This window comes from Eubalaena glacialis, chromosome 6, assembly GCF_028564815.1.
Source record: "Eubalaena glacialis isolate mEubGla1 chromosome 6, mEubGla1.1.hap2.+ XY, whole genome shotgun sequence".
In the NCBI taxonomy this organism is placed as follows: Eukaryota; Metazoa; Chordata; class Mammalia; order Artiodactyla; family Balaenidae; genus Eubalaena; species Eubalaena glacialis.
Window position 1 is genome coordinate 130,146,638 of NC_083721.1, and position 285,843 is coordinate 130,432,480.

General features: G+C 41.6%; 5 protein-coding genes across 17 annotated transcripts; 4 read left to right on the forward strand and 1 right to left on the reverse strand.

The window, feature by feature from the left end:
* Positions 1 to 4,869: 4,869 nt before the first annotated feature.
* On the forward strand, positions 4,870 to 28,087 carry NME9 (NME/NM23 family member 9). 3 transcript variants are annotated; one of them, XM_061193647.1, is made up of 11 exons: positions 4,870 to 4,902; positions 10,501 to 10,558; positions 15,398 to 15,501; positions 16,627 to 16,698; positions 18,713 to 18,829; positions 19,960 to 20,035; positions 22,820 to 22,902; positions 23,219 to 23,311; positions 24,243 to 24,397; positions 25,811 to 25,947; positions 27,872 to 28,087. In XM_061193647.1, the coding sequence occupies exons 1-11, from the start codon at positions 4,870 to 4,872 to the stop codon at positions 27,964 to 27,966; spliced, it is 1,023 nt and encodes a 340-aa protein (XP_061049630.1). In that variant the 3' UTR covers positions 27,967 to 28,087. The 3 variants fall into 3 exon arrangements, with proteins under 3 accessions (XP_061049630.1, XP_061049631.1, XP_061049632.1); XM_061193648.1 differs by lacking the exon at positions 18,713 to 18,829; XM_061193649.1 differs by lacking the exons at positions 16,627 to 16,698; positions 18,713 to 18,829.
* A 3,266-nt stretch (positions 28,088 to 31,353) lies between these two features.
* On the reverse strand, positions 31,354 to 133,627 carry ARMC8 (armadillo repeat containing 8). Of its 4 annotated transcripts, XM_061194611.1 has the most exons (22): positions 133,377 to 133,627; positions 113,439 to 113,515; positions 97,676 to 97,747; positions 96,173 to 96,315; positions 95,971 to 96,068; positions 90,696 to 90,788; positions 85,661 to 85,741; positions 83,604 to 83,679; positions 83,417 to 83,507; positions 81,706 to 81,766; positions 79,472 to 79,672; positions 76,327 to 76,422; positions 59,239 to 59,321; positions 58,846 to 58,927; positions 54,733 to 54,819; positions 51,416 to 51,508; positions 48,919 to 49,068; positions 48,122 to 48,217; positions 42,746 to 42,841; positions 38,781 to 38,853; positions 37,283 to 37,376; positions 31,354 to 33,141 (listed from the first exon to the last, which is right to left on the reverse strand). In XM_061194611.1, exons 1-22 carry the CDS (start codon positions 133,419 to 133,421, stop codon positions 33,108 to 33,110), a joined length of 2,022 nt encoding a protein of 673 aa, XP_061050594.1. In that variant the 5' UTR covers positions 133,422 to 133,627; the 3' UTR covers positions 31,354 to 33,107. The 4 variants fall into 4 exon arrangements, with proteins under 4 accessions (XP_061050594.1, XP_061050597.1, XP_061050595.1 ...); XM_061194614.1 differs by lacking the exon at positions 113,439 to 113,515; XM_061194612.1 differs by lacking the exon at positions 90,696 to 90,788.
* Positions 133,628 to 145,983: 12,356 nt separating this feature from the next.
* On the forward strand, positions 145,984 to 157,648 carry DBR1 (debranching RNA lariats 1). Its single transcript, XM_061193650.1, has 8 exons — positions 145,984 to 146,308; positions 146,929 to 147,053; positions 148,869 to 148,949; positions 151,131 to 151,216; positions 152,689 to 152,913; positions 155,474 to 155,554; positions 156,181 to 156,326; positions 156,823 to 157,648. The coding sequence occupies exons 1-8, from the start codon at positions 146,112 to 146,114 to the stop codon at positions 157,514 to 157,516; spliced, it is 1,635 nt and encodes a 544-aa protein (XP_061049633.1). The 5' UTR covers positions 145,984 to 146,111; the 3' UTR covers positions 157,517 to 157,648.
* A 25,756-nt stretch (positions 157,649 to 183,404) lies between these two features.
* On the forward strand, positions 183,405 to 189,424 carry A4GNT (alpha-1,4-N-acetylglucosaminyltransferase). Its single transcript, XM_061193652.1, has 3 exons — positions 183,405 to 183,442; positions 185,192 to 185,629; positions 188,810 to 189,424. Exons 2-3 carry the CDS (start codon positions 185,219 to 185,221, stop codon positions 189,422 to 189,424), a joined length of 1,026 nt encoding a protein of 341 aa, XP_061049635.1. The 5' UTR covers positions 183,405 to 183,442; positions 185,192 to 185,218.
* A 7,630-nt stretch (positions 189,425 to 197,054) lies between these two features.
* Positions 197,055 to 243,501, forward strand: DZIP1L (DAZ interacting zinc finger protein 1 like). 8 transcript variants are annotated; one of them, XM_061194615.1, is made up of 18 exons: positions 197,487 to 197,552; positions 197,986 to 198,057; positions 200,261 to 200,339; positions 209,912 to 210,493; positions 213,173 to 213,257; positions 215,871 to 215,992; positions 216,670 to 216,831; positions 219,683 to 219,811; positions 226,074 to 226,136; positions 227,398 to 227,538; positions 229,833 to 229,863; positions 230,992 to 231,045; positions 234,074 to 234,207; positions 236,097 to 236,292; positions 239,008 to 239,224; positions 239,647 to 239,819; positions 240,887 to 241,026; positions 242,598 to 243,501. In XM_061194615.1, the coding sequence occupies exons 2-18, from the start codon at positions 198,005 to 198,007 to the stop codon at positions 242,757 to 242,759; spliced, it is 2,523 nt and encodes an 840-aa protein (XP_061050598.1). In that variant the 5' UTR covers positions 197,487 to 197,552; positions 197,986 to 198,004; the 3' UTR covers positions 242,760 to 243,501. The 8 variants fall into 8 exon arrangements, with proteins under 8 accessions (XP_061050604.1, XP_061050602.1, XP_061050605.1 ...); XM_061194616.1 differs by having other exon boundaries at positions 239,650 to 239,819; XM_061194619.1 differs by lacking the exons at positions 197,487 to 197,552; positions 197,986 to 198,057 and adding an exon at positions 197,271 to 197,353.
* The last annotated feature ends 42,342 nt before the right edge of the window (positions 243,502 to 285,843 follow it).

The following is a 285,843-nucleotide window of genomic DNA, read 5'->3' on the forward strand; positions in this document are numbered from 1 at the left end:
CCGAGTAACACTAACCACGTCCACCATGACTGAGGAAAACTAATCCAATGGCTCCATCTGTAGGCAAGGGAGGGAGCGGTCATCTTGATCCTTGTCTGGGAAGCTACCTCCCAGCAATGATCCTACACTCCAAACATGATACTTTAACAACAATACCAATAACGGCTTTACTCTCCAGAAACTTTAAAAGGCATTATCTCTCTCCACAACATCCCTGAATGGTAGGTATTATACTCCTCCTTTTAAAGACAAGGAAACCGAGGCTGAGGAAGTTGAAGTAACTTGCCCAAGCTCACACGGGCAGTAGGTGGTAGGTCCAGGACCCACCCAAGCCTATTAGACTCGAAAGTTCCCAGTTCTATGACTCCTGGCTGCCTTCCCCAGAGCAAGTTACAGTAGGGACACGCTGGTACTTATGGAAAAAGAAAACATAATATCCGGAAGCAGAGATATTTGTCAGCCTAGACAAAGATGTATTGTATGTATACATTCTTATCTAACATGGAAGACTGGAAGTTATCTGGGGAAATAATTTGCTCTGGTTTGTGATTTGCTGTTAAAGCGAGTAGGTTCATTCTTCTTTTACACAGTCACATCACGGCTCTGAAGAGTTTTAATAGAGAAAATGCTCCTGGTGTTCAATTTGGATCACAGAAGGGTTTTCCTTGAGGAAACCACCACCTTGTGGCAATGAACATAACTCGCAGGAGAAAGAAGGGTTTTTGTCTGTTTGTTTGTTTCTAGTCTTTCAAACTCCAAAACACAGTGGTAATACTTAAGTTGGAAGTTTTTGCAGTAAACAAAGCAAGACAAACAAATGAAAAAAGTACCTTCCTTAGGATGGGCTTAATTAAAACAGGTGTCTTTGAAAAAGGTATCTGACTTCTGGGCAAAGCAATCAAATCACTGACCCATGTCATAAAATAGGTAACAGATGGAAATTTCATTAAATCAAGATGTTAAAAGTTGGAGTGATCCATTTGGGGGAAAATTGAGGAGGTTCCATATTGTTTAAACTGTATACTTCTTTTAAAGTTTTTTATTTTTGGCTGTGTTTGGTCTTCATTGCTGCGCGTGGGCTTTTCTCTAGCTGCGGCGAGCAGGAGCTACTCTTCGTTGCGGTGTGCGGGCTTATTGCGGTGTCTTCTCTTGCTGCAGAGCACAGGCTCTAGGCACGCAGCCTTCAGTAGTTGTGGCACGCGGGCTCAGTAGTTGTGGCGCACGGGCTTAGTTGCTCTGCGGCATGTGGGATCTTCCCGGACCAGGACTCGAACCCGTACCCCCTGCATTGGCAGGCGGATTCTTAACCACTGTGCCACCAGGGAAGTCCTGTAAACTGTACACTTTTGAAAGTAAAAAGCGTTTCTATTAATAATTACACGGGACAGTAAGTGTAAGGTCAGGGTGTAAAGACATGTTGTTCCCCATATTTGTTTCTGTGGTTTAGCTTGGCAAAGTTGTGACTGCATTTTATAGCAGAGACCACGTGATGAGAAATCTAACTTTTTTAAAGTGAATAAAAAGTCTTTATCTCTCAGCGTGCTGGCAGGAGGAGTTTAGTACCTGATTTGAATTTTATTTTGGGAACTAAGATCTAAGGGAGATTTCAAACGATTCAAGAGCTTGAATAACCACCACCATGTGGCAAAAACCATCACTTGCACCTAGCAGACCCAGTCGGTAACGCTGTGTCTTACAGATATCATTGTATGGATGTAACACAGACTACTCACTCACCTACTGAAGGACATCTTGGTTGCTTCCAATTTTTGGTGATTATGAATAAAGCTGCTATAAATATTTATGTGCAGGTTTTTGTGTACACATAAGTTTTCAAGTCAGTTGGGTAAATATATAGGAGCACAATTGCTAGATCATACGGTAAGACTATGCTTAGCTTTGTAAGAAGCTGCCAAACTGTCTTCCAAAGTGGCTGTACCATTTTGCATTCCCACCAACAATCAATGAGAGTGCCTGTTGCTCTGTATCTCCACCAGCATTTAACATAGGGCTTGTTTTTAATTTTAGACATTCTAATAGGTATGTAGAAGTCTCTCATTATTGTTTTAATTTGTAATTCCCTAATGACAAAAGAGGTTGAGCATATTTTTCATTTGTTTACTTTTCATCTGTATATCTTCTTTGGTGAGGTTATCTGTTCAGATCTTTTGCCCATTTAAAAAATTGGGTTGTTTTCTTTTTTTAAAAATAAATTTATTTGTTTAATTTATTTATTTTTGGCTGTGTTGGGTCTTCGTTGCTGGGCGCGGGCTTTCTCTAGTTGCGGTGAGAGGGGGCTACTCTTCCTTGCAGTGCGCGGGTTTCCCATTGCGGTGGCTTCTCTTGTTGCGGAGCACCGGCTCTAGGCGTGCAGGCTTCAGTAGTTGAGGCGCACGGGCTTAGTTGCTCCGCGGCATGTGGGATCTTCCCGGACCAGGGCTCGAAGCTGTGTCCCCTGCATTGGCTGGCGGATTCTTAACCACTGCACCACCAGGGAAGCCTGGGTTGTTTTCGTATTGTTGAGTTTTGTATACTTTGGATACAAGTCCTTTATCAGATATGTGTTTTGCAAATATTTTCTCCCTTGTCTTTCCATTCTCTTAACAGTCTTTTGAAGAGCACAAGTTTTTAATTTTAATAAAGTCCTACTTATAAATTTTTTTTTTCATGGATCATTCTTTTGATGCTGTCTTAAAAAGTCATTGCCAAACCCAAGTTCACCTGGATTTTCTCCTGTGTTTTCTTCTCAAGTTTTATGGTTTTTCATTTTATATTTATGTCTATGATCCATTTTGAGTCAATTTTTGTGAAAAGTGTAAGGTCTATGTCCAGATTTTTTTTGCAAATGGATGTCCAATCATTCCAGCACCATTTTTTTAAAGGCTATTCTTTCTACAATCACTTTCCTTTGCCCCTTTATCAAAGATCAGTTGACTACATTTGTACAGGTCTTTTTCTGCACTTTTTATTCTACTCCGTTGATATATGTATCTATTCTTTCACTAAAATGCTGTCTTGCTTATTGTAGCTTAATGGTAAGTCTTGAAGTCCGATAGTGTCAGTTCTCCAACTTTGTTATTCTTCACTGTTGTGTTGACTATTCTTTGTCTCTTATCTTTTCATATAAAGTCTAGAATCAGTTTGTTGTTATCTACAAAATAGCTTGCTGGGATTTTGCCTGAAACTGTGTTTAATCTATAGATCACATCTAAAAATATTGATTCTTCCTCTCCACAAACATGGAATATCTCTCCATTTATATAAATCTTTTAGATGTCTTTCATCAGCTATTATTGATTTCTAGTTTAATTCCATTGTGGTCTGAGGACATACTCTGTATGATTTCTATTCTTTTAAATTTGTTAGGGTATTTTTTTGACCTGGCATGTGGCCTATCTTGGTGAATGTTCCGTGTGAGCTTGAGAAGAATCTGTATTCTGCTGTTTAGAGGAAGTATTGTATAGATGTCAATTAGATCAAGTTGGCTGATGCTGTTTGCTCAGTTCAGCTATATCCTTGCTCATTATCTGCCTGCTGGATCTACTCATTCCTAAAGATGTGGTGTTGAAGTCTTCAGTTATAATAGTGGGTTTATCTATTTTTTCTTGGCAGTTCAAACAGTTTTTGCCTCGTATTTGGATGCTCTGTTGTTAAGTGCATACACAGTAAGTATTGTTATGTCTTCCTGGAGAACTGATCCCTTTAACATTATGTAGTACCCTCTCTTTATCCCTGATAAATTTCCTTGTTCTGAAATCTGCTTTGCCTGAAATTAATATAGCTACTCCAGCTTTCTTTTGATTAGTGTTAGCATGGCATAGCTTTCTCCACCCCTTTACTTTAAAGTGTCTTTTTTTTTTTTTTTAAACTTTTAAACCTGTGTCTTTATATTTAAAGTGGATTTCTTGTAGACAGCATACAGTTGGGCCTTGTTTTTTTATCCATTGACAATTTCCGTCTTTTAATTGGTGTAGATCATTTACACCAGGTTTGTACTTGTTTTCTATTTGCTCCACTTGACTTTCATACTTAATTTTGAATTTGTAATTTTGTATTCTTTGTCTTAAAGGGAACCTCTTCCGATCCCTCAAAACCTGGAGCCACCCCTGCCCGGCATGTATTAAGTAGCAATAGAAAAGCTGCATGTCAGTCCTGGTGGGACAGAAGGGATGCAGGGATTCGAGGATGCAACTCTACAGTACATGGATGCACAGGGTCTTTGCTTGGTGGGTTCAAATGTCCCAGACAGGGACAAACTCTTCAGCCAATGAAAGTGTTCCTACAGTCCAATTCTGACAGCAAGGGGCGGGACACCCTCCTGCCTTTCCGCTGGGCTCAGGGTAGGCGTGGCTTATGTGTACTCCTGTTTATTTCTTGGCCGCCTTAGGCCAGCGCTGTGTTGCCATGACGACCGTGGCTGGGTCGCAGCAAATTTTGTTGGAAACTCTCGCTGCAGGTTGAGGACCGTGTATCTGTTTGCATTGACTCAGTTTCCCAGGAATAAATTGGAACAGTAGGGATAGCAGGGTTCTGTAGCCTTTTTCCATCCGAATTCCTCGGCAGGCGTTCGGATGCCTGACGGGCTGCGTGGCCCGGGAGCCCGTACTCTGGCCTCTGCGCGTACCCCTTGGCCAGCTCCGGGGCGGGGAAGGGGCTCCGCAAATCCGCAGAAAATCCTCCGGCGAGCCATGAGCCCGCGGGCCGCAAGCTCTGCTTCTCCCGTGGGGTGTTCATTTTGCATCATTGCGTTTATTTGCTGCCACTCTAACTTAAAGGGGCGGGGGGTGGCTTTGTCTGAAGGAGGGTCTCGGCTTGCTGATCAGCGCAACGTTCTGTCAGTAACAGAGCTTCTGTCTTCTTTGCAGTGCCATGGGGAGCAAGAAGAAGGAAATTGCCCTGCAGGTAAGCCTCAAAGAGGAGCTTCCTTCCAGCACTTGACTGGGGTTGGGGGGCGAGGAGGATGGTGTGGGGCGGGAAGTGGAGTATAAAAATGACATTGTTTGCTAGTAGTATGTGACAGACAGCGTTCTCAAACTTGAATATTGTACCCTTCCATCTTAAAGGGAAAAAAACCCCTTATCTCGGACCTCTAGTGATGACAAATTTTTTGTGCACTTAAATATAAACACACGTAAACTCGGGTGTAAGCTGTTTATGCTTATAGTGCTTATGCAACCATAAAACTCAAACATGAATTAACGTAAAACTAAGAAAAGAAAAACAAGAAAATACGAATCAGTATAATTCAATGTTGACATCTTTTTTTGTTGAAGTATAATTGTGGCTTGCTGAGAGAATATGGTATCGGTTCTTTTGAGTTTGGCCATGTGTCTGTAACTATGCCCTCTCTGCAGACCCAGTTCTCCCACCACTACTCTCTAAAATCATTCGCTTATTCAAGAAATATGTGTTGATATTTTGTGCGCTACACTTTCATTATAGAGTGCCTTACTTCATTTGTGCCTGTGATAAGTGACTCCATAAGCCAGGGTCTGCTCTTTTATTCCCTGGTCCTGGACAGTAAGTGGTGGTTGATTCTAAAGTGATGCAGGCATGGGTCCTGGCAGCGGAAGGGAGGGCTTTATCATAAGATCATCTGGATGATGTATAATATGGATACCTTTGAAAGCAAACTTTAAAATGTCTCAGTCAGTTCAGTCCATCAGGGTACGTGCTCAGGCTCTAGGCACTTCTTGGAGAGTAGAGCGGCAGTGGTCTTGAGGCATCTGATTTCTCCTTTATTGTTCTCTGTGGCACCAGCAATTTACATGTGAATTTCAAAAGCCTAGTGATTTTTAAAAGGGAGAAAGCAATGTCAGGCTGAGGATAGTGTGCAGGGGGCGGGGTGGAAGGGAAGATCTTCGGACTGGAAGCCGAAGACTTGATGTAGTTCTTACCTCTTCTCTTAGCCAACTCTGGGACTCACGTAACCTCTCTGGGCTATAGCCTGCTCATCCTCATGGAATGAGGATGTTGGGTGAATTATCCCTAAGGGCCTTCCAGCATTGATATTCTAGTACTCTAGAGTTATAAAACTTTTCCTCTGTCTGTAAATCAATTCTAAGCACCTGGTCCTACCACTTATTGCTGTGAATGGTTTCCTCAACCTCTCTGAGCCTCCATGTTCTTTATGTAAACAGGACGGATAATACATAACCAGCAGAGTTGTTATGATGAGACTCCTTTAGACATTTCCAGGCTGGTCTGAATGCTGTCTGTCGTGGCTCTAAGATTTTTGCCCCATATGACTGTCTTTTCTTGTGTCTATACCTTATATCCCCTTTGAGAGTAATAACATTTTTCACCCATTTTTTTCCCATGCGTATTCCCCAGAGCTCTGAGTTCATTGTGGTCCCCAAAGGAAGTGCTCCCATTTGCTGAGGTCGGGGTGGGGTGGCTATGCACTGAGGCATCTGTGTAAGCGTTGCCTGTCTACCAGGTCAACTCCTTGAAAGCAGTGCTCTAGAGTCTGCCAACCCAGGAATCCTGTCCTCTCTCTGGGTAAGACTATTTAGGGTTCCTTCTGTGACTGAGACAGGAATTGCAGGATATCAAGAGACAGTGTGGTCAAAAGGTGCCACACATTCGCCATTCATTCTCTACCTCATGTAGGACTTCTTGAGGTCCAGATATTTCCCATACCTCTCTGTTCCTGCGCTGCTCCTAGGAGTGAGATTCTTCAACTGTCCAGAGTCCTGGCCATGGTGTGGCTTAGTCCATGACGGGGGTGCACCACAGAGAGTTGCCACTGACTGACAGCTGAGTCTCTGAAAGTGACTGTTATGAGAGAGAGGGTGAGGACTCCTGAATTCTATCATTTTCCTCAGAACTATAGTTGTGGGCTCAGGATGACACCAGTCCGACTCTCTTACTGCATGTAAGGCATCGTGAAGACTTTTCTGTTTTTTCTTTCTTTTTTTTTCATAGAAACAAAAAGTGTATGGAAGCATGAATTATTTAGAAAGATGGATCTTTAATAGAGGATTTGCAGATGTTACATGTTTCCAGCCCTTTTAAAGGGACAAACACCTTAGCATACCTGTGTTAACAATGAGTGGTAATTGTCATGGTCTTTTAATTTATATATTTTCAAAGCAGCTCTCCACAAAAACTTATTAATTACAAAGGGAAAGAGAATAATTTCACAGTGCAGAAGCCTGACAGACCACCTTAATCAAGTGATCAAAGTGAACATCATCAGTAAGGGGGCAGATCAACAGGGTGTGTCACCTGATAGGATGCAATGAGAGAACATTCTTCTGATTCTGACACTCCAACCAATCCAACCAGTTCCAGCTAATCCAACCAGTTCTGACCAATCCCAACCAGTTCTAACCAATCCAACTAATTCCAGCCAATCCAACCAGTTCCAACTAATCCAACCAGTTCCAACCAATCCAACTAATTCCAGCCAATCCAACCAGTTCCAACCGATCCAACCAGTTCCAACAGATCCAACTAATTCCGATCCAACCAATTCCATCTAATCCAACCAGTTCCAACTAATCCAACTAATTCCAGCCAATCCAACCAGTTCCAACCAAGCCAACCAGTTCCAACCAATCCCAACCAGTTCTAACCAGTCCAACTAATTCCAGCCAATCCAACCAGTTCCAACTAATCCAACCAGTTCTAACCAATCCAACTAATTCCAACCAATCCAACTAGTGTCAACTAATCCCAATCAGTTCCAACCAATCCAACCAGTTCCAACTAATCCCAATCAGTTCCAACTAATCCAACCAGTTCCAACTAATCCAATCAGTTCTAACCAATTCAACCATTCCAACCAATCCAAAGATGCACAGCCTGCTTCTAATCAGGAGGCAACACCAAACACACCCAAACTGAGGGGCATTCTACAAAATAACCCTCTTGTAGTCTTCACAAGTGTCAAGGTCATGAAAATCAAAGAACAGCTGAAGAACTGTTACAGACTAAGACAGACTAAAGAGACTTGACAAATAAATCCAGCACATGATTCTGTTGAGATCCTTTGCTATTCAGGACATTATTGGGATGATTGGTAAAACTTGAATGGGGTCTAGGGATTAGATAGTAATAATATATCAGTGTTTATTTCTTGACTTTGATGATTGTACTGTGGTTATGTTGAATAATGTGTTCGGGGATAATGGGAAATCAGGTTAGTAATTTACTTTCAAATAGTTCAAGAAAAAGTTATTTACACTGTACTTGCAAATTTTCTGTAAGTTTGGAATTGTTTCCAAATAAAAACATTATACAAAAATGTACACTATTAATAATGTACTATTTATAATATGTATTTCTTTGATTCTCATTTCTGATATAAACCAAAATACTTTGTAGATAGATAAGAGAAAAATGTGAAGAAATGGCAATAAATGCAACTGTTAATTACTTAGGATGTAGATGTTGGGATATATTTAACAAAAGATGTGCAAAACATACACACCAAAAACTATGAAATGTTGCTGTGAAAAATTAAGGACTATTTAATAAATGTTAAGAAACATCATGTTCATGTACTGGAAGACTCAGTCTTGTTAAGATTTCAGTTTTATCCCAAATCGATCCATAGATTCAATGCAATCCCAATTAAAATAATTGCAGAAATTGACAAGCTGGTTCTGAAATGTATATGAAAATGTAAAGGAGCTAGAATAGCCAAAACAATCTTGAAAAAGAAAAACACATATGGAAGGCTTACGCGGCCTGATTCCAAGAATTATTATAAAGCTACAGTAATCAAAATAGTATAGTACTGGCATAAGAATAAATAAGTCAATAAAACAGAATAGAGTCCAAAATAAACCCATACTTATGCAATCAATTGGTTTTCAACAAAGGTGGCAAAGCAATTTAATAGGGAAATGAATTTTTTTCAGCAACTTTTGCAGAAACAACTATACCTACACATGAAAAAAAAATTAACCCCAATCCTTCCCTCACAACATAGACAAAAATTAATTTCAAATGGCTCACAGGCTTAAATGTGAAAGCCTAAATTATAAAGCTTCCAGAAGAAAATAGGAGAGAATCTTTATGACTTTGAGGAAAGGTTTCCTAAGAAGGACGTAGTAGCCTTAACCATAAAACTAAAATTTGATCAATTTGACTTCATCAATATTAAAAACTTTTGCTCAACAAAAACTGTTAAGGAAATTAATAGGTAAACCTCAAACTTGGAGAGAAATTTTTTATAATACATATTTCTGACAAGAACTTGTCCCCCACCAAAAGTATATATAATCTAATAATATACTTTAAATTGGTCAACAATCCAATTTAAGAAAATGGACAGATCAATGGACACTTCTCAAAGAAGATATACAAATGACTGATAAGCCCATTAAATAGTGCTCAATACCATCGGTCATCAGGGAAATGAAATGAAAGCCACATTGAGATACCACTACATCACCATTAGCGTGGCTAAAATTTCAAAGCCTGACAGCACCAAATTTTGGTGAGACTGTGGAGCAACCAGAGCTCTTATACTTGGCTGATAGAAGTTTAAAATGGTTCAAGCACTTTAGGAAAAGCACTGGCAGTTTCTTATTAAACTAAATATATACTTACCCTATGTCCCAGCAATTTAATTCCTAGGTATTTACCTACCGAAGACAAACGAGAACATGAACACAAAAAGATTTAACAAGAATGTTCCTAAGTCTTTATTTGTAAGAGCCCCAAACTCTCTATCAAGCAGATTGTGATGTTGTCATACAATGGAACATGCTCAGGAATAAAAATGAACAAACCACTGACACACAACTACACAGATGAACCCCCAAAATATGCTGAGCAAAAGAGGCCAGTGCAAAATAAGACATGCTGTACTATTTCACTTATATGAAGTTCTAGAATAAGCAAAATGAACTTACTATGACGGAAAGCAGATGAGTGTTTCCCTGGGATGAGGAGTGCAGGGTGACTGGGAGGAAAAAGGAGGGAACTTTCTGGAAGATGGGATGTTCTGAACTGTGATAGGAGTGTGGTTACCTGGATGTGTGCATTTGTCAAAACTCATTGATTCGTAGCAATTTAGTTCTGTGTATCTCACTATATATAATTTATAGCTCGATAAAATGTATAAAAAGACAAAAAAAAATGAGTACCTCTCTGTACATAGATACAGATAAATGTCAAAATTTAATGTTGAGTAAAAACACAAATTGAAAAAGGATATCTTCAGTATGATACTATTTATGCATATTTAGGGACACGAAACAATTTTATATAGTGTTTTTGGACAAGTAACAAGTTAAAAGAATTTTTAAATGAGATTTTCTTAGGATAGTGGTTATTCTTGGGGGTGGAGGCAGGAGGAGAGAGAAAAGAGAAGAGAGGATTGGGGAAAGATGACAGCTTGAGCTGTATTTGTAAGTATTTCACTGAGAGAGAGAGCAAGAGCGAGAGAGAACAATAGGTAGATATCTGGAGCAAATGACTACATAAAATTGTTTCCCCATCGGTACCCTCAGTAATACAGCGTTTGTTTCTCTTTGATGCTAGGTCAACATCAGTACCCAGGAACTTTGGGAGGAAATGCTCAGTTCCAAAGGACTAACTGGTAATTTAAGATAATTTTTTAGACCCATCCTTTTCAAAATTGCTAAATGACATATTGAACCATGAAGAGAAAACTGCAAAGAGCATCATTTTCCTATAACCTCGAGTTTCATAAATAAAGAACCAGGTCGTTTCTGTGTGTTTATATACATATCTGCCTGGAACATCTGTGAGTTCGGTTCAGGAAACTAGCCAGTACTGCCGGATAGCAGGGTTCCCTTGTTTTAGATTATGGTTAGTCATACTCAGGGCTTGTTTGGTGTTAAGCAACGGAAACCTCTTCTAATTACCTGAGGCACAAACGGGGAAGGTATTGAAAGGAATACGGGATCTCTCAGAACTCAAGTGCTGGAAGGAGAGCCAGGCAACCCAAGCAAGTGGAACCAGGGGCTGCACAGTCATTAGGAAACAGCAAAGCCACTGTCACTGGGCCTCCTCGTCCCTGTCCTCCTTGTATCAATTATCTATTGCTGAGCAACAATTTACCCCCAAACGCAGTGCCTTATAACACTAAACATTTATTATCCCACGGTTTCTGTGGATCCAGAATCCAGGGGTTGCTTAGCTGGGTGCCTTTGACTTGGAGTCTCTCACAAGGCTGCAGCTAAGGTGTCACACAGAGAATGTCAAGGCTCAACTGAGTCAGATTTACTTCCAAGCTCAGTCATTTGGCTTTGGCAGATCTTAGAAGGTCACTTCCAAGCCCATTCCTGTGGCCATTGGCAGGACCTAGGTCCTTGCTAGCTGTTTACCACAGACATCAGTTTCTTGCCGTCAATTTCTCCATAAGGCTACTCACAACATGGTAGCTTCTTTCTTCCCCCAAAGCAGGGCTTAGGGAGGGAGGAAAAGAGAGAGAGCGAGAGAGCGAGAGAGCGAGAGAGCGAGAGAGCGAGAGAGAGAGAGAGAGAGAGAGAGAGAGAGAGAGAGAGAGAGCGAGAGAGAGCGAGAGAGCGAGAGAGAGCGAGAGAGAGAGAGCGAGAGAGAGAGAGAGAGAGAGAGAGAGAGGGGGAGAGAGAGAGAGAGAGAGAGAGAGAGAGAGAGAGAGAGAGAGAGAGATATGAAAGTCACAGCCTTTTTGTAACCTAATCTCAAAAGTAACATCCCATTGTTTTTGCCCTGTTCTGTTCGCCCTGTTCTATGCATTAGAAGCGCTGGGTGGAGCCTGCACTCAAAGGCAGAAGATTACACAAAGGCTTGAATCCCAGGAGGCAGGGCTCACTGGCGGCATCTTAGAGGCTGCCCAGCACAGCTGCTCCCCAATTCTTCCTTTCTCTGCTTCTTTTCCTCTAGAGATCTCTGGGCTCCATTTCTGTGTCTGCTCAGTTCTCTCTATAGGTACATCTGCTCGGTCAGCTGGTATCTGCTCTCATCCCTCTCCATTGCCGCCCCCCCACCCATGACTTCAGCACTCAAGCCCCCCTCCCCCATCCCTCCAGCCCCTTCACCCACTGTCCCCTGAGGTTTGTCCTCGGCTCGAACCTGTTTCCCGAACATGCAACAAGTTTCCCCACTTCTTCACTTGTATCCACGTTGTTCCTACTACCTGAAATATCATGACCCCCCTACAACCTGTAGAAACCTTTCTCATTCCCAGGCAGTTCTAAAGCAGCCTCCTTGCATGAAATCTTTCCTGAACCTCTGTGTGGTCACTTCCACCTGGCGTCTCTAGGGCATTTGGGGTGGGACTCTGTCTCAACCCCCAGCACACACCCAACCTGGTGTGGCCCCTGTGAAGGTAGGCATTCCATGCCGTCCCCCAGACTCTAGCACAGGGCCATTGTCTTTTTCATTTCCATCAGGAGCAGACGTGTCCAGGCCCGGGCCAAGTGGGTTCTTAATAAATGCGGTTGCATTGATCCGGGATGTGGGTGTGAGTCTGGCCACACTCTACTACTTGAGGGATTACAAGGCTTTGTTGACGGTGCCAGGTCTTAACTATGCTGTCCATGTGCCTTGTGTGCAACCGGAACATGGCTCCAGGGCAAACCAACCATGATTTCTGTTTCTTTAACAACAGTAAGAAAGCCACCAGCTCCTCATTTTTGGAGGATTTGCCACGTTCCAGGCACCCTAATCTATTGAGTGTGGACTTTGTCGAGTCCTGCTCGAAGCACAACACGAGGGAACTGTGTGGACCTAAGGCAGCAGGGGCTCGTCTGCCCCTCCTCATCAAACAGTCGCCAGGAACTCAGGCTCTTCCCTCTTTCTAGAACCAGCAGAGATTTGCTTCTGGGGTCAGCCACCATCTTGGAACTCTGGTCTTCTGCTGGCTCACTTCCACCTGCCTTCAAACATGCGAAAGTCTATTCAGATTTACACACACACACCCCTCCCTTTTCATTTTCTCTGCCATTCCTTTCCTTCCTTCTTTTTTTGCTTCCTGCCTTTCAGAGTCAATCTCTTCATAACTTCCTCTCCTGTCCTCGGCCACCTCTCTCCCACAACCGTGGAAAGTGTGCCTTCCTCCCCACCACTCCTCGTAGTGCCACGGAGTGCAAGAGGAGATGGGAAGCTGGTACAAATGACTAGGCTGACCTAGCAATGCAAACCCTGCATAGAGATTGGCAGCTAATTGGGTCCCAATTTTTTCCTGCCGTGGCTTGAACCTGTTCTCCTTGGTGGGCCTGGATACAGGGTCCTCTCATTCTTCAAGGATTTTTTCCTGGAGTCACCCAAATGCCTTTCTCTCCCATTCCTGTGGTCTATTGAAATCTCCAAATCCCTCAACTGTGAAGCTGTTTTCCTCAAAGGAGCCTCAAAGAAGCTTTATCCTCCACCTGGATGTTGAGGAGGACCAGATCCTTCTCTCTTGCCCCTGCTGGTGTCTGGCTGACTTTGGGGCTATTTGCCCTAGACTTTCTGGTCGGCACTGGAAATGCAACGTGTCTGGAATCTAGTTCACTTTCCTCCCTCCCCAGATGCTCTCTCCCTGCCTCCACCCAGTTCTTTCTCTCTGCCGGGCTCAAAGGTGGTCCTTCTCACACCCACAGGACTGCCACCCCCAGTCTTTCCACTACATTTTCAAAGTCTCAGGGATTCTTTCATTTCTCCCCTCCCTCAACACAGCCACCCCTGTGTCTGGCTTCCTCGCCCCTCTTAAACCCAGCCTGACTCTCACTTTCTCTGCAAAACTATGTTGCTTGGCTGAACTAACCCATACTCTTGAATTCATGCATCTTCTTTCCCGGAGTCATTGAAAGAGCACAGGCTGTGGCATCAGACACACCTTGGTCCAAAACTCGGGTCTACTGCTTGAGAATTTTTATTTATTTATTTTTTTACCTTGGGTTGGTTATTTCATTCCTCATTTCTACGGTAGGATAATGATACCTATCTTGCTGGATTTTTTGAGAGAAAAGCAAAGTGCAGATGCCCTCTCATAGCTCAGTAAATATTAACTCTCTCTCCTCTCTAAAACTTACTGTGAACCCTCGTTGCCTAGTAAATCAGGATGGAACTCCTCAAACCCACATTACCCTCTCCTCCAGTGATCTCTGCCACCACTGATCAACCCAACCGCAGCGGCCCCTGGACTCCCCCACCATGCTTCCCACCATGGCCTCCCTCTCTGCCCGTCCAAGCCTGGCATTTCCACAATGCCCAATGCAAGTCGCCTCTCCACTGTGAAGCCTCCTCCCCTGAGTCCTACAGTACAGCGTTAAGACAGTGCTGCCAGAGTCTATGCTAATTTTAATAATGATAATTTAGGGAATTCCCTGGTGATACAGTGGTTAGGACTCTGATCTTTAACTGCTGAGGACCCGGGTTCAATCTCTGATCGGGGAACTAAGATCCCGCAAGCCGTGTGGCATGGTCAAAAAAAAAAAAGATAATTTATATCATGGTTTATTAACAGTTCTCATATGATGTGAAAATTTTGAAATGTGAATCTTCAAAAAGTAAAATCACAAACTGCATGCTATTAAAACTGGCAGGGCTGATAGTTTATAAGCAGTGTCCACACTATCTCCCCATGAGCATGCCCTCTAACTGCAGAACAGAAACACCCCCTGTGTGGATCAGGCATGAGCTCTGAGTGCTGAGGTCTTTAGGAAGACATCCTTCCTTAAAATGTGACCACCGGTCCATCACCATCTAGCACTTACTTGCTGCGTCCGACTGGGCTGGGCAGGTCTGGTGCATATCCGGTGCATGTGTGTTGGCTTTGCTGCTTAGCTTCTTACAGGCCTCGGGGTCTAGTGCAATCAGACAAGAGGGTCCCTCACACCCAGTCCCACCACACTCCAGAGACTGGGACCAAAGCAGAAGAAGGCACCCCAGTTTCCACCTAGGACTCCCTCAGGTTCACTTTCCAGGAGAATAATGTTGATTTGATAAAGTAAAGTTTTAAAGATAAAACTCTCCTTTACCCAAAGCAAGTGGCTTCCAATGCATCAGGAGGAAAGGTTAATGCTATGTTTATTTTCAAAGTAGCTAAGAGTTGATTGCATGCTGATAGGTCACCTACAGTGACCTCTTCCTTTTAGAAGAGGTAGTTTCAGTCCATTTCAAATACTTACTGAGGGCTTCTCTGTGCTAGGCCTGACCCTGAATGTAGCTGAACATTCCTTAAGGCAAAGGATTCTTGTTAAGTAAGTGATTTTCCACCATACTCACTTCATTGTGTTTAGAATTCGGAACACTGAGTTCATGAGGGAAAGCTGTGTTTCCACACTCACTCATACTCTGCTGGGATAATAAATCCCTTTAACCATGAAATAAATATCCCTGCAAACGGATGTCCATCGGAGGGGGTTGGAATGTGCAGGTATCAATTTTGCCTGACGTGCTGGGCGCTGGTGCCCGCTGAGCGCTCCTGCTTCTTGGTTCCACGCAGTCGTCGACGTCTACCAAGGCTGGTGCGGCCCCTGCAAGCCCGTGGTGAGCCTCTTCCAGAAGATGAGGATCGAGGTCGGCCTGGACCTTCTGCATTTTGCATTAGTAAGGTCCTCTCTCAGCACAATGTCACATAACTTGTGAAAAACTTAAAAATTTAAAAACAGGAACAGGAAGATTGAGGGGCCTTTTTCAGATCATTGACAAGGCATCCGTTGTGGATTTTTTGCTGATACCAGTTTCTCTAGAGAGGAAGCCTCCTCCCCACCCTGCCTCGCAACAGTCCCTGTGGGCTCGGCTGCCCCTGATGCTGGAGCCGGGAAGGCGTGCGGCCACTTTAAGGCTAACACTCCCTCTTGGCTCGTGGACACTGTGAACCCTGAAGTTTCACTTCCAGAGCACAGGGTTTAAGATTTCTATCCTTGCTCCTTAAAGGGGAACTTTCAGCAAACGTTTACTCAGGTCAGTGTATGGAGATGGGAATCACTTCCAGAGAAGCGTGCAAGAGACACTGGATGCGCTGCATGGGTTGAGGCTCAGAGACGGTGAACACAGGCGAGACTCTCCCTGACGTTAACTCTCGAGAAGCTGGCCTTCCAGGGCTTGCACTCCTCCCGTGGGAGTGGGTTGTGAGGCTTCTGTGGAGTGAGCGGAGGAGGGGTCTGGATGGGGAGCTTTATCAGACCCGGAGGTGAGCTCAGGACCTTCCTCATTGTTGCCACTCGGGGCAGATGTGGGATGTTAGTGGTGGAGCTCCCTTGATCCGGAGCAGGACAAACTGTCACATCCTCCTTATTTTATTCCTCAGAAAACTACACTGGCAACACTTCTTACCGGTATGTTGACAGTTGTTACGATTCTGATGAAAAGGCATTAGAAGGAGAAGCATGAGAGAGAGCAAGCCAGGGCTCCACCTGGGGAGGGCAGTCACTGTGTGTGTATGTTATGTGTAATGTACGTGTGTGGTGTGTGTGTGTATGTGGTGTGTGGTATGTGGGAGGGTGTGATGTGTGTATATTATGCGTAATGTATGTGCGTGCATGTGTAGCAGTATGTGTGTGCTGGTAGTATGTGTGTGTGGTATGTGTGTGTGTGTGTGTGTGTGTGTGTGGTGTGCATGTGACATGGATGTGTATGTGCTCTGTATGGGGGGTGTGGTGTGTGTGTCCCGCGCGGTTCTCCCGCCATCCTGTCCCTGCACCCGGCCTGCTGACAGCCTGTTTCCTTTAGGCAGAGGCAGACTGTCTTGATGTCCTCGAAAAATACAGAGGGAGGTGCGAGCCGACCTTTCTGTTTTATGCAGTAAGTACATTTTCAGTCCAGAACTGTCCCACGGCTGCACATCACGAGGGTTCAGATGGATGCCTGTCACCAAGAGGCCGCACTGCTCCCAGCGAGGGAATGCTGTTTCCTCCCTGACTCTATTATTTTGGCCGAGGACAGATGCCCTTAATCATGGCACTGCTCGTGGGCGGAGCTCTGGGCAGTCATTCTGGGCTTGGGGCCTTCCTGAGGGCAGTACCCGGGACAGAGCAGGACCCACTCAGAGGCCTGTGCTCTTTCTGGTTCGTGAACCTCTTATTTATTTATTTGTTTGTTTGTTTTTGGCTGTGTTGGGTCTTCGTTGCTGCGCACAGGCTTTCTCTAGTTGCGGCGAGCGGGGGCTACTCTTCATTGCAGTGCGCGGGCTTCTCACTGCAGTGGCTTCTCTTGTTGTGGAGCACGGGCTCTAGGCACTCGGGCTTCAGTAGTTGTGGCACGTGGGCTCAGTAGTTGTGGCACGTGGGCTCAGTAGTTGTGGCTCGCAGGCTCTAGACCACAGGCTCGGTAGTTGTGGTGCACAGGCTTAGTTGCTCCGCGGCATGTGGGATCTTCCTGGGACTAGGGATCGAACCTGTGTCCCCTGCATTGGCAAGTGGATTCTTAACCATTGCGCCACCAGGGAAGTCCCTAGTGAACCTCTTGACTGAGGTCTCACTCTCAGTGCAGAGTCTGGAGACATCCGCAGAGGGGACTTCTCAGCAAACATGAAAGCTCCTTTGTGGGGTAGACAAGCTTTGTATTCACCTTTGTTTCATTGTAAAATGTGAAGATATGTTGACACAAAGTCAGAAATGAGATGGGTGATTGATGACGGCCAGTGGTTCAGCGTTTGAAAGGTCATCTGGCTGCCTTCGGCTGTGACATCCACGCGGTGCTCCAGGCCCCTGAGGGCCCGCTGTCTCACACCTGGCTTCCTGGGTTTAGGTCACCTGCCGGGGCCTGAAGACAGTGGATTGATGTTCTCCTCCCGACCCAGTCCAGCCCCTCATAGCACAGTCAGGGAAACTGGTGTCTGCCCACCGGGGCCAGAGTTGTTTAGTTTGGAAAACCTTGGGCTCCTGCCCTCGGCACTGCAAGTATTACAAGTTGGAAGCTTATGGTGAAACATCATTTGAGCTTCGGCTTTCGGGAGGGAGACTGAAGTTTTACGAAGAAACCTGGTGGGGGAGGGAGCAGGGGGTGGGAAGCACTGAGATGAAAGTGCCCTCCGCCAAACTGGCATCAGAGCTCAGCTGTAGAAATGGGATCATTACCGCAGTGGTTTGCCTGCTTGAGCCCGGAAGGTGCGGGATTAAAGCATAAATCATCACTGGCCGTGTGGGAACATGTGGCAACTCATCACAGTCACACAGCGGTGGTCCTCTGAGGGTGGGATGGAAACAGAAGGAGAACCCAGTGCACGTGAGCTTCCATGAGTGACGCGCAGGGAGACTTCTGAAAAAGCGAAGGTGGTAAACTCGGGTTCACCGGGAACACCACCTCCACTGTGAGGTCTTCCCTGACCACCCCAGATGGAGCTGGGGATCAATTCTTGCCCCAAATCCCAAGTACCCCATGAAAGCAATGTTCTTATTCTATTGCAACTGTTTCTCTGACACGACCACCTCTCTCCCCACTCGACACCCCACTCACTGAGGGTGGCAGCTATGTCTTTTCATGTTTAGTGTTTCTGTTCTCTGCCTCTGTCTTGGTGTTGGCATAGTAAGTGCTCAGTTGATACTTGTTGGGTGAAGGAGCCAAGGAGAGGCCACACTTAGTCACTCACAACCCAGTGCGCCCTGGTCCTCTCCCACCTAACTCCCCGCTGTCCTGAAGGAAGTTTTGAAGGGAGGGGCATGGGGTAGGGAGCAGAGAAGTGGATGGAGGCTGTGGGCCTGGGGTCCACAGACCTTGACCTTGGGCACGCTCCTAAACAAAGCTCTTGGACCCTCATGTCTCTTGAAAGAGGTTGCCCATCGTGTGGTCTGAGCAGGATATCTGTGCTGTATTCTAGGGAGGGGAGCTGGTGGCATTGGTTAGAGGAGCAAACGCCCCGCTGCTTGAGAAAACCATCCAAGAGCAGCTGCAGGCTGAAAAGAGGGTGCTGGCCGAAGGCAGAGAACGGAGAGTGGTAAGCGGCCAGCTCACAAGTGTCTCCCAGGCCAGGCCAGCAGGTCCCTCCCCTGCCCCGCCAATGTCTTCACTGTCCCTGGGAAGCTGCATTAAATGCCCATGCTGGCTGGGGGCCTCTGAGGGCTCAGGGGAGGGTGCAAGTCCCACTAGGAAATCTTCTTTGAAGTCGTCCCCTTCATCCAGAACACTTTAACGTCTTTTATCCATTTCCCTTTCATCCCCACTGCATCTCTTAACAGGGTTTCTGGAAGCCTGACAATGAATTCAGAAATGGACATGAAGTTCCGAATCCAGTAGTGGGTACAAGGAGTCAGCCTCAGGGGGAAATCTCTCCTGGTGACCTGCCCTCCCTTCTCATTCCTGAGTTTGACTTGTGATCCCAGAGGGTTCATTTCTTTAACTAGAAGGGGGTCATTACCTTGAGAAACAGGATCAGCACTGCTTGTGATTTTGGTAAATTACTTCCAGGACAACATGGACCGCGAGTTTTTCACAAAAAATTGGCAGCCTTTGAAAACCGACACACCTTGGGTAGAAAGGAGTATTTCCTGGTGCCCTGAGCAGCTGCCAAATGAGCCTTAACGTTATTCCATGTTCACTCTTCAAGTTTTCACATTCAGTTCCAAAGAGCAAAGCCCTGTTTTCATAGAATGGATTGGAATCAAATCCTATTTGTTCCCCAGAAAACTGGCAATTTTTCCCCAAGAAAGAAAATCACAGACGCTGGTACCTACTCCACAGATAAATGATCTCTCTCTCTGTACTACCTGCACAGAGTAGCCAGTTGCTTACTATTTACTTGCATTTCAGTTCTTACTTTGTCTTCTTGACAACTCTCTATTTCATCTTTCTTTTTCCTTAGTTTCTACTTGATGCTCGTGGAAACAGGCAGACTCTAAACCTTAAGATCAGCATAGATTTCCTTGTCTTCAGTCGCTCTCCCTCCCCGACTCCCTACCACCCAACTACTCAAAAGGTTCTTGAAAAGTTTCCAAGGCTGATAATCTTGACCCTCTTCTTCTGCTCTGCATTTAGGACCTTTACCTATTCGGCTTCTGCTGGTTTTTGAAGGTCTTTGTGGAGTTTTAATTAGCTAACTACTTGCTGTCCATGACCAATTTGTACTAGATTAAAGATGAGGCGCTTTCTGACGAAGATGAATGCTTTTCCCACGAAAAGGAAGATGGTGACGATGAGGAAGCAGGTGAGTACAGAACCAAAAAGCATGGCAAGAAGGCAGAGCAGACTCGGATTTGATGTGTATTTTTTTTTTTAAATTTATTTATTTTATTTATTTACTTTTGGCTGTGTTGGGTCTTTGTTGCTGGGCGCGGGCTTTCTCTAGTTGCAGCGAGTGGGGGCTACTCTTCGTTGCGGTGCACGGGCTTCTCATTGCGGTGGCTTCTCTTGTTGTGGAGCACGGGCTCTAGGCACGTGGGCTTCAGTAGTTGTGGCACATGGGCTCAGTAGTTGTGGCTCGCGGGCTCTAGAGCACAGGCTTAGTTGCTCCGCGGCATGTGGGATCCTCCCAGACCAGGGCTCGAACCCGTGTCCCCTTCATTGGCAGGCGGATTCTTAACCACTGCACCACCAAGGAAGCCCTGATGTGTGTTTTTTATTTTTTAATTTTTTTTGGCCTCACTGCACGTCATGTGGGACCTCAGTTCCCCTGCCATGGATCAAACCCGCACCCCCTCCACTGGAAGCACGGAGTCTTAACCACTGGACCACCAGGGAAGTCCCTGATGTGTCTTTAAAAAATATATGAGTAGTCAGTTTATTGAGCGATCTGAACTCTGGGAAGATAACCCATAAAATGTTTTGTCTCCAATCACCTGACTTCAAACATACTGTGTTAAGTGTCCCTCCTGCCCTTTAATGGCATCTTGGGCACCTTTCACAGCTTTCTGATCACGTTCAGTTATAACAACTGTGAGTTTCATGGCAATTTCTGGGCATCAGGAAAGGCTCCCTTAGTAAAATGGAGGGAGTGACGCTAATAAGGTAAAGTAATGATTCTGGTGTTCCCTTATTCCTTATTTGAGCTAAAGAGTTTGAGCTTCTTTCACCTTTTTTTCTGAAGTGTCAGAAAGTCAGCTGTACTGAACCCCTTCCCTCCCCATAGCCCTGCACCCTCTTCCCCTTATGCCCCAAGTATTAACTCATGCATTTTACACTCCTGAGCATTGCTGTTCTTCCTGGACCTTTAATATGAGAAGAACACCTTGACCTGACAGTGGGAAGAGAAGCCAGAGGTTAGAGAGGCTGCTGTTGGCAAGGTGGCTCCTGATGGTCCCTGAGACACCAAGGGAAACCAGGATGCAGCTCAAGAACCGAGCTGGAGAGAGAAGGAAGTTCTGATTACTCCCTGAAATAGAAAAGCTGCTTATTCACGTGTGGATGACGAGGACTTTCTGAGTTGGATCCTAACAAGGGAAGAGGCACAGTTTAGGAGAGCAAGAAACTTCAAGTGTGAAAAGGAAATCAGTGACTTGGCTTCTGCAGGAAACGTTTGTTGTCTCCATTGGGGATTACCTCTTTTTTCCCTTCCCCATTATTTCCTCCCAAATCAGGTCTCTCCACCTAGAAAACTACCCAAAGCCTACCCTTGCCCTTAGCCTTCCTCTCCCCCGAGCCTAGCTTCCTGAACGTGGTCCACACTCCTTGGGCCACCCTCTCCTCCGCCCCTGCCCCCTGCCGCTCCCCAAGGCTCCAGTGACCTTCTTGGTGCCAAATCCAGCGGGCAGTTTCCAGTCATAGCCTATGGCATCCTTCTGTGGGCTTGGCTGATGTCCCCAACGTCTTCCTACTCAAAGCCCTCTTCTCGTCTGGTGTCTGAGATGTCGAGACCTTTCTCGTTTTCCTTCTTGTTTTCTCTGGCCACCTCCCCTTCCTTGGCTTCTTTTCTTTTGCTCCCTTTTCAGGCTGGAGTTCTCAGGGCCCCAGCCCTGGTCTCTTCTCTTCTCACCCTATACCTCTAGGCGGTCTCCTTAATCGGTCAATTTATAAGGGGATTTATTGTAAGAGTCCCTTAAAGTCCAAGTGTTCACAGGATGTTAGACATAGTGCTCACGGAATAATGAATAGATTGGCTTGCTTAAAATGATTCACACCTTTGCAGCCCACATTTTTTAGATTTTTCAAAGTAGGAGGCCCTCCTCAGATGCAGATACTGTCATGTTACAGCACAACTGATATAAAAGTTGAAAAGAGAAAATAGGCCGTGGGGGGATATAGAGTCTGTGGAGAGTGTAGGGAGCTCACCAAGGCCAAGTCCATACAAACGAGAGTCTGGCAGGGATGGGTTTGTGCCCAGACACAGGGCTCCCCACGGCGTCTGCGGGCCTGAGAGGTGGGCGGCGGCCACGCGGCACCTTCCTCATCTCCACAGCTGCTTGGACCTATGGACACAGCCCACCAGTAGACTGGCCAATGATCTACGACTGGTGCCTGGGCTCCAAACAATGAGCTGGCCAATTCTCAGGAGAGTGTGAACAGAGACAGAGGAGACGGAAGGCGCAGTTTGGTAGAACGTGCTGGCCCTGAACAGTCATGCCGACTCGGGGCCTGGGGCAGCCACTACTGACCAGATGCCGGGAAAGGCAAAAAGGCACACCGAGAGGAGAACACGGTCGGCAGCAGTTAGAGGTCAAGAATCACGACTGGGTGACAGGAAGGGACAAGGGCCGACTCGTTTCTGGTTTTTGTTCCTGAGCTGTCTTTGACCTCCTCCCCCATCTTCCATCCTCTCCTCCCTTCCCACGCCCTCCCTCCCAGGTTCACGTCCCTTGCATGTCTCTGTCCCTTGCAGCCAGGCTGAGGTTGGGGTCTGGAGCCAGACCCCTACATCCACTAGAATCTAGCTCTGCACAAGCACAGCCAAGAGGCCAGGGGAGGGAAGCCGGGGGCTGTGGGCGGGGCTGCACGTCCCTGCGGAGGGTCTTCCGAGAGCCCAGCGTCTGACAGCACCATCGTCGGCTTGTTGCAGTGTCATCAGAGAAGGCCTGCACCTTGGCAGTCATTAAACCAGATGCGGTGGTCCATGGGAAGACGGATGAGATTATCATGAAGGTAAGAGAGACATTATCATGAAGGTAAGAGAGACAACGCTTACCTTACAGACTATCCTCATGTCTTCTCTGGTGGAAAAACAGGGGTGGAGCATTGTGTAGCAGTGTCCTAGGGGGAAAGAGGGCTTCTAAGGAGTTTTAATTAAAATTCCATTTAAGTAACTTACAGTTTTTAAATCGAATTGGAGGACGAGGGTCTCCACTGCTTTTAATGTTGCCTTTTCCATCATCTTTTACTCTCAACACATTGAAATGTGAATTTGGGCTTGCTTTACCCTTTTAGAATATATATATATATATATATATATCTCCTACAGATCCAGGAAGCTGGGTTTGACATTTTAACAAATGAAGAGAGAACCATGACAGAAGCAGAAATGCGACTTTTCTACCAACACAGAGCTGGAGAGGTCAGCTTCTCTGCTTCCACTTGTCCAAAACACTCTCATTTCTTTCTCTTTCTCCAACATTGTGTTTATAGATTGCTATTAGTTTGGGAGAAAATAGAGTATTATGAAGAACAAGAACATGAACAGCAAGTGAGCCATGAACTTGCTCTCCGAATAATAATTACGGGCTGCATCAGGGAGACATTCTTTGGTAGCAAGGATGAGAGTCTGACTCCAACTTAAGGGATTAAATAAGGAATTTATCGGAGGGATACTCCATGACTCCCAGAACTGAAGAGAGTTGAAGGAGTTGCATAAGAAGGTGTGGGAGAAGAAGAACCAAGGCAGGGGTAGGGCTCTCAGGAGCAAAACCTCACGGACGGTCACTTCGGGTGCTGCTGTTGGGGGACTCAGATCCAACCACTTTCCATCTGCTTCTGCTTGTGACTCACCCACTTGGGAGGGAGGGTATGGGTGACCGAGCCTGGGCTCCACTTCTCCGGCAAGGGGGTGTGTATGTGGAGGGGTGGATAGGCATTGCGGTTGTCAGCTGGACTAGGACCAAGTGAAATGGGGAAGGGTTTCTCCCCAAAGGAAGCCTGAGTACTGCTACTTGAAGAAGGGGGAAGGGTTGCACAAAGTCTCAACCGCATCCCCTGGTTATCCAGCACCCACATGATTTCCATATTTGTGGTCTGCTAAATGCTCCCACCTAACTTATTATCTCATGTTCAACCCCAAGTGAGTCAACTCGAAGCCTCGTCTTCCTGCCTTTAACTTATATCTGGGTGTGGTTAGGCCCCCCACCTCCCCAGGGCCCTCCGTGGGCATGCAGGCCGGTGGCAAGGCCGCTCACTGACCCTCTCCCATCCTGTGGGTGGGATGGGCCCGCCGGCCCGCTGCAGGCCCTGGGGCCCCTGCCCTGGCTCACTGTCTTCCCTCCCCGTGCTAGGAGGCATTTGAGAAGCTGGTACGTCACATGTGCAGTGGACCGAGCCACCTCCTGATCCTCACCAGGACTGAGGGCACCGAGGATGTGGTCACCGCCTGGCAAACCCTCATGGGACCCTGTGACCCCGATGTGGCAAGGAGGGAGCAGCCTGACAGGTGACGTCACCAGCTGTGGTCCTTGCATCCATCTCAAAACCTGCATCCAAGGAAGCTGAGAGCCCTGCTCGAGGTTCAGCCCAGAACCATGGGTAACACAGAAGGCTCCCCGATGGCCATGAAGCTCCCTCTGTGTCATACATTAGGGGAGTCCCTGACCTCCCTGTTATGTATTTGAGGAGACCCTGACATCCTCTCCCTCTGATCCAGCCCCCAGCTCTTCACTGGGCGCCTCCTTGCTGCCTCTTTCCCTCTTCTGAAGGCTGCAGCTGGGTCCTCACTGTTCTCTCTGCAGCCAAAGGGTCCCGTCGCGTGGTCCCAGGGCCACCTGCAACTCTCACCCAGGAAATACAGATTCCATGGCCCCACCCAGGTCTACCAAGTCAGAGGCTCTGGATGAGGCCTAGGACTGTGCAGTGTAGACTCACCTCCTCAACCCCCATCCCCTACTCCCTACCCAAGGTGTCCTGAGGCCCCCTAGAGTCTGAGCACTCCGCTCTGAGCACAGCACTAGGCTGCTCCCTGGCCCTGTGTGAATATTTAGCCCGGCGCCACCAATGCCAAATCCACTGTGTCTTGCCTTTGAAGCGGAGAGAGGCCTCACCAACAGGAAAGAAATTAGCAAGAGACTAAGAAACTGCAGTTTATACTGTGACATAACAGTTGTAGGGGGCCGGGAACATTCATATATAAGGCAGCCTGGGCTGATGAAAGACAGCCCAGGGTTCAGATCTTAAGTTTTCTGAGCCTCAGTTCCCTCATCTATAAAAGGGGTATAAGAGCACCTGTCGTGGGAGGCTGTACAGTGTTGTGGTTCAGAGCACCGAACTTAGAATCTCTCTTCTTCCTCTTTCTAACTGTGTGACCCTGGGTCATCCATGCTTTAATCCCTCTGCCTTAATTTCCTCATCTGGAAAATGGGAACTGTAATAGGATAGGACCTGCCTCAGATTAAGAGAGAGAGAAAGAGAAAGACCGAAGTTTGAACATTGTTTGACATATGGGAAGTCCTAGCAATATTAGTATTATCTTAGGGGACCTTGGGGGATTAACTATGCCAACCTGTACCAAGCCCTCGGCAGGGTGCTAGCCTAGCCCCCGTAGTGACAGCAATAAAATAGCAGCTCCTGGGCTCACACCATAACTCACGCATATTTAAACTGGGGATCATGACAGAGTCTCCCTCACAGGGTTGCCGCACAAATGAAATATCAGGTATGTTAAGCACTGGCAACGTGCCCAGAACACCGCGGTTACTATCATCCTTGCTGCTGTTCCTGGCGTTTCCAGCAGAGAAAGCCATGTCACAGAAATGCCAGCTGCTGATTGGTAGCTGGTGGCCATGTTGCCAGAGAGCAAAACATTTCTTTTCAAATGAGACGATCGTTTCTTGTACGTTTTGCATGCTCCCAGTCTCCGGGCTCAGTATGGCACAGAAATGCCCTTTAATGCGGTCCATGGAAGCCGGGACTCGGAAGATGCCCGCCGGGAACTGGCACTGCTCTTCCCCAGTTTTAAGTTTTCAGACCAGGTTCCGGAAGCCCCTCTGGGTAAGTCATCCAGGAAGATCTGGTCTGTATTAAATCTGCAGCGGGGATGGGGGGCGGGTACTGACAGTAACTATGTGGTAACCAAGTCCTCGGTCTAATAAGGGCCTGCTGGGGAAACAGGGCCCATTACGTAACTTTAGCGGCAGTCCTGCTCTATTGTGTTTTCAGAGTAACAGTTTTGCTTTTTCATTACATTTTTGGCTGCATTTTTACTTTGAAGCCAAACTCTTGTTACAAAGTTACTTTGCATTCTCCTGTGGAAAGCACCTGGAAAATGTAACTAACTTTCTGGAAGCCCACTTCCAGGGCAGAGGCCAGATGTCATTCCCTCACTTCCTCTGTGCTCCACATGCCCCATCAAGCCCTTGGTGGGGTCGCCGAGAAGCAGAGGGTTTCACAGAAGGGCCCTCTGCCCATCGCTGCGGTGGCTCTCATATCCCTCAGACCCCACACTTTGGGAAAAGCGTGCTGGGTCATCCCCACCTCCAAATCTGGGTGAGAAACCCACGGGGCTCAGAGTGCACGTGACTCACCCCACTCCACGAGTGGCAGAACCAGACCCGGCCCGTGCTGCTCCTGCCGCCATGTTGCACGTCTCTGGGTTGAGCCTGAAGTGAGGTGGAAGGGGCCAGGGGGTGAACATCCTGGGAAAAGCAAAGGATGTGAGGGGGGGCATTCTTGGGAGAAGGCGGCCTGCAGATCTGAAGAGGTAATAACCTCCGTGTGCCTAAATGTTTGGGTTTTAACCAGTTGGTTTACCTAAATGTTTGAAATGTTCGTCATGGTCTCTTCAAGATTTGAATCCAACCAAGCAAGAATAGGTGGTTTGAGGGCGAGGAGAGGAAGGGCGGGAGCTGACCCCTGCTGGCCCTCGTTTAATCCTGGTGCTGCCTGCTGCCAACTGAGGGACAAGCTGGGAGTGCGATGGAGTTTAGGGAGTTGAGAAATCCTGGGAAGTGTGGCTCTATGTGGACCAGAGACCCAAGTCGGAACATCCACGTGCGTGTGGTGGTTCTCCAAAGCCATCCTCTGTGGGAAACACTCTCACTCGGGTGTGGGTGGCACTGCAAGGACCAGCTTTCCTCTGGGGGCCTGCCCTCAGGGAGAGCCCACGACGTGCTTCCTTATGTGTCCAGGGTCGTGTGACATCTTTATCCTTTTGCGGGGGTGACTGGAAACAAGTAGGTATGACTCTGGGAAAGGAAGAGAGCGAACTGGCTGGGCACCGCTCATCGGGGCCATCGGGGAGAGTGTTGGGAGATCGTGAGCCTGACTTTTTGGCCTCAGGTGATAATGAGCAAAGGGAACAAGTCCAGAAGGGTCTGAGCCTAGACCACACCTGGGAGTAAGTGCACAGCTTCCTGCGGGGATGACCTTGAAGCAGCCTCGTTGGGGTGTGGTGTTGTGCCCCTTTGTCTGACGTGTATGTTGTGCCTTCTCAGTTGTCAGGAGCAGAGTGTGCTTTCCACGTACCCAGCACTTCTTCTGGGCCCTGGAGACAGAATCCTGGGTTTGAATCCTGGCTCCACTATCTACTAGCTGAATAGCCTCGGGAAAGTTACTTCCCTTTTTGGACCTCAGTTTCCTCATTTGTGAAATGGAGATAATGAGAGGCCCATAATAGCCCCATAATAATCATCTTCCTCAGAGGGCTCTTGTGAAGATGAAATGAGACAAAGCACGGTGAAGCTCTTAGCCTGGGGCCTGACACACATCAAGTGCTCAGCCAATGTCACTTCCTCTCCTAATTTTTTCCGAGTCCCTAACACACATATTAGGACCTCTCTTTGCGGCTCCGTCCACCCTGACCCCTAACTTCACCGTCTGTGATGCACTTAGATTTCCCCTTTCCGCTGTTCCTTTGTGGACAGTTTGGGGACAGGGCTGCTGTAAGAAGTCCTACAGCATGCCTGTTGTCCCACAGGCCTCGAGGCCGAAGGAGAGGGCCCCGGTGAGGCGCTGTGCTCCCCCGAGGACGTGGACGAGGCGGCCCGCGACCAGGGTGAGGCCGTGAGATGAAGCGTCAGTGCACCCATATCTGCTGCACGTTAAGGAAACCTCCAGAGCCGAAACTTCCTCTTTTGAGCACCAATACTTTTTTGGTTTAGTTATCGTTCATGAATAAAAATAATAGTATCCACTTTCCTGCCTTATTAAACAGTACGAATATGGAACATGTACTTTTTTTTGGCCATCTCTGGGATTTTAGAAAATAAATGGACATCAGTCATTGAACTCTGCTATGATAGTGTCATCTCAGGGGATACTGAGTTACAGAGGACAGTGTCTCCCAGTAATAAATCTACGTTATGGATGAAACAATTTTAGAGCTTAACTTGGTAACAATGGACTTGAAAATAGTGCAAAACGATTGAATGTGACACTTCAGGGCTTACTGACATGGGGGCAGATATAAATCAGCTTTAAATCTTCATGCTGCCCACCCAGGCCACAAGGGTAGTCCTGGAATATGCCAGATTCATCTCCACGAATCAGGGCATGTTCAGAAAGCAATGCTTGGGGGTTACATTTGGAACCAGGGTTCATCTAATTTTCTTGATGCCCCCTTCCCCCATTTCTTTGGTTTCTGATTTTGGCTAAAGCCTAATTTTAAAACCTGAGCGCTCCTAGTGGTGGCGCCAGCTTTCACTATTGCCTGGTTTAGCTGTCCCTCCATGGGACACAGGAGGTTTTCAGTAACTAGCATTACCCCTGTGAATAGTAACATGCCAGCTACTCTCTTACCGGTTTGCTCTTTGGTTTATTTGTAAATTCACTGAGCCCAGGCATACTCTTTCCTCTCTGACTGAGGAAAAGGCTGTGTTCTTCTACACCACGAGGCAAATGGCAGAGATTTCCTTCTCATCTGCTGGTTTTCTCCAGGGGGCTTCATGCTTATGACTTGAAGAAGCTCTTTAAATGGGCAGTTAGCTCCCAGAAGACTGTCCTTTACGGATGCACTACTCTTTCCTCCAGCCTGTAGCATGAGGCCCTCCGTGCTGGCACCGGGGACAGGATGAGTCAGGCTGCAGAAGGTGGGGACACCGGGTGGCCTGTGACAGCGGGTGGGTGGCTGCACTTCCCAGGACCTCGTGTCACCTCTAGATGGAAGCATGCCTGCCCACCGTGCTCAGCGCACCAGCACAGGCCTCTGTAAGAAACACCCAGTGGAGCCCTCCCTGACAGAGTCCGTCAGGAGAGTTGAATCTGCTGTTCCAGGTCCCCAGGCACATAGCCCAACGTGGGGCTGTGCTCTTCCCTTTGTGAGTGGCCTCGAGAGGGGGACTCGGCTGGCCTGTGTTCACCTCAGAGCTGGCAACAGAGCCCGACGCCTGGTCTTCCACACCACAGGTGCTGTGTGGCTCTGAATGAGCTGCTTGGGGTACACCCAGCTGACAGCTATCTAGTCTCCCCAGAAGCTGGGAAGCCAAACTCCCATCACTGGAGAGATGAGAGGTGATAAATGGAGTGACCAAGGCCTCTGAAAGCAGGGGACAGAGAAGAGCAGGTGGGGGAACTGGCCCGTGTGTGCTGGTGTCTGTGATGACCTTTCAGCCTCCCCGGGAAGCGGCTGGGAGTGGCAGGGCCGGGACGGGGAAAGCAGGAGGGACGCTAGGTGATAGGGCTGGGGTGGGAGGTGTGATAACACGCTCCTTCCTTCTATTGCACGGTAGGGCGCTTCTTTTCTCAGAGTCCAGAAGGTTCCTGGCGGAAGGAATGGGGCTAGGGCAGAGGGGGAGGAAGAGAAGTGCTGTGTGGCTCTGAATGAACTGCTCGGGGTACACCCAGCTGGCAGCCATCTGGAGGAAGGCTGAAACGTCTGCTCACTGTCTGAGGACGGAACTCCTTGGCAGAGACCCTGGGCCTGCAGGATGGGCGCCATTTTAGGCGTTAAGGCTTCTCCTGGGTGTGAGCGCCTGACAGGGTGGAGGGCAGGCCTAGCCCCACGAAGTGAAGGACGCGGCTTGACTGGCTCAGGCCCTCCACTCAGCCAGGCGGCTGACCGTCCGGCAGAGCCAAGACTGTCAGGAGCCAGGGCTGCAGGGAGAGAGGGAGGAAGGTGGCTCGGTGGGTCCCAGTGTGGCCTTGGCGGGGGCTCCCTCCGCTTTCCCTGAGCCCAGGTCATGGAACAAAACTTCCCTCGTGCTGGGAACTGACACATACCTCCCTGCCCAGCAACCAGGGAAGGTCAGTGCAAAGGAGCAGGACTGGGAAAGCACCAGCCCCTATCCCAGGTGGCAAGGTGTCCGGAACCTCCCCGTCGGCTCTCCAGCAGGATCTGGGGTCAGTCCCCCCTTCCCAGGCCTCGCTTCCAGTAAATGCAGGGCGCCTGTGCAGACGGTCATTTGCCAAGCTCTGGGCCTGAGTCCAGTGGGTGGTGGCAGGGGAGGAGTGGCATAGGACGGAGGGGGGAGTCCTGGTGGCTGGCAGTGGCCACCTGTAAAGACCAGGAAGATGGGGCCGCAGACCGCTGCAGAGGCCCCCGGAAGCTGCAGTTACCCTAGGGCGCTGGCCACCCCCCTCTGAAATGCAAAGTCACTTCCCAGCCTCTCATTCACCAAGAATCTCAGGTTCCGAAAGCCAGTACACATCATCTTCTAATGTTTCCTAATGTTCTAGGTATTTGGAAAACAGACTCCTTTTTAGAAGTTGCCATGCTTTTTTCTTGGCTTTTATTAGCATGTGTTAAAATCATATTATCCAAACACTACCAGAAGAACATGTATTGTTCTGCATAAAGTGCTTAAGGAAAAAAATGCAACTTATTAAATTGGACATTCTTTTCTAGTTCATAAATTTTGGGTTACAATCAGGGCACAAAAGGAGAAACAGAATGCAGTATTAGAGAGAGCGAGAAGCTTAGTTAAGAACTTGGGTGGAAACACAAGACCACGTCCCATTCCTCCCACTTCCTTGCTGACTGAACACTGCACCTGCATAAAGCAGCAAACAGCTTTGTTTTAATAAATACATTTTCCTTCATTCAACTCAGAAAAGTTAATCATAGTAAAGCACTTTTTCTTTGACCATCTGTTTATAGCCACAGGCAAGATTTATCCACAGAGTTTAAGTGTGAAAGTGTCATTTCATTGGGCTTTCCACTTTCCAATGCTATCTGGGTTCAAGATTGTCTCAGCAATTCATTATTGGTTTATTTATATTTACCTGGTACTTTAAATACCAACTCTATAGTGTTTTGTGTTACAAATGCCAACCAAGGATATTTTCCCAGTACTAGAAATGTCAATGAGTGGGCCTAAATAAGGCTTTTTCCCCAATACACTCCATTTTCTTTAAACTGGCTTCTGCACATTAGCACTCTGATGGTTGCACAAAACCCAAGTTCCTGTTGTGACAGATTTTTAAATCGGTAATGTTCTGAAAAAATAACAACTTGGAAATCTCTGTGTTTGAATCTTGGGTGGTCGTGTTGAGAACAGAAAAAAACGGCATTAAATACATTTTAAAAACATTCATTTGCAATCAAACATATTTAACTCTTCCAAGGAAGGAGCAGGTTGGTGATGGGGTGCCCCGTCAGGAGTGGCTGGTGGGCTGGGGAACCCATCGGGTGCACGCACTCAGGGCAAGCTTCTGGGCCACAGACCTCGCTTCCTGGCCGCGATGCCTTTGAACTTCGCAGAGCAAAGGGAAAAGCGAGGCTGGCTGTACCTTCAAACAGTCAAAAGCAACCTCGTTGAGTTCACCTTGAAGCGGACCCAGAAGTTGGAGCGTGTGCCAAGCTGAGGGCTGCCGAAGGGCTAAGCAGTAGTGGCTGGAAAAGGCGGTCATCTGCGGTCCTCCTGGGGAGACCCCCTTCCCTTCTCTCAAACGTCAGTGCTTTGGGCTTCATGCAGGAAAAAATCTTAGCCGCATCGCTTACTAAAATTTCCATCTCATTTTACAAAAGCACACTGAATAGCAGTCCTGAGTGACAAGTATATAGAATTTGCTGAGTATAGCCAAGAGAAAAACAGCTTTCTAAACTATCCTGTTCTTTGCTTCTTCCTACAGATACGTCTGTAGGACGTTCTTTAGTTTCACAGTGATATATGCTGTTTCAGGAAGCACAAGGTGATCGGACTTTGTTTCCACGAAGTGATGACCTACTTTAGTTGGAGCTTAAGGTTCCATGACTGGTTCTAAATCCCGCCATATACTGCTATACCAGTGACAGGATTTAGGGCAGTTGGGAGGCTCTCGGTGCCCAGTTCCTGCCAAGCACAGCCCACCAGTCATGGCTGGGCTTTCACTATCAGTAGTTATACTTCCCTTTGATGTTTCAGAAAACCTGTGGTGCATTTGTTGCCTCACTCCACCCGACCCTGTCCATCTGACTTGGAAGCCTGAGAGCTTATTGAATTAGGCTGAAAAGAGGCTCTGTACCTGCTGATATTGACGGCAGTATAAGATGCTAGCTTACTATTTTGCACAGCACCATATATCGTGCCTGTTATTCAGGCCAACTATAGCCAACCTTTTCGTTTTGTTTTTTTCTTTTTTTGTTTTTTATAAAGAAAATCTATGTAAGTTGAGGTTCAGAAATGCATATATTTTTTACTTACAAATATTCATCTGACCAAAATTCAACATAACCTTTATGGAACACTTAACAATCGTTTTGTTTTTAAAATAACATTTCATTCAAACTGTATATAATTCAGTAAAGATTTTTATACAGCAAGCAATGCTTAAACCCTGGAAAATCTGTAGAAAAGAGATTTTCACACAAAATAAGAAAAGAAAACTTTGAGGTATCCCTCACACACACACGTCCATTCATCCTGACCCACATGCACGCATGCGCACACACACACACACACACACACACACACACACACAGCCATTCTCACTCACAAAGTGGCTGCAGCATAGGCAAAAAATTGTAGGTCCAAAGGAAAATAATTGATTGTTCTAATAAAGAGTCCAGGTAGCTCAGAAAGAAACAAAACAAAACACAATAGTCCTCTGAGGAAATTACTACCTCAAAAAAATGTTCTCAAGGTGAATTTGAGATCTAAGCCTACCAAATTGCTTTTGCAAAACAGCTCCCTGCAGTCCAAGGTGACTTGTGCAAATAGAAGGAATCAAATGAGGCTAGTTCCTGTACTTCCTTTAACAAGGATGTGGGATGCTCGCAGGCGCCCAGGGCGTTCCCATCACGCCAGGTACTGCTGCAGTGCCATCTTTGCCCTGCAATCACAAAGTTCCTGTTAGCCGTCATCTCAGAAGTGTAATTAAAGTAAAAAGCCCATGGTTCAAAGATGGTAGCTGGGAAAGTCTAAAAAGGTAGGTCCCCCAAGGGAACCGGGGTAAGCCCAGTGGGACACCTACTGTAAAGGGCAGAGATCTGTGGTCAGCACACACGTCAAACCTATGCTGGCTGCATCCTCTTCCTGTGGTCCTGCCCTTGTCCTTATAGCTGCTGCAACCCAGTGACATTCTATAATTTTCCTTTGTCACTGGCATATAGTTGTGATGGATCTGGGATTCTTGACTTTCTCCTATTGCCGTGCAGGTTTTATCTAGTGCTGCAGGACACTGGGGAGGACACTCAGGGTTCTGGGAAGCTAAGAGGAACACTGAGCCGGGGAGAGGTGGGTAAGGGCTGATTAGAAGGTGCGTGGGAGGGGCAAAGAGCTCCTGGGATGAGGCTGTCTGGTGGTTCAAATGCCTCAGAACTGAGGAAGGGAGGTTACAATTTTACCCCATTCTTCTCATTATGCCTGATGCCACTGACTGATGTGGGATGTGGGTTGTTACAGTGATTAGGGAAAAAGTTAGCTAGCTGGAGAGGAAAAGGTGCAATGTGGGCAATGCCTTAACCTATCCTGATCCTTATAAAAGTGACTTCCTTTGAGCTGGGACTGAGAAGGCCTCCTTTACTCTCCCATCATGATTTGGTAAAGGCTGCAATTGTGGAAGTTAGGAAGTCAGGTTTTGGCAATGATCTCCGCTTCTAAGTTATGGAAAGAAAAGGTTAAATTTTTCTGTTACTATTAGCTGATGAAAGCATACCAAAGCAGATTGGGCGGCGATGAGCTGGACTCAAGCGCAGTTTCTTTGCTGCAGTAATGGATACAATCTACAGTTTTAAAAGAGGTGTGCTAAGGGATATTCTTGCAATTATTTAAGACTCTATAAGGATGATAGTTGCAAATAGTCCAGTTCATCAGAACAGAAAGCTCCATACAGACCACTCCAAGTTAAGAGCAAGTTGGGTTCTACAAGGTCGTTTTGTTAGGAAATAAGTTTATGAATAATGCCACAGGCTACCTCTTATTGACCATAACTTCACAAACCTGAGGCCCTCTGAGGCTGGGGTGGAGAGGCCTAGTTAGCAATAGCTCCTCATCTGTAAGTGTCTCAAAGTCAAAGGATCACAAAGCCTTAAAGACAAAGAACCTGAAAGATGCTGTCTTTAGGTAACAGACTTTACTATGGTGGGAAAGCCCACATGAGGGTCTTGATCGAAATTCTGTATTACTCTTTAAAATCGTCAATTCAGACTCCTTCTGGATCTTTCTAAGGGTTTGGCTATATCTGATTATATCGGACCCCAGAGACTGTGCCCTCATTATCTTTCTGCTATCTATTAATATCTAAGGAGTCTTTCAGATGGATGGTTTTGTAGGCAAGGTCACCTTTCCTTAAATGGACTGAGGTAGAGTAGCTCAGACCTTGACCCTTTTAATGGGGTTTAAGAACTGCTGACAATGTATGTGCCATAGAAATTGGGGAAGCAGTACAGATTGGTCTAAGCAATGCAGGCCAGGGCTTAAAACTATCCCACTTCACGCTGGTGAGGCCTCTTTCCAGGTCATCCCAGAGATGATTTTAAGCAGAACTATTTTAATTTCTGAACAAACACAAGAAAAGAAACCCAGGGAATAGTCTGGCTCTCGGCCAGAAGAGACAGGCTGACAGAGCCTGTCATTTAAGCCAGCAGCTGTTACTACTGCTGTGGAGGTAGACATGAAGGTTCCCGTCCTCAAGGTACAGTTCAAATCCCACCTTCAGCATGTGGCCGGCCTTGACTTGCCTTTGAAGGAACACTCATCTGAGCAGCAGGCTGGGCTGCAGTTATTCGGGGATTTGTCTTTAACCCACTGGATGGCGAGCTTCAGGGAGGAAGGGGCCCAGCCATTCACTTGAGGAACAATTAAACAAGTGCCTCTTCCCTTCTGTGGAGCAGGTAAGCAAGCTGATAGCCATAACACCACGTGTTGTGCCCTATGGGAGCAGAGAGGGGTCCCTAGCAAGGCCTGGGGGCCAGGGTGCAGAAGGATCCAGCAAGACTTTTCCACGGAGGTGACAACCTGATTTGAGTTTTGAAGGATGGATGGCCATTGTCCAGGCGTTCTCCGCCCTTGCTTTCAGGACACCTATGCGCCCAGGTCTCTGCCTGCCTCACCGGTTGTTCTTCCTGCTCCTTTGCTGGACCTTCTTCATCTTCCCCTAAAGGTGGCGGTGGGGTGTCCCAGAGCATGGTCCTTAGCCCTCCTGTCTTCTCTGCTCTCGTTTATTCTCCCTAAGTGACTTCAGCCAGCTCCAGGGCTTTATATACCATCCCAATTCATATCTTCAGCCCCACTCTCCCGAGTCCCTTGGGTATCTAATAGCATCCAAAAGTCAGCACGCCAAACAAGAACTCTTGATTCTCCCTACCCCCACCCACTTCTCTTCTATTCTTCACCATCTTGGCAAATGACCATCTTGGTAAACCCTCTATTCAGCTGCTCAGGCTAAAACTCTAGGCATTTTCCTTTCCTCTCTTTCTTTAACATCCTACATTGAATCCATAAGCAAACCTGTTGGCTCTACCTTTAGATTAAATCCTGAATCCAACCACTTCTCAATACTCCCAGCACTACCACCCTCATCTCTTATCTAACACGACTGTAACGGCCTTTAGCTGGTCTCCCTGCTTCCACTGCTGCCCTACTACAGACCGTTCTCTACACAGCCACCAGAGCCATCTTTTAAAAATTTGAATCAGATACTGTCTCTTCTGCTCAAAACTCTCTAATGACTGACTTCCTATTAAAATCTGGATAAAATCCAAAGTCCTTGCCACAGTCTACAAGGCTCTTCAGTTGTTCCCACTGCCTCCCTGGGTCCACTTCTTACCACTCTCCCCCTCGCTCATTTTTCCCCAGCACCACTGGTCTTCCTGCTGCTTCTGGAACGTTCAAGCTCATTCCTGCCTCAGGGCCTTGAACCCACTGTCCCCTGTCTGGAATACTATTCTAAGCATCTGCCTGGAAGACTCTCTCATTTCACCCAGGTCTTTGATCAAATGTCACATCCTCAGAGAGGCTGGGACTAATTTATACCACATGAAGCTTTCTTACTCTCCATTCCCTCACCCTTGCTTACACCTTCGTAGTACCTCTCATTATCTGCTATCATATTACATATTCATTTGCTTATTGTCTGTCTTCTGTACTAGAATGTAAGTTACATGAGGGCAAGGATGTCATCAATTTTATTCACCCTTATATCTCCGATGCCTGAAACGATGCCTGGTAGAGGTTGGTATTAAGATATACATATATTTGTTGAATGAATGGGGATTCAGAGGCGAGGGGACTGGGATGGCAAATCAGATGGAAAAGAAGGTGTAAATGCTTGAAGGTGTACTGTACTGTAAGAGGGCAGGTGTGGCTGGCGCACAGGGTGGGCACGGGGGAGGGGGCAGCACAAGGAAGGCAGAGCCAGACCATGGAGCACTCTGAGCCCTGCTCACGAGTGTGGAGAACGAAAGTGAGCTGGAAAACGAAGGCTGTGTTATAAGAAGGGTCCACAGCCAGGAAAAACAATCTTGGCTATCCTGAGCTTAGAGGGGTCTCTGACTATGACTCTCGCCTCACCCAGAAAAGGCGAGCTCTCTGAGGACAGGGACTCCTTCGTGGTCACTGCTGCATCCCCGGCAGCCAGGCCAGGCTGGCACAAGGCAGGTGATCAGTGAGGTTCTGAGCTAATGAATGTTTTTATAATTGGCCTTCATTTCTGCTCTCCAAAAGGCCACACGCACTTCTATTCTAATGATCGAGGGACTGAAAGGGAATGACCTCTGGATCCTCTCCAGAGTCCCACTAAGGTGGCCTGGCCTCATGTTAATTCAGAGTGAGATGAGAATCTTTAATAATCTGCTAATTATTAGTTTATCTCTTACTCAAATGTCACACAGTTGACTGACAGATTATTAAGAAGGGAATCCAAGAATCTAAAAGATTTTGAGTTTGGCCATGTGACTTACTAAGCAATTCAAACCCTGTCATAAAAGAATGCAACATATCCCAAAGCAAGGCCCTTTTACTTTGATACTCACTTGTCACAAAGATTTGAATCTGGTGACTGACTCAGTTTGTGCAGAATATCTACGATGCCCATGTCTCGTAATTTATCCTGGCGTTCTTGTGAGCCTGAGAGATGAAAGCTAGCAGGTTACTGGGAACATGACCCAGGCAATTGCTCTCCTTAATGTACAGCCAACAATCTGGAGCCTTACCAGTGTCCTCTACCCTCTCCCCTTCCACCCCCTCGCCCTCCACTCTCCCCAGTGCAGCCAGATTCCCTCATGCTTGGATTCTCCAACAGTGTTCTAACTGGTCTCTCTGCCTCTTGACCCTCCTTCCTGCAGTCCATCCAGGGTTCTGCTGCTGGATTAATTTCTCCATGGACCACAGGGTCAAGGTCAGCTTCTTCAGCCTGGCACAAGGCCCTGCCATCAGGCCCCATCTTCATCACTTCTTTCTGGACATACTTAGCCAGGCTCTTCCTACTCCAAACCAGTCTTGTTTTCCCCTTCCATTCTCTTCCACCCTCCTCTGACCTCCCAGCACTTCCTGCTGCCTCTCAGCACGTGGCAGTTCCAACTCCGCACTGCTGTGTTCTATCTTCCAACTAGACTAGGACCTCCTTGAGGGCAGCTTGTTTCCCTGGTACCCGGCTGTTACTTGGTCTCTCGGCCTGCACACTGAATGCAGTTTTTCCTCCTTCCACTTTGTTCTGGACACAGTGCTAAGGAGGATAATTCTCCTGGATTCTTTCCTCCCCCGCTGAAGAGCCCACAGTGACTCACTCATGCACTGACCTCCTTGAGACCCAGTGAACCAGAATCTCTAGGGGTAGAGCCCAGAAATCTGCGTTTTACAAAGTTCCTCAGGTGATTCTTATGCAGCCAACCCAGCACTGAGACCCACTGCTCTCCTGCACGTGTTCACTACCTTAGCTGTACATTGGAATCACCTGGGGAATTAAAAAAAACACTTATGTCTGGAGACCACCCCCAGAGATTCTGATTTAACTGGCTGGTGCAAAAATCCCTGGGTGATTCTAACGCACAGTCAAGGTGGAGAGCTACAGGTGCCCCCTCACAGGCTGGCTGCTCCACCAGGCACAGGATATTTCTCCCTCCTCTCCAACGCACCCTCTTCTCCATTAAGCTCATCTGCCTGTAGTCCTTCCATGTGCTCCCCCTGCTGACAATGAAAGGCCAATCCTCCTGCCCACCCTCACCTCTCGTCTTCTTCAAGTGCCTCTCCCCATCCTCCTCCTCAGCCCTCTCAAGGACAAGGACTGTCACTCACTTCCCTAGGGTCTCCTCCACCCTCACGTTCAGTAATCTGGAACAGTGCTGACCCCACGGTGGGGCTCAGTGTTAACTAGACACATGGATTCTCATTCATACCAAGGTGACACGGTTGGGGGCTTGGGGGCCAATGAGTGGTGCCTCTACCCAGGATTTCAGGGGCGCCTGATGCCTTTCCTGTGCAAGACCTTCCTTCCCATAATTTTCTTCAGAACAAATCTCACCAATCTCTTACCTTCCTCTTCATTCCATATGAGGTTTGATATACAAAACATAGCAGCAAGCTGCAATTTGACATGTGAATGACCCTATTTGATGCAGAAAAGGAAACAAAAACAGAAGTAATCTCATTTGAGGTAATTTTTGGTAACGTACCACAGGCAATTCCAATAGCCTAAAAGTTTGAAGTAGGGACCTCAAACCCAAATGCCTTGGGGAGGCCACAAAATTAGTACTAATGGCTGAACAGCTTGGGCTAAAGACAAGAGAATGGCGGGAAATCCGGCACACTGGGGAGTGAAGCCTTGCCAAAAGATATTCACACTCAATTTTTAGAAACCCTCTGGCTGGCCAAACAAAACACCTCTAGGGCTGCAGGTGCAGTCTGCAATTTATCACTCAACCCATACACACAGGAACACTGGCATATGACAAGTCTGTGCTTTTGACTATGCTTTGTCTACAGTAGGAAACATTCAGGGCCAATAAACTGAATGGATGTGCACTTAGTATTTATCTCTTTGGCTACTGATTATCTGATTCAAAGTACTCTTGTTTCTATAGGAACATCACAAAAAACTTGACTAAGTCTCTACTATTCTTAAGGAGCCTCCTATTCTCCTGAAACACACTTCTTGTTTATTTCTCTTTATGTACTGAAAGTACAACCATTTTTGCTTAAGTTATTATTTATCCATATACAGTGCTTTCTCCTAAATGAAAGAGGACCCAGTGGTAAAACGATCTTTCCAGATGATTTTTTTTTAACGGAAGTATAGCTGATTTACAATGTGGTGCCAATCTCTGCTGTACAGCAAAGTGACTCAGTTATACATGTATATACATTCTTTTTTTTATATTCTTTTCCATTATGGTTTGTCCCAGGAGACCGGATATAGTTCCCTGTGCTATACAGTAGGACCTTGTTGTTTATCCATCCTAAATGTAATAGTTTGCATCTACCAACCCAAATTCCCAGTACATCCCTCCCCCTCCCTCCTCCCCCTTGGCAACCACAAGTCTGATCTCTGTGTTACAGATGATTTTTTTTTTTTAATTTATTTATTTATTTTTGGCTGAGTTGGGTCTTCGTTGCTATGCATGTGGGATCTTCCTGGACCAGGGTTTGAACCCATGTCCCCTGCATTAGCAGGCAGATTCCCAACCACTGCGCCACCAGGGAAGTCCCACAGATGATTTTTTAATTGGTCTATTAAAAAAAGAAAGTCCCCACTACACTTAAATAACTTATGCATATCTGTGAAATACCGTGACACGATACATGCTCAATAGTTTCTTGAAGGCTGAGACAGACTCATCTTGCCATGTAGAACTATATCTGAACTAAGCAGAGACAAAGAAAAGCACATGCCTTCCTTCATTAGAATTCTATGTTGGTGATTCTTTTTCTCTCCTACCTGCCAAGACTTTTAGAGAGCTGTCCAGTTGGGGCTCCACTAAGACAAAACAGAATAAAATGTGTCATCTGCTCCCAGCATCAGGCCAGCAATGAGTATTTGTTGAATAAATGAACTTATTTATAATACAACAGTAAGTATTTACTACATATAAGTTCATCCATCTTTCACTCAATAAACATTTTTTTGAGGAAACAAATTGCTGTGATAGGGAAAACTGGAGGGTGGAGGGGTGGGAACCTAATTTTAAGTGAAACGGACAGAAAAGATCTCTTTGAAGGAGGCAATATTTATACAGAGGAAGAATAAAAAATAGGAAGAATAGGAAGGTGCCAGGTGTACAAAGAGCAAGAGGTACCAAGAAGAGGGAAAAGTTTGCGAAAAGGTTTGAGGTAAGAAGAAACTGTAGAGCTTATGCATATTGAGATGGAAAAGTAGAGTAACATTAGTTCAGAGATGCAGGCATGGCTAAATTGTAGGCCCTTGCAGGCCAGAGTAACGACTGATTTCATTCTGAGTTGACAGGAAGCCCTGAAGGATTTAAGCAGTGGAGGGACAACACCTGATTTACATTTTTAGAAGGTCACCAGGCTGAAGGGACTGGAGTGACAGTGCTGAGGTGTCTGGGAGGCTGTTATGGTCAATCAGGTATGAGAGGCTGTGGCTTGAACTAGGGTGAGAGCAGTGGCGACAGAAAGAAGTCAACAGCATCCAGAGCGGCTATGGGCCGGGCTAACAGGACCTACTGATAAATTGGATTACGAGATGAAGGAGCTGGAGAAATAAAGACTGACTCCTTGGTGTGAGTAACGGGTAGATGGCAGAGCCACTCTACTCAGACGGAAAAGGTCAGGAGGGGAGAAATTTAGGTTTAGGGCAGATACTTAACAATCGACTTTTAAACACCAACCTCAAGAGGCTTCAGACAGCCACAGAGAGATGCTGAGTAAGCAGGAAGATATACGAGTCCAGAGTTCAGAAGAGAGGTCTAGGCTGGAGAATACCCTCCGTGTGACCCTCGGACCTTGCTCCCCTACCCCCTCCCGCCCATTAAGAAAAGAACCAGCATTTGTAAAACTGTAGACACCATCAGGGAAGCTTGTTGTCATGGCTTTTGAAGGCCAGTAACCATTACTGTGGTTGTGTTTTGTATTGCTTGATACCATGACAGTGTAAAATCTTCTTTCAGAAGATTACAGAGATACTATGTGGATCTGGTATTGGAAAGATAAGGGAGTTCCCGGTTAAAGCAGTATGGTTTTCATTCAACAAATACTTACTAAGCATATACTAAAGGCCAGGCACTGTACAGGGTGATGGATATACAATTGTGCACAGAACTGATACAGTCCTTACCCTCAGGGAGCTTACAGTCGGTAGGCACACAAACAAACAACTATATGTTGCGATAATTGAGCTAAGTGCTCTAAAGGGAGTACTTCACTCCATTATGCAGTAACAAAGAATAACCCACGCCGATGAGAGCCCACAAGGAAGTGTTAGCAGAGCTAAGATCTGAGAGGCGAGAAGGCATCCCATGGGGAGAACAGTGTTCCAGGCAGAGAAGCCAGCATGTGTGAAGGTCCTGAGGCAGAAAAGAACATGCACGGCCTCTTCCAGGAGCGGAAAGAGGTCAGTGTAGTGAACAAAGGGAAGAGGGGAATGAGAGAAGTTGGGGGATACAGATGAGTCAGGTCATGTAGGACTCCACAGGCCATCAAAAGGGGGGATGGATTTTATTCAAGGTGTAATAGGGAACTGCTGAAGGATTTTGGCTTCTATTCTCTTAGTAAAACAAAAGGTGAGGTCACCACTAAGAGTGATGAGGGAGATAAGAGGTGAGGTTTAAAGAATGAGGAGAAGGTTAGAACCTATTCTTCTGGAGAACGGAGGCACCAGCTTGCTGGAGAATCACAGGAGGGTAACAGGCAGTGCTGAGTGCCCATGTGGGTTTTGTAAATGTGAATTTAACATGAAACCAGTCAGCCTGGTTCTGTGCCTTTCTCTGCAGTTGTTAACTCTGACAAGGAGGCAAAGAGAAGACAGGTTCATCCACGATTAGGGTTTTGCTAGGAGACACCGACAGAATGAAAAGAGGAGGGATGTTTGATTTCCAGATTTTGGCAATGGGTAGATTCTGGTGATGACAAGATCCCGGGTATGGCCATGGCAGTAGGTGGCTGAGGTGTTTGCAAGTAGGTAGCAGATTGTGATTGAAAGCAGAATGATCCAGAAGAGCCAGAGATACCAGAGGCTAGAGGGTTCATCCGCATAGGACTGAAGCTTTGAGAGGGAAGCTTTGGGGGCACTGAGAGAAGGCCAAGAGCCCAAGTTGTCACTGTGTAAGAGGAAGGCAATCAGATGATAGGGTGGGGAATGGCACAAGCTTCAAGAGCTTGGTGTCGTTTTTTTCCTTCAGGATGGAAGAGAGTTTCTGGAATCTGTTACAGAGGAGTCTATTCTTTGTTTGATCTCTGCACAATTTGTTTTGAGCTGACAGTGCTACAGTGCTTGCTTTCTAATGTGCAGCCAGTGTCGAGCCATGAAAGGGACAAAGGCCTACCATGTAATACTTGATTTTCTGCAGGATGTCATCATTGGTCATAATAAGTTCTTTTGCCGTTGTCCCATCTGCTATGTTGGCTAGGATGCACAGTGTCTGGAAGAGAACAAAGGGCCAGCAATCAGGAAAGCTCTGAAGTCCCCAGACTCAAGCTCTCTCAAGAACTTAGGCAATTTCCCATCTGAAGTACATGGATTCTCACAGGTTCCACTCTGAATGCCCTGATTTCTTATCTCATAACGTCATTGCCAACAAAAGTAACCACACCTAAGGAGAGTCTGCCTTAGGTAAAAGAGAACCCAAATGTTTCAGTGGCTTCTTTCTGGGCATAAACCATCACTGCTAGGCAAAGGCAGCCATAGTTCACGCTATCACATAAATCAAAGGGAAAATGTAATTTATTATTATTTTCTTGAAAATTTCATTTTTAAGAGAAGCTCTTGCTACTAACCCACAAGGTTTCTTCAAAGAGGTAGCCTCTTTGGTAGAAACTTCAAAGGTGTTGTAACTCCCCGCTACCTCCCCTTCCAAATACCACTTGCTTCCAAGCTCATGACCCTTCTGGATCCCCGTCCACTAGCCACGTGCAATGAGGACCTCTTGACTTTTTTGAACCCTACTGGAGGAACAGAAAGGGAAGCAAAATGTGTGAAGGAGCTTAGTCCAGGCTGGCCTAATGTGGAGGTTAGAGGGAGCCTGTGCCAGCTGGCAGGACAGTCTATCATGAGGACAATCACCACGCTGGTACTGGAGGAAAAGACTGTTCTCGCTGGCTGTTACATTCTCATAGCCAGACCAGCAAGAGGCAAGGATTAAGGTAAAAGTGAATGGACGGTGACAGGGATACTGAGCCAGTGACAGCCCTAGCAGTTCAACAAATGTTGGCCGAGCACCTATAATGTGCATGCACTCCGCCCACTCCACTGGGCAACAGGCTGAGACAGGAATAGGACACTCTCCCTAACTCCAAAGCCAGCACACAATTACATTTCACTGTGGTGCAACTGAGGTAAAAACAGAACTGAGAAAGTACTAAGTGCATTTGTGTGATAATGCAAGGGTCAGGGAAGGCTTCCTGGAGGAAGTGACACTGAGTCCAGGAGCAGAGTAAGGAATTACTCAAAGAAAGTGATGAGAGGTAGGGACGGTGCCTGGATTCAAATAATTTTCTCCAATTTTAGCCTTTCTCTTTGCTAGACTTAAGCTAATTAAGCTTGCAGGTTATAGCTCACTGAGGAGAACGTTTTCTTGCTATGGCCCAAACCCTCAGGTATCTTAAAGGGTGTGTGATCTTATTTTTCCTAGATTACCGCACTGCAGTAACTAGATTGTTAAGGAGTGAGTCCTGAGGTTTGAACCAAAAAAGGTTGCCTCTAGGATACAGGAAACAGAAAATGCAATTTATGATCCAAGGCACTGAGGGACTATTCATTCCAGGGTACTTAAATCATGAAGAGGAGACCTTGATATGCCCCAGAAGTGGGAGAGAGATGATCTGAGGAAGACATCAGATTTCACAGTGATCCGGTACACGGTGAGCCTGTCAGAAGTCTGGACGTGCACAACACCCTTGAATTTTTCAGGACTGAGGGGAAAGCAAGGGGGAAAAACAGATTTGGACTCTAACCACGGAAAAGAACTTAGACTCACCTAGGGAAGAACTACCCCTCTCTTACCTACTAAGACAGTGGGTATAAGGGGGGATTTCAGGAAATAGTCCTCAGAATAGCCTAGGCCAGCAAGATCGGCAAGTGATTCCCCTTCTTGGAGTGTTAGAATACACCTATGCATCCTCAGGCTTGTCCAGCATGGCAGAGTGACCTAGAGTTCTGCTTTGAAGCCCACGTATTCCTATTGTAAATATTCTGAGGAGACAAGAAACCAAATCTTAAAGAGACTGATTTAGTTCGTGGGCCAAGCCAATTTAACACATGAGCTAGGAAGCAGAGATAAAAGCAACACACACACACACTCATGTGAACAACTGGAATCAATGATATAGAGGTAATGATTGGCAAATTATGGCCTGTGTGCCAAATACAACCCAACCCAATGCTTGTTTTGGTAAATAAAGTTTTACTGGAAGACAGCCACGTCTACGTGCTTACACATTGTCTATACCTGCTTTCAGGTTAGAACAGCACAGATGAATGGATAAAGAAGATGTGGCACATATATACAATGGAATATTACTCAGCCATAAAAAGAAACAAAATTGAGTTATTTGTAGTGAGGTGGCTGGACCTAGAGTCTGTCATACAGAGTGAAGTAAGTCAGAAAGGGAAAAACAAATACAGTATGCTAACACATATATATGCAATCTAAGAAAAAAAAAAAAAGGTCATGAAGAACCTAGGGGTAAGACGGGAATAAAGACACAGACCTACTAGAGAATGGACTTGAGGATATGGGGAGGGGGAAGGGTAAGCTGTGACAAAGTGAGAGAGTGGCATGGACATATGTACACTACCGAATGTAAAATAGATAGCTAGTGGGAAGCAGCCACATAGCACAGGGAGATCAGCTCTGTGCTTTGTGACCACCTAGAGGGGTGGGATAGGGAGGGTGGGAGGGAGGGAGATGCAAGAGGGAAGAGATATGGGAACATATGTATATGTATAACTGATTCACTTTGTTATAAAGCAGAAACTAACACACCATTGTAAAGCAATTATACTCCAATAAAGATGTTAAAAAAAAAAAAAGCACAGTTGAGAAGTCGCTACAGAGACTGTATAGCCTGCAAAACTTAAAATACCTGTCTTGCCCTTTGTAGAAAGTTTGCCAACCCCTGAAATAGATAATAGAAAAATAAAAGGGGGGAAAAAAATCAATGAAACTGAAGCTGCTTCTTGGAGAAGATCAATAAAATTGATAAACCTCTAGACAGACTGAATCAGGAAAAAAGGAATTACCAATATAAAGTACAAAAGACAGTTCACTGCAAAGAATACTACAGACTTTAAAAACATAAGAGAATATTTTGAACAATTTTATGTTAATAAATTTGAAAACATAGATGAAATGGACAAATTTCTTGAAAGACATAATGTCAAAGCTCACTCAAGAAGAAACAGATAAACTGAATAGTTCTATTTCTATAAAAGAAATTGAATTTGTAGCTAAACACCTTTCCACAAAAGAAACACCAGGTCTAGATGGCTTCACTGGTACATACCACCATAATTTGAGAAAGAAAGAAGACCAATTCTTCACAAATTATCTTGCAGAAAATTGAAGAGAGAACACTTCCACCTCATTCCCCGAGGCAAGCATTACTCCAATATCAAAAACCAGACAAAGACATCACAAGAAAGCTATTCACCAATATCATGAATGTGAAACATTCCTCACTAAATTTCAGTAAATTGAATCCAACAACATATGTAAAGGGTAATATATAATGACATTTTAATATGGTATATATCTATTTAGATCTTAGATTGCTTTCTTTATCAGTGTTTTATAGTTTTCAGCAAACAGATCCTGCACATAATTTGTGAGACTTATACACAGTTTCATTTTTTTCTGAGCTATTGTAAATGATAGTGTTTTAAAAATTTCAATTTCTACTTGCTCATGCTAGTATATAAAAATACAATTGATTCTTCTTGTGCCCTTGGTTAACTCACTGACTAGTTTTAGCTTGACTCCATGACATTTTCTACACAGACTTTCATGTTGTCTGGGAAGAGTTTTATTTCTTCCTTTTCAATCTGTATGCCTTTTATTTCTTTTTCTTGCCTTATTGTACTCGATAGCAGTTTCAGTATGGTGTTGAACAGGAGTGGTAAGAATGGAATACTTGTCCTGTTCCTGACCTAAGGACAGTGATAGATACGCTCGCCATCTTGATCATGGTGATCGTCTCATGGTATATATATATGTCAACTTATCACACTGTATGCTTTAAATACATGTATCTTATTGTATATCAATATATCTCAATAAAAAAGAAAGAAAAGAATGTATCTTTTGATACCTTTGAGAAGAATTAAACTTCTAGCTAAAAACCAGACAGTTTAAGCCTCCCCAGAGTCACCTACTTCTGGAGCATCACCCAAATCTGTGAGAGGGTATCATTGTATCCTGCCAAAACACCCTACTGTTGTTGGCCTTTTCTTTTGCCTTCATCCAAATCTTGCCTCACCTTTCTACCTTGCTTCGCTTTTCAAGTTAGTGGAATTCTATCTAGGTGAGCTGTCTTTATAAACAAATTTCTATGCTCTCCAGGTAGAATAGTTTATTTTTAACACTGCCTCTTCTTTATTGTTGTGTTCCAGAAACAAATCTCATTCACCCTAATTTCAGTGATGCCTAGAAGATCATAGTTTTTCTGTGTTAAATTTTTGTTAATCAAAAAACATAGTTGTTTATTACTGAATTTCAATAGAAATCACCTAAAACATCCATCTTAAAAGCACTTTGTCAAATCTATCACTTTTTTGCTCACAAATTCCAACACAGCTCCCAAGACCTACCACTCTTGCTTCCTGGACTGTTCTTCTGAAGCCTGATGAACTACTCTAACTCCGGAACACAGAGGATAAGGAGCGTGGGCCCTGCAGTTAGACTTTGGGTCCAACTCTCCACGATAACTTTGGGCAAGTTTCTTCCATACATATAAGTGTACAGCTCAATGAACTGTGAAATGAACACACCCATGTAGCCAACATTTATGTCAGAAAGCTGAATATTACGATAACCTCAGATCTTGTGTTAAAAATTTAAGTTTGCAGGTGACTTTTCCTTTTATGACAAAATATATACTATGTTAAAAATCCTATAATAAATCCCAGGAACTATAGAAAAGTAATTCCCAAACTGTCTCCTGATAAACGCATAGCCTCTGTATTTTCATGCCTACCTTAAACTTGCCCTATTGAAACACAACAGAATGTAGGGGTATGGGATAGAAATAAGGAACTGGGAAGCATGAGAATAAAGAAATAAAAGATGTCTCCAGCATAAGGGATTATTTCATCAGGGAATTATAGGAATTTGAGTTCAGAGCATGGTGATATAGAGGGCTAGAAATAGTGAATCCTGGAGAAAGGATTCACTCTAGGATGGTCAGAGGTGGCCATCCCTGTAGAGACGAATAGTACGTACAGAGCATGACACAGAGGGTAAAAGTATAGACTCTGGTCATGTTTTCTTCCATTCCAAGAGGAGGAATTCTTGAAGAGAGTTTAAGAGGTGGTGAAGGATCTCTCCCCTCAGACCTTTCTTGTCTCTACGGCACCTCTGATCTCAGCACCCTGTCTTTTGCAGACTTGAATATTTCAGGAGACTCCTAACTACCATCTCTCTTGGTACTCACACTCAGAAGATATTCCTACAAAAAAAAGAAAAAAGAAAAAAAGGAACACATACCTGCTCTTTGACCTCAATGTTATGTTCCCCTTCCAAAATAAGGGTGACAGCTTGCATAATTTGCTTTCCATGAGTACTCATTATTTTATCTATGTGCTGCAAAACAATGGGAAACCCACAATTATCATTTGGAGAACAAAGAAAAAGACCACAAAAAAGAACAGTAGGCTTCCAAAAGTTGAACAATGTACAGGGAAGACTCAGAAAACAAGTGAGGCACAGAGAAGGGAACCACCCACGTTTCTTTATCTGCCTGAAGGCCGCTGACCCTGTTGCTCAGGGAACATTAGAGAACAATGAGAAAGACCCCACACCAAGGCTCAGCCTCTCCTGCTCCGACATATGCCCACTGCTCTCCATGCTGACACCTTCAGAGGTCAATCCAGTCAATGTGGGCGGGGCAGGGAGGTATCTACGGAATAGCACTGAGAAGGAGTCTCTAAAAAGAAAGAAGCTGAGGCCCCAGAGATAAGTGATTTAGGCAGACGAGAAAACCCATCCTGGCCAGCAAATCAAGTAAAAATCAAGTAACAAGTCAAGCCTGGCTCCCATCCAGCACGGAGGAAGGAGAGGACAGGCAGTGCAGGAGTGGAGGGTTAGGTGCCCATATGGTGAAACAGCTCCCAGAACACCTATGAAGGTGACAGGTCTAAACATCAACTCCTGGCTTCTCTGGAAAGGGGCAGCATTTGAATCACACTTCTGGGCAGATGTTGATGGGAGCAGAGAGGCAGGGCAATGTTTTGTGATGCATATGCAGGGGTAGCTAATCTGGAAACCTGGGTGATTTTACTTACTGGGCGAGTAGAGAGGAGATTTCTAAGAAGGCCCAATGTCTTCATCAGCACATTCAAATCTGAATCTGATAATAACCGGAATAGCTGTTCAGTACTCAAGCTTCGTAAAATATCTGCTTTTATTTTTTGTTCAGCCTGAAATGCCATATTCTGAAAGGATTAAAGAAGTTTCAAGAATCATGCCTACATTTGCATTATTAAAGTATATTTTAATAGTAATTCTGATAATTTTCAACGTATAAACAGAATCTGCAGAAAATCCTTAAGGATAAGTCACATCATTTTTCTGATTCCTGTTAATCACCTATAATTCTGTCTGTCAGAAGAAAGATAACTGTCACTCCTATATATACTCCTCTATGAGTAATATGACCACTTCCTGACATGGCATTTGCATGTCTTAAGATTTCTCAAATAAATACAAAATCTACTATTATATTTTTTAAAATTCAATTTATTTAAATTAAAAAACCAAATGCTTCACCCATTTCTCCCATCCCCACCCTTACCTCTGGCAACCACCAATCTGTTCTCTGTATCTATGAGCTTGGTTACTTTTGAGAATATCCTCCTGGTTATCAAGTTGCTTTGTGTGCACTTTAATAACAAAATGACTACTGACAACTATACTGTGCCATGCACTTTGAGAAAGACTTAAATGTACTCCCTTATTATGCATGAAAATAAGTAGTGGGTTTTGTTAACTTTACTGGCAGGAAACACCTACTGTGTTCACAGTTCTATGCTAGGTGCTGATCCGCTGGGCCATATCATGCAGGAAGCTCTCGGGGGTAGGAGGTGTATCCAACCTACTAGCAGCCCCAGATGGGCAGGAGCTGTTTTGCTCCTTTTTCTCCTTTTTGGACACATTATGGATTACCCCACCTTAACCTAAAGCTATAATAGGTCTGAAGGAAAAAAAAAAAACATGGCTGATTCCAGATAATTCATACATCAACTTTTGGTATAAAAAAATCTGTTGTAAACTAGAAACTTATTATAATATGTGGTTATTGCCCTCCAGGAACTTTTTAAAATTAAGGATCTAAGACATATGAAAGATCAAGTTACCTAATAACACAAGGCAACATGGCAGAGCAAAAAGAGTACTGAGTTGGGTGTCAAGAGACCCAGGCCAAAGACAATTCCAAGGTTTTATATTTTGTGGACAGAGAACATAACTGATAATAGGGAAACTGATGAGAATAAGATAAGTTAATATGAACTTGGAGAGTGGGATAAATTCAATTTTCAACATTAAAACTGTGCTTGTCAGGGAGCCCTCAAATGAAGTCCCATTAGCCATTTAAGTGATAGACCTGGCGAATAGGGTACAGTTCCATCTGGATATGTATATTCCAAAGCAACCTCTTCTATTAGGGGGAGTTGAACCCATGTGAGTAGATGAAGTCCCTGAAACTGTAGTGTAAAGGGAAGTAGAAACTGGGAACTGAAACTCGGGGGAATGTTCCCTGAGAAAGAGGTTGAAAAGGAGGCTAAGTACAAAGGGAGGTGAAAAAAAAAATTAAGTCCTGGGAAAGAGTTTCAAGAAAGAGAAGTGCCAAAAGCTGGTAAGTTAAGGAGAAAAATAACTGTGAATCTACTACATTCAGTGCTTTCTTGGAAGATGGTTATTTCCATCCAAAGTTCGTGTGAAAAGACAGCAAATATAGCACAGTACAGGGAGATGAATATGGGCTTGGGACAGGTTCAGAACCCATTTCCATCATTTATTAGCTGTGAGGCCTTAGATGATTCATTTACCTTCTAAGTTCCAGTTTCCCAATTGTAAGGTGGATATATACCAATATAATGTAAAATAAAAATTAGAGATAGCAAATATAAAACACCTAGTTTAGTGTCTGGCACACAGTATTGAAATATAACTACTATAATTATGTTTAAAAAATTCATGGAGAATTACTCTATTTTCAATTTCAATAAATTTTATGTAAAAAAATTTTAAGGAAAAATGGTTCTCTGACTTCATAGTTATATAGTTTTAGAATTCAGATTATTATAAATTATTTACTAGAAACTGTTAAGAAATCATTGAGCATGTATACCCCAATTCTGTTACCTTGGGCAAGTTATTTAACGGCTCTGTGCTTAGCTTACTCATCTGTAAAATATGTATACTCTCTAGCTTATTTCACAAAGACGTTATAAAGGAGACACGAAAGTACTTTGTAAAGTAGGCAGCGCTATACAGATATCAATACGTTCATGAGGAGGAAAACTTTTTTTCCCCAAAATTAGATGTCAAGTTTCAACACCTGTCCACTTTTCTTAATAAACAGGAGAACCAAGGAACACAGTGGCCAAGCAACTTGCTTATATTTGAATCTGAAAGGTGAATGAAGTCTTCTAGGTCCCAAGTCTTTAGAAAACTGGGCCAAAAGAGCAAGACTTTTAAAAAAGAAAATTCCAGACATTTCAAAAACACATTCTTTAGTTTTAACTTTGATAACTGCTCCCTCCTCTTTGTGAAACATACCATTAAAGCCCAAATTCCATTCACTCGTAAAGCAGGATTTTCACTTTGGGTTAATCCACAAAGTAGCTCTACAGCTCCCGATTCTAAAATTGGCTGTGATTAGAAAGGAGAAAAAACAGTTTTAAAGTCAGGTTTGTTAACTAAGTGTATATATACCCTGGCACTATGCCTCCTATTTCTTTCCTACTCTTACCCAATTCCAAGCAACCTTCACAAAGCAGGGAGTGAGGCGGCCATAGAAATCACCTTGAGAAGGTCAAGAACAATGATTCTCTCACAAATCCAAAAACCAAAATAAACCCTGTTTCCTTTTTCTCTGTAGTCCTGAAAGACTCAGGAGATATCCTAATTCTGTGTACGTTTCACACACACCCTTATGATCCCATTACCTATCCATATTCTTCTCACCCTCCTCTGAGACGGCCACCCCTGCTTCACGCAGCATGTGTCTCAGGTGTTCTTTACAAGTTGTGACTATGAAGCAATATGGCTGGTTTAGAATGGAACTATCTTCCTTACAAATTGTTAATCTTATTCATCAACATGCTGTAGAATTCATCTTTTAGAACTACTTTCAGGACTACTTATCAATCATACAAGCAAAACAGTCTTGTACTTTTATGGTCATATCACATTTTGTATCTAAAATAGCATGAGTTAGTCTGACTATTTAACTGATGATACTTGGCTGAAAATAGGTTTTGGTAGTTTCTAAAAAATTCAAACCTTAGAGGACTGATGTACCATCACTAACAAATGCTTAGAAGGCCATCTTTCAAGTGGATTCTAGAAATGTCTTAAGCAATGCAGATTTATATACAAATTGTGCAGTTTTTTAAAAAACTTTTTATTTTGAAATAAGTTCAAACTTATAAAGTAGCAAGACTAATATAAGGAACTTCCATATATTCTTCTCCCAGATTCACCAATTTTTTTTTAACATCTTTATTGGAGTATAATTGCTTTACAATGTTGTTAGTTTCTGCTGTATGACAAACTGTATCAGTTATATGTACACATACATCCCCATATCCCCTCCCTCTTGCGCCTCCCTCCCACCCTCCCTATCCCACCCCTCTAGTGGTCACAAAGCACTGAGCTGATCTCCCTGGGCCATGTAGCTGCTTCCCACTAGCTATCTATTTTACATTTGGTAGGGTACATATGTCACTGTTACTCTCTCACTTCGTCCCAGCTTACCCTTCCCCCTCCCCGTGTCCTCAAGTCCATTCTCTACGTCTGCGTCTTTATTCCTGTCCTGCCCCTAGGTTCATGAGAACCTTTTATTTTTTTCCCCCCAGACTCCATATATATGTGTTAGCATACGGTATTTGTTTTTCTCTTTCTGACTTACTTCACTCTGTATAATAGACTCTAGGTCCATCCACCTCACTACAAATAACTCAGTTTCGTTTCTTTTTATGGCTGAGTAATATTCCATTGTATATACGTGCCACATCTTCTTTATCCATTCATCTGTCGCTGGACACTTAGGTTGCTTCCATGTCCTGGCTATTGTAAATAGAGCTGCAATGAACATTGTAGTACATGATAGTTTTTGAATTATGGTTTTCTCAGGGTATATGCCCAGTAGTGGGATTGCTGGGTCATATGGTAGTTCTATTTTTAGTTTTTTGAGGAACCTCCATACTGTTCTCCATAGTGGCTGTATCAGTTTACATTCCCACCAACAGTGCAAGAGGGTTTCCTTTTCTCCACACCCTCTCCAGCATTTATTCTTTGTAGATTTTTTGATGACGGCCATTCTGACCGGTGTGAGGTGATACTTCATTGTAGTTTTGATTTGCATTTCTCTAGTGATTAGTGATGTTGAGCATCCTTTCATGTGTTTGTTGGCAATCTGTATACCAGATTCACCAATTTTTAACATGTTGCCATATTTGTTTTATCATTATGTCTCTCATTCTACACACCCATATCCACATTATTTATCTTCTTCTGAACCCTCTGAAAGCAGAATGCAGGCATCATGCCACTTTACCCTTAATACTTCAATGAGTATTTCCTAAGAACAAGGATATTCTCTTAGATAACCAAAGAACACTTACCAAATTCAGAGAAACTGACATTACAACAATACTTTTTTTGAATCTATAGTCCATATTCCCATTTTGTCAACTGGCCCAATAAATGCTCTTATACCATTTCCTTCCCTTCCAGTTAAGAGTCCAGTTTATTTTTAATATTAAAAAATCAATCATATTAATGATCCTATACCTGAGTTCATCTAACTTACTTTCTAACTAGACCCTAAATATTCTGAAGGTGGATCTGAGGCAACATAAGAGCTGTTGATGATTAAAAGTGTTGCACTGACTGCAACCAGATCATCCTCAGCCGAGACCCCCACCACCAGGGCAGAGGAACAGACAGAAGCTCTGGTATCCTATCTCGCCTTCCCCTTCCTTCAGAACAACTGAAGGAAGTTGTTTCTCCCTTTTTGTTCCAAGACTTCTGCTTGCTGAATAATTGTCTCTGAACCTCCACCTTGTTAGTAATGTCTTCCTAACTACCAGTCAAAAGCCTGAAGGTGTTACAATGTAGAAAGACATTCATCAAAATGGGATGACTAAATGTACTTAATAAAGGATGGTGTCTAAACCTAGTTCACGACTGGGCAGGCCAGGGATATTTTAACGTGATAAAACTAATGGGAGGACTAAATGTACTTAATAAAGGATGGTGTCTAAACCTAGTTCACGATTGGGCAGGCCAGAGATATTTTAACATGATAAAACTAAATCAGTAAGGTTCCCCCCCTCCTTTATTAAAGTTTATTTCCATTTCCCTATTATAAAAATAATGCATGCTCAAACAATTTATAAAATGCATAAAAGAAGGGGAAAAAAAATCCCCAAATGCAATCCTTCCCTAAACAACTACCATTAACATTAAACATTAAAAAGATTATTTTCTAATGCCAGCAGTTATCTCCTGAAATGATCTGTAATCCTGGTTTACAAAATTGGGTCTTAATGTATTCTTTAGTAAATATAATTTGAAAATAGTCTATTACTTGTGTAATTATTTCCTACATTTGCAGTTGTAGGCAGTTTAGACTGACTGTAAGCTGTAATATCTTTTAAATACACTTCATATGCCAGGCAGAAAAGGGATAACAGGAAATGATAATCATATTTTTAAATGATTTAATATGCCCCTCCAATCCAAACAATTCAGAAATAGCTTTTAAGCACCAATCCTCAAATTTCAATGTCAACTACTGTGAAAACTATTTAACTAAACTCTAGGTAGGCCAGGCAAAAGTCATCTAGGAAGAGAAAATCAACACTAACCTCTTTGCTTGGAGAAAATTCAAGAAGAAGATTACATAACATGGAAGACGCTACTACTAGGATTTCATCTGGTGCATTTTGTAAAACCTGTGGAATTAAAAAAAAAGATACTATTAATGGTTTGCAACCATGGGGGTAAGATCACAAGAATAAATGAGAACAAAAACAATTTATCTTTCAACCTGATTTCTCATATTGGAGAGATAGTTAGGAAAGATCCACTTGACATCGAGTGAAACTTTACATAGTGCTGTCATTATGACTGACTAAGGCCCTCACATCTATCTTGCTGGAGGAGAAGCTACAGCCCCACTGCCAGGATGGGGGCTGCTACGTGGAAAAGGAGATAGACACAAGTCAGGGAGCGGGTGCTCTATGTAAAAAGTTTGAAGACCACAGAACTGCTTTGGGGCAAGTTAACCCAATTTACTCCACCATATTCAGGCCACTTATGAAACCACAGAATTGCCCTAGGACCTGAGACTTTCTGATGTCTCTGGAAAGACTTGTTTGACTAGGAACATGGATGGATCAAGCTACTACTCAGGCAGGGCAAGGTGGGGAACTGGTTCTCAGGACTGGAATCACACAGTCCTGGTTCCAACCCTCACTCCTCCACTTACTAGACGTGTGAACTTAAGCACATTTCTTAACCTCTCTGAGCCTTCAAATTGAGGAAAATAACACTTCCTTGATGGGACTATTTAAGATTAAATGTGATTTGGTGAATAATAAGGGAAGCGGCATAGCATGGGAGTTAAGAACACAGAATGCTTGAGTGCAAATTTCAGCTTAACCACTAACTAGGTGTATGAATTCTTTTGTTATGAAATGGGGATAATAATAGTGTCTGCTTCATAGAGTTTATGTGAAAATTAATACATGAAAAGATTTTAGAACAGTAATTGTCACACAGTAATGGTTATATAAATAAGGTTTTAAAAAAGGTAACTTATTGCCATAATTGTTGTTATCAGGCACATAGCAGTTATACAGCAAACTAATTGCCATGGACTCTTACTGAACTCAGAAAACAACACAGCATGATGACAAAGGTTCGTTGTCATTAGCTATGATCAGAACCTCCTCTTTCTAGATTCTGAGAAGGCTTCATAAACACTACCACGTATATGCAATATCCACTTCAAATAAATCCTTTGCATTTGGAATCAGATCAGGATGAGGCTTATGATCCCAAAAGTAATCCTAGGAGCTCTAGTTACACAAATTGGAAATGGATCATCACAAAAAATTCAGAGAGCTAAATATATTATCAGCTAAATCAACTCTGAGGTTCCCAAGTTAAGAACAAGCAAGAATTACAAAATGGAAGCAGTTCTCCTAAGATACTGTGTTTTAACTCTTCTGTGAATCATTAGCTAATTGATAAAGATCACATCTCATATACTATGCAGGCTGATCTCTGTGTGTGCCACAACCCACTTTAACACCCTTTTCACCCTTCCCTTCCTTTGCCATGCCCTTCCTATGTCTCTCAGGTATGTACTCTATCCATGCCTTAAGGCTGTCCCATTCCAGAAGCCTCCTTGGAGCCCTTCCAATCAGAAGTCATCCTATCCTCCTCTGAGTGCCCACTGCTACTGTCTGTGACCTCTCTTAGGGCCCTTGCTACTGTTCACTTTCAAATTCTTTGTGCAGCCCTGCCAATCTCTTTTCCTACTAACACATTTAAGCTTCTTGAAGGAATAATCTATAATAATATCTATAGTCTAATTTATCCTGGCCTGTATCAACTAAATGGCATTGCATAACGTGGTGCTCAATGCATGCTTCTGAATTAAGAGAAATAATCATTTTCCAAAATTATACTACTTAGAATCATTGATTGAAATAAGTGAGCGCCTATCAAGGCTTTTAAAAAGTTGCTTTGTTTCTGGTCTATGTGCTGGGGAATTTGCAATCATATGAATTCACAGCAGGGTATTTTTGGGGGAGGGGCATTCTGTGTTTTGTTAAGAAGAAAAAAATGACTTTAAAAATGTGTAACTTTTAAAAGAAACATTAATAAATGGCTATTACTTGTTTTAAAAAGTTGCTTTGCTTGATATGATTCACTTTTTAAAGTATTATTTATTGTTTTATAGAGATTCATCTGCTTTTATAAGTTTCATTTTCAAATTACATAACAATAATAAATTAAAACAGAAAAGATTCTATGAAATTCTTAAAAGCATTTACTCACGACAGTATAAGACAGAACATGTGAAATTCAGAAGTTGACATCTAACACTCACCAAATAGAATTTCACCAAAATAAGAACAAAAAATAATCACAAATAAAAGTTTTTGCTAAAATCAAACGTCTACTCTCTTGCGGTTTGCTAACCAACATTTAAAAACATGGAAAAGCAAAAGGGGAAAAAGAATCAATAGACATGCAAACAGCCTCCGAACTAAGAGAAACCTAAAAGTATCTGAAATAAATCATTCATTTACTTCCAGGCTTTTAATACTATACTTTAAATGTGCAACATAGTAGTAGTTTGATAGTAATTATACCCACATGTAACCAAGTGCTCAAAATCCTTTTAGACTGCTCACCAGACCTTTGCCCAGGTAGAACTAGTCAGAAACCACATGTTGCTCCTTTTCTGATTCATATGAGAGAGGGGTACCAAGCTGAGCAATCAGAGAAAATGGCTCCAGAGAAAATATTTGGAAGTTATTTTGGGAAACAGGAGAGCACTTTTAAAAATCTTGAATGGGGACTTCCCTGGTGGCGCAGTGGTTAAGAATCCCCCTGCACTGGCAGGTTTGATCCCTGGTCCAACCAGGGTTCGATCCCTGGTCCGGGAAGATCCCACATGCTGCGGAGCAACTAAGCCCGCGAGCCACAACTACTTAGCCTGTGCTCTAGAGCCCGCAAACCACAACTACTGAGCCCACGTGCCACAACTACTGAAGCCCACGCGCCTAGAGCCCATGCTCCGCAACAAGAGAAGCCACCGCAGTGAGAAGCCTGTGCACCGCAACGAAGAGTAGCCCCCGCTCGCTGCAACTAGAGAAAGCCCACGCACAGCAGCGGAGACCCAATGCAGCCAAAAAAAAAAAATTAAAGTGATATGTTTAAAAAATTTTTTTTGAATGGACAGAATCAATAAATCAAGATTAAGCTGCTATGAAGAAGCTGCAATCTAAGAACAAGCAAGAGTGGCAACAGTAAAATCCCTTTACTAAGGAGAGCATAATGTTTCTGTTCATGCTATTCCTCTCTGGAAAATCCTCCTGACTTCCTTTTGCATTCAAAGCTACTTCGTAATCTTCCTGCCTGAAGTCTCCCCCAACTACTTCTACCATACTTATGCCTCTACTGTAACCTGAGGCTTTAAGCTGGGGGCAAGAGCTCTGTAGTAAAAATTTTTGGTAGACTTACTGTGCCCAGAGGCTTTCACAGTAGATACTAAAAAGCAAAACAAAAAACCAAAAACTTAAACAAATAAATCTGTTGATTAAATGCAAGGTGTATAGTTACTTAAAAAAAAGAAAAAAAGATGGTGAGACTAAGTTGACCTGTGGTTCTGTACTGTATCAGGGATAACATTATTAGTAGCAACCTGTGCATATTCTAAGTCTCAATTCAGATAATTATTTGACCTAAACCACCTTTTTCTTTTTTTTTTTGGCCCTCAAGGAAAGACCTTTAGGTCTTAACAAAGAAGTCATTCTGGAATAGAGAGACAGGAAGTAATAATTGTTTTAAAAAATATCCAGGGATTGCCAAAAGACTAAGAACAGGTTATATCTGTAAATGGCTGATTCCTTTCTTTTTTATAACTAAAAATTACAAAGATGACTCTGGATATAAGTCTAAAGTGTAATACTAGACACACAGGGAGATCAGATGAGTAACTAGAGTTTCATTTAATGAAAGAAAGTCAGGCATGTACTTCCCCTGTCACACATGAGATGCTGACCTCAGAAACACATTCTGCACGTTCTAAAGAGGCTTAGAACATCAGGTCTGAGGAGATAAATGTTCAAAACGCTTTAACATAAAAATCAGATACACTCCTAGACCAGAGAGTGCAGTCAGCTACCTCGCTCACTAAAGGCTCGGTGGGAATAGGTGTGGACTTGCTGCTTTCTTCTTACCTTCATTAAAGGTTTCCACACAGCGTGATCCTGGAAACTGGTTCGAAGCTGCTGCACAGATCTAGATAAACTGTGCAAACATCTACAAAGAATAATCAAAATTAACTTCACAAGAAGCCGAAACTTTTACTTTTCAAACACACCGCTTGGCATTGCACAATTACTAACATACACTTCAAGTTTATCTACAGACATCATTAATTCAACTACTTCAGGACTTCACAGGCTTTTCAGGCTAGCTTCTCTGTTAAATAGTGTTACGTACTGTATGAATTCACCTGAGAATACTTTCAAGTAACATTTGGATTCTGTGCTTACTCGGTGAAGGTCCGGAAAGGAAACAGGTTAAACACACGGCAAAGGATTTTTATTCAGGCCATTTAAAGCTCATACCTGACGGCAGCTAACCGCACCTTGACACTAGACTCAGACAAGCCAGTCACAATTCGGTCCATCATATTTTCAGTCTCAATGATCTGGAGAAAAAGGTTAATGCTGCATAAATAACAACACGAAGATGACAAACTTCACTGCTTGTAAATGCAAGTATGTTAATGTCCATTTTAAGTTAATGTTTCAGCAAGAGTTTTTGCCTCTGGAACAATCATTTTGCAGTGGGGGCAGGCAGCTCATCAGAAAGGTAGGGCTACCCCACCAAGGACCTGCCAGACTGAATGACAGGCTTATGGGCAGATTATGTTTCTTCATTTATTTTTAAAGACACTTAAAACAATAATTACATGTGATAAATATTGCAGAGGTGTTGCATAAACAGTATTGAGAAAAAGCAAGATATTACTGAACTACCATTGGGCAGGTTCCTGCCAGAGTTTCTCCTGCCAGAGTGAGTTTGTTGAAAAATCATGGTCCACATTCAGCCCTTATGAAAAGAAATCTGTGGGTTTCTGACAGAGCCACCCTGTGGCTACTTTCTTACCAAGCAAATGGAAATTAAGCTAAATATTTAGAAAAGTAATCCTTGCCAAATTTCACTGTAGCACCAAGTCCTGCTACATGTAATCATTACAATCATGAAGCTTTTTTTTAAATTTAAAAACAAGATAGCCTAGGATTTTCCTTCATTAAACAATGCATAGATACAAAATGGTGTGCGGAAGAAATTAAATTTAATTTGTGTGGTCCTATGGAAAAACAGCATATTAAGAAAAAATGCTAATGCTATCAAAACACAAATATTAACAAAAACAACTATTATTTGTTGAGTACTTCGACGTGCCAGGCATTGTGCTAATAAGCATGTTACATTATGTGACTTAAGCCTTTTGTAGGCATTATTATTCCCCATCAGCACATTAGGAAATTGAAGATTCTAGATAATCCAGAGTTTGCTTAGGATCACGGAGCTGAGACAGGAATCCAGGCATCTGACTCTGGCGTCCTTATGCTCAGCCATGCTTGCAACACTGCCCTGGTTAGAGTAGTCCCGTGCTCCTCAGGTAGCTCCCAGTGTGGGCAACACATTAACGGGAGTCATTACTTTCACCTGGGAGAACACCTGGTGGGGGGAACATGTAGGAAGATCGCCTGTGGAGTTTAACAAAGTCCCAGGCCAATTAAATCAGACTCTCTGTGGCGGGGCTTAGGCACCTGTATTTTTTTAAAAAGCTCCTCAGTTGGAGTCCAGCGTGCAGCCAAGGTCGAGGGTCACTGACCCGGACTAAAATGAGAGGAGTTAAAGGCTGACCTCAGAACAGGAGAGGGTGGGAAATCTCAGGATGTTCCAGCCGAATGGGAAGAGAAGAAAATAGAGTTGAAATGAACAGTGCCTGGGAGAAGATTACCAACTATTAAGAACAGGGAACCACACTGCAGTTGTAGGGTAGGAGGAATGGTCATTTTTTAAAAACATAGTGATTTGCACGTTCTGAGGTGGCTGAAGAAAACTTATGTATTGATCTACTTCTCACTCCGGACCAAACCTAATCTCACCGTTACCTTTATGCACATCCACCCTCTGTCCTCATTGTCACTTCCAGCCCCGGAACGTCTGCCTATCTATCGGACCCTCATATACCTTTCTTTCTCACCTGGATGCCCTGCTCAGATACTCCACATATTAGATTCCTTTCCACTGTCCTCCCACAACTCATTCCTGCTTCAGATCCCAAACTGCTGGTATTACAGTAGAAAACCCACCAAACCCGGCTGCCTGGTCTCTCAGGGCACGCCATCCCCCCTCAGTGGGGTCCTCACCGAGGGCCCGCCAGCCTTGCACTCCCCTGCAGGAGACTCCCACACTCCTTAGGATGTTTACCTCCTACCTCTAACGCTTCCTACCTCCCTCACACCCTCATTCCCTCTACGCTCACCTCATTGTTGCAGGGACATTGCTTTCTTTCTGGGACACAAGTTGCCTCAACTTCCCCCTTCTCATTAACGTGTCTCCATACTTCTCTTCTTCATTCCTGTACTGTTGAAGCTGGGTACTTACAGCTCAAAGCCCTGCCCCCTTCCCCACCCCTCTTTCTTGCATCTTTACTCTGCCCCACGCCACTGGATCCTCTTCCCATTCCCACTCCTATTTAAAAGACATAAGTGCCCAAACATTAACCTCTTTAAGCTACAGACCTCTCACCCCTTCCCTTCCTTAAATAGACATGTGTCCCAAAGCTCTGTTCATCCTTACTCTACTTAAATGACACTGCTGTGACTTCAAAATCAGCTTGATATGGGTAATTCTCTTTCCCGACCTCTAGCTTCATATTTCCAAGTGCCTGCTAAACACAAACGTAAGTTCCACAATGTTTGGTGGAATGTCTAACTCATTATGTCCCACGCTGAGTTTATCTTCCCTCCCTAAGCCTGCTCTTTCTCTACATCTGTCTGTCTGTCACTCTAATAGTGTTATTATTCTCCCAGTCACCCAGGCACTACGTTTGTGTCAATTTTGACTCCATCTCTTCCTGAATACCCAATCAAGTGATTTTGCACTGTACACCTTATATTCATTTCCTTACTAGTCTCACTCCAATAAACTTGTTAGGACCTTATTACTATTTGTTTGGGATTATAGTGTTTTCCAAGTTATCTAATCTTTTGTGCTACAGCAACTGTCAAAGACTGGTTGACTGACAGGTTACTTCAATCAAGGACTAGCCACTGTTCTTGAAAAAGACAAGGCTAAACCAGGACCTTTAGCATGGGATGGAAATTAAAACTTGGGGCAAAAGTCTCAGGCACTGGATAGCTAGATGCAGAAGTCTGAAAGCTCCTTCCCAGTGGCTTGGGAAATAAATTTTACTTGAGAAGAAGGGATAACTTGGGAGAAACAGCTGCCTGTACTGAGTGTAATTACATTATCAGAAAATAAAGCGATGGGGGCTGGGGCAGAGACAGGGACACATGATTACTCTCCAAGAACTGAGAAATACTATTAGACTGGCTCCTGGTGCTTAAGAAACCTGGGCATGGGAAAGACTTGAAAGAGACTTCTGGATAATATTGACCGGCCACATCTAACCAAAGATGTAAATCTGACAAGGCACAGGACAGGTGTAGCAATCATGTAGGCATATAGACTCGCTCTATGCTTCTGAGCAACTCAATTGACCTCTCTGGGCCTTCAGTAAAATGAGAGGATAGAGCAATGATTATTTTACCTCCAATTCTTTGCAGTCAGGTAAATAAAAATTGTGTTAGTCTGTTTGGGCAAAACTATCATGTTCAGAAGTGACATGGGAAGCAAGGTTGGTTAGAAGAGACTGGAGATAGTGCAGGACAGGGGGACAAAATCAGGGAGTAGGCAAGGAAGGGCAAACAGGGCACAGCTCCTATTTACGTACCCGCATTTACCTATTCAGCAAATATCTGAGTGTCCACTGAGTGCTAGGCATGGTTTTAAAACTGGAAGATACAATGCGGGAGACAGAGCCCTTGTTCCCACCAAACTTACAGTGTTGAACAAGCAAGTGCAATTAACTATTCAAGTGCTATGCCACTTGAATCTATGTCAGCAAGAGCTGACACAAGCCATGGGGCTTAAGGCAAACAGAGTGAAATAAGCACAAAGGGTAAGCAGGAAAAACATCCATTCTCAAGAATGGGAGTTTTACTATAGGCTGGCAAGTGGCCATTAATGACCTTACCAGAGAATGTTCTGGCTCAGGCCAGAGGACACTGGAGAACTATGTTAGTGGCCAGTCACTGCAACATAGAGTGGAGCTTTGAGCTTTCTCTCAAGTTTCTTGGGGGTGTGGTGGCTGACACTTTGGGCTGGAGGAGAGCTATAAGGTGGCTGGAAAACTTTTCTCCTGATTTAGGATATAAAACAGTAGGGCTATCTGGAAGTATATTCCCTTCAGACTACAGGTCATAGTCTATCAAAATATCTGCAGTAGGAGGCCCAGATTTGTAACTAAATTCGTCATGGAGGAACTTCAGTAACGCTACTAGGTTTCCAGAAAGCACACAAATTGAGTGTCTGATCTACTTTCTCCATCAAGATATCAGTCAGGGAGCAAGTGGGTGAAAATGATGCAAAATCAGAATGTGAAATGAATCTAGGATTCTAATCCAGAAGAGTATCCTAAGAGGCTATGTGAAGGAGCAACATGATCTAACCGCAATTGTAGCCTTGAGGCTACTGAGAGTGCCTATGCAGGGATGAAAGGAGAATTATAGTGAGTACACTAACCAAAACGAGGATAAAAATGTGATTAGGAGGTAGGGAAAGGTTTGGAACCAAATCCACAGAAAAAATTTTCAGGTCAGCTGGGAAGGAATTGGCAGTGGACGCTGCCATAGCCCTCTAACCCACATGAAGGTCTAACAGAGCACTAGATAGCTTCTCAGATCTGGGGTTGGAAAGCCAAGTACAATAAAACACATTTTCAACGACCCCAGTACCGTGCTGTAAAGCCTTGATAATAATGGACAGCCAAGTCCTAGCCCCCGCAAAGGATCTTTAGGTCTTTCCAGGATATAAGAGCAATGCCAAGTAGGGCTTGAAGTTGTTGTGCCTCATGATTCTTGTTGGAGATTCCTCAGCCATAGCTCAGCAAATATGCCCTGCGGCATAGCTTGTTGAATCTGCTTTAAAAGAGAGAGACAGAGACAGAGAGAGATACACAGACACTGTGCCTGGCCAGGAGGAATATCAGTAGTGGACTGAATCCTCAGAGTGGAGGAGCCATCTCTCTATCTCTGCTCTTTTAGAGGACTGGTTTGTACATTTAACTATAGAATTAAATCACATAAAATATGCTGTACCCTAAACTGACCACACTTTAGGTCAATGGACTAGGTGCTGTGTACCTCTCTGCTGGTGTCTTCATAACTACATGCTTTTGCTAAGCTTTCTGTCTCTGACATTGCAGCTCTTGTAGGAGTAGATGAAGATCTACTGGAACAGCATCTGAGCCCCCTGTCTTGGGACAGGAGATCCCTACAGCCTGGGGGAGAGAAGGGTAGTCAGCCTAGAGGGTCATGGGGAAAATGCAGAACCCAGATAATCCTAAGGCAGAGGTTCATGGCACACATGGGAATGTTAACAAGATAAAGGTGGCCTTAGCTTAAAAGGGAATTCCCTAGCCCTCCATGAGCACTAGTGGATCCATAATTAAGTTGTGGCCAAGTCATATACCATCTCTTCCTCAGAAAACTGAAGAAATGAAGGATTACAGAGTTAAAACAAACAAACAAACAAAGAGAAAGACAAGACACGGCTATTCTTCCAGCAAGACCCAGGATGAAGCATTTTCCAGGTACTACAAACTTCAGAGTGGACTCTGAACTGTGATGAAACCAGATCAAGCAGAAGATGTGGAAACTGAAACCAGGCAGATTCTTAGTGGTGTCACCAAACTTCTCAGACAACTCAAAGCAGGTGGGCTCGGAGTCAAGGGAGTTGGATTTTCTTAATGTCAATTACTTATGCTAATGTGCACAATGGCCAGGCAAACACAATTTAATTCCAAAGGGGCTTTTGTGAAAGGTTCCTAGAAAGAGTTCCAACAGAGGATAACACGACAGAACTCTCCAGAAAGAGTGAAGACTTGGAATCAAACTTTGTAAGTCAGGAGAGGCAGCCATCTAAGATCTAAGATGATAAGGTACCAAATCCAGAAAGTCTAGTTAAAGCAGCAAGGACTAAGCAGCCAAGCAGAGTGTAGCACAAGGAGGTCAGGAAGAAAGAGTAGGTGTGGCAAGGAAAAAGGATCTACAAGAGCCCTGAGCCTGTTAGGTGTAGATGGCAATGCTTCAGTTTCATAAGTGTCAATGTAGATGGGTCTCAGGGCACACACTTGAGTCTTTCCTACTTGGGGCCACTTACTTAAGGTCCAGCCCCTCATCTAACTTATCTTTTTTAAAGATGAGCCCTATGAACACAAGATCGGATGACAGTGCAGTCGATTGGCTTTGGAAATGAGGTAGAGGCTGGGAGGAAGGAGAAGGGTTAAGAGATAACAAAGTAAACACTAGAGTGAGATAAACACGTACAGCCAGCTGATCTGGTAGACTGAGTGGCACTGGTAAGGTACTAGGGAGGGATCTATTCCTAAAAATGGAAAACCAACTTTCCTAGGTTTTAGGATGTGACCATTCTGATTTTGCCACAGAATACTTAAGGATATGGTGCCATGCATATCATGGAAATGCTTGAGCACTTAATATTTATAATTCCTGAGTACATCCTCATGCCATGTCCCCTTTATTAAAACAAAGCAAAACAAAAACCCCGAAGAGCACATGGCCTTTCATGAATCAAGCAAGGGCAGCTGCAGTGCTTGCTCCTAAACAAGTTCAACTGGGAAACCAATCCTCTTTCCGCATTCTTCTGCACGGCGTTAATGGCAGCAGATACAACTCTCTGAAAGAACTAAATGCATTTACAGCTGTTAATTTTTAGTTGAATAATGTTAAAATCTACAGAGGTCTTAGAAATAAACTCATCCAACTTCTTTAGTTGACAATGAGGTCTTTGAAATTCAGAAAGATTAAGTCACTGGTCCAGGTTCTCTAGGCAAATCTGAGGCAGAGCTGGGGCTCCACCTGGTTTTCTTACTTCCAGTGTGAGGTCCTTTCTACTCACTGCGCTTAAGGATAAGATTTTTGCTTAGCCTTAGTAACTAAGTTGAGGGCTGAATTTGAAAATGAGGAAAGAAGAGAACTTAAAAAGTCAGCAGTGCTGTGCGAACTACATATTATATACTGACATCCTAGGCCAAAAAATATTAGCATATACTGTAAAAGGCAAGAGAGGTCACCATTAATAAACTGGGCTGACAAGGGAAAAAGAAAAGGTACAACTCACAGGACTTACAAGAGAGAAAAATGACAAATCAACCATTCAGCTTGGGTTGGAGTATAAACGCCAGAGGTCAGAGAGGATGCAAGTCAATGAAGAAAAGTTAAGAAAACACTGTGGAGAAACCACCAGAGTGAGTTCCACTGACTTTTAAATTCAATTCCCTTATAATCTGATCTCCATTCTAAAATCAGGATCTAGCTTCAGCAGATACCAGCTAAACAGAACTAATATTCTACTGTTCTCAGGCCACAAGTCCCATCTGCTCTGGATGAGAACTGCAGGTTTTCCCAACCACAGCCCATCCTATGTCGTATCTTTGCCACTGCTCCAATTTAAGATTTTCTGACATTTTCCTCTAGCAAATATTTAAAAACTAGAGGGTAGTTTTTACCAGAGGCTCTTTTTTTTTTTTTTTTTCCTAGAAGATCACAGCTTCTCTTAGGACAGATTACTGATCAAAACATTATGTTCCGGAGTCTCAGTAAACATTTTACAAAGCATTTCTTCCCTTCTCTCAGTCTTCTATAGCTCTTTATACCCACATTCATACCAGACTTCTCTAACTCCACAATCTTGGGAGACAGGGGGTTGGGAGAAATACTGGGTTGGCCCAAAACTTCGTTTGGGTTTTTCTGTAACATCTTAGCCAGAGAAATTGAAAAACAAAACATCGTAAGAGTTGATCTGCAGGGTCTCCTTTTGGTCCTTTCTCTTGAAGGCACTGAACTAAATTAACACCTAAGCTCTCCTGCAGGTCTAAGCCTGGGAGCAGTATCACCTCACTTTAGGAGTGGAGGACAAAGGGGAGGGGGTTCTTAGGGTGGGCCTGTTTTTAAGCTTCTATATTTCATTCTTGCTTTCAAGCCTCTTTAAGTGGTATTTTGTAATTTCTACCTCAGGACCTTTTTTACCTTCTTAATAGCTGGGAAACTTCATTTATGTTAAATGCTTAGAAGAAAAACTCAAAGTTCTAAACTTTTCTACACGTTAGGGAAAAGTGGGAGAACTCTCTTGGCCCAACTTGTCCTTCTCCTAAAACCAAAAATATAAACACAGTGTGTGAGAAATACTTATAATGTCTAAAAATAAATCAACACTTCCTCTATCAAAAAAATATTTCTCTACACATAAGAGTTCAATTTTTAAAGTTCAACCATTAGCTTTATGGCAGAATGGAACCTAAACAGCTGCTGATTTACACTTTTATTTTAGCACATAAATAAAACCATTATAAGTGACTATTCAAACAACAGAACTAGAAACTTCCCTTCCATCTCTTACTGTTTGCCAGGGATCTGAATGATGCACTGCCCTAAGAACTGTGCAACACGATGGCCCCGCTCAGCCCCTACTCTACACAAAGCTGTGCACACCACAGCTTTGTGTAAGACCTGTAGTCTTAATTATCCTACAGGTTGGCTGGCTGAATTCTAATGTCCAGACATACACAATTTACTCAATAAATACAAGCATAGTATCTACCAAGTACTGCTTTTATGGAGCTTACATGCCAGTTATGAACATTACAGCTTGATAAGAGATAACTACTAAAAGAAGATTTCAAAATGCTGCCTCAAGTTTAAATCTACTCCATAAGGAAGCTGTCTACAAAATAAAATTCTGAAATGACATCATTAACTCTGGATGCTTCCTTTCCAGAACATTAATTTACAGTGTAATCATGTCAAGATAGTGGCCTTAGAAAAACATTTCCAATTATGCAGAAGGAAGACAGATACGGAGATCTTTCATTCCTTAATACCTTGGAAGGAAAAGGTGAGAATGCTTTTAAGTAAACTTCTTTATAGTATATAAATGGACTTCAATTACAGCCTTATTTTAATCATATTTGGGTGGATCACGGCAAAACTGGCTTTCAATGCAGATGAGACTTTTTATACACACCCAAGGCCCTGGAATTACTACACAGCAATTTACTGTCTCATTCCTTAGTTGCTTTAAATTGTAAGCTCCCACAAGTACACACTAGTCTTCTGCTTCATTCCTGGGCACAAAGGAGGAGGTGTATCATAAATGCCAGATGAATAAATGGACATGATTAAAGCATCTCGTTATCCACTTTGTACCAAAAACTGTGTGAGAGAAAAGACACATTTTCTGAATCTGATGCTTTGCAAACACTTAATACAAACTATTAAGTTTTCTGAATTCATAGCACTACTTCAGACTATCACACATTCCCCAGTGACACTTCTTGCCATTTCATATCATAATTTGGCTCCAGTAATGGCATTTAATTCTACATGAGTAAAGTAATGAAGTGGTTAACAGCATAGGCTTTGGAGTCAGAGAGACTGGGATACGATGCAGGGGCTATCACTTATTAGCTGGGTGGTCTTTGTCAAATCACTTGTTTCCTGATCTGCAACAGCTATCTTACAAGGTTGTGTAAGGTTTAAGGGAGATAATGTGCTAATGCTGATTATCAGCACAGTGCCCAGCACACAGTAAGTGCTCAATAAATGGTAGTTCTGTTAAATTTGGTTTCCCAAACAGATTATCTCTTGATGTAAATACCTAAATTACATGCCTTTTACATGCCCCCATACCACCTAACACAAGGCTTTGTATATAGCAAAGGCTGAATGGATATTTGCTTAATAAGGGAACTGGATCTTAATTTTTCTCATTGGCATGGTGAAAAATCTTATTCTGGCAACTCTGCTAATCAATACACAGAATCTAAGGTTTCCTACCATAACCAAAAGCCATAGTTATTACCCAATTTGTCTGGGTTCTGTCACATGCCAAAATCATTCAAACAAGGGAATCGGCATATAGGAAAGAATCCAGTGACAGTGTTATACTGTCAACACTTGATAATGCCTCTCTTTCAGGAAGTCAGACAACTCATCTCCGCGCCCCACCCCCGATCCTGGGCCCATTTCTTTCTATAGTTCAGTACAAAGAGGCAAATGGGAAATGCAGTTTTTCATCAAACTGGTTTATGGTCGTTTCTGTTTAAGCTATGCAGTTTTCGCACAGGGTGGGCAAAGTTTTTCTGCAAAGGGCCAGATAGGAAATATTTTAGGCTTTGTGGGCCTTGTGATTGTGCAGCCAACATCTCAACCTGCCACTGTAGTGCAAAACAGACACAGGCAACACATAAACAAATCAACATGGCTATATTCCAATAAAACTTGATAGACATTTTGTCAATTATACCTCAATAAAGCTGAAAAAAGATAAAGAGAGAAAAACTTTATGGACACAAATTTGAATTTAATTTACTTTTCATATGTCAGGAAATATTCTTCTTCTTTCGGTTTTCTTCCTCCAACCATTTAAAAATGCAAAATCCATTTTTAGCTCACACGCCACAGGATAATTACATAGGTAATAAGTACCCACAGGATATAGTTTGCTGACTCCTGTGCTAGCATTTTAATCACAGGAAAGAGTGTAGCACTGGTTCTGGTTCTTCATCACAAACTCAATCTTCTCAAGGTCTACTACTCCACAAATTTTATCATCCCAAACATTTCATTCATTTCCAGATAGAAAATTCTTGAAAATCCAACTAAGTCACTAATTTTAGTTCTATAGATCTAATATAGACCATATTTTAGCCCATTTCTTGGTTTATAATCACCTGTCTTAGATTGTAAATAACTAATGAAACAATCAATCTGTACTTCCTATTTTAAAAAAAGAACAAGAAGTATAATTCAATGATTTATGCAACTACAATACCACAAATAACAGTAAAACACTCAATTTTATGTCTCCATTTAATGAACCTCTGAAATATAAGTTCATTACTTGATTTTATAAATACCTCTATTCTGTATATAGCATTATCACTCCCAGGTTTGCTTCTTTCAGTATGCTGAAGGCCAAGGGTCTCAATACTGTGGGCAAGTGGCAAAACCTAGTCCTGTCATGGTGAACTCTTTAAAAATACTTACCATCGTGAATCAATGTTGCAGAGTTCATTTAAAATTCTTTGGTAGATTAGCTTTCAGACGATAACTAACAATTTAACCACAGATTAAGTCAAGGAATTCTGAATTCTGAATGAATTTGTTGTTATTCAGTAGCAGAACCAAGTCCTGAAGGGTGCTACTTCTGTGGTACCGTCGAAAACCTTCAAAATGTTCAAGGCATTTGTTTCAACATGTAGACTAAGGCTCAGACATAATTTTTTGCATCTGCCTGATTTCACGGCAGAGACAAATACAGAATTTTGACAGTGTACCTTTTAAATGATCATTTAGAATTACTGAACTTCACAAAATGTTTTAAACTATAAATTCATGGTACAATTATACTGTTACAGAGAAGACCAACTAGTAATAAAAATCAAGCTATAACAAATGATTAAAATGTTCAAAGTGAAGTGCTTATCAAGTTTTTGAGATAGCGGAAAGATATTAAGAAAAACTGACCTAAATTTACAAATATACTTTAAAATCGTGTAACTTCTAAAACATAGGAGATTTACATTTGCTCAAAATTTGAACACATGTATTTGAGATATGGTTTCATATGAATGATGACCTTTGGAGAAATGACATCTATGGCAACCACAGACAGTAATAAGTAATACTTAGATAAACAACGTTAGACAGAATTTGGCCTCCTTTTCTCAAGACATCTACTACTTATGATACTAACAAATTATTGATTTATATTGTATATTCTATTTAACTCCAAGAAAAGCAATATTATATTTGGTGCTTCAGAGGGTATGCTATAGCAACAAAGAGTTTTGAAAACAAGTATTTTAAATATATTTAAAAATATAATTATAAGAGTAAGAAGACATCTTGTCATTTTAATAAGAGATAAACTAAAAAAAAGAGCTGATGCTTCTGAAGTATAAATATTCTTTTTACTAGAAGGAATAACTAGTAGTCTTGGAAATTTATAGCATAAAATCACTGTTTTCACTGTAAACCGTCTTTATTTATGCCCCAACACTGTTCAGCTTTTCTCCCAATACTTAAAAATATATATTTATTTTTAATCTTCCAATGAAGTTATTTAAGATAGTCTAATAAATGCTTCGATTTACTGAGCACCTACAGGCACCATGCTAAACATTTTAAATACATTAGAGCTCATCCTCACAATGTCCCTGTAGATATAACTTCCTTTGCTAGGAAAAAGAGAGTAGAAAAATTCTCATTCTTCTTTGTTTTCCTTTTCTTTTCTTATTTTTTTCTCCCTGTACTTCTCAAAAAAATTGTCCAGGAAAAAACAATTGTTCAGTTTAAAAAGAAAAAAACATCTCACGCTTTGCTACCTTCTTCACACACGTCATGTACAAACCACTGTGACTGTTCCACAGGCATCCCCCGCCCCCGCCAAGGAGTAAAACTTTAAGATTTTATGTTATCAATTCTTGAAGATATAAAAGAAAAGGCATTTAGAAAACATTAAAATATTAAATTATTAATTTCCAAATTGATTCAAGGACTGCTCCATTGATATCACCATGTCCATTTTAATTGGTTCCAAATAATTCTTTGAGCCCCTAGCAAATTCTTACTGGCCATTCCTTACTTTCCTCTGACTTACTGAGGTTTTATTATAAATGCTGAGTATTAAGGCTGTGTCTTTATTCCTCTGTATCTCACCTTACTGTTTTCCCCCTCCCTCCACTGACCTGACATTGTTTATATAATGTAGGCAGTTCAATCAATCTACGTAGAATTGAATTAAATTACTGACCTTCACTAATTATGATTTTCATAAAACTCTGGCATTCATTAATTGAGAATATTTTATACAGGTGTATATCACTTTATAGAATAGGTTGATTCCTGACAGTCGGCCTAATTTCTATAAACCAAATCATACTTTTATCCCTAGGGGAAAAAAACTGGTCCAGATTCACACTTGTGAATGCTATAAATTTTTAAAAATCATACATTTAAAAAGGAAAAAAACTAAGAAATAATGGTAAAAATTATTTCAAAATTAAACAAGTACCATACCATAAAACATATTCTCTTTGACCTACATCAAAGAAGTAGAAGACACGCCCTTGGTATTGTCTGCCTCTTGAAAATGGGAATTTCCTACATTTTCTCTATGCTAAGTATAGTGAAACCCCTTGCCTATGTGATCAGATGTAGGTTTCCTCTATTTTAAATCTCCTCTCTTCACATACCCATAAAATTGCTAGCAAAGTTATGAAAGTTCTTAATGCAGAGAGGCCCATATATAACACAATTAATAGTGCTTAACAATGCAATTTTGCAATATAGTTCAAATATGCATTTGTCCATTCATCCATTCATTCTTCAAATATTGGTAAGTGCCAACTATGCACCCCATAGTATTGTAGATGCTGGGAATACAGTGAGGAACAAAATACAAAAAATCCCTGCCCTCATGGAGCTTACATTCTAGTTCCTCAAAAGGGATCTCCAGCTAAAATGTAAGTACTCAAAATCCAAGAGCAAAGCTTTCTGAAAAGCTCCATTAGTCAGATATCTCAAAGGAGCAAAGGCTACAATAAGTACTACATTTACATTTGTAATATGTTTTATTTTTATCAAAAATAAAAATAACATCCTGTTAAGTTTATTAATTTCCTTGAATTTTAATTTATATTTAAAATTTCTAATTTTCCTCAATTTACACTTCCTAGCTATTTCTGATAAATTATGCAAGCTCCTTTAAGAAAGTAAAAGAGAGACCATCCTTTTAAATTTCCAACCTAATTGATGATCAACAGGTACCAATCAAGTGATGGTCTTCAAAAAAGCAATTCTTTGTTATAAAACAATGGGCCTCACAATTATAGGCCTGCTGTAATTTGCCACTGCTGCCTCTGCATGACTTAGCCAACTGACTGGGGTTTTGATTGAGATGCCAGTACTTAAAATAATTTGTTAGTTGTCTTAACTTCTTTGTTACTGTCCCATTAACTGAACTCATGCTTCTCAGTCAGCATTACTATGTGGTAAAGACTACCATTAGAAACTATAGACTTTCCCCGTGGCAGAGATTACAGCTAATTTTTACCTGGCATTTCTGTCAGTGCAGTTACTGCTAATGTGCTCTGGACCCTTCTTTCACCAAGCTCTTAACTCCTGCTCTGCCCTTGCTTTCCCTAACCAAAATCCTTGAATTATTCTAAGTTTAATATGGCCAGGCCACATCTGTTGTCAAGGTGAGTGGTCCTTCATCTTTTCTTGGGCTTCTTCTCCCTTTTCATGTCACAGCCAATGGTAATGTTCTCCACTTTCACCGCAGGACTCTTTCCACCCTTTCACTGACAGGACACCACAGGAAATCAGGAAATTTGTACCTATGCCACAGAGTGATAAAGGATGCCAAGCTAGGAATTAGGGGACCAACTTTGCTCTGCACAGAAGGATACAGAAAGATCCAGGTGTATTAAAGGAAATATCACTCTGTATATGATTTCTGCATTTTCATTTCTATATTTATCTCTCTGTATCCACTCAACAATATTTATTGAGTGCTTATTAGGTTCCAGGGACTGTTTGTTATACAGTTGGTTTCTTTTAATGGGAACACACTAACACTGCTTCGAAGCAGGAGTGGTAAATCTCTGACCTACAGGTCATATTCAGTCTTCAGCTTAATTTTGTGTGGCCCAGAGAGAAGCTATTAAGAAATGAAATCACAGCAGGCCTTTTGAAGTCTTTACAAGCAATAAGATAGAGCCATAATTCCATGAAGAGAGGAGGCTTGTATCTTTCTCCTTTACTGCTGTGTATACCTCTCACTGTCTCTATCTCTTTGCTCTAGTTTTCTATTCCTTCTGCCTCATTCCCTTAACTGGTCATAATAGGGCAATGAGATATATGTTACTTCCTATATTTATTGAATTACATTACCATTTTCAATTTAAAGGGCAGACCAACTGAACATTTCATACTTTTATCCTGGAATAAATAAGCCTTTGGTTTGGCTGGGGGGTGGGGTGAGGGATGGGGGTGGAAATAGGTCTACAGGCTTTGAAATTTCTTTCAGAGATTGTCCACTCATCAACTCAGTAAACTGAAATTCCATCTTGGCAAGTATAAAAATTGAATTAAAAAATAAAACAATAATAAACATTGTACTTCAAGAATCTACACCAAAAAAAGAAATACAATCAAAGTTAAGGCAGAAGTATAAAAGGTAAATAAATATTTCATGGAGAAAGTAAATAAAAATCTATCCAAATAATTATTTCAACAAAAATAGAATAGAAATAAACGCATTCAAAGGAAGAGTTAACATTTATCATTTTTATACACTGAAAATAAAAATTCTCCACTCCTAAGAACCGTTTTCATGCAGATTTTATCACAAAATTACTTTATATTTTCCAATTTACAATTTCTCTCTTCAGTAGTTGCTATGAACTATAATTTATTCACTTGATTTCCCAGAAATTAAATATGTTCCTAAAAACTCTATATAATCCCCATTACACAGGCATACTATAGTATCTTTTCTTCAGCACACACAAAAAACTATAATAATTATAACTTATTCTTTATTTGTTATCTTTCTACAGAAATTATCAGGATTAGCCTTACCAGGAAATTATACACATTATAAATACAAGTTTTAATAAACTACTGATCATCAGACTGTTACGTTGTATTTCTAGAACACGATATCACAAATTAAAGTCATTAATTCCAAAACAATAGTTTATTAACAAAAAAGTACAAAGAAGTACAAATGGACATCCTATTTCCCCCCATTATGGTCCGTCTATCTATCTCCCTTTCAGTCCATGGCATGGCCTTCTTCAGCTAAAAGACTGGGTAAAATACCTCTCCTCTTTCCATTGGGCCCTAATAAATACATAATGATTTGTTTTGGGATGGTTTAAGTTATACAGTCCATGTCAATTTTTAAAAAATATTTTATCTATATGAATTGCCATAAAAGCCTCTTCCCTTGCAGTATACCAGGTACCTAAACTGAATGAAATATATGAACAACAACATTCATAAATCATGATTAGACATAGGGAAAATCATATCACTAGTATGTTTGCCTTGAAGTAACAGTTTACAAATGAAAGCTTAGAGGTGTCAAAAAGGATTTTGATAGATATTTACTAGAACACTTCAAGTCAAAAACATCTTGTTAACTGAACTAAATTGAGGTACATGGAAAACATTCAGCTTAGTTGTGTTTTCTGAACTGATTTTAAAGCAAAGCTACTTACATATCTAATCTTACAGATCTTACTGCTATTAATTTCAATTTTCTCCAAGAATGGTACAATTTATTTCAATAAACCTACAGTTAATTCCATACTTCTCTTTCTACAAGCCCAAAGTACTTCTCTAAATCATGTTAAAGCCCCAATACTTTGTGATTTCTCTCACAGGGCTCCTTAAAATACCAATGCAAGATGGGGAGATTTAGTAAACTGCCACATTCAGTAAATAATGCACAATTTGCTCTCTCTGCTATGGCTCATCAAGACAGAACATATGAATTAATTTACGATGTTCCTAAAAGCCTTGTTTATAATTTATTAGATTATACATGTTTTTTTTTTTTGGGTAGTAAGCTCCAGGCTTTTGGTTTGTGGAGGGAGCCAGATCAGAGCTTACCACAATACTTTACTCCCTGCTTAGAACTATTCTCATAAAGAACATGAGCTCAGTGTTGGACTAGGCTGTAATAACATAAGGTGCTATAGCAGTGACACATTTTTTGGGAGCTGGAAAATTCAGATGACCATTCACTAAACATAAAATCATTATTCCACAAAGATTTTATTCACATCGAACTTGCACAGTAGCAAAAAAAAATCAAAACATAACTAAGCCACATATCAAAGAACAATATACAATAGAGATTTGAATTTCTCAATGGCATTGGAAAGTATTTCCATAAATAACATTTACAATTCTAGTGTTAGGTCTTTCAAGGTGTCTGAAGCTTCACAGTGCTAGAATTGATTTTTATCAGAACACATGCAAAAATGTGCAACACAATAATCCATATTAATGACACAAAAAAGCACGCCAGTTACTTGTCATTCCAGCACGGCCATGCCACTCTATGTTCTAAAAACAAACAAACAACCCCCCAAATCCGGGTCCCATTCATTCTTCATTTATGCCTTTAGTCACTCTGTTTTATTATATTCAAACAGTCACTGTTAGTGCTCTTCACCACGACTTTCAGGTTGACGTCACTCCCTGCCTGCTGGCTGTCAGGACTGGGGGACGCCCCTCTCCCAGACTCACCTTCTTCCGGATGTCTTCATCGTTTGCTCCGAGAGAGGCATAGAGCTTGAATGCAGCCTGGCGAAGTTCGTGAGCATGCTTTAAGTCATGATCAAGCTATGGGAGGGAAAAAAAGATATGTTCCAACCCAGTCCACAAATTAAATTTTCAATAAAACTAATAAAGTAGAGTTGAAGGAAAAATATGTTTTAACAACTATTAACGTTATCAGTGCTGGTTATTTTGGGTTTCTGCTCACATATGACTGAGACCTTGCTGTGTCTGTGTCAACATGACCTGGAATTCTTGCAGTCTGCTTCTGTCTAAAATGTGACACCGGTATATGAAAAACCTTTGTGAACCTTTGAGCCTTAAAAATTCAGTGTTTCTAGATGGTAGCTTTAGTGGCACTGGTGCTTGCTTGCACCAGCTCTTTTTTTTTTTTGGCTGTGCCACGTGGCACACGAGATCTTAGCTTCCCAAACAGGGATCAACCCCGTGTCCCCTGCAGTGGAAGCGCAGAGTCCTAACCACTGGACAACCAGGGAATTTCCCACCAACTCTTTGAAATGCTCTCAAAAACATGGCACAGGGACTTCCCTGGTGGTCCAGTGGCTAAAACTCCACACTCCCAATGCAGGGGGCCTGGGTTCGATCTCTGGTCAGGGCACTAGATCCCACATGCTGCAACTAATTAATTAATTAATTAATTTAATTAAAACAAAAAACAAAAAAAATGGCACACTCAGGCCTTTCTAACCTGGAATACAGCTGATAACTTGAGTGCTGCTGCAACAGTATCTTTAGAAGGTTTTCCCAAACATTAATAGTGCTAACCAAATTTCAGCATTTAAAAAGCTTTTAGAAGCAGGAAAACCTTTGTAAAAATGCTTAATAAACAACAGACCATGGTAATCTTTGCTACCTGTCTATTACAGCTATCTCAGAATTATGTTCAGGGGGCTTTTTTGGGATAAATTTATTAAAATTACTTACTGGTATGAAACAATTAATGCTATCTTTTCATATGCATAACTGGCTTTCTCAGTTATCAATTCTTCCATATACCTGATTTATCACCAAACCACCATAAAAATAAAAGAGAAGCGTGTTCTCAGGACACTTTCAGTGACTAAATATGAACCAGTAAATATATAAGGCATATCAGTAAAGTAAATAATTTTATAACTAAGAGATATAACTTATCCAAATGATTACAACTTTTTCCAAATGAGTTGCCTTGGAAAGGTTCACCCTTATGCAAAGATGTAGCTGTTGTTCATAATATTCTGAGACCCTCTTTTGAACATTCCTAAAGAACTGAATGGCACACTAGCAAGAAAACCCTGACAATAATAACATATTTTCATCGACTAAGAGAGTTTTAAGTTAACTGTCACTGGTGTGTGAAGAGGGGGAAATCCAACTGGGTAACATCATTTAGAGTAACAACAACAACAAAAACTCCACAGTAAAAAACTAAAACTCAGTTAGTGTGGTTCTGAAGGCAGTTCTTAAGAGTAGCTCCCAAATATTTTGATCAAAGCAGGTACTGATGGGTTATGGGAGGAACCTCCCAATATACGACACTCATTTTGATGTGTAAGTTCTAAAATATCTATTCTTATGTCTTAACTACTTTCCAGTCATAACATTTATTAGAATACTGACTTGGACTAAAATACCATGAAAATCACACATTTATTAACACGTAAAAAAGTCTCTCTTATGGGTCTAGTACCTATACTTGTATGTCAGAAACCACTGGATAATCCATCATCAAAAATAAAGACGACAAAACAAACTAATATTCAAGTTTAGGAGATTTTAAAAAAAGTTATTATTATTCCAGTTTTACTGTGATGGAAATAAAATGGAAAAACCCTAAGAAAAGGGATAATCTTCTATATACTAGTTAAATGTTTTGCACATGTGTAAGCTAGACGTTCTTGTAACTATGTTTCCTCACTCTCATGTCCGTCAAAGTGTTCTATTTGCCTTGCTGCGATGGTCAGCTAAGGGTGTTTGTGAGGCTGTAGTTAGGACTTGCTCATATGTCTTTGTACTTTGAGTTACTGTGTCAGTGAGCAAGCAGCCAGAGGGAAAACAGACAAGGCAGCTGCTTCAATATAACCTATCACTTCTACTAGAAAAACAATACTACTGAAGGAAGAGCAGGCACGTAACTTTAATACATAAAGGGCAATGTACATTAATACAAATATCAATGGAAGTTATTTTAGGCCCTTTCTGAGACAGAGAAAAGTTATACCCTTAATAGTTTGTTTTATTTTCAGTGTTAAATGCCAAATGAACAGTTGCCTACCGGATGAAGTTTTTTGGAACTCAGGGGCATGGGAGAGGTCAAGAGAATAGTTTAAAAAAATTTACCATTGGGACCAGTGGCATCAAAAATACAGTCACATTTGTGAAACAGTACTGGTTACTATTTAGGAGGCAATGCTCTCTCTACCATGACCTCCTTAAATAAACTTTCTCTAACAGAATATTTATCTCTCATGCTTAGAGAAGTGGATATGACAAACACGTTGAGAAAAACAAAGCCAAAAAGAATATCTACCTATTCTGAGGAACTTATAGTTTGAGAAAAAGTTAGCACAATTTGGTCCTTGATGGTCTCAAACTAGAGGTTAGATGGTGCTTTAGCTGTCACTAGCAGGCCCAAAGCACAGTATGAAACTGCAGAAAAGAAAGAAGAGATGGCAAAAATTAGAAGAAAAGGTAGCAAAAGAAAAAGACGGTGGCGGAGAGTAAAATAAAGCCACTCAGTCGCCTGGAACAAAAGATTACCCTTGTCCTAAAGAATGAGAATATAGTGACAAAGCTGATTCTGGGACTTTCAATAGCATTAGATGATGTTGATATAATGTCAATAACCAGCTTAGAGACCCCACTATTTTGGGGTTAGCTGGGAATTTGGGATGCAATTTTCTGATTATCTCCTTACTAAAAAACTTCTGACAATAAACATGAAACAAACTGGATTCAAAAAACTCAAAGTGACATCATCTATGTTACTAAAAGATTTCTTTATTTAAAAGGGCTCTGAACTGTTAATTATCAATTGGTTCAAAAGTGGTGAACAGTAAGAAAATCCTTTTAAAAATCCCTCTCTTGAGCTGCTGAAAAGGAAAAGAGAACATACCCTTTTAATATCAGTGATGGCACTCACAGAGCTGGGATACTTGAAATAATCAGCAAGCATGGCAATGAGGTGATCAGTAATGCTAGCAATTCTCTGTAGCTCAACATCTGGTTCAATCAGATAGGCGAGTGTCTCAGCTCCTTCAACTCTCTCCTCTAGTAACCTCTCCTTACTGCACATTCGAACCAAACAAGGCAATGTCTGGAAGGTAGTGATATTAATTATTTGCTTTTTGGTAAACGCAAAAGCATGATGGAGATCATATAGTAACTATATCAACCCAACAGTTTTTACTGGGAGTCATGTTTGTGATCAAATGTTTCAATAAAGACTTTCAGAGAATAAAAGTTTTTTTTTGGAATGTAAAAACACACAAAATTCAGTGCATATTAATCATTTACACTGGCACACTAAACTCCCATATATTCAAAGCACATTAATATAAAGTCTAATTAGGCTTTTGTGATTGATAAGACTGAAGCTTTATTGTAAAACCTTACAAAAGACATTTAAGAATCCCTAATAAATCATTTCTGATGCTCCTGCCCTGTCTATGTATTTATTTACCTAAAATACATCCAGCAGTTTAATTAGGAACGATTTTGCCTTAGAAGAAGTATGCTATCTTTTCCTTAATGAGTGTGATATAGCTGGGATGACTTTCAATTTTTGTTTAGAGTTTAATACTTACAGTTGCAAAAACAAAATACAGCTTTAAAAACTCAGTGATCTTCCCATTAGTCAGATTCTACCAGTTCTCCTATAATCCAAGTGAAATGCATCAATCATAGTTCCTGAGTTCTCCAGAGAACTCCCTGGAATGACTGTGATATCTACTAGCCCAATTTTACTTCTGAGGTCCTTCAAAAACCTTGGCACTCGTCTTGGTAATTTATCTACATTAGGTTCTCAATAAAAATATCCCATGTTTATATTTCTAAGGCTGATGAATCAACTTTAAAGGATAATGTGGAAATAGAAACTGAAACATCAGAATTACAGGAAGACTTCCTCTACAACCGCAGTCAACTATGCTTTGTTCTTTTCTAAGTTCCTATTATAGCTTGACCACAGAGTTTAGCACTTTATTGTTCACTGTTGATCTCTTATCAGGCTGGTTCCATCTTTTAAATACGACTCTAGGCTTCCAAGAAGAAAGCCTATTCTTATTTTCCTTGGAACAGCTACCAACATTTATCAATACCATAAATTCATGGATTATTGAATTTAATGCTCACAACTACTACACAAAGAAGATACTATTAACCTAGTTTACCAATGAGAAAGAAAAGGAGGGGTAGAGCAGTTAAGTAAGGGCATGGAAGCCCTTAGCACTCTATGCAGTGCTATTTACTTAGGGGGTCCTCAGATCTCATTAAACTGTCTTGCTTCACCAAAGACTAAAGGAAACATGAATCTTCTTAATGTTCTTCTATCCTTGGGTTCATTTTGAACACTGATAATGAGATCTCACATTCACAAAGTGACACACTATCAATTTACTTACAGTTGTTCTGTTCTTTATAACTAAAAGCTGTTTAATGTATTTAATATATTGTTATTCTCAATAACCCTTTGGGATAGATGAGCAGGAATTATTGCTTCCATTTTCATAATTAGGAGTCTGAGGCAGCACAAGAATAAGGGATGTGCCCGAGGCTACCGACCCAGTCAGTGGTGGAAGTGCTAAAACCAGAATCCAGGTCTTAGGACTTTTAGGGCTAGTCTTTTATCTGGGCTTTTCTGAGTTCTAGTTGCATCTGACACACCACAATAATGATGATTGCTTTCATGTGTTATTTACTTATTCTTTCTCATTATGCCTTTTGATCATCTGCCATGTGGGTGAAATAAAGTCTATCTATAGAGTTAGTGAACTGCTTGCCTACAAAACTGTGTTGCAAACTTAATGAAAACCAAGGACTAAAATATATTTTCTATTTAACCTGAATTTTACACATTTTTATAATTTTTATATCCTTCTAATTACCATAAAAGTGAAAAAGGTTTGACAAGGAAAGATTTACTTTGACTTTCAAAACATATCTAAAACCAATTTTTTAAAACTACATGTCATCCCACTGAAAAGCATGGTGTTTTAATATTATTTCATGCTGTGCACACATACCATAGTGATAAATGTGTAAAAAGAAATAGGAATACAAATATTTATATTCAACACTTATATGGCTGGATAATTTTCACATGTTTTTAGAAAGAATTAATTCGCTCACCTTTAATACAATACAGTTGTCATCTGTCCGAATTGCTCCAGCTCTACACATGTAAGTTAAACTGGAATAAGATGGCAGAAAGTAAGTTTTTGCTTGTGTTTTAAAGCTTTAAAAAAAACAACAACGACTTACTTGCCTTTAAGATATTATGCGGAAAAAAAAGACAACTACTCTTACTTATCTTGAGGGAGAAGGTTTTGACACTCCCTTATCTGAGATTCTGTTAATTAAATAGTCAAAGAAAACTATCCGATATAGGCAGACAGTAAGCCAGAAGTTTTTTAAAATACATACAAAATTGTTTTAAAAATAAATGGCCGAATGAATGGGTAAACGATAAAGCAAGGTGCTGGGCACACTGGAGTTCTCTATACTTTTCTCTATACTTTTTGTTTGAAATTTTCCATAATAAAACAGAAAAAAATTTAAAATAAAATATAAAGTTAACAAAGTATCTAAATTTAAATGAAGTTAAGTTGGGATATTTCAACTCCAATAGCAGTGGTAGAAGTATCACAGAAGAAGCATTTAACTTGTAATACTTATAGCTATCCCTAAGATATTAACTAACTAGTCAGAGGTTACCAGTAGTGTCTTTGAGAATTAATTAGTGATTTGGCTCTACTGAAAAACAATTTACCTTCACAATTATATCTGGCCGTGAATAAGAATACAGTTACTTTCTACTCTCTAAGCAAGTACTGAACATTAAGCAATTAAGAAACCTAAATTAATGGATTTCCTTTTTGAATTAGATTCCTTTGGTAAGCTGGAGGGAAAAAACCTAAAATACCCCATGTTCTGGCTTCTAGGGCAAGTTATAAACAAGTCAGTAAAACTCCGTACTTATACTGTAGGAGATGAATTCTTTATAGCTGTTATCATTATCTTAAGATTTGTTACTACATTGTTTTTTGAAACCAGTTCCATGAGAGTATTACCTTACTAACAAAAAGGCAAATGCTCAGTTTTGAAGACAAAAAAGCGGACAAACAAAAAATACAAATCATATAAACAAACAGAAAACAATTCATGATGCAGGAGTGATTCACTGAAAATTCCTCATTCTGGCCAAAATATTAGAGAGCCACAGCTTCTTAAATACTGAAACTAAACCATTCACTTAGCACAGAACCCTACATAACAGGTGTTAAACCTATCTGGTAATGTATTGATAATTACAGAATTAACATGTACTGAATGCTTACATGAGCCAGGAACTGTGCTAATAAGAACATTACATAACTATCTTATAAATGGTCACATCTCTATGAGGAATCTTTGTTTTGTCTTTCCAAAGATGAGGAAGTCACATTCTCTGAAATCATGCCTTGGTTATCAACTTCAACTAATTCTCACTATTTCTATATCTTTATGTTTTCCTGACATAATACTTAGCATAATATGTGTCGGTTAAATCTGATCTAATTCTGTGTTATTTCAACTGAAATACAAGGAGAAGGGAATGTAATGAAGTAATTTTCTGTAGGTAGTCTTAGATGTTATAAGAGAGTTCTTGTTCTGCATACTACTAGTAGTAAACTGAGTATGAAACTCACATCTATTTAAGAAGATATGAGATAATCCCATGACTTTCAAATTTCAAAATCCCAAAACAAGATGGGGATTGAAAGTGAGCTCATTAGGCTGTCCAAAAATACTCTAAATTGATAAAGCACTGTCTTTCTTCCCACATTGTCTTGACCTTTACCATTTTGCTGATGTGAGCTGCATTTCAATGGGCTTATCCCTCTGTAACATCTTCACAAAAATTTGTGGTAACAATTCTCCATCAACCAAAACTAGAAATAAAACAAACAACAAGGATTAAGGAATTCTTTAAATCTACAAAGTTCATAAATTAAATTGTGTAGGTGCCACTGAAAGTTCCAGCCTACCATTTACCAGGGTCATCGATACCTGGGGGTTTTCAAAAGCTAAAACTGAGAAGCATTTCAGTGCCTGCATTCGAACCTGTAAAAATAAATGAACAAACAAAGCATTTATTTTAATTTTGCAAATATGAATTTTAATGTCTCAGAATCTAAACTCTTCTGAAGAAATATCTATTTAAATCTGCCTAAAGTACTAAAGGAAGGAGTCAAGGGAATAAAAATAAGACCTGTATATCTGAAGAGTACAGTAAGTTAAAATTAATTTTGAAATAAGAAAAAACAGGGAGGAAGTAGCAACTAAAATGGAACTAGATAAATCCCTATTCAAATTTAAAAGAACGCTGTAAAAAATACAATGCTGGTAAGGCAAAGGGAACTTAATAACAATTACTAATTGCCTTCCAAGTGGGACATTTCTTCTTCCCAAATTACAAACCAGAGAACTGAAGAGAAGACCAAAAAAAAAAAGAGTACTCTTGTAGTCGTGTATGGGATGGAGATGGGGAGTGGGGGAGGAGAACACGAGAGGAAAGAAAGTTATGATAGAAGTTCGAAAAGAACTAAACTAATTTAACTTTAGAAATACTTATGAATTATGTTACTATACCTCAAAACTAGGTAACTGGTCTGGGATGACACCAAGGGCTCAAACTCTTGACCACATACAACATATTTTATAATTTGCAGGAGCTCCTATGAGAGCTGCTATTTTTCATTCTTTCTGTTCAGCTTTCACCAGATGACCTAATCCTCACTTCCAAGCCTGAGTCTATATATGATGTTCTTCTGTGGAGCCTGAGATTGGCAGGATAGGTAGCCGAGGTGTGAAGAAGCTCTGTCCCTCACTTGGGCAATGCTCTGCAGCACAAGCACGTGCCTACAGGTGGAACCTAGAATATGTTCATGACACTCTGACAGTGGAGCAAACCTTGGCAAGAGTAATGTTACCAAAACCTTTTTCCTTCTACAACCTGTAACTTGCCATAGTAGATAAGGAAGTCTAGTGTGGAAAAGAAAAGAAAGAAATGAAGAACTGGGGGAGTTAATGAAGCTAGAGGATGGAGAAGAACAAGAACAGTAAATCGCCACCCCAGCAACTGTTTCTTGACATACAAGTGCTGACTGGTCTCAGCCTACACACGGTACAGAGCAGAGGAAGCAGCTCTCAGTATATATGTCCTTCCCTTGCCTCTGGCTAGTTTCAAGCTGGTTCCATTCCCCATTCCTATTCTTGTGAGATCTTCACCAAGATCTAACTTTGGATGTCTGAGGTAGGGAGAACGTACATACTAGCAGGCCAGACCTGTAATAAAGCTAAGGACAAAAAGAGCAGACTAGGATCAGTGCAAATGGATAGACGACAAAAATGACAGCTTCTCTGCTTTACAGGAAATTCCTAGCATATTTAGTTCTAATGTGACACAATAAAGACAGTGTCCCAATATTTGCTACAACTTACCAGTTGGACAATAATGAAATGACCAAAGTTTTAACTAAATGCCTGATAGTATATCATGACACTGCTTACCTATATATAAAAGATGGTAAAGAAATTTAATTAACACAACTGAAAACCCTTGACTTTTTAACTCAAAATACAAAACAGAACACATTTTAAATGTTGATGTATATGTGGGTATATGCTGTAAGTTTGAGTCAGTGTGGCTAAATAAAGGTTTCAAATAGGAAATCCAAGGTCTTTCCTGTTATAGCAAGCCATTGCTCCTACATACTTCAAGGCATGACCTCACATGCAACTTTGGCACTGACACCATACCAGAAGAGACTACTAATGATCACAGGTAAAAATCAATAGGAACTCATACCACAATCATATCCTGAAGAAAAAAAAAAAAAAAGGAAAGGCAAGGTAGATTTTTTTTTAAGTGCACTCTCTCTATAGGTAAAACAATGCCCCATAACATTTTACTGATAAAATACTATTCTTGATCACAATATCTACCAAAGAAACAACAAAACATGTGTGCCTCTTTCCAGACCAAGACTCTAGAAACCCAAAATAAAGTATAAAAGTCTGGCCATAATTTTTAACATCTTACTTTGTAAGATACTGAGGTTAGTAGGTGAGCAATATTCTGAACTGCACCATGATTAAATAAAATTGTTTGATGATCTGGACCCTGTAAGAAAAGAGAGTATAATAATACATTAAGAAGAGTAATGATTCATTCCAATAAAACATTTACTTAAATGGAGAAAACCACATTCACTACAATGTAGAATTTTTAGTTACCCTTCTCCTGTATAAACCCATTCCCAAAAAGCAGGATAGACACTGTTTTCAGTCCTGCAAAGGGCTGTAATATCTTACCTCTCATCTCAGTTCCATAGAACCGCTGCCTCCTTACCTCCCCAAATAAGGAAGGGGGCACAGAAGCTATCCTGGCATAGGCCCTCACACCATTACAGCAACAAAAGCACTCCAAATTCTGCATTTCATGTGCACACCCTTACCCTATGCCCACAGGAGACAGTGTAGTCATTCTTACAACTTAAGGCTGATGACCTAGCCAGGGGAACTCTAAAACTAATTAATTACAAGAGAAACTGGACCAGATCCTAAGCTACCTCAACACATCTGGGAGGTTGGAGCAGTGGATGGTAGGAAACACAGCACTGCATAACTGAGAAGTAAACATGTTTTAGTTCTCTTTCTCTCTCATTTCTCTTAAAATTATCACTTCTTAGAGTAAGAAAGTGAAGTAATAGGAAAATTCAGGTATTTTATTTTTTACCGACTCTGTTTTCTACTAATCAATTTACTTAAGATCTTCAAAATGGCACAAGCTAAAGATTAATGCAAGGCTTTGAAATTGCCAGTACTTAATTCACTTCTTTTATGTCCCACCCATTCACTCAAATAATGAAAAGTCAATTAAAGCCAAGGCAAGGATGGTATTTCATGCTTATCATTATTTAGGAGAGAAAAGTGTAGCACTGAAAGGTAGGTTACCTATTTGGGTTCACCAGAGGAAACCAGTTCCTAGTCTAGAAAAAAAGCTCTCAAACCAACTTCTCCAACTCACTATTTAGCCAAGTTACAACTGTCTTGCAGATGCTCATTCTTTCTTGGACCAAAATATCCATCATTTGAAGTGGGAAGATTAGCATTCATACTTCTGCATAATAAAAGAGCCATACTCTATTTTATAGGCAACAATCCCCTAAACATTTTACATACTATTAAGAGCCCTTTAGGGACTTCCCTGGTGGTCCAGTGGGTAAGACTCTGCGCTCCCAATGCAGGGGGCCCGGGTTCGATCCCTAGTCAGGGAACTAGATCCCACGTGCATGCCAAAACTAGAGTTCACATGCAGCAATTAAGAAGTCCTCATGCCACAACTAAAGATCCCGCCTGCCGCAACTAAGACCCGGTGCAGCCTAAATAAATAAACAAACATACATTTGTAAAAAGAGCCCTTAAAAAAAAAAACACTTCAGCAATTTCTCTCTTAATTTACATACATTTTAAAAATTGAAGTATAATTGATTCTATACATTTTCTAACTTCTAATTTCTTATTTTTTTAAATTTATTTATTTATTTATTTATGGCTGTGTTGGGTCTTTGTTTCTGTGCGAGGGCTTTCTCTAGTTGCGGCAAGCGGGGGCCACTCTTCATCGCGGTGCGTGGGCCTCTCACTATCGCAGCCTCTCTTGTTGCGGAGCACAGGCTCCAGACGCGCAGGCTCAGCAATTGTGGCTCATGGGCCTAGTCGCTCCACGGCACGTGGGATCCTCCCAGGCCAGGGCTCCAACCCGTGTCCCCTGCATTGGCAGGCAGATTCTCAACCACTGCGCCACCAGGGAAGCCCCTTATTTTTAATCACTATATAATATTCCACAGTTTACTCAAGCAAACCCCCATCACATATTTTTGGTACTTTCTAATGTCTCACTATTAATTGACTCATTTGAAACATAGGAGTCTCTGGCTTATTCATTATAAGGGTAGTGGTGGAGACTACAAAGGGGGAGCCAAGGAAAAGAAGGGTCTCCTCAGAATCTGACCCATTTTTTCTACCACAAGTAGGTAACTAGAATAAGTTATGAAGATATGCCTCAATTAGCCTTGACTAAGGTTTTTTTGCCTTCCTTATAAATTTTAACACCCTGATTTATATACAGACAATGTTTAGCAGAACAGCTAAGTAGGCAGGGGGCTGCCTCTACCCCCTTGTACCTCACTGTTCTTCCACCGTATTCAGCCAATCCATTCTCCTGATTTGAGGTGACCTAATACTAATAGATTATTTTATATTCTTCAAGACAAAGAACAATACACAAGTATATTCCTTCCCTCTATTTTAACACAAATGGTAGGATAATACTATATATTTATATTTATATACATATAATATATAAAATACTACATATAAATACTATATATATACTATACATACATATATAAGTATATATATGCATGGCTCTAAACCTTTTATTTCCTTTATAATATATCTCAGTGATCACTCATATCAGTACATAAAGAGCTTTCTCATTTCTTTTTTGGCCTTAATCCATTGTACGAATGTCCCATACTTTAACTAGTATCCTATAGTTAGACATTCAGATTGTTTCCAGTCTTGGAGTTATATTTATAAATGATGGTGAAGCACAGTGCAATTCTCTGTATGTAACTGTTTCCCACCACTTACAGGATATTGTACTTTTTAATCCCTCACACTCTTTGCCCAGATTGCAGCAAATATTTGTTACAAAAGAAGCTCTTCCTCCTCTCTACGGTCATAGATAGGATTGTGTAAAAACAACTGCAGGAAGGAATTAGTGACTGAACCAACTAAAGAGGAGGAACTATTATTCCATTATCAAGTTTCTCTTTAGTCTCTCCAAATCAACCTGCATGAACTTGGAGTTAGTGAAACAGCCTCTCAGGATGGGAAGCACATAAGCCCTCATGATCCTAAATCCCAAAAGATAGGTCTCAAAATCTGAGTCACTGCTTAAGTGGCAACAATGTAGAAGTTAGAATTCCAATTAATATTATTACTAGCCTTTTTTTGCTCCTTAATAAATCAGGGAGAGAATTTCAAAAATATAACTATGATTAGCTTATAACACAAATGCTTTAGAAATCTTTTTCTGTCTCCCCTGCCCAAAGTATGTAAATTTATTTAATACTGATACTAGTATATGAAAATTTGTAAATGAGTCTTAAAATGCTACTATGAATTTTATGTATTGTTTTCATAAACAAAATGAAAATAAAAGGTTTTTATAATTAATGACAATACAGAGATCATCAGACCAGTTGTTTTCAAAGATACATGTTGTTAGCGTATCAGTAGGGAAATTAATACTGTATTTTAGACTACTATTATTGTCACTGGGTTTATACATGCTGTAATGTTTCCTGAGGTCTAGTTATATCTCAGACTACTTAAATTGGGTCATCTAATTACCATGGCAAATGTTAATTATCAGGCTAAAAGAAAGCTAAGTTCAGGTTTTTAATTTTCTTCAGTTCTGTTAGTGGCATGAGAGTGCCTGTAAATTCTTGTTCAGCATAAGTTTCTCTCCAGCAAAAGAACTAGTGATTTAACAGTATTCCGTTATCTATGATTTCAGCTAAAACAGCATTGAGAAGTTTCAGATGAGCAAGCCTAAAAGCACTGAGAAGTTTCTGAAGAGCTATTCTAAAAACTATTTGGGTAACTTCAGGAATAGGATTATTCGAACTTCTCATAATTTGACATGTAGTAGTTATACCTCCAGGTCCAATTTTCAGTGTCCTTTTGGGATTACTGTGATTATGACTAGTAGATGCCGTGCTCTCAAGCACTTGCATCTAGATGCTGAAAGATTTGTAATGAGGCATATAGTTCTGGAGTATCCTTCTCCACCTATCTACCAGGGTTGGCTATAAGACATCATTTAATGTTGGAAATTGTTTTCTCACAGCTTTTCTTTGCCCACCTCAAGAGATTCAGGAATTGACATCCCTGGTCCTGTGAGTTGGCTTACATGCTCACAAAGCAATCCAGGAAGAGAAACTTCAGAGACTTGACAAAAATCTTAAATTCTAAATGTCTTATATAGAATAGAATAGGCTATGACAGCTAGGATTTGGGAGGGGTTTTAAGTTATAATCTGCAGTTAGTTATAATCTATAGTTACTTTTTCTGAAAGCAACTGATTTAATTTATATTTGGGAAACTGTCCTAAAATAGCATAGATCTGTGATCTTCTTAGTTTAGTATGCAGTTGTTCACCTTTCCTTCTTTCCTATAGTTCCCCAAACTCCTCATTTTATATTTGCATTATAAGTGATAAGTAGGTAAGTAATGCTGTCCTGAAAAACTTATCAGAAGATAAACAATGACTTGGTTAAAAGTTAGCAAATTATGGTTATCAAAAGAGTACACTCAACATGTAAACTATGAAGCAAAATAAATAGCACTGCAGAGCACTCTTCAGTTTAGGTTCAGGCTCTTTTAATAACTGAAATTCCTCTCAACAAAGAGGAGAGAAGAATCTCTCTTAGTTCTCCTTATAAGAGATCACTTAAAACAATTTCCAACGATGTGGAAACTGAAAGTGTGGGAAAACAGTCATGAGCATATACTGCTGGTAGGAGTATAAAATTGTATAACCTCCATATAAGACAACATGTGGTAAAATTACATATGCACACACTCTTTGACTCAGCAATTCTGTTTCTTATAAAATGTCTTACATACAGGGTATTTGCTGCATCACTGCTGTGAAATAAGACTGGAAACAAGCTAAATGCCCAACAATAGAGGACTGGTTGAATAAATTATTGACATCTATACAATAAAATACTCTTCAACTGTTTAAAAAAAAAAGAATGAGGAAACTCCTTATGTACTGATATGGAATATCCTTCAAGATGTTAAGTGAAAAATGCAAGGTGCAGAACAGTATGTATGGTATGCTACCATTTGTGTCAAAAAAAAAAAAAAAGAGGGGAAAATACATACATACGTCTGCTTATATGTGTATAGATTAGCTACAGGAGGATACACACAGAAGGCACATCTCCTGAGGACATGCAAGATTTTATATTATAGAGAACATTTGTTCTGGTTCTTACTTTACAGCAGTGTGAGAAGATCTGACAGATGTACTCCTGGGTATAGCGGGACCTGCTAAGCAGCGCCATGAGATGTGGTATCACTGTGGCATCCTGGAGTCAAAGGGAAGAAGAGCACAGCAACAAGAAACTCAAACACAGTGAGTATCTCTAACAAATGATTTCCACAAGCAGATACATATGTAAGCCTCTTATCTTAATGACAGTAAATCAAGTCTCTTTAAGGAACACAACACAAAAGCAACACGGCAATCTAAACTGTCAAGGCAAAGGACAAGGAAAGGGGCTTCAATTTTCATCCTTGACAACAAAATACAAGAACAGGAAATTCTCAATTTCTCTCCCATAAACAGCCTACATCCCCACAATAAAACAAAATCATTTCAATAAGACTTGACATAAATCTATTCTGAAACCAAAATGTGACATATTAATAAGATATGTAATAATGTATTGCTTATAAGGAGGAATTGCTGTATTAAAATAAAAGTTGGCAATTTTGATCTCTGAGATGTTCTGGTAAGTATCAGCAACAGGTTAACACTCATAACAACTGTAGTTAGCTAATTTCAGTCTTCACAATTTATATCATAGCAACTTCTCACTTATAGGCCACTCTCTGCCTACTACTGACACTTCACAACATACATGATGGTATAGGACAAGACAGAAGAATCCACCTAACCTGCTGCAGGGCTCTCCAAAAATCTCCTCTTTCTTGAGTGCAAAAAGAATTAAACGTTGAAATAATATTTGGCTTGAACCACAGATGGAAAAGGAGACTTAGCTCAAGCCCCCTAGTCAATGCTGTCACAAGTCCTGTAGCAATAATTCTCAAATATGAATGTGCATTGCGTGTATGTTCCCAGGGGACATTCTGTATATACAGATTCTGATGCTCTAGGTTTGGAGTAGGACTTAAGATTCTCCATTCTAACAAGCTCCCAACTGATACCTGATGTTGCTGGTCCACAGACCACCCTTTGACAAAAGACAACAGAGGGCAAGGAAGGAAACTTAAAAGAATACCAGAATACCACTGTTGGCATAAACAAGATTTGGGGTTTCCCTCAGAAAGAAAAGAATGCTCAAGATACATAAAAGCTAAGTAGGAAAACAGAAGGTTGTTGATGCCTACAAGTAGAATCTTTTCCCCTTGCTTGTTAGTATAACCCTGTGTTGTCATAAGCAGTTTAAAAACAAAATGAGGGAATTCCCTGGTGGTCCAGGAGTTAGGACTCAGCGCTTTCACTGCCATAGGCCCAGGTTTGATCCCAGGTCGGGGAACTAAGATCCCGCAAGCGGCGCGGCGTGGACAAAAAAAATAAAGAACACTCAGAAAATTTCAAAGAAAGTCAGCTACTAAATTCATTTAAAAAAGGGAAGAGATGAGAATGTAAAGTACGCATCTATTTTACAGATGTGGGGTTGGGGTGGCAGGAATAACGACGACAGTGGTTCCGTTGACAGATGATAGGGAAGTAGGTAACAGCTGAGAGAGAAGAAGCACTTGAGAGGAAGAGCCTCTATTAGGCTCCTAAAACTACTTCCACCTCATTCCTTTCCTCCATTGCTCTCTCATCCCTCAGTTTTCCTGTGACAACAGCCCCTATCCCATTTCTTCACACCTGCGTCCTTTTTGCCAACTGTGTTCTGTATCTGCAGTTTATGGTTGATTAAACAAGGCAAAGAACAGTTACATAATTTCCCCAAAGTCACCCATCTGATAAACAGGATTGCAAACTAGACATCCTGCCCTCTTCAGCAGGACTGTGCTGTCTTTAGTTTACTGCCTGAGTTGCCGTGGTAGCTGGCCTCTACACAATCCAACTCACAGATGTCAGTTAGTTACACCTAAATACTACTCTCCGTCATTGTCCCACCTAACACTTTTCATGGATTCTCCACTGTCTCTGAGGGATAAAACTGTTTCACAATTTAGGTATTCTCTCTGTGAAAGTCACGTTAATGTCCCTGTGTCTTAATTTTTCTTATGTAAAGAAGTTAAGTTTGTGTAGACTAGTGTTCTCCAAATTATGCACAACGATCCATTAGTGGGTCATGAAATCAGTTTACAGAGAGAAGAGGAAGGAGCTAAATCAGTTGACCAGGATCAGTTTCTCCCCCATTACTGGGCTGGGGGTTGGGGAGAAACTTATAGGGTAAAGAAGATGGGTGATTGGTTTAATTTCTTTGTAAACATGACAACTGGACCTTCAGGAAAACAGATGGAGAGCTCTTCTATGTGGAATGCTTTGAGGAGGATGTCCCCATTTTAGAAGTGCTTACAGTAAACCACTGGTTCTCAAAGAGTGGTCCATGGACCAGTAGCATCTCAAGTTACTGGGAAACTTGTTAGAAATGCATATTATCAGGCCCTACCCCACACTCACTGAATCAGAAACTCTGTAGGTAGGGTCCAGGATTCTGTGTTTAATGAGCTCTCCAGGTAATTCTGGTGCATGCTCAAGTTTGAGAACCAGTGTAGTAAACAGTCTTTGGATTTATGAGGCATGGCTCCCTGAAGAATGCTGCACAAATCACTGAGGTATAAAACTGAGATGTTTCATAATTTAGAGCCTCCCTGCTGTGTGAGGTGACCCACAAACCTCACAGACCTTATGCATCATTACAAGCCAGAGGAGCAAGGGCCTAATGTAGGAAAAACAAACTATGGAGGCACGTGGCATGTTCCCGCTCCCTGCCTGCTTTGCCTGTGCCTCTTGACTGCTTATATTCTTGAAATACTTGTAAAACATGATTCTGGACAAGATCTCTGATACATATGTGTCCACTTTGAAACTCTGACATTCTGTGTGTCAGCTCAGAGAATCACAACCAGCATTTTTTTTAAATGAAAAAGGATAGAACAGAAATCAGAAGGCACCAGATTTATGGAACTGTTTTGTGAAGACTATCTCAGGATGTTCCACCACCCCTCGCCCCCTCCCCTTTCCGCCCCACACACACAGTATGGCAGTGGAAAATATCATTCTTACTGTGGACTGTGGATAAGAGTTTGAAAAATACTAGTCTGGATAATTTTTATTAAGAAAGTCCCAAGTAATCAACAGATAAAAACACCCCCTAGGGCTTCCCTGGTGGCGCAGTGGTTGGGAGTCTGCCTGCCAATGCAGGGGACACGGGTTCGAGCCCTGGTCTGGGAGGATCCCACATGCCACGGAGCGGTTGGGCCCGTGAGCCACGATTGCTGAGCCTGCGCGTCTGGAGCCTGTGCTCCGCAACAGGGGAGGCCGCGATGGTGAGAGGCCCGCGCACCGCGGTGAAGGGTGGCCTCCGCTTGCCACAGCTGGAGAGGACCCTCGCACGGAAACGAAGACCCAACACAGCCATAAATAAATAAATGAATAAATTTTAAAAAAAGGAAAAAAAAAAAAAAAAAAAAACAGAAACACCCCCTAATAATCCCTGAAGTTTTTGAAAACCACTGAATGACTCTAAAGATCTTTAGATTCTCTCACACGTATTCTGATTCTAGCCTGGTAAGTAAGCCTCTAACAAGCTGCTTCTGGTTCACCTCTCCAGCCGAAATGAATACAGATTCCCTTCCTGCATTAGACTGTTTCCTAGAACAGCTTCTTTTCTCTCCACTTCTTGAAATCTTATCCATTATTCAAGACCAGGTCGAATTCTACCTTCTCTACAAAGCCTGCTCTACTGGACTTAACCTATAGTGAGTGCATTAAATATACTTCCTTAATTTGTACCTATTAGGAAATTAAGAAGGGTCTTTTTACAAAAACCAAAAAAAAAAAAAAACAGCTTACAAATTCCTCAAGATCTGAGACGATCTTTCACTTCTTTACAAAGCCTAGAACGTTTGATATTTGAAAATTAGCAAGACTTCAAACACTTCTTGAGACGTTTCTACAACACAGTTATCACAGTTAAGATCACTTTTGAGATGCTAAGTATGGGTTGGCCAAAAGGTTCGTTCGGTTTTTTCCGTTAAGATGGCTCTAGTAGCACTTCGCTGTCTTTAACTTTATTCAAAACAATTTTGTTAGACTGTATGTGACAGCTGTCATATCAGTGTGCATTTAAAAAAAGACGTACCAAAATTGGTGAATTTTTGTGTAGCCATTTTAATATTGAAGACGAAAGAAAAAAAGCAACATTTTCGGCATATTATGCTTTATTATTTCAAGAAAGGTAAAAATGCAACTGAAACGCAAAAAAAGATTTGTGCAGTGTATGGAGAAGGTGCCGTGACTGATTGAACGTGTCAAAAGTAGTTTGTGAAGTTCTGTGCTGGAGATTTCTCGCTGGACGATACTCCATGGTCGGGTAGAACAGTTGAAAGTGATCGAATCGAGACATTGGATGAGAACAATAAACGTTATACCACGTGGGAGGTAGCCGACATACTCAAAATATCCAAATCAAGCGCTGAAAATCATTTGCACCAGCTTGGTTATGTTCACCGCTTTGATGTTTGGGTTCCACATAAGTTAAGGATAAAAAACCTTCTTGACCGTATTTCCACATGCGATTCTCTACTGAAACATAATGAAAAAGTTCCGTTTTTAAAACAAATCGTGGTGGGCGATGAAAAGTGGATACTGTGCAATAATGTGCAACAGAAGAAATCGTGGGGCAAGCAAAATGAACCACCACCAACCACACCAAAGGCCAGTCTTCATCCAAAGAAGGTGATGTTGTCCATATGGTGGGATTGGAAGGGAGTCCTCTACTATGAGCTCCTTCCGGAAAACCAAACAATTAATTCCAACAAGTACTGCTCCCAGTTAGATCAACTGAAAGCAGCACTCGATGAAAAGCGTCCAGAATTAGTCAAGAGAAAACGCATAATTTTCCATCACGATAACGCAAGACCGCATGTTTCTTTGATGACCAGGCAAAAACTGTTACAGCTTGGCTGGGAAGCTCTGATTCATCGGCCGTATTCACCAGACATTGCACCTTCGGATTTCCATTTATTTAGGTCTTTACAAAATTCTCTTAATGGAAAAAATTTCAATTCCCTGAAAGACTGTAAAAGGCACCTGGAACAGTTCTTTGCTCAAAAAGATAAAAAGTTTTGGGAAGATGGAATTATGAAGCTGCCTGAAAAATGGCAGAAGGTAGTGGAACAAAAGGGTGAATACGTTGTTCAATAAAGTTCTTGGTGAAAATGAAAAATGTGTCTTTCATTTTTACTTAAAAACTGAAGGCACTTTTTGGCCAACCCAATAAATTAGAAGTATGCTGTTAGTAAAATGTAACTGATGATTCAAAAACACCTAAAACTCACTGTATACAGTAGTTCCTCTGGAGTAACGGGACTGGTGAAGATGGTGCGCAGGCATCGGAGGCAAGCTTCAATGAACTTCAGGTCTGGGGACAGTAGTCCTATTAATAGAAAACAGATTTGAGACTCATCCTTTCAACTCATATTTAAAACTCTGCAAACTGATTCTAATTTTTACTTGTATAAAAATGACTTCTTTACATACCTTGCAGTAAGGCAGGGATAATATGGCAATCGAGTAGAGACTTAACATTGTTTTCAGTACCCATAGCAAGACTTCCCAATACCACTGCACATTCAGTTTTCAACTCTGTGCTTGAGGTTTCTTGCTGAAGCAAGTACAATAATCTAAAAAGAAAGAACTTGATAAACAGAAGAGACTAAAAAACTTAAAAGTAAACATTAGCTAAAAGTAGTGTTACAGAAAAAGGCTACCAATACATCCCACACACTGAAAATATGGTTGGCAAGCTTATAGAGGGCTAGGAAATGGTCATATTTTTATATAAGCTGTTAATTTAATAATGGAATATCGAGTGGGGGTGGATCTAAAGAGATTTTCTTCATTTTGAGCAACAGAACTATCACATAATCTTAGTTTATCGGGAACTGTGAATCTGAAAGTTGTCCACAAGTGATCTCTGTGCAAACAGCAGCACCACAGTCCACGTCATCTGCCACTCCAGGATATGAAGACTCCCAAAGCCAAGTGCTGCCGGATCTTAAGGACCTTGAATCCCCAATACTGCAGTTCAGAGATCACAGAGATCTAGCCTGGAGGGAATATTCAGAGTCCTTGTGCTGCTCTTCAAGCAAGGGAAGCTCTCTTCTTTCTCCAGTCCTCCTATTTGGGAGATCAGAAGATCCTATTTCTACTTCAGGCCAGCCTGCCAAATAAATACTCCCCAAATTCTAATCATCCACCACTTATGACCATCTCCTTTATGTTCTAATGTAGAACCTTCATGCCCCCTAAAGCATATTTATATATACTGAGCACTAATTCCCTAAGAAAGGCTGCTGACAGCTTTATAGTGACCAAAGGTCAATCACGATAAAAACAATAAAACCATTAATCCTATATTAAAAGATAGAAAAGAAGAAAGAGAAAAAACCAAAACATTAAAAAATTCTGAATGAAAAACTTACAGCAATCGCACATAAAACTTAGTTCTGGGTAGCAAAGGCAAAGAGGAAGTTATACAACTGTCACTGTCTACCAAAAGGAAGCTTATTAGCTTCATCAGAAGAAATCAAACTTTCTATGTTAACTTAAAAACCAGCAAATTCGAAAAATTAGAAATTAAAAAAGAAAAGCAGGGTTAAAAAACCAAAAAATTTTTTTAAATTCAAAAAAGGTTTTGAGAATCCTAATAAATTATTATCCAATCATACAAAAACTGCCAGAGCGCAAAGGAGACAGGGAAGATTCAGGCTGGTGGACACTGCTTATCTACACAACACATCCTTTTATTGCAGGGTCAATGATCTTCCTGAACCTCTAAAAAGTATTAATACATCTGTTTCATATTCCATTCCCTGGTACCTTAATTTTTTTTTTTTAAGAGATGTTTCATATACTTCAAAGCATTTATTTAAAAAAAAATAAGAGGACAATACAGAAAAAAGATAGGTCTTATGGTTGAGAATGAGAAATACATTCAAAACTTAGTATGAATAGCAGAAAAGGGGATGACAGCAAACTTACCTTGGAACAGCTCCTAGAACAATGAGGTTGGCTTTCTGCTTGTTGTTTCCAATTACAGCATTTTTCATGTCTCTGAATTCAGGGGAAAGAGAAAAGGGTAAGGTATGCTGAGACATCACAGAAAAATAAAAGATCAATGCATCCCACTTTATCTTTATTATGCAACATCTTGGATTGGCAAGTACAGAAGTTAGGGACAAAGTGAAAACACTGACGCTTTTCCACCTGGAGTGCCAAAGAGAAGGGACAGAGATAGGTACCTTATAAACCTGGGACTGTAAAACAGGAGAGTAGCAAGGTGGGGGGAGGGGGGAATGAGAGACATCTTGAGTATTGGCAAAAGACTTCCAATACAAAGAAAGTTGAGTTCTTCAAAAAAGGCTACCAATCCTTTGAATAAAAAGAAATATAGGCCATCTTCTCACGCACAGCTCTGGGAGGAGGGAGTAAAAGCAGCCAGCCCACAGAACAGATCTGATCTTGTTTCAGGGACAATGACTTTACTTTTTTCCTTTTTTTCTGACTTCTCTGGACTGAATATTTCTGATTCCATTTTATCTCCTTTATTGTCTTATTAGCTGTACCTCTTTGGGTTTTGTTTTGTTGTTTTTCAGTGGTTGCTTTACAATCTACAATATGCATCTTTTAACTTAACACAGTCATACAATTTACAATATGCACCTTTTAACTTAACACAGTCAATCTTCAAGGGATATTATCCCATCTCATGTGTATTGTAAGAGTCTTGCAAGCATATACTTCCATCTTCCCATCCATTCTCTGAGCTGCTGTCATAGATTTTATTTTTAAATTAGTTAGAAACAACATAATATATTGTACTATTTTTTTTTTTTTTTTTGGCTGTGCTGTGAGATCTGTGGGATCTTAGTTTCCCCACCAGGGATCGAACCCATGCCCCCTGCAGTAGAAGCACGGAGTCCTAACCACTGGACCACCAGGGAATTCCCTGTATTGTACTATTTTTGTTTAAACAGCCACTTATCTTTTAAGGAGATATAAAAATGAGAAAAAATCTTTTATATTTCCCATATATTCACCAGTATTTTTTACTCTAGCTACACTCAGATCTTTACTTCACCAGGAGTAAAACTCTATTCCATAGTAAGAATATCAATGACCAGTTGGTTCACAAACACATGGTTGTTCCCAAAGGACAGGCAGAGAAAAAATAAATAGCTCAAAATAAGCCCAGTACTAATAAAATGTTTAATAAAAAAAGCTTACGCTAATTGGTCAGTAGTGCTATCTTAACATAGAACATTAGAACACTGTGATTCTCAAAGTATGCAAGAAGGCATCAGACTCTCCACGGGCATTTCAGAAGTTTATGAGAGTGTCTGGAAACTTCTGGACATAGTTTTAAAATAGAAAGCCTTTTTTGCACAATCCTAAAGAAAACTGTATTTTTCAGTACTGTACCTGCCTTGTAAATAAAAGGGAGACAATACTTTTTTTTTTTAATTTTATTTATTTTTTTATACAGCAGGTTCTTATTAGTTACCCATTTTATACATATTAGTGTATATATGTCAATCCCAATCTCCCAGTTCATCCCACCCCCCACCCCCGCCACTTTCCCCCCTTGGTGTTCATACGTTTGCTTTCTGCATCTCTTGTCTCAATATCTGCCCTGCAAACTGGTTCATCTGTACCATTTTCTAGGTTCCATATATACACGTTAATATACAATATTTTTCTCTTTCTGACTTACCTCACTCTGTATGACAGTATCTAGTTCCATCCATGTCTCTACAGATGACCCAATTTCATTCCTTTTTATGGCTGAGTAATAGCCCATTGTATACATGTACCACATCTTCTTTATCCATTCATCTGACGACGGGCATTTAGGTTGCTTCCATGTCCTGGCTATTGTAAATAGTGCTGCAATGAACATTGGGGTGCATGTGTCTTTTTGAATTATGGTTTTCTCTGGGTATATGCCCAGTAGTGGGATTCCTGGGTCATATGGTAATTCTATTTTTAGTTTTTTAAGGAACCTCCATACTGTTCTCCATAGTGGCTGTATCAATTTACATTCCCACCAATAGTGCAAGAGGGTTCCCTTTTCTCCACACCCTCTCCAGCATTTATTGTTTGTAGATTTTCTGATGATGCCCATTCTAACTGGTGTGAGGCGATACCTCATTGTAGTTTTGATTTGCATTTCTCTAATAATTAGTGATGTTGAGCAGCTTTTCATGTGCTTCTTGGCCATCTGTATGTCTTCTTTGGAGAAATGTCTATTTAGGTCTTCTGCCCATTTTTGGATTGGGTTGTTTGTTTTTTTAATATTGAGCTGCATGAGTTGTTTATAAATTTTGGAGATTAACCCTTTGTTCATTGATTCGTTTGCAAATATTTTCTCCCATTCTGAGGGTTGTCTTTTCGTCTTGTTTGTAGTTTCCTTTGCTGTGCAAAAACTTTTAAGTTTCATTAGGTCCCATTTGTTTATTTTTGTTTTTATTTCCATTACTCTAGGAGGTGGATCAAAAAAGATCTTGCTGTGATTTATGTCAAAGAGTGTTCTTCTTATGTTTTCCTCTAAGAGTTTTATAGTCTCTGGTCTTACATTAAGGTCTCTAATCCATTTTGAGTTTCTTTTTGTGTATGGTATTAGGGAGTGTTCTAATTTCATTCTTTTACATGTAGCTGTCCAGTTCTCCCAGCACCACTTATCGAAGAGACTGTCTTTTCTCCATTGTATATCCTTGCCTCCTTTGTCATAGATTAGTTGACCATAGGTGCATGGGTTTATCTCTGGGCTTTCTATCCTGTTCCATTGATCTATATTTCTGGTTTTGTGCCAGTACCATATTGTCTTGATTACAGTAGCTTTGTAGTATAGTCTGAAGTCAGGGAGCCTGATTCCTCCAGCTCCGTTTTTTTCCCTCAAGACTGCTTTGGCTATTCGGGGTCTTTTGTGTCTCCATACAAATTTTAAGATTTTTTGTTCTAATTCTGTAAAAAATGCCACTGGTAATTTGATAGGGATTGCATTGAATCTGTAGATTGCTTTGGGTAGTATAGTTTATCACAATATTGATTCTTCCAATCCAAGAACATAGTATATCTCTCCATCTCTTTCTGTCATCTTTGATTTCTTTCATCAGTGTTTTATAGTTTTCTGCATACAGGTCTTTTGTCTCCCTAGGCAGGTTTATTCCTGGGTATTTTATTCTTTTTGTTGCAATGGTAAATGGGAGTGTTTCCTTAATTTCTCTTTCAGATTTTTCATCATTAGTGTATAGGAATGCAAGAGATTTCTGTGCATTAATTTTGTACCCTGCAACTTTACCAAATTCATTGATTAGTTCTAGTAGTTTTCTGGTGGCATCTTTAGGATTCTCTATGTATAGTATCATGTCATCTGCAAACAGTGACAGTTTTACTTCTTCTTTTCCAATTTGGATTCCTTTTATTTCTTTTTCTTCTCTGACTGCCGTGGCTAGGACTTCCAAAACTATGTTGAATAATAGTGGGGAGAGTGGACATCCTTGTCTTGTTCCTGATTTTAGAGGAAATGCTTTCAGTTCTTCACCATTGAGAATGATGTTTGCTGTGGGTTTGTCATACATGGCCTTTGTTATGTTGAGGTAGGTTCCCTCTATGCCCACTTTCTGGAGAGTTTTTATCATAAATGGGTGTTGAATTTTGTCAAAAGCTTTCTCTGCATCTATTGAGATGATCATACGGTTTTTCTTCTTCAATTTGTTAATATGGTGTACCACGTTGATTGATTTGCGTATACTGAAGAATCCTTGCATCCCTGGGATAAATCCCACTTGATCATGGTGTATGATCCTTTTAATGTGTTCTTGGATTCTGTTTGCAAGTATTTTGTTGAGGATTTTTGCATCTATATTCATCAATGATATTGGTCTGTAATTTTCTTTTTTTGTAGTATCTTTGTCTGGTTTTGGTATCAGGGTGATGGTGCTCAAAGAATGAGCTTGGGAGTGTTCCTTCCTCTGCAATTTTTGGAAGAGTTTGAGAAGGATGGGTGTTAGTGCTTCTCTAAATGTCTGATAGAATTCACCTGTGAAGCCATCTGGTCCTGGACTTTTGTTTGTTGGAAGATTTTTAATCACAGTTTCAATTTCATTACTTGTGATTGGTCTGTTCATATTTTCTATTTCTTCCTGGTTCAGTCTTGGAAGGTTATACCTTTCTAAGAATTTGTCCATTTCTTTCAGGTTGTCCATTTTATTGGCATAGAGTTGCTTGCAGTAGTCTCTTAGGATGCTTTGTATTTCTGTGGTGTCTGTTGTAACTTCTTTTTCATTTCTAATTTTATTGATTTGAGTCCTCTCCCTCTTTTTCTTGATGAGTTTGGCTAATGGTTTATCAATTTTGTTTATCTTCTCAAAAAACCAGCTTTTAATTTTACTGATCTTTGCTATTCTTTTCTTTGTTTCTATTTCATTTATTTCTGCTTTGTTCTTTATGATTTCTTCCCTTCTACTAACTTTGGGTTTTGTTTGTTCTCCTTTCTCTAGTTCTTTTAGGTGAAAGATTAGATTGTTTATTTGAGATGTTTGTTGTTTCTTGAGGTAGGATTGTATTGCTATAAACTTCCCTCTTAGAACTGCTTTTGCTGCATCCCATAGGTTTTAGATTGTCGTGTTTTCATTGTCATTTGTTTCTAGGTATTTTTTGATTTCCTCTTTGATTTCTTCAGTGATCTCTTGGTTATTTAGTAACATATTGTTTAGCCTCCATGTGTTTTTGTTGTTGATGGTTTTTTCCCTGTAACTGATTTCTAATCTCATAGCGTTGTGGTCAAAAAAGATGCTTGATATGATTTCAATTTTCTTAAATTTACTGAGGCTTGATTTGTGACCCAAGATGTGATCTATCCTGGAGAATGTTCCGTGCGCACTTGAGAAGAAAGTGTAATCTGCTGTTTCTGGATGGAATGTCCTATAAATATCAATTAAATCTATCTGGTCTGTTGTGTCATTTAAAGCTTGTGTTTCCATATTAATTTTCATTTTGGATGATCTGTCCATTGGTGTAAGTGACGTGTTAAAGTCCCCCACTATTATTGTGTTACTGTCGATTTCCTCTTTTAGAGCTATTAGCAGTTGCCTTATGTATTGAGGTGCTCCTATGTTGGCTGCATATATATTTATAATTGTTATATCTTCTTCTTGGATTGATCCCTTGATCATTATGTAGTGTCCTTCCTTGTTTCTTGTAACATTCTTTATTTTAAAGTCTATTTTATCTGATATGAGTATTGCTACTCCAGCTCTCTTTTGATTTCCATTTGCATGGAATATCTTTTTCCATCCCCTCACTTTCAGTCTGTATGTGTCCTTAGGTCTGAAGTGGGTCTCTTGAAGACAGCATATGTATGCGTCTTGTTTTTGTATCCATTCAGCAAGCCTGTGTCTTTTGGTTGAAGCATTTAATCCATTCACGTTTAAGGTAATTATCAATATGTATGTTCCTATGACCATTTTCTTAATTGTTTTGGGTTTGTTTTTGTAGGTCCTTTTCGTCTCTTGTGTTTCCCACTTAGAGAAGTTCCTTCAGCATTTGTTGTAGAGCTGGTTTGGTGGTGCTGAATTCTCTCAGCTTTTGCTTGTCTGTAAAGCTTTTGATTTCTCCATCGAATCTGAATGAGATCCTTGCCAGGTAGAGTAATCTTGGTTGTAGGTTCTTCCCTCTCATCACTTTAAATATGTCATGCCACTCCCTTCTGGCTTGTAGAGTTTCTGCTGAGATATCAGCTGTTAACCTTATGGGAGTTCCCTTGTATGTTATTTGTCGTTTTCCCCTTGCTGCTTTCAGTAATTTTTTTTTGTTTTTAATTTTTGCCAATTTGATTATTATGTGTCTCGGCGTGTTTTTCCTTGGGTTTATCCTGTATGGGACTCTCTGCGCTTCCTGGACTTGGGTGGCTATTTCCTTTCCCATGTTAGGGAAGTTTTCGACTATAATCTCTTCAAATATTTTCTTGGGTCCTTTCTCTCTCTCTTCTCCTTCTGGGACCCCTATAATGTGGATGTTGTTGCGTTTAATGTTGTCCCAGAGGTCTCTTAGGCTGTCTTCATTTCTTTTCATTCATTTTTGTTCATTCTGTTCTTCAGCAGTGAATTCCACCATTCTGTCTTCCAGGTCACTTATCCGTTCTTCTGCCTCAGTTATTCTGCTATTGATTCCTTCCAACATAGTTTTCATTTCAGTTATTGCATTGTTTATTTCTGTGTGTTTGTTCTTTAATTCTTTTAGGTCTTTGTTAAACATTTCTTGCATCTTCTCGATCTTTGCCTCCATTTTTTTTCTGAGGTCCTGGATCATCTTCACTATCAATATTTTGAATTCTTTTTCTGGAACGTTGCCTATCTCCACTTCATTTAGTTGTTTTTCTGGGGTTTTATCTTGTTCCTTCATCTGGTACATAGCCCTCTGCCTTTTCATCTTGTCTATCTTTCTGTGAATGTGGTTTTTGTTCCACAGGCTGCAGGACTGTAGTTCTTCTTGCTTCTGCTCGAGACTATACTTTTCATTAAAAGTTATTTCACTTTGGAAAATCAGATCAGTGGCACTCATGGTATATGGGTCATCAATACCATACCTACATCAGTCCACAGTTTCTGCTCTTGCATTCATACCTCATTAAGTTTTCTAACGTGCTCACGCCTAAGCACTTACATATTGAAACATTATAAATTATCTCTTTCATATCCCAAAATACATTCCCCTAATTACTTACTGAGCATCTCTTTGACTTCTCTTTTAGGCAGCAGAGCTCTACAATATACAGGAATTTTTTTGCCGACCATGAAAGTTACAATCCTGAAAAAGTTCTGTAATTTCTTATAGAAAAACAAGAGTAGAAAACGGGAGTGGGGGTAAGTTATTAAGAAAATCAGTGACTAAATGTTATCATCAGCTTGTGTTTCCAATACCAACCAATTTCATTGGCATTGAAAACCCTGGTAACAATAATTATAATAACCCTCTCCTTAATTACCTTCTTCAATTATTACAGAAAAATGCTACTATGATGTAGTGGTCTGCTGAAAGCTGATTCTCCCCGCAAGTTTTCAAATAGCATTTTCACAAGTCTTGAGCCAAACACTGTACCTGTTAGTCTTCTTCCTTCAGCTCAGTGCTTGAGGGTGGTCTATTTTTCAGGGCCTTACCTCTCTCTCTGTAAATATCCCTCAGATCTTCCATATGGTTTATAGGGGATCGGCAGGGGTAGTTTTTGTTTATGAGGACTAAGCTAAATGAAGTTTACTAAGGTTTTAACCAAATTCTGATACATGATTATAAAATTATGTGATACTGAAGCTTCCCTGAGCAAAGCACAGTTGATGAGAAATTGTACATCTAAGCTCCCGCCTCCTTATGGATGCCTGCTGTTTTCTTAGAGACCTGCTTCCCAATTGTCAGCTTATAGACCCTAACCTAGCAGTCTGTCGTTTTCTTTCATCTTTTTTCTTTCTCTTAATGTGTTCTGCCTATACCAACACAGTACATTCATTTGTCCAGTAGCTAGCTATCTACTTAGAGTTTATTTTATGCCAGGTGCCATTCTGGAGGTTCTCTCTATTCTGGAATTCCCAACCCTAACATTTCCCCAGATTTCTCCCCATTCTTACTAAACGAAGCAGAAATGTGGTGTCCCCACCTTATAAACACAACCCAAATACCTGAAACCATGCCAGAGTAAATGTTTTTATAGACAAAAGCAAACAAAAACTCCAAAACCAATTTTCCAGTTCTCCTAATAGTTTGCAAAAAGGACACGAAGGAGGCAGCTGGTAGTTATAGAGTAATTGCAGGCTAAAGAGAACACAATTAATAAAATGGACCAATGTCTAAAGAAAACAATTCTTGCTCTGGCTCTAATAAGTAAAATATATCTATACTAGATAAGGAAGAGATGTTAACGCCCTGCAAATAAATTCTATTCAGTTGTTAATATAAGGGGATACCAGAAGATCATTTCTATGAAAGAGTTAAAACCGGAAGAGACATAATCAATACATATACTCATTTCTAGCAGATCTAAGTACAGGGTAAGATTCAATTTCAGAGCCAGCCAAATGAAGCTTCTTTCAGTTCCCAGAGTGTAGCTATTTTCTCTCTCTTTCATTTCCTTATTATCCCCTCCCTTATATCACTCCCTGGCCAACTTTACTCATCTTTCAGGTCTGGGCTTCTATGTCAGTGTCATCCTCTAGGAAGCATGCCCTGACAACTCCCAAGCCTGGGTTAGGTATCCCTCCTAGTGGCCTGTAACATAACACACTCATTACTTTTTTAGGATAGAAGTCTGTCTCCTCTTCAGAGGCAAGAAACCAGTCTGACCTGGAAACATCAGAGAAGTTACTATCAATGGATCACAAAACATACCATACAGAAATCCATATTTTTGTAAAACACAAACTCACACTATCGAGATGGGAGCACAACAAAACTAGGCAAGATTTATACATTGCTTTGAAGTTCACAAAGCATTCCATACCCATTATTTAATCTTCACCACAATCTTGAGTAATATTAATCCCATTTTATAGATGAGGAAGCTAAGACTCGGGTTTGGGCTCTTCTCAGAGCTCCACAATAAATGACAGAGCCAGTCTCAACCCATGTCCTTTATGCCAAGTGTTTTTTCCATTACCTCCAGCATATCAGGCATTCAGAGAAAAGACAAAAGAATTTAGTAAATGAATTTCCTTTTTCCTCCTGTCTTTCAATTTACATTTTTATGCAAAATAAAAGCATATCTTTTAGTCAAAGACATCCTTTTCCCAGTAGATCAAAGAAATATATAATCTCAAGCTCATGTCCACCAATCTTTAATATTGGAGGGGGTGGAATGCCCTACTAACATACTACTGAAATTCAACAATTACTTTTTGGGCTCAGCACTGTGCTAGGCTCTATGAAGGATACAAAAGCATCACATAATGAGATGCCTGATCTGAAGAGTTTACAAGACAAAAATAACACTAACAATGTAAGGCAGTGTATATTATAAATAGTGCGCTTATAGGGCTGAGAAAAGTAGATGATAAGACAAGCTTAACAGGTTTTGAAGCAATGGTAGGAACTAAGATGGACCTTAGAAAATGGCTAGGATTTGAATAAGTGGATGAGGAAGGCAAAAGGAACCATACTGGAAATGAATATGGCATACTTCTAGGGCAGTACCAGGAGCCAGGACTGAAAAGAAGGTTCCCTTTAAGGTGGAACATTAAGGATGGAACAAAGTTAGAAAAGTGATAGGGAGAAGAGACAAACTAAAGGGGGATGGATTAAGGAGAAATCATGCTTTCGATCAGAAAAAGGACATGAAGGAAGCAATGACAATGGAAGATAAGCTGAATGTGGAATGGACTGGAATACAGATAATTCTAGTCAAGAGAGGCAACTAAATGGCTGATGCCCTTCCTCTGTGGTCCCAAGACCCTCTGTGCTTATCACTATCAGTATTCACTAATCAAACTACAGTGAACTGTCTCTTTAGTTATCTGACTCCTGCATTAGACTTTTGGATCTCCCAGAGCAGTGACTAATTATTCACTCTTATATACTCCCATACTAGCACAATGCCTACCTAGCACCTGATAGGCACTCAATAAATGTCTGTTTAAAAAACTACTCAATCCATCCAGGTATCTGGTTATATGAGACTGACTAAGTAGCAGCATAGGAACCGTTAATAGGGAGGACATTTTAAGGAAGCAGTTAACAAGATGATTTGACAGGTTTGACAGGTACAGGAAATGTGATATGTGACATGTCTTGAGTGACTACTTCAAGTCTGGGTGCCTGGGTGCAGAGAACACTAGGAAGTTTGGAGAATAAATCCCTTAGCAAGACAAGGATCTATCTTGATTTTATACATACTGAATTATCTTTGAGATGAGATAAGACTATCTGGGTAGAAAAGCTAAAACGTAAGCCTTGGGGATAGTCTACTCTTTGAGGATGGGAGAAGAGGAGTCAATATTAAGATGTTACAAAAATGCATTTGTCAGAGAACATTTTCAGCTAAAACCTAGCTAGAACCTTAAATTTGCCCAGTAATAAATGGACTCAAAATGCACCCACTTTTACATGGAGGTTAACCTTTCTACTTCCTTTCTTTGCTCTGAAGGAGTTTAATTTTTAGTGTGGTAGAGAAAAAGGTCTTGAATATAAAAATGACATGTACGGTGCCTACTACAGCATATGTCTAAATCAGAGTATTATGATTTGTGATCAAAACCAAGAGAGAAAGTAAACACCACACTTTGTCATTAAAATAGTAGGAAAAGTAAAAAAAAAAAAATAATTGGAACCTAGACCTGTTGGAGAAACAAAGTCTAAGTCAATCAGGTATGAGCATATTATTCCTAAACAGTCAAAATAGCATAAATTTTAACTGAAAACCTAATTATCATCTAAAAAATAGAAAATTATCTTTAAAATCATTGAAGGCTGGAGGCAGAAGCTAAAGATCAATGATGTCATTTTCTTTTGGAACCAGTATGACTTTTCACTTACCTGAAGCAGCTCTTATTTGGAATACTACACATTCATTCTTGGTCTAATTGGCATGAAGTAGCCAAAAAGTACAGTAGATACGGAAAAGTACAGTCTGAGCATAAAGTCTGACCTACTTATGAAAACTCACTTTTCATAAGACATAAGGAAGAAATACGTATTTGTGGGTAGCTACAATAAGGCAACAGGGTAAACAACTTAACAAAATTATTTGGACTTGGAAAATTACAAACTTACTCACTGCCCTGACCCTGTAATAATAATTATTATGATGTTCTTTTTGGAAAATGTAACATCCAAACATCCAAGTACAATACGTTTCTAATATCCAGCATGGTTAAGGAATGAGATTATTCTTATTCCCATCAAAATCACCATCATCAGATGTGAATTGCCAATTTTAAAAGAAGTGGATAATGATGATCTATTATGCAAACTAAAGTTACTTTTAACATAAGGCTTTGATTCAGCAGGTACTTGAGAGATTTACAGTGAACTTCATTTCAAGTCAACTTAGGCAATTATTGTGCACCTACTATATGTATAAATTGAACAGAACTGCGAATTGACAGTAATTTAGTTCATTCTTATAAACAAATTACCCTGAGGTGTAGATTTCTGGAATGTAGGTAGCGTCAGATACAGTTCCGATTTTTATAAACACTAGTTCAGAAATTAGGAGTTGTACTTAACTCTGTTTTATCAGAGTTATCAGGTGATTACAAATCACCTGACATTCTCCAAAAATGAAAAGTGCAATGTAATAACTGCACTAATAAATGTAAAATATTTTTATAGTACATTAATATTTTTAATATATGTAATCATTCCAAAGAACATCAAAAATGTGTTAGAACATTATGAATATGGAAGCATACAGTTAAGTGGCTTATAAATATGAAAAGATATATATAAAGATATGCATACAAATATTCAGCTATTTTTGATGTTCAAAGTTAGTATCACATACATATATAAACAGCTTATATATCTGTACACAAAACTATGTCAATCTGATCTAACAATTTCTGGAAAATCTTGCTACCCTTTAACCAGACTAACCTGTCTCAGAATACAAAGTTTTAAACAAGTAACTCTCAGAATCACTCCATTTCATTTGGTATTAAGGTCATCTTCACTTATGTTTACCTGTAACACTTCTGAAAGTAACTAACAGGACATTTCTTTTGAATTAGCCTAAAACTTATCCTTTAATTTAAAATTTCCAAAAGCCAAAGGCTTCATTTTATGGGAGCTCATATCTTTAGGACATGCAAGAAAATGGAAAGTGTCTATATTCTACTGAAACCAGAGGTACATATTTTCTTGGAACCAGAGAATGAAGTACCAAAACCATTACCAAAATGAACTTATTTCATCAGTATATTAAAATACTTTGGAAGACACTTTTTAAAAATGGATACTTGGTGAAAACCACACAATTCTACAGTATCCACAACTGCCTGCCTTAGTTTACCAGAAAGAGCCAATCTAGTTTTCTAGTTTGGTTCAACTTTGAAACTACAAAGCCAGCCACATTTGCTTATATCATCTTTTGCCTTTCAACATAGGGAATATCAACATAAGGCCACACAGGGATATCTGTTTATTTTTTTCACGGAGAATCACTAATGTCAAAACCAGATTCAGGTGCTCTAATTTAGGTATGTTAAAAAAAAGCACAATGTTTAAGCAGCTTTAACTCAAGGTCTACAAAAACATTTCAACAGTCATTCTTCTGCAACTATGAAATTTAACATGGTTGAGCTAATACCAGAGTAACTTCACCAAAAACATCCTGTAATTGTTTTTTTAAAGTCACACACAGATCACCACACTAGAGGAAGCTCAAAATTTGCAATACAGTACAGTTTATCTGATGTACCTACTCTCTGCTGTAGCTGCAAAGGCTGTAGTTTATGACCTACACAGCTAATTGCCCTGTTCTCTCTGCTCATGTCTGACTCCTATCTTACTCCATTAACTACTCAGTTACACATTTGAAACCTTGCTTTTCAGGACCTAATTCTGTTTTCAAATCTTTAGTATAATAGGACCATTCAAATTTATGCTAAATACTGTACTATAAACAAAAAAGTTGTCTCTAGGATAACTCCTCATTCTTTAAGAATTAAACTTAAGCAGTTCTGATGTTTAATAGTATTCTTCAAAGGCATACTCACTGACTAGGTAAGAAGGTCCTTGGTAACATGGGTTATCTACAAAGAAGTTCCCTATATTTATGCATAGGGCTATGGCTCTAACTCAGCTGAGTAGATTAGTTATAGGCCTTGATGAAAAGTTATTATTCATCTTTAATTTCTTCGATTTTGTTTTTCCTGCTACTGAAAAATCAGATTAATATTGCTAGAAAAATGACAGAACTCTGGTTGTCTCGTAGCTAAAGCTAGTCATCAATTCTTTTATGTCTTTCGAATTGGATATTTTGGATTCAAAGCTGGTTACTTCAGCCTCTGTCTTTTCCTTCCCTAAAACCAGAAGGCTACCTTTGGTTGTTTACACTCTGTGGCCACCTTCCTTCTACCTGCCTCTTTTGGTCTAGTAATGGTCTCTGTATGACTGACTCGACGGTGGCTGTGTAATGTGTATTAAAAGAAAAGAATTGGTCAATTCTCTTTTCCTAAACATCATTTTGGCTCCCCCTTTTCCTCTATCAATATCGTATTATTCTTGTATTAGACAAGGTTACTTAAAAGTAAATGTTAAAAATTTAACTCACTTTTCATCCAATTGACTACGTACAATTAATCTTCAGACAGTTACAAAGTTCAGGAAAGAATTAAGTCAGAAAGGATAATTTTTTCTCTCTGGGGTAAAGAAAGCTTTATCAAATCATACTACACACACCCCTAGAAGGCCATAAAGTGAAAAGATTTTGGGTGATCTGCCCGTTTCAAACTATAAATAGATTTTAGTATTTTAAGTAGCAATCACATTTACTGGAACATGTTATCACTCAGATTTTCTTGTCTGAATCAAGAATTCTAGCTCCTCTCCCTCTTCTTCTCCTTCGGTGGGAATTGTTTTATCTCTTTGACATTTTTTGAGTTTTTCTTTCTCTTCTTTGAAAAGAATCACCTTATTTTTGAAGTTGTTTTAAATTAGGGCCAATAACTACTAACCATTTAAGTGCCAATTAGTGGGTATCCACAACATACCAGGCACTGAATGTTATATTTCTGTCTTAATTCTTAACAACTTGGCAAGATGGGCAGTATTACTCTCCCTTTACAGATGATAAAGTTGAGGCTCAAAGAAATCAAATAACCTGCCCAAGCACTGCACTAGGAAAGGACTCTACTAGGAAGTATCAGAACCAGGTATTCAACCTACCGTTGTCTAACTCGAAAGCCCATGCTCTTTCCACTCCACTATCCCTCCACACAAACCTTCCTTATCTTCTTAGCTGACAGCTAAGTGTCTTAGACTTGATAATTTTTTAAGAGGCACTAAGTCTATCAAACTATACCTTAGCTAGTTTGAAATAATACACTCTTCCCAGTGTTTTTAATGCCGTATTTGATATTTAATCACCTTTCAAAAAGCTACAGTGTTTTTTGGTAAATGAGAAATTTCTAACAGTGACAATTAACACTTGAATCAGCTACTCATATCAGATATGACTCGAAATACAAGTCTTTCACGCAGAATCCTTGACTGAGAAATTTAGCTTTTCTCCTAAACAACCACAGTAGCAGTAATAATGAAAACAACAACAACAGTAACATCATCTTATATCATTTACTGAATACTTAATGAGTCTGACATTTCCAGCTAAACTATTTATTGAGGAATCTTAAGTGATATCTAGGATTATCAATATACAAAGCTGTGTCTAGCTTTGTGTGGGGGAGTGTCTGCCTGTCTAAGAAAGAATGTCAAATTAAACCTATCTCTTCAACTAATTTGTGTGTGTAGGTACAACCCAAACTGATTTGTTTAACAGATAGATTTAATACCACTTTTCCTGGTATTAATCAAACTAGACTTAAAGGGGCTGATTAAATCATTATAAAGTCTCCCAGTTAAGGGGACAAAGGCAAAGTTAACATAATGAGAAAACAAGAAATATCATCTCCTGTTTCTGTAAACAGAGAAGATGTGAAGAGAAGGTGTCGAGTTTCCCAGGTAGATCTCCATCCAGCTCCTCACCTTCCCTTCTAGCTCAATTTGAATAGTCAAGCAACCTTACTTACTTATCTTGCCTCTACTTCACAAATACACACTCTCAAGAAAGACATCCCTTCTATAGAGCTTTTTTTTTTTTTTTTAGAAGTGGGAAGCATCCTAGCCTTGCCACAGTTGAGCAAGAGTTAAACTAAAAATGTTATCTTGCTGATAACACTAACAGGGTAAGAAGAAAGGGACTCATTTGTGCCCTCACTGCTATCCCAAATGTATCTCATCCTGACCTTTTTTGGGTCCTCCTTCCCCAGGACACAGCTCAGCCCTGTGGGTGCTCCGTGTTTCCCAACCCTATGAGTCAGTCGTCTTAGGCTAGACCTTCTTTCTTAGAAGTAATGTGATAAGAGCATGAAAATCTGCTCTTAGGAGAGAGAATTCATCTTTCAATCATTTGCAATCTTATCGCACTTGTCCCACTTAATTTTTTTTTTTTTTTAAGAATAATCACCTCGGCTATGTTGCTTAAAAATATTTCCTCTCATTAAAAATGAGGCAATTGTGGAGAAAAGAAGGGCATTTAGGTTATCAAGAGTTTATTTAAAATGTGGAAAAAAAAAGTTTATTTAAATTTTCTAATGACTGCTTTCTAAATTCTTATATTTAAAACATCACTAGGAAATTCAAACCTTAGAGACAGGCAATGAGTTAACCAAAAACAAAGCAAAACAAAAAGCCCAAAACCCTGGTGATCTATTCTCCCACCCCCCTTTCCGATTATAAAAGATAATCAATTTTACTCTCTTGCTTTTGCTGGATATTAAAGTCACAAAAGCATTCTCCAAAGTAAACATTTTTAAAAATGTAAAACAAGTATTCTACAAAAAATGAAGCTAACCATGTCAGTTAACTATCCAACAGACAATTCTTTACAGTACCATATTAAAGTCATGAATGTCAAGGGGTCTTTCCAAAACAGAAGAAAAAAGTTACAAGCCTGCATTTTCAGAATTATAATACTTGACAGATTCAAACATGAAACAAACAAGACTTTTTGATAGACTCTTAAATACATACTACTTACATGACACCTTGTAGAACTTTCTGGGGATCAGGGTCAAATAGCCTGTCAACATAGTGGCGACTGCTAGCTGTTACTTCCTAGAAAGTGGGGGGAAAAATTATGACATCTGAAGCCGTGCAAATCACAAATTCACAGTATCACCCATAACATCAAACAGCTATATAATCTAACTTAAGGTAGAAGCATTAGAATTTTTATAAATACTTATTATATTAAATCTATCTGAGAAAATCTTGTGACAAGATAAAACATAAGATGGGGAAGAAAGAGATACCCGGTTCTCACTAAAAACATAACTAGACAGTGGGACCTTTGCAGTGAGCCCTGCAAGCTCTGCCGATAGAAGAACTGGGCGTTAAGTATTGAGAAGCAAGCTAAGTTTCTTAATTAACTGTTGGATGTCACCTACATACGAAAAAAACATAGGAATGTTGCTTCTGTTTATACCCACTAAAGGGAGTGAAAATCTGATTCTCAGCAAGGAAAAAAGGGTAAGGACTTCATGAACAGTTTATGAAGGGTAGTCTTGGTGCAAGAGGAAGACTCTCAGAGTGATGCAGAGGACCTATACTGCTAGGAAGCAGACATATGCAAAAAATAAAAACGAATATAAAGGAGTTGTCACACTTTCTGTAAGGGAAAAATATTAAGAATTTAGGGTGATTTATCAGGTCCAGAAGAGCTACCCAGTCTGAACTGGCTAAAGCTGGGCAGAAGAGGGAGAGTTAGAATATGAAGAGCAGGGGAGACACTTACCTCCTTTTATTGTATTTTGGGGTTTGCACTATTATGTTATTTCTTGTAATACTTATTTGGGGGGCATACTTATTTTTTATATTTAATTTTCAATACTTAACATTATTTAAAACAAAGAACATGTTTAAGAACCAGAAAAAAAGAATTTTTGTCCCTTGCTGTTTCTTTCTGATGCCTGCTGGAATATGCTGCTCATGTACTATGACCCATTAGCAATAAATTATTATAGAGAGGAAGAAATACTTTTCCAGTTTACCCAGAACCCCTGATCAGAAAAGAGTTAACTGCCAAGACACAGTGCCAGCTTAAAATTCTGAATCTCCAAAAATAACTCTGGAAAAAATTCTATAAACTCAAATTTCCTGACAATATAGCTAATCCAAAATCAAAGTGTATTTTCATATTATGAGCTTGCAACCAAAATACCCTTGTAGGCAACTCAAATACCCACTTTTAATACATACTTTTATAAAGAACAAACTGGCAGCAAATAAGCCAAACTGATGAAAATTCTTGTGCCTAATAGGGTACCATTAAGTACTTGCTAACGGGGTCTGGTTTCCTCAAAATAACAGAATCACAGAGTTAGAAGGACTCTTAATTATCTCTCTCAATCCCCGGGTTAACAAATGAGGGCTGATCTTTACCCAGATGTCAGACTGTCAAATGTTAAGTAGGGATGCAAACAACTGTACAAATATACCAAGAAATAATATACACAAGAGCAAAATCCAGGGTAAAACTGAAAACAGTATTCCTATAATACAAACAGATACGTCTTCTCACTCCATTTGAGCACATGTGCTTTCCTGACTTTCCAACATGGTAAGTTCTTCTGAGAACTTCAGACTCTTAGACTCCCTCCTATATAAGGACAGATTTTGATTTTACTGTTTCTCTCCACACACTCTCCCACAGCTCTACATCTCTTGCCTCTCAATGTGGTTTTTAAAAAGGTACTTGGGTTTAAGACCTTATTTTAAACAACATAAATTTCTCCCATTAATAGCAACTCTACTGTTCTATGCCTGGTTCATTCAATTTAACAAGCACTGTGTACCTACTATACGCAAGGCACTGAGGAAGGCATTAAAGGCCTTCCTTTAATTAAAGGCACTGAGGAAGGCATTAAAGGCCTAAAAAAAGAAGTAAGGCATGGTCCCTCCCCTCAAGAATTCATATTCTGTTGTAACTGTGTTTACATGTTTATATTCCCTACTAGAATATAAAACAGAAGAATACATAGTGAAAACTTATTAGAGGAGTTGGTTTTGGAAAATGAATAAGAGTGCATAAGAACAGACAAGGAAAGAATCAGGGTCACAACCACAGCCATAAGGCATGTGAAGCCAACACACAAATACCATCAGCAAGTGTACCAGTTGCTGGCGCTGAATAAGAAGGGAGAAAGGTAGAAAGGCAACCACAGAATATAAAACACAAAAGGCTAACCAATGGGCAGCCAATAATTGAAGTGTTCAGATTGCCTTCTGGTCAAAGTTCTATGCTAGGTGCCAAAGAAAATACAAGAGGATGTTAAGGCAGAACAGTGCACTTAAAGAGCTTACATCTATAAAGGGGTCAGTCCTATGTACAAAAAATGATCCTCTGAGCTGCCTAGGTAGCAGCAAGCTGAGAGGAGAGAGTCACTTGTTCAATCTGATTTTACTCTTATGTTTTTGCTTAACAAATTCACTTAGTTGTTTGTATGGGACATTTCTCATATTTCACTGCTTTCCTTTGTAGATCAGGCCATCTCTCCCCTTTCAGCCCTCTTCTCTCGTCTTTTAAAAGGCAGCCTGGAAATATAAGACTTTGAGAGAGAAGGCAGTTGGTACAGATATTAAATAAGTTGGTCAGAGATAATTTCTTTAAGAAGGTGACACTTGAGCAAAGACCTGAAAAAGGTCAAGGAGTAAGTCATGCAGCTACCTGGGAGCAAAGCTTTTTAAGCAAAGAGAACAACAAATGCAAAGGCTCTGAAATGGTAAGTGTCTGCTGGGATCAAAGAACAGGAGGCCATTACAGCTGGAGCAGAATGAGCAAAGGAGAAAACAGTAGGAGACGAGGTCAGAGAAGAGTGGCCAGATGGTAAAGAGCTGCGGTGTCCAATATGATAGCCACTAGTCTCATATGGCTATTGGGCATTTGAAATGTGGCTAGAAACTGAATTTTAAATTTTTTAACTTTAATTAAAATTAAAATTTAAAAACCAATACTGGATTCAGTTATTAGAAAACTTTTAAGAATGTTTAGAATTACTTAGGTATGTAAATTTACTTTCAACTGTAAATTTCATGAAACCTAAATACCGATCAAGTATTTCCAATCAAAATACAAATCAAGTATTTCCAACCAAAATTTGGTATCAAAATTGTGTAAAATACACACCAGATTTTTGAAGACTTCATATAAAAAAGTAAAACAATTTCATTAATAATTCCTTACACTGATTACATGTTGAAATAATATTTGGATATACTGGTTTAAATTAGATATACTGAAATTAATTTCATGTTTTCTTTTTACTTGTATAGCATGGTTGCTGGAAAATTTTTAATTACATATGTGGCTGGCATTATTTTTCCACTGGACAACACTGGTATAGACCCTTGTTGGTCATTGTAAGGATTTTTATTTTTATGGTGTGAGTTGGGAAGCCATTAGAGAGTTTTGAGAAAGTAGAGACATGAACTGACTTGTTTTAAAAGGACTGCTCTGGTTGCAACTTTAGAAACAGACAAATGTGTGGAGGGGGCTAGGGAACAAAGCAGGGAGACTGGGGAGGAGGCTATTTCAGTAATTAGAAATGCTGTCACTTCAGAGAGATGATAGAAGCCTGGACTAGGGCAAGAGTTATGGAGGTAGTAAGAGTCTCTCAGATTCCTGATAAATGTTAAAGCTGAAACGACTATCAAACTGGATATGCTGTCAGAGTAGATGTGGAGTGTGAAGAATAGAGGAGCCAAGGGTAACACTTAAGGTTTTTGCCTGAGCACCTAGAAAGACTGAGTTGCCAGTTAATGAGATGAGGAAGACTGTGGGAAATGCAGGTTTGAGCGAGAAGATCAAAAGTTCAGTTTTGGACATGTTAGGACTGAGAATTTTATTAGCCACCCAAGTGAGAATGTCAAGTTAGCAGCTGAATATGTCTAGAGTTTAGGAGAGAGTTGTGGGTGGGAGATACAAATTAGGGAGTTGACAGATTAGACACAGGATAAGTTCACTGAGGGAGTAACCATGATAAGGCAAGGCCTGAAGACTGAACTCTGGAGCATCTGAACAAGCAGCCAGTATGGTGGTAGGAAATCTGAGAAGCCAGATAGGGTAAGGTTTCAAGGAGGGAGTAATCAAATATGCCAAATACTACGCATGTGTAGCATAAGATAGTAACTAAGACCTGACCATTAGACTTAGGAACATGGAGGTCATCAGTGATCTTGACAACAACAGTCTGGGCAGAGTGGTGGGGCCAAAGCCTGCTTGGCGAGGTTTTAAGAGAGAATGGGAAAAGAGGAATTAGAGAAAGTACACACAGACAGCTCTTTCAAGGAGTTTCATTGTAAAGGGGAGTGAAGAAAGAGAGTAAGAGCTAGAGGGACAAGCGAAGTCAGGAGAGCTTTTTTTTTTTTTTAGAGACGGAATAAATTAAAGCATACTTACTCATCGACGGAAATTTTTGCTTTGTTTTGATAAAGAAAAACATGCTGCACTGGGGTAGGGGGAGAACTTCTGGAACGACGTTCACAATAATTGAGAGGGAAGTGGATTTACTGACCAAGTAGAACATGGAAAGTACAACAGTCAGAGGCAATAAATTAGGTGGATACGGTGATGAGAGCTTGTGGACATTCTCTCTGATTATCTCTATTTTCTGAAAGTTAAAATTGTGGGGTTGGGTGCGAGCGTGAAGAATAGAAGGAATAAAACACAGCATGGGCCAGAAAATGTATCAGGACTGCCAGGCAGCACTAACCTTCTTGAGGTTCATGATTATGAATTTAAAGTGAGATCAGTCAGCATGGCTGTGTTTTTCTCCAGCTACATTAAAATATACAGAAGTAGACATGAATAATAGAGTTAGATATAACCAGAGCTGGAATTTCACCAGGCAAGGATGACAAAGCCAAAGGAATGGGTCAGCTGAGTTGAGGGTATATGCAAAGTTGAGATTAAAATGACAGGCCTATGGAAGACCAATGAAAAAGCAGTAGAATTAATGGAATGCAGGTAACAGGGGGATTGAAGAAGGCTTGTAGGTGTTCGGGTAGTAGAAAGAGTGGTTTGGGAGGACAGAAGGTGGTGACCAGAATGTGTAAAATTGAGATTATAAAGGGGTTTTAGTTATTGGTAAGGTCAAGGTCTAGGAAATAACCATGGGGACAAACACCTCAGGAAATAACCATGGGGACAAACACCTCAGGACAAACACCTATTGGTAAGGTCAAGGTCTAGGAAATAACCATGGGGACAAATACCTCAGGGGAGCACAGAGGATATGATCATTGGGGAAGTCTAGAGTTTTAGAAAAATTGTCTACATGTAATGAAATTTCCATAAATTATCACAGAAATAGTGCTAGAAAAAGTGAACATGAGCTAGGAGCTAAAATCTTAAAGAAATGAGGGGGAATGATCCAGGGGATCTATAGACGACTATAAGGTAGAGTCTGATGAGATTCAGAGCTGGAATGTTTAGAGAAAAGGGAAGAGAGGGGTCTGAAAAGAGCAATGAGGAGCAATTCTTTGTCTCCACTTCTAGGCCTAGAGATATGAGGGATATGGGAAGAAAAAGAGCCACCAGCTGAGAAGATTGCAGGAGAAAGCTGAGGCAAAGGGTGTCAAGAGGTGAAAAGCCTGGTTTCAGTCTAAACAAAAAGATGAAGGAAATGTTCAGACAAGAGGGTGAGGATAACAGAAACCCAGTGAAAGGAGCGGGAGAGAGGCAAGGGATCTGGATAGAAAAGTAAATGGACAGAGACACATGGGCATGAGGAAGGACCCTAGAGTCCTGGGCTTCTTGTGGTAGTTAATGTAAACAGAGATAAAGAGCTTAATCCTGATGACCTCAAGGGAAAGAGGAATGAGGCTGTAATAATGGGGAAGTGGGGGTGAAGGGAATTTGGGGGCTTTTTCACTCTTGCCAACAACAGTGTGGATGTTGGGGAGGGAAAGTTTGATCTAGGCACTAATTTACCCCTGAAATAGGACAAACACTGGAGTTTCTTCCTCCCTCCTGCCCACAGAGGCCAAAAGGTTAAGAGAGTGTCTGATGATCTGTCCTTTCAAGACGTGGCTTCACGCTCACTTCAAAACACTAATACCCTTTTAAATTATTACTCTGTAGCTTCCAGCAGCTGGAAGGGATTGTACACACAGTGATCCTCCATCCTCCCAACCGATCCAGTGAATGTGCCAAGCAGCCAGCTAAAGCTCAGGGTACAGTCTGTGCCCATGAAGGAGAGCAGTGCTAGCCAGGGTCACACTATGACCTCTGCCTTTTGGCACAAGGCTTCAAACAAATGACCTAGAAAGCCCTCGAAACCTAGCTCTAAACTCACTGTACCCATTCAAAGCTGCAGAAGCCACCACAAATGTATAGATTAAAAACCCGTTACATTTTTATGCTTAATAGCACCCCTCCAAATTATATTATGTAAAAGTGTACATGAATCCCTTCAAGCAGAAAGTCTGTATACACCAAATTTGTGAATTAGTATTTAGAATTTAGTAGAGCTGAATGTACATATGTTAGAACAGGTACTAAACATTAAAGAAAGAAGAGAAGCTTGTAGCACATTTCTTCTTGAAGGAAAACAGAAACAGGTAATGAGTTGCATTCCACTGTGGAGAACTATTATGTGGAAGCAATTTCCCTTTTATTAGGGTGACCATTTGTGATGTCTCCCCTTGAGTGAAGACTGGTCGTAGTGACTTGATTCTAGCAAGCAGAAAGCAGTGGAGGTGATAGGATGTCACTGCAGAGCTCTCCCTCTCTCTGTGTCCATGTCTGTGTCTGTCTGTCTGTCTCTCTCTCCCTCCCTCTGTCAAAAGCCAGCTTCCATGTTGTAAGTTGCCCTATGGAGAGCCCCACATGGCATGGAACTAAGGGGAGCCCCTCGCCAAGAGCCAGCAAGGGATCGAGGCCCTCAGTTCAACAGCCCACATGGAACTAAATCCTGCCAATAATCCTGTGAGTGAGCTTGGAAATGGATTCTCCCTCAACTGAGCCTTGAAATGTGGCTCCTGTTGGCACCCTGACTGCAACCTCACAAGAAATTCTGGGGCAGAGGCATTAGCTAAGCCACATCTGAATTCCTGACCTACAGAAACTGTGAGATAATAAATGTTGTTTTAAGCAGCTAAGTAATTTGTTACATAACAATAAACAGACAATGAATATACCTTCAAATTTATCAACCAAACCAGGATAATTTTAAGACTGAAAGAGGGCACTACTAATACTTGTCACAGAATAACACACATAAATGAAGAGTGTTGGAGACAAACCGGGCTATATGCTCGCCCTACCTTTTATTCCTCTTTAGTGGCACAAAAGAAAAGAGGAAAAACTTAGAGACAGCTCAGGAAACTTGTCAGACATACTGAAAAAGCAAACTAGAACAATCTCCAATTGCCCTTCTGAATAAACTACGCATGATTGGGGTGAATTAAAACCCTGCCTTTTGAAAAAAATTCTTCAGGAAAGGTTCTGAATGCCAAATTATTAAGTCCCAGACTTGCCACGAATGGGATTTAACTCAAAGAATAGAAGAAGTAAATGTGTTCAACTGAAGTTTTAAAACCTGAAGTGAAACAATGGGTTTATTAGACAATGAAGAGTGAAGGTTTAAGTGTTAATAAGAAAATATCAAACTATTTTATTTCATTAAAATCTTGCTCTATGTATATTTCATTAAAATAGTATGTTCTTTATTTCTACCATATTCAGGCATTGAATGGTAGAAAGAATATATGACTTGGCATCAGAAGATGGGTTTGAAACCTAGTTCTACCACTTGGTAGCTTTGTGACATAAGGCAAAAATAAAATTTTGAGACTGTTTCTTCAAGTATAAAATGGTAACGTTACCACATAGCTCAGAGTGTGGATCAAATGAGATAACACACAAGAAAAACCCCTGTAAACTGTAAATGAACCATATAAACACTGATTTCAGGAAAAGCCTATTTTTGTGTAAAAAATATAATTGCCTTAACAAATGTACTAATGCTCTTCTCAGTTATTTATAGTCATATTCATGATTAAAGCCTAATTATTCAGACATACCTTTCCTCACCTGATAGCAGCTTTTTTCTCAGAGCAAGCTAAGTACTTAGCAAGAAATAAATATGCATTTGAATGCTGACCTTAAAAATCTAAACTTTCATTACTTGAGATTTAAAATAACTGTTAAAAATATGTAAGGTAATCCTTAGTGCACTTTTTATTACTAACTTTCATTATAACTGTAGGTATAACCATGGACTCAGACAATATAAAATCACAGTTACAAATACCAATATATAGTTCAAGGAGTAATTTTTTTTTTTTTTTTTGGCTGCACCTTGGCATGAGGGATCTTGGTTCCCTGAACAGGGATCGAACCCGTGCCCTCTGCAGTGGAAGCGCGGAGTCTTAACCACTGTACTGCCAGGGAAGTCGCAAGGAATAATCAATTTATAGTGTTCTCGTTCCCATACACCAACTCAGAAAGAAAAGGTAGACAGAATACAAATATTTTTATAATACCTGACAGTTGTTTAGTATGTTACAGTTTACAAAGTATTTTCATATCTATTTTCTCATTTAATTCATGTGTTCTTTAGAAATTGAAATATTACAAATCTCATTGGGGAATTCTGACCCCTGAGAAATGAATGTTTAAACTAGTTGTTGCCATATTAATCAAAATTTCATGTGTCAATTATTCCACAAACTACTAGGAACTTCAAAATAAAATTGTTCATAATGTTGATCATTCAGCATTGTCAGGGAAAATCCTGGTTTAGGGAAGAGATGAAAGGAGCACAACCCAAAAAATAGAATGTTTGAGCTCCATAAAGCTCCAGTTTAAAACCTTTCATGCTGAAATTCAACATGTGAATATCTTTAATTTACTAGGTGCTGGTAACAGAGTTAAGATAGAGTCCCTTACCCTCAACTCATTCACAGCACAGAAAGGAAACAGATAGGTAAGTAAGTTACAGTTGTCACTTCTAACACAGGATAACTGTAACCATAAAAGTGAACACAAGATAAAAAGAAAGCTGAAGATACAATTAACTGAAGTTAGGGGTGGAATGGGAGGTGGTATCTAAGCAGCAAGGATGATTAATCTGAAAGACTAGTATTATTTTGCTAGGTGAAATGGGGAGGAAAAAAAAGATAAGGACTCTAGGCAGAGAGCACAGCACATGCAAAAGAGTTCTGAAGCAATGTGGTGTGTCTGAGAAATGCAATTTAGTATTATAGTGATACAGTATACACTTGGGAATACAAAACAAAGCTAAAGTTGTACTCTTTAATTCAGTCAACAAATATTTAGACAGCTATGCAGGCACTGTTCTAGGCAAGAACCAAAAAAAGCCCAACTTTGCAAAGCTTACATTTCAGCAAGGGGAGAAAGATAAAAAGCAATAAACATAATAAATAATAAAAGATATAGAATATTATAGGGCTATACATGCTATGGGGGGAAATGTTTAATAGCACATTTTATTTCCATCTCCTTTTACTATACACTGCACAAGCTGCAGGGAGGGAGGAGTGCAGGAGAGAAAGAGGGAAGTGTACTAATACACGCCCTCCCTCCCCCAGAGAACCCCATACGCTCAGCATCTCAGTAGTTCTAAACAGGGACAGCACTACTGCCTAAGATACATTCTTTAAATCTATGGAAGTGATTTTGGGTTGTCAAAATGACAATAGGTGCTATTGATATCTAGTGGGCAAGGGCTAAGGATGCTAGATGTCCTGCAGTGAGTGGGACAACAGGCCCACACCCAAAAAGACTTTCCACTATGCAGTCATGTAGGAAAATAAACTTTAATTACCTGAGCCTAGAATCTAACTCCATTTTACATATAAACAAAAAATGCGTTTCGCATCATTTTACTATACCATTTTCCAAGAATGCAACTCCCATATGAATATAGGAAAGGGTGTACTTTGTCTTGTTAGGAACTTTATCAAAAGTTGTTCATTTCAGAAAAATCACATCAAAAACAGTATCACTTATTGTATTTAAGTAACCATCACATCATACCTATATCACTGTCTTATAGCAGTCATATTTACAGCTAAACTACCCTTATTTGCAAATATATCACTATTTTATTACTTCTTTCTAGTACCTGAGTATTTACTCATTTAAATAATATAAATTAGTTTCCTGCTCTTTCTCCCTTAACACAGCTGAGGCATTATGCCAACTCTTAAAAATTTACAGGTAAGAGCAGTTGTCTATGAATTTTACTCCAGGAGAGCCAAGGAGGTGCTTCAAAATACGTTTTAAGAAGGGGGTGTGGAGTCTAGCAGAGTTGAGAACCACTAACTGAAACAGCTCTTAACATTCCAGTCAGCTGGGAGCTCCATAACCTCTTCTCCATCCCAAACAATCTGAAACCAAGATTTGATTTTCTGATGCCTCCAACTCTCAGTCCAAACAAATGCTTCCTACTGTCACTTTGACAATTTTCTGAAATGCCAAATAACTGTACTGCTTAGATCAGTCACAGATTCACAATTATTCCATTTAAAGTCCAGGAACTAGAGAATTTTTTCCTAACTTTGAGGGGAAAAAAAAACTACCTCCCTCTGGAACAATACAGAAAAGGATAATATAACAAAGACTGACCTTTTCCTTGCAGATGGCTATCATGCCCTCCCTATGTATTAAAAACTTCCTACTTGCCTCCAAAAGGAAGAAAAATTAGAAGAAAATGCCTAAGTAAACCCCAAATTTTGTGGATATTTTGATTTTTCTTTTCTTTTACTTTTTTGTATTCTAGTAAACTTCTGGCCCCATTAGGACTCAATCAGATTCTCATTCAATTTTTGCAGACCCATCACATAGTATTTTTTAAACTATTTTTATCTTTACATTTTTTTTTTATTATGGGATTCATTCTTTGGTGATTCTGGAGGTTTACAGCATCCTTCCTCCCAAAATTCACCAAAGCCCTGCTTTTCTGCAGTCTCTAGCAACTTTGGGAAGTTTATAAAATGGCACTTCAGTTTGGCTGGGTCCCATCAGTGCAGAATGTAACATACTTATGACAACTAAAATTCCTAGAATATAATGTTTCAATCTCATAAACACAATTATGAAAATACTGAAATATATAATTTTAAACTTAATCTACTTGGATAAGAAGCAGCCCTGACCTCTCAATAAGTAATTAAGACTGAAAATCCGATTTTGCATGTTAAGAGAACTTATTTTAAAATAAACAGCAAATAAATCAGTACTCATATAAAGTTTGAAAATAAAATTCTAAAATGTAAGGCTGTGCACACAAATTTTTCCTCTGTGTGTTTGGAAGTCTGACTACGACACTTCATAGACAACAGTATGTGACAGTGGACAGGTCAGTCTCTCTGGTTCTCAGTTTTCACCAATAAAAAACAGACACGGACAAACTAAAGATTATCTGCAGGCTTCTTTCAGGCAAAGATTCCATAATTTTACTTACACAAAGGGGGATTTTTCTTTTCATAACAGGAAAACCAGAGCACCGTTAGATTAAAAGGAATATGAAGAGTAGCCTCTACTTTTTCAGTAGTGAGTTTTTAGTGTAATAAAATATTATTATAGCCCTTGTATATCGTATCAACATGCTATAAAGATGCTTAGGTGGTCTCAAGAACTGGAAGCAATTTAGCATTCATGCTTCTTTCTAATCAGGTACTGCAATGTTTATCCTTTTAAAGTATAGTACAAATCACAAGGAGCTATTTGGGTCTAGATGATTTGTAAGGTTCTTTCTCACTATTAAATTCTATTCATTTACTCTTCAATGTAGACAAGAATGTCTGAAGACTGAGGACCAAGAAGAGATCCCTCTGGACAGAGTAAGTGGACCATGTAAGGATTTATGGTGCAAAATAGTAGAATCTGGAAGTCCAAGGGAGCAAGAACCTTCTATGGGACATCAGAGTGACAAGGATTGTGAGGAGTTGTATAAAGACTGAGATATTCTCTGGGTTGGCAAAGGTTCATTTAGATGCCTTCCAAAATGATAAGATAGCCCAGGAAATCCACTAGGATGCATTCAAATGCCTACTTCTTAATACTGACATAACTGAATGAGGCTATTCAGACACGGGTGTGATGTTGTCCCTGACCATAAGAATAGTTTAAATTATTCTTCAAGACTGCAATCATGTAATGACTTTGAGATCCAAGGTACCATCTTTCATGGTACACCTCAGAGGTGGTACAGTCCAGACAGGCTAGCTGCCTTCTGATTTTTTTTTTTTATTTTAAAAAGGCTTTATTTGCTTCAGATTCTTAGAGGCAGTAAACACCCTTGCCTCGGAGCTATCCATGGTGCTTGACTCATACTCAGCCTGTCACTTCCAGCAATTGGTGCATTAGCTTTCCGACCATAGTACCACTCAGGATCTGCCTGACCCATCATCCACATTGTGGCCTGTGACTATTATGCCAGTATCACGGGCCACTTGTAATTTCTGTCTATTCCACTTTGCCTATGCCCAGATCCACAAGTGCCTTACTTTGTCCTGGCTTAGATCTCTCATCTAGCTCTGCCTCCCAGGCCTGCTATACCATCTGCTACACAAAGCCCTTTCTGTACATACAGTACACCTTGGGGAAGATCACTGGCATAATCTGGGCAAAAGATTACAGTTCTTCAGAGCCAAATCCCCCACATGATACCTTACGTGAGTTTTAAAACCTTGTTGTTACAATTTTTACCATTCCAAAATGATTTAAAATGAGTTTTAAATTTTGCTCTATGTTTTTGTGACTGACTTTGGAATGAATAAAGAATACGAACCGTTAACTCAAGATTTATGTGTGGGTTTCAGGGAATCTATGAGCCCCTTGAAATTATGTGATTCTTTAGGCAGATGCATGTTTTTCTGGGGAAGATGGTGTTGCGCCTCTTACCCTTAAAAGGTTAAGAACTCGGTCAATGTGCTGATGACTCCCAATAATAATCATCTCCCCAGGTTTAAGCACTAGACCTCTATATCTGTGGTTTAATAAATATATTTGGTCTTTCTCCCAGTTCCTGGCACAGAGGTCCTGAAACCCTTGAAACTTCCTGGGTGATATGAATGTCTTTACTTATTCATAAGGAACACCTTTCAAGAGTTTTGTTAATGAACGATTAGGCTGGGGCCCCTAGATAGCCTCAAGATGGGACTGGTTACCCAAAAGACCAAGTGATTAGAGGGCTGGAACTTTCAGTCCCATCCACCAACCTCTGGGAAGTGGAAGAGTGGGAGGTTGGAGACTAACGCTCTATAAAAACTCCTGAATAAAATGTGATTAAGTTTCCAGGTAAGTGAATGGATCCACCTGCCAGGAGGGTGGTGCACCCAGTTCCACATGGACAGAAGTTCCTGCACTTGGGACCTTTCTGGATCTTGCCCTATGTACCTCTTCACCTGGCTGTTCATCTGTATCTTTTATAATAAACCGGTAAACAGAAGTAAACGTTTTGCTGAGCTTTGTGAACCATTCTGACAAATGACTGAATTTGAGGGGGGAGCAGTGGGAACCCCTGATGTATAACTGGTCAGTCAGAGGACAGGAGAACAACCTGGACTTGCAACTGCTGTCTGAAGTGGGGGCAGTCTTGCAGGACTTAACCTGTGGAATCTGATACTATCTCCAAGTAAACAGTGTCAGAATTGAGTTAAATTGTAGGACACCCAGCTAGTATCCACAGAGAACTAGAGAATTGCTTGGTGGTGTGGAAAACATTCCAGAATATCCAGCTGCCTACTGGACACCTCTAAATGAATTCCCAGAAAACACTTAAAACTCAGCATGTCCAAAATGAAACTCATTTTTCCTCCTTACTCCTCTAACATGTTCAGCTCCTAATCCTCACCATCTCAGTAGAGGATACCACCTAGATATAAAACTAAAAATCTTGTCAACCATGCTTGATCATGATTATGACTCTTTCCTTTTCCTCATTCCCCTTATCCAATCAGTCAAGTCTTACAACTTTTTGAAAGCCTAATAAATTCTTAAAACACTCCAGAAACAAAAGAATCATGTGTTCTCTAATCATTTTGCAGGTGGTAAAGATCTCCAAATATTAATAGATTCTATAGGCTGGAAACTCTTCCCGCTGGACCATAACTTTTCATTTTTAATAGAAAGCATAACACTGTCTCATCATTCCCTTCCCCCAATAACTGTTTTATGAATATGCCAGAGAATGTAGCTAACTCTTTATTCTTCTGAGTTTATGAAATGAGATCAAAACAGTTTTCTTCTACCAAAGTGACAAGTGGGGGCTGTTTCTGCAAAACAGCTCTTATTTGGAATACTTTTCATTCCTAGCTAAACAGTCCTAAGGATCATAGCACTACAGCTCAGTGAAGGTAGCTGCTCTCCAATTTCCAGAAGATAACAGAAATCTTCCTTTGTCAATAAATCCATATCTTTACCTAGAAGCCAACATAACATATGACAATGCAAAACAATTGCCAAATCAGAAATCAAAAAGATACAAGTCAGAGTAACTGAAATTCCTGGCTCCTGGTACTACTTAAAAATTCTTGATGAGAATGGGAGGAGATAAGAAGGCTAGATATAGATATCCAAGTGAAACTGAAGACCTTACCTAACTCTTGGTAAAGCTTAAAAGACTTCCTGAGCGTTCGCTGTCTGAATTCAGGTGGCAATCTTTCCTTAAAAAGATAGAAGATGTCCAGAAACATACGATGAGCATCTCCCATTCTTCACACACTGCCATTAAAGATTAGGAAGTTCATACTGATTTTCTTTTAGGACTACCTCCTGACATACCCTGTGCTTACTGGTGTTTTGTAGAGAAAACAAAAGGGAAACTTTAAAATGTGCTTACAAGATTTTACTTTGCATTTACTACTAAAAACCAAGAAAGGGCAAATTCATACTTATAGGATAGTTGAGCTTAACCTCACAGAAAAAAATTTTTTAACTCTTGTCAGTTGTCCATGTAAGAGAGCAAATCACTATGCACCTGAAGACCAACAAATGCTTATAATCATCAAGAACAGAACAAAATGAAGGAATATCCAGACTTGGAATACCCTATACAGTTCAAATAACTGCTCATCAAATAGGCATAATGGCACTGGGAAATAAATGTAACGAAGGCCTTAGCTGTCTGTGCCAGCCTACAGTATGATTCAAAGGCATTTTATTATCTTGTCTCTCTCGAATCACTACAAACTGACCAAAGTAAAGTGTAATCATCCTCTTAACAGGGTCTTTCAAAAAGCATAAATTTTCATCTTAAGTCCATTACCAATTTTTAAAAAAATAGGTCATACTTCTGGTGTTATGTCTAAGAATTCTTTACCAAGCCCAAGGTTCTGCAAATTTTGTTTATTTTAAAAGTTTTATATTTTACAATTAAATCTATGATCCATTTTGAATTAATTTTTGTACAAGGTGTGAAATTAAGATCAAAGTTCATTTTTCAACCTATGTTTAAGGGGATGAAAAGATAAGCTACAGACTGGGAGAAAATATTTGCAAAGCACCCATCTGACCAAGGACTCACATCTAGAATATATAAAGAGCTTTCAAAACTCTACAGTAAAAAAACAGTCCAATTAGAAAGTGGGCAAAAGGACATGAAAAAATATTTCACTATAATATTTTATTCATATTTCACTAAAATATTTTACTCATATTTCAATAAAATATGGATGGCAAGTAAGTAATGAAAATATTTTTGACATTACTAATCATTACAGAAATGTAAATTGAGACCATGATGAGATATCACTATATATCTATTAGAACAGCTAAAATAAAAAATGACATACCAAATTGCTGGTGAGCATGCAAAGAAACTGGATCTCTCAAACATTACTGGTGGGAATGTAAAATGGTACAGCCACTTTGGAAAAGTTTGTCAGTTTCTTTAAGAATTAAACATACATTTACCATACAACCTAGCAATTGCACTACTGGGCATTTATCTCAGAGATACAAAAAGTTATGTCCACACAAAAGCCTGTACATGTTTGTTCATAGCAGGTTGTAACAGCCAAAAACTGGAAATGTCCAAAATTTCTAACAGGTGAACAGTTAAGCAAACTATCTTTCAAACATCCATATTATATATCCACATACCACAGGATACTACTCAGCAGTAAAAAGGAGGAAACTACTGATACATACAACAGCTTGAATGGATCTCCAGGGCATGACACTGAGTGACAAAAGCCAATCTCAAAAGGTCACATGCTGTATGACTCCATTTATGTAACATAGAAAATAACAAAATCATGGAGACGGAGAAGAGATTAGTTGTCACCAGGGGTTAGAGATAGTGGGTGTGGGGCAGTAGGTAGGTGTGACTATAAAGAAGTAGCATGAGGGAGGTCTTGACTATGGTGTTACAGAACTGTATACATATTTATACCAATATCAGTTTTGTGGTTTTGATATTGTACTATAGTTATATAAAATGTGACCAAACGGGGGAACTGGGTACAGTATACACAGGGATCTCTCTGTACTATCTTTGCAACTTCCTGTGAATCTGTAATTATCTCAAAATAAAAAGTTTAAAAAAATGCAATCAATGTAAAATCACCCAAAAGTTTGGGATACATGGGAAAATTTATACAATTGTTGAAAACAGTGATGTTGTAATGCTAAATGCAAATCAAAGAGGGATAGGGGCGATCATGGTGTAGCCTAGAAAGACACCTGGAGATTCTGTCCAACTCCTCCAAATAAATAGTTCAATCAAATATTTATTGAGAATCTAATATATGAAAGACATAGTGCTATAAAGAGTAGTTGGGTTAAGAAGAAGAAAAGGTCAAGCACTTACCTCTGAATTAATTTACTCTCTAAGAAGATAAAACAGAATAATTATTAAAAGCCTCAGGGCCACTGCAAAAGCAGTTCCCTTTGCCTGGAATGCTTTTCTGTTTTTCTAGTTAGTTCTTACTTGTCCTTGAACTCTTAGCTCATTGTCACTTCTTTAGGGAAACCTTCCTTAGCTCTCATTGCTCTCCATATTAGAACACGTTCCCCTATTACATGCTTGTACAGCACCCTATATTTTTCATTCATAACACTAATCACCATTCACAAAAAACTGTGTGACATTTTGATGTCTATTTTCCCCATCAGGCTAATCTCCAAGAAGGCAAAGACAGTCTAGGTAGCTCACCACTGTATTCCCAAACCCAATGCCATGCCTGGCAAATGACAGAAGCTCAAAATATGTTACATGAATAAACCTATACAAAGCTATAATTCATATGTGCAAACGAGCAGGCAGACAACAAGAGTTACTGGGGTTTGTAAGAACCCAAGATCACTTCAACTTGAGAAAGCCAGTTTATATGGGATAGGAGGTTCATGCAGAGGATAAAGAATCTTATATCCAAAGCTGAATATGAACATCAGCCTTTCAGCAACAGGAACCCACTGAAGAATTGAAACAGGGAACCGGTGCATCCGATGTGCTGTATAGGGAAATAAATGCGGAGAACTGAATTCAACTAAGAGGATAAGACACTAGAGGCAGTAAAAATAACTGCAAGGAACTGTGGTAATGCAGGCACAAAATGATAAGTTCCGGAATGAGAGGGTGGTCATGGGAAAAGACAGATGTGAGAAACACTGAGAATGAAGAGCCAACAGAACTTAAGGACTGATTAGCTATAGGGGCATGAAAGGCGGAAGAGTCAATGATGATTCAAGTGCTTTAACAGTGGGTGATCCATGAAAGATAATACCACTAACAGAAATGGGAAGTCAGGACTAAGTTCTCTTAGGAGAAGGAACGTGCTTTGTTGGAAAGTGATGGGTAACATCCACACAACTGAAGACGTAAGACTAGATGGAGAACAGTCAAGGCTGACAATGTAGATGTGTGAGTTGATTATAGTTAAGGTTATAAAAATGAATGAGATCTCTCAGAGAGGAGAAGGTATAAAGGGCCTTGAACGGAAAATCCTTAAAACCATTTGATCTGCCCCTGGTGTGAATTATGTTTCTCAGGTTATGGAGTCATTCCGACGGTGAGCTTCCTGAAGGCACAGCTGAGCTCAACTGTGCACTGGGTGTTGTACACAACTGGTGCAAAATAGTAGCCTATTAAAGGAACCAATTATTTTCAAGATAAGTTCTGATGATTAATTCCTGTTCCACTTGCACTTTGTATTTCAAAAAGTGGTGCCCTAGGGAGAACTTTGAAAGGTACAGGCTTCACTTGAAATTATTATTATCAGTGAGTTTAGACAGTTTAAATCATTTATCCAAAGGTCTGATTTCCCAAGGCTCCAGAACTGAAAGACCAGACTTTGGGACTGTGAAAACCTTAAAAAAAAAAAAAAAAGAGCCCCCAATGAGACTAGGGCTAAAGCAAATGCCCACTAGAAGTAGAGAATACTCTTCAAGAAGTTTTTGAATGAAGTAAAATAGGAAATATTATTTACTGAGGGAGTGAAAAAAAAACCCAAAAATTTCAATTGTACACTACATGGGTTAACAACGTACAAAAACTAAAGAAGCTTCAAATGAAGGATAAGCTAGATAATTAAGGGAACTGAGAACAGTCCAGATGCATACTTAAAAAAAACAACAAAAAGCTAATGAGGGAAAGTCATTGGCCTGCTCTCCCACAAAATGTTCCTAGGTGTCAGTCAGAGGTGGAGTAACAAGCTAAGTCAATGCTTAGGTGAGCAGTATTTCCCCAGCTACAGTTTAAAAATAAGAAAAGGGACTACTGAAATGGATCAGAGGACAAATGTGTGTATAGCTCCCACCCCACCCCTGCCCAAATAAATCAAGGTGGAATATGCCACAATGCTCTAACCGTGAACTGCAGCAAATGTCCTAAGTGCTTCCAGATAGGTGAGTGTGTTTGTGGGAGAAGTCAGGGAAGAGAAACCCGTTGGAGCCACAGACTCAAGGAACCTGACAAGGCATCTATAATCCAACCATCCTCTCAATATCAGACTGACTTTCACGATAAGTCTAAAAGATGGTCAACCAGTCTTTGCCTGCTTGTTTCCAACAACAGCAAATGGGCCACTGGTAAACTGACCATTCTCAGAGCTGGACAGCTCTCATTTGTTGCAAAACCCTTCTAAGTCATCTCCTAGTAACTTTCACCCCGGTCCTTGGTTCCCTCAAGAGCAACACAGCGAAAGGTGAAAGTTTTGGTTTCATTTTTAAATTTAAGCGAACAAACTAGGTATTACTTCCTGGCATGTCAATACATTCCCTTCTTTCAATAGTAGGAAAATCTGATCTCTTTTTTCAACGTTTGACTCCCCGTGAAGGAAAAAGGAAGGCCAGTCACAGGTTCCTTTAGACTCAGGGCTGCGACCTCCGCAGCAGAACGGAGAAAAGGGGCTTAAATAACTACATACACTAGCAGACGTTGCAGCTGATATGAAATTCCCGTTGCCAAGAAGCAAGCAGCTCTAGCCTGTGACCGGGTGCTGGGACGCGATAGAAGCCACACAGACCTGGCCTGGCAGCCCCGAGACAGTGGGGGCCAAGAAGCCTCCATCTCTTTTTGCCACAGCCGCGGAGGGCTGAGTGGGCGCTCACCCCCAGGCCAGCGGCAAGCCCGACACCTCACACGGCAAAGCGCTCGGCCCCGGGAAAGCGGCATCGGTAAGAAGAAGGCTCGGTGAAACGCCTGGCAAAGCCCAAGCCGCGCCTCCCGGCCAGCTGCCCGTGTGTCCAACCACCCGGCCCGCCCGACGCTGTCCTGAGAACCTGTACCGGTGAGCGCTCCCGGAGTTGGAGACGTCTCGGGCTCGGCCGGGTCCCGTCTCTCCCGCCCGCCCACCCTCTCTCAACTCCCCTGCTTAAAGCTGAGCCAGAGGCCACCCCAAGGAGTGGTGCCCAGGAGGCACGCCGCGTTGGTGGTGAATGTTGCGGGCTGGGCCCGAGCTCTCGGGCGGGCGGGCAGGCGGGCGGCTGCGGCCGGTCACTCACCGAAAGGACGCTCATGCGGATTGGGGTCTCCAACAGGCACGCCATCTTGAGCCTTCCCACCCGGCTGCAGCCGGCGCCGGCGCCGGGGCCGGCACTTTCGACAGCCGACTACTGCGCCAACCACAGTTACCTCTGCAGAAAGTCAGGCAGGTAGACGAGAACGGAACACGCTCTAGACACCGCTAAAGTACGGCCAGGGCCCGCAGAGGGGAGAGCAAAGGGAAACCGCACCAGGGGCCTCCTTACGAATCGTCCTCTCAGAAACGGCAGCTACTCTCAGCCTGGGTGAGAGGTGGGAGCGCGCAGCAGTTTCCGCATGCGCAAAGAAGATCGGCCGGCCCCACCTGCGGCTCGCGGTGGGCGGAGCCTCAGGGGCGGAGTCTTGCTGCAAGCTTCACAGATTGATTTGTTGCAATTTCTTGAGCTCGCGTACTCATTATTTCGAAAAACTGGTGTGTAGAGCCAAATACATAATTTGAAGTTCACTTTCACATTCATTATCTCACTCCTTCTTTGCACCAAACTCCTAGTGTCGTTATTATCTCCATTTTACAGATGGAGAAACTGTGATCTCAGAACCAGGTCTCCTGCCACCAGTAAGAGTGTTTCACGATCCAACGTTGAAGTGTGACCTGTTTCAGCATTATCTGCCCGACCCTTTTATTCTAGTGTAGTGTTAAGAATAGATACTCTAGAGCCAGAACGCCTGAGTTTAATCCTTGCTACTTCACAGAGCTGCATTACCTCGGCAAGTTACTTAAACTCCTATGCTTCAGTTTCCTCTTGTGTAAAATAAGGGGCTATGAAGATGGAAAATATAAAGTTCTTAGAACATGGCTGGAACGTAGAAAACGTTATATATGTGTTAGCATTTCTGCAGCCTCTGAGTCAAGCAGAAAAAAATGGGGTCAAATATCTGAATAATTCACACTAAAACCCTCTGATAATTGAGGCCAAATACAAATATGCTTCTAATTCTATTTTCTGATTGATGAATTCAGCTCTCCCACTCCATTTGTGTGTTTGGGTGTATATGAACAAAACTGCCCTGGACTTGGCTGAACAGGTTTCAACTTCATGCTGCTCGCAACCAGCAAGGTTTTCACAGGATGAGTGCAATGAACCTGTTATATTACTTGTCTTTCTCTCATTGCTATAGCCACTCCCTAATGCAGGCTGTTATTACCCCTCCCCTGGACTAGAGCAATTGTCTTCCAACTGATGTTGTAGCTAGCCTCTCCTTCACTTTGCTCCTCACTGCTTTCCTATCTTCCCCCTGTACTTGGTTTCTGAATTTATTGTGGTACTATTCTCGCTTATGGGCCTGTGTTCCCTAACAAACTGTTGACTTTCTGGAAAGCAGTGACTTCGTTGTAGATTTTCTTCCTGCTGCAGCACTATTTCCCAAATTTCAGTACTCTGCATACCACCCACACAATCTTTGCCAATCTGCACCCAGGTATTATTATTCAATATTTTTCTTTAAAGCCAATTTCAACTGATTAAATAATTTTAGCCTCATCCTAAATCATAATACTCTGAAAAATCAAGTGTATTGTGCTCCTAATTTTTATTCTAGTACACATTAACATAACAACTACAAAAATGTTCAAATGTCCATCCGTGTATCACCTAGAATCATGTCATGTACTACATACCACAACAGAGCAGAGCATAACCCTTATACAGAGTGTACAGAGGTATCAACTAAATTTTCAATTGACATTTGTATGATATAGAGTTGTTGCAGCTGTATTTGATCCACATTTCATTAATTAGCTCAAGCAATACATCCTCCAGGAAGCCCCTCCCCTAAGTATAGCTTAGGTGACCCCTCCCTCATGTCTTCACGCATCATTCTGTTCTTGCCTCTAACATAGCATCTCCAACAATAGACTCTAACTTTTGGGGTAATATTTTACTTGTCTGTCTCCCCATTATACACTTCAGAGCAGGCACTAGGAATTTTATCTTCCAGGTCTTTTATCTCACTGCCTAGCATAGACTACTCACTTAGTAAATGTTTGTTGAATGAATTTTTGGCTTAGTTTGGGCACCCCCAAAGGCAGATCCTGGGACAATGATTTGGGTGCAAGTAGTTTATTTGGAAAGTGTTTCCATAGAACAGAATTGATGGATCAGCCAGAGTGAGAAAAGAAAGAAGAAAAAGTCAATAGAAGTGTCCATTGTTGAAGTCACTGCTTATTCCCTAAGGACCCCTGAAAAACATACAGCATGCCCCACCCCCTAGATATCCATCTTGAGGTTGGAGTATTAATCCACCACTCCCATCCTATATTAGTTGAGGGTTTCCCCGCAGCTTTTAATTCCCTACCCTCCTGGATTGTACCTGTGCACAGAACAGAGAGGGCTTCCTTAACCTGATGCAGAAAATCAGAATCTGCAGGCTCTCTTTTGGGGTAGGATACAGGCAGCATGCATCTGAACTGGCAGCAGAACCATCATTACAGCTGTGGCTGAAATCAGAGTGAGGAGGGGCTAGGGAACATGACTCAAAGCATCCAGGCTTTTCCGTTTTATTTCCAGAAAACTGACATAGCCATTTTACAGGAAAGAAGCATTGATTAGCAAAGTCCTAAGCTTGGGATCAGGAATCCCATTTCTAGTTCAAATTTTGCTACTAAATAATCTTAGGTACATCCTTCAAACCTAAATAATGAGTAGAAATTGAGGGTAATAAAAAAAGTTGATTCAGCCTCCACGTAACAGCAACAACAAAACTTTGGCGCAGTGGTGGAGAGCGGGAATAGCCACACAGACTCCCCTGAAAACAGGAAGGAAATTTCTCCCCATCCTCCCCTATCTCAGAGCAGTATTAATTTCTGAAAAAATAATGACAACAAAGTGTGAGTTTAATAAAGAAAAAGTAGAAATACACAATCGAAAGTAAGTAGCAAGAAAGAAATCTGAAAAGTATTTATAAATATCTAAATGGAACTGCCACGGTAGAGAAATAAAGCCATATTTTTGAAAGTAGAAACATACCTATGCAAAAAAAAAGGAAAGCTTAAAATGTAGAAAGATTCAAAACAAAAACTGAGTGATCCCAAAAGGAATTTTGAAGACCCTTTAAAAGATTTGAAAACAGAAGAGATTCTTTAAATAAATTAAAAAGGAAAACGGACTAACACTGGTGCAGAGGAGAAATAGTTCAGTTCAACAGACACTAACTGTGGGTTTACTGGTGCACACATTGTACTAGGGATTCAAAGTGGAATAAAGACATGGTTCCTGCCTTCAAGCAGACAAAAATGTGAGACTCTGAGAGGTTCAATAATTTGCTCTCTCATACATAATCCTCTGGGACCTGATAGGACTCTCCCACATGGGATTACTGAGCACTCACTTAAGCAACCAGCCAATTCAGGAAAATCTACAAGGGCTTTGCAATGGGAAATAATGCATCCGTAATTCAGGTGCTTGGCGGGTGTAAAATGTGTATATGCATAAAGCAGAATTAGTAAGATGTTGAAAAAGTCTTCTATTAGAAACTACAGTAAAAAAGAAAAAAGAAAATGCTCTTTTTATAACTGAATAATTGCTGTGGTCGAATTCCAACTTAAAAATATAGGAGAAATGATGGAATTTGAAAACCACCCCTTGACAACCATATGAGTTACACTTGTTTGAGGCAAGAATCAACAATGGATGCTGAAACTAACTGGTGGGAATATGATGAGAAACGGAACCTCCCCACAAGTTACTAATGATAGTAGAGAAACTTGGTAGACACCACTTTATTCAAGTGATTATAATTAATATCACCACTAATGGGATAAATAGACACCATGATATGATGCACTGAAAAGGACACAACATCAGTTCTGTGGTATTCCTGCCAAAAATGCATGGGTGTAATCATGAGGGAACATCAGACAAACCTTGAGAAACACAACACATCTACATCCTTCAAAACTGGCCTGAAAGACAAAGAAAAGCTGAGGAGTTGCTATAGATTAAAGGAAAATAATGTGACATGACACTTATTAAATACAACTTGTGATCTAGGATTGAATCCTGGAAAAATAAATTTCCCCTCTTGCTATATAGGACATCAAGGGGAAAGATGGCAAAATGTGAACAAACTCTGTAGATGAGGTATCATTGTTAATGTACTGATTTTGATAATTGTACTGTTGTTATAAAGAGAATACCTTTGCTCTTAGGAAACACAGAGTGAAGAATTTAAGTGTAAAAAACTGAGTCACTATGTATTAAGCAATTGTTTTTCTTTAATAATGAGAAAGGGACTCATTTAGAGAATAATAAGAAGAAGAGGACCAAGGATCCTGGAAATTAATTCATTCAATAAAATATATTTACTAGGTACCTACTATGTGCCAGGCACGGTGCTGGGGGGGTGGTGGTGTAATACAATTAGCAAGAGAGATACATTCCCTGTTATCACAGAGCTTTCAAAAAAAGGGAAGAGAGGACTTCCCTGGTGGCACAGTGGTTAAGAATCCACCTGCCAATGCAGGGAACACGGGTTCGAGCCCTGGTCCGGGAAGATCCCACATGCCGCGGAGCAGCTAAACCCGTGTACCACAACTACTGAGCCTGCGCTCTAGAGCCTGCGAGCCACAACTACTGAGCCCGCGTGCTGCAACTACTGAAGCCCGCGTGCCTACAGCCCGTGCTCTGCAACAAGAGAAGCCATCACAATGAGAAGCCCACGCACCGCAATGAAGAGTAGCCCCCACTCGCTGCAACTAGAGAAAGCCCGCGAGCAGCAACGAAGACCCAACACAGCCATAAATAAATAAATAAACAAATTTATTTTTTAAAAAAAGGGAAGAGAGACAAGAGAACAAGTCATTAGAATGTAGGATGATACGTGAAAAGGTGTGGGGCAAAGGGAACATCTATGAGGGAACCTCATCAGGACTAAAGTCATAGGAAGTCTTTCTGTTGGGGGTGGCACCCAAGCTCTGACCTGAAGTGTCAACAGGAACAGACCAGGCAAAGCTCTGTGCGTTGCTCCACACAGAGCTTGGCTTGTCCATAAACATTTGTGTAATGGAACAATTAAGACACCCCCTTCTCTGCACTTAGCTGTGGAAACACTGGCAGATCTTGCAAAATCAGTGCTAGGACAAGAGCTCCGATTATTTATAGGAAAAGAGACACTATAAAATCAGCAGGTCTTCAGATGGGTTGCCATCTTCTGGATTACCTGGGTACTAAAAGACAACTCCACACCCACCCCAAGCAAAGATGACCACATTAGGCAGATGAGTTTGAAAATGGAGACATGAAGGTAACAATTTAGGCAAAGCAAATCCAATCTTCACCATTTACAATACTGGAATGGACTCTGGACGTCATCAAACCTATAAACAAGAGATATTGCTTGCTTTTTAACAAAAAATCTGATGAAATCAGAAAGTCCGAATGGAATGTCTGACAAGTTTAAAATTCAGAGGCTAGAGACACCACAGGACTCTTTTATCTCTCTGTGATGTTTGCCGCTCTTTAGTTTTACCACCACAGACTTGCTCACTCTTTAGTTTTCCTGTAGAATGTGCTGCCATCAGGTGGTGGTAGGTGCCATAATCACCTAGTTCAATTATAAGATACAGATAGCAGGGATGGATGTTTTATCTTGATGTGTATAACATTTTATTTATAAACTGACTTGAAAACTCATTGCCCAGATATCTCCACAGCTCACTCCCTTATTTAATGAAGGTTTCTGCTCAATATGTCACCCTATCAACATGGTCTTCCAGAACCACCCTATATTCATTAAGTACCCTACCCCCACCATGGCATTTCCAATCCCCTCACTCTGTTCTGTTTTAAATCATCCATTTTTTTTTAAAGATTTTTTTTTGATGTGGACCATTTTTAATTTCTCTTTTTTCCCCCGCGCCCACCCCACCCCACCCCATTTTTTAAAAGAGACTTTATTTATTTATTTAGGCCACACCACACGGCATGTGGGATCTTAGCTCCCTGACCAGGGATCGAACGGCACCCCCTGCATTGGAAGATGAAGTCTTAACCACTGAACAGACAGGGAGGTCCCAATCATCATCTTTTTTTAAAAAATTTTATTTATTTATTTATTTATTTATGGCTGTGTTGGATCTTCGTTTCTGTGCGAGGGCTTTCTCCAGTTGCGGCAAGCGGGGGCCACTCTTCATCGCGGTGCGCGGGCCTCTCACTATCACGACCTCTCTTGTTGTGGAGCACAGACTCCAGACGCGCAGGCTCAGTAATTGTGGCTCACGGGCCCAATTGCTCCGCGGCATGTGGGGTCCTCCCAGACCAGGGCTTGAACCCGTGTGTCCTGCACTGGCAGGCAGACTCTCAACCACTGCGCCACCAGGGAAGCCTCCAATCATCTTTTAAACACAGTTCTTCCTTGCTGTGTCATTTATGTTTATTCAACTCTTATTTGGCTGGATTTCATTGTCAAGTAATATTTTTTCAAGAGGGGCTCATGGGTATTGTCTCCCTGGAGTACTTTCATGGTTGAAAACATCTTGCTTGTTGCCTTTTACTTGAATGACATCTTGGCTGGTACAACATACAGGAAAAAATAACCCATTTTTTGTATTTTAAGCAAAAAGATTACAAAATTATTGGAAGGAATAAAGGGCAAACAGGGAGGGAATATTTCACTTGAGATCAGGAACAGTGAGAAATTCACCATCACTGAATGAACCTGGGGTGCTGAGCTGCCACCACAATTTCCAGAGCCGGAAGAGAAAAGCAACAGCTTTTACTTTTCTTCTACCTTCTAACCTCACACAAGTGTTTCTCATTTGCAAAACCCATTCCAGACCTCAGCCAGCAAGGGAGTCTAAGAAATGTATTGGGTTGGCCAAAAGATTCCTTCAGTTTTTTCCATAAGATGGTTCTAGTAGCACTTAGTTGTCTTTAACTTCATTCAAAACAATTTTGTTAGATTGTATGTGACAGCTGTCATATCAGCGTGCCTTAAAAAAAAGATATCAAAATTGGTGAATTTTTGTGTAACCATTTTAATATTGAAGATGGAAGAAAAAAAGAAACATTTTCAGAGCATATTATGCTTTATTATTTCAAGAAGGGTAAAAACACAACCAAAACGAAAAAAAAAAAATTTGTGCAGTATATGGAGAAGGTGCTGTGATTGATTGAACGTGTCAAAAGTGGTTTGCAAAGTTTCGTGCTGGTGATTTCTCGCTGGATGATACTCCATGGTTGGATAGACCAGTTGAAGTTGATAGCAATCAAATCGAGACATTAATTGAGAACGATCAATGTTATACCACATGGGAGATAGCCGACATACTCAAAATATCCAAATCAAGCGCTGAAAATCATTTGCACCATCTTGGTTATGTTAATCACTTTGATGTTTGGGTTCCACATAAGTTAAGTGAAAAAAATCTTCTTGACTGTATTTCCACATGTGATTCTCTACTGAAACGTAATGAAAACGTTCCGTTTTTAAAACAAATTGTGGTGGGAGATGAAAAGTGGATACTGTACAATAATGTGGAATGGAAGAGATCATGGGGCAAGCGAAATGAACCACCACCAACCACACCAAAGGCCGGTCTTCATCCAAAGAAGGTGATGTTGTCCATATGGTGGGATTGGAAGGGAGTCCTCTATTATGAGTTCCTTCCAGAAAACCAAACAAGTAATTCCAACAAGTACTGCTCCCAGTTAGACCAACTGAAAGCAGCACTCGACGAAAAGTGTCCAGAATTAGTCAACAGAAAATGCATAATCTTCCATCAGGATAACGCAAGACCACATGTTTCTTTGATGACCAGGCAAAAACTGTTACAGCTTGGCTGGGGAAGCTCTGATTCATCCACCATATTCACCAGACATTGCACCTTCGGATTTCCATTTATTTAGATCTTTACAAAATTCTCTTGATGGAAAAAAATTCAATTCCCTGGAAGACTGTAAAAGGCACCTGGAACAGTTCTTTGCTCAAAAAGATAAAATGTTTTGGGAAGAAGGAATTATGAAGTTGCCTGAAAAATGGCAGAAGGTAGTGGAACAAAAGGGTGAATATGTTGTTTAATAAAGTTCTTGGTGAAAATGAAAACTGTGTCTTTCATTTTTACTTAAAAACTGAAGGGACTTTTTGGCCAACCCAATAGTTTCTTAGCTTCTAGCCCCTGCAATACATGGATGGGCAGATACATACGTTCCTAAATATTTCAGTGTGTGTTTCCTAAAAACAAGGAATTCCCTTATGTAACCACAGTAAAATGATCACAATCAGGAAATTAACACTGATACAATACTATCTAATTTACAGATCTTATTCAGATTTGGCAATTATCTTAATGTATTTTATAGCAACACATTGCATTCAGTTATCACGAATCTTCAGTATCATTTAATTTTTAATCTTTCTCAGTCTGTCCTTGTATTTCATGACCATTATATATATATATTTAAAGACAGGCCAGTTATTTAAAAAATTTTTTTGTCTATTTCAATTTGTCTCCTATTTTTCAAGATTAGATTCAGGTTATGCATTTTTGGCAGGAATACCATAGAAGTAATGTATCAGGGGCACATGATGTGGATTTGTCCATTCCTAGTGAGATTAACTTTGATCACTCTGTTAAGTGGTGTCTGCCAGGTTTCTCTAGTGTAAAATCCTTATTTTTCTCGTTGTTAAAATTAGTATCTTTTGGAAAGATACTTTGAGATCATATAAATAGTCTCAAATAATAGATACATTGAGACAATGTAAGTATCCTATTACTCTTCAAAGTTTTCCCCAATTGTTTTAGCATTCATTAAAAATTCTTCCTTGTAACAAGTGATGTTGATGATGATGATGATGATGATGATGATGATGATGATGATGATGGTTTATGGTGATTTTCTAACTCCAACTTTCCTTCTATACTTATCAATCAGCATTCTTGTGTAAATAAGACCTCTCTTTTCCTATTTATTTACTTACTTATTTATGTCAGGATGGAATAGTAGATTCCTACTTTATTCAATGGGCTAAAGTCTGTTACTATGATTGTGCATTTTGATGCTGAAATTGTTTCAGATTTGGCCAGTGGAAAAACCTTCACTAAATGTCCTTTTGATGTCTCAGATTCTTTGAGCACTTCCTTGTTTTCTGGCACAAGATGATCCACGCTCATTTTGTACTTTCTCTATCTTGGAATCAACCATTTCAACAAGCAGACTTGATTTACAGGAGAAAGATCTGGTTGTATCTAAGAAGTTTTAATTAATGCCTGCTCAGGTTCATCCCAGCTTATGCTCTTTTTAGTATGTTTCCAGAGTTGACATGTGGTTTCTTTTTTCATCTTGCTCATTATTGGGTGCCTCTATCTAGATACTGTCTTTGCTCTGACAGAATCAGGGAATTCCTTTCCCACCCGATAAGAGGGACTTTCCTCATGGACCACACACACAATTGGAGAGGGTCTACCTGTTCAGTGAATGGCCCTTCATGTTTGCAAAAAGAATTTTCATTGTTCACACATCCATTTTTCTCCCACAATCCTCCCATTTCACCTCATTCAGCATGGGAAGGAGTTGAGGCTATTGATTTAGTTTTATTCTCTCTGGATTTGAGAAAGTCAGTGAGAATTCTCAAGTTTATTAACATACCAGTATGACCTCTGGAAATGGGGTGTTGGTTGGGAATAGAGTTAAGAGCTAAGCCATGATGCACTTTTTCATCCCTATTCATAATCGTCTATTTCCTTCTTTGACCATGAGATTTTGAATGTTATGGCATTAAATTATTGTTTCCTATTGGTCACAAAAGAAGAAAATTCAAATTGACATATTAAAATTTTGTTGTAAAATCTACATGGAAATAACAAGAAGACACCATTGCACGCCTAACAACATGGCTAAAATTTAACAGACAGATAATACCAAGTGCTGTTGTGCACATGGAATAATTAGAACACTCATATTACGTAGGAAAGTGTAAATTAGCACAACTGACACTATCTATTAAAGCTAAACATATACCTACTATGTTATCCAGAGATTCCATTCCTGGGCATAACCCAAGGGGGAAAAGTGTTATGTCCACGAAAAGATTTTACAAGAATGTGTATGGTGGCTTTATTCATAACAGCCCCAAGTTAGAAACAATCCAAATGTCCTTCAACAGAAAAATGGATACATGAACTGTGGTATGTTCACACGATGGAAAACAACACAGCAATAAGAAATAGTATACTATGGCTGTATCTATCTATAGTATAGTTGTTACTGAACCAAACTTGAGTCTGCTTACCTGCTCACAGTAAAGCCCAATCTACTGACACCGGGGTGTGTTGAAGGAAAGTGCAGTGTTTATTGCAGGGCGCCAAGCCAGGAGTCCAGGTAGTTAGTGCTCAAAAGACCCGAACTCCCTGATGGCTTTCAGGGAAAGGTTTTTGAAGACAGGGTGAAGGAGGGAGTTGTGGGTGCGTGATCGGCTTGTGGACATTCTGACTGCTTGGTGGTGAGGTAATTGGGAGTCAACATCATCAACCTTCTGATTCCAACCAGTCTGAGGTCTCCGTGCTTGTGATCAGCATACAGTTAACTTCTTCCACCTGGTGGGAGTTTCAGTATCTGCAAAATAGCTCAAAGGATATGGTATGGCTCAGGGATCAAACCCGTGCCCCCTGTGTTGGAAGCACGGAGTCTTAACCACCGGACCGCCAGGGAATTCCCTGGCTCAGATTATTATCTATAGCCCTTGAGGAGGAACTAAAGGTCCTTGACTTTGTTTAATGGCTAAACTATTATTATTTTGTCTTGCTTGATTGTTTTCCTTTGCTTCTGCATTTTCTCCCTTCTCTATAATTAAATTTATTCTTTGGAATTTGGAGAAGGCCTAGGAGGCTAGTTTTTCTACAAAGAGGCTGGTGGAGGACATTGCGGGGGGTGGGGGTGGTGGTCATCTGCCCTGCGAAGACCCCATAGGGTCCTCCTGCTCAGTTACATAGATTCATGGATGAATCTCACAGATATTAAGTGAAAGAAGCCAGACACAAAAGAGTACATAACATACACTGACATTTCTATGAAGTTTAAAAACAAGTAGAGCTAATCTACGGTACTAGAGGTTAGACTAGAGTTTTTCTTTTGGGAGAATAGGCTTGGGAGGAAGCACAAGGGAGTCTTTTGGAATGCTAGAAATGTTTTATATCTTGATATGGGTGATTACATATGGAAAAATGCATCAAAATGTGCACTTAAGATTTGATTTGTTCATGGTACTTTAAGTAAGTTAATTAAAATTAACAATTTTTCAATGGAGAAAAAAAAGATCCAGAAAAAGATAATTCCTGTAGATTGAAAATCAAGTGGAAGAAGTTAAATTTTTTTTTAGAAGTTAAATTTAACAATGTCAAAAAAAGTATCTGTTCTTTATATAGTTCAAAAAATTTAATACAGAAGGGAAAATAAAACATTAAAAACTAATAGGAAATATTAGATTTCCATCTTTTTCTACCCTCTTGATTGATTTAGATATCATGAAAAGTGTATCTTCCTTGTAAATTTGAAAGAAATCGCCTATAAATCACTCATAAATGTCTTTCAATGGATTTATGTCTTTGACTTTCCCAGTGTCTTCTTTTTTTTTTTAACATCTTAGTATAGTAGTATAATTGCTTTACAATGGTGTGTTAGTTTCTGCTGTATAACAAAGTGAATCAGCTATACATAAACATATATCCCCATATCTCCTCCTTCTTGCGTCTCCCTCCCACCCTCCCTATCCCACCCTCTAGGGGGACACAGAGCACCGAGCTGATCTCCCTGTGCTATGCGGCTGCTTCCCACTAGCTATCTATTTTACATTTGGTAGTGTATATATCCCAGTGTCTTCTTATTGTCATTGTTTTGTTTACATCTTCTGCTTCATTTTGAATTAACTTTGGTGTCTTTATTCCTAGAAATTGTTGATTTTATCTAGTTTTTTTTTTTAAATGAGCAGAGATGGTTTTATTATTCTCTGTATTATCTTGATTATTTTCTTGATTAAATTTGCCAGAAGGGTTTTATTTGTTTGCTTGTTTCTGCCTTGGCCACTAATTCTTCAATTGTCAGTCTGGTCCTTTTCCCTCCCGGATGTTTTCGAGATATTCATCTGCTTTCGTTGAGCTTGCAGTCTAGTTACGCAAACAACCATTTGGTAGGAAAATGAAGAGTCGCTGGCCCCTTTAAAAAAAAATAACTGATAATTTTAGAAACTCTTCGAGGAGATAATTTCAAAATCCTCAGTGAGTTTTTACGTTTTATTTTAAATTTATTTTTATTTCGGGTGTCTTAAAAAATCGTTTGTTCAATCGTTTCTAAGCACTTTCAGGCAATTATCTTTGCCGTGAGAAGTTCATCCTAAATTTGGTTTGATTTTATCAAACTACACTATTTCCGGGAATTTTTGTTTGTTTGTCTTACTATTCTGGTTTTGATTTTTAGCACCTGTCAGGCTGCTCGGACTTTAAGAAACACCTGCCAAAACAGGCAAAGTACGAGTCGATTTGAAAGCTCCCTGGAATCCCTGGGTCAGTCTTGCCCTTCCCGACCTCTCTCTCGCGAGATTTGGAAACCGGAAGTGAATTATACTGCTGGAGTCTCAATTGCAGGAGGCGGTGTCTCAGTTAAGGTTGGCGGGATCTGAGCGATCAGTCGGGTCTTCGTTGTCCGGCCTGGGCTGGCTCTGGTTTAGGGGGTTGCGGGCAGCGCTCCCTGCCTCGGGCCGGCAGCATGCGGGTGGCTGTGGCCGGCTGCTGCCACGGCGAGCTGGACAAGATCTATGAGACGCTGGCGCTGGCGGAGCGGCGCGGCCCGGGGCCGATAGACCTTCTGCTGTGCTGCGGCGACTTCCAGGCTGTGCGCAACGAGGCCGACCTGCGCTGCATGGCCGTGCCGCCCAAGTACCGCCACATGCAGACCTTCTACAGGTGAGGGGCGTGGCCTGGGCCCGGGCCCCCGCGGTGCGAGGTGTGACTAGCCAGCGGTGGGGGCAGAGAACCCGGGCTGTGTTCGAATCCTGTCTGCCACTGACCAGCTGTCTTAGTTCCCGTCTTTGTTCACGCTGTGTGTCTAGGAACTGGCGCTTAGTAAATGTCACTTTTCTTCTTTCCATTCATCTGTTTTGTTTCGGAAGGGATCGCAGCCTGAGGGGAAAATCTGGAGGAAGAAACTGACAGGTTAATCTACTTTGTGCTTAATAGGACTCTGGGACTAATTCATTTATTGATCTAGGAGTTTTTATTGGACGCTTTCTATGTGCTAGTCCTCATTCTAGAAACTAAGGTTGTAGCAGTGAACTGACGAAAGTTTTTGACCTGCTTGAATATACGTTGGCTTGAACCCAAGGTGGCGGCCCTGAATCATTCTTAAGGACAAGGATGGACAATTCGTTTAGAAAGAGCTTAACTTTTTATGATGAGCTCAGGTTTTTTTACTTCGGACCTTATTTTGCTTTTCTGCTATGCCTAATAGTACAGGCATGCCCGATTGCTTTTCTCTATGTCTCATTTCTGCTATGACAATTGACAACTTTACCCTTATGTTCTAGGTATTACTCTGGAGAGAAAAAGGCCCCAGTTCTCACAATTTTCATCGGGGGTAACCATGAAGCCTCAAATCATTTGCAAGAGTTACCCTACGGTGGCTGGGTAGCACCAAACATTTATTATTTAGGTATGTGTTCGTGGGTAATTTCTTGGTCTGATGGCATGGAAGAGCCTGTCAGGATTTGTATATCAGTTGATCAACATCTTGAAATGTATGGTGTTTTGGGAATGTCTCTTGATTTAAATAATCATGAAAATTTAATTAAAATAGTTCATTTAAGTAGGTAATCATGATAATATGTCCATGCATCATCTAGTGCTTTAAGCAATATTTAATATAACTGCAAAGAGCTTCTGTACGATTTGCAATCCCTTAATTTTTTTCTTACTCTTCTTATTAAATTAAAAAAAACCTTTTTATAATGGAAATATTTAAACATACACAAAAGTAGAGAATAGTATAATGAATCTCTGTACCTATTAAACAGCTTTAACAACAATTATTGTTCTACCATCCTTCTTTCAACCCACTCCCTGCCTAAACTCTTTTGTGGGAGGAGGTGACCGGAGTATTTTATCCTATTTTTATCTATTTATTTGTTAATATTTTTATTTATTTATTTGGCTGCATCAGGTCTTTAGTTGTCGCACATGGGATCTTCCTTGCAGCGCGGGATCTTCCTTGTGGTGGGCAGGCTTCTCTCTAGTTGTGGCGCCTGGGCGCTCTGGAGCTCCAGAGTGCGCTGGCTCAGTAGTTGCGGCATGCAGGCTCTAGGGGCTTAGGGGCATGTGGGATCTTAGTTCCCTGACCAGGGCTCAATCCCATGTCCCCTGCATTGGAAGGTGGATTCTTAACCACTGGACCACCAGGGAAGTCCCAACTGGAGTATTTTAAAGCAAACCTCAGCCATCGGATTATTTCACCTGTAAATACTTTAGCATGTATTTTTAAGTGATGAGGATTTAAAAAAATACCACAACTACAGTACCATGATTATACCTATTACCTATCATTATCTGTTGCCTAGTTCATGTTCAGATTTCCCTGATTATCACAAAGATGTCTGTTTTACAGTTGACTTGTTCAAATAGGATCCAAACAAGGTCCACACTTTCATTTGATTGTCATGATTCTGAAGTCTCTTAGACTATAACTGTCCCTTTTCGCACTCTCTTCTCCCCCAAACCCCCATGCTGTTTATTTGTTGCAGAAAATGGGAAATTTATCTGGCAGAATTTCCCACATTCTGGGTTTAGCTGATTGGATTTCCTTGGGTTGTTTAACGTGTTCCTTTTATCCTCTGCATTGCTTATAATCTGCATTTAGATTTATAGACCTGATTAGGTTCAGGTTCAGTTTTAGTCCTTTTAAACTATACAGTCCTTTCATCTCTTTATTTAAATGTTTACAGGTGTTTCTAGTGATGACATTATAACTTCAGAAATTTAATTTCTCTGCGTCATTACTGATGGATCATCTTTTGACAACTGTAGTATTGTGAAAAGGTGAAATTGTCTGAAGATGATCAATCAAATGAAATATAGAAACTGCAGGTTTCTATATTCTATAAGTCAAAGGTATACGTTATATATACCTTATATATAACATATAAATCCATCATAGGACATTTTCCCCTATTTCCCCCGCCCCATCCCCATAGTCCTTTAGGTACCAAATTATGTTATGTCTGTTTCCCTCTTCACACTCCCTATCTCATTTGTTCCTTCTTTTCTGCTCAGTCTCTTGCCTCCGTAGTCTGTCTCCCTACTCTATGTTATATATTGTTGGCATATTTTCTATGTAAAAGAGTAACCTCATCATGACACTTAATTTTCAAATAATTTTAAGACTGCATGATATTCTAGGCCTCTAAACTGTTTGTTCAGTTAGTAAAGATTGCTTTTGCCTACAGTAATTTTATTTAACTATGTAATTTTTCAGGCTTGGCAGGTGTAGTAAAATACCGAGGTGTAAGGATTGGTGGAATCTCTGGTATCTTTAAATCTCATGACTATCGAAAAGGTATTGTTATGCTTTTTTTTTTTTTTTTTTACATTTTATTACATTCTTTTTTTTTTTTTTAAATTGGAGTACAGTTGATTTACAATGTGGTGTTAATTTCAGGTATACAGCAAAGTGAGTATTGTTATTCTGAGAATTGTTTTTAAACTTTAGAACTTCCATGTCCCATAGTAACTTAAGCATAATATACAGTTTGACTTTTTCATTGGATTTCTCCTATGAACTGATTAATTTATTTTTAAATTTATATTATAAAATATTTTATAAATACAAAAAAATAGAGAACACTAGAACATATTATCTGTGTATACACCATCTAGTTTTATTTGGTATTTTGCCACTTTTAGTTTTGATTTTTAAGAAATAAAAGAGTACAGATACAATTGAAGTTCATTGTTTATGTGTCCTCAATCCCATCTCTCTCCTTTTATTCCTCCCTTACCTCACCAGGCAGTCACTATTCTGAATTTGGTGTTTATCATTCACTTGATTATTTTATATCATTACCATATCAGTAACAGATTTAAACAGTGTATTATATAGCATGTTTTAAACTTCATATAAGTGTATCATTTTACATGTATCTTTCTGCAACTTGCTTCTTTGTTTAATATGTTTTTGAAATCCATGTTGATACATGTAACACTGTCATTTAAATTTGTGAATAGTATTCCATTGTATAAATATACCACACTGTATCTGAATGAATTATATCTTGATTTTAAAGTTAAAGGAATAGCTTGGATCCACATTGATTTTAAAATGTCATGAATTAAGTTGACAGCTAAAACTTACATCCTCAGTGTAACTGTTAAATCACAAGTCTGTTCCTTGCTGCCGTGTTCCCCATGATTCTGAACTATTGGGATGGGTCTACAAAAATAGGCCATCTTCTACATGGCAGGTGTGGGCACAAATTGGGACCACTCTTTGGAGGAAAATTAGTAACATCTGTGGAAATTATAGAAGTATTCTGACTCAGGAGTTCTACTTCCAGGAATTTATCTACAGATATATTCCACAAGTGCAAAATGATATAAACAAATGTATTTCAGCCTTGTTTGTAATAGCAAAAGATAGGAACTAGTTAAATGTGTCATGATATAACTATACAGTGCGATGCTATGAAGTCAAAAAGAAAGAAAAAAGAAGCAGCTCTATGTGTGGCTAATATGAAAAGAACTCCAAAATAAGTTAAGTGAAAAAAACAAGGCACAGAAAGTGTATAAATTATACTGCCACTTGTATAAAAAAAAAAAAGGGAGGATAAAGAAATATGTATATTATATGCATAGATGACATCCCTGGAATAAAATACTGAAACCTGATTAACACTGGTTCCCTGTAGGTAGGGTTACTGATGGATGGGGGAAGGAATAGGAAAACCCCGTCCGCTTGTTTTAGCAGCTTGATTGATGTGAAATTTATGTACCATTGTAAGTACACAATTCAGTGATCTTAGTAAGTTGTAGAGTTATGCAGCCTTTAGCACCATCCGGATTTAGAACATCTCTATCATGCCTAAAAGTTTTGTGCCAAACTTAATTCCTGCTCCCACGCCAGCCCTAGGTACCCACTAGGGTCTACCCTCCAGGAGGAATACTTTTTACCCTATGCCTTTCTTTTTTTTTTACATTTATTTTATTGAAGTATAGTTGATTTACAATATTGTGTTAATTTCTGCTGTACAGCAAAGTGATTCAGTTACACATATATATACATTCTTTTTCATATTCTTCTCTATTATGGTTTATCACAGGTTATTGAATATAATTCTCTGTGCCATACAGTAGGACCTTGTTGTTTATCCATTCTGTGTGTAATAATTTGCATGTGCTAATCCCAAACTCTCAATCCATCCTTCCCTCAACCCCCCTCCCCCTTACCCTATACCTTTCTGATGGTATCTTTTAAATCTTAAACTATGTGACTAAACAATGTATTCCAAAATTAAATATAATTTAATTTAAAAAATCATAAGCCCCCCACTTATTTAGATTTATAGTTGGTGATCAGTTATTAGAAAATACCAGCATTTTGAGAGCAGTGTTTTTTTAATAAAATTTTCAAGAACCAAAAGCATTGATGACAAACATCAGTTTTGGAGAAGTGTATGTATGTATTTATACTTGAAGTATTTAAGGGAGTTGAATATAGCTTATTTCTCTTCTTCAATTTAAGGTCATTTTGAGTGCCCCCCCTATAATGCAGCTACAATAAGGAGTATCTATCATGTGAGAAATATTGAAGTCTACAAATTAAAACAGGTATGTAAAAAGTACATTACGGCAGACTTGAAAAAATGGTAAAGTAATTCTCTACCAGAATGTATTTTGATCTGCTACTTCCAAGAAGAGCTCAATTCGGTATTTCCACAATTTGGATCTTGAGTTGTTTTTAGGAGGTTCACAGATGAACACTTTTAAAATTTTAATGGCTATACATTTATTTTAGTGATTAATAATAAAATAAAATATTTGATCCATGACTTCAGCTACTATTCCTTAGGGTAAGGCTAAAGAATATATATTGGAATAAAGTGATACTTTAAAGAAAGTATTAAATATTTTATTTTAAATAATGATATTAAATAGAAAATAATAGTGAAGATGATATGGGAAAATTGTGAAGGTGATAACCGAAACACTGGCTTAACTGGAGAGTAAATGAAACTAGGTTTTTGTTTGTGAACCCATTAAATGTCTGACACCGGGCTAAGCAGCTTTCATCCGTGATAGTTCATATAACTGTCACTCAAATTCTGTCATGCAGCGTGTCCAACTTTGTCACACTAAGGGAGAGAGGCCAAAGGCTCAGATAGATAAAGTAACCTGCCTGGGACTTCCCACACAGTTAAGTGGTAGAGCCTGCCAGACTGAACTCAGGCCCTTCCCATCATAAATACAGCCTCGACTGGAACATAAAGATGTTTACAGGTATGCCCCATTCATAACAGTTTCTTACCTGGAATCCTTTTTCCCTTTACTCATCTAAATCCTACTGGTCCTTGGAGACCCAGCTTAGATTTCACTTCCCAACCAGTGTTCTAGTTTAAAGTCCTCACCCTTCTCTGAATTTTTGTAGCACTTATTGCCCATACCAGCTTTTCAGTGGTTAGTCATACCTATCTTACCTTTTGTATTTTCTTGAACACTTACTTAAATTATTTTAATTTAGTTTTCCAAGTATTTGCTTTGGATTACTTGACAGTATGGAGTATATTTTGTGTTCTCCCCAAGAAGACAGCAGCTACCTTAAATACCTCTAATATAATTTTTGTAGTAAACAGAGAGGTTTTTTTGGTGTTTACTATGTGAGTCCATCAGAAGAAAAAAAGGTTTACTGTAGGTTAGGTTTACTGTATCATTTACAAGTCTCATGAAATCTGGACATTGATCTTAAAACAGTAGTTTCTTTACTAAAAGGGAAAAGAACAGTGCATGTTGTAGATTTTAGAAACCCAGTGCTAAAGACCTTAGCCGATTGGCAATCTAATCAAAGTGTGTCTCTATTGAACTGCCTTGCCACGGAAAATAAAGGTGATTTGTCAGGCAGAGAGAAAGCTGTTTCTCTTTGCCTCGATGAGTGAGTAGCTCAGTATTTCTGTGACTTCCTTAAATAAAGTGTTCTTAGAATGAATTACACAGAAATCTAGAGGTCTCCGTGGGAGATAAGGGAGGGGATTGCTTTTGGTTAATCTGTTTTTAAGAGCTTTCTTTCTTTTCTTTTTCTGTTAAAGCTGAAGCAGCCTATGGACATATTCTTATCTCATGATTGGCCGAGAAGTATATATCATTATGGAAATAAGAAGCAACTTCTTAAGACTAAATCTTTTTTCCGACAAGAAGTGGAAAATAACACATTAGGAAGTCCCGCTGCCTCAGAACTTTTAGAGCACTTAAAACCTACTTACTGGTTTTCTGCACACCTTCATGTGAAGTTTGCAGCCTTGATGCAGCATCAGGTAGAAAACAAAATGCTTATTCTTTGATTTAACAAACAGTTATTGAACATCTACGGGCTAGGCCCTATGGGCATAGTTGGAAAGTTAGAGAAAGAAATCAAAGATAACTTTCCTTTTGTGAATAACTCAGTATCCAGTGGGGAGAAGGGACAAGCAAGTAATTATAAAATAGTGTAATAAGTTTGTGACAAAAAGTGCTAGGATACTGTGGGAACACCTAAGCCAGGCCATGGTGAGATGGGGATGTGGACAGAGAGATGAAGGGATAGAGAAGGTTTTCTAAAGGAATCGATGGTGCCAGGAAGAAGCAGATTATCAGGGTAATCTAGGCCCAGGGACCGATGTGTACACAGGCTGGAGGTCTGAGAGCGTGGTGCCTTTGGGGAAGTGCAGCTGGTCCCTGGGGCTGTGGCACAGGGAGAGATGAAGCTGGAGTGAGATCATAGCTGCCTTCTGGGACATGCTCTGGAGTTCGGGTTTTAACCAGAAGGTAATGGGGAAAGTTGGGGGTGGTGAAGTCAGAGTTTCATTTCAGAAGGATTAGTTTGGCAGCAGTTTTATGTGTGGATTGGAGTAATGTAAAATGGGAGGCAGAGGAGGCTATGTAAGCAAAAGATGAGGTCCTAACCTAAGGCAAAGAGGGAACACAGAGAATGAAGCAGGTTCCAGAGAGATTTTGGAAGCAGAATCATCAGGATTTAGTGACAGAGGGAGGAGTGAATCTAGAATGACTCCCAGAGTTTTCCTTTGGTAATTGCATGGGGATGGTGCTTGATGAAAAGTAGGAAATAAATACCTACTTAGAGTTAGGCTTTAATGGAACTATGCAGTTCTTCCTTTCACCTCTGATTCTGGTTGAATTCTGACTTTCCCATAATGTATCCCATAGGAAATACGTTTAGAAAATGCTGGGTTAACAAAGTTTGGGGTTTCTTCCCAGAGGCTTCTGTAGAATTTCTGAGAGTCCAGTGTGCTAATGGGCATTACCTTTCTCTGAGAGGGGGGATGGGTTGTGCAGCGCTTCCTGAACTTACCTGACCAAACCCTTTTCTGCGGTAGAGGTACACTTCAGTGATGCTCTTCGCACACGGTTTGGAAGATTCTGTCTGAAAACATTCCTGTGGGCCCTTTCTGTTGTGGGCTTATTCTTACTCCCCAGCTTCACTGGGAGAAGAAGGCGAGGTTCCTCTTGCATTTTCCTTTGGGCTGTTGCCAACATGATTATCCTCTTCTCACGTCCAAGGCTTCTGTTTCTGCCGGTCACTTTTCCCACGTCTTTGTTACTCTCCTCTGTCTCTTGGGGCTCATGATGCTCTTGGATTGCTACTGAAGCACCTAATTTGCTACTATTCCCGGATTCTGTCTTCTGTTGTCAACCTCAGGGACTTGTGTCTCTGAATTAATATGTTTGATCCCTTTTTCTTGACTCCTCAACTGCCTCTGACTTCAGTATTCTGTCTGAGCCCTTTTACTAACACCAAAGGTCATCTTTCCTCAGCACTGCCCTGCTGCCAGGATCTGCCTGTGATTTCTGTGCATCTCACCTCTCAGTCCCTCCCCACCACTGAATTGAAACCTGGTCCTCAGCAGGGTGTCCCATCGCTTGCTTCCTTGTCTTTCTTCCTCCATGTGCCTTGCTGTTTTTAGTGAGTCACTTTTTACTTCTTCCAGTGTGACCTTCATGTGTGTGATCCTCCCATGTTTCTTTCTGCTGGTTCACTTTTTAAAAAAGAACTTTATTGGAGTATAATTTCCATATCAAAAAATTCACCTGTTTTAAGTGTAGAATTCAGTGATTTTTAGTAAATTTCCAGAGTTGTGCAAACATCATATAATCCAGTTCTAGAACATTGCCATCACCCCAAAAGATCCTTTGTGCCTCTTTGCTGTCAGTCTTTGTTCCCACCCTCAGCCCCAGGCAACCACTAATCTGCCTTATCTCTATGGATTTGCCTTTTCTGAACATTTTATATAAGTGGAATCATGAAATACATAGTCTTTGGTAACTGGTTTCTTTCCTTTGCTTGCTTCTGAGGCTCATTCTTGTCGTCGCATGTGTCAGTGTTTCTTTCATTTTTATTGGTGAATAGTATTTCATCCTATGGAGTATATATATATTTATCTACTTTGGTGTTGTATCTAAGAATCTTTGCCTAACCCAGGGTTACAAAGATTTTCTCCTATGAATTCTTCTACGAGTTGTATAGTTTTAGCTCTGCCAATTAACTTTTAAGCTCTTCTGTTGTCTGATCTTTAACCTTTGTGTTATTTGCTTTAAACCTTTGGTTTTGTGTGTTATTTGCTTTATTTAACATTATCATTACCACCATTTCTTTCTGCTTTGACTATTGTAAGGAAATTGAAGCCCAGAGAGTGTAAGTGCCTTGCTCGTCATTGCACAAGGGGGTATAGAGCTAACTTGTTTTGGAAAAGTAACCGTTGTTCCTTTGACACACAACTTAGGGGATTGGGTAATAAAGATTATTTCCATCCTTTTCAATGTCTGAATTGCCTGTGATGTTTTAACATTCTTTCTTAAATTATGGTTCATATTGTCTAGGCCAAGGATAAAGGACAGTCAGCCAAAGCAACCAAATTTCTAGCCCTGGACAAATGCTTACCACACAGAGACTTTCTTCAGGTAAAAAGAAAATGAAATAACTTTGCAATATAGTTTTACTCTTCCAGTGATTAAAAAAAAATTGTCTCCTTTCAGAAATTTTTTTTTTTTTAATTAATTAATTAATTAATTTTATTTTTTGGCTGCATTGGGTCTTCGTTGCTGTGCGCGGGCTTTCTCTAGTTGCATTGAGCGGGGGCTACTCTTTGTTGTGGTGCGCTGGCTTCCCATTGCAGTGGCTTCTCTTGTGGAGCACAGGCTCTAGGCCTGCGGGCCTTAGTAGTTGTGGCACGTGGGCTCAGTAGTTGTGGCTCGCAGGCTCTAGAGCGCAGGCTCAGTAGTTGTAGCGCACTTGCTTAGTTGCTCCGCGGCATGTGGGATCTTCCCGGACCAGGGTTCGAACCCGTGTCCCCTGCATAGGCAGGTGGACTCCTAACCACTGCGCCACCAGGGAAGTCCCTCCTTTCAGAAATTATTGGTGCTCTTTGTAACTTATGTGTTCTGAGATTTCTTTGGGAATGTTTAAGTTACATTAATGTTTTTAAGCTACTAAATTAAATTCCTTTAAAACTTTATTGTTATATTGACATTCTTAGAATATTAAAAATAGATATGTATTTCTTAAAATTACCAATTTTTTCTTGTAGGTAATAGAAATAGAACATGACCCCAGTGCTCCTGATTACTTGGAGTATGATACTGAATGGCTCGCTATTCTCAGGGCTACTAATGATCTTATTAATGTGAGTGAGCGCCTATGGAATATGCCTGAAAATAATGGCCTGCATACAAGGTGAGTCTGACCTTATTTAGGATTTTCCCTCTCCATTGTATGCACAGTTTTTGTCCCCTCCACCTTATTATTATTTTTTTTTAAATCAAAGGAGTTATTGAGTTATTGCTACAATTCAAAGTTTATTGACTGGTATGAAAATTGCAAGTTTTCCATCCAAGAGATCCAAGAAAATAGACTGCTGAGCACCAAGCCAAAAAAGTGTATAAGTGCATCAAACTATAAGCGCATAAGTGCATGAAACTTTAAGACCGTGGAGATGTGGTTCACACATTAAAATAATTTGTACTTGTTTTAGGGAGTGAGTTAAGGACAGCTTTTTCTAAGAATTGTTTTAATCTCAGAATGGTCCTTTGCTAAGTTAACTATAATTTTATGAAGTGGAATTCTGAAATGTGGTTTATTTTTTAACGCACCTGCCGTCCATAGTTAGATCTCATCATTTATTGTCCAAGGCTGATTAAATGTAAAAAGCTATTGTTTTGGACTTTTCTAGGTGGGATTACAGTGCAACAAAAGAAGCTATGAGCGAAGTATTGGAAAAATTGAATCATGACCTCAAAGTTCCATGTAACTTTAGTGTAACGGCTGCTTGTTATGACCCTAGCAAGCCACAGACACAAATGCAGTTGGTTCATAGGATCAGTCCTCAGACTACTGAATTTTGTGCCCAACTTGGCATCACTGACATTAACATCAGGCTTCAGAAGGCCAAGGAAGAACAGCACGTGTGTGGTGACTCTGAAGAGCAGGATGACGTGGAGAGTAATGACTCTGGAGAAGACCCTAGTGAATATAACACAGACACATCCGCCCTGTCCTCTATTAATCCAGACGAGATAATGTTAGATGAAGAAGAGGAATATGATGATAGTATTGTAAGTGCACACAGTGACATGAATACACCATCTGTAGAACCGTCTTCTGATCAAGCTTCTGACTTTTCTGCAAGCTTCTCTGACATCAGGATCTTGCCAAGTTCCATGACTGTATCTTCTGATGATACATCTGGTTCCCCAGTTGGCAAGGAGGGGAATCGCGGTGACCCTGTGGAGTTGGGGGATGGAAAGGACTTAACCAAGGTGCTGTTGAAGAGGCTGAGTGATGAACATGAACCTGAACAAAGAAAGAAAATCAAGAGGAGGAATCAAGCCATCTATGCTGCAGTGGATAATGATGATACAGCCTAAGACAATTTACTTGTTTTAGTGTTATATGTAGATATGTGATTTTTGAGACTATATTTTTAGAGCTGGATCTTTGACTCAAGACTTAACTTTGTAATAATGAAGTTACATAAATTTTAGTTAGGTATCGACTTTATCTTTAGACCTTTGTATGTTTCAGATAAAAAAATATTAAAATTTCATATATTTACTTGATTGAGTACCCCTTTTTCTGAGAACATATATTATTCACTTTAATTTTTTTCAGCAAGCATTTATTGAACACCTACTTTGTACCAGGCACTCTTCTATAAGATGGCACTACAAAGATGAGTAAGACAGGGATTTTTGCCTTCATAGAGTTACTATCACTGTAAATATTTTGGTGTATAAAATATGGCATATTTCTATTTTGTTTTACAGTTAAGTCATTATTGTATATGTACTTATATATGCTCTCTTTTCATTTATTATAAATACTTTCTCTGGTCAGCTCTTAATGTCTATCGAATATAATTGAACCTGAAGAGGGTAGATAAGATTTCAGGAAATAAGTACAACATTGGCAAACATAAAATCTTATACTTAGTTGCTGAGATTAATATAACCCTGCTGACTTTTACATATTATATTTTAGCTTTAGCTTTAATTTTAATATGACTATACAGGTCATTTGGGGCACAGTTCAGTTTAGTATTAATTACTAGCAGGGAATAAAATAGATAACCAACAGGGACCTAGTGTATAGCACAGGGAACTATACTCAGTATTTTGTAATAACCTCTAAGGGAAAAGAATTATCCTAGTAGAGATGGAAAGTGAAAGTAATTTCTGTAGAAGGAATAGTGTTATTGAGGGACTACTGGTTCAGATGGTTTCAGGAGAAACTACCAAACCTTTTAAAGGTAACCCCTAATATGCAAAGTGTTCCAAAATATAGAAAATGAAGGAAAGTTCAGTTTCTTTTCATGACGCTAATATAACATTGATACCTAAATCTGACAAAGATTGCACAAAGAAACCACAAACCAATCTCACATATGAATATTGAGTCCTAATTGAAGTCCTAAATAAAATATTAGCAAACAGAATCTATAGCACATTTTAAGATACAGCATGACTGATACAAAGATAGTTCAATATTAGGAAGTCTGTTCATATAATTCACCCAGTAATAGATCTAAGGACAAACAATGCAACACCCATTTCTGATTTTTTAAAAAAAGTAAAATCTAGCATCTTGTTTAAAAGGGAAATACTATAAGCATTCCCATCAAAGGAAAGTAAGAGCAAAATCAAGGAACAAGATACCCACTACCTCCTTTACATTTTAATATTGGTGAAAACAATGAGGGGAATCAAAATTGTAAAGGCAGAAGCATCTTTATAGAGATGACCTGAATGTTTAGTTGGAAAACACCAGAATATTACAACTAAAACTAAGATACCACTAAAGTAATATGTAAATAAAGTAATACAGCAAAGTAATGATATAAAATGAACATACAAATCAATAGTTTTCACATACACAATTACTAGTGAGTGGCATGATATAAGCAAAACAACAAAAATACTTAATGAGAAATGCATAAAACCTGTAATGAAAACCTTAAAATGCACCCGAAAAATGCAAAAGTAAACTTGAACTAATAGAAAATCATCTCTTATTCCTGGATAGATAAACTCAACATTTTAAAGATGCCAATTCTCAAGTTAATATATAAATTTAACATCCTAATCAAAATATCAACACATGTTTTTTGTTTTGTTTGTTTTTCTGGAGCTAGACAAGTTGATTTTAATGCTTGTGGATAAATAAGTTAGAACAGACAGGAAAATCCCCCGCAAAGAGTAATGGACATATGCTGGTCATAACAGCCATTAAAACGTAATATAAAGCCTCTATAGTAATTAAAGCAACATAGTACTGGTTCATTAGAGGACAGGCCAATGGAACAGAAAGACAAGAAATAGGCCCAAACTTATATGAGTTTAGTATAGTATTTAAGTGACATCTCAAATCACTGAGGAAAAAGATGACATTTTAAATAAATAGGATTGGACCTTGGGAAAGAAACCTTTTTTATATACCAAAATTAACTCCAAATAGATCAGAGATATACATGTGAAGAATGAAACCATATAAATACCAGATGAAAACATGGGTAAATTTCCTTATAATCTGGACCTGAGGAAAGCCTTTGTAACTGTATCTCAGAATCCAGACACAGTAAAAGACTGACACATTTTGACTATATGCAAAAATAGATAACTTTTGCATGGCAAACAAAACACCATAAACAATGTTAAAAGATAAATGACAAACTGAAAGAATGTATTTGCAACTCATATCACAGACAAAAGGGCTCATCTTTCCAAAATATAAAGAACTCTTTATATAGACTCAGTAATTAAACTTGTAGGAATAGGTCCTAAAGATACATCTCCAAAATAAAAGAAAGCATAAGCACAAGAGTATTCACTGTAGCGTTATTTGTAATAACGAACCATTGGAAACAGTCTAAACGTTCACCAGGAGAAGATTGGTTGAACAAATACCCGATGGAGTAACACACAGCTTTAAAAAAGAATGTGGGACAAAAAAACATGTACACAAATGTTTATAGCAGCATTATTCTTGACAGCCAGATAGTAGAGATAACCCAAATGTCCATCAACTGATGAATGAATACATAAAATATATACCCACACAACAGCATATTATTCAGCAATAAAAAGGAATGAAGTACATATGTTACAACATGGATGAAACTTGAAAACATTATGCTAAGTGAAAGAAGCCAGATACAAAAAAAAAAAAGAGAAAACACATGTTGATTGATTTCCATTTATACGAAATGTCCCAAATAGACAAATCCATAGAAACAGAAAGTAGATTATTGGTTGCCCAGGGCTGGGGGAAGGGAATGGGGGGTAATGAGGAATGACTGCTAATGGATATGTGATTTTTTGGGGGGTGACAAAAATGTTCCAAAATTAGATTATGGTGATGGTTACACAACTCTGTGAATATACTGTGAATATGAAAACCATTGAATTGTACACTAAAAAAAACGGGAGATTCTCATGAACTGATACAGAGTGAGTTTTAGGTTATATTAAGTTAAATCAAGGTAGAGAGCAGTGTATATTTTCTGTGTGAGAAGGAAATTTCCTTGCTTTGCTTTTTATCGTTTAGTTTTGACTTTGTAAAACATCTACATGTTTCAAAAGTCAAAACTTTTGAAAAATTGAAGTATTTGATTTACAATATTGTTAGTTTCAGGTGTACAGCAAACTGATTCATATATATATATATATACATATATATACATATATATCTTCAGATTATTTTCCATTATAGGTTATTACAAGATATTGAATATAGTTCCCTGTGCTTTACAGTAAATCCTTGTTGTTTATCTATTTTATATATAGTAGTCTGTTAATCCCATACTCCTAATTTATCCCTCCCCATCCCCTCTTTCCCCTTTGGTAACCATAAATTTGTTTTCTGTCTGTGAGTCTGCTTCCATTTTATAAATAAGTTCATTTGTATTATTTTTTAGATTTCACATATAAGTAATATACAACATTTGTCTTTGTCTGACTTACTTCACTTAGTATGGTATTCTCTAGGTCTATCCATGTTATTGCAAATGACAATATTTCATTCTTTTTTATGGCTGACTAATATTCCATTGTATATATACCACATCTTTTTTGTCCATTCATCTGTTGATGGACACTTAGGTTGCTTCCGTGTCTTGGCTATTGTAAATAGTGGTCCTATAAACATTGGGGTGCATGTATCTTTTTGAATTGCCGTTTTTGTTTTTTACGGATATATGCCCAGGAGTGGGATTGCTGGATCATATGGTAGCTCTATTTTTAGTTTTTTAAGGAACCTCCATAATATTTTCCATAGTGGCTGCACCAAGTTACATTCCCACCAACAGTGCAAGAGGTTTCCCTTTTCTCCACACCCTCTCCAGCATTTATTATTTGTAGACTTTTAAATGATGGCAATTCTAACCAGTGTGAGGGGGTACCTCATTGTAGTTGTCAAAACTATATTTAAAAGGTATACTCGGGGTGGGGGGGTTGGATGAACTGGCAGATTGGGATTGACATATATACACTATTGATACTATGTATAAAATAGATAACTAATAAGAACCTACTGTATAGCACAGGGAACTCTACTCAAGGCTCTGTGGTGACCTAAATGAGAAGGAAATCCAAAAGAGAGGGGATATATGTATACATATAGCTGATTCACTTTGCTGTACAGTAGAAACTAACACAGTATTATAAAGCAACTATACTCCAATAAAAATTTTTTTAAAAAGGTATACTCAGAGATGTCTTCCTCCCATTCTGAACCCCTTCATCCTGTTACTCCCTCCCCAACTCTTAGCATTAGTTTCTAGTTTATCCTAGTGTCTGAAATGGTGATGTCACAGGTAGACCTTTAAAGGTCATTGATTTTTGGCCTGCAAGCATTAATTCCCCTTTCTGGTAGCAGCACCACACATTATTTCTTTGGGAATCACCACTACTGCACTGGTGTCCTGCCCTAACCTGTCCAAAGGCAGTCATGTGACTCAAGTTATACCAGTTGGATGCTCCCTCCTTGGAATATGGATCTTGATCAGAGAGATAAAAAGATGAAAATGGTTGTTCCAGTAGCAGTACCCAGACAAAACTCTAGAGCAGTTTCTGCTATCTATTCTACACCCTCAGAATTGCTCTTTTTGTAACCTAGTGTTTCAGCATTCCTTTCATCTTCTAATCCCAACTCCCTATTTGATCTCCTTCCACTAAATTCCCCTCTTGTTTAATTTAGCCAGCATGAGTTTTGGTGCTTGCAACCCAAATACCCTGACTGATACATATGCTCCTGGATGTTAGTGGGCTTGTAATTAGGATAGGGGAAGAAAAAGCAAAGTAAGAAAAGTAGGGCCCTCATCTATTATGTTTTTTATTTTTTTATCAGCTTAGGCCACGTATTTATTCATTCATTCAAGAAATATTTATTGAGATAAATATGTCCCAGTCACTATACCAGGGATACAATGGTGAGAAAAACCAGTTATAATTCCAGCCTTCATGGAGCTTAAAGTACAATGAGGGAATTTAATATTAATAAAATAATCACATCAAAAATCGTGAAATTCCAACTATGGCAGTGTGCCCAGTGACAGGAACATAGTACTACAGGAGCAAATCAAATGAGATATCTGATCCGCAGGTATTGTTTAATGTAATACCTACTGGAGGTCTTGGTTCAAGCTATAAAATAAGAAGGGTTGTACAACTTGGGGAATATAGCCAATATTTTGTAATGGCTGTAAATGTAAAGTAACCTTTAAAAATTGTGTAAAAAGAAAAAAGAAGGTTTCCCTGGTGGTGCAGTGGTTAAGAATCCACCTGCCAATGCAGTGGACATGGGTTCGATCCCTGGTCCGGGAAGATCCCACATGCCGTGGAGCAACTAAGGCCGTGTGCCACAATTACAGAGCCTGCGCTCTAGAGCCCGTGAGCCACAACTACTGAGCCCGAGTGCTGCACCTACTGAAGCCCGCGTGCCTAGAGCCCGTGCTCCACAACAAGAGAAGCCACCACAATGAGAAGCCCGCTCATCACAACGAAGAGTAGCCCCTGCTCCCCGTAACTAGAGAAAGCCCGCGTGCAGCAACGAAGACCCAACACAGCCAAAAATAAATAAATAAATACACAAATTTTAAAAAAAGAAAAAAAGGCTTTGCCCTAAACAAATGAGTGTATATTTATGCTATAAGCAGAAATAAAATAACAGCTGTATCTTTAAAAAAAAGAAAAGAAAATAGATATAAAGGTTGGAAAGGAAACATTATTTGCAGACCATCTAGATCTACATCATCTATATAGGAAGAAAAAAGTAAAATAAAAAGATTCATACAAATAAACAAGGTCAACAAAAGTTTACCAGATTCAAAGAAAACTTTAAAAATCATACCATTTTATTTTTCTATAACAGCAATAATCAGTAAGCAAAAGTGACAGACACAGCAACAAGAAAAATGAAAACATTTCTGGAAAATAATTTATCAAAAATGCACAAGACTTCAGTAGAGAAAAACTGAAAACTGTATTAAAGGAAATAATTTAATATTTAAATAAATGAGGAAATGGTCTAGGATTCTGGATGTGATAGCTTAACATTGCAAAGGTGTCAATCCTTGCCAAATCAACAACTACCAATTACTCCAAACCACCTGGGAGAAAATATCGACTCCATCCTGGGAATTTAACAAATCTGTTCAGTTAAATTTTAGTATAAATTATAAAGAAGATTCAAAATCAGTTCCTAAAAGTGTATAAAAGAATGGTAACAAGAAAGAATGCTGTGAATTATTGATGTGACCACTATCTTTATTTTTAATGTATAAAATGTGGAAAGGAAAGGTTAGGGAAGAATATCAAAGGATTCCAAAGCATTTCAGTTGCTTTCCTTTGTCCATTTTGGACTTCTCCATGTATTGACTTATTGAATCCAAGATAGGAAGCTCCTGATGATTGCTTGAATTCTTCATTAGTAATTGTATCAAACTTCTCAACACTCATCATAAGTCTGTGTTCATCAGTCACTATTGGGATACTCAATTGTTTTTATTCAAACTTCGGGTTTTTTTTTTTTTGAATTGCTTATATATTCACATAGTATTGAATTCCAATAGTACAAGTAGCATAAGATGAAAAATCTCTTCCTGTCTCTGTTTCCTAGTCACTCAGTTGCTTTCCCTAGAGTCAATCAATAGTTGAATTTCTTTTTCTACTCTCTTTTGAGAATGATAGTGGCAATCCACGCATTTTCTTCTTTACCGTGCTTTTTCTCACTTAAAATATATATCTTGGAGGTGACTGCATGTCCATATATGTCTTCCTTATTTTTTATGGAAGCATATTATTCCATTGTATGGATGTATCTAAGTTTATTAAACCAGTCCCTTCTGATGGACATTAGGTTTTTCACAATCCTTTGAAAATAAACACAATGCAAATGAAAATATATGTCATTTCACTCATGTGCAACTAGATCTCTAGGATAAATTCCTGGTAATAGAATCACTGGACACAGGGTATATTAGTTCATAATTTCAATAAGTATAGCTTAACTGTTCTCTGATGAGGCTACATAGATTTATGCTTCCAGCAATGTGTGAAAATGATTGTTTCTCCACACCTTTTCCAACACCTTATTTTATTAAACTTTATAGGCATTGAGAGATAAAAAATAGTATCTCAGGGCAGCTTTTAATTATCTTATGGGTAAGACTGTCTTCATATATTGAAATCTATTTGTATTTCTTTTACTGTAGACTTCCTGGTCATTGCTTTTCCCTAATTTTCTACTGGGTTGAAGTTTAATTTCTTACTTATTTATAAGGTTTTTATGTAACAGGCAATTTATAACTTCACTATTTGATTGTCTCTGACTTACTATTAAGGAGTCTGTAATCACGGGGTCTTTAGGTCTTTTTTTAAAATAAATTTATTTAATTTATTTTTAAATTTTTTTGGCTGCATTGGGTCTTCATTGCTGCACATGGGCTTTCTCTAATTGCAGCAAGCGGGGGCTACTCTTCATTGCGGTGCACAGGTTTCTCATTGTGGTGGCTTCTCCTGTTGCGGAGCATGGGCTCTAGGCATGAGGGCTTCAGTAGTTGTGGCATGTGGGCTCAGTAGTTGTGGCTCATGGGTTCTACAGCGCAGGCTCAGTAGTTGTGGTGCACGGGCTTAGTTGCTCCGCAGCATGTGGGATCTTCCCAGACCAGGGCTTGAACCCGTGTCCCCTGCATTGGCAGGCGGATTCTTAACCACTGCACCACCAGGGAAGCCCCTTTAGGTCATTTTAATAAAATAAAATTATAAAATCAAATAAAACACAGAATCAGAATACTTCACAAGACAAATGTATAGTTACTGAATTATTGTAAGGTGAACACCCTTATAACTATATTCCAGGTCACCCAGATGACTAGAACTTTGCCATTTACCCCAGAAGTCCCTCCATGGCTCCACTCTGATCTCAATATCCTCCCTTCTTCCAAAAGTATCCATTATCCTGTCTTTATAGTAATCACTTTCTTGTGTTTCTTTGTAGGTTTTCACCTGTGGTCAATCCTACATACTGTAGTTGAGTCTTGTCCATTCAAAAAATTGTTATGTCTTTAAGGGGCTTTTAATCTTCAGGATTTCACTTCATTTTTTCTTTTCTTTACACTTTTCAGATGGAGATTCCAGGACTTTTGGTGTGTGGTTTCCCACAGTCTGGATTTTGCTTTTGGTGCAGTTCAACATGCCCTCTATCCTCTGTTTTTCCTGCAAGTTGGCAGCTGGAGCCAGATGCTTTATCAGACTTAGGTAAAATTCCTTGGAAAAGACCATAGGTGGTGCTGTGTTCCTTCATCAGCAGACGCACCATGTCTGGTTTTCATTCTTTTTGTGATATTAGCAGCGTTTGATGCCCAATGTCTAGATCCAATAATTTATTGGGAGTTGAAAAATAGTGATATTCTAATTCAATAATGTTTTTTTTTCATTTATTAGTTGGAATACCTTTTATAACAATGCTATTTTTATAGCCAGTAAACAATAGTGCAATTGTGTATGGGAAATATAGGATAAATGTTTGATTCTTTCTCTTACAAGTCTTCAGATAGTGACTTGAATCCCTATCACAGTCCAAAACTGGTCAATCAGTTTTAAAAACCTATGGACTAAAACATATTAAGTGAGTTTCAATCAGTTGCACTTATGCCTTAGAAAGCGAAGAGTGTCCCATTTTTGTTAGCAGAAGCCCGTACTACTGAATCATTTTGACATGACTCTTTCCTTGTTATCTGGTGTGAAAATATATTCCAGACTCGTCTTGTACATTTTTTCTGCCTCAGGCATGAAATGAATCATTTCCCCCCAAAAGCCGTTGTTTCTTTTAGTGAGACAATGTATCTCAAGACCATAATCTGTGTACAAAGGTTGTTAATTATAATTGGATTGGTCATTGTTTCTAGGCCTCTTCAATGGACAGAGCTAGGAAAAGTGCGCACACGTACACACACATGACAAAACACCACATGCATTCACACTGATACTTCCAATTTAAAGTCAGGATTGCAGGATGTTTCCCTTAACCTCATGAATGTAGTTTTTTTTCTATTATTGCGTTGACTATATCATGCCACTCCCTTCTGGCCTGTAAAGTTTCTGCTGAAAAGTCAGCTGATAACCTTATTGGAGTTCACATGTATGTAACTAGTTGCTTTTCTCTTGCTGCTTTTAATATTCTTTTTCTTTAATTTAAAATTTTTATCATAATGTGTAGACTCCTTTGTGTTCATCTTGCTTGGGACTCTTTGTGATTCTTAGACCTGGACGTCTGTTTTCTTTCCTAGGTTAGGGATGTTTCAGTTATTATTTCTTCAAATAATTTCTCTGCCCCTTTCTCTCTCTTCTCCTTCTTGGACTCCTATAATGCTAATGTTAGTATGCTTTATGTTGTCCCAGAGGCCTCTTAAAACTATCTTAATTTGAACAAAAATTCTTTTTCTTTCTTCTGTTCTGCTTGGGTGATTTCCACTACTCTGTCTTCCAGTTCACTGATCCGTTCCTTTTTATCATCTAATCTAGTGTCAATTCCTTGTAGTGTGTTTTTTATTTCACTTATTGTATTCTTCAGCTCTATTTCGTTCTTCTTTATATTTTTTAACTCTTTGTTAAACTTTTCACTGTGTTCATCCATTCCTCTCCCACGTCTGTTTAGCCTCTTTACGTTCATTACCTTCAACTCTTTATTGGTTAGATTGCTTATCTCCAGTTTGCTTAGTTCTTTCTCTGGGGTTTTGTTTTGTTCCTTCATTTGGAACATATTCTTCTATTTCCTCAGAGGAATATGTCAAAATGTCTCCTAATTTTGCCTAATTTTCTGTGTATTGCCTAATACTTCTTTGTATTAGATAGGTTGGTTATGTTTACTGATCTTGGAGAAGTGGTCTTATGTAGGGGACGTCCTTTGGGACCCAGCAGCACATTCCCCTCTGTTCACCAGAGGTATAGACTCTAGGGGTGCCAGCTATGTGGGCTGCATGAGCCCTTCTGTTGTGATGGGGCTGACTAATGTGGGTGCACTGGTAGGTGGGGCTGTCCTGGTATGGTTGGCTGTGTGTCCCAGGGTGTCCCAGGATGGTACTGGCCTTCTGTGGGGCAGGCTTGGCTGGGTCCTGCTTTGGCTGGGTGCATAATCTGGGGGTGGTGGTGTCCTAGGGCTGGTGCTGGCCCACTGCTGTGCAGGGTTGGACCCTGATGTGGCTGGCCACAGGGCCCAGGGGTTTTGGGATTGGTGCTCACCTGCTGGGAGGTGGGCCAGGTCCTGGGGCAGCTGGCTGTGGGCCTGAGTAGGCTGGAGCTGGTGCAGGCCCAATGAAGAAGGTCTTGGTCTTGGGTGGCTGGGGAGGCCCAGGACTGCTGCTGGGCCTTTGGTGAGCAGGCAAGCCCCTAGCACTCATAGGCTAGAGGGAGTACTCCAATATGGCACTTGCTAGCACCTGTATCCTTGTGGTAGATGAGCTCCCCCAAATGGCTGCTGCCAAGCATCTATGTCCATAAGGGGAGTCCCAATTGCCTCCTGCTTCTCCAGGAGGATATCCAAAATCAGCAAGTCAGTCTGACCCAGTGTTGTTTCAAACTACTGCCTCTGTGCTGAGTCTTAGTGTGAGAGTTTGTGTGTACAGTTTAAGAGTGGAGTCTCTGTTTCCTGCATCCCTCTGCCTCTCCCAAACATAAGTCCCACTGGCCTTCAAAGCTACATGTTCTGGGAGTCATCTTCCTGGTGTAGGACTCCCTAGCTGGGAAGCCTGATTGAGGCCTGGATCCCTCTCTCTGTGGGGAGAACCCCTGCGATTGTGCTTATCCTCCCACTTGTGAGCTGCCTTCCCAGGGGTGTGGGTCTTGACTATACTCCATCTCCACCTCTGTTACCAGAATTGTTATGGTTCCTTCAGTTGTGGAAAATCTTTTCTGCTAGTTTTCAGGTCATTCTCATCTATAGTTGGTCTGTAAGTAGTTGTAATGTTGGTGTGTCTGTGGGAGGAGGTGAGCTCAGGGTCCTCCTACTCTGCCACCTTGGCCACCTCCTCTGCTTGATCCTCTCAGTTCTTGCTTTTAAAATTTGTTAGGCAGAAAAAAAAATCTGTTAGGCAGCATCAGAGCTGTGTTTAGTGTAAGGCTAATTTTTTTCCCCCAGTACTGAGACAAGAGCATTCTGAGTTCTCTACCCAATATCCTATGAATTTTGAGGTTTTTCAGCCTGACTGGTGAGCACAGGAGCTATTTCTGGCCCTGTGTGAGTGCCACATACTCTTCCTCTAATCCCTTCTGGTGGTTCTTTCCTCAGCCTCAGATTGTTACCTCACACACCTGCTCTGATTATTACTCTGCTGAATTCTCAAGCATAACCCTCTGTAGGTCTCTGAATTTTTCCTCTGTGAATCTCTTTTCTCTAGTACTCTGCTTACCTCAATCTTCCAGGACTCTCAGCTCTGTCTTTTCAGTGTAAAATATGGGTTCTACCTTGGCTCCCATTCCCTGCACTGAGGCTAGAAATCCTCATGTGGCAGGAAGCTGAGTTAACCACAGGGCTTACCTTGTTTGTTTCCCATCAATCAGGGATGACTGTCCTTTATTGCCTGATGCTCAGTGTTTTGAAAAACCATTGTTTCACCTATTTTGTCTATTCTTTGTTTGTTTCAGGTGAGAGGATAAACCTGGTTCCTTTATTCTGCCTCCGGAAGTAGAATTCCTTATCCTGTACAATTTTGATTGTTCCATTTCTATCAGTATCTCCTCAGTGTGAGGCTCTGTGTTGGAGAGAAGCCTCACAGAGCTATTCCAGCCCCTTCAGATTTTACTGGGAGCCCCTCGCTCTCATCCACTATTATACTGGACAAAACCCCTCCCAGTTTCGGTGTGGCCACACTTTCCAGTAAATATCTGTTGGATACTTTGAGTTTCTCCTCCTCTCAGGTTTGACTGATTCCCTCTGCTTTCTCTAGCATAGAAACTGAAACCATGGAGTTCTTGGGGCTATTGGTGGTCTGTCACCATCCACTTGTATTTTGGGATTTATGGGGATACCTTGTCACATAGTTTTGTTGTAAATGTTGTCTGTGGGATTTTGGTTTTACAATTTAGTTGTTCTGCCTGTTTTTACATGGGGATTTGGATTTAAATTTTATACTGCTGCTGTTATCATTTTCCCAGAATCCTGCTGAAATCTCTTGAGAGAAATTTATGTTCTTATCACGTCATGTACTTCTTTTGGACTGTCATTTTCACTAATAGTTTGTGGTCTTTTCCTCCTAAATAATTTAAATTCTTCTTCAAATTCTTTCTTCCCAAAAGATGTGACTGCTTGCTTCTTTTTCTCCTCCTCCACCCCCTCCTCTTCCTTTTCTCCTTCATTTCTTCCAAGAATATGTTCCATTCAGTCACAGCTTTTTGCCTGTTTCTTAACTCTTTATTTCTATCAATTTATTCTAGGGACAAGTGTTTCACCATTGCTATTCCAGCTACTCTGTGCTGCCAGTACAGCTGCTCCAAAGGCATGTGGGGAAATCAGAAAAAGGAGCAGTTCTTCAATACCTACCACAGAATAAGACATAAAAAAAAGCCAATGGAATTTAAGAAGTACAGTTATAGGAACAGAAAAATAGACCAGTGAAACAAAAGAGAAAACTCAAAGACAGACGTGCATATATATGGGGACATACATATGGCAACTTGCTATATGATAGCGCTGGCATCACCACCCAATGGAGAAAGCATGAACTATTCTGTAGATGATGTTGGACAAACTAGTTCACTACAGGGAGAAAAAGAAAAAATCAATCTTTATATCTTACCATGTACAAATGTACACTCCAGATGGACGAATAAACAATGTGAACTATGAAATTATAAAGAAAAAAAGAAAAAAATGTGGGAGAATATCTTTGTGACTTAGGAGTGTGGAAACTGGTAGTGGAAACTGGGACTTCCCTGGTAGTCCAGTGGTAAAGAATCCGCCTGACAATGCAGGGGACATGGTTTCGATCCCTGGTTGGGGAACTAGGATCCCACATGCCATGGGGCAACTAAACCCGCGTGCCCCAACTACTGAACTTGTATGCCTCAATGAGAGAGCCCATGTGCCGCAAACTACAGAGCCCATGCACTCTGGAACCCCCGCACCACAACTACAGAGGCCATGTGCCTTGGAGACTGCAAGCCACAACTAGAGAGAAGACTGCGTGCCACAATGAAGAGCCCATGTGCCGCAATGAAAGATCCCGCATGCCTCAACAAAGATCCCGTGTGCTGCAAATAAGACCCGACACAGCCAAAAATAAATTAAATAAATAAATAAATAAATAAATAAATAATAAATCTGAAAAAAAATAGGATCCCCAAAATGTAAATCATTCAACAAAATAACTGTTGTACTTATTGCATCAAACTGAAAATATCTGTTAAATAGAGGACATCAAAGACAAATTAATCCAGATAATATGTTGGGAAATGATAATTGCAATGTTTAAGACCAACACAAGACTAATATCTAGATTCTACAAGGGATTTGTAGATTTGTAAGAAGAAGGCAGAGAACCCAACAGACAAATGAACCAAGCATATGAAAAAGCAATTTACAGAAGAGGAAAACAAACAGCTAACTTATATGTGAAGAGATGCTCAAACTCATTAGTTATCAGAGAAGTGCAAGTTAAAGCAACAGTGAGATACCTCACAGGAACACTGGTGTACTGATGACAATCTAGCAATTGGTTACCAGCCCAGAACTGGCATGATGGGCACCTGAATAGAATGGGTATGGTAGCAAAGATGGAGGCCATGTATTGTCCAATATTATAGACTCCCACTTCCCAAGATTGATCCAACTTGTCAGCAACAGAGATCAACACTGAGTGCTTGGTATGGCACTATTTCTTGAGGAGACCAACTGGCTACTTGGTGCCCAGTTGATTGACTACATCAGGCCCCTGATGATGAATGTTTCATTGTCACAGGAATGAATATTCCAAGTATGAGTTTGCCTTTCCTGCCTGCAAAGCCTCAGTTACAACACTATTTGGGGTTATGGAATGCTTGATCTACAGGCATGGAATCTCACATAGCATAGCATTTGACCAGGGACTCGATTTACAGTTAGGGAGGTGCAGGGGTGAGCCCATGGGATCTACTCGTTGTATCACATTTTGCACCATCCAGAGGCAGCTTTTGGAAAGACATTCTTAAAGGTGCAGCTGAAGTGCTAGCTTGGAGAAAACACTCTGAAAGAATTGGGTGCTATCCTTCAGGACACAGTATATTCATATCAATTCAGAGACCTGTGTATGGTGCTCTGTTCCCAATAGAAAGAGTAGATGGATCTGGGAATCAAGGGTTATAAATAAGAGTGGCCCCACTGACCTATTGGAGGATTTTGTGCTTCTGTCCCTGTAACTCTGCACTCTTCAGTATTATAGGTTCTGATCTCAAATAAAGCAGATTCTTGCCAGGTGATACTGCAAGGGTCTCACTGAATTACAAATTGTTGCAGGGCACATTGGACTTCTTGTGCCAGGGACCAGCAAGTAAAGGGGACAGTTTCATTGGTAAAGGTAATTGATCCTGATCAGCAGAAGGAGGTCAGGCTGCTTTTACATAACGGTAGCAGGGAGGAATATGAACTGAACCCAGGAGATCCAATCTGGGGCCTCCTGGCATTCCTTGGCCCCATGATAACAGAACAGACATGTGCAGCAACACTGACCTAAGGAAGAGTATGATTATCAAGGGTTCAGGCACTTCAGGGAGGTGAGTTGCACAACCAGCTAAGCTACCAACACCTGATGAGGTAACCTCTGAGGGTGAAGGGAATTCAGAATGGATATTGGAGGACAGAGAGGATGAGTTGCAGCCCTGAGATCAACTTCAACTACAGTGACAGGGGCTGTAGTTCATTCCTCTAACCTCCTTCTTGTTAGTTTCCCCTCAGTAAGAGAGGTCCCTGGGAACCATGGAAGCACTGCTCCCCAAAACTATCTGGAAAAGTAAATCTGTGCAGCTCAAGGGGTGAACTGTGGCAGCCATGAGACTGTGCCTCATGGCCCTCCAACCACAGGGAGCATAAGTGATCAATGGCTCCAGCTACTGTACTATGAAATCCATCACTGAGCTGTGCCAAGACCACTCCTCCCACAGGCTCCTCCCAGCAGTCACTGTGTGTAGCAAGAATACTGAGGTAGACTCGTTCCCAGAAGACACAAGACTCCTCTAGTGGCTGACTTTGGTTTGAGGACTCTCTGATGACTCTGCTGAACCTTCCTTAGACAAGAACAGCCTTGGGCAAGGCAGCCTAGGACACTTCCACCCAAGCTTCTCTCAGACTTGTCCTGTCATTTGACCACTGTCCCAGCCTTATACAGCTCCCTTCTTATGTTTTCTCACACTGGCATTTCTCCTAACAAAATCCTTGCACAGTTAATCTCATCTTGGGGTCTGCTTCTTGAAGGACCTGAATCAACTTGGGATTCACCCCTGCCCCCAGTAGGGTGGTGATGGCCACTGAGCAGAGGGGAATCCCTGCCTCACACTTGGCTCTGGCCCTACTCCCTCCATCTCCTGCCCCACCTCCTACCAGGGTGATAGCTGCCAGCACACATTGAGGAAAAATGTGACTCCTGTTCACGTCAAATCTAGCTGTCCCACCAAAGGCACTGGGCACATGCAGACTGCATAAGGATGCTCCCACATAAGGATACCCCTTCAAGACTGCAACAGGTACTGTTTCACCTAAATTCATAGAGACAGAGTAAGTTAAGCAAAATGAAAAGACAGAGGAACTGATCTCAATTGAAAGAGCAAGAGAAAACCCCTGAAAAAATAATGAGACAGAAAGAAACAATTTATCAGATAAAGAATTCAAAGCATTAGTAATAAGAAAGCTAACTGAATTATGGAAAAGAATAGATGGAAACAGTGAGAATCAAGGAACTGGAAAATATAAAAAAGAATGACCAGAACTGAAGAATACAATAACTGAAGTGAAAAACACACTAGAAGGAATGAATAGCAGACTAAGTGATACAGAAAAACACACAAGTGATTTGGAAGATACAATAATGGAAATAACCCAATCAGAACAGCCAAAAAAAAAAAAAAAGCAAATAAAAACTGAGAACAGTCTAAGAGATTTCTATGATAACATCAAGTGTACCAACATTCGCATTATAGGGGTCCCAGAAGGAAAAGCGAGAGAGAAAAGGGGGTCGAAAATGTATTTGAGGAAATTATGGCTGAAACCTTCTCAAACTTCAAGAAGGAAACAGACATCCAGGTATCATAGGAAGCACAGAGTGTCCCAAACAAGATGAATCCAAACAGACCCACACCAACAAAATCATAATTAAAATGACAAAAGTTAAAGAGATAATTCTAAAGGCAGCAAGAGAAAAACAGAGCCATAAACAAGGGGATCCCCAGAAGGCTATCAGCTGATTTCTCTGCAGAAACTTTGCAGGCAGAAGGAAGTGGCATCGTATATTTAAAGTGCTGAAAGGGGGGCTTCCCTGGTGGCGCAGTGGTTGAGAATCTGCCTGCCAATGCAGGGGACACGGGTTCGAGCCCTGGTCTGGGAAGATCCCACGTGCCGCGGAGCAGCTGGGCCCCTGAGCCACAATTACTGAGCCTGTGCATCTGGAGCCTGCGCTCCGCAACAAGAGAGGCCGCGATAGTGAGAGGCCCGCACACTGCGATGAAGAGTGGCCCCCGCTTGCCACAACTAGAGAAAGCCCTCGCACAGAAACGAAGACCCAACACAGCCATAAATAAATAAATAAACAAATACTGTAAAAAAAAAAAAAACCACTCATGTCTGAGAGCTGTGTTTTAAAGTGCTGAAAGGGAAAAACATGCAACCTAGGATACCCTACTCAGCAAGTTTATCAAGAGAATGGAAAAAGAGACAACTTCTCAGACAAACCAAAGCTAAAAGAGTTGATCAATACTAAACCTACCCTAAAATAAATGTTAAAGGGTCTTCTGTAAGTGGAAAAGAAGTAAGAAGCAATAAGAAAGGGAAAATCCCACTAGGAAAGGCAAATACATAGTTAGGACTGAGGCTCAACCACTTAAATGAGCCAGTATGAAGATTAAAAGACAAAAAATTATAAAAGCAACTATAACCACAATAAGCAGTTAAGGGATAAACATGAAGATGTAAAATATGACATCAAAACCACAAAATGTGGGGGAGGGGAGTAAAAAAGTAGGTCTTTTAGAATGTGGTTGAACTTAAATGACTATCAGTTTAAAACAAATAGATATAGTTATAGGTCAACATATACGAACCCCATGATAACCACAAATCAAAAATGTACAATAGATACACAAAAACTAAAAGGAGAGAAACACAAGCATACTACTAAAGAAAATCATCAAACCACAAGGGAAGAAAGAAAGAAAGAAACAAACAAAAAAGACATGAATAGAGTAGAGCTACAAAAACAACCAGAAATCAAGCAATAAAATGGCAATAAGTACATACTTACTAATAATTACTTTAAATGTCAATGGACTCAATGCTCCAATCAAAAGACATAGAGTGGCTAATTGGATAAAAAAGCAAGACTCTTCTATATGCTGCCTTCTGAAGACTCACTTCAGAGCTAAAGACACACATAGACTGAAAGTGAAGAGATGGAAAAAGATATTTCATGCAAACAGAAATGACAAGAAGGCAGGGTTAGGAATACTCATATCAGACAAAATAGAGTTTAAAACAGAGGCTATAACAAAAGACAAAGGAGGGCATTATATAATGATAAAGGGTCAATATAAGAAGCAGGTATTATACTCATTAACATACGTGCACCTAATATAGGAGCACCTAAATATATAAAACAAATACTAGCAGACATAAAGGCAGAAATTGACAATAATACAATAATAGTAGGGGACTCTACCACCCCACTTATATCAATGGACAGATCATCCAGAAATAAAATCAATAAAGCAACAGTGGTCTTAAATGGCACAACAGACCAGTTGGACTTAACAGAAAAGATCAATGAAGCCAAGAGCTGGTTTTTTGAAAAGATAAACAAAATTGATAAACCTTTGGCCAAACTTATCAAGAAGAAAAGAGAGAGGACCCAAATAAGTAAAATAAGAAATGAAAGAACAAAAATAACAATTGATTCCACAGAGATACAAAAAATCATAAAAGAATACTATGAACAGTTACATGGCAACACATTGAACAACCTAGAAGAAATGGACAAATTTCTAGAAAAATACAACCTGCCAAGAAGAAACAGACACTTTGAACAGACTGACCACTAGTAGTGAAATTGAATTTGTAGTAAAAAGAACTCCCAGCTAATTAAAGTCCAGGACTGGATGGCTTCACAGGTAAATTCTACCAAACATATAAAGAAGACCTAATACCTATCCTTCTCAAACTATTTCAAGAAATAGAAGAGGATGGAACACTCCCAAATTCATTCTACAACGCCACCATAACCTTGATGCCAAAACCAAAGATATTACAAAAAAAGAAAATTACAGGGCAATATTGTTGATGAATATAGATGCAAAAATTGTCAAAAAATATGAGCAAAGCAAATCCAACAACAAATAAAAAGGATCATACATCATGATCAAGTGGGATTTACTTGAGGGATGCAAGGATGGTTCAATATTTGCAAATCAATCAATGTGATAACCACATTAGCAAAAGGAAGGATAAAAATCACATGATCATCTCAACAGATGCAGAAAAAGCATTTGACAAAATTCAACATCCATCATGATGAGAACTCTCACCTAAGTTGAAAAAGGGGAACATATCTTAACATAATAAAGGCCATATCCACAGCTAATATCATACTCAATGCTGAAAAACTGAAAGCCTGGGCTTCCCTGGTGGCGCAGTGGTTGAGAATCTGCCTGCCAATGCAGGAGACACAGGTTCAAGCCCTGGTCTGGGAAGATCCCACATGCCGTGGAGCAACTAGGCCTGTGAGCCACAACTACTGAGCCTGTGCGTCTGGAGCCTGTGCTCCGCAACAAGAGAGGCCACGATAGTGAGAAGCCCACGCACTGCGATGAAGAGTGGTCCCCGCTTGCCGCAACTGGAGAAAGCCCTTGCACAGAAACGAAGAACCAACACAGCCAAAAATAAATAAATAAAGGAGTTCCTTTAAAAAAAAAAACAACTGAAAGCCTTTCCTTTAAAATCTGGAACAAACAAGGATTCCCACTCTTGCCACTTTTCTGTTTAATGTAGTACTGGAAGTCCTAGCCACAGCAATCAGACAAGAAAAAAAAAAAAAAGCACCCAAATTGGAAGAGAAGTAAAACTGTCACTGTTTGCAGATGACATGATACTATATATAGAAAACCCAAAAGTCTCCATGACACTTTTCATAGAACTAGAACAAATAATCCTAAAATTTATATGGAACCACAAAAGACCCTGAATTGCCAAAGCAATCTTGAGAAAAAAGAACAAAGCTTGTGGTATCATGGTCCCTGATTTCAGACTATGCGATAAAGCTACAGTAATCAAAACAGCATTGTACTGGCACAAAAACAGATTAAATGGATTAGAATAGAGAGTTCAGAAATAAACCCACACACCTATGGTCAATTAGTCTAAAACAACGGAGGCAAGAGTATACAGTGGAGAAAAGACAGTCTCCTCAATAAGTTGTGTTGGGAAAACTGGACAGCTACACATGAAAGAATGAGATTAGAACATTTCCTCATACCATATACAAAAATAAATTCAAAATGGATTAAAGACCTAAATGTAAGACATGAAACCATAACACTTCTAGAAGAGAACATAGGCAGAACACTCTTTGACATAAATTGTAGCAATATTTTTTGGGATCTGTCTCCTAAGGCAAAAAAATAAATAAAAGCAAAAATAAATAAACAGGACCTAATTAAACTTGGAAGCTTTTGCACAGCAAAGGAAACCACTGAGAAAACAAAAAGACGGCCTACTAAATGGGAGAAAATATTTGAAAATGTTATGATCAATAAGGGGTTAACATCCAAAGAACATGAACAGCTCAAAGAACTCAATATCAAAAAACAAACACCCCGATTAAAAAATGGCCAGAAGACCTGAATAAATATTTTTCCAAAGAAGATATACAGATTGCTAACAGGCGCATGAAAATATGTTAAATATCGCCAATAGAGAAATGCACATCAAAACCACAATGGAACATCACCTCACACCTGTCAGAATGGCTAACATCAAAAAGTCTACAAATAACAAATGTTGGCGAGGATGTGGAAAAAAGGGAACCCCTGCACACTGTTGGTGGGAATGTAAACTGGTGTAGCCACTGTGGAAAACAGTATGGAGGTTCCTCAAAAAAATAAAAATAGAACTACCATATGACCCAGAAATTTCACTCCTGGGTATATATATCTGAAAAAAACTAAAACACTAACTCGAAAAGATACATGCATCCCAATGCTCATAGCAGCATTATTTACAAGAGCTAACATATGGGAGTAACCCATGTCCATCAGCAGATTAACGGATAAAGAAGATGTGAGATATATATATACACACACACACACAATGAAATATTACTCATCCATGAAAAGAATGAAATTCCACAGCATTTGCACCAATGTGGATGGACCTACAGAATATTATGCCTAGTGAAATAAGTCAGAGAAAGACAAATACTGTATGATATTGTTTATATGTGGAATCTGAAAAATAAAACAAATGAATGTATATAACAAAACAGAAACAGACTCACAGATATAGAGAACAAAGAAGTGGTTACCAGTGAGGGTGAGAGAAGGGAGGAGGGGCAAGATAGGGGTAGGGGATTAAGAGGTACAAATTACTATGTATAACATTGATAAGGAGCAAGGATATATTGTACAGCAGAGGGAAATATAGCTATTATTTTATAATAACTTTAAATGGAATATAATCTATAAAAATATTGAATCACTATGCTGTACACCTGAAACTAATGTAATACTGTAAATCAATTATACTTCAATTAAAAAGAGTATTTAAAAAAAAGAATGACTCCTTGATTTTTGACTTGGGTAGTGGGTGCGTGGTGATTGTCAGGCACTGAGATAAGGGAGACCAAGGATCTCCATTTAAATAGAAAAGGTATGGGCTTCCCTGGTGGCACAGTGGTTGAGAGTCTGCCTGCCAATGCAGGGGACACGGGTTCGAGCCCTGGTCTGGGAGGATCCCACATGCCGCGGAGCAACTAGGCCCGTGAGCCACAACTACTGAGCCTGCGCGTCTGGAGCCTGTGCTCCGCAGCAGGAGAGGCCACGATAGTGAGAGGCCCGTGCACCGCGATGAAGAGGGGCCCCCACTTGCCGCAACTAGAGAAAGCCCTCGCACAGAAACGAAGACCCGACACAGCCATAAATAAATAAATAAATAAATAAATAAATAGAAAAGGTATAACAAGAGGACAGATTATGGGGTGTGCGGAAGGACGAGAGGAAGGGAAGGCAGAGAGGTCTCAGGTAAGGAGGACACTTCCACCTGTTATGGGTTTCTGTTGCAGATGAATTTGCCCTTTCCCCACTGGAGGCCTGGTCTCAGTTCTCCAAACCTTAAAGAGCAGCTCCAACTGCAAAAACAGATTCTCAGGAAAGCATATGGATGGAGATCAGAGAGAAGAAGCTTACTGTGAGGTTTCTGTCTCAGTCAGCTTGGGCTGCTATACAAAATACTTCAGACTGGTGGCTTCATCAACAGACCCTTACTCCTCACAGTTCTGGAGGCTGGGAAGTCCAAGATAAAGGTACAGATTGGGTTCCTGGTGAGGACCCTCCTCCTGGATCGTAGACAGCTACCTTCTTGCTGTGTCTTCACATGGCCTTTCCTTGTGCATGCTCATGGGGAGAGGGATCTCTGTCTTCCTCTTCTTATAAGGATCCCACCCTCTTGATCTCATCTAAGGCTGATGGCTTCTGAAAGGCCCTACCTCCAAATACCATCACACTGGGGGTTAGGGCTTTAACATAGGAATTTTGGTGATGGTACGGGTTGGGGCGTAGGGCCACAAACATTCAGTCCATAACAGTTTCTTTCAGCCAGAATGGGAAGTGCTCATTCTTGTGGCCACTCAGTTTTTATAAAGGTACCCGTGTCATGTGGACACTTGGTGTAGGTGGCTCCAAGATGTTCCCAATTCCTTACAGGAAGAAGAAATTAAGCACTGACTTATAAAAGTTAATAGCAAAGCCCCTTTGAACAGCCCTACATGATCAGACTGGTTGCACTGACTTCTGTGGGCTTCTTGCAGACCCTGTTCTTCAACCTGGAAGAGTGGCGTCTGAGGCACAACTGATTCATTGAGAACAATTATTTCCCCTTGTCTCCCTGCCCTTCTCCCCCACCCCTTCTTTTATCTGCAAGTAAATTTTAAAAGGGGGAAAATTACATGTGTGAAGAGAGTAATATCCAGAATAAACCCAGAAGCACATTCTTGGTAGCTATATAAGGTTTTGTAAGCAGAAGCATGTTTGATTAGTATGGCTGTGTGGAGAACAAAAACCATTATCTCCAGAAACACAAGGCTAGAAGCATTTTTTTCTTGGAAATGCAGAATAGTTTAAAATATTGCCACAGGACAAGGAGATTTTACTCTGGCATGAACTCACTGATTTTTAGTAAAAAAAAAATTTTTTTTTCCAGATTTGATGTTGATAATGTCACTCCTCAATGTGTCCCACGGGTTAGGCTATGGATTCTTTCTCAGTCTGCAGTGAACTTCCTCTGTCCAGTGGTCTCCTCTCTTGTCATGGAAACCCAATACTCCAGTCTCTGTTTCAGCATCAGAAGAGTGGTGAAAGGTATTGGCAACGTTGATAAGCTATTACTCTCTGTGTATTTGTTTTGCCCTGCTAATGGCTGAATGCTTTAACAAGCTTATCAGTCCCACTTGTTTAACAAATGTTAAAAACCGGAACTGTGGTTCCAACAGCTCCAAGGAAAACAGGACAAGGGTTGTTGGCTTGAACATTTCCTCTTGCAGTAAATTGTAGTTCAAAGAAGCTACAGAATTGAGAGGTAGCATTTCACGTGTAATTGTAGGCAACAAACATTTATTGTTAAAAATTCCTTTAACGTTTCCTTCTTGACACAGTGGGTCCTTTATAGCAGAGGGAGTCTAGATCCAAACACTGAACTATTTCCAACTGAGGTTATCAGAGGTTATCTGCAGGGCCAACGAGTGCAGAGATCTCTGCTGGTTCCTTGATTTTCTTCCCGGTACTGCCTTTTCTTTGTATTAGCTTCAAACATCCAAAGAACAGCGTTGTAAAATACAATAGAAAGAACAACGGATTCAGAATTTTTTCCCATCCTGTTCATTTATTTGGGGCTACACCAATCCATGTTTCCTAAGGTCTCATCACTCAGCAACAATTACCAAGGCTCTATAATCCATTGGATTGACCAAGTCTGGCTTACGTTGCAATGTAGGAAGTAAGAGCTCTCTCAGAGGAGACCTAAACTCTAGGAAAGTAGATAATACCTGGATGCATGTGTGACTGTCACCAGTGTATTCAGACCCATCCATTGCTTAAAGGTAAATAGCTCTGGGTACATCTCTACTCAGATATCTGTACTGAGGTTCCTAGGGGTTGCTTGGCTGGTTGAAGAAGGCCTGAGATTGTATGGTGAAGATATCTGTGGGAATTTTAAACAGAATTAATGTCACGGAGGGTCAAAGAGCAGGGACATTCCTCAGGTGATATGTAGGAGAAGCTGTGGATAAATGGCGTCCAGGGTAAAGGTACTAATGAAAGCTATGGCTTCAGGGTCCAGGGTCTCCTGAAACCTATCCTTGAGCCTCTAGGGATCTGTGGAGTCCAGGTTAGGAGCTGCTGCTGTGGCATCTGCCTGCACAGACAGAAAGCTAGTGTGGTACAGGCCAGAGAAAGCAGAAGAGGGAGCAGACCGAAGGGAAGGCAGTTCTGCTCTGAACACGAGAGGGAAGGCTGAAAGGATCCAGGGTCCCTGGGACGTTCCTGGTAGAGTGCCTCAGATGACAGGAGGCCTCCTTGGAAAGACTCAGCAAGGACATCAGGCTGTGATCCTAAAAAGATCCCAGGCACCAGAGGCTGACTGCTGACTTCTGCACACATCTCAACAATTCTCACACGGGGCTGAGGATTTCCTTCTCAGCTGTTCACTGGGAAACAGATTTCATTCATCTGAAAACAACAACGACTTAATGTTTGTCATCATGGAGTCCAGGCCATCTACAGTAATAGTATTCCATTTTTTCTCCTCTTATCCTTGGTGGAAAGTGGGAGTTGCTTCTTTGGCTTATAGAGCCCTTTCATCCTCACAATGACCCTGAGGTCAGCACTGTACAGAGGAGCTGAGGCTCTGGGCAGTTTCAGGACTTGCTCTGGTACTCTTGGCTACAGTGGGTAGAGGCATGACTCCACGCTCATTGCTCTTTTCATCACACCCTCTACTTGGTTCTTGGTCAGACAGGTCGTACTTTTTGTGCTTAGTATTTCACTGCATCGCTAATGCTCACTTTCATCCCTGTGACAAAGATCACCAACTACTTCCCTGCTCTCTGCCTCGACCACTTGTTTGATGGTGTTGGCTATCTTGCAAGCAGCTAGAAGGCACCAGGATCTGTGACCCACCTGAAATGTGGGCACTAGGAATGTATCACTCCCACAAATGGAGTCCTCTGGTTACCCCAGAGTGCAGTCCAGGAGCTCTGCTTCCTCTGCCCCTCCATAAGGAAAGAACGACCAATCTATCCAGTGCCAGGGAACTTTTGCAAAGATGCCAAGGTACCCTGACCCTAGAATTGACAAGGTCCACAGAAGAAATTCAGCTCCAAAAGGAAGAGGAGTGTGTGGAGACCCAAAGAGCTGTTCCTGGGGAACCTCGGGCACATAGAAAACGAGAAGCCACCGACAAGTGGGACAGCTTTACTTCCCTTGATGTAGGAGCTGCTATATCAGGATCCAGAGTCTGCTTAGGAGGGAACCTCCCTGTTCACACCAGAGCATTCTGTGGATACCTGTTCATGGCTGAGAGAAGGCTCTGGGTGAAGACAGAGCAGAGGATGGCTCGAAAGAGGATTACTAAGCGTGCCTGTCAGGGGTGATAGGGAGCAGACCACAGGAGAGTCACACTATCTTGGGAGATGTGGGGATTACCACATCAGTGGAGGGTGGGGATGCTGACCTCGTGAGACGGGGAGGAAGCTCACATCCCACAGCAGGGACTTCTGGGCAAAGGGAAGCCACCATAACTGAAATCGGGGAATCAATTCTCGTTCCAGATCACCAGGCCCTTGGACTGCTGGTGTTTCTACATTACTTACTTATTTGTGGAGATGGATTTTCTTTTCTTTCAACAAAATCTTTTGTTTGCAAAGCTTGGGCCAAGTTACAGGGTTGTCTGGTGAAGGAACTTCCCCAAGTCTCTGACCATGATTTTGACTGAGGCCAAACTGCTTAGGTGCACGCTTTATTGGCGCCAGGATTGTGCTACTATACAGTTTTCTTCAGGTGAAATTGTTGCTTTGTAACCCTCCTGATAGGCCCACAAACCAGCAGGATTATTGTGTAGGTCACCTGAAAAATCATGTGAACCCCTTACGATCTGCAAGTCTCTGTGCTTAGGGCAACTTAGCAAAGGGAGGAGTTTCCTGGGAACTTCTTGTGTTTGGCATAATCTTCTGCCAATGATTTACTTCCTTCAGCACTGTTGAATTGAAGGTTAGGTAGTGATTCATCAGAAAGTGTAGTAGGAAAAAACTTGTCATCATTGCTAAGACAGCAGGTATTGGCTAACTACAAGTTTCTGTCTAGAAGGTAAGCTCTGATTTACTGGATTTGTATTTTCAGAAAGAGTTACATGTAAAGCAAAAAATAGACTACTGATGAATGGAGATCTCTGCTGTCCTGGAGTTGGCTGGAGTTAGAGCTTATGGTGAGGGAGAGGGTGATACTGCAGGTAACTGCTCAGAGCCTGAGCTTTGGGGACAGGTAGACCCTAGTTAAAATCATGGCTCCGCTAACTGTGTAATCTTGGCAAGTTATTTAATCTTCAGTTTGCTTCTTCTTAGTTCTATTAGTTTTTTGGTAAATTATCTTGGATTTTCTAGGTAGGCAATCATATTTTCTACAACTAGTGATATTTTTGTCTCTTCCTAATATTCATAGTAGAAATTATTTTCTCTTGTTTCACTGCATTGGTTAGACTTACCAGAATGGTGGTGAAAGTAACAGTGATAATGGACATCCATGTCATATTCCTGGTCTTAATGGGGATATTTCAAATGCTTCACATTAAGGATGAACATTGCTATATGTTCTGGTAGACACTGTCAGCTTAAGAAAGTTTCCTTGTGCTTTTTAAAAAGCATGAATGGATGTCAAATTTTAGCATGCTGTTGTTAGCATCTACTGAGCCAAAATGATCATACAGCTTTTCTTCTTTAATCTGTGGAAATAATGCATTTCATTAATAGTTTTCCTATTAATTCATTATTTTCCTATTGCAAATCATCCTTACATTCCTCAAATAAAACCTAATCAATGCATCTTTCTTTTTAACATCGCTGGATTTGATTTGATCATATTTTATTTAGAATTTAAAAAATCAAAACTTAATAATTATTAGAGAAATGCAAATCAAAACCACAATGACATATCACCTTTCATCTGTCAGAATGGCTAGCATCAAAAAGTCTACAAATAACCAATGTTGGCGAGGAGGTAGAGAATAGGGAACCCTCATACACTGTTGGTAGGAATGTAAATTGGTGCAGCCACTATGGAAAACAGTATGGAGGTTCCTGAAAAAACTAAAAATATAACAGAAGTACCATATGATCCAGCAATTCCACTCCTTGGTATATAACCAAAGAAAACAAAAACACTAATTTGAAAAGATACATGTACCCCAATGTACATAGCAGCACTATTTACAACAGGCAAGATATGGAAGCAACCCAAGTGTCCATCAAAAGATGAATGGATAAAGAAGATGCGGTATATACATATGTATATACAATGGAATTATTACTCAGCCACAAAAATAATGAAATTCTGCCATTTGCAGCAACGTGGATGGACCTAGAGAATATTATACTTACTAAAATAAGTCAGACAGAGAAAGATAAACACTGTATGATATCGCTTACATGGGGAATGTAAAAAATCATACAAATGAACACACATGCAACACCAAAACAGACTCAAAGGTAGAGAAAACAAACTAGTGGTGACCAAAGGGGAGAGGGAAGGGGACAGGGGGCAAACAGGGGTAGGGGATTAAGAAATATGAACTATACTAGGTATAAAATTGATAAGCGACAGGGATATATTGTTTAGCAAGGGAATTATAGCCATTATTTTGTAATAACTTTTAATGAAATATAATCTGTAAAAATACTGAATCACTATGCTATACACCTGAAAGTAATCTGATATTATAAATCAACTATACTTCAATTAAAAAAATCTAAGCTTGAAAATGATATTCAGGTATCATCTTCTTGTGTGCTCTCTTTATCAGGTTTTGTGACTATGATTTTTAATTAATAGTGTTGATTTTAGGGAGCAGGACAGGAGAGAGCGGTGGACATGCTGATGAAGCTTCAGCTCTCCCTGTTGGTCATCCTGCTGCTTGCCTGTGGCTTCCTCTACCAGTTCACCCTGAAGTCCAGCTGCCTCTTCCCCCACCTGCCTCCCTACAAGTCCCAGCAGGGGCTGGAAGCCCTCCTGGGCCATGGGCGCAGCATCGTGTTCCTAGAGACCTCAGAGAGAATGGAGCTATCCCCGCTGGTCTCCTGTGCTGTGGAGTCGGCGGCCAAGGTCTACCCTGAGCAGCCTGTGCTGTTACTTATGAAAGGGCTCAACAGTTCCATGCAGCTGCCCCCAAACTCCACTTCCCCAGCCCTTTCCCTCCTCTCAGCAATAGACAATGTTTTCCTCTTCCCGTTGGATATGAAAAGCCTGTTTGAAGACACACCGTTGTTTTCGTGGTACACTCAAGTAAGTGTTCAGAGAATCTCAGAATGTCGGTGTTGGGAAGGACCATAGAAAATGGGTCCAATCTAGCCATTTTATAGATGGGTACACTGAGGGTAAGGCTAGATTGTCAGAGATAGGCTAGAACCCAGATCTTTCGACTCTTGCCTGGTCTTCATTCTACGGTGTTGAGTCCTGATTCAAGGAAACAGGAGAGACTTGATTTAGGCTTATCTTTACCCTGCTGCCTTTTGCTTTCACCTTATTTCTTAGGATTTCTTGAGACTATTCTTAATTGAATGAGTTTCTACATCTTTTCTAGGTGTATAGACCATTCATTTTTCACTGACAGTTTTAAACCCATCTATGTTAAACTTTTTTTGCACCTAAGGGGGGAAATTAGGCAATATTTAACTTGAAAATGATGTAAATAGAAAATTCATGAAAGATCAGGTGGGTGCTGCTGTATGAGATTGGGTTACATTGAGATATGATCAAGAAACTCCTGGGGCTCTTAGGAATTTTGTAATTTTGTGTGAAACTCCCTCTACCTTTTCCTTTAAAGGACACTTGTGGTGGCATTTAGGGTCCATGATAATCCAGGATAATCTCCTCAGCTCAAGATCCTCAATTTTTTTTTTTTTGGCCGCACCGTGTGGCATGTGGGATCTTAGTTCCCCGACCAGGGATCGAACCCACACCCCCTGCGGTGGAAGTGCAGACCTCCAGGGAAGTCCCAAGATCCTTAATTTAATCACATTGGCAAAGACCCTTTTCCTATAGAAGGTAATATTTACAGGTTTCAGGAATTAGGACCACTGAGTGGCTGTTATTCAGCCTACTACAGTATGTGTATAAAAAAAGAGAAAACTCCTGTCCCACCCTCTCTCATTCACCTGGGGACTGAGTGGGCTGTCCTGGGTGGGGGACACACTTGCACCTTGGAGGAGTCGGGCTGTGGCATCTTCTGCCCCAGTTAGGCTACAATAGGATAGCTGGTGGCCAGCTGTTAGGATGACCTAGCGTGCCATCACCTGCTGGTGACCGCTGGATTTGCTGCACTGATTTGGGCAACTGTAGCCCTTGAAGATGCCCAGGGATGAGTACTGAGGGGGTGGGGAGGGAATAAGCAAACAGAATCCTAATCCCCTTTTTGGTGCTCACCTCCGGGGGAGCCTTGTGTTTTACGTTGATGTTAGTCCAATGCCCACATCAAGGTAGGCTTCCTTCCTTCTGTGCGGCTTTTGATATCTGGGTCTGTTCACTAATAATCACCAATTTACCAAATAATCAACTTTACTTATTTTTACTGAAAGTAAGTGGGTCTCTGGAGTCAGACTGCCTGGGTTAAAATGTAACCTCTGCCTCTCTTACCTTGCATGAATGACTGAACTTCTTGGTCTTTCCTTTTAATTTTTCACTTGAAAAATAGAACTAATAATAGTACCTATTTTTGAGGATTTGTGTAGATTATAAGAGATCAGAACAGTTATTGATACGTTTTTTTTTGAATTTTTGAATTATATTTATTTTTTTATACAGCAGGTTCTTATCAGTTATCCATTTTATACATATTAGTGTATACACGTCAATCCCAATCTCCCAATTCATCACACCACCACAGTTATTGATAAATTTTAGCTATTATTATTCATGAGGTTTTCAGCAATTGTATACAATATAATGATGTTAATAGCTCAGGTGAAGATTTCTGCAAAGTCTTAGCGGACTTGCTTTCGTTTGGCTTTATAGTAGAATTTAAGAAAATGTTTCTTTCGTCAAAAGCCAAGGTCATTGTTTAATCTTTTAATCAACATATTTAAATTCAGAAAAATCTACTGTGTTTTCTGTATTCAAAATTTTAGCATTCCATTTGGGAACACTGGCATTTATAATGGTTTATTTTTATTCGTTTCGAAGTCAATTTCTGTTTTGTTCACATTTCAGCGTTTTCAGTTATCCTTGACTCCTCTGTCTCCGGCTCCATATCCAATCCATCAGCACATCCTGACCGGCTTTATCTTTACCGTGTGCCCAGAATCTGACCACTTCTCTCATCTCCTTTATCGTCACCCTGGTCTAAACCACCATCATCTCCTGCCTGGATTATTTCAACAGCTTCCTAACTTGCCTCTTTGCTTCTGCCCTTGCCCCCGCCCCCATCTATTTTCCACACTGCACCCAGTGTGACCCCTTTTAGACTAATTCAGATCACATCACTCCTTTCTTTCAAACCTTCCAAATCATTTCAGTCTTTACTCCAGCCTACGGGATCCTCCCTCACTCCCGCCCCTGCCCCCGCTCTGATCTGGTTTCCTACCCTTCTCCCTTCACTACTCTGCACTGCTGTTTTCCTGTTCCTGTACATAGTGAGTGTGCTCCTGCCCCAGGGCCCTTGCACTTGCTGTTTCCTCTACCTAGAGCCCTCTTCTCGGAGATACCAGCATGGTTCATCCACCCACTTCATCCAACGTTCTGCTCGAACCCAAGATAAGATAATGCTCCATCCTGCCCCCTTCATAGCCCCCTCGCCTGACTTTTTTTCCTTCATAGTCCTTATGAACACCCAACATATGATATACTTGTTTGTTGTCTATCTCCTGCCAGTAAAGATTTTTATCTGTTTGTTCACTGCTGTATCCTTAGCAGCTTAGAGCTTGGTGAATAGCAAGTAGGCCTTCAATGAATATTATTAAAGGAATTAATTAGTGAATGAAGGCGTGGATGCATTTTAAGATTCTTTTACCAATTTCTCAAAGAGCATAGATATTAATCTATCTTATATTTTCATATTTGTTTATTTTTCTTTATCAGTTCTCAGCACTTTTAGGACTTACAAAAAATTCTTTCTTCACAGTTTCATATTTGTGGTTAATTTCCATCCTGCTGAAAGTGACTCATACAGTTCATTGTGAAATCCCTTCTGGGTTTCATCTTTCTACTGCTTTTTTCAAAAAACAATTTCATGATATCTTTAAAAGCTGCTAAAACCTTCCCATTGATAATGATTGCTGTACACTTTTCACTTAAAGGCAACTTTTTTGGGTGGAGGTAATTTTGGTAAATTTGCAATATTGTGCTTTTGGCAAATAGATTTTTGGGAAGTTGGCTTGCTTCCTCCTCAGCTACCCTGTGCCTGGCCTCCTGCTGTGACACCCCTCCCTCTTCCGCTGCCTGGGGGCTAATTTGCACCTGCTCCTGCAGATCAACAGCAGCACAGAGAGATACTGGCTCCATGTCAGTTCAGATGCATCCCGCCTGGCCTTCATCTGGAAGTACGGCGGTGTCTACATGGACACTGATGTCATCTCCATCAGACCCATCCCCGAGGACAACTTTCTGGCTGCACAGACATCTCAGTTCTCCAGTAATGGGGTGTTTGGATTCCTCCCCCACCACCCTTTCCTGTGGCAGTGCATGGAAAACTTTGTGGAAAATTACAATCCAGATATTTGGGGCCACCAGGGTCCCGAATTGATGACGAGGATTTTGAGAGTGTGGTGCAAACTCAGAGACTTCCAGGAGGTGAGCGACCTCAAGTGTTTAAACTTCTCCTTCTTACACCCCCAAAGATTTTACCCCATCTCCTATGTAGCGTGGAGGCGCTACTATGAAGCCTGGGACACAGAGCCGAGCTTCAATGACTCCTACGCGCTGCATCTGTGGAACCATATGAACCAGGAAGGGAGGGCTGTGGTCAGAGGAAGCAACACACTGGTGGAAAATCTCTACCGTAAGCACTGTCCCAAGACTTACAGGGACCTGCTTCAAGGTCCAGAGGGCTCGGTGACTGGGGAGCGGGGCCCAGGTAACAAATAGAGCCAATGCTGGGTCGTTGGTGCTACACTGTGGAACTGGCCACTTCCTGGAGTGCCAGGCTTTCACCTGATCTCCACTTCCCCTAGGTGTGCGGAGGCTCACCCACATATCAGTTACAGTTACAATTTTCCACATCATTCCACCAAAAAACTATTAGAACTAATAAAGGAATTCAGTAAAGTGACAGTCAATACACAAAAACAGCTGCATTTCTAACCACTAATAATGAACCATCAGAAAGAAAAAGAAAACAATCCTATTGAAATCTGCATCAAAAAGAACAAAACACCTAGGAATAAGTTTAACCAAGGATGTGAAAGGCCTGCACATTGAAAACTTTAGGACATTGATGAAGAAATTGAAGAAGATACAAGGAAATAGAAAGATATCACACGCTCATGGGTTGGAAGGATGAATATTGTTAAAATGTCCATTCTACCCAGAGCAATGTACATACTGAAAGCAATCCCTACCAAAATTCCAATGGCATATTTCTCAGAAATACAGCAAAGGATCCTAATATTTGTGTGGAACAACAAAGGACCAGGAATAGCCAAAGCAATTCTCAGAAAGGAGAACAGGCTGGTGGCATCTCGCTCCCTGACCTCAAACAATATTACAAAGCTACAGTAACCAAAACAGTTGTGTGGTCCTGGCACAAAAACAGACACACGGACCAGAGGAACAGAACAGAGAGCCCAGAAATAAATCTACACGGGTGTGATCAGTTTATTTATGACAAAAGGGCCACGAACATACACAACAGGGAAAGGGCAGTCCCCTCAATAAACAGCACCAGGAAAACTGGACACCACACACCAAAGAACCACACTGGACACAGTCTACACTGCACACAACAGGGATTAAAACCCCACAGTTTTCCACATCAAGACCTTTCTCTCCTGGGTCCTCTGAAGCATGATCCCCCAGCCCCCAGCAGTCAGTCGCACACAGGAAGTCTCTCCCCACTTTTCCACACTTCTCTTCACTTTTTCCTCAACTTTTTCTCCCAGTGGGACCTCCCTGGGAGGGTCCTGAGAAAACTGTGCTCCTGTCCGCATGGATGCAGCCCGGTGTTGTCCTCAAGCTGAAACCCCAGCGGGTTCTATGGAGACTGAGCACTGACAGCAACGTTGCCGCCCCTGTCCGGAAGCCAAAGTCCTAGAGGTGCCCGAGAAAGTGGAGCTCCCGGTAGCTGAGCGAGGATGAAACTCTCCCGTGCCCCGGGTCATAGAGGTGGGCTCAGCGCCCCCTGCTGGCAGGGGGGGGAAGTGCAGGTCGCGCATGTCAGTAAGAGTGGGCTTTCTGTGTCTATAATAGAAAAATCCCAAAGACCATTGACGTAGAAGTATAGAAGTTCATTTCTCTCTCACGTAAAAGTAGTCTGAAGGCAGGCAGATCAGGGTGGGTATGGCCACTGCAGTCATCAGGGATCTAGGCTTCTTCCATCTTTCTGTTTGCCATCCTGCCCGTAGTCCATATGGCAGCTTGATCTCCAGCCCATCACTTCTGCATTTCAGGCAGCAGGATGAAGGAAAGAGGAAAGGTGCACTTCCCTTATCTTATGAAGACTTCCTGCGAGTACCATATAACACTTCCCCTTACATCTCATTGATCAGAATGTAGCTGCAGGAGAGGCTGGGACATTCAAGGAGGAAGAGAAAATGGGTGTTAGGATAGGCAGCTAACAGTTTTGCTACATGTTATATTTACTTCTGTAAGATTAATTACAGGATCTGTTAGAGAATTGGCTGGGGAAAAAAGACTTGATTTCTAGTCCTGAATTTGATATTCATTAAAACATTCAGTCAGTAATATTAATTGAGTCCCCTCTGTGTGCCAAGCACTGATTTAGATGCTGAAGATGCTGCTGGATCAAGCAGACAAGGTCCTGTCTAAATCAGCTTGGGCTGCAATAACAAAGTACTATAGACCGGGTGGCTTATAAACAACAACAATTTATTTGTCACAGCTCTGGAGGCTGGAAGTCCCAGATCAGGTTGCCAGCATGGTTGGGTTCTAGTGAGGATCCACTTCTGAGTGGCAGATGGCACACTTCTTGTTGAATCCTCATATGGTGGGAAGGGGCAAGGGAGCTCTCTGGGGTCCCTTTTATAGGGGAACTAATCCCATTCATGAGGGTTCCACCCTCATGTCCTAAACCTCCCAAAGGCCCCGCTTCCTAATATCATCACTTTGGGGGTAGGATTTCAACATATGAATTTGGGGGGACACAAACATTCAGTCCATTGCAGGTCCCTAGTACTTACATCTTAATGACTGCCCACATCCCCCCCGGGATAGTGTCCTCTGCTCCCCAGGGTGTCTGCTATTCCCTACTCTACCCCAGTTGGCTTATACAAGCAAATTACAAATTCACATTTTAAAAACTGCTGGCCCTTCTACAGTCACATAAAAGTTTACCTCCTCTTTCTAGGAGGTATGAGAATTAATATTTCTTCTACAAATACTCATCAACCAAGATTTTCTAGAACTTTCTTTTTGGTAGTTGCTTTAACAGAAACATAAGTTTATATTTTTCTCCATGTATAAAATTAGGATGCTTTTTCAAATGACATCCACCCATCCCCTTTCATTCTGATATTTCCCCCTTTGAGAATCACTGTTCTGACTGTCTTATTAAAAAATACCCGCAAGTCATGTCTCCTGCCCCAGCTTTATTTATTCCTAGCTACTTGCTCTGGATTCTTAGGTCCAGCCTGACACCAGAGTGAGACTTTGAGGCCTGCTGCTACTCCCCATGGCTGCCCTCTGACCTGTGTCCCCAGAACCCCTGCTGGGTTTCAGCTCACCTGAGTGTCTCCACAGGTGAGGCTTCCTAGGGCTAGCCCTCTGAGGGAGGAGCAGGGTCACACACGCTGGATCTAATTTCCACATCTGGAGAATGCATGACAAATGGTCCTCCAACTAACATTCCCAGTCCCTAGGGTTTGGAAGGGTTTAATTAGAAATATTTTCAATATTTCAAAAATATATGAACTGTTTTATGATGGGACCAAATAGGTCAACCTGAATGTCACATTTCTTTATGCTGGGCTGTGATTGTATGAATTCACTGTGGCAATATTGATAATTTGACATTTGTAGGGAGTTTTACTTGGCAGCAAAATGTTTTTGTTTAATAAAATGTGGGGAATAAATTAATAATGTATTACTTAATAAATGCAGTTTGTTAAGTAGAAAAGAATATTTCAAAACTTGGTGGTGATGGGAAAAAATGCATAGGCTAAATCGTATATGATTAAAAAAAGTAAGCACTAGAGATGTAATGTACAACATGATGACTATAGCTAACACTGCTGTGTGATATATAGGACAGTTGTTAAGAGAATAAATCCTAGGAGTTCTCATCACAAGGAGAAATATTTTTTCCTTTTTCTCTTTCTTTTTACTGTATCTATATGAGAATATGGATGTTAGCTGAATCTACTGTGGTTGTCATTTCACAATATATGTAAATCAGGCTGTATACCTTAAACTTATACAGTGATGTATGACAATCATTTCTCAATAAAGCTGGAAAGAAAACATGGTGGTGAGGGGGGTATTGGGCAAAGTAAAATGAGTAGTGAATGGTAAGAAGGTTGGGATTCCAGATGATCCTGGATTCCTTCTGGCCTTCGGTGAGTCTAAGCCACACGTTTACATCATGATACATTTTGAAAATAGGCCATGCTGGTGTTTTCCCCTATGTTAATTTTTTTCCAAATCCGACACTCGTTCTTAGAATGTCAAACAGTAAGATTGTACGGAGGAAAAGGTGAAAGTCTCTCTTGTACCACTGTCAAGTTTGGTATGTCTCTCACTTTTCTCTGCATATATATCCATGCTATTTGTAAAAAGTCTTGGCCATAGGCTTCCAAGTATCCCTCACTATCGCCTCATCTGCCCTAGCTCTTCCCCACCAGGACCCCCATAATGCAACAACTAAAGGGTGAAGATGGGGACTTCCCTGGCAGTCCAGTGGTTACAACTCCACACTCCCAATGCAGCGGGCACAGGTTCGATCCCTGGCTGGGGAAGATCCTGCATGCTGCACAGCCAAAAAAAAAAAGAATATGTTAAAGCATGAAGACCGGCCCCAGCGTGCTAGTGCTTATGTCAGCTTAGTGGTTAAATATTTTGAATATCACCCCTGAATTTCTCATTTGTATAGTTTAAAAAAACATAAATGGATTCATATAATACATATTATTATGTCAGTTGTTTTTAATTTAACAATACATTTGTCTTGGACACATTTTTTTCATTAACATACCAAGATATATTCTTCGTAAGGGCTGCAGAGTGTTTCATTGTAGGATATATCATAATCTATTTACTTAAACCCCAATTGGTGAACATTTAAATTGATTCTAATTTTAATTGTACAAGAAATACTGTAGTCCTGATTACCACATTTTGGGGACTTTAAATTGTGATGTGTGATGCAAAATTATTTTCAGAAAGCCTGTTTGAAATTGCTAATTTTCCCATCCTTCACCAGTTCCAAAACGCTACTTCATTTTAGCCAATATTATTGTTTAAAAATGTCTCTAATTGTTATGTTACTTTTGGTGAGGTTGAGTGTTTCACATGTTCAATTGGTATATTTTCTTATTCTGTGACTTGCCTAATCTTTTGTTCACTTTTCTATGGGATTGTTTTTCTATTTCTTAGTGACTTAACTAGTCTTTGTATATCAAGGACACAAACATTTTACTATTTTGTCGCAATTTGTGCAGTCTGTCTCAGCCCTCCCCACCTAGTGTTTGTTTCAAGACTCGGAGCGTGGGTCCTGGTTAAAATGACCCTGCATTCTCATTTTGCAAAAGAGGAGGAAAGAGGTCTTTTTATAAGTGCACAGACGTCCTTCAAAGTGATCTTTTTCAGGGAATGGGTTAGAGTGTAAGCTCTGCCTAGGGAAGAGGTTCCCCCTCAGTTCCAGCTGATTCTTGACATGTGAGAGTGTGGGCCTTTTGTTGCTAGATTCTCAGATTTTTCAAGAAGAAACCAGCAAACCAGGTTTTTATGTAAAATGCCCTTCTAACTATACGCCTGTCTGTCTATCTATACATCAATACTGTGAAAACTCAACAATACACCTTTGACCTAAAATCACCTCCAGGACCATTAGTGGCCAGCATCCCAGCACCGAGAGACCTGTCCCCTACACCTCATATGCCCTTTAGGAAAGTGGAATCTGGAACAGGAGCTGACTTCCAAGGTGTGATGCCAGCAGTTGACAGCAGAGGGCACTACTACTATGGGCTCCCTAGAGTGTAAAGTAGACCCTCAATTAGCAGACACGTCCCACTGTTTCCTGACACATCCCTAAGTGTAAGAAGGAGACCAGTTGTGATGGTGTCTATGCTGGTCAGAGAGCTGGTATCTGGCACTGGCCTGAGGAAGAGGTGAGGGGCTACAGGGCAAAATGGAAACCACAGATATCGAGAACCCACCCTTCTGTCCGTCCAATAGTTACGGCTCAGCTGCTCAGGGTGACAGGAATGTCCCCGGGAGTAGCCCACTAGAGCCAGTCTCCTTTGGCTCGTTCCTGTGTCTTGGATCATACACCTGTTCCCACTCGTGCCACCAAATCTTGTGTGTTGTGGCACAGGTGGCACAGCAGAAGGTGACAGCTTCCTAGTGCTAAGTGATCTAGTCCTCTATAAACTCTTGGTTTCCTCGGGTCTTAGAACAGAGCCTGGCACGTAGTAGGCACTCAGTAACTCTTGGCTGTATTAAATGTCAAACTGTGGCCCAGTAAAGGGAGGGTGTGCGGGTTCCACGCATGCGAGGTCTTGGTCAGCTGAAGAAGGAGTCTAAAGACTTTTGCTTTTGGCATTACCGAGAAGGTGGATCTGGGGGCATGTCAAGTTCACTCGCTCACAACAGCCCTGCAAAAGATGGCACCCATTTCCACATGGGAAAATTGAGGCTGGTGGGAAGGACACATGCGCGTGCACACACACACACACATGCACAGAGCTACTTTTTGTATACTTCAGGGAAGCGAGTTGAGACACAAATGCTCCCAACCCTGACACTTGACTGAACTTGGGAGGACACACCCGTGACTGCCAGGCCCTGGGCTGAGATGTTTTAACTAAGTTGGTTCTCATAATGACCTGCTAGGTAGAGTTTATTTTCCCCATTTTACAGAGAGGGTAAGTGACTTCCCAGGGTTACACTGCCTGGGAAGGTGGAATTTAAATGCGTCTTTGACTCCACAGCCTGGATTCTTCTCTACCCTCGAGCTGGTGGCTGACAGTCATCCCTACTTGGGCCTGGCCCCTGTCCACCCATTTTTTTTTTTTTTACATTTAAAAAATTGTGGTAAAATATACATTCCATAAACTTTACAATTTTAACCATTTTCAAGTGTACCATTCAATGGCATTGAGTACATTCACATTGTTGTGCAACAAGCACCACCATCCACCTCTAGAACTTTTTCATTATCCCTGACTGAAAATCTGTACCCATTAGACAATAATTTCCATTCTCTCCTCCTCCCCAGCCCTGTCAACCACCATTCTACTTTCTGTCTCTATGAACCTGACTATACTAGGTACGCTGTATAAGTGGAATCATATATGTCCTTTTGTGTCTGGCTTATTTCATTTAGCATAACATTTTCAAGGTTGATTCATATTGCAGCATGTGTCAGAATTTCATTCCTTTTTAAGGGCTGAAATATATACTTATGTATATAATATATATATAACATTTTGTTTATCCATTCATCTGTCAATGGACACTTGGGTTGTTTCCAACTTTTGGCTATTGTGAATAATGCTGTTATGAACGTGTGTGTACAAATACCTGTTTGAGTCTCTGCTTTTAATTCTTTTGTGTATATACCCAGAAGTGGAATTGCTGGATCATATGGTAATTCCATGTTTAATTTTTTGAGGAGCCACTATTCTCTTTTCCACAGTGGCTGTACCGTTTTACATTCTCACAGCAGTGCATAAATGTTCCAATTTCTTCACATTCTTGCCAATGCTTGTTCCCATGCAATTTTGTTTTGAATACCCCATGACACGGCTTGGCAGATTAAGGCTGCGGTGGCAGGAAGGCTTAAGGAAAAAAAGAATTCCCAGAAATCTGAGTCTCAGTAAAGCAACAGATGGTTATAGGAAGGGGTCAGAGACTGTTATCCAGAAAGAAAGAGTTCTTTGGCTCTGGGTTTCCCAGCTGGATCCACAAGGCTGGCCAGAAGGTTGGGAGTTCGGGGGGAAAGTGGTTGCCATCTGAACAGCCCTGGGATTTACTCAAAGGACCAGCATTGGTTCGGATCAGAAACCAAGACGGTCCCTTTAGTTTAGGACGGGTGGGGCAGGGCTGTCTGCCCAGGAGGCTACAGCTGCCCCCAGCTTTCAGCAGGCCGGCAGCTGTATTGGGTGGGGGGCGGCGTGTGTGTGTGTCTGTGTGTGTCTGTGTAGACGGGAAGACGTCCCCGCCTCTCAGCAAGGCCTGGGAGCCACTCACTAGGATCCCGGATTTTCCTGACGGATTAAACATGGCATTCCCTCCTTCCCGCTTCCGTAACAGGCCTAAAAATAGCTCGTCCCAGAGGGGCTAGGGAGAGGCTCCGCCCCTCTTTGGGGTGGGGTGGGGCGGCTGTCGCGGGAGCGGGAGGCATCAGAGACCCCGGGCCTCCAGCTGCTGGCGCCAAAGGTTCTCTGTGTCCCCGGTCCCGCAGGTTGGCAGCACTGGGTGGCCGGGAGGCTCTGTCACGCGCCCTCGAGAGCCCGCGCTACTCGGGGCCGAGGAAGCAGCCCAGGCCGGCGCGGCGGCGAGGATTCCGGGAACGGCCTCGGTCCGGGGCGGTGGAGCGAGTCGGCAGGCTGGGCCGGGGCGGAGGAGCGGAGCCGCCAGCTCGCGACCTCTGCCCGCCCCCCAGGCTCCGGGGACCCCCAGGTGAGCCGCGCCGCGTGGGAGAGCTATGCCAGGAATGCAGCCCGGGAGCGGCGCGGGTGGGGAGCGTCGTGCAGTCCAAGTGACCGGAGCCACGGGCCGCAGGGGGTTCAACAGCAGCGGCTCGGGCGCCCTGCGGGGTCCAGGCGGGGAGCTGCGCCTCGGGACCCGCGGCCTCCCGCCTGGCCGGCTCCGGACCGAGGTACCCGGAGGGGAGCAAGAATGATTGAACCCGCAGGACTGGCCTTCGCTGGGAGGACGGCCTCGGATTTTCAGTTTTTGAAAAAAGTAAAATGATTGGGGGCGGGGGTGGGGTTGCTGCTTTGCGTTCTGTAGGAAAAGGGGGATCTTTTAGCAATGAGATGAGTTATTGATAAAAACAAACAGATTAGCATCTCTGGTTCCTCCGTCTTGCACTCCGAGGCTGGAGTGTAGCAGGAGGCAGCCACCGTATTTTCCTGTCGAGGTGGCTGCAGATAAAAGGCCAGGGGAACTTGCTGGGTACGGGACAAGGGTCCGGAAGGCGGGTCAGAGGAGGGGTCTGGGGGGCCTGGGCAGGGGTTACCCAGGCCTGTTCCTTGAGGCCCAGGGCCTGCCTGCCCCTGCACGGTCTCTTGAAATGTGGTATCTAACAGGACTTTGAAGAGAGACCTGATGAGTGTGAGGTGCTCTGACTGTGGCCTCCTACACTTCTGTCCACAGACAAGGTGGGTGGTCTCTCTCCTTTGTCACAGCCCCTCACACCTGCCCCTAGAGCTGAGGACTGGCCAGTGAGAACAGCCCCACCTAGAGAAGGCTGGTTCTCCAGTCAAGCGGCTGATAAGCGGTCTTCTGTCTGTCTCTGTCAGCACCAACGCTCTGGAGACCTCTCCCTCACGTGGGAATCTTTCTGGATACCATCCAACTTGATAAAATGGTCGCATGAAGTTACATGCTTCAGGTTGGGCACAGAAACCTGAACTCACTTGTGCGGCATACCTGGGTTCTGCCAGGGAGCTGGAGTTTGGTCCAAAGCCTTGTTGCTCAAATGACACTGACAGGAGGAGGGAAGGGGACAACTTGGTGGGCTGTTCTGAACCTCCCTGTGGGCCCCTTGCAGGGAGGACCAGTCCTGGTCAACAGGGTTAACCGCTTGCCGTGCCATCTGTCACTAGGCCTCCTACCTCTAGGGAGGATTTTGTGGGGTCTGATGTCCCAGGCTCCGAAGCTGGAGAAACTCTACCAAGAAGCAATGACTTCTCCATGGGAAAGAAAACACCAGTATGTTCAAAACTGCTATTCTTTTAAGTGTGAAAACTAGTATTGGTTTTTCACAATTTTGCACCTGGGAAGATAGGTCTCATCAGTATGTAGTCGTCTCTAAAATACTTTGAAGAGACGTCAGTCAAATCCCTACCTCCCATTTTTATTTTAAAGAAAATCCTTTTGTGGCAAAAACTTAAAACGGGCTTTTGACCAAACCAAGGGCATCATCTCTTAAAAATATCTCCAAAGTTTCTAGGGAGGAAATGGGAGACCTGGTGTAAGGGAGAGCTGTGAGCCTGGTGGAGTGGATCTCTCTCTTGCTACTTTATGGGTAAGAAAGAGTGGAAAGGGGGACTCCTTTCTTTAGAAAACAGCAGAAACAGAACAAAGCAGAACAAGGTCTGTAACGGTAGTGCTTCAGGAGAACTCCTGGGTCACTCTTGTCTCCGTTGGGGTCTCTAGTGCTCCCTTGCCTACGGTGTGTGCACGGCCTGTTTGCAAACTGTGCGAGGGTTTCCTTGGCAGCCAGAACAATTAGCACTAATGACACGCCTGAGCTCCTGGGACGGCACCGCTGAAGTTAGCTGGGAGTCAGGGCAGGCTTGTAAATGATTGCCTGGCAGCTGCCTTGGAAGCTTGGCTCCTCCAGGTGCTCCTCGTGGCTTGGCAGCATTCTTGAGGAAGCAGAACAGACAGCAAGGTGGCAGCGGTGGTGGTGTAGTCTATCTGTTAATTTATGTTAAAAAAATCAGCCAGAATTTTGTTTAAAAAAATCAGCTCTTTGGTCATTTTTGTGGGTGTTCTCTTTGACAGATTATAGGTGGGCAGGTTTCAGAAGAATTGTAAAGTTTCCAGGAGTTGTTTCACTGTGGAATGGCTGCCTTGTGAGGTAGTGAGCATCCCATCACTGGGAGTGTGCAAAGCTAGGTGGTAGACAGGCTTGCTTTCTTGGCTGTGGGATTGCCCCAGGTAGAAACTGTCTCTTCAATAATGCAGTGAGTTTGGAATGCTAGCGTAAATATTCTTTTGGGTCCCACTAATTCATGACAATGGTCTAGGATTGGGAAGTTCCTGGGACCCATCAAAACATGTAGAGTTGGTTAATAGTTCTAGATTTCCTAATGATGGCAAGTCATTTTATTTATTTTTTATTTATTTATTTATTTATTTATTTATTTTTTTAAACACTTTTTTTTTTTTTAAATTTTTATTTATTTTATTTATTTATGGCTGTGTTGGGTCTTCGTTTCTGTGCGAGGGCTTTCTTTAGTTGTGGCAAGCGGGGGCCACTCTTCATCGCGGTGCGCGGGCCTCTCACTATCGCGGCCTCTCTTGTTGCGGAGCACAGGCTCCAGACGCGCAGGCTCAGTAATTGCGGCTCACGGGCCCAGTTGCTCCGCGGCATGTGGGATCTTCCCAGACCAGGGCACGAACCCGTGTCTCCTGCATTGGCAGGCAGATTCTCAACCACTGCGCCACCAGGGAAGCCCTATTTATTTATTTTTAATTTTTGTTTTTTAACTGCGCAATGCGGCTTGTGGGATCTTAGTTCCCCAATCAGGGATTGAACCCGCGCCCCCTGCAGTGGAAGCACAGAGTCTTAACCACTGGTCTGCCAGGGAAGTCCCACAGTGAGTCATTTTTGCCTTGTGTTTCTATTCCCAGATGTGGGAAAAGAAGTCTGCTGATAATTCAGTCTGCAGAAAGTATGGCGTGCCTGCCCTCTGGGATGTGTGGTTTCCAGGTAACCAGCAGCATTCTCATTTGACTTTGTCTTCTGCCCATCCCAACCAGGACCCAAGCTGTGGAGCTGAGTTGTGTTTGGCTAAGTTCTGCCAGGATACAGGGAGACTTTAGGGTCTCCAGCACAGACCTTGTTGTGATTTGCTGTAAACTCTTTCAGTCCTTGCAGTTTGGTCAAGAAATCTCAGGTATTGTAATTTACAAAATGGGAAAGGATTTATGTATTATCATCATCATCATTGGGAGGTAGTTTGGCATAATTCAGAAGTTTTGGAGTCAGAACTTGATTTGGATCTTGGCTTCCTTACTTAGTAACTGAAGGACTTGGGGCAGGTCCCTTAGCTTCTCTGAGCCTCAGTTTCTACATCTGTCAGATGAGGCAAATCATAGCTACATACAAGGTTGTATGATGGCTAGAAATAGAAATATTAAAGGCTGGCACAGTGCCTGGTGCACAGATACTTAATAAATGATAGCTGCTATCATCCTCATCATCTTCAAATTCCCACAGTTCAGGGTATATGCCCAGCAGTGGGATTGCTGGATCATACGGTAGCTCTATTTTTAGTTTTTTAAGGAACCTCATACTGTTCTCCATAGTGGCTGTATCAATTTACATTCCCACAAACAGTGCAAAAGGGTTCCAAAAGGGAACCCTCCACACCCTTTCTAGCATTTATTGTTTGTAGATTTTTTGATGATGGCCATTCTGACCGGTGTGAGGTGATACCTCATTGTAGTTTTGATTTACATTTCTCTAATAATTAGTGATGTTGAGCATCTTTTCATGTGCCTCTTGGCCATCTGTGTGTCTTCTTTGGTGAAATGTCTATTTGGGTCTTCCACCTATTTTTTAATTGGGTTGTTTGGTTTTTTGATATTGAGCTCCATGAGCTGTTTGTATATTTTGGAGATTAATCCTTTGTCCGTTGCTTCATTTGCAAATATTTTCTACTATTCTGAGGGTTGTCTTTTCATCTTGTTTATGGTTTCCTTTGCTGTTTTAAGTTTAATTAGGTCCCATTATTTTTTAAGTTTTAAGTTTTATTAGGTCACATTATTTTCATTACTCTAGGAGATGGGTCAAAAAAGATCTTACTGTGGTTTTTGTCAGAGAGTGTATCCCATTGTTCATTGCAGCACTACTTACAATAGCCAGGACATAGAAACAACCTAAATGTCCAACGATAGATGAATGGATAAAGAAGATGTGGTACATATGTACGATTACAATGGAATATTACTCAGCCATAAAAAGGAATGAAATTGGGTCATTTGTAGAGATGTGGATGGACCTAGAGTCTGTCATACAGAGTGAAGTGAGCCAGAAAGAGAAAAACAAATATCGTATATTAACGCATATATATATGGAATCTAGAAAGATGGTACAGATGAACCTATTTGTAGGGCAGGAATAGAGATGTAGACGTAGAGAATGGACACGTGGACATGGTGGGGGAAAGGGGAGAGTGGGACGAATTGGGAGATTAGGTTTGACATAAATGCACTACCATGTGTAAAATAGATAGCTAGTGGGAACCTGCTGTATAGTACAGGGAACTCAACTCGGTGCTCTGTGACGACCTAGATGAGTGGGATGGGGGGTGGGAGGGAGGGAGGTCCAAGAGGGAGGGGATATAGGTATACATATAGCTGATTCACTTCATTGTACAGCAGAAACTATCACAACATTGTAAAGCAATTTTACTCCAATTAAAAAAAAAATTCCCACAGTTCTGCTCACCGTTTGATGTCAGAACCCTAGGACTTCTGAGAATTGAACTCTTGAGGTCCTAGTGACAAAAATGGGTGATACTTTTGGGATTTAGTAAAAACTCAGGAACTCAGATCCCTGATTCAGAATTCTGTATAACTGGGAGTGGGGCTGCCACCTTGGGTATTTACAGACTGTGCTCAGAGTGTAAACATGAGGGTTTATGGGCTGCTCAGGAAGCCAGCTAGCACACTGCTGCCACCTCTTGACAGTCAGTGTGGGACACTCGCTGATGAACCTGCGCCCACCACAAGGGCTCCTGCCCTCTAAGCTTTCATTAGCGGCCTGGAGGATTCGGCTATGGACACAGATGGTCAACAAATCAAGCATTTTACTAAGTCTAAACGGCGTTTCTCTCCAAGGAGTACAACTTAAGTGCCCCTAAGTCCATTCTTACTCTTTATCCTAATTCTTGTTGGTCCATAGCCTCAGTTCCCCAAGACCCCGAGAATATAGAATCTTGAAGCAGATATTCTAAGATTTTGACAATTCCATTCAGGTCGATAGCAATCTGGGCTGCGGGTAATATGCTAAGGGCTGGAATCCAACAGATGTGAATAAGCCATGGTCTCAGCCCCTGTGGAGCTCACAGCTGGGGATGTGGTGGGACAGGGGTGGGGGCAAAAAGGAGACAGAAATGTCCTGTATGGCCCCTCCTTGGGGCTCCCTGTCCTAGCTCCTTCCCTGGCACTTAACGCTCTGGGGGGTAATTTGGTGTATTTTTCTGACTTTCTGGAAAACAAAATCTGGAGCCAGACCCCGACACTTAACTGGTCGTGTGGTTGTGGGAAAGTCATTTGCCCTCTTTGTTCACCTTGAAATTTCTTCATCTGTCCACTGGGTTGTTGTGGGAATCAAATGGGATAATTCATGCAAAGTCTTATAACTGTGTGTGAAGCACACAGTTCCAGAAGTGTTCACTATTTTTATTAACAATGGCAGGGGGGACTTCCCTGGTGGTACAGTGGTTAAGAATCCGCCTGCCAATGCAGGGGACACGGGTTCGAGCCCTGGTCCGGGAACATCCCACATGCCGCGGAGCAACTAAGCCCGTGGGCCACAACTACTGAGCCTGCGCTCTAGAGCCCATGCGCCACAACTACTGAGCCCGTGCGCCACAACTAATGAAGCCCACGCACGTAGAGCCTGTGCTCTGCAACAAGAGAAGCCACCGCAATGAGAAGCCTGTGCACCGCAACGAAGAGTAGCCCCTGCTCGCCGCAGCTAGAGAAAGCCCGCACACAGCAATGAAGACCCAATGCAGCCAAAAACAAACAAACAAACAAACAAAAATAATGACAGGGACTGTTGCCTGGGTCACCATCCGTCCCAAGGGCCAGTCACGGTGCCTGGCACTTAGTAGGGGCTCAGGAGCCATTTGTTGGTGGGATAGGTGAATGAATGTTGCACAGCCACCCAGCACAGACCAGAGTGTGGTGAGGGCGACTAAAGGAGTGTACGCTCTGTGCTCTGGGAGCCCAGGGGAGAGGCCAGGGATTCTGCCTATGGGCCTGGGAGGTATTTATGGTAGCAATCATGTCTGAGCAAGGCCTTGAGCATGAGTTCACCTGCAGGAGAGGCAGAAGGAGGTGGCGGAGGGCCGTCTATCCCAAGAGGCAGCATGGCATAGTGGCTCAGAGTGCAACTCTGTAACCAGGCTGTGTGGGTTGGATCCTGCTTCCTGCACCTGGGACAAGCTTCTTCACTTCTTTGTGGCTTAGATAATAATAGTACCTCATTGAAGGGTTGTTGTGAGGATTACATGAGTTATTCTTTATAAAGCATTTAAAAACAGTGCCTATGAATAAATAGCCAGATATGAAAGTATGGACAGCAAGTAAATGGTAGGTGGGAGATGAAGCTAGAAAGGTAGTTTGGAAACAGTTCATAGAGGTCTTTGACTATCTTATTTTTTATTGAATTATATTTGACTTACAATGTTATATTAGTTTCAGGTATATAACATAGTGCTTCAATATTTTTATACATTACAGAATGATCACCACAATAAGTCTAGTTACTGTCTGTCACCATACAAAGTTATTACAATATTATTGACTATATTCCTTATGCTGTACATGACATCCCAGTGACTTATTTGATAACTAAAAGTCTGTACCTCTTAATCTCCCTCACCTATTGCACTTATCCCTCTGCCCCCTCCCCTTTGGTACTCACCAGTTTGTTCTCTGTATCTATGAGTCTGTTTCTGTTTTGTTATGTTTGTTCATTTGTTTTGTCTCTTAGATTCCACATGTAAGTGAAATCATACAGTATTTGTCTTTCTCTGATTTATTTCACCTAGCATAATACCCTCCATGTCCATCGATGTTGTCGCAAATGGCAAGATTTCATTCTTTTTTATGGCTGAATAATTATCTATCTATCTATCTATATCATCTTTATCCATTCATCTGTTGATGGACACTTAGGTTGCTTCCATATGTTGGCTATTGTAAGTAATGCTGCAATGAACATAGGGCTGCATTTATGTTTTTGAATTAGTGCTTTTGTTTTCTTCAGAAAAATACCCAGAAGTGGAATTTCTGGATTGTATGGTAGTTCTATGTTTAATTTTTTGAGGACCCTCCATACTGTTTTCCATAAAGCTGTACTAATTTACAATCCCACCAACAGTGCATGAGGGCTCACTTTTCTCCACATCCTCCAACACTTGTTATTTCTTGTCTTTTTGATAATAGCCATTCTGACAGGTGTGAGGTGATATCTCCCTGTGGTTTTGATTTGCATTTCCCTGATGATGAGTAATGTTGAGCATCTTTTCATGTTGTGCCACTCCCTTCTGGCCTGCAAAGTTCTGCTGAAAAGTCAGGTCATAGTTTTAGGGGAGTTCCCTGTACACAACTAGTTGCTTTTCTCTTGCTGCATTTAAGATTCTCTCGTTATCTTGAATTTTTGCCGTTTTTAATTATAATGTGTCTTGGTATGGAACTCTTTGGGTTCATCTTGTTTGGGACTCTCTGTGCTTCCTGGACCTGGATGTCTGTTTTCTTTTCCAGGTTAGGGAAATTTTCAGCTATTATTTCTCCAGTTAAGTTCTCTTCCCCTTTGTCTCTCTTCTCCTTCTGGGACTCCTATATTGTGAATGTTAGTACACTTGATCTTGTCCAAGAGGTCTCTTAAACGGTCCTCATTTTTTAAAATTATTTTTTAGTTTTCACCTTGGGTGATTTCCACTACTCTGTCTTCCAGTTCATTGATCCATTCCTCTGTATCATCTAATCTACTGTTGATTCCCTTCTAGTGTGTTTTTTATTTCAGTTATTGTATTCTTCAGATCTGTTTGGTTCTTCTCTATATTTTCTAACTCTTTGTTAAACTTCTTACTGTGTTCATCCATTCTTCTCCTGAGTTTGTGGAGCATCTTTATGATCATGACCTTGAACTCTTTATTGGGTAGATTGCTTATCTCCACTCATTTCTTTTGGAGTTTCGTCTTGTTTCTTCATTTGAAACATATTTCTCTGTCTCCTCATTTTGTCTAATTCTCTGTGTTTATTTCTATGTATTAGGTAGGTCAGTTTTGTTTCTAGATCTTGGAGAAGTGGCCTTATGTAGGAAACGTCCTATGGAGCCTAGTACCACACTCCCCTCTGGTCCCCAGAGCTATATGCTCCATGGGTGCCAGCCATGTGGGCTGAGTGGGCCCTTCTGTGTGGCTGGGCTGGCTGCTGTGAGTGTGCTGGTAGGCGTGGCTGGCCCTGCCTCATGTGGTGGCTGCCAGCCCCCTGGTGATCGGGGTTGAGTCCTGGGGCAGCTGGCTGTGGGGGCCAGAGGGGCCCAGGGCTGGTGCCAGCTCTCCCATATGCAAGCCTTGCTGGCCTTCAAAGCCAGGTGTTCTGGGAACTCATCTTCACAGTGCAGGACCTCTGGGCTGGGGAGCCCTGAGGTGGGGCTCAGACCCCTCCCTCCTTGGGGAGAACCTCTGCAGTTGTAATTATCCTCTTGTTAGTGGGTCGCTCACCAAGGGGTGTGGGTCTTGACTAATTTGCATCCCCACTCCCTTTACCCATCTTGTGGTTCCTTCTTTATATCTTTAGTTGGGGAAAACCTTTTTTGCTAGTCTCCAGGTCATTCTTATAGATAGCCAGTCTGTAAATAGTTGTGATTTTAGTGTGTCTGTGGGAGGAGGTGAGCTAGGGTCTTCCTACTTCACCATGTTGGCCATACTTGCTTGAATATCTACTTAGTGAATTTGGAATTAGCCCACGAGGAACACAGAACATCACTTCCCATATGGCTGAAGCTCAGTGGTGGCTGCCCCTTGTAAACAGGGCACACACTTGCCATTTTGCCACAGTCCTTAATGCTCCCTATCCCAACACTCCCTACTGCAGTGGTTCTGAAGCAGTTAGTCTGCAGGTCTGCATTTCTAACGAGTGTCCAGTTGATGCTGATGCTGCTGGTCAGTGACTATACTTTGAGAACCACTGCCCACATGTATCTTGGACACTAAGATCGGGAATCAGTTGCCACTTATCATCAAGCTTGTATTTGGTTTCTCTTACACCTGGCATGTTTCCTACATTTAATAGTACCTTCCTGGTCCTGGTGGAATTTAGATTTGCAATTTCTGGTATAATCAGTATTGGAAGGCTAAGTCTAAAGGTCCCAAGAGACAGGCCTGTGAGAAGGAGATTTGGGAGTGGCTGAGGCTCAGCCTATAGCAGGCCTATGGTAGCTGAAGCTATGCGTACGTGTGAGCTCATCCCCAGGGAGAGTGTGCAAGGAGAGATGGGTGATGGGTGAACAGCAGACTGTCACAGGGGCACTGGCACACCCTGCCTTAAAGGAAGGGTGCAAGGATAGTAGGCTCTTCCTTGTTCAAGGAAGAGGCTGGAAGGGACATTCGAAGAGGTGGGAGGAGAGCTGAGAGAGTGGCTGGTGGAACATTGTTGGCCTTATTATGAGAGAGGGGACTGTGGGCAAACATCTGAGGCCAAAGCTTAAATGTTAAATAGTTGAACAGCGAGTTCTCAGGTGAGCTCCTGGTCTGTGGGAGATCAGGAAGCAGGTGTCCTGTTACCCTGGCCCACAGCACACCTGGTAACATGCTGGTGCTCCAAAGCACAGCTTGTTGTGGCAATTGTCTCTGAGGCTCCGGTGACACAGAGCTTGCAGCTGAGCATGGTGAGTGTCATGTCACCTGCCTCCTTTTTTAAAAATAATGTGACATATTAAGAGGAATGTGCTGGTCTTCTCCTCATGGCTGTGGTGGGGATGCTCGTGGCTGGATGGTTTTGTTTCTGGAGTATGTGTTGTGGAGGAGTATCTGAGAAAGGGAAACATTGGAGCTGAAACGGAAAAGGTGGGTCCGTGGCATCCTGTGGCAGCTTCAAGACCAGGCTAAGGGGTTTGCACTTGGTACTGGGGCAGCAAGGAGCCATGCTAAGCTGCCGAGGAGGGGGCTGGGGGGCAGGTGTGTGATTAATGCATCTCGGTGGCCCCAGTGCCTGGCACCGGGCCTGGCCAAGCTAGGCATGTTCTAAAGGAGTGGGGGAGGGGGTGAGTGAATGGATGAATGAGTTCGATGGGTAAGGTTTGATGATCTGATCCAAGCAAAGTTTTGGGACAAATAGCCTCAAGAATCGATGTTGGATGGTTCAAAGTCCACAAGCTTTGGAGCCAGATGCACCTCCAGCTGTACTTCAACTCTGGCCTCCCTACCTGGGGAAGACACTTAACCTTTCCAGGCATCAGTTTCCTTGTTTGTAAAGTGAGGATAGTTCTACCTGTTGGTAGGTTTGCATTTAGAGTGTGTGTCTGGCTTGGAGGCTGGCACTCCCCGCACTGCGGCCGGTTTTCTTACCGAGCGCCCTCCCCTTGCCTCTCCTCCAGTCCCCAGAGCACCCCAGGGCAGGTGGGGGCAGGCTTGTCACCTCCCACTGCTGCCTTTCCCAGATGAAGACAGGCTCAGGGCGCTCAGGGGCCTTTCCTGGAGGTCTTCCCCTCTTTGCAAACCGAGCCTGACTGTTTCTTCAAGGCCTTTCAGCTTCCTGAGGTCAATGACCTTTTTCTTCTCTGACTTTCTACTGTACTTGAAAGTGTAAATCACATGATCTAGAAAGAACTTGATTGAATAGGGTCACATGTATTTCCCATTCAGTCAGATTCTAAGTTCTTTAAGGGCAGAAATTGTATATTTTTCTTTAAGAAATTATAAAAGTAATAGATGATGACGCAAAGAACTGAATAGTATAGAGAGGTGGTGAGTGGAAAATAAAAGTCCTCTAATCTCCGTTCCCACTTCCCAGATATAACCATTGCTAACAGCTTGTTTATTATTCTAGAAATAGTCTATGCTTATTAAAAAATATAGATAATGAACCATATTTAGGAATAATAAATCAGTATACTTAATTATGATTATATATGAATAACAAATATGAATCATTCATATATGTGTATGTGTTATATATATATCATTATCATCATTGGTCTATGTAAGACCTATTTGTCTATCTATCTATCCATCTCCTACCCATGCACCATCTGTCTATTTTATTTATTTATTTTATTCATTTATTTATCCCCATTTCACATTCCCATTTCCCTCCTGCCTCATAGGCAACGTTCTAATGTGAGATATATATATTTATGCATATGTGTATATATAATACATATACACATACATATGTGAGATATACATATCTCCTTTATTTTTGCTAATTATTATTAAATGTCATATTAATATATTATTTAAACAGAAATGGATATATATGTATATGTATATATCTATACATATCTATCATTATTCCACATCAATCAGTACATAAAAAACTGCCTTATTCTTATCAATAGCTGCATAGTATTTCATCGTATAGAGATACCATTCATATCCCCACTGTACTTTGTACTTTGCTTTCTTGTAATTTTCTTGTAACTTGCTATTACAAATAATACAGCAATGACAATTTTTGCACAAGCACCTTTGCACACTTGTATGAGTTTATCTGTAGAACAGATTGTAATACTTAGTACTGGAATGTTCATTTTAAATTCCGGTTGCTATTGTCAAGTTACTCCCCAAAGAGAACAATTTCTTTGTCTAACAAGAGAGTGGTGAGTAGAATCTGAGTCATTTAACAACAAACTGGAGCTGTTTTGTAAACCATGAGGTTTGAAACAGACCATCGTGGACTGAGCACAATCTCTGTGCAGAGACACGGCTGCTCTCTTGAGCGCCACCCCGTGGCAGGGGCGGACATCATTTCGCTCACATCCCACTAGAGAGAACACAGTCATACTGATCACACCTTACAGCTGGGGAAACTGGGAACTGTAGCGCACCCCTCCATTAAGTGTTGCAATTACAGAAGGAGGGCCACTTAATGTCCACCACTCTGCCTCCCGTGGCAAGTTATTAGACTTCATCCTGAGGTCAATGTAGGGTTGCAGAAAGACCTGCTTATACATTGGACAGCTCCCTCCTGACCAAGCCCTCTGGCAGGCACTCTTACAGTGGACATGGGCATGGCGGGGGGTTCACTGAGGACCTGCTATGTGCCAGGCACTGGCCTGGGTGTTTCGCCTGCCTCATTCCTAACTGCAAGCCTGAAGAGGAGGCCCCGTGATCCCCAATACACACGGAGGCTTAAAGATGTAAAGGATCTTGCTCAAGGCTGAGGATCTGAATCCACATTTGTGTGTTATAAAGCCCACACCCTTGCTCTGGCTGTGTTAGTACACACCATGCACACTACAGGCTCCTGCTGGCCAGCGCGGTACATGGAGCCACACGCACCAGGCCTAACTTCAACCCTCTTCTCATTTTCCAGGCCCTCTCTCAGCTCCTGTGCCTGCTGCCGTGGTCTTGGTGGCACCCTTCCCCGGTGGTCAGCCCAGGGCTCCCCCCGTCCATGCAGTGCCATGCTACCACCGCCCAGGGCCTCAGCGACCCCCTCTTCGCGGCCTACACTCTCCCCGCCTTCAAGTTCCAGCCTCGCCGTGAGAGGATAGACTGGAGGCGCATTAGCGCCCTGGACGTGGACCGCGTGGCACGGGAGCTGGACGTGGCCACCCTGCAGGAAAACATCGTCAGCGTCACCTTCTGCAACCTGGACCGGGAGGTGTGCGGCCGCTGCGGGCAGCCCGTGGACCCGGCGCTGCTCAAGGTGCTGCGGCTGGCGCAGCTCAGCATCGAGTACCTGCTGCACTGCCAGGACTGCCTGAGCGCCAGCGTGGCCCAGCTGGAGGCGCGGCTGCAGGCCAGCCTGGGCCAGCAGGAGCGCGGCCAGCAGGAGCTGGGCCGCCAGGCCGACGAGCTCAGGGGCGTGCGGGAGGAGAGCCGCCGGCGGCGCAAGATGATCAGCGCCCTGCAGCAGCTGCTCCTGCAGACGGGCGCCCACAGCTACCGTGCGGTGAGCATCTCTGCGGGCGGGGCCGCCGGGAGGGCTGTGGCCCCGGCCACCGGCCCCCCCGGCGGCACCACTGCCTGGCCCCTGAGGCTGCTGTGGCCATTCTCACTGGGGCTGGGAGCAGATTTCAGAGATGCCGCTGGTGGCCAGAGAGCCCCAGGGTGTCTCATCGAGTCTATGGTGTGTGTGTGTGTGTGTGTGTGTGTGTGTGTATGGAGATTGTACATGTGTCGCAGGTGTGTGTATGAGTTCATGTCTCATGTGTGCATGTGTGAATGTATGCAGGGTGTGTGTGTGTGTTTACGGATGGTGTCTAAGATGTGTTTGTGATTGTTTGGAGGGTACATCTGTGAGTGGTATGTGTAGGTATGTATGTAGAGTGTGTGGTGTGTAACGTGCTCGCATGTGAAGTGTGCATGTAAAGATATATTTATGGTGTGTGTGTGTGAATGAATGAAGGGTTGTGTGTGTGTAAGGGTGTGTGTATTCATGGAGAGCGTGAGTGTGTATATATGAAGGCTGTGTGTGTGTGTGTATGTGTAGAGAGTGTGATGTGTAAAGGTGTGTGTAAGAGGTGTGTGACAGGGGACTGGTAGAGCCAGGCCCGTTCTGGAAAAGTGATTCTATTAGTCAGCCAAGTGACAGTTCATTCCCCAGAGTGGCATTTGAGCATTTGCGTTTCTTTCTATGGAAAGAGTGGATCGGGGACAGTTGCCCTTTAGTAGCTTGTCAGGTGGCCCGGCCCTCTGCCAGGCTCTGAGGATGAAGACACAAATCATGCTGGTTCAGGTTTAACAGAAATTCATAGTTTGGGGGTGGGTGGACAGAAGGAGTCATTAGGACATGATGTTAGTGGATTGAATGGTAATTGACATAATTAATATAATGTTAATTATGATAAAAGGGTCAGAACCTTTCCAGTAGTAAATGGCAAAACAGCAGTCTAACCTGGCTTAGGCCTATAAGGAATTTATTGGTTAATTTAACTGAAAAATCCAGGGTTATGGTGGGACTTAGGTGATGGCACCAGAATCTAGTCTCTCTCTCTGCAGCTCTTGGCAGTTCTTTGTCAGTGTGGATTCCATTCTCAGAAAGACTCTGTCCGTGTGGCAGCAAGTTGGGCCACTGCAATGCCAACATCTCATTTTCCCAGGTTCAAAGCTGGCATGGTAGAGGGACTAGTCTGGTGCCTGGTTTGTGAGTGTGCTTCTTGGGGTGGAAAAGGGGAAGCAGGGAAGGGTGGGATGAGGGGATGGGCTTATAATTTGGAATAAGATGCCTTGTAACATATTCCCTGCCCCCCAGCTGATATTCCTTCAAACAACTAGAAATTCATGTGTCACTTTAGAACTCAGGAGTAGGCAAAGTCCATCAACCCAGACTGTATCCATCTGGATTAGGTTTGGCTGTGGGTGACAGGAAACCTCAAATTATAATTGTTTAAACCAGATAGAAGTTTATTTCTCTCTCTCATGAACAAAGTTTAGAGGTAAACAATCCAGGGGTGGCATGTAATCGTGGACCCAGTTCTGGATGTGTTTCTCTCCAGCCTCATTGTGTGACTTCTGCCTCCTGGTCCAAGATGGCTGCCTGAGTTCCACCTCTCAGGTGCACATTCCATTCAGCAGGAGGAGGGAGGGTGAGGAATATCATGGCTCTTTCTTTAATGACAACTCCCAGAAGTGGTTGCATATACCACTTCTGTTTACATGCCATTGGCCAGAATTTAGTCACATGGCCACACCTGGTTGTAAGGGAGGAGGTGACATATATTCTCATTAGCCTCAGGGTCAGCTAAAAATCAAGGTTTCTATTGCTAAGGTAAAGGGGAAAACTGGTACTGGGGGACAATTGGCAATTTCTGTCACATTTGCCCTTGTGTAAAGACAGCAAATAATCTGCCCTCTTACTCTGATTGACTAGCAATGGCAGCCTGCAAAACCGTGTTGGAAGAATTTTGAAGTTTTACAGTGAAAAAATGATATGCTAGATTGGCATTGTCTGAAATGCTTGAGGAAAGTGAAGTGGAATTTCAGATGCTATATTTACTACCCTTTGCTCCAGTGGTTCTCAACTCTGGGTGAGACGTGGACATTGGTGTTTTTTGAAAAAAAACTTTTCATTGTGGAAAATTTCAAACATATACGAAAGTAGAGAGAATAATATAATGAACCCTCATCTGCACACTCTCCAGCCCAATAGTTACCAACTCATGGCCAATGTTGTCGCATTTGTTCCTCTACCCAATTTCCCCTACCCCTGTATTATTTTGAAGTGTATCAGTCATATGAGTTTATCTGTAAATATTTCACTATGTAACTCTAAAAGACAAGGACTCCCATCCCACTTTTAAACATAAACGTAATACCATCATCATGCCCTGAAAAACCAACAAAAATTCCTTAGTATCATCTAAGGATGATACTAATCATTGTTCCTAGCTCCCCACGGCACTGGGAGTGTTTTAACATTCAGAAAAAGAAAAAAAATATATATATATTGGGGGGATAAAATATATAGTATATATATTTTGAGTTCAGTCACTGCCTTACTCAGTAAATCAAACTCTTCATTTGTGAAGCAGCCCAGGGGTCCCAAGGTATGAGAGTTTTGATAGAGGGAGAATCCCTGGCTGACTCAGGTGAGCTAATCCTGCACTTCCCACTACTTCCCTCTGTGTAGTGCCACCTGTGTGACAAGACCTTCATGAACGCCACCTTTCTCCGGGGCCACATCCAGCGCAGACATACGGGCGTGGTGGAAGGTGGTGAGTCCAGGTGGCCCTCCTGGGACTGTGCAAGGGCCTGGGCTTGTGTTCAACGGGTGAGGGGCATGTGCACCACCAAAGCTGCCCTCAGAACCTCACCATCCAGTTGAGGATGGGGGGATCCCACGTGGGGCGGGGAGGGTTTCTGACCACGTGTTCAGAGAAAAAGGGCTGGGAGTCAGACAGGTAGGTTCTAGTCTTAGCTTTGTCCCCTTCTGTTATGTGACCATGGTCAGTGTTTCCTCCTCTGTGTCATTCACTGTGAATGGGGCAGTCAGACAGAGTGACTTTGAAGGGCCCTTACCTCCCAGCCTTCTGGAATTTGCTGTTCTCTGGTGCTGACTATGAATAAGCTTAACTGGGCTTAATGAGCAGTCAGACCAATTCTTTGACTTTTTTAATGTCATGAGCTTATTATGACTTAATCACTGTAATTTTACTGTTTCAAATTCTAAAACGAGTAGCAAGGCTGTATGTTTTTCCCATTAAGAGGTTTGCGTACTTTATATCTGTTTTTTGAGGTTCAATAAGAAATAGCTGTTAAAACGTAAAATAAATATAGATATGAAAATATAATGTGATAAAATGTAATATAAATTAAATATAAAAATTCCATTGAATAAAATATTTTTCCCTTTATTTAATTTCTTTTTCAAAGAACAGAGTTTTAAAACAGCACAGTTCACCTAGTTACTATGCATTTATTGTATATCTAATTCTTCTTGGTTCTGCATTGGAGGCTGCTAAAGAAAAACAGATTTTCCACTTATTAAATATTTTTTTCTGATAAAGATATATATCTTTGAAGAGATATTTGTACACATATTCATAGCAGCATTATTCATAGTAGCTAAGATGTAGAAGAACCCAAATGTCCATTGACAGATGAATGGATAAGCAGAGTGTGGTATATAGATACAAAGAAATACTATTCAGCCTTAAAAAGAAAGGTAATTCTGCAATATGCTACCACAGGGTATTATGCTAAGTGAACTAAGCCAGTCACAGAAGGACAAATACTATATGATTTTACTTAAATGAGGTACCTAGAATAGTCAAATTCATAGAAACAGAAAGTAGAATGGTGGTTGCCAGGGGCTGGAGGAAGGGGGAATGGGGAGTTAGTGTTTAGTGAGTATAGAGTTTCTGTTTTACAAGATGAAAAGCATTCTGAAGATGGATGGTGGTGATGGTTGCACAACATTATGAATGTATGTAATACCACCGAACTATACATTTAAGAATGGCTAAGGCAGTAAATTTTGTGTTATGTATATTTTATCACAATAAAGAAATTGGAAAAAATATGCCTTTGATACAGAAAATTTAAATACAGAAAGGTAGAAAAGAGAAAATAAAAACTGTGGACGATATCACCTGCAGTTACTATGTTGGTATGTTCGCAGTCATTATTTTTCTTTATACAAATAGTCATATAGGATGCAGTTTTGACACTGCTTATTTTCAATTAAGAATCTATCACATTTTCCAAAGTCAGTAAATCATCTTTGAAAACATGATTTTTAATGGCTGAATAGTATTTCATCATGTGGTGATCATAATATATTTCACAATTGAATTATTTCTCAATTTATGTGGGCTACTAAAAAATTTTCCTATTATAAATCACATGATGATAACATTCTTGTACATAAATCTTTGTGCATATTCCTTGTTATTTCCTTAATGTAAAGTGCTGTAGGGAGAGGAAAAATATGTTCCTAAGGCAACTTTTGCTACATTAATGTTCATTAATTTATTGTCAGGCAGCTGGCTTCTCAGATAACCCAGCCCTCCCATTCCAGACTCACCTCAGATCACTTAATTAACCCAAATTAATTTACACTGCATCTTAAAGTTGCTTGTTTCTAAAGTCCCATCTGAGAAAAGCCATATATTTCTTTTCAAAGAAGAGCTTAAAGTTTCAATAACAGTACCATCTAATAGTCTCTAAATGTACTTTAAAAAGTAACAAATGTTCAAGTACAATTGGTGTCTTTTTCATGAACCCTTAACTCTTAGTTTATCAGTATGTGATTTAGTTAGAATAGTCTTCTGTAATTCAAGGTTTCTTCGTAATGCATGCTGCCTTTTTTTCATTGGAAGTTTAAAACCACTCATTTAAACTACACTATATTCCTGAAAAGAGTGAACTTAAAACTACAATTATTATCACTATTTTAAATTCCCCTCTGATTGCTGTCAGGATACATAGATACGTTCTTTGTATTAATAATCAGTGTGTACACACTATTTGGTACTCTGCTTCTGTTACTCTGCTGATTTTGCATTCACATTGCCATGTGTTAGTACTGTCAAAATAGTTATTTTAAATGACAACAGTAGTTCACATGGATTGAGCTGTCCTGCCAGGCACTACGCTAAACCCTTTGCATTATCACATTTCATCCTCACAATAACTCTCTGGGTTAGGTGCTATTACTATGTCCATGTTTCCAGTTTGGAGAAACAGAGGGTCAGGGAGGTTCTGTCATTTGCCCAAAGTCAGTGTACAATGTAAGTGGCAAAGCTGAACTCAGACTGAGGTGTGACGGTATACATTCCACTGACCCTGACTTACGCTGTCACCTTCTCTTTGAGTGGACCCCACAGGAAAGCAGAAGAAGCAGGAACAGCCAGTGGAGGAGGTGTTGGAAGAGCTGTGGGCCAAGCTGAAGTGGACCCAAGGGGAGCTGGAAGCGCAGAGGGCGGCAGAGAGGCAGCGGCAGCTTCAGGTGGGTGTGGAGAGGAAACGGCAGGGGGCTTGGTCACAGACTAGCCGAAAGACCCATGATGCACTCGCATCCCACAGGGCCAAAATTCTGGCTGTTTCATAGAGCGGGAGACAGAGCTAGGATGGCGTCTTCCTGGATGTGCTAAATGATTTTAGGTAGTTTGGCAAGGAAAATTCAATTACTTGGTCAGACCTGTATGGCCAAAAGAGAGCTGCAGCTTCTTGCATTAGCACCCTCTGAGAGCATTTGAACCTGAATTTTAACTTCTTACAATATACTGTTAGCTTTTTGAGGACAAAGACTGGATAAGCTCCCAAAGGCAGCCCAGAGGAGGTACTCAGTAAATATTTGTAGAACGAAAATGCATAAACTTGCCTCACTCCTTCCGGCATTTATTCATTCATCACTCCTTCCCTCAGCATGCATTTACTGAGCACCAACTATGCCAGGCATTGTGAGGAATATAAAGAGAGAAAAGACGTGATCCCCATCCTCAAGGGCCTTTACGGTTCAGATAAGACTAATCCCACTCCCGGTCCCAACAGTGGGGACTGGGGGATGAATGTTCTTTGGGTCTCCATAGTGGCTTGCACGGACAAGGAGCCCTAGCAGTTTCTTGGTAAATATTTGTCATAATGTGGAATTAATGATTCTCTTGTTCTTGCTTTTCTTTGTAGGAAGCAGAGATCACTCGCCAGAGGGAAGCAGAAGCTAAGAAAGAATTTGATGAATGGAAAGAAAAAGAGCAGGCCAAGCTCTACGGGGAAATAGACAAGCTCAAAAAATTATTTTGGGATGAATTTAAAAGTGTTGCCAACCAGAACTCTACGCTAGAAGAGGTACCCAACCTAAAAGGCTTCTCAGAGTTCCTTAGTTGAAAACCTGCTTATTTGTTCTCAAAATTCATTTCTTTGTGTGTACTAGTTCTCTGTCATCTGCCATTGGGGGTGGGTAATACACTGTGAGGCCAGATACTAGAGGCCAGTGCCCAGGATTGAATCCCTGCTCCATCACATACCGGCTGTGTGATCTTAGGCGAGTTACCTAACTTTCCTGTGCCTCAGTTTCTTTTCTGTAGGATAGGTTTCTGAAAGGGTTAAATTAACACATAGACAGCACTTAACATTATCTGGCATATAGCAAGAGCTCCTGAGATATTATCCTTATTTTCGCAAAGGGCTTTCATCACTGGACAAGAAATGAGGCAAAATGTAAATGAATGCATTTTTCTTCTAACAAGTACTTGCTGAGCCCTGGCTACAGGCCAGGCTCTCTGTTGGGGTCTGTGGAGGTCACACATAATAGCTAACATTTACTGAAACTTTTCTAGCCCCTGTGCAGAGTACTTTATATACACTAACTTTTAATCCTCATAGCAACCAAACAACTATAACATTCTAAAGGTAAGTATGTCATTAGTTTATTAATTTCTTTTTGAAAGTTCTTTTTTTAGGGAATTCCCTAGCAGTCCAGTGGTTAGGGCTCCGCGCTTTCACCGCAGGGATCCCTGGTCAGGGAATGAAGATCCCACGTGCTGCACAGTGTGGCCAAAAAGTAAAAAAAAAAAATAATAAAGTTCTTCTTTTTTTTTTTTTAAAAAAAAGCTATTATTATTCCTCCTTTACAGGCGAAGACACTGAGGTCACATAACTTGCCTAAGGTCACACAGCTGTTAAGAGGTAGAGCTGGGATTTGAACCCAGCTCCTTAAACTTCAAAGCCCCTGCTCTTCTACTGGATATATTATTAAGTCTATTCAAGAAAACCTTATTGAAGTTATCCATGGACTGTATCTTCCCATATAAACCTGTATAACTAAAACTGTATCAGGGACAATGTTTGAGGAGAAGTATTTTCAGGATGTATTTAGCTCTTGTTGGTCCGCTGCACATCAAGGAGAATCTTTTCTTGATTTGAAAATGAATTGTGTAATAGTGTTTCTCATGATCATTGCATGTTTTGCCTAAAGAAACACCTAGACAACTTTTCTGGAAGGGGATTGTCGTAGGATATGCGTGGAGCCTTGGTGGTCTCAATCTGAGACGGAAAGCCAAGGATGGAGGGCAGTGGGAGTGCAATGAGAGCTCTGCGCGCGTGTGTGTGTGTGTGTGTGTGTGTGTATCGATAGTGACCCAGGTCCTCCCATTCCTAAATGTTCCCCCAGAGTGGACAGGGATGATCTGTGGAGGACGAGATGCTGCTGCACCATGTGGACGCCACACTCCTAACCCCCAGCTCCACACCCATCCTCTCTGAGCTCATCTGAACCTCCCTGACTCCCATGCTTCCCCTGACATGGTGCTCGCTGACTAGACACGTTAGATACCTAGGTATTGATTTGAATTTGGAGTTGTTGTTCATAGACCGTGTCTTCAAAAATCAAAAGGTTACTTTTGGTTAGGAAATTCTGGGTTGTGGTAAATGAGGACGTAATTCTTACTACCATCCATGGTTTCCTTTTAACTTGGATCACACTGTCCTAAACTGGAACATCCATTTTTTTTTTTTTTTTTTGCCTTTCCCCTATAGGATGGCTTCTGTTGTATTTTTGTGTTTGTCTGTCTCCCCGCCCATCTCCTCTCACCTGACATTTTATTATTTCACTTTTATTAAAGTATAGGAACCAAACTGGATACAAAATTCTCAGTGTAGTTGGATAATTATCTTGTTGATTTATTTTTTAAAAATTCTGGGAGATGGGGAAACAGATAAGATTCCACTTAGAGTGATTGTGAAAAACACTGTAAGTCCACTTTACCCCAGTTGAAAGGGAAACACCATGAAGGTTTGTGATGCCAAGAAAGCCAGCTCTCTGGTGTGTCATAAGCAGCAGTGTGAAGACAGAAGTGACACATCAGGGGCCGAAAGTTGTGCATACATCTGATAAAGCACTTGACTCTACAAAAATATTCAAGGGGTTTAGAAATGGTTAACACTTGGACCCAATATTGCTTTAGCAGGAATTGAGAAGAGTTAAAGATTAGCAAGAGTGAGAAGTTAAACTCAGGGACTTAACTGTTCTCTAAAGCTTTAATAGGGCTTATGTGTTTGATATAGTAATAGAGATGGAGATAATTGCTTTTGTCACTGCAGTAGTGATATATTTAAAAATATAACCATAGGGGGATGGAAAGGCACCTTGTCTTTGATCCACTTTTCTATGCCTTTTCCTTCACACCATACACTGTTAGCTTGGGAAGCACTAGGCATTGGTGACATGACTCCAAGCTGTGAAAAGCCAGGCCTTCTTGGTGACAGCCAGGATTTTTCTTTGTGGGAAGAGGGGCAGGAGTCCTCAGGGAGTGGTCTGGAGTGCCTGAGACCCTCCTCCAGGCTCAGATAGTCTGATTCTCTTCAGCCTATTCGAGACTGAGGAAGAAATGGGAAAGCTGTCAGGCAAGTTCCGGGTTTCAAGCACAGCAGAATTTCAGCGCAATGGAAATGACACTCTTGAATTCTGTTCTTCCATGGGAATTTGCTTCTCCTGCGCAAGGGCTGAGCTCTCAGGAGAACACTAGTGAAGGGGAGTGTGAACTTGTGTGAATGTTTGCAGGCATGCAGATACCTAGTGAGTTCAGGTTGGGGCTTTGTGGTTGGGGTTAGGTGTGCCCTTCTGACACCGCTCCGGGTATGAAAGACAACATCACGATTAGATCTTCATCTGAATGAAACTGCACCCTGGTCTTTTCAGAAACTGCAGGCACTGCAGTCCCACAAGGTGTTGAAGTCCAACCTCGGGTCCCTGCAGGATGAGGAGCCCGAGGAGCGACTCAGGCAGGCTCAGGAGCTCCAGGACCTGAAGGAGAAGATGGAGATTCAGGTGAGCCGATGCCCCGTGCCTTTCTTCCCAGAGCCAGGCGAGAACCGTGCTGTCTTCCAACAGAGTTTGTCGGTTTTGCTCTATGGTTTTAGGGAAGTTGAAAGACATCAAAGTTCTATATTTTCAGACCTTCTGCCAATTCATGAAAGCATAGAGTAGGGTTCTTAGGGTTCTCAGGTGAGGCTGGTGACATACATGTGTGCAATGTCAGATTTGCCTGGGAGTTTTTTCAAAATACATTCAGCCGTGTATCTTACTGGACACCCTTGCCCTCATTTTGATTCCAACCCAGTTGAAAACAATTCTTAGAAAGTGTGACAGTCTTCTGGCTTTGAAGATATTTGGCATGGGTCTAATGGTGTGATGTTAAATACTTAACAACCGGTTGTCTGGAACTAAAAAAGCTTTGATTTGTAGCATTTGCCATTTTCTGTGGTGTAAATATTCCCACCATGGCTGATTTCATGCTGCTAATGTGAGGTCACTGGATATGGAACTGCACAATCTGCTCTCATGGGCTGGGAGGGGGTGGCCTGGCCTCCACTGGATGAACCTTACATCAGTCCAGTTACATATGGTCTGTATCACTGATAGTTCCATGGCAAGGAAGGGCAGTTGGCACAGTCGTTCAGCTATGTTGTCCTGCTTCTGTTCTCCAAGACTGTTAAGAAAGAACTTAACATTTAACTAGCAGCAGTAAAGCATTTCCACTGCTTGATGTTTCAAGTTTCACATCTAAAAAAGCTGTTCTTTTTCTATGAACTCTTTCACATCCTTTGCCTATTTTTTCTGTTGATTTCCTTACCAATTTGTGAGTTTGTATAATGTATGGAAATTAACCAACCCTTTGTTGCTCTTGTTGTGGCTATTTTCCCCTGTTTCCTAGTCATCCTTAAACTTTGTTTATCATGGTCTTGACCATACAAAATTAATAATGTTTATGTGGTCAAAATGATCAGATTATCAGTCTTTTGTTTATGGCCACTCTGAGATTTAAAAAGAAAATAATCATGGGAATTCCCTGGCTGTACAGTGATTAGGACTCCACGCTTCCACTGGCAGGGTCCCGGGTTCGATCCCTAGTCAGGCAACTAAGATCCCACAAGCTGCACAGTGTGGCCAAAAAGAGAAAAAGAAAATATTCCTGTGTTTTCTTTTTGTTAGTTTGTTTGCTCATTCATTCATCCATTCATTCATTCATACATGTCACTTTATTGAGGTACGATTCACATGTAAAAAGCTGTACATATTTAATGTATATAACTCATTGAATTTGGGGGTAAGTGTAGCCATATTTTGGCTATTGTGAATAATGCTGCAGTGAACATGGGAGTGTGAGTATTTCTTTGAGATCCTGATTTCAATTCCTTTGAATCAAAATCAAGAAGTGGGATTGCTGGATTATATGGTAGTTCTGTTTTTAATTTTTTTAATAAGAGGAAAACAAACAAGTTTATTAACATGTATACCTCATGGATACATGGGAGATTCCCCTGGGAAAATGAGTAACTCTCTTGGTTTTTAATTTTTTTGAGGAGCCTCCATACTGTTTTTCCATAATGACTGTACCAATTTACATTCCCACCAACAGTGTAAAATGTTTCCTTCTCTCCACATCCTTGCCAACAGTTGTTATCTTTTGTTACTTTTAAAAATAATAGCCATTCTGACAGGTATGAGGTGATAATCTCATTGTGGTTTGATTTGCATTTTTCTGCTGAATAATGATGTTGAGCACATTTTCATATACCTGTTGACTATTTGTAGGTCTTCTTTGGAGAAATGTCTATTCAAGTCCTTTGTCCATTTTTAATTGGATTGGTTTTTGCTATTGAGTTATATGAGTTCCTTGTATTTTGGATATTAACTCCTTATGAGATACATGGTTTGCAAATATTTTCTCCCATTTCATAGGTCATCTTTTCATCAGTGGATGATTTCCTTTGCTGTAAAGAAACTTTAGTTTGATGTAGTCCCATTTGTTTATTTTTGCTTTTGTTGCCTGTGCTTTTGGTATCACATCCAAAAATCATTGACAAGATCAATGTTTTCTTCTAGGAGTTTTAGGGTTTCAGGTCTTACATTTAAGTCTTTAATCCATTTTGAGTTGGCTTTTGTGTATGGTGTAAGATATTGGTCCAATTTCATTCTTTTGCATGTGGATATCCATTTTCCCCAACACCATTTACTGAAGAGACTATTCTTTTCCTATTTTGTATTCTGGGTGCCCTTGTTGAATATTTGTTGACCATACATATGTGGGTTTAATTTTGGATTTCGTATTCTGTTCCATTGGTCTGTGTGTCTGTTTTTATGCCAGTACCATACTGTTTTAGTTACTGTAGCTTTGTAATATAATTTGAAATCAGGAAGTGATGCCTCTAGTTTGTCTTCTTGCTCAAGATTGGTTTGGCTATTTGGGGTCTTTTGTGATTCCACATGAATTTTAGGATTTTTTTTTTCTATTTCTGTGAAAAATGACATTAAAATTTTGATACGGATTGCTTTGAATATGTAAATTGTTTTGGGTAGTATGGGTATTTTAACTATATTCGTCCAATCCATGAGCATGGGATATCTTTTCATTTATTTGTCTTCTACAATTTATTTCATTGATGTTTTATAGTTTTCACTGTATAACTCTTTCACCTCCTTGGATAAATTTATTCCTATATTTAATTGATTTTGATGCTATTGTAAATGAGATAGTTTTCTTAATTTCTTTTTTGGATAGTTTGTTTTTAGTGTAGAGAAATACAACTGATTTTTGCATGCTGATTTTGTATCCTGCAACTTTACCAAATTTCTTTATCCTAACAGTTTTTTTTTTTTTTTTTTTGGTGGAGTCTTTAGGATTTTCCATTTGTAAGGTCATCGGTCATCTCATCTGCAAACAGATAATTTTACTTCTTCCTTTCCAATTTGGATGCCTTTTATTTCTTTTTCTTGTCTCAGTGCTCTGGCTAGGACTTCCAGTACCATGTTGAATAAGAATGGTGAGAGTGAACATTCTTGTCTTGTTCCTGATCTTGGAGGAAAAGTGTTCAGCTTTTCACTGTTGAGTATGATGCTACCTCTGGGCTTGTCATATATATGGCCTTTATTATGTTGAGGTATATTCCTTCTATACACACTTTGCTGAGAGTTTTTTTTTATCATAAAAGGATATTGAATTTTGTCAAATGATTTTTCTATATCTATTGAAATGATCATATAATTTTATCCTTTATTTTGTTAATGTAGTGTATCACATGTATTGATTTATGTATGTTGAACCATTCTTGTATCCTGGGGATGAATCCTACTTGATCATGTTGTATGATCCTTTTAATGTGCTTGTATTTTGTTGAGTATTTTTGCATCTATGTTCATTAAGGATATTGGCCTATAATTTTTTTTCTTGTAGTGTCCTTCTCTGGCATTTGACAAGGGTAATACTGGCCTCATAAAATGTGTTTGGAAGTTTCTTCCTCTTCAATTTTTGGGAAGAATTTGAGAAGAATTTGCATTAATTCTTTAAACATTTGGTAGCATTCACCAGTGAAGCCATCCAGTTCTGGGATTTTCTTTTTTGGGAGATTTTTGACCACAGATTCAATCTCCCTACTCATTATTGGTCTGTTCAGATTTTCTATTTTTTTATGATTCAGTCTTGGTTGGTTGTATGTTTCTAGGAACTTGTCTATTTTTTCTAGGTTATCCAATTTATTGGTATGTAACTGTTTATAGACATCTCTTGTAATCCTTTGCATTTCTGTTATAACAGTTGTAGTGTCTCCTCTTTTATTTCTGATTCTATATGTTTGAGACTTCTCTTTTTTTCTTAATCTAGCCAAGGATTTGTCAATTTTGTTTATCTTTTCAAAAACTAACTCTTACTTTTGTTGATCTTGTCTATTGTTTTTCTATTCTCTATTTCATTTATGTCTGATCTACTCTTTATTACTTCCTGCCTTTTGCTAACTTTGGGTTTAGTTTATTCTTCTTTTTCTAGGTCCTTGGGGTATAAAGTTAGGTTATTTATTTGAGATCTTTCCTTTTTCTTAATGTAAAATTTTATGACCGTAAGCTTCCCTCGTAGAACTGCTTTTGCTGCATCCCAGAAGTTTTGGTATGTTGTGTTTCCATTTTTGTTTGTCACAAGTTATTTTTTTGTTTCTCTTTTGATTTCTTCTTTGTTCAGGAATGTGTTGTTTAATATCTACACATTTGTAAATTATCCTGTTTCTCTCCTATTATTGATTTCTAGTTTCATAGCATTGTGGTTGGAAAAGATTAACTTGATATGATTTCAAGCTTAAATTGGCAAGACTTGTTTTGTGGGCTAACATGTGATCTGTCCTGGGGAATGTTCTTTGGGCATTTGAGGAGAATGTGTACTCTGCCACTTGGACGGGATGTTCTATGTATGTCTGTTCAGTACACTTGGTCTATAGTGCTGTTCAAGTCCATTGTTTACTTATTGATTTTCTGTCTGGATGATATATCCATTGTTGAAAGTGGAGTGTTGAAATCCCCTACTATTATTGTATTACTGTCTATTTCTCCCTTCAGTTCTGTTAATATTTGCTTTATATATTTAGGTGCTCCTATGTTGAGTGAGTATATAGTCGTCCCTCAGTATCCATTCATAGGAGATTGGTTCCAGACCTGCTATGGATACCAAAATTCTCAGATACTCAAGTCCCTTATGTTTTGCACATCCTCCCATATACTCTACATCATCTATAGATTACTTCTAATTACTTATAATACCTAATACAATGTAAATTCTATGTAACTAGTTGTAAATATTGTAATACAATATAAATGCTATGTAAATAGTTGCCAGCATGAGGCAAATTCAAGTTTTGCCTTTTGGAACTTTCTGGAACTTTTTTCCAAATATTTTCAATCCATGGTTGGTTAAATCCATGGATGTGGAATACACAGATGTGGAACCTATGGATATGGAAGGCTGACTGTATATTTACAGTCGTTATATCCTCTTGATGAATTGATCCCTTTATCAATATGTAGTGACCTTCTTTGTCTCTAGTAACAGTTTTTGACTTAAAGTTATTTTGTCTGATATAAGTATAGGTACCCTGTTCTCTTTTGTTTACCATTTGCATGAAATGTCTTCTCTCATCCCTTCAGTTTCAGCCTATGTGTGTCCTTAAAGCTAACCTGAGTCTCTTGTATGCAACATATAGTTGGATCTTTTTTTAAAAATCCATTTAGCCACTTTTGATCTTTCGGTTGGAGAATTTAATCCATTTAAATTTAAAGTAATTACTGATAGGTAAGGATTTTCTATTGCCATTTTGTTAATGGTTTTCAGACTGTTCTGTAGTTACTTTGTCCCTTTCTTTTTCTCTTGCTGTCTTCATTTGTGAGTTGATGATTTTTTTGTCATGGTATGCTTTGATTCCTTTCTCTTTATCTTTTGTATATCTGCTACAGGTTTTTTCTTTGTGATTAGTATTAGATTATATAAAACATCTTATAATTACAGCACTCTGTTTTAAGCCAAAAACAACTTAACTTTGATTGCATACAAGTAGTCTACACTTCTACTTTTCCTTCTCCACACCTTCCGCTGTCCACAAGCTAGCCAGTAGGATCTAAAGCTGGTGTTGAGATCCGTATGCCAGTACCAAAAGCCGAGTCAGCTGTGCTGATTCCCTCAGTTCTGGGTGGGGTGAGGCAGAAGTGGGCCTCCTGGGCAGCATCCTTCAAGGCTGGGGCAGTTGGGTGCTCACTTGCTCTCACTGGCCCCATGGGAGAGATTGTGGGCTGAGGGGGTCTCTCTTGGCACTGAGCTGTGCCGCCTTGGGTGAGGGGTGACACGGGTGAGGTGAAAACTGTTCTTCTTCCCCTCTTCAGTGTGTCTATTCTTGGGTTTTTTTGCTTCACCGAGGTGCTGGGACCTCTCAGCTGGATTCCCAGGCTCCCATAAAAAGGTCTCATCTGTGGGTGTTTTGAGAGCTGGGACCTCCTGGTCCATCATCTTGCTGACGTCACTTACATGTTTTAAGTTGAAATCTTTGACCACCTAGAATTTATTTTCGTTTAAGATATGAAATAAGGATCCAAGTTCATATTTTTTTTCAGGCAGTTAACTACTTGTTTGAACACCATTTGTCAATAATCCATCTTCCCCCAGACTAAGATTCCATTTTTTCCCCATCTTTGTCTGGTTTTTCTACTACTCGTGTAGCTTTATAGTATATTTTAATATCTAGAGGGGCCCACTTGATAAGCATTTAATCTTTTTCAGAAAACAGAATGGAAGAGAAAAATGAAGGCATTGCAGGAAGAGCATGCATCTCAGAAGAGAGAGGTAGGTCTCACTGGACCGTTTTGGGGAGCCTGGTTTCCCACGACCTCCTCTCATCCTTCAGCTCCCCATCCTTTGTCCCCCCCCCGCCATTGAACTGGTTGGCAGATAATAATTTTTTGCTGATACTGTTCCTGGGTGCTGACCCCCATCAATACACAGAGGGGTCGGCCGCCCAGACAGCAGCTTCCCTGGCAGGGAGCAGGGCCCTCCAGGCCTTCTCTTCTGAATCCAACACATCCTTTCTCTGCGGTTTCCTCTGCAGTGACCCCGTAAGGTGCTCCAAGGAGGGTTGAGCTGTAAAACTCAGAGAGCTGCCTGGCATTCTGTGTTTGGGCCCTCCTTTGAAACTCCAACCAGGAGAGACCCTGGTGGCTGTGGACCTCAGTGATAGTTCACGGGCAGCTCAAATGGAGCTCAGTTCAGACACTGAGACCAGTGGGCAGAGAGCAACAGGCCTCAGGGCAGAGAAAACAGCTTCTCTAAAAATGTCCCTGACAAGGAGGCAAGCTGAGGAGGAAGCCGGTTAACAGGAGCCCCAGGTCCTGCTGCAGAAAGCTCAGAAGGGGAAGGCGCTTAGACCTAAGTCTGGCGCAGGATGGAGCCCCCCGTTCCAGTAATTCCCATCTGATGGGTTTATCTTATTTGAAACATTTAAAAATGGGAAATGCATTCAAGTTTGTTCCAAAAGCAGAAGAACTCTATTACGGTACATGGAGTGAAGTCTTACTTCCGCTCCGTTTCCATCTACCTGTCCCCGACACCCACCCCACAGGTGACCACTTTTATTGCTTTCTTGTATTCTTCTAGAGGTTCTTTATGCAAAGATAAACAAATAGTGTCATTTTCTGTCTGCTCTTGCATCAGAGGTTTTACTTAAAAATAAAGTGTCATTTTCTCTCTGCTCTTAGACCGCATTTCCTTCACCTTTTGTCTTCACCTAAAAACATCCATTTGATGATTTTCGAATGACCTCAACTTACCTGACTGTCCTTCAGTGGGTGGCACACCTGACAGGGAGCCTTTGGCCCTGACCTTAGGGACCTCCATTCAATTCTCACTTCTCCTCAGGCACCACTTGAAATGTTCTCAAATGGGAAGGAAGTCAGTCTTGTTAGAAAGCCACCTGCCCAGGTCTGGAGACACTCCACCTGCTTCAGGTGAAACCCCGACCAGCGTTTGCCTACAGGTGCAGGCCCTGCAAGCACTGGGCACTCAGAGGTCCCTGCAGACATGTGACTGACCGACCTTCCTGTGCCACCAGCTGCAGGAGCAGAACGAGAGGCTCCAGGCCTCCCTGTCTCAGGATCAGAGGAAAGCAGCTATCCAGGCCCAGCGCCAGATCACTGCCCTTCGCGCCCAGCTCCAGGAACAAACCAGGCTCATCGCCTCCCAGGAGGAGATGGTAGGTGTGTCCCTCCTCCCAGCCAGGACCTGGAGCCCTAGGCCTCTTCCCTGCGAGGATTTCCTTAGATTCTTCTGGACTTTTCGGCACTAGTCTCATTAGTCAGACTCTGAGGAGAGAGAAGAGTACTCAGATTTGAGGGGCAGAAAGTGATGAGGATGCTGAAGACGTGCCTGCTGTCCGGTGTTAGTGGGTTCACGGTACCACCAGAGACCGTGTGAGGACCAGCACCTGGTTGATACTTTGCTTATTCCTCCGTGTAAGCCTCACTGCTGCCCTTCAAGGTAGACATTACCTTCTCCCCATCTTCATTTGACAGATGATGAAACAGGCAGGAGAAGTTAAGCGCCTCACTTGAGTCCACACGGGGCACGTTATAAATGACAGGGGTGAGATTCAACCCTCGCCAGGCAGGTGGAATGCAAAGCGTGTACCCCTTTCACTGTGTTCTCAGACATCATTTCTTAACTAATTCCTTTTTCATAAATTGACTGCCTCTGATGAAGTTGTCAGATAAACTAGTGTGATGAAAAGGCGTCACTCACTAAGCACCCTCTCCTAGAACTGGCGCCTGTGACTCTTCATCTAATGCGGATCACTCTCTGCCCAGCCTGGGCTCAGCTCCCCCTTCTGAGCCCCAGGTCGGTGGAGACGTGTATCTATCCCCAGCTGGGCCCTCCTGTGGCCTCAGGTCCTTTGCCATGGGTCTGATACCACCCTCCACACAGCTTCCCTGGGCTGAGCACCCACTGTCACTGTCTAATCCACTGTTCCTGTACCTCTTGCTATTTGTGCCTTTCTGTTCTCCCAGCTATACTTCACCGTCAACATATCTTATTAACCCATGGCCCTGCTGCTTTTCTTTTTACTGTTTCTCCCCCAGTACACTTAACTCCTCACAGCTGTGGCCGCCTCAGGTCCAGTCTGGAGGTTTCCTCCTTATGTTACCCAGAACTCTTGTTTGCAGATGTTTCAGTTAGGAACCCACTGGCTAAACATAGCAGAATAGGTTAACAGGGGTTTATTTTTATTGTAACACCAAAAGAGGTGACAGTTGATGGCCTTGGTTTAGCTGCAGGATTATGCCATTGGAAACCCAGACTCTGTTTTTTTTCCTTTTTTTCTTTTTTTTAATTACCATCTTCAGCATATTGACTTTTGTTCTCATGCTTGACTCTCATAGTTGCAAGATGGCTGCCATAGCCCCAACCATCACAGTCATATCCAATGGAAGCAGTTGATGAAAAGGCTCTTTCCCAAGACTTCTACTTATATTTTACGGTTCAAAGCTGTGTTACATGGGCAACTATAGTTGCAAGGAAGGTTAGAAAGGGAATAATTAGTTTTATACTTTCTAGGGTAGAGGTAAGCAAAGGAGGAATAGTTAGAAATGGACGCTGGATGAGTCATTCATCAGTAGGTAAAGAAAAACAACTCGAGCCTAAGCAGAAGAGGGGCTTTGTCATAAGGGTAGACAGGGTGTCTCAGAGAGCTCGAGGCAGGGGTGCAGCTAAGTCTAGGAATAAACTGGGACCAGAGACATGAGTGTAGTCAGGAGTTTTCCTCTGCTGTGTGTCTCTGTTCCTTTCTCTGTATCTGCTTCGATTTTTTCTTTTACTCTGAAGGTCAGCTTCCACTCCATGTCTGCCCTTCATGGCAAAACAAACAAGCAAACAAATAAACAGTGACAACCAAAACTCAAACCAGTTGGCTGGCAAGAGCTCTTGAATTCCCATGTTACCAGTCCAGAATTCTCTGCCCAAACCTGGCTGTGGTGTGGGGGACTCGTTGCCACAAGGGGCTGTCCTGTCTGCAGCTATGTGGAAGGAGGAAGAAGAAAGCGCTTCCTGGAAAAGAGGGGTTGAGCAGAGAGTCGGTGACTGTCCACATCATGCCTCCTCCCTCCCAGGGGGCACTCAGCTCAGATGCCCACATCGCAGGAGGGGAGCCTCCCTTGCCCTGGCTAATTTCCACCAATTATACCGACAGTACTGCCTGTGTGCCTGCCCCCCTCTGCTTGCATGGGGCTCCTGCCCTTCAAACCACAGTCCCTCTCTGAAGAGGGGCATTCTTGTCTCCTCACCAAGGGAAAGTGGAGCATGGTGCCATCTTGGCTGCTGCTGTTCACCCTTGGTGCCATTGTGGGGCTGGGGCAGAGTACTCTGAGCTCCCTCCAGTTCCCAGTGGTTGGCATGGAAACACTGGCCGTCCCTTCTTCACAGAACTAGGCAGAGCCACCGCTCACAGCAGAGTCCCCTGCTGGCTGTAACCTGCTCTGTTCCACATCTTTGCAGATCCAGACCATGTCTCTCAGGAAGGTGGAGGGTAAGTCTGTACGGGGCAGTTTGTAACAATCGTGGCTATCGTCTTGGCCTCTCCTGTCTCTTGTCCCCCACCAGTCAATGTATAGGACGAGGCTGGTGGCAGCAGCTCAGGGACCTGTAGCGTCAGGCTCTCTGGCTGGGTGGGGGAGGGTGAGAAGACGTTTGTTTCTGGGACAGACAGGGCTCCAGCCCAGGTTTGTGCTGAAGGTGTTCCATGCAGCTGGCAGGGTTTCCTCCCTGGCCTGCTCGTCTCTGTAGGACGGTGGAGACATGAGGTGGGAGCGGGGAGGGAGGATCTTGGGGGCAGTGATGGATGGAGCAGGCAGGGCTCCCGAACAGGCTCTTTCTAATTCACCATGCCTGTGATTCAGTTCCATCCAACTTTACCTTGTTTCCAGCGTGCAGCGAGTTGACCCCAAATCTCTGCGAATCTGTGTGAATGTGGCCTGTCTGGAGTGTACGCCCTCCGGCTCTTGGGTACTCCGGCGTGCTGGTGTGCGTGCTTGTGTGTGTCTGACGGACACAGGCGCTGGCGTCTAAAGGGCGACAGTAACCTACAGGGGACCGCCCCTGCTTATGAAACCTGGCCCTTCTACTCCACCCCGCCTCCCCTGCCCTATGCCTGTAGCTTCCCTTCTGCCTCTCCTTGCAGACCCACACATCTCCCCCGTCCCCTGCCTCGAGGCTAGACACTTCTTTCCCAGCCTCGCAACCAGTGCAGAGAGGCACTATTCCTATGGCCTTGATCTCCTGGGTGCTGGGGCTGGGGTGTGTGCCGTTAATAGGAGCTGTGTGCCATGGACTTCAAATCCATTGTCCCCGTGATTTAACGTGGGGCGGGTATTATTGTCCTCACTTCCTGGATCAGGAGCCTGCGGCTTAGAGAAGTTCAAGGACTTACCGTGTCGCGTGCAGCTAGTTGGGGGGCAGAGCTGGAACGAGGACTCTGATCTTTCTGCCTCCAGGGTCCACGGTTGTGGCAGCTGCTCCATCCTGCCTCTCTCTGCTAGAGGACCGACTCGAGGGCTTGCTGTGTCTGGCCAGCACTCACACGCTGCCCCGTGCTTTCCTCTAAGGCGGGGAGGGGGTCCCGGGCATTGGAGACACTAACTGCTCCTGCTCTCCTCAGGGATCCGCAAGGGCCCGAAGGCTGTGGACACGGAGAAGGACTCTTCCGAGGAAGGTGAGGCTCCATTTTCTTCCCTGGGGGCTGCCCTCTTCATTGTTTAGTTTGTCCCTACTTAACTGGATCTGGCTACCTGAGGCTGGGGCAAGGGAACTAGGGACATGAAATAAATATTTCTTAAGCACTCTGTGCTTGCCAGGCACATTACACACAGGTACTAACGTACAGCCTGCTGGTTCACCCAGGCTCAGAGAGGGTCAGTGACTTTCCCAGAGTCACAGAGCCAGCAGGTGGTGGAGTCAGGATTTGGCGCGGTGTCTGCTGCATAGCCTGTGTCTGGTGCCTGCCCCAGCGCTTGCCTGGTACTACCCAGAGCAGTGGATGCAGCCTCCCTGCGTTGGCTTAAAATGACCTTTGCGGTTTTATTCTGCGTGGCGAGCGTGCTGCAGACAGATCACACAGGACCTAACTGATGTGCAGGAATCCTCCTCGGCGCCCTCTGCAGAGCCCTGGGTACCTGCTGCTTTTATTCACTCCGTTTGCCGAGCTCTCAACCAGATGTTTCCAGGAGATGCAAAGGAGAAGTGAAAAAAATAGACTCTCCTGAGAGGGTCAGGGAGAAGGAGCTCCCAGGAAAGATCAGAGAGCTCACAGCCAACCTGCTGACCAGGCCTGCCTGCCCAGCCAGGCTGTGATGTGACAATCCCAGAGCGACCCAACAGATGCACCCAGGAAAGGGTTTTATTGGTGTCACCAAAGAGTTCATCAGGGGGTGTTTTATTTTGTTTTTTAATGTAATAGTTTACTTTTGAGACAGTAATCTATGCTTTTGACCAAAAAAAAAAAAAAAAAAAAAAAAAAAGGAAGGAAGGAAGGAAGGGAGAAGGAAAGAAAAGCAAAAGGGTGCACAGTGAGAAGTAGGTCTCCCTCCTGCCGGGCCATCCAGTCTCCGCCCAGAGATTCCATTGTTAATGGTTTGTCACGCATCTTTCCAGAGATACTTTGTGCAAACACAGGCACATAGATGTATGCATTCTTTTCCTTTTTCCTAAATGGGAGTACAGTATACATATTCTTCTGTGGTTATTGCTTAACAATGTATCTAGGAAGTCATTTCCAATCCCTTTATATAGAGCTGCTGCATTAATTTTTCAGGACTTCTCAGTATTCCATTGGATGCATGAACCAAAATTTACCTAATCGGTCCTCTGCTACCTCCCTCCCCACCCAGTGCGTTTAACCTTGGGATATAGTAGCAAAAATTAGAGTTCCATGTAACCTTGAGTAACACAAGGTCCACAGTGGGGATGAACCAAATCCTCCAGTGGGGGCATAGAGTTCGAGGAGGAGGAGGCTGAGAAGGGCGAGTTAGGGAGACCTCTCCCCACCCCCCATGCCCCATCCTGTTGCAGGCAGGACCCAGACCTTTGTCAGGCTGTGCTGTGCCTCTTCACTTGCTCGTCTACTCCTAGTCCGAGACCAGCAGAGCAGCATCCCTTGGGAACTTATTAGAAGTGCAAAATTTTCAAATTCTCGGCCCCATGCCACACAGACTGAGTCAGAACTTCTGGGGCAGGGCCCAGCCATCGCTGTCTGCACCCGCCCTCCAGGGCATTCTGGGGCTTGCTCTAGTTTGAGGACCGCTGCGGGGCCCGCGGCTCTCTGCAACTGGCTGCACACTAAGAATCTCCCAGGCTGCTTGCAGCTCTCTGGAGGACCATGCCAGTCCCCTACTACCTAAATCACAGCACGCGGTGAGGGGCGTCCCGGGCATCAGGAGTACTTAAAGCTCCGCAAGTGATTTCAACATGCAGCCAAAATTGGGGCTCATGCTCTGTGCAAACTTTATGGAAGAGCGTCAACCCTGAGGGGCAGTGGGGGCTTGTTAAAACACAGATTGCTGGGATCTACCTCCAGAATTTTTGATTCAGTAGGTTGGACTGGGATCTGAGAATCTGCGTTTCTAATAAGTGACAGGTGGTGCCGATGCCGTGGCTCACACTTTGAGAACCACTGCTCTAGAACAGCTGGTTCTTAGGCGTGGCTGTTGTTAGGTCTGGGGAGTTTCACAAACAGCTCTTAAGGCCTGGGGCCCACCCTCCGAGATTCTGATATAATTAGCTTGGGATGGAGCCCAGGTGATGCAAATAGGCAGCCAGGGTTAAGGTCATCGCCTTGACTGTGAGCTCCTTGAGGGTTTTCTTTAGTCCTCAGCACTGGCCTGTTCAAGCTCCATATTACTTGTCAGTAGAAGTCTACTGAGTGAATCAAAAGGCTGGTCCATCTGTAACCACAGTGGCCCCCGGCATTGGACCTGAAGAGCACTTCTGGGAGGCCTTCCCTGACTCACCCGGGATGGCCCCTTTGTAGCAGTTATCACATTTTATTGTAATTGCTTATTTTGTTACCCTCTGGGTCGGTATTTCTGAAGGTGCAGTCTGTGGCTCACCTCCATCAGAATCATCTGGGCAAGTTAAAATGCAGATTCCAGGGCCCTTCCCCAGACCTATGGCATCAGACTCTCTGGAGGATGGGGCCAGGGAATGTGCACTTTAAACCCAGGCAATTCTGATGTATACAATTGGAGGGAGAACGCCTGATTTAGGCAGTAAGCCCAAGGGGAGCAGGGAGCTATCTGTCCACCATATGTATATGTATACATACATCATGCATGTAAGCCAAATCACTATGTTGTACATCTTAAACTTATACAGTGCTGTATGTCAATTATATTTCAATAAAACTGGGGCGGGGGCGTGGGGCGTGAAGACCAGAGCCCAGGGAACAAACTGCTGTCAGGACTCAAGTGTGAGTCAAAAGCCTGAAATCTCTCAGTTAACCTGGGACAGGACTGAGCCAGATCTTGGAGGTCCAGACCAGCAGGGGATGAGGATCCTGAAGGTGGGTAGGGGGTCTGCAGCAGTGGTTCCCAGGAGGAGAAGGACCCGGGGATGGACACTCAGAGGGGATTGGTGGCCCTGGGTGCACAGGCTGGAGACCAGGATCCCTGGCTGGGTGCCGTGTGGCTTTGGGAGTAGAGGTTTCGGGCACGCAGGCTGACCTTAGTGGTTGTCTTGTGCTGCAGAGCTGGAGGACTCCCGCAGTGGACAGCAGAAGGTGCTGGCAGCTCTCAGTCGAAACCCCACCTTGCTGAAGCAGTTCAGGCCAGTCCTGGAGGACACCCTGGAGGAGAAGCTGGAAAGCATGGGGATAAAGCGAGTGAGTTCCAGGGCCACTGTGGCAGGGCCGGTACCTACCGTTTAGACACAGGGCATTCTTAAACTGACAAAGGGTCGATTGTTCTTTACATTGTAAGCTTATTCATCTTATTTGTTCCAGTGGGGCACCTTTGGTATCCAGGAATATAAACCTGCACAGCTGGCACTGTGGCCTCTTCTCTGTTTCCTGCAATGGCTTCCTGAGATGTCACCCTGTGTCCTGACTTCTCCATGCTCTCCACTCATTGGCTACTTTCTTCTGCGTCTCTATTTTGTTGTTGTTGTTCACATATTCAACAAATATTTATTGAGCACCTTTGTGCTAAGTAGTGTACTAGATGCTGAGAATACAGTGATGAATTAGACAGAACTGACAATTTTTTTCATGGAGTTTACAAATGGTAGGGAACTCAGGTATTAAACAATGATTGTCCAGAAATTTAATAACTTACCATTGTGAGAAATGCTCTGCAAGAGAGGTATTAGATGCTATAGGAATGAATAATAAGGGGATGTGCCTTAGCTTGAAGGTCCAGGTGTGATGGTGGACAATATGTGGATATTACTTTGACAGATTACTCCTCTCCAATTGGATAGAGTCTCAGTGGAACTATCAAACAAGATGTTCCATCTTCTCCTGGACAAAGGGACTATATGTGCCCCAAAGGACTGTGTCTCTGTTTCTGACAGAGGGAATTTAATTGGCTCAGTGTGGCCTTTGGAGGGGCCCCTTGGGTGAAGTGTCCATCATCGGTGGCACACGTGGCCATGCCCACTCGGCAGGTGGCTGTGGGTGGAACAGGCTCTGAACGCTCTGGTACAAATTAGCATTTGAACACCATTGTCCCTACGTGCCCGTGTTCAACCAGAGTATGCGTATTATCATGAAAGGCATTATTTTTGGCTGCGTTGGGTCTTCATTGCTGTACGCGGGCTTTCTCTAGCTGCGGTGCGCGGGGTTCTCACTGCGGTGGCTTCTCTTGTTGCGGAGCATGGGCGTGCGGGATTCAGTAGTTGTGGCTCGCGGGCTCAGCAGTTGTGGCTCACGGACTCTAGAGCGCAGGCTTAGTAGCTGCGGTGGTGCATGAGCTTATTAGTTGCTCCACGGCATGTGGGATCTTCCCGGACCAGGGCTCAAACCCATGTCCCCTGCATTGGCAGGTGGATTCTCAACCACTGCACCACCAGGGAAGCCCAGTGACATCTATTATTAAAAAACACACCTTGTTATCAAAGCAGCTGAGCATCACATCATTGAGAATACTATGTGTATAGAGTAAAATAAGAAAAAAAAAACAGACACCTAGGTTTAATTTAGCAAGGATGCCCCCTAATCACTGTTTTCAACTACTGCTCAATCTAACTCTGGCCTTACGTTCAGACTTGATTAAACCATTTTTTTCTAATCTTAAATGATTTCTCATGGGCTCTAGGTGGATGTCAAAAGCCCAAGCAAGTTCCAGTAGGTTTTGGAAGGGTGCCTGGCTTTGGTTTTTTGCAGTTGATGTTTTCAAACCTTGTTAGCCATGGAGGACAATGTGTCCAGCATAACGATAGTGCCTGGGGGTACAAAAAGGAGCAAGCCATGGTCTCCCCACTGTAGGATTCGGTCGGGTGGTGGAGAAGCATGTCCCACCTGAGCCTGTGTGCTTGATGTCGATGGACTGGTGCGTAGCCCCTTGGCACCATCCTGCTGTGTGTGCTTTGCTGGGGCCCCCGGGTCCTAGACCACCTTGCTTTCAGCAGCCTGCTCGCCCTGCTGTAATGCTCAGCTCCTCTCCCAGAAGCACCGGCACTGATCCCAGTGACTCCCAGGCCAGCAGCAGCTTTGAGAGGCTTAGGGAAGGAGAAGGGGAGCCCATCTCCAGAGGGAACCTCTGTGTCTTCCAGGATGCAAAGGGAATCCCTGCTCACACCCTCCGTCACCTGGAGTCCCTCCTGCGAGCCCAGCGGGAGCAAAAGGCGGGGAGGTTTTCTGAATTTCTGAGTCTGAGGGAGGAGCTCATCAAGGAAGCCAGCAGCAGAGTGAAGGAGGAGAGACAGTGGAACAGGGCCCGGCTGTCCCAGCCAGACGGCGAGGCTCCAGGTGAGCTGGCGAGTGGGCTTGCTCGGGGCAAGCCTGCGAGGGTGCAGGCTTGTTTGCGTATAAGGGGGTGCGTAATCCCCCCGTTCACATCCAGGGCTTTGCTCTGAAGGGCCAGACGATAGGGTCCTCCCAGGTGGCTGAGTCCAAAAGTCTTCTGTTGGAAAAACAGAGTCTGTGGATGGGGTGGGGTGGGCACCAGAGTCCCTCAGGGAAGCAGAGGAGAACCAGGACCAGAGATGTGCTCAGCCCTGAGCTGGCCCTGCTCCGACGCTCTGCCCCCTTCAGCGGCTTAGCTCTGCACTGTTTTACTTGCTTGGACCACAAGTTGAGCTTTGCCGCGACAGAGAGCAGCCCATTCTGTTTGTGGCTCTATAAACCAGGCTTGTCAGCACAGCGGCTGCAGGTGGAGGCAAGGATCCGTCAAGTGAATACTCGGCTCTGGGGCAGCGGTTGGGCCAGTTTGGCAGGCGGACAAGTCCTCAGAACTCAGACGTCCCCTGGGCTGGGTCCAGCCACTGCTTTGTCCCTGGAATTTGTGACAAGGAAAGGCCCTGTGGGTCTTGTGGAGGGCTGAAGTATGTGGGCGAGGACCCTCCGCGCTCTGTCCTCAGGGCACGCAGGGAGTAAGGGAACTGTGTTCTTTGGCTCAGGAGCCCCCATCCCTAGATTCAGATCCACAGGCCGGGTGATGCCCCAGGCTCCTTTCGGTCATGGACGTGTGCAACCAGAGGAACGTCGCTTCTGCTGTCTCCTTGTGTCCAGGCAGACCCAACCTGGGCTCTGTATGCAAAGGAAGTTTCCAGAGTGTGGTCCACACACCTCTGGGGGCTATGAGGGTTGATTTTAGTTAGTACGTGAATCAATAATTTTAAGATTTAATCTTTATTTTTCTTCATGTACGTTGGAAAAATATTCCTAACATAGCAATCCTGAGAGCTCATGGAAATTATTACTTGCATAAGTATGAAGTGGGTACTTTATGTTTAAAAGTGTCATTTTATATAAAAATGTTAAATAGAGAACAGGACAGTTGCTTTGAGAATATGGTAAAAATTGTGTCGATGATCTGGGTAACTCTGTCATATTTGGTTTAAACTTCTGGCCTTAAAAGCTCTAAGGAAAGGATAGTTTTTAGTCTTGTACAGAAATCTCAGAGTGAAGGGTACTTGTCCTGGTTGCTAACCTGCCTTTCACATAACCCTCTGCCTCAAATGCTCATTCATTCCTAATTTGTTTATTTGAGTGCAGTATTTGCTGAGGTTGACCTGGGCTGGGGCCTGCTCCCTCAGCTGGAAACCAGCCAGGACTAGGTGATGTGACAGGGCCAAGCACAGGCTGGGGCCGCTTGGAGGAGAGGGGACGGGCCCTGAGGGAGGGTGAATGGAAGCGCCCCTCTGAGTCCTGGTTTCCAAAAGAAGAGAAAGTTTTCTTGCTCTTCGAGGTGCACCCCTCCCCTCCAGTGCTTGGTCCCAAAGCCTGGAGTGGGAGCCTCCCCTGGCCCCCACCTTCTGTCTCTGCTTCCCTGGCCTCAGGTCCTGCCTTCTCCAGGGCCTGTCACTGACCTGTGAGGTGAGCGCTGCCCTCTTGGCATTTCATAGGCCTCCTTCCAGCTCTGCACCCACGTGTTCTCTTTCTAGGCCCCGTGAGTGCTGTACGAAAGCTCACCTCCCGTCTCTGCTCAGAGTATGCCTCTTTTGTTTTGGGGCAAAGCTGCGGGATGCAGCCAAGGCAGTGGCAAGAGCCCTAGATTTGGGGTGACTGACGACCTGTGTTTGCATCTGCCGCTGACTTCCATGGAATCGTGGGTCTTGAGCAAGTTCCTGAATCCCTGGAAGCCTGTCTGGGGCTAAATGGATGTTGGATGTAAAGTGCTTAGCTTGGTCTGTGCATAGTAACTGTAGCTGTTGTTATTTTCCCTCAGCAAGTTCACCCTCCTTTCAGTTTACGCTTTCCTAGAAACCCCACTTCTGTGTACATGCATTCTCCGAGAGCTGTGCATTTTGAACGTCTTTTCGAACTTTGAACTACAGTAAGAAATGCATTTTATGCTGTGGCTCAGTCCACATGTGTAAGAGTTTGATGAAACAGTACTTACTCAGACTCCCTGTGATGCACTTTTTCTCCTCTTCTCTTCCCATAAAAAAACTGCCAATCCTGCATTACTGCCCACCCCGTGTGATTCGCGAGCTGGAGGGGCTGTATCTAATTGCCTGCCTTAAGCACTCCTGCACAAGCTGAGTTCTGGGAGGCAGGTGTGTGGATCTCGATGGCCCAGGTGGTCCGCCGGCGCCCTCTGGTGGCAGCAGGGCCTTCCTGCAGGGCTGCCTGCACTCCAGCAGCAGCCGCTTGGGTTGGGTAGAGAGGGGAGTAGGTGGCCTTGGCGAGGCCAGCTTCTAGGATTGTGTCGGGGGAGCTGCAGACATGTTGGACCCCCTTCAGACCTGCTGCCTCCCGCGGGTCTCCCGAAACGATGCCATGACCCTGGAACACCAGCTGCTCTCTTGGTCGCTGATGAAACCGTGGGTCCCGGCCCCAGGTCTGGCCAGCAGCAGGACACTTGGGGTGGGGGAAGTTACTAAATCCGCTGTGATTATTACGGTACTCTGCACAGAGTGACTTGCCCATTTCCCGTGTGTGGAGCCTCTTTCTGCATCCTCTCGGGCTCGAGGGCCCACATGGGTATGCTCTGAAACTCACTATTACCTGTGTTTCTAGTCAAAAGCCAGCAGAGCACACCGGTCACCAAAGAGGCCCAGCCAAAGGCCAGGACCCTGCACGTGGCACAGTCATCCAAGCCGGCAGAGTCCCCCGTGTCACCTCTTCAGAGCCGCAGCAGCCACGGCCCGGGCCTGGCTCAGGGGCCCACCCCTACTCCTCGCTCCAGAGCGCCTGGACCCTCCAGCACCCCGGCTTCCCTGGGGCCCGGGCTGAGGTGAGCCGGGCTCTGTGCTCTCCCCGGGTCTGTGGTGTGGCTCCCGCCCTGTCCTGGGCCCCCCACAGGCTTCTGCAGACAGGGGAGGGGCAGAGGCAGAAGTGAACAGGAAGGGCCTCAGGTGCGGTCCAGCCCTAGCTCCCATGAAGAGACCGGGGTCCTTTGCTCCCAGCCAGGACACACCTACCCTCCCCTTACTCACTTGTCCCCAAGCCTCGGTTGCCACGCTGGAGGGGCTGGGTCTTCATCTTCTGATGGAGCTGGTGTGGCTGCCACTCTCCAGATGACTCCTGGCTGGCGTCTGGGCCCAGGGAGGGAGCAGGGCTGGCTCTGGGCAAACCAGACAAGCTTGCAAGTGGTGAAGTGTGGCGTTGAACGTCTTCCTTCCGGCCCACACACCACCCGTTTCTTCTTTTCCTCAGCAGTACGCCCCCGTTCAGTTCTGAAGAGGACTCGGAGGCAGATGCCGGCTCTTATGCGTCCCTCCAGCCCCCGAGAGTTCCTTCGAGGCTGGCACCCCGACCGCAGGTTGACTGGGGCTGGTCTGACACCGAGACCTCGGAGGGGAGCGCCCAGACGCCTGGCAAGGGCTCAGGTGGGCTGGCTTCCTCAGGAGAGGAAGGTTTTCTTATAAAATGTTAAGAGGCTTGTAGCTTCTGGCTTCAGTTGCATTTTCTAGCCAAAGATGAAAGAATATGGAACTTTTGTCTTTCCAAAGTCAGTAAGTGGAAGCGCTGGGGTGTAAGCCCAGCTCTATCTGCTACGTCCACAGTGTCCATGGATTCTGCGGTACTTCATCTTGTCTACAGTGTGTTCCAAGCCTGCCAGTCTATCGACCACCAGAACCAGATCTCTGGAGAAGTACCGACGACCTGCCAGACGAGATGATAGGGTGTAAATATCTAGGAACCGGGAGTCTGGAGTCCTCGGACACGCTTCAGCCTCTGTCACTTGCTCCCTGCGTGTGCTTCTGTGAAGGGTTTCGGTTCCTTTGTTGTAAAATGAGGTTTCCGGACAAGATGGGTAATGAGGGGCGAGGTACACATTAGGCCCTTAACAAACAGTTTTTGAATGAATCAATGAGCCGAGGGCTGTCGTAGCTCCGGACCTCTGTTCAGGCCCCAGATGTTTGAATCCTGGAAGTCTGTGGCTAGCTCCCTGCTTCTTGGCTAGTCCTGAGGTCTGGACATCCACCTTGCTCTCCCACGTCACCAGAGTCCATTGATAACGTAGTCACTGCTTAGCCCCCTTCTTGCATGGAGTTCACAGAAAGCGTGTCTGGCCTGCAGCCCTCCTGTGCGAATTTATATTGATGATATTTCTTCGTTTCTCTGTGAAGGTGTTGGAGGAGGAACTGCACGTTAGTCTTGCAGTTCAGGTACCAACTGAGCAGGGATTCCTCCCGGCCTCCCGTTGAGAGGGAAGGGCAGCTTCCTAAGCCTGGGTACCCGGCCGTGTCCTTAAGTGCACAGTACACTTACAGGACGTTCCAAGCACACGCCGGCCTGGGCCTCTCTCTCTTTGCCCCTCTTTTACTGTCTTTGCCCTTCCTTCTTCCTCCTGACCCTTTTCCATGCTCCCTTTATCCACACCAGAGCCTGGATGTGACCCATAAGGACGATGCATTCAGACTCCGGGCTTTTCCCCATGGTTGCCTTCCAGGAACACTGGTGCGGTCGATGGTCAGAAATCATGAGAAGCAGCTGGAGGCTTCGGCCAAGAAGCCTGCTGGAGAGATCAGTCAGTTCTCTAAGCCCAATGCCAGGCCACAGAGGGCTGCTGTGCCAGGAGGGAAGCCCCAGGTAGGCTGTAGGACCTTGGAGGCTGCCCTGCAATTCCCTACAGAGCCAGCTCTGAGTTTGGGGGCCTGGGGTGGGGGCTGAGGGAGGGTCCAGCGAGCGTCAGCCTGGGCCCTAGTGCGACACTGCGGGTGACCTCACTGTCCCCTCTGCCCTTGCACAGGTAGAGGGATGGCCACTTTCCAATGCTTGTTGTTTCATTATACGAACAACTGCTCAGTGGGTTGTGTCTCCGGGCCACTCACGCTCCCACTTCCTGCCTCTGATGGAGCCTGGACCCAGCTCTGTGTCTGGCTTCCTGCAGTAGCTGCTCTCTTCCAGCTCCGCCTCATCCCACAGCCAACCCCTCCCCCTTCCTTCGTGCCCTGAGGACCCCAGCACAAGGCTGTGTGCAGAGCAGATTGCTTCACAGGGTGGGGTGTTGGAGTAGCAACACACAGCACATCAGAGTAGGCCACAACACACAATGGGGATATTTAGACTAAATATTCAAGGCCATTCCTCATCACTAAGAATGTCTTGATGGCCTTGCCTCTCTCAGGCTCCAGCTGCCAGCAGATTTAGAACTCAGTTGCTCAGCCTCCCAGACCATTCCCGTCAGGCCGTCCTCCTCGCTGCCCGCCCCCCATCAGGGAACAACTTCCATACTCCTGTTGCTGTCTTAGGCAGAAACATTTCGAGCTCTTGTTACTTTACACTCCTTTCTCAATCAAAAAGGTGCATCCTGGGATGCTATTGCCCTAAAATTCAGAAATAGTGGGCCATCACTTTTTGGTTCTCCCTAGCATACTCCCCCAACCCCAGATACCTACCTTGTACTACATAATATGTTTGGTTTATTATGCAGCCCATGTGTGTTTGCGAGTAATGAGTCTAAATGATTTAAAAAGTATTCATCCCTTTTCCCATGTTGTGAAAGAACACCGACAGCCCTAAGCAGGTTGAGACGCTGCTCGCTGCCCGGGCCCTGGTGGTTTCTGATTGGTTGGCCTTACGTTCCAGGCAAATGGCCTGGGCACTGAGAGCTCTGGGGGGGTGACCGTGGCTCTGGTTTCAGGACAGCCTGGGACCTTGGCCCACTCTGGGATCCTCAGTTGGCCCCAGCCCAGACCCTTTCCAGGCCGAAAGATTCCTGGCACTTCGAGTTCCCCTCATTCTCCTATGGTCAGAGTGTTTCCCAGCCCCTAGACAAGAAGTCTGTGGCAGGTGGGGTGGGCCTGTTAGCTCCTGGTGCATCAGCTCAGGAATTTGGAGAAGTTGAGGCTCTGGGCTTCCAGATCCATCACTGTGGGCAGTTAAAAAATCTGGACAAAGTTTAAATTACAACAAGAGCAACCTGCTCTGCTACAGGCCTCTCCAAGGAGCTTGCCTTGGTGTGGCCAGTGGAATTCCAGGGGTGTTTGCATTACTGTGACCCCAAGTCTCTGAAGCAGGTTCTCAGGGAAATGAGAAGGCAGGAGGAGAAGCATCCCCCTCCTGCTTTCTTCCAAATCTGCATTTTGTCCCCATGTCCATCCTGCACGTCCATCCTCCCTTGTCAGATGCATTTTCTTCTCCCCCTCCCCTCCCTGCAGCTTTCTGAAGATGAGAGTGACTTGGAGATCTCTTCCTTGGAAGATCTCCCACAGGACCTGAACCAGAGAGAGAAGCCAAAGCCCTTGTCTCGCTCGAAGCTCCCAGAGAAGATTGGTGCCAGCTCTTGGAGCCCTGGTCAGCCCAGGGTCCCTGGCTGGTGATCCCGCCCCAGAGCCTGGCGGCCAGAGGACCAGCCTTGTCGCCCAGCTGGGTGGGGCTGGCTCACGGTCCACCCCAACAGATGGGGCTGCCGGGCCTCTTGTCTTCACCAGTAACCGAGAGGTCTTCTGCCCTGGACAGAAGCAGAGCAGAAGATGGATAGGATCTCTCCCGCCCCCTGTGAGGGGCCCTGGCAGTGCCCCTGGGTCCCAGGGCTTGAGAAAGGGTTGTAACAGGGCCTCAGAGCAGCATCCTTCCTCCACCTCCACATTCACTCCAGACTGAAAGGAAACACCTGGTCTCTAGTCCGGAGCGTTTTGTAAACCTGCAGGAACACCGTAGAGATGGGTCTTTTATGGGATACTTTTGGGGACTTATGCCTGAGTCAGTCATTCACTGATTGACCCAAAGCCATTTACTGAGGTCTCCAGCCTCTCACTGCTGAGTTGGGGTAGAGGCAGAGATGGGGGGTGAAAAGTACGGGGTCATAATCTGCTGACAGAGATTAGGATGCTATGGGAGCACAGACAGAGCCCCCAGTGCAGCCTGGGGTGACCTTGGAGAGCTTCCCAGAGCTGATGTCTGGCAGGGCCTGCTCGTGGGTGGGAGGGAAGGAGGGCCTCATATCCCCAAAGGACCACAAATTAAATTTTTGATATTATTTCTAAAATTAGGTTATGTATATAACTACTGTATTTTTTTTAAATTTGAAAAACATTAATTTATTATATGTAAACCTTTAAATACAGCACAATGTTTCTCACTCTCTGGTATTTCTTCCTGTTTTTGGTGCTTTAGCAGGGGCTGGGTGGGGGCTGGAGCCATCTGTACCCCAACTGTGTCAGTTTAGGGCCTTTGGGGTGCAGTTGCCAAGATGGGGATAGGATTGCAGTCAGCTTGCTGGGGAGTCACACTGGTGGAGGAAGCCGGATCGGGCAGGGAAAGCACTCACGTGCCATGCAGGTCTGACCCCTGTGGGAGAAGGGAGAGCGGGAAGCAGGAGTGGGCAGGGGGAGCCCCAGACGGCCTTGCGGCTGACATCTCCACCAACCCTGTGGGAGCTCCAGAGCAGGCACTGCCCACCAGGGAGTCCCCACTGGGCAGGAATGGCCAGGACCTCGTGCCCCCAGCCTGCTTGGCCATTGGCTGGGGTGCCCAGGAGAGTGAGACCTAGTTGAACAGCCATTGTTTTCCCTAAAGGGAAACCCAGCCATGCACCTCCAGGCCTCACGAGTAGAGGGAATAGCGTGATGAACCCACGTTCCCAACACCCAACTTCAACCGTTATCAACTCAGCTCGCGGCCAATCTTGCCTCACCTATCTCTCCCCACTACCTCGGGTCTGTCCCTCTCCCCAGCCCTCCATCCAGGCTTCTTTTGACCTCTGGGTGGTCCTGATACCTGGGCTAAGCCCTGAAGTTCTAGCAGGAGGAACCAGGGGAAGTGAGGAGGAAAGGCACTGCAGAGGGCAAAGGGGATCTGGGGCAAAGGAGGCTTGGGGGTATCATGGTACCAGGCTGTTCAGTGAGGCCAGAGCCCAGCTTATGAAGGGCCTTGCGTGGGACTCGGGTCAGCCCACCCCTTAGCTCCTGGGGAGTAAGTTCCCTTTGTGGATCTCATACCTTTGAACAGCTGAGAAGGTGTACAACCAGGATCTCAGTGGCATGTGAGGAGGGGAAGGGACAGTGAGTGGGGAGTGGTGGGGGCAGTTCATCCCTCTCTCAGGGTTCTGCCACCAAAGTTATGCTTTCTTATTCACAGACTTTGGGCAAGGAAGGTGTAAAAGGTGCTTGGGAGGTCCCTTGCCACATGCTGGTTTCCCGTAGCTCTGAGTGCACTACCGATGCCGGTCCCCCACATCACAATGCACTCTGGGACCTCTGCTTTTCGGCCTCAGGGTTGTCTCTGGTGGGAGGTTGCACAGGCTACTTGCAGGTACAGCCTGCAAATGCTGGAGAGCTGTCTCTACCAGGGCAGCCCACACCCAAGGTGGAGTGGGAGTTGGTGAGTAATTGCTCCAGCCTTCCCATGCTTCGGTGGGACAGTTCTGAGGTTAATTCTGCAGTTTCTCAAAGTCCCCAGGGGGAGTGAATCCCAGTCTCCTGCAACAGTTACAATTTATTAACACACCCTTTATTGGCCTTTCTCCCTCTGGTTTCATTTTTCTCACCCTCTCGCTTCCGCTGCTTGGGAGCACCTCTGAAATAAATAAAACCTGTACCCGAGTCCTTGCCTCAGGCTCCGCTTTCAGGGGGACCCAAGTGAAATAGACGTGAGTGCCCATGTGTTTTGCATGTGCTTATACATGCTAGTGATAATCACCTGTAAAAGAATGACTCTGTTCCTGAATGTGCATTATTAAGTTCTATGTCCCCAAATGTGTTTATCTACTCTGGAGACTCACATATTAGTTTTGCATTTCTATGCTGTTTACCCCTCCCTACTTTCAAATACATTAAAATTTTGGGGAGGCAAGATTTATAAGAACTTTGGAACATATGTGTATTAGGGTTCTCTAGAGAAACAGATGCAATAGGATATAGATATAGGTTCAGATATAGATATGGATATATGAAGAGGAAATTTATTATAGGAATTGGTTCATGCAGTTATAGAGGCCGAGAAGTCCCATGATCTGGTGTCTGCAGGTTGGAGAACCAGGAAAGCTTCTCAGTCCTGGAGTGTGAAGGCCTGAGAACCAGGAGTTGCAAGTCTCAAGGGCAGGAGAAGATGGACGTGCCAGCTCAAGAAGAGAGAGCTAAATCGTCCTTTATCCTTCCTCTGCCTTTTCATTCTATTTGGGCTCTCAGTGGATTGGATGATGCCCAGCCAGGCTGATGAGTGTGGATTTTCTTTGCTCAGTCTACTGATTCAAATGCTAATCTCTTCCGGAAGCACCCTGAGAGACAAACCCAAAAATAAAGTTTTCCCAGCTATCTGGGCATCCCTTAGCCTAGTCAAGTTGACCCTGACATAAAATTAACCATCACAATATGTAACACAGTAAATTATTTAAAAATTATCCAAGCAGTAAGATTGATGTAGAAAAATTAGAAAACACAGATAATCAAAATGAAAAATAAATTTGAATAACCCCCAAATCCAGAGTCAACTACTAGGTATGCATGCACTGATTAAAAACATACATATGTCTCCTTCCTAGAGTTCAACTATATTTATTCTTCTCTAACTTGATTTTCCCTCTTGAAAATAGATTATAAATGTCCTTACATCAATACGCATGTATCAACATAATTATATTTAATGGCCACATAGTATCACAAGGTAAAGATTACAAAAATTTATTTAGCCAGGCATTTCTACTTTGGGCCTTTGATAAATCATGGAATGATAAACAAATGTGTATATACATCTTTGTGAGCTTAATAAAGATTTCCTTAGGATAAGGACTTAGAAGTGAGGTTGCTGGACCAACATTGTAATGAAAGCCAGCACTATATGCCAGGCACTGGTCCAAGTTTCTTACGAATATTCACTGACTGAGGACTTGCCTGGCAGTCCAGTGGTTAAGACTCTGAGCTTCCACTGTAGGGGGCACAGGTTCCATCCCCGGTCGGGGAACTAAGATCCTGCAATGCCGTGTGGTTCGGCCACAAAAAAAAAAAAAAAAATTCACTGATTGAACCTGACAGTAACTCTTTGAGGAGGTGCTACTATTACAGTCATTTTAGGACTAGGAGGTGAGACACAGAGCAGTTAAACCCAGTAAATGGTATGACTGGGATCTGACCTGCCCAGCTGGCTCGGGAGCCCTGGCTCCTCACCATGTATTCTTTTTTCATATATTTTTTTCTTTTCTATTTCTCTTCTCTTTTAATCTTTTTACGTTTTTTGTTTTACATTAATTAATTAATTAATTAATTTTTGGCTGCATTGGGTCTTCATTGCTGTGCTTGGGCTTTCTCTAGTTGTGGCGAGCGGGGGCTACTCTTCGTTGCGGAGCACGGGCTTCTCATTGCGGTGGCTTCTGTTGTTGCAGAGCACGGGCTCTAGGCACGAGGGCTTCAGTAGTGGTGGTGCATGGGCTCAGTAGTTGTGGCTTGTGGGCTCTAGAGCGCAGGCTCAGTAGTTGTGGCACACGGGCTTAGTTGCTCCACGGCATGTGGGATCTTCCCGGACCAGGGATGGAACCCGTGTCCCCTGCATTGGCAGGCGGATTCTTAACCACTGCACCACCAGGGAAGTCCTTCACCATGTATTTAGCGGGATTTTCATTACATAAACACTCCAGAAAACCTGAGCCACTGAGTCTAGTGTTTGGGGGGCTCTTTTTTGCATTCCCTTGCCACCAGGGGGTATCATTCATCTCTAAATGTTTGGACAATGTGATAGATGAAAAACTAAACCTCATCTTTTAAAAAATTTACATTTTTTAGTTTTCTTCTAAGACAGGATTTCTTTTTTCATTTTCTTATCAATTATTTCTATTTCTTCTTTTATAAATTGCCGGATTATATTCTTAGTGCTTTTTTTTGGTCAGTTGATTTAATTAACTTTTCCTTGTTGTTTTTTTCTTTATCTTTTAAAAAAAATTTATTTATTTATTTGTTTGTTTGTTTGTTTATTTTGGCTGCACCGGGTCTTTGTTGTGGCACACGGGACCTTTTTAGTGGTGGCATGCAGGCTTCTTAGTTGCAGCATGCGAACTCTTAGTTGTGGCATGCATGCGGGATCTAGTTCCCCGACCAGGGATCAAACCCAGGGCCCCCGCATTGGGAGCTTGGAGTCTTACCCACTGGACCAGCAGGGAAGTCCCTCTTTATCTTTTTATTATGGAAAATTTCAAGCATATATAAAAATAGAGAGAATGTATAATGGCCTTGGTGGCCTCATCGCTCAGCTTTAACAACTATCAACACGTGAAGACTCTTATTTTCTGCAAACCTCTGGCCAACCTCCTCCTGAATAATCATATTATTATATCTACAAATATTTCCATATGTATCTCTAAAGTATACTTCCTTTTCAAAGTAACCACTTTACCACCACCACTAAAACAAAACTCAGTAACATCTTCTAAACGTCATCCAATGTCTGTTGTGTTCACATGTCCTCTCTTTTCCTATACATGTTTATGTCTCTTTTAATCCATAGATTTCATTTCCACTTTCCCCTTCCTTCCTTCCCTCCCTTCCTCCTTTTCTCCCTCACAATCCTTATTATTTTTTTTGTTGCTAAATAAATTTGGTTATTTGCCTTGGAGAATTCCCCTGGTCTCGATTTTGCTGACTGCATTACTGTGATGGTGTTTAATGCATTCCTCTTTCCCCTGAACTATCTGTAAATTGTAGTTAGATCTAAATACTTGATTGGGTTCAACTTTTTTGATTTTTCGATTCTTTTTTGACAAAACACTTCGTAGGTGGCACTGTGCACTTCCAGCAACAGGCACATAACATCTGGTTCCCTCTTTTTATGGTGTTGATGATGGCATTGATGATATATTGAGGATCATTACCTAAATCCATCTATTGATGAGGAATTTCCAAAATTATGATAGTCTATCATTCCTTTGGCATTTACTAGCTGGGAAGCTTCTGTAAGGAGAAATTCCCCAAATAGAATTGTCTGGTTGCCTTACGATACAGTTTATATAGGTAAGGAAGCTAAGGGTTTGATTCTTTCCCCTTTCAAAATAATGAGATGGTTTCCTTCTATACTCCATGGGAACCATATGAACTCATACATTTAAATATATTTGATCTGTTGAAATTGATGTGGTTGTTATCCTTATTGATGCTGAACTCGTCGTCTTTGGCCAATGGGTGCTTCTTCCTGTTGCTTCCTGGGTCCTTTTGAATGACCTTAGCAGTCTGATAGCTTCCTTGTTATGAAAGAAGATCCAGGCTCATAGCATACGTTTCCTGCCTCAGACCTGAAATTAGTAACTTCTCTGGGGAAATCCTGGTTTCTTTTAGAGGAAGATGATATTTACAGACAATCTGGGTGCGGTGGGGGTCCTGATTACCACTGGTCTTGTCATTACTTCTAAGCGCTTTCAGTGGACAGACACAGGAAATACAAGTAAGAAAATGTATTATAAATTCCTACTGATATTTCGCATTCAAATTCAGGACTACAGGATTTTTACTTTATTTCATTGATCTAATATCTATTTGTATCTCTTTTCTTCCACTCCAAGAGTCTTGGCTCTTAACAGCACAATCTCAGTCTTAGAATAGCACCACCAACTTTATTGTCCACAATATGAATATTAAAAACAGTTTAAAATTTATTACTGTTATATTTTGGAGTTTTGGGGTCCTGAGGGTGTATCCCACTAGGGATGCCCAGTCAAATTACTATGTTTTAAAATCACTTCCAATAGTTTCTCTCTGTGGTTATGCTACGGAATGGCTGTATAATTTGGTTTGCTTCTTTGTTTTACTTTTGATTTTTAGAGATAGCATTTTTATTATTTAATTTGCTTCATATTGCTTTTATATATACATATTGCTAATATATAAAATGTAAATATATTAAAATTATATATATTATATATTATTATATAAATAAGACTTTATATATATTGAAAATATTAATCCATTGTCATACTGCTATTTTTTGTCTTTTAATTTTGTTTATAGGTTCCTTCCCACAGAGAGATTTTTAAATTTTTATATGTCTAACTGATGTTTTCCTTTATAATGTCTGCCTTTGGTGGTTGTCAGCGTTAGAAAGGCTTTTTTCATTCCAATATTCATACATTTTCATCTATATTTTCTTTTACTTCTATTAAGAAATTTAAAATTTGAATACTTAATATATCTGGACTTTGTGGGGGGAGGGTGTTAGCTGTGAGTTAGGGATGGTACTTATTTTTTTCCAAACAGTTAGCCAGTGGTCTCACCATCATTATTTGACAATTTATCCTTTCTTCACTTTTAAAAATATCCCCTTTATCAAATGTAAATTATTGTATGTGCTTGGATCAGTTTTTGGACTTTTTATTTATTCCATTAATCTGACGGTTCTGGCACTGGAATCGCACTGTTCTTAATCATTAAAATTTATCATCCAGCAGGATGCAAATACCCTAATTTATTTTTATCTCTCAGAATTTTATTATTGAAATTATATCAGATTCTTATGAAGGCATCCAGATCCCCATCTATGAATGAACAAATAAATATGGATGGCTCCCACGTGCACCTTCATGAACCCTAATTACAACTCTTATTTGAAGCTGGGTCTTGTCAAAGCTCTAACTTGGTCCTTAATTGGGTGTCTTTTGAATACTTCTAAGTAGAGTTTCCCGTTTCTCACTAATCCTCCTGGAGCTCACAATCCTTTCTGGATTCCCATCAGGCTGGTTCTTTGTAGGGTGGGAATGTAATCCCTGGTAGTGTGGGGTGGCAGTGTGCTGTAGGCTCAGTTAACAAAATTTTTTTCAGGTGATTCGAGGTTAACAGCTTTTATTTTGCCGATAAGAACATAACAGAAAGAAAGTATGCAACAGTTAACACACTAGCACCTTTATTTTATAAAAGATTTTTGATAGCAGATGAATAAGATCGAGTTAATCTTAGACTAGAAGACCTAACTTCCCAAGAATAGGCCCCTCACAATGACACGCACCCCTCATTTTCTTCATTCACTTCAAAACGAGGTGGACAAATGAAGACCTGATTATGGACCAGCTCTGGTCCCTAGCCTGGCACTCGGGAACCGCAGTTTGTATCTGTGGACCATATATTACATGATTGCATGATTCAATAGGAAAAAAGAAAATGTAATGAGTTGTATCTTCTGAGATAACTTCAATAATGAGCTTAACTTATGCATGTAAGGATGATGATGATTGGAAGTTTATAATAGGTTGATGGCTACAACCTGAAAAAGGTTTTTACCACCTAAAAATCCGAACCCACAATTTAGGAAGTAGAAGATAGTTTGATCTCATGGCTGGAATCTGATAGTGTTGTGAAACTGAGATACACATAAGACCATTTTCAATTTTGGAAAATCTAAAGCTAAATGACATATTATAATAAGTTGATTTACACACTGTTATCAATTCTAAGTTTATAAGGAATTGAAGTAAAGCAAACTCTAAAGTCAACAAAACCTCAACTGTGATTCTGCACTTTTTTCTCTTCCTTGTGTGTGTCCCCTGCCAGTTTCTGAGGGGAGCTACTGAGACCCTCCAAGTCCTCTCTGAGAGGAAGGGATGTGGAAAGAATCATTCATACCTGCATGGCCTATTCTATGTCTGTTCTCATGCCTGTCTCGTTTACATACCTGTCTCCCTGGAGGTAATGGTGCAGATTCCATGTTAGAATAATAGACAGAAGAAGACAGAGCTGCCAGGGACTAACATTTGCTAAGTTCTTTAGGGAGGAGGACATGTCGCTGATCCTTGTATCACCTGTTTCTACAGAGAGCAGACACTCCCCATCTGATAAGCCGAACTGGGCTAATTCTAAGTCAGTTATTGTGCCAGGAGTGTCTTCATAGCGTATGAAGACACACCTGATGACAAGACAAGAGAGAAGAACCAACATAAGCAAGGAAAGAAACATATTCCCAAGGGATAGAGAGGACTCAGGATAAAGGTCTGAGGGGGGTGAATGGGAGGACCTGAACCGGGATGAGGTAATGAGCTGAATAGTTGCTGCAATAGCTGATCAGTGTTAGGCTCTTGTAGAAATGGAGATGTGTTCCATACTCAACAGAGCCCATCAGCATCATGGATCAAATAAATGGATGGTCTGAAGGAGTGGAGAGCTGCCCTCTGCTCACTGATTCCATGACTTGACCACAGTCAGAGATCTTACAGAGGAGAACTTGGGCCCAATAGCTGATCACTAAGGGTCCATTGAGCCCCAAGATTCTAGAGCCTTTTCTTTGCCTTGGTTCAGCACAATAGTTATTCAGAGAAAGTGCTTTGAATTCCTGACCAGAAGTGGTATGTTGGCTTAGAAGCTGCTACTGCTTGTTTTATTTTGCGCAGGATCAGCCCACAGGTGCCTACCACACAGTGGCACTGTGGGCCAGAGTGGATGGCTCATGAGGACTTTTCAATGACATGTGGACCTTTCCGCAAGAGATAACCAGGGCTCTTCCAGCCTGCACCACCACTCAGGACAGGTGGGCAGGACTTGGCAAATTGGCTTATTCAGCCAGGCAACTCTCCTATCATTAAAAAAACAAAAATCAAGAACCTTTGAAGATAGGTATAGAGCAGGGACTTGTCCTGCTTTCCTGCTTACCCTTGTGTTGTCAAGGCCTAGCAGAGAGTCTTGCACCAAAAAGGCAATCAACAAATACCGATGGGTTTCCACAACCTGTGTTCTCAAGGAGACTCACTGTCAGGAAGTTTCCCCATCCTGGAAGTATCCAACACACAGGGCAATCCCACACGGAAAAGTCCTTATGACCTTTTTGCTTCCTCAGTTGCTGTACTGTCTCTCATTTTGTTTATAGATACATCTCATTGATTTGCCTATACCTGCTGCATCCCAGGCCTCATTCCATCAGTCTGTTGGATATACCCAGTCATAACTGAATCTCAGCCTCGGCTGACATGCCTTTGAGTTGCCCTTGAACTGTCTGTCCCCTGCTCTTCAACATTCCATCACATATGCATATCACCATCACCACCACCTCTTCCATCATCACCACCACCACCACCACCACCACCACCATCACCATCACCACCACCGCCACCGCCATCACCATCACCACCACCACCTCTTCCATTACCACCACCATCACCACCATCACCACCACCTCCTCCACCATCACGACCTCCTCCTCTACCTCTGCCTCCTCCACAACCACCACCATCACCACCACCACCACCACCACCATCACCACCACCATCACCATCACCACCACCACCACCACCACCATCACCACCACCATCACCATCACCACCACCGCCACCGCCATCACCATCACCACCACCACCACCACCTCTTCCATCACCACCACCACCACCACCATCACCACCACCATCACCACCACCACCGCCGCCACCATCACCACCACCATCTCCACCATCACCACCACCTCCACCATCACTGCCACCACCACCATCTCCACCATCACCGCCACCACCACTGCCACCACCATTGCCACCGCCACCGCCGCCATTGCCACTGCCACCACCACCACCGCCACCACCACCAGCACCACCGCCACTGCCATCACCACCACCACCACCATCACCACCACCATCTCCTCCACCATCACCATCACCACCACCACCACCATCACCACCACCATCACCATCACCACCACCACCACCACCATCATCACTACCACCTCTTCAACCATCACCACCACCACTGTCATCACCACCACCGTCACCACCATCACCACCTCCACAACTACCACCATTGTATATTTATCCATGTAATTCTGGGGATTGTCACTCATTTGTGAACACAGCTTCTATTGTAGACAGAGTGGAAAGAGCCTGAAGAAGAGAGCTAGGAGCACTGATTCAAATCCTGACAGCCACAGACCTGTTTTGTGACCTTGGGAAAGTCACGTAACATTTTGTTTTCTCACCTGTGAAGTGAGAAGCTTGGCAGAGCCGATCTGCTAGACTTACAGTATTGTATAATCCCATGAATACCTTAGGCTTTAGAAATTCACTTTTACCTTTAAAAAGGTTAGTCAATTTACTAATTATAACCTGAAAGTCCTTTTGATATTTAAAAAAGCCTCTTGCTTTCTCTTTGTTCTTTGAAGATTTAGAGCTGCCTCATTTCATAATGCCTGAAGCCTATATTTATAATCAGTATCTATTTCATGGTTCTGAGCCGTTTTTCACGTAATTGTCTTTTTTTTTTTTTTTTTTGGCTTTGGAATTAGTTCTTTTGTGGTTAATGTATAGCAGAAACAAAATGACTTTTAAAAAAGCCCTTTGGGAAATATGGGGTTCACAGCTGTATTACTAGGGGCACACAGCACTGAGAGAGAACTAGGTCTCAGAAGGGAAAGCAGCCCCATTCTGGGGAGAGAGAGAAAGGAGCAGCCGAGGCCAGAGGCTGGTGGTGTGCCATAAATTTGCAGTGGTGTAGACAGTAGTTTGAAGGTGGCCTGGAATAAGCCAGAAAATGGTAGTCTGGACTCCAGAGGGGAAGGGATGACTATGTCCAGTGAGACCGGCAGGGGGCGGCAGATCACAGAGCACCGGGAGGGTGAAAGCTGAGGGTGGGTCAGGTGGAGGCTTTGCGTTTATGTGGGGCATTCCAGACACTCCAGGAAAGAACGGCCCTTACCTGGGACCCACAGATGGGTAGATTTAGGTACATTTGGGTTTCACATGTAAATTCTGAGAGAGCTGAAAAGTTCAGGGAGGGTACTGCAGCAAAGAATGGGACTTCCTATTAGTCAAGGGCATAGGGGTTTGGAGCATCAGTATTTGGAGTGTGGCTGTGTATAAATGATCACATGATTTCTGCCCAACAGCTGCTGCAGGCTAGGTGGCAAATATACTTTTTTTTTTTTTTTACAAATTTATTTTATTTATTTATTTTTGGCTGTGTTGGGTCTTCGTTGCCTCTTGCAGGCTTTCTTTAGTTGGGGCGAGCGGGAGCTACTCTTCGTTGCGGTGCACAGGCTTCTCATTGCGGTGGTTTCTCTTGTTGTGGAGCACGGGCTCTAGGCGTGCGGGCTTCAGTAGTTGTGGCACGTGGGCTCAGTAGTTGTGGCTCGCGGGCTCTAGAGTGCAGGCTCAGTAGTTGTGGTGCACGGGCTTAGTTGCTCCGCGGCATGTGGGATCTTCCCGGACCAGGGCTCAAACCCGTGTCCCCTGCATTGGCAGGCGGATTCTTAACCACTGCACCACCAAGGAAGCCCTATACTCGGTTTTAATACTCCCTGAATGTGTAGATATTTCTCGTTCTAGATGTGGATTCAGGCATTCTCAATACATTCTTTAGTCACATAGGTGGTTGAGAGTTTCCCTGTAGAAGGGGTTTAAGGGTGACGATCTGATTTGGGGGGCCCAAGGCATTAGAGTCGGTGAAAATGGAAAATAAAAAGATTTCATTCTCATTCTTAAATGATAGAATACTTGGGTATAGAGAAGTAGGATAATTGTTTTCCATCACTACATTAAAAGATGTGATTCCACTGTGTTTTAGAAAATATATTATCACTCCAAATGCCATTGCTTTGTAGTCAATCTGTCTTTTTTCTTGATTTAAGTTTAAGATGTTCTCTTTATTTCTGCAATTCTACGTTTTCATCACTGTGTTTGTAAGTTTGGATTCATTTGTTTTTTTCTATCTTTATTAAGATACAGTATGATTTTAAGTCGGAGGATTTATATCTTTAAAAAACTTTAAAAATTATAGTATTCTAAACATAAAGATAATTAACTGGACTTTATAGAAACTGATCTAGGATTTTTTTTTCTGCATATGGTTGGCTAGTTCCTTCCACAAACAAATAATAGCAGCTGACACTGATGGAACACTTATTGCACAATAAGTACCTTGATGAGAGTTGCTGTTATTCCCCCATTTTACAAAATGGAGTACTGAGGCTCAGATAGGTTCAAGGTCACATGACTATACATGGTAGAGGGAGAGTTTGAACGTCGGGCAATTTGCTTTAGCAGCTACTGTTCTTGCTATGCTTCCTCTTGACATTAGCCTCAAGTTTTCAAACCTTTAGTGTGCTTATTTTTCTTTTTTAAGATTTATTTTTATTCCATTTGGGGAGGCTCTTAGGGGACTAATAAATATGAGTTGAAGGGGACAAAAGTCTCCTCTCATGACCAGGTTCTCCTGTCCTCAGGTTTGAATGCACTTTCCCAAGCATGTTTCTGCCCAGCTCTTTCCCACAAACCTCCCTCCTCTACCTTAGAAAGATGCACTCCTGCCCAGGGAACCTCTCGGGTGTACAGGGCCCTGAGCAAATATTTTTCATAAAGCTGTCTATGAAAACTATTTGATTAAGACAAAGAAATTGCAGTTAATTTAAATTTTAAATTAATTTTAAAGAATTTAAAATCCATGGGCATGGGCTCATGTGACATAGTGATTTATTGTTGGCAATATAGAAAAATAGGTGGAGAAGAGGTACTTATGGATTTGTTTATTGTCCAATTGGTACATGTGAAGACTGTCTGTAGTGTTCTGGCACCATCTCATCCTGTTCAGGTCCAGGAAACATTCTTCATGTTCTTTATTGTCAAATGCACCATTCCTGGCTAATTTCATACTCCTCATTATGAGGAAAAGGTAGCAATGCTCTTATTGCTCCCATTGCTGTGGCTGTTTGTATGGAAACAATATAGATCTGCTCATTCCCGCAGTTCCCTGATATCAGCTATTTAGTGATGGTGATATCACTGCTTATGATGCTGCCTCTGCATCAGGCCACCTGTGAATACTGGCTTCCAATGACTCTCTCAAATGTTGCCTGCTTCGTGGTTGAGGAGCACAAAAACAAATCTTACCGGGAGTATACAGGAAAATGAGAATGATACATCTCTGGTCTTGTTACCTTTACCATTTGGAATTTTTTAACCTGAAGGTAGACCACATCTTCTTTTTTTAAAAAATTAATTTATTTATTTTTGGCTGCGTTGGGTCTTCGTTGCTGCGCACGGGCTTTCTCTAGTTACGGCGAGCGGGGGCTACTCTTTGTTGCAGTGTGCAGACTTCTCATTGCGGTGGCTTCTCTTGTTGTGGAGCACGGGCTCTAGGCACGTGGGCTTCAGTAGTTGTGGCACACAGGCTCAGTAGTTGTGGTGCATGGGCTTCATTGCTCTGCGGCAATGTGGGATCTTCCCAGACCAGGGCTCGAACCCATGTCCCCTGCATTGGCAAGCGGGTTCTTAACCACTGGGCCACCAAGGAAGTCCCTAGACCACATCTTCTGACCACGTCTTCTCTTGAAATTTTTAGGCTTTAATCACTGCCTTCATAGGATGTGATCTCTTTCAACATAGACACACCTTTGCCTGCAGGGAGGATGGACGAGGGGCCTGTGAGGGGAGTGAGAAAAGCGAGGCACATACCTTGTATGAGGCATGTCCATCTGTCCTCTACCGTGGGGGAAGACTGAGCAGGAGAGCACAGTGTCGCCACATGGATTAGGAGCAAGCAAGGACATCAATTAAAGCGCCCCCTGGTGTTGCAGAGCGGCAATCTCAAGAGGCCTCAGGGGATGTAGGTGAGACCATCCCCAGAGGACCGCTGGGTGTGTGGCATGGAGCCTGTGAGGGCTTGGGAGACCTCCCTGGGCGCCAGCAGCTGGGGACACATAGGATAAGTGACACCTGCTGCTGTCCGATGTTGTAGATCTGAGGCGGCACTGAGCATAGAACATGGGGGAGGGGGGAGGGTTGACACACGGGTCCTGAACTTATTCTGTGGAGTATGTGAGTGTCACCCCAACTCAGCATGTTAAGACCATTTTAGGGGCCCAATCTTGCATGATCTCACAGAGAAATACTGTACTAAGTAGGAAGGGTGAGCTGCTGGCCTGGCTGCTGGCCTGAAACTGGGGACACGTAGGCACATGCTCCAGAGCTCCTTTGGGCATCCGACCAACCCCACATCCAGGGTGCAGAGTCAGCACTGAGAAGGGGAGAAACAGGGATGGAGTTCTCTGTGTCCTGGTCTGGGCTTGAGGCGTCTTCTCAGATGGCACTGCTGGCCCCAGCCGGTTCCAGGCCCTGAGGGGTGCTTAGAAAATGTCCAGGAAGGCACTTGAAGGAGCAGGGCCCCATGAGGCCTGGGCCGCTTGCCTGCTCAGGCCTAAGCCATGTATCGCTCCTGTGCATCTCTTCATGACGGTGACCACATCCACATTTGCGGTTGTAGCGCCAGCCCTAGGCCTCTGCACACTGGACACAGGAAGGAAGCTAGGTTGTGCTGATTTCTGGTTTGGTGGATGAGGATGGACCTCTAATTTAAATCTTCTATTTGGTATAATCACTTCTTTTACCGTTTGATCTGTACTGTTGTGAAAACAAGCAACTATTTTGTTCTTGACTTACAGCCTGAACCCATAATGAGGAAAGGATGTTTCTTCCAGCTGCAGAGGTCTGCCCTGACCTTGGCCTCACAGGGCTCCATTACTGGATGGAGGAGCTTTTCTTTCTTGCTTCAACTGGCAATCTTCCATTAAATGTTTGTTCTTTGCTCACCTGAGGGAAGTCTCTTGCCTTGGATAAGCTCTTTCAAATCTGGAGGTACACTCTAGTGAGTATGAATGTCTGTGTAATGGTGTTTTGGGGGCTGTTGTGGTCATTATTGTTTTGTCTTTTGCCAATTATTCCTGTGACAAAGCATATATATATGTTTTATATATATATAGGTTTAGGTGTGTTTCATAGTACAGTAGGTGCTGGATTCCTAATTTAACAGAAGAGGAAATGAATGTTCTGAGTGACCTGACCAGACCAGAGTCCACAGCAAGGATCTATACCCTGGGATCCACACCCTGGAATCACATATTGGGACTGTTGACTGAAGAAAAATGCAAACCTAAAAGTTGTGAGTTATGTTTTATTCGGGGACCTTACTGAGGACTAAAGCCTGGGAAGGCAGCCTCTCAGATAGCTCTGAGGAACAGTTCCAAAGAGGTAAGGGAGGAGCCAGGTTACATAGGAGTTTTTGCTGAAAAAATAAAAAAGCAAAGACAAACCAAACATGGGGTCGAACATCAAAAGATTACTGCTAATCACAAAAGACAGACGACTCAAGTTAATGATTTTAGTGCTTTTTTAATGTATGGGAAGATGCAAGAATCTGGGCTCATTGAAATTATTCCTTAGATTTGCATCTTAACTATCTAGGGCCAGTATCCTGTTTTCCTTCATCCAGAATTCCCTTCATAGAGTACTGATGGGGGTGGCTGCAGTGGCTGATGACTTGATGGTGGGCAGCATTTGTTGTTTACTGGAATGACAGACAACATTTTTTTATAGGCACTGGGATAGCATCCTGAGATCCACACCCGGGATCACACTTTGGTAAGCCTGGCTGGTTTCTCATGCTTCTTAAGCCCACAAGCAATTGGTGTTGCCACAAGGTTCTCCAAACCCCCAGAAAACTAAGGCACATCTTCCTGGGTTATCAATTTTATTTAAATATCTGAGGGGATAAAGGTTAAGCATTTTAACTGGCAAATAATTTTAACCCTTAAAACATTACAACAAATACAGATATATTACAGAGCAGAACGTGACGTGCACAAGAGCCCCTATCTGGAGCTCTAATTGGTTCTGGGCCCTCCAGGCCTCCTGGACAAGTTTCCCAAAGCTGAACTTCTCTTGTTTTTTTTTTCAATGTTTAAAAAATTATTTTTGAGATATGATTCATATAACATAAACATCACAACTTTAAAGTGTACAAGTCAGTAGTTTTTAGTATATTCACAATGTTGCGCAGCATCTCCACTATTACCCTCTTTTTGAGGGGTTCTTTCATGAAACAGTTTGGGATGCTACCTGCCTGCCTCTCTTCCTCCAGAGAAGAATTCACAGCATCAGTGACAGGAGGTAGGGAAAAATTGTTATTTGTGAGGGTGGCTTTTGGGGATGCATTTTCAGTTCCTATCAAGTCCTTCCACCCAGGCAATCCTCTCTATTTGGGAGGCAGCCTGTTCCTTGAGTATTCATGCTGTGCTGTGGATGGATTATCACTAGAAGAATCAAGGATGAAATCTTCCTGCCATAGAAATGACCAAATCACAAAGGACTAAACAGCTTAGAAACTGTGAAGACTCCTGAGAGAATAGTAGGGGCTGGACTTGCTTTAATCAGGTTTCAATGCAGAGACAGGTGTCCTGTCAATTCCCTCATTCAGGGACACATTTGTGGTGACATTAACAAAGTCAGCATTCCCTGGAGACCCACAAAAGCCTGATCCAATGTGAGTTTGTGTCTTTCTGTAAAGATTTGCGGTGAGACTCCAAGCAGTTTAGATAATGGCCCTCTTCTCACTGAAGATGCCCATGGCTATTCCATGGGGCCAGATCTGTGGTCATGTTGTTTTTCACTTTTCACGCAAATTCACAAGCAGGCTTGAACTATGGTGGGTTCTCTTGGCATTCCTGCCCAGTGTCTGCCCTGAATGAGGACTTGATTTTGCCTCTGATTTGGGATTTTCTCTTCTTACAGACTTTCTGGAGATTCTTGAGACAAACATATGCCTTCTCAAAGCCATATAGCAAAATCCTGTTAACTTAGGTCCTAGATTTCATACCCACTGCAAATTCTGAGAACTTGGGGTGTAGGAAAATGGCTCCTGCCTCTTTGAGAAACGGTAATTTGCATAGCTGTGAATAACAATAATTATTCTTTATAGGTTAGTACCATGTGCTAGATGCTTTACACATATTATTTTTAATCCTCACAACAACCTTGCAAGGTAGGTGTTAGCCCGTGTTGACTGAGCTGCTGAGGCTGAGAGAAGTTAGTAACTGGCCTACTTTCGTACAGCTTGCTAGGAAATGCTCTGGCTCCAAATTTCCCAGGACCCCTCTTCCCCCTTTCCTTTAAGCCTTACTTCTCATTTGGTCCCTTGTCTTGGTGCATTGAAACACAATGGGCTTTGAGTGTGTTGACTGAAAAAAAGTGCACAACCTAAAAGTTGAGAATTATGTTTTCTTCGGGAGCTTTACTGAGGACTTAAGCCCTGGAGACAGGCTCTCAGATAGCTCTGAGAGACAGATCTGAAGAGGTAAGGGAGGAGCCGGGATATACAGAAATTCAAACAGAAAACCCAGGTAGACGAGCATCAAAAGATTACCACTAATTAAAGAAAGCCCAGACATCTCAGGTTAATGAATTTAGCACTTTTCTATGTATGGGAAGATGCAAGAATCTGGGCTCATTTAAATCATTCCTTTGATAGACACCTCAGTTATCTAGGGCCAGTATCCTGTTTTTCTCCATCCTGAATCCCCGTGGGGTGCACATTCGGGGACTGCAGTGGCTGATGGATTGGTCGTCCCAACATCCTTTGTTTACTGATATGGCAGGCGACATTTTTTGTCCACAAGTCAGACAGACGTGATTCAAATGCCAGCTCCACTAATCACTAGAAGAATGACTGGACCAGTCATGTTACCTCTCTGAGTCTCAGTTTCCTCAGCTCTAATTGTGATAATAATGCTTTGGGAGGTTGCTGGTTGCTATGGAAATGAAATGAGCTGAAGCACTTCCAAGTCCCTGGCATGGTATTGGCACATTACATAGCACAGCAGAATCTCAACAAGTGGCACTTTCTTTTCCTTCTTTATTCATCTTTGTATCTGCCATGGCACCTGGTACAGAGTAGGTACTCAAGAAATATTTGAGGAAGTAAATTCAAAGGCTCCTCCATGGCCTTGTTTCATAGGGACGTTGTGAAGTTGGACCCTCTCCAAAAGCTCCCTGAAAGAACAAAAGCAGTTTTGAAGCATGTCAAAGCTACTCATGGTTAAAATCTTTAGGATGAAGCAGGAAGACAAGAAAAATCATAAAAATAACAATAATACTAAAATTCTGAAGTAAAATTCACTAGGTTGGAGTGCTGTTGATCTTCAAGGAATAGCAAGTTGAGGCGTGTCAAGTTGCGGATTGGCAAGGGACAATAAAAGTGATGAGAATGGCTCTTGGTCTTGGAGGATTGTTCAACAACGCTTGAATTGGTTGGAGACAGTGCACTTTTGTAAGTGTATCCTTGTTTAAGAGCATAAAGAATAAAATATAAGATTTTTGAATGCATGATGTGGGGTGTTGGAGGGAGTGCACCTTCCCTGCTTTGCAGGGAGCGGTTGGCTGAGGTCTCGGAAGGGATTCGGGAGGGTGAGAGTGTGACGTGGGACCTGCTTGTCCCCAGCCACTTGCATGACAGACACTGCTCACTGACCATGGCAGTCTCTCATGCCTGAGTCCTTCTCAGCACAGCCAGTTAGAATCAGTCTAGACTTTTAAGATCCAATGATTGTTGTCCCTGGCTCCAAACAGGGAGATGTTTGTGCCCATTTGGTACAAAGATTCAAAGACCCCTCTTCCCTCCAAGGAAGCTTCATTCTAGTCTCCTGACACAGCTAGGTCATGGCACCAAAGCTACTAGAACCTCTCAGGATGGCATTAAGATTTTAGTGAACTGCAGTAGTTCCCCGTTATCCATGGGGGATACATTCCAAGACCCCCAGTGGATGCCTGAACCCGCAGAGAGTACCTAACCCTATATATACTATATTTTTTCCTATACATACATACCTATGATAAAGTTTAATTTATAAATTAGATGCAGTAAGAGATTGTTGTTAAATAATAACTAATAACCAAATAGAATAATTATAACAGTATACTAATAAAAGTGGATTTATCATGCACTGTGGCAGTAACTTCTGCAGTTTAAGGTATGATAGCAAAACTAGCACAAATTTCTTTTTCCTTCTTCACAATTTCACAGATAGGAAAGTCATTCTAACCATAAGTCTAACCATAAATATGCAACCTCAGCATATTTTTTCTTTCCTTATGTCAAGAACTTTCACCTTTTCACTTAAAGGAAGCGCTTTAGGGCTTCTCCTTGGCATATCTGAGTTGCCTGCAACACTACTCTTCCCACTGGGGCCATTATTAAATAAAACAAGGGTTACTTGAACACAAACACTGTGATAACATGACAGTGGATCTGATAACCAAGATGGCTACTAAGCGACTAATAGGTGGCATACGCTGGACAAGAGGATGATTCACTTCCTGGATGAGACAGAGTAGGATGGAGTGGGGCAGAGTGGGATGGTATGAGATTTCATCACACTACACAGAATGGTGCACAATTTAAAACTTATGACTTTATTTCTGGAATTTTCCATTTAATAATTTTGGACCATAGTTGACCAGTGGTAACTGAAACCACAGAAAGCAAAACGGCAGATAAGGAGGGACTACTGTAGCCATTAATATGTTTTGCTTCTTTTTGCAGTGCATTTGCCCTAGAACTCAGACACAAGTCTATGCACACTAGATTAGAGGACAATTAAAATTACACACTGCATCCAGAATCATCCCTACTCATGCTTGAAGTAAACCTGTTCTTTGTCATTTTTCTTCTCTTGAGATGGGATTTTCTAGGACATACTTCATTCCTTATGCTCCTCAAGTCTACCAAACCCACTTGGCACAGTGGATATTTCTGTGGGAGCTGTACCCACTCAAGGTCTCTGATGAAAGCCTGGCATGGGTGTCCATGTTTCTTTTGATTAAGATACATCAGCTTTAAGTAGTAGTAAATCCCAACTGAAATTTGGTTATGCAATAAAGAAGCTAACTATCATACATTACAAAGAGTTCAGAGATGGAATGTCTGTAAATGAGGAGCAAAATTAGAGTTCTGTTTCCACTTTCCCTAGGCTTCTCTTCTGCTCTCCTTCATCTTCAGGCTGGTAGCAACCTGGCTTCAGTGTTTCCAGTCATCACATATAATCATGGTTATGCTAGATGGAGGAAGAATGTGTGTGTGTGTGTGTGTGAGTGTGTGAGTGTGTGTGTGTGTGTGTGTGTGTGTATTTGGGGGATGGGTCTGTAGGTTTTGCTGTCTTCTCATTAGGAAGTGAAGAAATCTTTTCTTAGAATCCTCCAACAGACTTTCCTTTATAAATCACTAGTTAAAACTGGATCATATTCTCCATTCCCTAAACCAATCCCTGGGAAGGGGAATGAGCCACTATGATTGACTTAGGCCAATCAAAATATATCCTTTGAGCTGGGGAAAGGGCCATAGGATGGAGGGTGGATATACTTCTTTAGCAAGAAAAAGTGATGGTAATAGGATGGATGTGGAGTAGCCAAGGCTACTACAGGGACAGAACTGATTGGATCAGAGGTGCACCCTTCACAGAGGATGACAAAATTTTCATTGGTTAGTGGTCAGTCAGATTTTCTCTCGTGAGAAGAATTTAAACTAAGAGAAACATAGGTTCTGCTTAGATTGTAGTAGATACTTTAACTAAAAGTTCATGCAGAGTTGGATCTGGGTGGGGCAACCATTTTTAGTTGAGGAGTAAGCAGCTGGCAGAGAGGCCTCAAATCATACAGTGGGTTTTCTGCTCCTTGCATACAAAAAGACTTGACCAGGATATCCATATATGCTTGAATCCCAGGTTGAGCACAATGTAGATTTAGCTGGTCCCTCTGCCTACCTAGAATGTGTTATCTTTATCTTTTTACTTCTCAAACTAATGAAGTAATTTTGGTGGGTAAAAAGCACTAAAGCTAAGATGATGCTTGCTCTTCAAGGCCCACCTGTTCTTAAGTGTCTGGATATAATCCTCAGTAGTATTGGCTTGGCAATATCCACCTGATAGAGTCAACAAGACCTCTAATTCCTCAGACCTGACCCTTTTCCACTGGGAGAATTCTGTGTGGCTCACACAGTCACATTGTGTTTCCTGAGCACAATGACAGCTGGAATGGCCAGTATCTTCTATGCTGGTCCCTGGAAAGACTTCATCTTGCCCTTACTTTGGAATGATAGTTTAGCTGGTTGTAAAATTCTAGCTTGACAACTGTTTTTCCTCTGAACTTTGAAGATATGATTACAAAGTCTTCTGGCATTTTTTGGTACTGATGTCAGTCTCATTGCCATGGATTTATAATAAATAATTTTTTCTTTACTTATTTTAAGATGTTCTTCTTATTCCTAATATTCTGCATTTTCATGACTATGTCCCTAAGTATAGCTTAATTCTCCTCAGGAAGCAGTGTGCTTTTCATACCAGAGAATATGTCTTTCTCCAGTTCTAGAGACATTTCCTCTCCTCCAGGTTGACTAATCTTGTCTCTTGGATCCATATTAAGTGAATGTTAAAGCTCCTCATCTTGTGTGTCATGTCTCTAAAATCTTTTTTAGGCATTACATCTCTTTCTCTTCTTGTGCTGAGTCATTTCCTTTACTCATTCTTCTGAGATACCATGCTATATCTAGTCCATTATTTAACCTGACTATGATTCTTACATCAATGACTATATTTTAAATTTCCAGCATTTCTATTTGGTTCATTTTAAAATACCATCTGTTCGTTTTTCCCAATTCTTTTTTTGGGGGACATATTTAAAGTGTCCTTATTTTATACCCTCTTATATTTTTCTATTAGCTGTAGATCTTGATTTTTGATTTCTCTTGGTTTTCAAATCTGGTGACTTTCTCATCATGATTTATTTCCTCACATGCTTTATAATTTTTGATAGTGAGCTTAATTTTAATGAAAGATGTTTTAGTGAGGGAAGCTTGTGTATGCTGGGATGTGGATGCATCCATATGGAGTACCTGCTCTGGGACCTTATAGTTTCAGTTATTTCAGGCTATTATCTTCCTTCCTACCTTCCTTTTTCTTTCTTTCTTTCTTTCTTTCTTTCTTTCTTTCTTTCTTTCTTTCTTTCTTTCTTTCTTTCTTTCTTTCTTTCTTTCTTTCTTTCTTTCTTTCTTTCTCTTTCTCTCTCCCTCTCTCTCTCTCTCTTTCTTTCTTTCTTTCTTTCTCTCTCTCTTTCTTTCTTTCTTCCTCTCTCTCTCCGTTCCTCCCTTCCTCCCTCCCTCCCTTCCTTCCTTCCTTCCTCTCCCCCTTCCTCCCTTCCTTCCTTCCTTTCAAAATTTTAAAAATATTTTGCTACATGGTTTATAAATATTTTATTTTAATGGCAAATTTTCTACATGTTTGTGTAAAATAGATATTCAGTACATGTTTGTTCAATAAGTGAATACAAGTGAATTTTGAAAGTATATTATATACATGAAACCCATTTGGGGAAGAAAAAATTAAGTGCCAATTCTCCTGTTCATAGAAAGAAGAGCTAGCTTCCATTTAGGAAAGAGAATGTTAAAGTGTTGCACATCCTGTCCAAGTGTAGGTGCCCCATGTTTAGCCTATTTTTGGAGTTTCCATTCCATTGCAACATGAAATCAGGGTAGAGCAGGAGAACCAGAGGGCAGCCAGCTACTGGGTTTCACAATAGTATCTTTACACTCTTTGTCTCATCCTCCTCTGTGAACCATACTCCTCAGTGACTGCTCTGCGGTTAAACTGTCAGCAGCAGGGGCTATAATAATTCCCTTGAGGGTGTCTAACATAAGGACTGCTGCTTCAGAAAGCCTTTTCTTCCACATTCAGGAGAGAAATATGCTTAAAGGGAGAGGAGAGTTGAACTATTTGCCATCAATTATGATGAGTAATTGACACTTGTAATCCTTTTAAAAAAAAGTTTCTAGGTGATTAAAAGCAGAGTGAATTTAGTTTCATTTCTTTTAAAATCTTATTGCCCTACAACTTTCATATATACACATAATTCTCCCACCATCACCCTAGTGTGAAGAAATTATGTTAGCAGATATTTTCAATCAATCAACTCAATGTACTAGGCATAAAATTACATTTTTTTGGCTGTTATTCTTCTAGGAGTCCAGAAGCCTCCCATTCCTTAGCACATTCTGGTTGAGAACCAAGGACTATGGAATTGACTTTGTTCTTACGGATACACATTTCATCCATAAACACAAAACAAAGAAACCCATGTGTTGCTCAAAATATTCAGTGTTAACACACAAAAAAGAGAGATCAAAACACAAGAAGAGATGTCTAACAGACCAATAGCTTGGAGATGAGTATAAAATGAAAACAGATTTTTAAAAAGCTGACACTATCTCCTAATATGAGACAAGACATGCAGAGAATAGCCATTGATTTGTTCTTTGTCTTCTATACTGCCTTTGTTTATCACCTAAAGACCTACGAAGTGATACCTTTGAGATATGGGGATTGTGAGGAAATTCTCATCCTGGAAGCTTCCACCTCTGTATCAAATGTGTAAAGTAACAATTTTGAAAATATTCTTTCAATTAAGTTTTCAAAGTTAAGAATTTCCTGGTTTAGTATCGGATTTAAAGACTGCCAAGGTTTGCCTATTACTATTACTTATTCAGTGTTCTTGTGTTTCCTCTTTGTACATAAGCAGATATATTCTTCTTTTTTTTTTAACATCTTTATTGGAGTATAATTTCTTTACAATGGTGTGTTAGTTTCTGCTTTATAACAAAGTGAATCAGTTATACATATACATATGTTCCCATATCTCTTCCCTCTTGTGTCTCCCTCCCTCCCACCCTCCCTATCCCACCCCTCTAGGTGGTCACAAAGCACCGAGCTGATCTCCCTGTGCTATGCGGCTGCTTCCCACTAGCTATCTATTTTATGTTTGGTAGTGTATATATGTCCATGCCACTCTCTCACTTTGTCACAGCTTACCCTTCCTCTTCCCCATATCCTCAAGTCCATTCTCTAGTAGGTCTGTGTCTTTATTCCCGTCTTACCCTTAGGTTCTTCATGACCTTTTTTTTTTTTTTTTTCTCAGATTCCATGTATATGAGTTATTTGTAGTGAGGTGGTTGGACCTAGAGTCTGTCATACAGAGTGAAGTAAGTCAGAAAGAGAAATATCCTTCTTAATGTGGCTCTATTGCTACTCCCAGCCATGTGGGGGAGTGTGGGAACACTGACAGCTGCCCAGAAATGCTGTGGTGGAGGAAGGATGGATGTAGTGCACTGATTGTCTCAAATTCTCAGGCTTTGAGCCTTGCATTATATCTAGTGATATACAATGTCCTATTTAATAAGATTTGTTTCTAGTGCTCTTCATTTCTTCCTGAAAATCCTAGTTTCCATCTGGTATCATTTCCCTTCAGTCTGAAGAACTTTCTCTAGCAGTTTTTGTAGTGTAGATCTGTTGGCAATGCATTCTCATGATTTCCTTTTATCAGAAAACTATATTTTGCCTTCACTCACTTTTAATTATTATTAAAAGATAATTGAGCTGAATATATCATTTTAGCTTGACAGTTTTTTCTTCCAGCACCTTAATTATATCATACCACTGTCTTCTGGCCTCCATTGTTTCTTTTTGATATTGTCCTACATGTCACTGTTCTTTTTCTCTGTCCTTAGGTAATTTCTACAGATCTATCTTCAAGTTAACTGATGATTTCCTGTCATCTCCATTTTGATTATAAGTTCATACATTTTTTGTTACAGAAATTATATTTTCAGTTTTAGAATTTCATTTGAAAACAGTTTCTATTTCTGCTGATATTTCTTATCTTTTCATTCATTATGAGCATATTTTCTTTTATGTATTTGAGCATAGTTACAATAGCCGCTTTAAAATCCTTGTCTGTTACTTCCAGCATCTAGGTTATCTTGAAGTCAGTCTCCATTGATTGCCTTTTCTATTAAAAATGGGTCATGTCATGTGCATGTAAAATAATTTGGATTCTATTCTGGATGTTGTAAATGTTATGTTCTAGAGACATTGGATTTTACTATATTCTTCCAGAGTACTGATTTGTTTGTTTGTTTGAGTTGACAATTAACTTGCTTGTATTTGAACTGCAAACTCTGTTTCTTGGGGGGCATCTCAAATCTCCATTCAGTTTTTTACCTAAGGCAGCTGTTTTTAGTCAGCCCTGCACGTGTAGAGTTTACTCAGAGATTTGGGGAAAATATTACATACAAAATTTAGACCTTACACTTCTGGGTGTCTTTCTTCCAGTATTCTCCCCTCACGTTATGGTGACTCTAGTTGCCCTCTTTTCTCTGATTCTTCAGTCCATAAAGACTATAGATTAAAAAAAAAAAAATTAATTAATTAATGGCTGTGTTGGGTCTTCGTTTCTGTGCGAGGGCTTTCTCCAGTTGCGGCAATCGGGGGCCACTCTTCATCGCGGTGCGCGGGCCTCTCACTATCGCGGCCTCTCCCATTGCGGAGCACAGGCTCCAGACGCGCAGGCTCAGTAGCCGTGGCTCACGGGCCTAATTGCTCCGCGGCATGTGGGATGTTCCCAGACCAGGGCTCGAACCCGTGTTCCCTGCATTGGCAGGCAGATTCTCAACCACTGCGCCACCAGGGAAGCCCCAAGACTATAGATTTTCTAATAGAGTTTTAGCTGCTTTTTGCTTCCTAACTCTGTTTTTCCCTTGGGCTAGAAGCCACAAAAATCTGCTTTGTGTGAGTTTTCTTTCTTCCAAGTGTAAACTACCCTCCAGAATATGCCTGACTTTGTTCACTCTCTAGTGGCTTCAGGTCGTTGCTTTTTCTATTTTTTACAGCGTTTATATTTGTTATCTGCAGGAGGATCAGTCTGGAAGGAGCTTTCTAAGCCATACTGGAAGCTCCTCCAGACGACTTTTGGTAATAATTTTTGTGCCAGGCAAAAACCCCAAGCCAAGAAAAACGTGGAGAAGCACAGACTGTAGACATGAAGTTCTATATACAACATAGAATGTGGGTTCATTTTTCTCACAGGTGATTTCTTTTCCATCTTTGGTCCACAATCAGTGGCACGTATCTCTTCTGTGTTTTTGGGCCAGTGAGGACAGTATTCCCCTTTATGCAGTGAGCTCAGTTCAAATATGAAATGTGTGGGGGCTGAGACTTTCCAAAGGAGGTTAAAATACAAACCCCATGATGTATGTCTAGTGGAAACCCCCCTGTGAGCCATCAACTCCCACTCATCACTCTGCCTTTGAGTTCTTTTTTCATTTCCAGCACAGTTTGGCTAAAGAGTAACAAAATATTTTTGTTTAATTTTATACAGCATACCTATGTGTTTGAACTGGGTGTGGGGGTGAGCTTCCTGTGTCAGCTCAGCTTGCCTCATTGACTGAGAGGCAAGGGTTATAACTCCAGCTGACACAAGCATCAGTTTGCTTAGCTACCTCTGTCTGAGCTGGGGGGAGGCTCTCATCCAAGTGGAACTTCACCCACCCAGTTCTAGCCTCCTCTGCCCAAAACTTGGCATAAGCTCCTAGGGACTGGTGAACAATGCCAACCTGTGTCTGACTTAAAAACATTCTATACCAGATATGCTGAACCACTGTTCCAGGACCACATCGGGACACCTTGCCTCTCTCCTGCCTCAGAGTGACTTTCCTCTCTCCATGTATAACCCCTCCCTTTATAACTTTGGAGACAGACTTTGTCCTCTCTTGTTGCTAAAACCTTAACGTTGTGTGCCAGGATCTAAGTGTCAGTCTCATAGACATCTGCAATCTTTCTCCCAGATCCTCCTGCAAACAGATCTCCCTCGTGGTAGATGTTCTGTTGTGTGAGAATTCCTCAATGGATATATAGGCTCCACTCAGCTCCACTTCTCCTGCCCTCTCCTCTCCCATCCCGGTCCCTTCATTTCCCCTAGGGTCCTACTTTCTTCTATATACACACAAAAATTGGTGATTTTTTCCTTTCAAAATTGTCTGAAATTTTACTTCCCTAAAGGACTTGCTGTGGGATTGGCACACTTGCTGCAGCAAAAAGGTTAAAAGAAGGAATTTAATATGCTCCTTTCCCATTCCCTCTGGTGGGTAGGTGGAGTATTCACCTGGGATGGACCCTAGTGGGGAAAGGGCTGGGGGTGAGGGGGCTCAAGTTCCCGCTCTTAGCCTGGGGAGGGGAAAGAGAGGGAGAGCCCACTGGTGACATAGGCAAGCATGTCCTACTCGGTTTTTTTTCACAGCAGCCTCAGTGGTAGCTTTACCTCTCTCTTGTCCTTTCTTCCTTCCCCTCCTCCATTTCTTTTTAACAGCAAAAGAGGAACCAAAAGGAGAGTGTATTAGAGAGAGAACCATTACTTTAAACATAATTAATTCTAGGGCTTTCTTACAGCAGGGTTTCTCAAATTTTAACAAGCATAAGAATCACCTGAGGATCTTATTAAAATGTGGATTCTGATTCGGTAGGTCTGGGATTGGCATCAAGAGTCTGCATTTCTAACAAGCTCCCAGGTAATGCTGTTATGGAACCAAGCTTGGGTCTGCTTGCCCAGGCTCAGTAAAGTCAGTGTACTGACTCCAGCTTGTGGTGAAGGAAAGTGCAGTGCTTATTGCAGGGCGCCAAACCAGGTTCAGCAAAGCATTTTAAAAGGCCAGGTGAGGGAGGGGAGTCCCAGGGTACATGATCAGTTTGTGCATAATTCTCTGATTGAGTGATTGATGGTGAGGTAACAGGGCAGTGTCACAGGAGTTAACATTATCAATCCTTAGGTACCAGTAGGTCAGGGGGCTATGTGCTCATGGTCATCAAGTAGTTAACTTTTTCCGTTTGGTGGTGGTTTTAGCATCTGTAAAACAACTCAGGAAATGTGCGTCAGATACTACTATCTAGGTACTTCAGAGAAGAGCTAAAGCTAAAGGATATGGGGGAGGGGTCTTTCCTGGGAAGGTCTTAGAGGGTCCTGCTCAGTTACAATACCAAAACTGCTGGTCCATGGACCATACTTTGAGTATTAAGGTATTACAGTTCAGACGTATAGCTATGTGTTAACATCAAGGGGAGGGAGCCTGGGGGCTGGGCCAGGATGTGATGTGGGATTTTTGCCGTAGTTCCTTGTCTCTGCCACAATGGGGGCAATACCAATGGAGGCATAGAAGGAATGAGAGGGCATGAAATTGTAAGTTTGGGGGCTCTCTCTTGGCAATGAAACTGTACTTTTACATACTTCATAAATCTGTCTTTACCTGGGTGTGATTTCAAAGGGGGAAAAGTCCACACTGAGAAGGAGAAATACCTATGTGACTATTATGTGCTATGAAATTTTTTTTGCTCATGTTTTCACACATTTGGGCTAGCCTTAAGAAGCAGTACAATTGCATCAGTTAGGAATACATCCAACTTCTAGTAACAGAAAATCCAGTGACAGTGGGGTTTATTGGTTTCACATAATGGGAAGTCTGAACCATTGGGTAGTGGGATGTTGTCTCAGACCTCATCTTCTATATGCCTCCAGAACTTTGTTCTCAACTCTGGCTGAATGACCTGGCGAATTAAAAAAAATCATGTTGTCCAGAGCACAGCCCAGACCAATTAAATCAGAATTTCCAGGGTCAGGACCTAGGCATCAGTATTTACAAAAATCTCACCACATGAATCTAATGCGTGAGAACCTCCACTCCTGGCCTTGCTGCTGCACAGCTTTCTCCAACACTTTGCATCGTGTTCTTAACAACTCTCAGCTGCTGGCATTGGTTCAGTACCGGACAGTGTTACAGCCAGCATATCTGTGAGTCTCTTGGCCTATCCAGCTTGGTTCCCAGATGCTTGATACAGCCTCAGTCACTACGTTCTAGACAAGAAGGAGGAGGAAGGGGGAAAGGCAGGGCTCAGACTGCCACTCACATCTTATTGGCTAGAATTGTGTCAGGTGTCTTCTGTTAAGCCAGAGGTGGCTGGAAAAGTGACTACTTCACATTTTCCAGCCTCTGTAGTAAAAGTAGACAAGAGCAATGTGGGTTGGGAATAGCTATGAGGTAAGAGATAGGTATTGGGTTTTTTAAAGAGTTGATTGTTATTGCAAACATAAAAATTACATGCCCGTTATAGAAAACTTGGAAAAAATGGAATAGAAGAAAATATACTTACCCTGGTCTCAGCACTTCAAGACAAGAACTGTCAATAGTTTGATGCATTTCCTTCGATTCTTACATGTTTTCCCTATGATTAAATTATATTGCATTTACAATGATGAATTTTACCTTTTCTTGTAACGTGAAAGGATGAGAATTTCTCCATATGTTATGATGATTTCTTATACATCATTTTATTGTCTGCATTATATTTCACTGTGCTACTGCATCATAGTTTAACTTTTTCCTTGCTGTTAAGATTAAAGTTTTTGTTTTCCTTTTTCCACTTTTACAGAATTAAAAACAATGCTGCACTGAACTTCTTCGTGCCCAAAGTCTTCCCCCCGCTTTGTTCCTATCTATCTATCTATCTATCAATCATCTATCATCTATTTTGGTGGGAGAGAGGAGGAGGTAAAGAAAAAAAAATTTGGTTTCTACTTCAAAGAACTTTCCCAAAGAGTGGTGATTCATTTACATTATACATCCTCACAGATGAACACTGTTCTCCTGGTTTTCATGACAGTTTGAATTCAAGGTAACATGTGTCATGTTTTTCTGAAGTCTAGTGTATTCATTTGGACCTATGTGGGGTGTTTCTTGTGTTCTTGATCTCATATGAAAGGAGGGGGAAGGGTAAGCTGGGACGAAGTGAGACAGTGGCATGGACATATATACACTACCAAATGTAAAACCGATAGCTAGTGGGAAGCAGCTGCATAGCACAGGGAGATCAGCTCGGTGCTTTGTGACCACCTAGAGGGGTGGGATAGGGAAGATGGGAGGGAGACACAAGAGGGAGGAGGTATGGGGATATATGTTTATGTATAGCTGATTCACTTTGTTATACAGCAGAAACTAACACACTATTGTAAAGCAGTTATACTCCAATAAAGATGTTAAACAAAACAAAACAAAACAAAACAAAAAACCAGAAAGATACACGTACCCCTATGTTGATAGCAGCACTGTTCACAATAGCCAAACATGGAAACAACCTAAATGTCCATCGACAGATGAATGGATAAAGATGTGGTACATATATACAATGGAATACTACTCAGTCATAAAAAAGAACAAAATAAAGCCATTTGCAGCAACATGGATGCCACATGTTGGAGATGATCATACTAAGTGAAGTAAGTCAGAGAGAGACAAATATCATATGATACCACTTATATGTGGAAACTAAAATAAGGCACAAATGCACCTATCTACAAAACAGAAGCAGACTCATAGACATAGAGAACAGACTTGTGGTTGCCTAGGGGGAGAGGGGAGGGAGAAGGAGGGACTGGGAGTTTGGGGTTGGTAGATGCAAACTATTACATTTAGAATGGATAAACAATAAGATCCTAATGTATAGCACAGGGAACTATATTCAATAACCTGTGATAAACCATAATGGAAAAGAATATAAAAAAGAACGTGTATGTATGTATAACTGAGCCACTTTGCTGTACAGCAGAGATTGGCACGGCATTGTAAATCAACTATACTTCAATAAAAAAAAAATTAAAAAGAAAAGAAAGAAAGGTATTGACATTTTGGCTTCAAGAACAAATTAAAAAATCATAAATACAGGAGAGCACCAGAATCACAACTGGCTGCTGGACAATCATCGACAGGAAGACACTGGACTTCACCAAGAAGGATACCCCACATCCAAGGACAGAGGAGAAGCCACAGTGAGATGGTAGGAGGGGCGCAATCAGAGTAAAATCAGATCCCATAACTGCTGGGTGGGTGACTCACAGACTGGAGAACACTTATACCACAGAAGTCCACTCACTGGAGTGAAGGTTCTGAGCCCCATGTCAGGCTTCCCAACCTGGGGGTCTGGCAATGGGAGGAGGAATTCCTAGAGAATCAGACTTTGAAGCCTAGTGGGAATTGATTGCAGGACTTCGACAGGACTGGGGGAAACAGAGACCCCACTCTTGGAGGGCGCACACGGAATAGTGTGCGCATTGGGACCAGGGGGAAGGAGCAGTGACCCTGGGGGAGACTGAACCAGACCTACCTGCTAGTGTTGGAGGGTCTCCTGCAGAGGCGGGGGCTGGCTCTGTTTCACCGTGGGGACAAGGACACTGGTAGCGGAGGTTCTGGGAAGTACTCCTTGGCGTGAGCCCTCCCAGAGTCTGCCATTAGCCCCACCAAAGAACCCAGGTAGGCTCCAGTGTTGGGTTGCCTCAGGCAAAACAACCAACAGGGAGGGAACCCAGCCCCACCCATCAACAGTCAAGTGGATTAAAGTTTTACGGAGCTCTGACCCCCACAGCAACAGTCAGCTCTACCCACCACCAGAGCCTCCCATCAAGCCTCTTAGATAGCCTCAACCACCAGAGGGCAGAGAGCAGAAGCAAGAAGAACTACAATCCTGCAGCCTGTGGAACAAAAACCACATTCACAGAAAGATAGACAAGATGAAAAGGCAGAGGGCTATAAACCAGATGAAGGAACAAGAAAAAACCCCAGAAAAACAACTAAATGAAGTGGAGATAGATAACCTTCCAGAAAAAAAATTCAGAATAATGATAGTGAAGATGATCCAGGACCTCGGAATAAGAATGGAGGCAAAGATTGAGAAGATGCAAGAAATGATTAACAAAGACCTAGAAGAATTAAAGAACAAACAAGCAGAGATGACCAATACAATAACTGAAATGAAAACTACACTAGAAGGAATCAATAGCAGAATAACTGAGGCAGAAGAACGGATAAGTGACCTGGAAGACAGAATGGTGGAATTCACTGCTGCAGAACAGAATAAAGAAAAAAGAATGAAAAGAAATGAAGACAGCCTAAGAGACCTCTGGGACAACATTAAATGCAACAACATTCGCATTATAGGGGTCCCAGAAGGAAAAGAGAGAGAGAAAGGACCAGAGAAAGTATTTGAAGAGATTATAGTCGAAAACTTCCCTAACATGGGAAAGGAAATAGCCACCCAAGTCCAGGAAGTGCAGAGAGTCCCATACAGGATAAACCCAAGGAGAAACATGCCGAGACACATAGTAATCAAAGTGTCAAAAATTAAAGACAAAGAAAAATTATTGAAAGCAGCCAGGGAAAAATGACAAATAACATACAAGGGAACTCCCATAAGGTTAACAGCTGATTTCTCAGCAGAAACTCTACAAGCCAGAAGGGAGTGGCATGATATACTTAAAGTGATGAAAGGGAAGAACCTACAACCAAGATTACTCTACCCGGCAAGGATCTCATTTAGATTTGTTGGAGAAATCAAAAGCTTTACAGACAAGCAAAAGCTAAGAGAATTCAGCACCACCAAACCAGCTCTACTACAAATGCTAAAGGAACTTCTCTAAGTGGGAAACACAAGAGAAGAAAAGGACCTACAAAAACAAACCCAAAACAATTAAGAAAATAGTCATAGGAACATACATATTGATAATTACCTTAAATGTAAATGGATTAAATGCTCCAACCAAAAGACACAGGCTCGCTGAATGGATACAAAAACAAGACCCGTATATATGCTATCTACAAGAGACTCACTTCAGACCTAGGGACACATACAGACTGAAAGTGAGGGGATGGAAAAAGATATTCCATGCAAATGGAAATCAAAAGAAAGCTGGAGTAGCTATACTCATATCAGATAAAATAGACTTTAAAATAAAGAATGTTACAAGAAACAAGGAAGGACACTACATAATGATCAAGGGATCAGTCCAAGAAAAAGATATAACAATTATAAATATATATGCACCCAACATAGGAGCACTTCAATACATAAGGCAACTGCTAACAGCTATAAAAGAGGAAATTGACAGTAACACAATAATAGTGGGGGACTTTAACACCTCACTTACACCAATGGACAGATCATCCAAAATGAAAATAAATAAGGAAACAGAAGCTTTAAATGACACAATAGACCAGATAGATTTAATAGATATTTATAGGACATTCCATCCAAAAACAGCAGATTACACGTTCTTCTGAAGTGTGCACGGAACATTCTCCAGGATAGATCACATCTTGGGTCACAAATCAAGCCTCAGTAAATTTAAGAAAATTGAAATCATATCAAGCATCTTTTCTGACCGCAACGCTATGAGATTAGAAATGAATTACAGGGAAAACAACATAAAAAACACAAACACATGGAGGCTAAACAATACGTTACTAAATAACCAAGAGATCACTGAAGAAATCAAAGAGGAAATCAAAAAATACCTAGAGACAAATGACAATGAAAACACGACGACCCAAAACCTATGGGATGCAGCAAAAGCAGTTCTAAGAGGGAAGTTTATAGCTATACAAGCCTACCTAAAGAAACAAGAAAAATCTCAAGTAAACAATCTAACCTTACACCTAAAGAAACTAGAGAAAGAAGAACAAACAAAACCCAAAGTTAGCAGAAGGAAAGAAATCATAAAGATCAGAACGGAAATAAATGAAATAGAAACAAAGAAAACAATAGCAAAGATCAATAAAACGAAAAGCTGGTTCTTTGAGAAGATAAACAAAATTGATAAGCCATTAGCCAGACTCATCAAGAAAAAGAGGGAGAGGACTCAAATCAATAAAATCAGAAATGAAAAAGGAGAAGTTACAACAGACACCGCAGAAATACAAAGCATCCTAAGAGACTACTACAAGCAACTTTATGCCAATAAAATGGACAACCTGGAAGAAATGGACAAATTCTTAGAAAGGTATAACCTTCCAAGACTGAACCAGGAAGAAACAGAAAATATGAACAGACCAATCACAAGTAATGAAATTGAAACTGTGATTAAAAATTTTCCAACAAACAAAAGTCCAGGACCAGATGGCTTCACAGGTGAATTCTATCAAACATTTAGAGAAGAGCTAACACCTATCCTTCTCAAACTCTTCCAAAAAATTGCAGAGGAAGGAACACTCCCAAACTCATTCTATGAGGCCACCATCACCCTGATACCAAAACCAGACAAAGACACTACAAAAAAAGAAAATTACAGGCCAATATCACTGATGAACATAGATGCAAAAATTCTCAACAAAATACTAGCAAACAGAATCCAACAACACATTAAAAGGATCATACACCACGATCAAGTGGGATTTATCCCAGGGATGCAAGGATTCTTCAATATATGCAAATCAATCAATGTGATACACCATATTAACAAATTGAAGAATAAAAACCATATGATCATCTCAATAGATGCAGAAAAACCTTTTGACAAAATTCAACACCCATTTATGATAAAAACTCTCCAGAAAGTGGGCATAGAGGGAACCTGCCTCAACATAATAAAGGCCATATATGACAAACCCACAGCAAACATCATTCTCAATGGTGAAAAACTGAAAGCATTTCCTCTAAGATCAGGAACGAGACAAGGATGTCCACTCTCACCACTATTATTCAACATAGTTTTGGAAGTCCTAGCCACGGCAATCAGAGAAGAAAAAGAAATAAAAGGAATACAAATTGGAAAAGAAGAAGTAAAACTGTCACTGTTTGCAGATGACATGATACTATACATAGAGAATCCTAAAGATGCCACCAGAAAACTGCTAGAGCTAATTAATGAATATGGTAAAGTTGCAGGATACAAAATTAATGCACGGAAATCTCTTGCATTCCTATACACTAATGATGAAAAATCTGAAAGAGAAATTAAGGAAACACTCCCATTTACCATTGCAACAAAAAGAATAAAATACCTAGGAATAAACCTGCCTAGGGAGACAAAAGACCTGTATGCAGAAAACTATAAGACACTGATGAAAGAACTTAAAGATGATACCAACAGATGGAGAGATATACCATGTTCTTGGATTGGAAGAATCAACATTGTGAAAATGACTATACTACCCAAAGCAATCTACAGATTCAATGCAATCCCTATCAAATTACCAATGGCATTTTTTACGGAGCTAGAACAAATCATCTTAAAATTTGTATGGAGACACAAAAGACCCCGAATAGCCAAAGCAGTCTTGAGGGAAAAAAACGGAGCTGGAGGAATCAGACTCCCTGACTTCAGACTATACTACAAAGCTGCAGTAATCAAGACAATATGGTACTGGCACAAAAACAGAAACATAGATCAATGGAACAAGATAGAAAGCCCAGAGATAAACCCATGCACCTATGGTCAACTAATCTATGACAAAGGAGGCAAAGATATACAATGGAGAAAAGACAGTCTCTTCAATAAGTGGTGCTGGGAAAACTGGACAGCTACATGTAAAAGAATGAATTTAGAATACTCCCTAACACCATACACAAAAATAAACTCAAAATGGATTAGAGACCTAAATGTAAGACTGGACACTATAAAACTCTTAGAGGAAAACATAGGAAGAACACTCTTTGACATAAATCACAGCAAGATCTTTTTTGATCCACCTCCTAGAGTAATGGAAATAAAAACAAAAATAAACAAATGGGACCTAATGAAACTTCAAAGCTTTTGCACAGCAAAGGAAACCATAAACAAGACGAAAAGACAACCCTCAGAATGGGAGAAAATATTTGCAAATGAATCAACGGACAAAGGATTAATCTCCAAAATATATAAACTGCTCATTCAACTCAATATTAAAGAAACAAACACCCCAATCCAAAAATGGGCAGAAGACCTAAATAGACATTTCTCCAAAGAAGACATGCAGATGGCCACGAAGCTCATGAAAAGATGCTCAACATGACTAATTATTAGAGAAATGCAAATCAAAACTACAATGAGGTATCACCTCACACCTGTTAGAATGGGCATCATCAGAAAATCTACAAACAACAAATGCTGGAGAGGGTGTGGAGAAAGGGAACCCTCTTGCACTGTTGGTGGGGATGTAAATTGATACAGCCACTATGGAGAACAATATGGAGGTTCCTTAAAAAACTAAAAATAGAATTACCATATGACCCAGCAATCCCACTACTGGGCATATACCAAGAGAAAACCATAATTCAAAAAGACACATGCACCCGAATGTTCATTGCAGCACTATTTACAATAGCCAGGTCATGGAAGCAACCTAAAGGCCCATCAACAGACGAATGGATAAAGAAGTTGTGGTACATATATACAATGGAATATTACTCAGCCATAAAAAGGAACGAAATTGAGTCATTTGTTGAGACGTGGATGGATCTAGAGACTGTCATACAGAGTGAAGTAAGTCAGAAAGAGAAAAACAAATATCATATATTAACGCATGCATGTGGAACCTAGAAAAATGGTACAGATGAGCCGGTTTGCAGGGCAGAAGTTGAGACACAGATGCAGAGAACAGACATATGGACACCAAGGGGGGAAAACTGCGGTGGGGTGGGGATGGTGGTGTGCTGAATTGGGCGATTGGGATTGACATGTATACACTGATGTGTATAAAATTGATGACTAATAAGAACCTGCAGTATAAACAAACAAACAAACAAAACAACTAATACTAAACTTTCATTGGGTTATTTGTATGGAAATATGTTAATATAAATGTTTCAGACATCACATGAAATTTCTAAAAATCTTATATGTTCTGGTATAATGTCATAAGTCATAATCCTAGTTATTACTTTAAAATGTATATCTCAGAAATAACTAATTTTCTTGTCAACTGCATTATTATGAACTTTCATCAAATCTTTAACCATGGTCATTTTTAAGTCTTTTGTCATTTACAGACAGTTCTGGGTGTACTCTGATGCTTTTGCAAATATGTTCCTGTAAAAGGGTTTCATCTTCAAGAAATTCATGGAAAAGACTCTGACAAGTACAGGTTTCTGGTAACTGACTGTACTGCTGAACTGAATGAATAAGCATTTTCAGAACTCTAATGAAAAACTGATGAACTCATAAAAGTGCTAACAAAAGATCAAGATGAAAAAAAAATTAATTTCATGGGACTGAGTGAACTGATGAGGATGAGTATAATTTTTGTGACTTTCTGTTTGAATTAAAAAAAAAAAACTCCCACAAGGACTCAGAGGCAAAGAATATACAGATCAATTTTCACTGCAAAGTAAAGGAGCTGTTACAGTGGAGGATTACTGGACTGAATGTCCATATTATGACATAGTATGAGTGTGTTTCATGTTTGGTAATTGCAATCATTGTTGCTTTTGTTGTGGTCATCCATGTACAATGCTTGGTGTCAGTCTATTATCTCTTGTAAAAATAAAATACAGTGTGTGTGTGTGTGAAAAAATAAATAAATAAAAGATAAAAAAAAATCATAAATACAACTTGCGTTTGATTTGGGTCTGGGCTGATTACCAAGCAACCATTCAGCAACAATTGTCTCAAACATTTAAACACCCTGTGAAACTGCAATTAATTTAGCAACTGTTGATTTGAAGAACTGTGCAACTAACAAGGGAATGAGGGGAGAATTTTAAGTCTGGATGCCAAGTTCAGAGCAAAATATTAATAGTCTCTTGCTCACATCTGCCATATCTGTAAATATAATAGAGGGAGAGGATAATAAGAATCATATGAATAATGTTAAATAAAAAGTGCAAATAAAGCAGGAAAAATTTTCCATTAAATTTGCCACTTATTCAAGTTCAATAAAATGGTTGTAAGGAAAATAACAATTTAAGGCAGAAGGCTAGTTACACTGTTGCTATTCAGAACTTCTTAAGGGCAGAAGAATGAATACCTATCAACTCCCCTGCTTTAAACTTACTTATTTGCCTTAAAACATGTTATTTTGTAACTTGAACATCTATGTTATGCCTTGAAAAGTCCAAGAAGAAAGTAAAATCATACTGAAAGCCAGCAACTGCATCAATACATCTAGACAGATGTTTGCTGGTGGTTTTTGGTAACAAACCCTTTTTCCTCACATTGCACAGATATTCTTTTTATAGGCACAGCCCTGGCAGTAATGAGAATGCGGGTTGGTGCACAGAAATGTTACAAATTCTGCAAGTGGAGAACTTATTCTCTCCATAGGGGCTGAATTTTGCTTTTTTTAGAAGGTAAAGTTTTATTTTTGTTCAGCTTTCTCCCACCAATTTCACTAGCATTTCTTGCATATGGAAAGACATATATCTGGTGTGATAATACTATCAAAAATACTACCAAGTACCTTCAGTTGATGGTTCCTTTAGCCACAGGACAAGCTTTTTTTAGAGTCAGGATGATTTCCTTTGGGCAGATTCCCAGGAAGGGACCACTGGGTCACAGAGAATGAACCCGGTAGTGACTTGGAGTATGTTGCCAGAGAGGCCAGGAGGGTCATTCCAATGCCAACTCTCCAGTGAACCCTTCACTGGCTTCTCTCTGCCCCGTTGGCTATGCCCCTTTGCAGATGGATGGGGCTGGTCTGTCTGCACAAGGGCTAGTGGTGGGAGGGTTCTGCCAGCCCTCAGGAGAAGACACAGTCACATACACCCACCCATTCTGACGCCCCACCCCCATCCCTCAAAATGCTTGTTGGACATTTTTCTTTCTCTCATTCTCTCTTAATTATGACTTAACTCCTAAGACTTGGGCAAACACTCCCAGTACCATAAGGGGGGGCTAGCTGGGTGGCCTATGCCCTATTATTGTATTTTATTCACCCTTCAGCCAGACTCCATCCTCCTTACCAGAGCCATTGCCATGGCAACTGTCCTCCTTTGGGCAATAGGTATGGGCGGCAAAGTCCTACATGATTAATATGTTTGATATTTTACCTTTCAAAAAATTCTTTGGGGAAATTCAAATTGGATTGTTGAACAAAATAAATAAGCTTTTAATTGTCAACAAGGGCTAAGGGTGGCAGCTTTGATAACAGGAAAAGCCTGGACTGGTCACAAACCTGAGACCAGAGTGAGCAGGTCACATCCAGCTCCAATTCAGACAAGAAAGGAATAGAAAAACTCTCGATTGATGGAAACTGACTCAGAACCCAGTGTATTGGGGAGCTCTAACATAAGATTAGTGTTGAGATGAAATGTGCCTCAGCCCAAACCCAATCTCAGTGACCTTTGGGTGGCTTTTGGCTGTCACCACTGGAGGGATCAGGGATTTCACCTGCAGAGAGTGCCCTTTGGGGGCCCTGGGCCTTCCCTGACCCTCTGGCATCACACCACAGGTCTCCTCAGCCTTAAAAATGCGCCCATGTCACACAGCACACTGAGAGTTTTGCAGAGGCTGAATGTGTCAGCTCAGAGGGAACAGCTAGCCTGATGTCCTCCTCCATCCCCACCATCTTCTGTCCACCATTTACAATAGATTTGCTCTTTATTGACATTTTGTTTAAAATTAGAGAATTAAAGATTGAAATTTTACAGTATGTTGTTTTAAGTATTATGCTTCTTGGCTTCATAGGCAAATACTTTTTCCTTTAAAGTAGACTTATTCCTCCCTCCCTCCCTCTCTCCCTTCCTTCCTTCCTTCCCTCCTTTGTCTGTATTTATGTATGTATTTTGCCTTAGTGCGATTCACTCTGGCATAGTGGAAAGAGAGTGAGGTGTGGAGCCAGACAAACCTTGGCTGGAGTCCATGCTTTCCTATTAGCTATGTAGCTTTGGCATAGGGTGACCAGATGTCCTAATTTGCTGAGGACTGAGGGGTTTCCTGGAAGACAAGACTTTCAGTGCTAAACTCAGGACAGTCCTGGACAAACCAGGACAGTTGATCAGCTTACTTAGGCAAGACACTTAACCTCTCTGAGCCTTGGTGTCTTCATATGTGAAATGAGGATAATAATACTTGTCTCTTGACTTATTTTGAGGATTGGAGCTAGTGTACAAAAAGGGCCTGAAGCTATGTCTGAGATCTACTAGATCTCAGTAGATGATACTGATAGCAGTATTAATATTAGTAATTTTCTATATATTTTTTAAGGCTCGAAGAGATCTTTCATCATCATTCGTTCTGCCATCAATGCTTTTCTCTTAATTTCTAATGTCTGTTCAGGAAAGGGGAGTTTAGTTTGTTTTCTTCAGTTTTATGTAAGCCTAGGTTTCTAAAACTTCACTTTCCCAATTAAAAAAAGGCTACTAAATTTTGCATAACATCTCTGAGTGGAGTCTAAGGGTAACACACCAACTGAGATTCAGATTATCTTTTAGAAACCCTGAGAAAGTCATTGAGGCCCCTAAAGTCTTCCTCTTTAGATACAAGACATATGGCTTTTACCAAGCCCCTTCTTTCCCAGATGCAGGTCTGATGTGTGTCAGGTATTGAAGGCTTGGGAACTGATGGTCTGCTCTGGATACTTCCCTACACAGGAGAGTGGAGGTCCAGGCCACCTGCCAACATTAGATCACCTGCCCCACAGCAAGCTTGTCCTTGCTCTTTTGAGTTGGCCCTTTTGTCCAGAAAAAGACGTTGGGAACCAGGGAGGCCAATGGGGTGGAAACGTGTGGCCTTGGGGAGAAAGTAAGAGGTTAAACCTGCGTATGGACTCCAACACTTGTTCTAGCTCCCCCTGACTCTTTTCTGGTCCTTGCCCACTATCGGGGTGTTGGTCTCTGTCTCCCATCTTCAAGTTTGAGTAGAGGTGATGAAATGGAGAAATGAATGCCAAAGTGTCTCCAAAGGGGAAAAACTAAAACAACTCAGTAGAGGTCCAGTTTCTGGGCTCGTAAGCATTTTATTTTATTGGTTCAGAATAAACAGAGAGCTCTATTCAGCCAGGACTTATCAGCTTCCTCCCTCCAAGCTGTCTGAGATGGTCTGGTCTCCAGGTAACAGGCTGCACCTGCCCTTGTGGACTTCCTGCTTGGATGTTATTATTATTTTTAAATTGTGGTAAAAAACCCCCACATAACATAAAATTTACCATATTAACTATTTTTAAGTGTATAGTTAAGTATATTCATATTGTTGTGCCATTTCTGGATGTTATTTTCAAGTTTTTGATCCTCCGTAAGTTCTTAGTTTTGTTTTTTTCCTCTGGATAGGAAATGAAGATATTCTCATTGAAGAAAATTTGGAAAGTACTGAGAAGTATAAATAAAGAAAAAGAATCATTACATCACTATAAAAACAACCATTTTAAAATATTTTGGAATATATTTCTTTCCAGGGCATTTTTCAATGCACTATTTAAAAGAATTAATATTTTAAAAAATCTTAAGAATTTAATGGCTGTGTATTAATTTACATGTATAAACTATTATTTATTTAAGTCTTCCTCTAGCTGGATTTTAGGATGATGCAGTTTCACTATTCCAAACAATTGATATATATCTTTGGGCGTAAATATTTATGATTATTTCCTTAGAGGATGTGAAAAAAAGAGAATTGCTGGATTAAAGAACAAATATTTTTAGCCTTTTTCATATTAGGTTTTACATTATCTTTACATTTCCTCCCAAAATCTAAGTTAAAAGATAAGACAAAATATGATATTTTCTATAGAAGGGACTTGTACGTTCCTCATCTCCAGGCAGGTCCCAACTCTCCCTGGAAGGTTCTCCAAGGAAGAAATCTCTGATTTCTTTTAGCAATCCTATAGTAGGGGTGGCTAAGGGTTTTCATCTTATTTGATCATTAGATAGTAGCTGCCTTTAGTACTGAGTATTGTGGTGGTATGCATACTGAAAACCATAACTGTTAGACCCTTTTTTCTGTATCTAAATTAAACACTTTTGCTCCAGAATAGGATTTGAATACTTTTGAAGAACTTTAGTGACATTTTGTCTCCACGATATAGTGTCTTGCACTAAATACTAAACCCAAAGGAAACTCTGTTTATCCCTACTCCTAATTCCTCTTTTACTCGTTTCATATTAATTTGGGCTATTCTGAAGAAAATAATCCCTTTCCTTCCTCAGGGTGAATTGGGAAGGATGATAAATCAGCCTGGCTTCAGCTGGACGAATGGAATAGTTCAAAAGCAGCTCTGAGGTGTATGCAAATGCCTGAGAAATGAAAAATCAAAGAAACCGTGGACGCCGCTGAGGACCCAGAGATACAGCTGACTGAGTCTGTGTGAGTATCGGTGAGTGTATGTTTGTGAGTGTGTGGTTCCTGACAAGTATCTGGGAGCTTTGGGCCACTCAGACTGGTCACAGGATGGAGGTTGATGAGGAGAGATCAGGGTTGTTGGGGGATAAGAGATAAAGTATGTAAAGCACTAAATGCAGTACTGATGATCCCAAGGACTCAATAAGGAAACAAAATAATGAAAACATGTTGGTGAATCATTGTGATTGATCCTTGAAGGTCACATAACTGGTTGGCTATGGAGTTGGGACCAGAAGTTCAGGTTTCCCCAAAGACTGGATTCCAAGTCCAGTGCTCTCTCCAATGAAATGCTCCAACTCTGAGATGCCAGGCACTTTGGCAAAAATTGTGGTCATTGCAGTGGTTGACCCTGTATAATATCTGTGGAGGCAGGATAGGGCTGAATATTACCCAAGAAAAAAGGTAAAAGAATTGGGCATCCCATGGAAACATTGATTAACCCTCTTTCTTTTGGACCTCAACATGAATGACAGCGAAACACTAGCCCACTCCTTGGGATTCCCCAGGGATTTTTATGGATAACAGTGATGAGTCATATTTTGAGCTTGTACATTATGACTTACACATACTGTCTTTGCACAGAGTCTTCAAAATGTCCTTAACCTTAGTTCTCTACTATCCAGTTTGGTAATCCCACTTGTTTAAAATGGAATGTGAAGGCTGCTTTTTTTTTTTTTTTGCCATTTTTAGGTTGTAATTATCAGTTTCCTGTGAGAACCAAAGAAGTCTCCCAGATCTTCCCTCTCTGTACTGTAAATACT

What these genes read in the sequence shown, in the direction of transcription:
- NME9 (XM_061193647.1), top strand. Translation starts at nt 4,870, where the DNA reads ATGGGGAGCAAGAAGAAGGAAATTGCCCTGCAG. An exon ending in CAGTTCCAAAGGACTAACTG is followed by an intron (nt 10,559 to 15,397) that starts GTAATTTAAGAT and finishes GGTTCCACGCAG; the next exon opens with TCGTCGACGTCTACCAAGGC. An exon ending in TGGTGACGATGAGGAAGCAG is followed by an intron (nt 20,036 to 22,819) that starts GTGAGTACAGAA and finishes GGCTTGTTGCAG; the next exon opens with TGTCATCAGAGAAGGCCTGC.
- DBR1 (XM_061193650.1), top strand. Translation starts at nt 146,112, where the DNA reads ATGCGGGTGGCTGTGGCCGGCTGCTGCCACGGCGAGCTGGACAAGATC. An exon ending in CAGCCTTGATGCAGCATCAG is followed by an intron (nt 152,914 to 155,473) that starts GTAGAAAACAAA and finishes CATATTGTCTAG; the next exon opens with GCCAAGGATAAAGGACAGTC. An exon ending in CACACAGAGACTTTCTTCAG is followed by an intron (nt 155,555 to 156,180) that starts GTAAAAAGAAAA and finishes TTTTTCTTGTAG; the next exon opens with GTAATAGAAATAGAACATGA.
- ARMC8 (XM_061194611.1), bottom strand. Translation starts at nt 133,421, where the DNA reads ATGGCGTGCCTGTTGGAGACCCCAATCCGCATGAGCGTCCTTTCG. An exon ending in ATCTCCTCTCTACTCGCCCA is followed by an intron (nt 48,218 to 48,918) that starts GTAAGTAAAATC and finishes ATTGTTTTGCAG; the next exon opens with CACATAGATAAAATAATGAG. An exon ending in CATATGGAATGAAGAGGAAG is followed by an intron (nt 37,377 to 38,780) that starts GTAAGAGATTGG and finishes TTCATCTCTCAG; the next exon opens with GCTCACAAGAACGCCAGGAT.
- DZIP1L (XM_061194615.1), top strand. Translation starts at nt 198,005, where the DNA reads ATGAGTGTGAGGTGCTCTGACTGTGGCCTCCTACACTTCTGTCCACAG. An exon ending in TCGCCTCCCAGGAGGAGATG is followed by an intron (nt 227,539 to 229,832) that starts GTAGGTGTGTCC and finishes ACATCTTTGCAG; the next exon opens with ATCCAGACCATGTCTCTCAG. An exon ending in GCCAGACGGCGAGGCTCCAG is followed by an intron (nt 236,293 to 239,007) that starts GTGAGCTGGCGA and finishes CTGTGTTTCTAG; the next exon opens with TCAAAAGCCAGCAGAGCACA.
- A4GNT (XM_061193652.1), top strand. Translation starts at nt 185,219, where the DNA reads ATGCTGATGAAGCTTCAGCTCTCCCTGTTGGTCATCCTGCTGCTTGCC. An exon ending in TGTTTTCGTGGTACACTCAA is followed by an intron (nt 185,630 to 188,809) that starts GTAAGTGTTCAG and finishes CTGCTCCTGCAG; the next exon opens with ATCAACAGCAGCACAGAGAG.